The sequence below is a fragment of the Amblyraja radiata genome, chromosome 34, assembly GCF_010909765.2.
Source record: "Amblyraja radiata isolate CabotCenter1 chromosome 34, sAmbRad1.1.pri, whole genome shotgun sequence".
NCBI lineage: Eukaryota > Metazoa > Chordata > Chondrichthyes > Rajiformes > Rajidae > Amblyraja > Amblyraja radiata.
Window position 1 is genome coordinate 15,707,562 of NC_045989.1, and position 216,702 is coordinate 15,924,263.

The window sequence follows — 216,702 nt, forward strand, 5'->3', positions numbered from 1 at the left end:
CTCAGAACTGAAATAATGAGATGTCATAAAAAGTTGCCATTTCAATCCATTACATTGGTATGTATAATTAATCAGACTCATATGGAGGAGAGTGTAAAGATTCTGAAAAATCAAAAAAGACTGCGTGTGCTGGAAATCTGAAGTAAAAACAGAGAATGCTGGAAACACCCTGGGTTAACACTGGGTTAATTCAGTCCTGCTCTTTCTCTCCACAGATTCGGCTTGAGCTGCTGAAAAATTCCAACACTTTCTATTTTGATTTCAGAAAAGGTTCTTGATCTGATAGAACATGAGCAGAGGTTTAATGTCAGTGAAAGGCAAGAAAAAATAACGAACCATTATAAAGCCAAGTTGAAGTTGCTTCCCTGTTTCTTCCTCTTCCACTGCGCTCAACTACCTGTCACTCCCTCCCGCAACTTCCCAAGCTACCTCCACTCATACCCAGTGGCAGCTTTTACAACATTACCCAACATTACAACATCAAAAGGTAAATACTAAAGGTGAGATTTGAGATTTAGTTTTAGTCTAGTTTAGAGACACAGCAGGTAAACAGGCCCTTCAGCCCACCAAGTCAGTGCCGACCATGATCCCCACACACTAACACTATCCTACACACACTAGAGGCAATTTACTTTCTATACCAAGCCAATTAGCCTACAAATCTGTACGTCTTTGAAGTGTGGGAGGAATCCGGAGCTACCGGAGAGAACCAACACAGGTCAAGGGGAGAACGTTCAAACACCGTACAGACAGCACCCGTAGTGAGGATCGAACCCGGGTCTCTGGCGCTGTGAGGCAGCAACTCTACCGTTGTGCCACCATGCCGCGATGTTGGAAGGCAAAATGAAAACGGGGAAGTGCTGGGCTGGAGCTCAGTATGTGCATGTTACAGCTGGAGGACTGAGGATGTGGGGATATGGGATTTGGGAACCATGCATTGGTCCAGGTTGATAGAAATCTTCGCTTAGACGGCGGCAAAACCAGGCGTTGCCTTGCATGCTGGGCCCAGAAAGGGTTCAGCTATCAAACATTACAATTGCAACACTTTTTTAAATCGTTATTAATCCGTACACTCTGGCGGCTTGATTGTAATAATGTTTAGTCTTTTTGTTGACAGGATAGCACACAATAAAAAATCTTTTCACTGTACCTCAACACGTGACAATAATAAACAAAACTAAAGGTACATGCAGACCAACACCACCGACACTGGCGATCAGCATGTCTGAAACCTACCATAAGTCCAGAGCTGAGATGATTTACTGGGAAAAGTAATCAAATACAAAACACACAAATGTAGACAATTATTACAGGTTGAATTAAAGAAAGCAAACTCCAACATCTATGCTGGCAAGAACAATTCGCCCTCACTTCTCCTTTGAGCCCACGCTACCTTGAAAACCCATTATAGATTCTCGATTGATATAGCAGTGCAAAATACACTTCGAAACAAGAAATCAGTTTAAAAATAAGTAGTTTAAAAATTAAGCATTGGTAACCAAAATGATTACATTTGCCAAATGTACAGATCTGCCTATATATCTAGCTGTAGGTTGTGCTTTCCATCACATACTGTTAATTAACATTTAAATTAAATTATGGGCAGATAAACTTTACAAGTGCACATATTGTTCAGTGTTTTTCCAATGCAGTAAAATTGGAAATATTATGTGCTGGCCAATTTCAGTTTTAAGCTTTCATTACACCCACAGCTGTTCAAATATGTCCTGTGATTAAGCATTCAATTCAGAAGTAGCAATTTTCCCCGATATAAATGATACCACAGTGAGCTGCCAAACAACAGAAAATTAATAGAACAATATTGTGTTGAAAACATTACTCAACGCGACTGCTACAGCCACAGTAAATACTGTACATCTGCATAATCCGCTTATCGAAACAAGAATCAAGCTAAACATATGGGAAAGGGAGCAAAATATCCTCTGGCAAGTGCTCAATGTAAATTTGTGACCATTGGCCACTGACTAATTAATGTAGCTGATAACTAGAGCACAATCTATTCCCTTCATATTAACTTCCTGCCATTTGTTTTCAGGCAAAAGTTCCAAATCTTTCACACACTACACCAACTGGGTCTTCCATCCCCTCCCACAACTGGTTCACTCTGCCCATCATCCCTGCCTCATCTGGTTCCACATCACCTTCCTTCCATATCAGATCCACAGCCTCTTGTTTCCACATCACCTTCCAGCTTGTCGCTGCATCTACGATGCTTGATGTGCTGAGTACCAGCAGTTTTTTTTAGTTTAGAGATACAGTGCGGAAACAAACCTTCAGCCCACCGAGTCCGCACCAACCAGCGATCCCCACACATTAACACTATCCTACACACACTAGGGACAATTTATACCTATACCAAGCCAAATAACCTACAAACCTGTACGTTTTACCAAACTAATGGGCCTCTCATTACCCATGTTCACCATGTCACTTTTAAAGATGAAAACTCCATCAATTATGAAGTGACTACCACTGAATGGAATGAGCTCTTAAGCAGACTAATGACACAACTACAGGTCCTTCGCTTGGATTAGAGGGCCATAGATTCCATGGAGCCTGTTATATCCAGGCTCAGCTTCCTTATAAATCCTCCTTCCAAAGCAGGACATTCATCTAATTTATCTTTTATTAGTTTCATATGAAACAATTCATTTAAAAAACTCAATCACCTGCAAAAGTGAAATCATTGAACATCCCCAATGGCCCTAGTCAATTTTTAAAAATCAATCCCACACAGAACACAATTTCCCTGACTAAACTCCCTACTTCATTAACATTTTTCTTTATAGACAATAGACAATCGGTGCATGAGTAGGCCATTCGGCCCCTCGAGCCAGCACCCCCATTCAACGTGATCCTGGCTGATCATCCACAATCAGTACCCCGTTCCTGCTTTCTCCCCATATCCCTTGACTCCGCTAGCTTTAAGAGCTCTGTATAACTCTCTCTTGAATGTATCCAGAGAACCAGCCTCCACCGCCCTCTGAGGCAGCGACTATAGTAATATATATAGTAATACAGAGAATATAGAGAATATAGTAATATTCTTATCAAAGGTGAAGCATTTTCATTCCATTGAAAATACCAGATCAAAATGTGCTACCATTTATTCCAGATAACATTTTGCTTGTGAAATTAGTTAACTTGCAGCCAAACGTGACACAAGCTTTAAATAAAAATATGTTAAAATTACTGTAAAGCGACTACTCAGTTTTAAAAATCATTTAATTCAAGCAATGCAGAATTCTGTGGCTGGCAATTGGAAAGCAAAGCAACAAGTAATTATAGCAATTTGGATGAGTAAACCAGTGAGAGCACTTCATGAGATGAAGACACCCTCCATTGCTTCTTCAGGCCATTAACAATCAATCAGACCACTGAATTGCATTGTAAATGTTCCAAACTCATTAATCTAGTTGTAGAAAACAATACAAAGCAAAGTAGGTAACTGAAGCTCAGTAATTTCAAGATGTGTGCCCATCATGTTCCATGACCCAAGTTATAAAGGCTACATAACTATCCTTCTCTTATTAAATCTGTAACAACCTTGACAGCCTAACAAGAACAGGGATTCTACGAACACCCACAATAAAAGGCAACAAACAAAGCAGTGTACCATGCAAAATCAATTGTCTTCAATTCTGTCTCACAATGTGGACAATTATGTCAAGCCCAGCCTTTCTTGCCAACTCCCCAAGTTCCCCTCAACAGCTGGAAATACGATGTACTTTTTGAAACAATGTGGTGCAGGGAGTTGTAGATATACAGGTAGTACAGGTGTCAGGGGTTATGGGGAGAAGGCAGAAGAATGGTTTAGGAGGGAGAGATAGTTCAGCCATGATTGAATGGCGGAGTAGACTTGATGGGACGAATGGCCTAATTCTGCTCCTGTCACTCATGAACAAGGAACTGCAGATTCTGGTTTACAGAAAAGGACGCAACGTGCTGGAGTAACTGAGCGGGTCAGGCAGCATTTTGACCCAAAAAGTTGCCTTTCCATGTTCTCTGGTGATACCGCCTGACCCGTTGAGTTACTCCAGCACCGTGTGTCTTCTTTTTGTCACCATTATAGTTCTGCAGCTCTTCCTACACAACCCTCACATCAAATAGCAATGCACTTGGTTACCAATTGTAGCCGCAGGCTTTAACGTTCATATTCTTCAATGAACATCATTTTAATTCTTGTCCAACTGTATAACACCTTTGCTCATACCCAACAGCATGATAGGCCCCCGGGCAAAGCAGTGCACTGGGGCCCCTACACTTCCAGTTTCTTTATGCAGAATCAAATATGCCGTCATGCACTTGCGATGTTCTTCTCCGTTTTCATGTTCTACAATAACATTCTACAATACATAGATTATCATGGGGCCCCTTTGCTCGTGGGGCCCCGGGCAACTGGCCAGCGTGCCCATGCGTTAGGACGGCCCTGCTCATACGCCAAACCAGTCAAGGGACATGAGACCAGACTGCCTAATATTAAATACTATTTAAGTTCACATCTGCCTTTCATTTCAAAGGCATTTGTTCCTTCTAATCATGCATTGCGTCTTGAAGGTCACTTATTTAAACAATAAACATGAATTCTGACGTTTTGGGGGGAATTGCCAGCAGATGTGCAGACTAGCAGTCCCATAAATCCACTGTGTTAATTCCAGTTAATAATGCTATACGATGCCATTTCTCAAGCAAACAATTAAAAAAAAAACATTCACTAAATCTTTTTCAACCCTCACTTGAGGTGGGGCTCTTAATGCTTTGTGAATTCTTGCCTACTCCCATATTTTAATTTAGTTTAGTATATTGTCACGTGTACCGAGGTACAGTGAAAAGCTTTTGTTGCGTGCTATCCAGTCAGTGGAAAGACAATGCACGATTACAATCGACCCATTTACAGTTCTTTGCTTTTCCATTGCGGTCCAGGAGTAAATTTATTTGGGGACGTTTGCAAAACGATTGAGAAACTGCCCTCAACGTCCAAGGAAAAATTAAAAAAAAACTGCAGATGCTGAATTTCTAAACAAAACCATGAAATGCTGGGAACACTCAGCAGGCCAGACCGCATCTGTGGTAAGAAACAGCCAACGTTTCAGGTCAGCGATCATTCACCAGAACTGAAAAGTAGACAAAAGAAGCTTGTAAAGCTGCAGAGAGGTGGTGCGAGGGGAATATCTAATGAGGTAAACTGAGAAGGTGCACAAAAATGCTGGAGAAACTCAGCGGGTGCAGCAGCATCTATGGAGCGAAGGAAATAGGTAACGTTTCGGGCCGAAACCCTTCTTCCGACTGATAGGGGGTAGGGGGGGAAGAAGGAAGGAAATAGGGAGGAGGTGGAGCCCGAGGGCGGGGGGATGGGAGGAGACAGCTCGAGGGTTAAGGAAGGGGAGAAGACAGCAAGGGCTAGCAAAATTGGGAGAATTCAATGTTCATGCCCGCCGGACGCAAGCTACCCAGGCGAAATATGAGGTGTTGTTCCTCCAATTTCCGGTATTGCTCACTCTGGCAATGGAGGAGACCCAGGACAGAGAGGTCGGATTGGGAATGGGAGGGGGAGTTGAAGTGCTGAGCCACCGGGGAAGGTACACAAAAATGCTGGAGAAACTCAGCGGGTGCAGCAGCATCTATGGAGCGAAGGAAATAGGTAACGTTAAGGTACACAAAAATGAGTAAACTGAGAGATGGGAGGAGAGGATTGGTAAGCTTGTAATCTTAGTAGAAAGCTATCTCCCAACAGAAAAAAAAGAGTCAGATATTGACAATGTATCTTCTTAATATTGAGAACTAGCAGGTAATCACACTTAATTCTACATGACTTCTTATCCTCAAATATAGCCTCCCCTCGGTATATTGCCCAAGGCTTTGTAGAAGCCCATCTATTTTACATCTGATGTATTTTCTTCAACCTTGTTCTCATGTTATTTTTTTTTCTGAAATGTGTTCACTGCTGCTAATTAATTCCTTTCATTGTGATTCCAAATTGTTTTCAACTGCAGATGTTAAACTAATTGCTTGTAATTACCCAAATGAGCTCAGTCACCTTATTTGGAAATGCATATTCTGTTGATCAAATCTCTTGTGTTGATCCCCTCTTGGTATAAATGTTGTTTCTGGGCCTCCATCATTTCATTTCACAGAAGCTCCTTTGGCATAACCATTAAATCCCAGCAACGCTTTTCTTTAGCTTAACTATATTGTTGAAACTTTGCTCTTACTTATATCTCTCACCATATTATCAAGCAAAATGTATTTAGACCTCAAGATTATTTTTTATAATCAACAAACAGCATAGAAACATAGAAAATATGTGCAGGAGTAGGCCATTCGAGCCAGCACCGCCATTCAATATGATCATGGCAGATCCTCCAAAATCACTACCCCATTCCGGCTTTTTCCCCATATCCCTTGATTCCCTTAGCCCTTAGCCCTAAGATCTAAATCTAACTCTCTCTTGAAAACGTGGCGTATAATACTTCTAATGTAACAAATAAAATGTCATTAGACCATTCAAGAGCAAGATTATACTGTAAACATATTCATTCGACTTCCACACTCTAACTCATTATACTTTCCTGTCAGGCTTTCCACTCACATTTCAATTATTCCAGTTTTGTTATTTATCCATAGAATACACCTCTTTGCAAATTTTTTAAATTGAACTTCACATTCAATTGGTTTGATTATTCCTTCACTCTCAATGCCTCTTAAGTAGCAAGCTCCCCTGCTGAGAAAAACCATCAAATTAATGCACAGAATTGTTACAAATTACCGACCTCTCGTTCTCTGTTGAGTATTCCTTCTTCAGCAATATTGTGGAATTATATGAACATAACTCTGCATTTATCTAGTTTGTAAGGGGAATAACATCAGAAAACAAATTCTCATCATCTCCAATCAAATTTCAGATCAATCCACCATCCCTTGTATTATACATTAGTAAAGATTCCGATAAAATTCTCATATGATTACCAACTGTATCTCCACTTGTTTAATATTTAATTCCTTTAAAATGTTCCTCATTATCACCATTGAAACATGGTGTTAGGCCAATTTATGACCAGCTCTCGGTCTTATGGCTGTCACTAATTGCAGAATTGCATGCCATAGTTCTGTCAAATTAAAAATATGATGAGTAATGCTTATTTCATTTACTCAAAAATTAAATAACTGGAAATTATTTTTCTTTAATGACAGCAAAATTATCACTCCCGGAGACATTATATGTGGACAAAAGAATAGAACACACGGAAATCTTAACAATCGGTATTTCACAAATTGCACATCAATGTTAAATATGAAAGCAACTGTTATCCATTCAAAGATTGAATGCATTATTTCAATGTGAAGTTGGGTGCTAGCAACTGACCCTATCCACACTTATAACCAGGCTATAAACCTTTTCAGGAAATTCACTGCAATTAAAAATGCTTATTCTGAGTGGTGTAGCGGCAGGGACTGCCACAATGGACTGCTTAAAATAAGCCCATAAAGCTGAAGGTTGGTGCACAACTTCAGTTAAAGAGATGGCAGAGATTCAAGTTCCTGGGAGCAATTTGGCAAGGAGCCATTGGACCTATCACTATCCACCAGAAGAGAATGGAGGGACTGGCCTTTGAGCATTGAAAGCAAGTGTCTGATGTTGAGATTAAAAATAAGATTCATAAATCTTTAGAACTGGGCTAACCAGATTTAAACCAGGGAATGATAACTGAAAGACACAAGCAAATGCAGATGCTGGAGTAACTCAGCAGATCAGGCAGCATCTCTGAAGTACATAGATAGTGATGTTTCAGGTCAGTACCCTTCTTCATACTGATAGTATCCATGGAGAAAATTACAAATAAGTGGAGTAGGTTTTTAAATGAGGTAATGGAGGGGGGAAGTTCTTGAATCAGAGCAGTTAGAGGCAAAAAAAGTGCGACATGAGGTGAAGGGGGAAAGATCTGAGGGGCAACTTTTTCACACGAAGGGTAGTGGGTGGATGGAATCAGCTGCCAGTGGAGGTAGTTGAGGCAGGGACTATTACAATGTTTAAGAAATTATTGGACAGGTACATGGATAGGACAGGTTTGGAGGGATATAGGCCAATTGCAGGCAGGTGGGACTAGTGTAGATGGGACATGTTGGTCGGTGTGGGCAAGTTGGGATGAAGGGCCTGTTTCCACACTGTATGACTCCATGAGAATCCAGCTAATACAAGTTGGAGGGAAACTAATTCATTTAGAGGATATTAGCTAACAGGAGAGGTTGTTTCCTCTGGCATGTTGGAGTCTGAGGGGAAGACGTATAAAAGTATATAAAATGATGAGAGGCACCCTTCCCATGGTGGAATTGTCATAGACTATAGTAGCTTTAAAATGAGATGTGCGGGGCAGATTCTTTTTTACCCAGATAGTGGGTGTGGTGGTGGAAGCTGATATGACTGGCTTTTAGGTAGGCATATGGACACGCAAAAAATAGGGGGATATGGACCACATACAGTCAGAGGAGTTAAGATAATCCTGATACCATGTACGGCATGGACATTGTGGGCCAGGTCTGTTCCTATGCTGTACTGTTCTATGTTCTAAACAAACTTCCTCATCTGCACAATTTGATATGTAATACTTTACTTATGTCATTAAATATTTAATGGTGCAGATGAGGTCAAAGTTTGGATCAAAGCTGAAGAAGTTAGCTCCAGGAAACAACAAATTTGTGAACTTTCCATAATTGGCTTGTAAAGAGATTAAGGAAGTTTTGTTTCCTTAAACAAAAATGACTTCCTCCAGGCTACAGCACTCAAGGGAAATAATTGCTTACAATTTTTAATTGCAATAGAATTTTTAGTGCCGGGTTTTCGAATGAGGAAATGTGAAATATTTCCAAATGAATCTCTTATAAAGTCAATGATATTCAACCTCATGGTTGAACATCATAGTTTACTTGATCTTACGAAAGGATCTTGATCTGTTGGCCAAGTGGGCTGATTAATGGTGAATGAAGTGAATGCTGATATGTGCAAGATAATTTTGGGAAGTCAAACCACGGCAGAACTTTCAGTGTGAATGGCAGGCCCTGGTGAGTGCTGAAGGACAGAGGGATCTAGGAGCGCAGGTCCAAAGTTCCTTGAAAGTGGTGTTACAGTTGGATCATGTGATCAAGGAGGCTTTTGGCATATTGGCCTTAGAGAGATATTGGCCAAACACGGGCAGGTGCGACAAGTGTAGATGGGGCATCTTGGTGGGCATGGCTCAAAGGGCCTGTTTCCGTGCTGCATGACCCTTATATGGCCCTTCCTTCTTCTTGGTGCTCCAAGACATCAGATGTGTCATGTGCCTCGTCATCATCAGATGTGCTTATACGGTACGATACGAAAGAACTTTATTTATCCCAGGAGAGAAATTGATTTGCCAACAGTCATAAAAATACAAGAAACATGAAATTAAAGTGACGGGTGGAAAGGAATGGAGATGGCGGGGAGGGGTCAGTCCTTGTCTACCCCATGACAGAAGGGAGAGGAGTTGTACAGTTTGACAGGCACAGGGAAGTAGGATCTCCTGTGTCCTGCATCTTGGTGGAACCAGTCTGTTGCTGAAGGTACTCTTCTGGTTGACCAGTGTGGCATGGAGGGAGGGAGCTGTATTGTCCAGAATGTTCTGCAATTTGAATAGCATTCTCCAATCCAAGACCAGCTCAATGAATCCAACTCCGTTCCCAGGAGGGTGCCAGCCTTCCTGATGGGTTTGTTAATCCTATTGGTGTTCACGGCCTTCGCCCCACTGCCCCAGCACACAGCAGCGGAGAAGAGGCACTGACTACCACTGATTGGTAGAACATCTGCAGCATCTTACTGCAGACGTTGAAGGAATGGAGCCTTCTCAAAAAAATACTGCTGGCTCTCTCTTGTACAGGGCCTCAGCGTTCCTTGACCAGTCCAGTTTGCAGTCCAGGTACATGCCAACGTATTTGTACTCCCTGGTACAATGCACATCCACACCATTGCTGGAGACAGGGGAGTTCCTCTCCTCCTAAAGTCCATCATTAACTCCTTAGTTCTGTCAGTGTTGAGCTGCAGGTGATTCAGCCCACATCCTGCAAAAAAATGCATGTTGACTACACCTCTGTATTCAGCTTCCCTTCCCTCACTGATGCAGCCCACAATTGCAGTAATCTGAAAATTATAGTTCTCCCTTCAGTCCCCACCCACACCTATTGTCATTTCAAATCTGATTCCCTACAGTGGAGGCTGGAGAGTTAAGGATATTCTGGACTCCTATCTTGAAGGAAGAAGTGTTCCAAATATCAGTGCATATCATATGTGATAAACCCTCTGGGTCTAACTGGATCATCCAAGGATGCTAAAGGAAGCAAGGGAGGACATTGCTGGTGCATTGGCAGAGATTTATGCATCTTCATTAGCCATGTGTGAGGTACCAGAAGAATGGGGCTTTGATAAATGGTGCCCTTGTTCAGAAAGGTCCAGAAACTGCATGTTTAGTTTTAGTTGTTTGGAGATAAAATACAGAAACAGGCCCTTCGGCCCGAGTCTGCACCAACCAGCGATCCCCGTACATTAACAATACCCTACACACACTAGGGCCATTTTTTTTTAAATACCAAGTCATTTAACCTACAAACCTGTACATCTTTGGAGTGTGGGAGGAATCTCGGCGAAAACCCACGCAGGTCACAGGGAGAATGTACAAACTCCGTTCAGACAGCACCCATGGTCAGGATCGAACCTGTCTCTGGCGCTGTAGGCAGCAGCTCTACCACTGCGCCACCATGCCGCCCTCTGTCTGTGAGCCTTACATCAGTGGTCGGTAAGTTATTTGAGAAGATTTCTGAGGGACAGGATTTATGTTCATTTGGAAAGCCAGGGAGGAATTTGGTCTTGTGCAATGAAAATATGACTCTGATTGAATTATTTAGAGGCAATAACTAAGAACATTATTCAAGACATGACTGTAGAGGTGATTTACATGAATTTCAGCAAGATTTAGACCAGGTCCCGCGTGGTAAGGTGGTCCAGAAGGTCAAGGCACAATGGATCCGAAGTGTGTGGACAAACTGTGGATGCAAGATAGGCACATTGATAGAAGACAGAGGGTTATGGTGGAGGATGTTTTTCTGAGTGAAAGTCTGTAAGTAATGGCGTGGCGGAGATCAGTGTTGGAACTTTTTGTTTTTTCTGGTATAAATGACTTGGATGAGAATGTAGGTGGTCTGATTGCTAGATATGCAGCCAACACTAAAATTAGTGTAGTCATAGATAGTGAAGTTTGTCTAAGAATACAGACAGACATAGATCAGCTGTGGAAAAAAGACTTTAATATGGACAAGTATGAGGAAATACTGTTTTGAGGTCAAATTCTGGTAGAACCTATAGAATAAATGGCAGAAATATTAGGAGCATTGGTGTGCAGAGATCTGGGGTTGCAGATCCAGCTCGAGTCCTTGTCGCCTTCAAGTAACGTTTACTTTTACAATAATCTTATATTATCTTTATATTCCCATCAACTCCTCCCTGAGTCTACTACTTCTCTGCACATTAGGACCAATGAACTCACTGACTGGGGTGGCACAGTGGTGAAGCTGCTGCCACTCAAAGCCAGTGACCCAGGTTCAATCCTGACCTCGGGTGCTGTCAGTGTGGAATTTACACATTCTCCCTGTGGTCGTGTAGGTTTCCTCCGGGGGCTCCAGTTTCCCCCCACATCCCAAAGCCTAGTTGGCCTTTGTAAAAATTGTCCCTACTCTGTAAGGTGTGGATGAGAAAGTGGGATAACAAACTAATGTAAAAGGCTCTGCTCCCATGCTGTATCTCACTCTCTAAACTAAAAGCACACGTCTCCGAGATGGTCAGTGTGGACTCGGTGGGTCGGTGGGCCTGTTCATCTCACCTCATAACGTATCATTTACACCTCCCCTCTGTATCTCTAAACTAAAAGCTTGACAATGTAATTTCTTCATTCTCCCTATTTATTAACCATTCCTGCTAAAAAGCACATATTAAGCACCAGATAGACGGCCTGTGGATAGATTATTTGTCAAACCACACATTTTATGGGCTGCTTCAAAGAAAAACATTAAATCACTTGATCTCTCGAGGGCAATAGTATAGAACATGCATACTTCAAACCAGCAAAAGAATCAATTCTACCACAAGAGTACTCAGTGTTGAACAGGGATGGTATAATTCTTGAACAACTTCACAATTTGTTTGTCTTTTCTCATGTCTATCTTTCATGCTTCACTGAAATATCCCTTATACTTTACTCTGGGAGTGAAATGAAGAATCGAGCATGTTGCAAATACCTTTATTGTTAGTTCTTGCCCCATCTTGTCTCCTCACTTTTTACCAGCTATCTCCTCTCAACTCCATCAGGGTCACAACCTGAAATGTCAGCTGTTCACTTCCTTCCACAGATGCTGCCTGACCTGTTGAGTTCCTCCAGCAGTTTGCTTTTTTTTCACTCAAGATTTTATCTTCTGCAGTCTCTTGTGCCTATACTTTGTAGAACACATCTCTTCAGTTTGCATAGGTAACACATTAAGTTTACATCAAGCACTGACATGTAGATTATAGGGTTCAATAAATCGAATCGAGCAAAATTATCGTCAGGAAAACAAAGAGCAAACAGTAAAATTTGACAGAATTTGAATTAATTATAATTAGAATTGGTATGAATCAGTAATCTGGGAAATCATTAGGATATTAAGCACCATGCAGAAGCGCCCAAGATCAGATCGACGCGGGTCCCCAGCGCATAATTCTTCAAACTAACACCAATAACATGGGACGATCAGAAAAGACAGTAAACACAAAGTGCTGCATTTAAGAAAAGCTGAACACATACAAAGGAGAGGTGTAAATAATACGTTATGAGGTGAGATGAACAAGGCTGAGAGGACTATCCATACAGTAAACACTGCCATATATCAATCAGAATTGAGCCAGAGTATATATTATATCGAATTTAATTCACCAAATGAAAACAGGTAATCAAATATTTGCATAAATATCACGATTTTCCAAAATCAAGATATCACAGATTTTTAACCTGTTGACTGGAGTTTTCCATTTCTAGTCGACAGCAGCAACGTTTGAAGCTAGCAACTCAATCAACAACCATTTAAAAATATACTTATGGAAGAGGTTTATAATAAAGGGAGAAAAAATATTGAGGTTATTTAAATCAAATCCACGGAGGCGGTTTCCAACTGTTCAGCTTATCTACCATCATCGCTCTTTCTGCTTTTATGGAAGCGAAGTGCTTTATGAATATTTAATAGTCAACGTCAGGGAGGTCAACTGGAGCCTGGAAGGACAAGACAGGTGAATCTGATATATCCCACCTGTTTAAATTACATCGGTCAAAGAGTTACAAAGGATTGTTGGGTCACTAGTGGATAAATTTTAAGATTTTATTTTATCCACAGCTCGACAGATGAAAATTAATGGGATCTCGGCTGCACACGTATCTCATACAGTCCTTTCTGGTTACCGGCAGTAAAAGTTAAGAATCTTCTGCCATTTCCATATTTTCCGGCAAAGTCTCCACTATCTTTTCCTCCAATTTCTTTGACTTGTCTGTTAAAAGAAAATATGAAAGGTATTAAACTGTGATTTTCAGGAGACTTACAAATCGCAATAAATTTTAACAATCTACATTATACATTTGATTTGGAGTATTTGTATAATTGCTTCAAACACCAAGGGTGTTCTAAATTTCAGATCATTACCTGCATGAGGAGCCTTGATGAGATGGATGTTCTGTCTGACCTCTTTGATGTCGGCCTTTGTCTGTAACACTTTACTTTTGTTCAATCTTAAACACAAATCAGAATATTCATTACTTCAGCAATCTAGTTTTATTATACATTAGTTATCAAAACATGTGTTTTGCTAATAAGGATTCAGCTGCTTATTCCAGCTGATCATGAATAACTAGAAATTGTAATCAAACAGTACAGCAAGATTAAACGCCAGAGATAAATACAAACATGACTGATTACATAAATACTGATTATTCAAAAATAATTTTAGACATTTTGTCCTGTCTGTAGCAAGCTTTCCAGTGTAATACGTGCAAACACACCTTTCCTTGCTTTTCATGATTTAACCACATTGACAAATTGACTACATGTTATGAATTCACCTTTATCACACCCTTTCCAACTTGGAATGCATTTGATTCCAATTATAAGGTGGAAAATTCTCACTATTGTCTCTCCATTACTATACAAAACTCCCAAAAACCGGACTGTCACTGTACATCAATAGTTCTGCACTATTTTATCCCCACTGCAACTCAAGAACACCTTCAGTTTAAAGCGATTTGCACCATGTTAGATTGAGTTAATGGCTTCACGGTTCAAAATTAAAAACATCAAGTATGTACTTCAGCAGAGGGCTGTGAGCATTATATTTAACTGAGAAATTGCCATAAGGCTGCACCTACATTATAATCTGTACAATACACACCCCATTGCAATGCCAAATAAGTCATCCGGTATCGTGGCCAACATTAATCTCACAGGTTAATTGGTCATCTGTTGACCAAGTGCAGCCTAGATGCCACGTGTGTTTACGAGTCCATGTCCGAATTACTATTGAAATCTAATGCCTTGAAGCATCCTAGGACATAATAAATGTCCCACACAGGCAGAAGCAAGTAGTATTTTTCTACAGTGTTATTCCATGAAATGGAATATTAAAGCAATTGATTACTTGAGAAGCACATGGAGTATTATTTTACTAATCTGTATACAAAACCTTTGGAATACAAAATGTATACTCTGGAATTTAGGAGGATGAGAGGGGTTGTTATTGAAACATTTAAGATTGTTACGGGATTGTACACGCTAGAGGCAGGAAACATGTTCCCGATGTTGTGGAGTCCAGAACCAGGGGCCACAGTTTAAGAATAAGGGGTAGGCCATTTAGAACGGAGATGAGGAAAAAAAATTTCACCCAGAGTTGTGAATCTGTGGAATTCTCTGCCTCAGAAGGCATTGTAGGCCAATTCTCTGGATGCTTTCAAGAGAGTTAGATAAGAGTTCTTAAAGATAGCAGTGTCAGGGGATGTGGTGAGAAGACAGGAACGGGCACTGATTGTGGATGATCAGCCATAATCACATTAAATAGCGGTGCTGGCTCGAGGGGCTGAATGTCCTACTCCTGCACCTATTGTCATTGACAAATGGATTCTAAATAATTAAGTAATTTAATCTCTTTTAAAATCCCAATTTGGCACTCACCTGTTCATAACAAATCTTGCTTGGCGCTTCTGTTTGATTTCCTCAACTCTCTTCATTGCTTTAACTGTTAAAAACAATTTCATTGTGAGAGTCATTAAAACAAAGAGCAAACTGATGGGACAAAATCTAAAAACAAGATTTGAAAAGGCCAATTTACTCAATCGCACACACAATCAAAACAGGATACAATTGCAATAACTATCTAATCACCATTCTTAGTAGTTACTCATTCCTGAATACCATACCAAAAATAAAGTTTCGACTGATACACAGTAATGACATGAAGATCTTAGATGATGACAAATGCCCAATGACTTCAAAGCTGAAATGAAATGTTATTAACACTCTTATGAGCATATTGGGATTTCTTACTTCACAAATCCAAGGTTTGATATTGTTTCAGGGCAAATGAGGTGGATAGAGGCTTTCGGTAAATCATCCAACCAAAACCAATTAATATAGGAAAAAGGCGTCCCTCCGAACCAAATCCAAAATGCAACAAAGTCACACATGTCTATTTTTAACTAATTGCACCAGATTTTTTCAGACTTACAATATGTAAGTTTAAAAAATATAAAACTGGGCCAATTGACTGACACACAGATGGTCCACATTTGTCAGTGGTGTTTCTTTGCCACCTCAGGATGCTCAGTTGCTGGTGTTGTCAGGACATACAAAGCCTGCCTTGTGTGTTAAACCTACCAGCAATTTTCCACGAGCCAAATGCATTTATTGAAGATCATTTATTCCAACATCATTCAGCATTAAACTATGACTTAAAAAAAACATTTCGCTGATGTGCAGAACCTAACTGGGGTGTTGCAAACATTCTATTGCCAGACACAATAATATTTGTTGCACAATGTTGCCAATCCTATTTTTGCCTTACAAAGACTAATTTTTCTTTAAAATGCAGAAGAAATTCCTGTACTGCAGTCAGCCTCTAAGCTTGCACATGATTTACAAGGCAAATTGAAACCATAGCTTACTTCAACTAGATTCACATTCCTCTACTTTAATACACGTGAAAACGTTACAGAAACAGCCTCTAATCCATATATGACAACAATTACATTTCAGTCTATACTATTTGTTCAAAGGCTGTAGAAATGCAGGTCCTCAGCACACATTGAAGTGACCCTTAGCTCTATCCTTCACATCAGGCAGACAGAACTCCTGCAAATCTCATAGTGCTCATTCTTCCATTTAAGATCATCACTACTTTAAATAGATCTGAAATGTCAAAAAGCATTACCACTAGTCAATTATTTATACGGTTAAAAGATTTGCTTCACTTTTCATCCAAACTCCATAGTTTCTTTGCTTTCTTTTTACCAGTGAGCTACATTCTGTGCCAGTGTAAGCTAAACGGCAAGAGACTAATTGTAGATACACTGAATAATTTGCATTAGATTCATCAAGATTGCAGGAGTGACTGAAATATATTGAATGCATTCGTGATGCAGCATAAGAATGGCTTACCTGACAGAGACCACAGCTCTCTCTGGTACTTGACTGGTACATTCCTACGTTTTTCAAATTCAAATGAATTATCCTATAAACAAAAATTAGGTGTCAAGACCATCAATTTGTAATGATAACCATATAAAGGAAGGCGAGAGTTGCTACTTGCTTACCACTGTCAACTCTTTGCCAGCTGACTTGCGGAAGGCCTTTGTCCACCTGACCTTTCTTGGGTTACGCTTCTTCTTAAAATTCTTATGACATTTTGATCCACAGAATCTGAAAACCTAGAAGATATTTAAATAATAATTTGTATAAATTAAACAATAATTTGTATAGTTCATGTGGTGTTTAGTTATACAGCGTCGAAATAGGCCCTTTGACCCACCGAGTCCACTCCGACCTGTGATCCCCATTACACTACCACATACTACACACTAGGGACAATTTACGTTTTTTACTGATGCCTATTATCCAACAAACTTGTACATCTTTGGAGTGTGTGAGGAAGCTGGGGCACCTGGGGCAAATCCACGGTCACAGGGAGAACATACAAACTTCATATAGACAGTACCCTTAGGCAGGATGGAGCCTGGGTCTCTGGCACTGTAAAAGGATGTGACTTTACCACTGGTCAACACCCTGCAAGAGTAAAAGGATTGCAGTATAAACAAGGAACTAGATGCTGGTTTTCCAAGGAATGCTGGCGTAACTCAGAGGGTCAGGCAGCACCCCTAGAGAACATGACCGGGTGATGTTTTGAGTCAGGACCCTTCTTCAGAATCTAGAGGGACTTGTGACTTCACACTTACCAACTATGCTACCTGGAATTTCAACTATGCAACAATTTTCTTCAATGCTATGCAATTGAACATTTATTTTTCTTCAGTACACAAAAAAGCTGGAGAAACTCAGCGGGTGCAGCAGCATTTATGGAGCGAAGGAAATAGGCAACGTTTCGAGCCGAAACCCTTCTTCAGACGGATCGGGCTTCAACAGGAAACTGCTCACACAATGCTGGAGAATTTCAGGTACGGTGAAAAGTGTTTGTTGCAGGTTAACCAGTCAGCGGAAATACAATCAATCCATTTGCAGTACATAGGTAGACACAAAATGCTGGAGTAACTCGACTTCTTCTTCTTCTTGCGTATGGCGTGCAGAGCCTAAAGTTGTCGGACAACTTGTTCTATTTGATCTTATTTGATTGTGCACGCCAGGTTGATTGCAATTGTCGAAACAGGGCAGACCACGTGAAGGTTGCAACCTCCCACCCCGCTGGGGAGACAGAGATATGGATGGGTAAAGTGTGAGAATGAGATCAAAGGGGAAGAAGCTCAAGGAAAATAAAGAATAGATTATTGTTAGCTAGGGGAAGGTGACATTGAAGCATACAATGTAAATCAGGACAGTCAGACAGGTCGGAAAACTAGGATGAAGGAGTGATGAAGAAAGAAGGAAAGCAAGGGTTACTTGAGTTAGAGAATATGTTAAGGGCCTGACCCACTTGGGCGTCATCATTTACGCGCTCATGGTGCGTGGTGACGTAGGCAGTGACGCATGGCGCCCCAGGACTTTGGTATGTACAAAATCTTTGCACGCCATCTGCGTGACGCGCAAATGACGACCAAGTTGGACAGGCCCTTTAGAGAAGCAAAATATGAGGTGTTGTTCCTCCAATTTGCATTGGGCCTCACTCTGACAGTGGAGATGGCCCAGGACAGAAAGGTCAGTATGAGAATAGGAGGGGGAGTGAAACCGTTTAGCAACCGGGAGATTGTGTAGGTTTACTAAGCCGAGGTGCTCAGGATAAGGGAATAAAGTTTAGTGCAAGGTAAAGTCCGATCGAAGATAGTACAAGGGTCACCAATGAGGGAGATAGTAGTTCAAGACTGCTCTCTAGTTGTGGTAGGATGATTCAGTTGCCTGATAACAGCTGGGAAGAAACTGTCCCTGAATCTGGAGATGTGCAGTTTCACACTTCTAGACATTTTGCTCGATGGGAGCAGGGAGAAGATGGAGTGGCCAGGGTCCTTGATTATGCTAAAGAAGTATAAACGGAATCAATGGAAGGGAGGTTGGTTTATGTGATGGTCTGGGCTGCATTCACAATTCGCTGCAATTTATTGCAGTCTTGGTTGGAGCCGTTCCCAAACCAAGCAGTGATGTATCAATGACAAAATGCTTTCTATGGCACATATGTAGAAGTCAGTGAGAGTTGTAGGGGATATGCCGAACTTCCTAAGCCTTCTCAGGAAGTAGAGGCGCTGGTGTGCCGCCGTGGTCGTTGCTTTAATGTGAGTGCTCCAGGAGAAATTGTTACTGATATTGACGCCTAGGAATTTGAACTTCAACTTCGGCGCCATCAATGTAAACTGGTGTATACGGTGGGGTTATGTCTGTGAAGCGCTGCCCACCGAGCCCCCACCACCCTGTGCTGCCCACCGAGCCCCCACCACCCTGTGTGGGTCAACAACCGACCCCCCACCACCCTGTGTGGGTCAACAACCGACCCCCCACCACCCTGTGTGGGCCACTGAACCCCCACCACCCTGTGCTGCCCACCGAGCCCCCACCACCCTGTGTGGGCCACCAACCCCCCATCACCCTGTGCTGCCCATTGAGCCCCCACCACCCTGTGTGGGCCACCGACCCCCCACCACCCTGTGCGGGCCAACAACCGAGCGCCAGGCGCCCGCCCGCCACGCAGCGTCAACAAGGCATCGTGGAGAACGCCTGATCCCCACCCCACCAGCGTCAGGGACACCGCTGTTCACGGCCCTGGCCCTCGTTACCGGCTGCCCTCTGGCCTCACCTTGCAGTCGTTGCGGACGAACATCATGCCGTGTCCCGGGTACACGGGCGACGAGCAGAAATAACACTTCTCGATGCGCATCGCGCCCGCCGACCGGCCACCTCGCCCAGCAAAATGGCGGCGCTCAGCTTCCGGGGGTGAGCTCACATCCGGCCCGGACGGACATGCGCTGCAGCGCCCCCGCGCGGGCCGGAGGAGCAGAACGCAGGTGGAGCAATGGGGAGATGCTGAGTCGGTAGGGAGAGGAGGCAGAGGTAAGGTGTCAGGTTGAAAGCAAAGATTATAGCTGCTCTATAATCTTTGGTTGAAAGCACTCAATGGATATGAGACGAGAGTTACCTTGGAGTATGAGTTATGAGAGAAAATAGTTATATTTTTGTAAGATTGGGTTATTGAGGGCTATGAGAAAACCAAAACATCAGTAGGACCCCCACGTGGTTAATCAATGCATGAAAACTCCACATAGATAGCACTGCCAGGATTGAATCCGGGTCTCTGAGGCTGCAGCTCTACTAGCCGCACCACTGTGGCATCAGTATCATATTTAATCAAGTTTGGGCAGTAAGCTATTCAAAAATAAGCAGCCCCGTACTAAATTAACAATTTACTGCTATTTGATTTTTGCATCGCATTTTGTAGGAGTGATGGAGCAATAACAAGTACAATTTGTCCAATTCCCTGCTGCAGTCTCCATCTAAATCACAGTGACAGCCACAGAATGAATTTGTAGAGTGTTCTTCAACACAGGTACAAGTATCATTGAATGCGTTGTAAAACCCATTGTATGGTTTCCAGCTTTATTCTTTGGAGATCAGCTGAACCAGTGGTGGATGTGGTTAAGTGCTGATTATCTGTAGTAGATAGCTCTTAATATTGTTACTAAATGAACATCGACAGAAGGGAAATTGTGCTTTCTGTGCATGACTATCGCTGAAGGATTTGAACAGTTGCTGTAGATGTGAGTGAGACAAATGCTCAACAAGTCAAATCATCTCATAAAGGCCCATAACTCAGCAATGTGCAAATTTAATCAATTTAGCAAAATTAGTTTCAAATTAGAGTGTAGATGCATTCAATAAACCTTGGGTTTTATGCAGAAAAATGCTTCTTTCTGATTTAAAATGCAAAAAAGTCTATGCATGGATCTATGCAAAACCTCCTTTGAAAGGTGGGCTGTTCACAAACTAACACATTTATTACCTTCACTGACATGTGCCATCAAAATGAAATGTATTTTGAAGGTAGATTTAGTGTATGGCATTAGTAATTCCTATTATAATGAATGGAAGAAACATAATTCATCATGCTACAGGTTGACAGCTGTCAGTTTTGAGTGATTATATTGCCATCCATTCTTCATCATCATAAACTTGAAACCACTTGCATCCCAGACGATCTTCGAAATTTGAAGGAAGGCAGGAAAATTAGGCCCACTCTTTAAAAACCTTAATCCGGAATTTCTTTAGATGGAATAGATTATCACAGTGGAAAAGCAATAATCCCAGATTTGTCATTTCATGGAATTATTTTTCTGGCCTGCATCTCTCTGAAATATTTCTATGCAATCCAAATTCTCATCAATATGTATAATTTGTAGCTTTTACGCGAACTCTACAGTATGATAGAAATATGTTGCAGGAAATATCAGCAACTTCTCGAGAAATAAGACACTTTTTCAATAGAAAAAATCTGAAGAAGGGGCCCGACCTGTAACGTCACCTATCCATGTTCCCCAGAGATGCTGTCTGACTCGCTGAGTTACCCCAGCACATTAAGCCTTTTGCAGTAGCTGTTTCTCACGTGACAACAAGTGCTCCTTGTGCCATCAGTCATCTGCATTCTGCTCAAACTTTCAGCTGATCTGTCCCTCAGTACCTTTAGAAACATTTTGTTATCCACGACTCAGCCAACTTTTGTGGCATCTGAAAATGTTCTGATCTTACATTCTTATCAAAGTCATTTATCTATGTTAGAAACAACAATAGTCCCGGTCCCATTCCCTGGAGTACACCGCTTGTTACAGACTTTGGCAGTAACACGCCAATCCACCACTATCCTCTACCCCCAATCACAAAGGCAGTTTTGGCTCCAGTTCACCAACACCTTGGATCCTTTATGCTTTCTGGAGCATCCAGAAACAGATACAGGACCATGTCATAAGCCCTAAGCGGCCTTTTCACGGGGCGACTTGACGCAAGAGTTAACCAGAGTTTAACATCGTGGGAACCTCGTGCGATAACAGTACGGCATTCGTGGACCACCGTGGACCACCGTAGCGCTAACGGCAGGTAATCGTGTATCTTGGTCACGCGGGAGAAAATTCAAGAAAGTTTGAATTTCTCCAAGAGTGACTTGTACACTTGTGGTTGAGCATTGCAACATTGTATGAACATAGTGGCCAGAGCGATATCCGTAATAACTCTTGCGGGTACCGTGGGAACTCCTGCGAACGGTGAACCCGGAAGCTGGACAGAGGGGACAGAAGGTGCGTAAAAATTGTGTTCTGTGGGATTGAATTTAAAAAATAAATAAAAATAAAGATTTGCATCTGCATATGGACATCAACTTATTCATGAGTTATGTTAATGAGATTCAAGAAAATAACTATAATCTTTAAAAGGGACTTTAAAAGGGACTTTGCTGAAAGGTTACGCATTTTTATGGTCCGTGAGAAATTTTTCACGTGTACTTCTTTGAGAGATACAGCTCGGAGTCCTCGCCGACTAGCGATCGATGCCTTTCCGAAGCAGGGTCCGGAACGCTACCAATCAATGTTCTCCAGAGACCCGTGTAAGGAGTGAACTGCACATGCTGGTTTAAACCGAAGACAGACACAAAACGCTGGAGTAACTCAGCGAGTCAAGCAGCATCTCTGGAGAAAAATAGCTGATGTTTCGGGACGAGACACATCTTCAGACTCAATTCCGATTAGGATGTCTGAAGAAGGGTTCCGATTCGAATCGCCACCTATTCTTTTTCTCCAGAGATATCGAGACCCTTCTGATATGCTGCCTGTCCCGCTGAGCTACATGTTGTGTCTATCTTCGTTTTAATCCAGCATCTGCAGTTCCTTCCTGGCCGAACCCGATTGAAAGATGAGAGGCTGGGCGATAGAGCACTGGGTGTGACAGGGATCAGGCTTCAGTAAGCAAAGTAAAGAGAGGTGGCAACGTTATGGAAATGAAGCGGGTAATCCGAGTGATGGCGAGACGGTATCCTCTAATGTGTCGGAAAGAAGTGTAGATGTTGGTTTGCGCCGATGATAGACACAGTAATACTGGAGACAGACATAAAATACTGGACGGGCAGCATCTGGATAAAAGGAATGGGTGACGTTTCGGGACGAGACTCTGAAGAAGGGTCTCGAACCGAAACGTCACACATTCCTTCTCTCCAGAGGTGCTGCCCGTCCCGCTGTGTTACTCCAGCATTTCGTGTCTATCTTCCGTATGCTCTGTGATGGTCATCTCGGAGTCAAGTGGCAACTCTGGTCTGTAGACACGAGGAACTGCAGATGCAGGAATCACGAGCAAAACACAGAGCATTGGACGAGCCTGACCCTTTGTGTTCCTCCATCACTTTGTGTTGAAGTCAGGTCTGGACATTGCTTGGCTCAGTCTCAGGCGCCGGCTAACTAGGAAGGTCGAGTCAAAGTCCAGCACTAACACTCAAGAAATAACGTTTGCGGCCTGATGTTCCCAATATTTAATTGAAATCATTAATAAAGTAAATAAATAGATACCGGTCTAATCAGTATCTACGGGATTGGACAGGCTAAGTGCAGGAAGAATGTTCCCGATGTTGGGGGAGTCCAGAACCTGGGTCACAGTTTTACAGTCTACCATGGGAACTCTTTAACTCAGTAAAGTAAAGTAAAGTAGCCTTTATTGTCATATCAGCGCACAGGCAGCAGTTGATTGTTGCTCTATTCAGGACGGGACTGGAGTTGGGAGGGAAAGGTGGGGGAGTCGAGGGAGAGGAGGGGGAGACAGATGGGGGTGTCTTCATTTACTGGCGGCGGGTGTCTGTCACTGAAACAGGCAGGTGAGATTTCACATCCACCTTGTGTGTGCCTCTCTCTCTCTCTCCCTCCCTCTTACACAGGCTGAGAGACTCTGCCTCTGTGAGTGTACGTCTCTTTCTCCCCCTCTCCCACACACAGTAAGACCGAGGTACTGTGCTCAGTCCATCTGTGTCTCCCACATACACAGTAAAACATGTCTCCAAATGAGCCAATTCAACCAAGGGAGGATATTTATAGTGTGTGAAAAAAAAAGTTACATCATTTGTGTCACGTGTAGTTCACGATGTTCATTCAAGATTTAACGCGAAAGCTCGGGAGACGGACAAGTCACTCGCACAAATAACAGAAATGCCGAGTACCGTGGGAACTCTTTATCTACCCCCCGTTATATCGTGCGAGACTCGTGCTGGACCACGACCACTTCACTCTGGTGACATCTTGCGTCAACACAATTCATTGCCCTATCTTATTCACTATCCTTAGTTACCTCCTCAAAAAAATGCATTCAGATTTGTTTGACATGATCTCCCCTGCACAACACCATGCCAACAGCTCAGCAGTTCCTGCCTTCCACGTGAACATAAATCCTGCCCATCAGAATCTTCTTCAACAATTTCTCTATCACTGATGCAATGTTCTGTGGCCTGTCTCCAGGCTTGTACCGACTACTTGTTTTGAACAAGAGAACAACATTAACTATCCTCCAGTATTCTGGTGCCTCGTAGATGAAAAATCTCCAGCAATCCCCTCCCTTGCTTCCCTTCCCATCCTGGGATAGATCCCATCTGGCCCGGGGATTTTATCCGGCCTAATGTCCTCCAATATTTGCAGCATTTGCAAGATTTAGAAAAACAAAATCAGACAGGGCCTTTGAGAAATATAAAGGAAGCAGGAGAGAACCAACAGGAAATTAGGAGGGCTACGAGGGGCCATGGAATGCATTAAAACTAGATGGTAATCGGGGAGAGGGTTGCAGCACTCCAGAATAAAGAAGGGAAGGGGAGGGATTGGAAGGGGTTGTTCCAGGGTGGAGTTCTTCCATCAGTTTCCAGGAGCTATGGGTTGTTCATCTTGGACATTAGAGCTTTCTTGGACATTAGAGCAGTCCCTGAATTCTTCAACTACAAAAAAATCCCAACAAAATTACTTTTATTATTTTGGAGATGTGTTAGAGCAGAGTTACCAGACAGATATTGTAATGCAGCAGTTGCACCGATAGCAATAAACTCAACTCTCAAGCTCCCAGCCTCAGTCACACATCAGCAGGCTGAGGTTGCGATTGACATAACATCCGGATTAATGCATTGTGTAAATCATCAGTTACATATCCCAAAATATAGCTCTTAACAGCAGAAAGATCGTCACATCTTGCAGGCATGTGACATTGTTATGCTGAACAATCCAGCTTTTATTCCAAATGTAACTGCTGATCCTACACTGAATTTAATAATCTGGTATCATTTTAACCGTTGCACATCATTTTATCAATGAAAGCCTGAAGTTTGTTGCCCATCTTATTTTTCTGACAGTGAATATTGGAAGTGAAGGAGCCATAAGATTCTTGTCGTTCTCACTGTCATTTGATATAATCATGGGTGATCTTCATTTTTAACTTCACTTCCACACCCAATCTTTTCATTTTCCTGCTTCCTCAGGATTCCTAAAATGTGATCGTGGCCTTAATTGTTTTCAAAAATTGATCATCAGGAATCCATTTGGAGAGATTCACTCTGTGAAGAAATTGCCCCTAGTTTGAGACCTAAATGTTTAACCCTTCATTCTCATACTAAGCACCCCTAGATCTAGACTTAATAACCGAGGGAGACAATCTCTCAGGATCTGCCAAGTCTTTTCAGAATCTTCCAAGTTTCTATGAGATTCCAACTCTTACCAACTTCAAAAATAGTCAGCTCTTTATGCTCAGTCCTTTAACTCTGATCTTTAAATTAGTGCAGTAAATCAGAGACGTCCCTGGCCAACTCAATACCATCAAGGATAAAGCTTCTTGCTCAACTGATACCCCAATCCAACACTAAACACTCACTGCATCCAACACTGACGTACAGCAGCTGCAGCTTGTAACATCTACAATTTGTAGTTACACTCCCAGGCACCTTGTAAACCCACCGCCTCTCCCACTGGGGAAGACAAAAGTTGCAGGTGCTTGGGAACAGCACCTGAGCAGGTTTCTCCCTAAGCTGCTCACTTGAAACGCATCACTGTCCTTTCATTTCTGTGGGCCTTAAACCAGGAATCACAGCACTGTGGCCGTTCCTGAAGATTAACACACATGGTTATATAAGCATCATACTGGTAGTCAACTGGTACATCAATTAGTTTGTAAGCACATTTATTAAATTCAAATTGAAGGATAGGAAATATAAATTTCCACTTATTAATACTTGTTTAAGGTGATTAAACAAGAAACTCATTACAACCTGAAAACATGTCAATTGGATTGCAATTGCTCTGCCTGTGAAGGATCACCCAACAGATGCATGTAGGCAGCAGCTGCAAAAAGTGACTTGTGTTGGCATCTGGAAATATTCAAGGCACCAGTTCCATTAATTTCAGTCATTAATTCTTCTTCATTGAAACTGCATCTGTCTAGACAGGAGAGCAACAGCAAAATGCAATAGAAATTGCATGCAGAACTTAAAAAAAAACCCATTCTCTTTAATAATAGGCTCAGAAAACACTGCACTGTTGGTGCTTGAATGGCATGAATTACACGTTGTTTTCCCTTGAATCTCCAGTTGTGTACGTGTGGTGGTAACTGGACAGTGAGGATGGAGAGGAATCTACAACAGCACTGCTCGGCGGCTTCGGTGTAATGTCAACCTAGGTCAATTTATTTATCAGTAAATTACTGAGAGATAAACTAGAGAGATAATTGCTATTCATCCAGATTGGGAAAATCGCTCCATATTTTACTACAACTCCCAGCTCCAGCGCTGGGACCTGTGGACTTTGCAAACAGTGCAGCATTTTATCCAAGCTTGACGTTAGAAAGTCATTTCGGACACCATGCAGTTAAACCTATCATCCCCATTTGTCAAAGGTTACTTCTACTTTTCTTCCAACAATGACTTAATTACCATCTAAACATTGACAACATATATTAGAGTTTAATCACATTAAACCTTCTGATACAGGGACCCCGCTTTCACCAGCAAAATGTTGCACTATTGATAGTAACGCCAAGATAGCATCAGGAACCAATTCTGCCTCTTAATAGATGTTCCGCTTATAATTTGTGTGTGATCAGCCCACCAGTACCATCCTGTTACCATTTAGGTAGCAACACAATCGCAGTGGATATTTAGACAGCCATTGACATTGTACAGTGGTATAAATTATTTAACCACATTAATGCTGGAATAAGCAAGGTGTGACAAAATTCCCAAAACATTATGGAATAGCCCAACACACCACAGTGGTTTCTTTCACCAGATTCCTGGGGTTCAGGGTGGGGGGAGTACTATAAACATGGTGGTTGAAGCACCATTGTAGTGGCAGCATCCCCTCCCCCCCCCCCCCCCATAGGCAAGAAAGGGAAACTTATTTCTCGTATGCAAGAGGCCAGTCAAGTCTATGTCAGCCCACAGTACAATGACATTAGTCACAATCCCCCACCTATTTCTCTAATAACTCCTTCTCTCACATGCCCTATAACTCCACACTAGTGTACTATCGCTCACTTGCAATTACAATGCCAATGAATCCTTCCATCAGCACATCTTTGGGTCAAGACGAGATGGAGAGACCAGTGGAAGTCAGCGGAACCATCTAGGCTACACCAGTACATCAATGACCTGTCCCAAAAGCAGTGGACAACCCTCAACCGCTTGAGGACAGACATCGGATGCTATGGAGTAGCGATGAAGAGGTGGGGCCTAGTGGACAGCACCTCCTGCGAGTGTGGGGACCCAACACAGACAGTGGAGCACATTAGTCACCAGTTGCCCCAAACATCGGCCCCGAATGGTGAACGAGGTCTGATTGACCTGGACGATGACACGTTGGCCTGGCTCACCTCAACAGAGCTGCAGGTCTAAAGGACATACGACAGAAGAAGATCTTTGAAATGTGGGAGGAAACCAGAGCACTCTGGAGAAATCCATGTGGCCAGAGAGAATGTGCAAACTCTACAGGCAGCACTGGTCGGAGTCAAACTTAGTCACCTGTGCAATTAGGCAGCAACACGATCTGTTGCCCATCTACTGGAATTGATCCAAACAATTATTTCTGCACGTTGTCGACAAATTAGACTAGCATTTGAGGAATGCTGAAGTCACCGTGAATCACCTTTTAATTAATCCTTTAAATGAGCCAACGGAATTAATGCAAACTCTCTGTTGAAATATGGTACTGCGTCAGTGTTTCAAAATATTAAATTCATTTTCCACCCATTTCAGAAAAAGCAGTTGGTCAAATATTTTGCAATGGAAATGTCTAGTTAATGTAATGGATTAACAGATAGCTATGTCAAGAATTTCTGCCTCTCATAGCTATTTGACCACTTCTTTGACAGATGTACTCATTTAATAAAATGTTTTTTCTGCTGCAACTGAAGATATTGTCATGATGTGCATAAATGTTCATTTAGTTGTCAAATCAATTACTTCATCACTGAAATTTACCAATAAAAGATTTGACTGGATGTAGTGTATTGCAGTCTGACCACTCATCCCAGCAACCTCATGGCTGGTTACTAACAAGAGACCCTCCTGTCTATTTCCCCATTTAATTCTACTCCCATTATGTGAAGACCACTATTTCAAGAAACAATATAATTTCAAACATTATGGACACCAAAACAGTAAGTTGAGGGGATTTTGTTTTATTAGAAAGGATATCCTGACAGTACTTTCAGATGATGACTTTAAAACATTGTAAATAGATAAAATTTGAGAAAAATACAATAATTTGTATCAAATTTAATTACATCTACATTCTAGAATCTTTAAATGCAATGAAATTTAGTACTCCTGAAATTTTGAACTGCAGAACACATTGGGTTTGCCATGGTAATTAAGAAATCTCTGGTAAAGTGCACTCTGACCTTGCTTTCAATTACCTAACATGTACCAAACCAAGTTTATTTTCTTTTTAAATAAAAAAAGCAAAATAATATTTTTAACAAGCGTTCCATAACTCAACATCACTTAGAATCTAGTCTTTCAATCAAGTATTTGGCAGGTTTTAAACTTTTTGGCATCCCTCCAGTGTAAAAACTTGTCAATGCACCAGTAGTTATTTAGGCACATACTTGCAAGGAAGTTTAACAGTGGTTCAGAGAAAGAAAATGAAGCCTAATACATTTTTGTTTTGCTCAAATCACAAGCACCAAGAATTAGTAGCAAAGCCATAAATAATGATTCCAAGAGCAAGCGAGAATGTTTGATTTTCAGAAGCCCCACAGGTACTATAAAACAGGAGGGGTGAGGAAAGAGCATAAATGCATGATGTATCAATGAGATCCATGTAAAATCTAGATTATACAAGCACAGATTGGGCATTTTTGGCTGTTGGTCCATACTTATAAAAGCTATTAAATGCAGTGGCCAAATGTGGCTTGATTGCGATTCATTTGAGAGATTTTCCACCAACCCATAATAAAACTACTGTTGGGAGTCAGCCTGACCCGACTTCCTGTAGAAACAAAGAGTACATATCAATTTACATAAGGCATCGGCAACCCCTTTCATTTAATGTCGCACATGGTCCACAAATAAGTAAATCATTTTGTTCTCATTATACCAAAATATTAGTTTGGTGGACAGCATGCATCTAAGAAACAAAAAGTGTTCACGTCAATGATCAACAACAAAAAAGGGGGGGGGGAGGATTCCATACAAATCGATCTAGCAAGCACATTTGCCCTTGTCTTGATCCTCTGCATTTAGATGTTCAGTGGAGTTGTGGCCATTGGACCTGACAACCCCTTCAGGTATCCACGATTTGTCCACACACCGTTCCATGCGCTTCATGATGAGCTCCAACAGTGACTCCACAACCTTGTTCACGTTGGACGCTGTGGCTGCACTTGTTTCAAAGTAGGGTAGGCTGTGAAAAAGGGCAAGCTATTAGCTAGAGATAAAGATATATGGAAATACGCTAACTACTTACATTAAACTATTGACAACAGGACAGTGCACAAATACAGCAATGATCTACAGTCTTTCCGATCTTAACCCAAAACCACAAATTGATCCCCATTGTCAACATGCAATCAGGTTTTAATGTTTCTGAACAGCACCAAAACATTAATCCATCCACGAGAATAAAAATCCAAAAAATCTGTAGATACTGTAAATACTCAACAGGTAAAGCTGCATCCGTGGAAAAGAGAGATGGAATGAATGTCTGAAGAAGGGTCTCAACACAAAACGTCACCCATTAGTTCTCTCCAAAGATGCTGCTTGTCCCGCCCGCTGAGTTACTCCAGCATTTTGTGTCTATCAGAATGAATTCAGGATGCATGTATCCGTTTGAGTGAAAGGCGAGACTGACAAGAAAAGCTGGCTGATGAGAGATATTAAGGCTCTGGTCAGGAAAAAGGTGACGACAAATGGCAGGTTTAAGCAGAGGGATCAAGCAAATCCCTTGAGGAATATAAGGGATGTAGGATACACTTGAAATTATGAGGGCAACAAATAGGGAAGAGATATCCCTGGAAGATAAGAGAATCCTAAAAGATTCTATCAGTATATTAAGGGCAAAAGCGTAGATAGGGGGAGATTATGTCCCCTTTAGGATCAGTGTGGTAACCGCATGTGGAACCATGGGGAAATGGCGAGGTCTTCAATGAAAACGTTCATCTGCATTTACTCAAGAAAAGAACATGGAGGTTGATGAGTTCCCCCTCCCCTATTCTGCCATCCACCTGCACTCAGGGCAATTTACAGGAGGCATTTATACTACCAGCTCGTCTTTGGGATAGGGAAAGAAACCGGAGCAACTGATGAAGCCGACGCAGTCAGAGGGCAATCACACACTGATGGGGTACAAGCTCAGGATTGGAGCTGGGGCGCTGGAGCTGTTTTAACAGCATTAACCACTGCATTACTGGTACCAAATGGATGCTTCTATCCTTGGAGACTGTTGAGGAAAAAGGTTCTGAAATGTTCCCAAATAATTGACAAGAATTTATTCACAAACCTTTTCATACAACATCAGAGCTGACACTGGCATCGGTTGTGTTAATTACGGTCAAGGACTGTGGCTACTTTTTGTCAATATGGAAATATATATTAAATATTAAAACAAAAGGTGCTGGCAACAATTTTAACCTTCAGATTTCATAAGCTGCTGTTTCTCTGCCTGAACTCTGCTACTGTCACAATAACAAATTATCTCCAGGTGAACTCCCGCTCACACACGCAAGGTTATTCAGTAATCTCACATCAGCACCGACAGACAATTAATTTCAAGTTAACCCCGAGCAAGCAGCAGTGAAACTATATTCACCCAGGGCTACAAACTGCTCACCCACGAGCTGTAATGGAGAGCAGAGAATAGGTAAATTCTCACCAACCCTCTGGATCATCTTCTGGATATGTTGTCCCTTCCTTCCCTGTTCCTTTCTTCCCCGTTCCTTCCTTCCCCAGAATCAATGCACTAGCTCTTTTTTTTTTTTAAAGAGTGGGTCCGATCATACACACGATTTTTCTTCACTTCCTCATCTCTACCTCTTTACATGGTTATACACATTTCTATAAAGCAACACCATTTGCAAGCTGATTCCATTCAAACTCAGTGGGTTTTGCATCAGATGAGGTCTGGCTCTCCAAGGTGATACACATTTTCCTGGAGGACACAACTATAAAATGTCTGGCTGAAATGAAACCCAGCTCAATGTGGCCCTACCCCTGCACACAAGCTTCCACATCTGTAATTTCTACATGGTGAAACCAAAATGTATAAAAATACCTTTTAATAAAATCTGACAATGCGCAGTTTAACCACATGTGATTTTATCTATTACAAATCTCAAATTGTGGATTACAGAGGCAAATAAATAAATGATGGGTCTTTGTCCCAAACATTATGGAGATCACTGTACCTCCATATAATCTGTGTGAAAAAGTTGCCTCTCAGGTTCCTATTAAATCTTGTCCCTCTCACTTTAAACCTATGTCTTCTGGTTCTTGATTCCCTCCCCTGGATAAAAGACTGTGCATTCACACTATTTATTTCCCTCGTTATTTTATACACCTCTCTAAGATCAGCCCGCTGCATTCCAAGGAATAAAGTCATAGCTTGCCCAACCTTTCCCCATACCCCAGGCCCTCAAGTCCTGGCAACGTAGTCATGAATCTTATCTGCATTCTTTCCAGTTTAATAACGTCCTTCCTATAACAGGCTGACCTAAACTAACACAGTGGCCTCACCAATGCATTTCACAACTGTAACATAATGTACCCACTTCTGTACTCAATACTCTGATTGATGAAGTCCAATGTATCAAAAGCCTTCTTTACCACCCAATCTACCTTTGACAACTTTCATGGAACTGTACACCTGTATTCCTGGATCCTCATCTACAACACTACAATTCACTGTAAATATCCTGCCCTGGTTTGAGTTCCCAAATAGCAACACCTCTCACTTATCTGCATTAAAACCCATTCGCCATTCCTCAGCCCACTTGTCCAACTGATTAAGATCCTGCCGTAATTTTGCCAATCATCTTTGCGATCTAGGACATCACCCACTTTGGTGTCATCTGCAAACTTACTAATCAAGCCTTGAACATTCTCATCCAAATCATTGATGTAAAACACAAACAGCAATGGGTCCAGCCCTGATCCCTGATGCATACCACTAGTCACAGACCTCCAGTCTAAAAAAATCTCCCACCTTCTGCTTCCTTCCATGAGCTGCCTAGGAAGCAGAACCTTATCAAAGACCTTACTGAAGACCATTTGAACAAGTTACTTCTTCAAGGGTAAGCCTGACTTCACAGGGTATGTAACTTGAACTCTCTGTCCCATTCCCACTCTGATTTTGGCATCCTGCACTGTTCCATGAAGCTCAAGGTATGATTGACCTGGACGATGACACGTTAGCCTGGCTCGCCTCAACGGAGCTGCAGGTCTAAAAGACATATGACAGAAGAAGAAGGTATGACTTCTCACTGCTGACGCTGCAAGTGAACAATTTCAGACAACCAGCCATGATAGCCCATATCGAGCCGGCCAGTTCTGAAGAAAGGTCAACTACCTGTAACGCTACCTCAGTAAAAAGACAGTTAATTTTTCTGCCACGTACGATGAATGATATGGAACGTATGCGGAACACAGGATTAGTCATCAATAGCAAAAGGAAAACTGCAGGCAGCTTAGGGACTGAGAAACCTGGCAACAGTGAGAGAAATCGCTTTATAATGCACTCATTTAAAATGCAATTCTTCACAGAAAAGGAACCCATTTGGAAAATGACACTATCACAAAAAGATTTTTTAATTCTTATCGAACTTGGTATAATCAGAATGCAATAAGAAACATAAACACCTTGAACGACTAGAGGGCCAAGCATTAAAAACATGAAGGTAGATTACTATCGAAATGGCGTCAAGTTGGGAAAAGGGGAAGCACAACGGGATCTGGGGGTCCTTGTTCATCAGTCTATGAAAGTAAGCATGCAGGTACAGCAGGCAGTGAAGAAAGCGAATGGCATGTTGGCCTTTATACACGAGGAGTCGAGTATAGGAGCAAAGAGGTTCTTCTGCAGTTGTACAGGGCCCTAGTGAGACCACACCTGGAGTATTGTGTGCAGTTTCGGTCCCCTAATTTGAGGAAGGACATTCTTGGTATTGAGGGAGTGCAGCGTAGGTTTACAAGGTTAATTCCCAGGATGGCGGGACTGTCATATGCTGAGAGTATGGAGCGGCTGGGCTTGTACACTCTGGAGCTTAGAAGGATGAGAGGCGATCTTAATGAAACATATAAGATTGTTAAGGGTTTGGACACGCTAGAGGCAGGAAACATGTTCCCGATGTTGGGGAGTCCAGAACCAGGGGCCACAGTTTAAGGATAAGGGGTAAGCCATTTAGAACGGAGACGAGAAAACACTGTTTCTCACAGAGAGTTGTGAGTGTGGAATTCTCTGCCTCAGAGGGCAGTGGAGGCCGGTTCTCTGGATACTTTCAATAGAGCGCGAGATAGGGCTCTTAAAGATAATGGAGTCAGGGGATATGGGGAGGAGGCAGGAACGGGGTACTGATTGGGGATGATCAGCCATGATCGCATTGAATGGCGGTGCTGGCTCGAAGGGCCGAATAGCCTACTCCTGCACCTATTGTCTATTGTCTATAATGTGTGAGGGGCAAAATGTAAAGGAGATGTGCAGATTTTGGTTTACATAGCAAGTCGTGTGTGGCATTTAATTAGATTAGCACGTGAACATGCAGGGAATGCTTGGACACGGATGTCATGCAGAATGAGGAGATTAGTTCAACATGACATGTTCAGCATGGACAGTGTGGGCTGAAGGGCCTGTTCCTGTGCTGTACTGTTCTATGTTTTAACATTCCTACAGCCAGTTATTTATCTACCTTGCTCAATAAGAGCACATGGAATTTGTGACTAACTTTGGCCCAGTGAATTTATTCAGAGACACAGGTTGGAAAGAGTTTAGTTACGATTGAGCCAATTGATGCTTCAATAAATTCTGTAAGGTTGAATTACTCCTAATTTGGTCTCCTGCATTCATGGCTTTAGCTTCACCCCAACAAAGCCCCTTCAGAATGTCTCAAATTATAGGACTTTACAAATCCGGTTAAACTGTGATGGAATAATCAATGCCAACAGTTGACATACAACTCAGTCTGCTGTTAACAATAATCCCAGGCTTTTAGTTTTGTTTTCACTCTGATTTGCAGTTTAAAACTACATACGGACTTCACAAATCAAACCTTAGCAGCAGGCTGCTGCTAAGTTTTTAAATACACAAGGTTATTGCCTCGATATTCAGATGCATTGCTTATTCTTTCTCCAATACATTTGACAATGGGTTTTTTTTCCTGGTGCAGAATACATTTGTGACCTTTACTGGATTGAATAGCGCAGATTTGCACTGGGCATTTCTGCACATGATTCATACCGTCATGCCTGGTGCAATTTCTGTGCCAGTCAAGCATTGGATGACTGTGTTCCCCACGCAATCTTTCTTTTGGAAAGCCTCTGGGAAATTCGATTAATACATCTTATGTCATTGGGCACTCTTGTCACACCCAAGCCTTCAAACACAGTATTGGGTTGGAATGATTTTACCTCTCAGTTCTCCACTTTTCAATATCACCAAACACCACCCCAATTGTGATCACCCAAGGCACCAAACATCGCTCCCTATACCATCCGCCCCAACGATCCCCAGCTACTTACCCCATGCATCTCCCACACACCCAACCCTTGCATGCAGCCCTCTCACTCAATCCCCTACCACCCCTCTCTCCCACAGTGTTCTTTCATCCACGACAGTACATCTTGTCAACAGAACAGCTGTTGACTCACACCACTGCAGCAACACACCATCTAGCACAGCTCTTACATGCTCCTAAATCACGAGGAAATTAAATTTGCAATGCGTAGACGGTTTGCTAATCATTAAATATCTGTAGTCGCAATTTAAACAAGGGAGAATTTGAAGCATTTGTTAAACTACCTTCTCCTCCCTCACACAAAAGCCAGACTGATAAACACACTCAGATTGAAGGTGCTTCACATTTTTCGAGGCAAGTGTTACTTTTATAAATAAAGTTTTTCTAAATTCCTCCTTTGCCTTTTGCCTTTTGCCTGAATATTTTCGCTTGATTGAACTGAAGCGCTCCTCCACTCTCACTGGGAAAACGTTTCCAACTAAACCCCATATTCCACAGGGATGTTGCTGCAAACATCGCAAAGTAACAGCTCTTGGAAACAACATTGTGACAATAACATTAACAGGTGAAGTAGCCATACACACATCTCCTGTACCATTCGATCAGGCAGCAGAAGCAAACACATGGGGGAGAACATTCAGCAACATAGATTTCAAAAGAAAATGTTGGAAATGAAGAGACATTTTCCCAGCTGATATGTAGGAAGTCTCTGCAGAGGGTAGTGATGGGAGCAGAGAGGATTATTGGCGTCTTGCTACCCTTGGTACAAGAACTGTTCCAGACCCGCTGCCTGAAAAAAGCACTGAGCATAGCAAAGGACAGACTGCACCCACTCCACACACATCTAGATCTCCTGCCATCAGGAAAGAGATACCGCAGCATCAAAGCCCGGACAACCAGACTGCTAAACAGCTTCCTTCCACAGGCTGTGAGGCTGCTAAACAGTCACTCCACCTGATTCTGCTGCTTTTGCACTGACAATTTAATAACTGTCACTGAGTAATAACTCTGGCACTGGCTCAGGCCACTTAAATCAGCTGCCCTGGACATTTTATGACTGTTTTTTTTTTTTAAACTTGTATTTTAGTGTTGCTTTTTTTTTTACCTGCACTTTTTTAAACTATTTGTACTGTTTTTATCAGGAACTGGATTGTTTTTATTTATGCGTGAAATGTTTAAGTTTTAATGTGCGCTGCTCCGGGAAACGTCTTCTCCTTTTGCACTGTACAATTGTTGCTTTGTATAATGACAATAAACGGATGATAATGATGATAATGTAAACCATCAAAAGTATAAATGGACCCATTTAAAAAAAAATTTATAACAGTACTGCAAATTAATGCTCAATTACTACCTCAATTAGCTCAATCTCCATTGCTCCATTCTGTTAGAACAACTTTTCTTCAGATATTGAAGCTTTCCAAATTGTCATTGTTAATGGTCATGAATCTCTTCAAATTCACCCAACTAAGAACTTTATTGATTCAATATTCAGATCAATGGGACTCTGGAACAGAAGCCGCTTTCAAGTGTTTCCAGATCATGCAACGTTACTGTGACAAACCGGAGGCTCTCGAGGCTTATTCCTGTCAAGTCCAACATTCAGATCACTGAATTTAGCTGGACACACTACCCAAACTCCCTGCAACATCGATCAATTGAACAAAAATATTTTTGTGCGGCCTTTTGAGATGCAGGAAGATTGGAAACAGAAGCGAAAGTTTGGTTCCTCTCGCTTCCTTGCCAATGGAAATCACCGCGACTGATCCTTTATCTCAGCATCACTAGTCTATTAATCCAATATCCCTCGATTCTTTTAACACCCAAAGATCCTCACTTGCTCCCCCCTCCTTCCAAAAAAAGTTCTTTCTTGGTCCCTTTCCAGGAAACAAATTATGAAATCTCCCCAACCAACAAGAGAACCAACAATCCAAGTTTTCTCCCTGTGGGAAAGTGGTGGGACTCAATTTAGCATCACCAAATTACCACACAATGGATCAGCACACTCATCGCAATACAGCTCAACAATACACCCTTATTGCCCCCACCCTCAACATGACATCCGCCCAGAATTGGAGGAGGCATACAATAGTGTCATTTAAGAGGCTTTCAGACAGACACATGGATAAGCAGGGAATAGAGAGGTATGAATTAAGTGCAAGAAGAGGGATTTGTTTAATTTAGCATCATGTTCGGCAAGGATATTGTGGGCCAAAGGACCTGTTCCTGTGCTCTACTTTGATAGTCTCTGTTATGATCACTATATTAAAAATGTATTTAATTTAGAAAAATATTGCATGCGGAAGCTGTGATATTTACATTATTGAGTAACAGACTCCACTGATGAGAGATGCTGTGTACATCCCAATTCATGTAATTAAGCAAAGAAGAATTCAAGAAAGATCTTCCACCCAGCTCTGAAAGGCATGGCGATGTACTGAGTTTAGTACACTCTCACCAGCTCCAGTGACCAGTGAAAGCCACCCAGCTCAAGACAGCAGCACTGCAGAGAAAAAATTTCCAACATCAAGAAAGCAATGTTCGCATTGCCACTACATTGAAGGTTGATGTTAACTGTCTTACTGAACACATAACTGGGTGATTTTCTTTCACAAAATGGGCAACTCCCGAGTTGAGGCCACTCGGTAACGAAAATTCGCCCATGCAAATTTCACAAATGACTAGCCAGAAATTTGAGATCCAGAATACAATTCACTGATAGAGTTTGGATGTAAACATAAATAAATGCAAGATTTTCTTATCAAATTGCTTTTCCTGACACACATGCAGATGACACGATTTCGCATTATGGAAAATCGCAATGGAGACCGTTTTCTGGGATCATATCCAGCAAGATTTAGATGAAATTCAAGGACTTGTCACTAAACATACATACTTTACTCTTTACCAGTTGGGAAGATTTCACTCACCCATATTTGTCTGCCAACTCCCTGGCATCCGTTTCTTTTACAGCCCTCTGATCCTCTAAATCACATTTATTGCCGCATAGTACAATATCTGGGTTTTCACAATATGCGTGCATCTGAAGCTGACCTAGAAATACATTTAGAAAAGAGAGAAACTATAAAGGATAACATTGTAATCAAAAAATATACATTATCCTCCCTCAGATTACCCATCAGGTGAAAGGACAGATACACACAGGTAACGCCTCCATCAATCTCCTTGCCATGGTTTATGTTCTCCCACCAAAAATACTGACTCCCTGGAAAAAGTGTTTTCTCACACCACCAGTGGCTTAAAAATATTTCCCTTCTCCTTCCAAAAAGTAAAAAGGTGAAGTGAGTATATTTGAAAGTTAACTACATCAGCAAGAGACTTGCACCATCTCTCCAGTGCTGGTTTGTGAAATTTCATAGGATCATAAGACACAGGAGAAGAATTAGGCCATTTGGCCCATAGTCTACTCTGCCATTCCATCATGGCCAATCTACCTTTCCCTCTCAACCCCATTCTCCCACTTTCTCCCCATAACCCCAGACACGCTTACTAATCACAAATCTGTCAGTCTCTGCCTTAAAGGGACCCAACATAATGAACAAAAGCATAGAATATAGAACATTACAGCACAGGAACTGGCCAACTTAAACTAATCCCCTCTATCTGCATGCAATCCACATCCCTCCATATCATCAGACATAGGTGTAGAATTAGGCCATTCAGCCCATCATCTTCTCTGCCATTCAATCATGGCTGATCTATCCCTCCCAACTCCATTTTCCTGCCTTCTCCCCTAACCTCGGACACCTGTACTAATCAAGAACCTATCAATCTCTGCTTTAAAAATACTCACTGACTAGGCCTACACAGCAACATGTGGCAATGAATTTCACAGATGCACCACCCTCTGACTAAAGAAATTACTCCTCATCTCCATTCTAAAAGGTACATCCGTTTATTCTGAGGCCGGGTCCTCTGGTCCTAGACTCTCCCACTACTGGAACCATCCTCTCCACATCCACTCTATCTAGGGCTTTGTGCAAAGTGAAATCCCAGTGTATACCACTTTGCCCCCCTGTGGAACAAAGTCAGAGAAATAAGATCTATGAAGTCTTCACTTTCTCTATTCAAGCTGTACCTTAGCCAGTGGCTGGTGTGTGGGGTTCTCTACGGTTTATGTAACCCTTTTAGAAGTGTCCTGTTTTTAAACCATACAGGGGCTTGCATTGAAACCAACTCGGATCAAAACTTCTGAACCTCTTCCAGCACAGGGGTCGCCTGCCTTCCCTGGGACAAGGGGCAATAGCATGCGAACAACACCTTTCAGTGGGGAATCCACACAACACAGACACTGAGTGCTGCAGCCCCGTTCAAATCTTTTCAATGTTGCAGGTCCTTTGCTTTCCACATCTTTTATTCATGAAGTGCAGGGAAAAAAACCCAACTAAATTTATGGCAAACACGAAAAATCTACAGAAACTAATTGGCACACTTGGAGGTTTGGCATACATTTTATCAGCGTGCGCAGCGCAGGTCAGATAAAGTCAGCGAATAATACATTTCAATCAGCTATGGACAAACTCTAAAATACCCGATTGTATCGGGCTTCCTTGTATAGTGAAATACCGAAATGTCTGTAATCCTGGACACACTCCAGCTCCCCTGTACAATAAGTACATACAACATGGCTGAGAAACGCTACTGAAGAAGCTGGGATGGGGGGGCTTGGCATAAGTATCTTTCAGTTTAGTTTTAGTTTGGATATACAGCGGGGCAACAGGCCCTTGGGCCTACCGAGTCTGCACCGACCAGCGATCCCCACACATTAACACGATCCTACACACCACTAGGGACAATTTACATTTATACCAAGCCAATTAACCTACAAACCTGTACGTCTTTGGAGTGTCTAACAATGAAGGTGGCACGAGCACCACCACTGCAAGAAATGCAGCCAGGGATTAAAGTCAAATGATTAAAATACTGACAATAAAATACGAGAGGATTTTATTGACAACACACACACACACACACATACACGTTTCAGGCTGAAGCAAACAGATGCAAGCTTGAAAAAAAGGGAAATAATTCCCCCAGCTAAACTTACTTATCCAGTTTCTGACATTGAGGAAACTTTGCTCGTTTGTCAGGTCAAATAGCAAGAGGAAACCCATAGCATCTCTGAAGAAAGCAGTCGTTAGGCTACGGAACCTGGTGGGAGAGAAAAATCCTTTGTAAGTTTGGAAAATACCGATCCAGAAGTGAAAGAAATGTGGCCATCAAGCGATAGGAGCTGCTGACTCAGGGAGCTGGAGCTGACAGAGTTGGAGATTACCAACAGAGTGACAACTGTGCTCTGGACATCTTTTCCCACCTTAATCACATTTTGCTCAGCCCCACACTCCCTTACAATAACACTTGCTTCCCCCTCCCTAGCAGTACCTACCTCCATCCTGCTCAATGACAATGGTCCCTTCACCAGTGTACAGAGTGCACTTTCTAAACTCAACTAGTTGTACAGACAATGGCTACAGCAAATAGTGCGAGGGGCCATCTCTCCACCTCTGGTGGAACCGGACTCCAGTCCAAACCTTTCAGTCATCTCTATATCAAGACAGTAAAAGCTGAATATTGAATTAAGACAATTATAAATTATATCGTAGTAGCAAAATAAAATCTAAGTGAGAGTGGGAAATGCCTTTAGGAACCTGACTATGACTTCATCTTGTGCTTTGGGCTTAATGAATAGTTGAAGGCTGAAGGTGGTAATGAACCACCAGCACGGAAACAGGCCTGCGCTCAACTCCTCTATGTGTACCAAGATGCCCATCTCGGCTAATCCCATTTGCCCGTGCTTGACTATATCTTTAGAGACTTTCCTATCCATGTAACTGTTCAAATGTCTTTTAAATGTTAGTGTATCTGCCTCAACCCATATCCTCTGGCAGCTCATTCCATATACATATCACCCTAAATTAAAAAGATGCCCTTCAATTTTCTTTGTAGACAAAATTGCTGGAGAAACTCAGCGGGTGAGGCAGCATCTATGGAGTGAAGGAATAGGTGACGTTTCGGTTCGAGACCCGAAATTCAGACCTTCTTCAATTTCCTTTTATATCTTTCCCCTCTCACTTAAAACCTATGACCTCTCATGCTTCATTTCCCAACCCTGGGGAAAAGGACTGTGTAAATTCACCCTATTTGTGTCCCTTGTGATTTTATACACGTTTATAAGAGGGAAGAAGATTAGACTTTATTGCCTCCCACCACAGTGAGGAATGTGGGGAATCCGCTGTGGTGGATGTTTATGTTAACCTTTATTTAGTTGTGTGTCTTGTAGCTTTTTCAGCATGTCTGTATGGTAATCCGCATATCACTGTACCTTAATTGGTGCACATGACGATAAAAGACCTTTGAAGATCACCCCTCCTGTACACCAAGAATAAAGTCTTGCCCAACCTCTCCCTATAGCTAAGGCACACAAGTCCTGACAACATCCTCGTAAATCTTTTCAACATACTTTCCAGCTTCTCGGCATCCTCCCAAAACTGAAGACAATACTTGACAAGTGCGGCCTCACCGACGTCTTGTACAACAGCAACATAACATCAAAACCCATGTACTCAGTACCCTAACTGATGAAGGCAAGTATGTCAAACACCCTCTTCACCACTCCGTTCACCTGTGATGCCACTTTCATAGTTATATATGGATACGCAGATTTATGGATGGTAAGTCAGCTGATAGAGGACCTACTGTAATTCATAATTAATGCAGGAATATATAAATGAGTGGTTGGCGGTTAGTGTATCTCAGTGGGCCAAAGTGCTTTTTTCCCCATAACGTATCTTCCAATGACTCCATGAAATAATTTACAACAAATACATGTTCCTTTAAGACACAAAAACCCCAAAAGAAGAAAAAGTGCTGCAACTACGGCTAAGTTAAAGTCCGTACTCGATCAAAAGGATAAACGTGCCACAAACAAAATGGCAGGGAAGCCCAAAGACTGGGAGATTATCAGCACTCTGAACACAAGGATCAAAGGGACTGCGGAGTGTGACAGTAATCAGGTGACAGCCAGTGAAAGCTTCTTTCAATCTGTGAAAAGAGACACAGTTTGCAGAAGTTAATGGGGCCCCGAAGATAGACACAAAATGCTGGAGTAACAGCGGGATAGGCAGCATCTCTGGAGAGAAGGAATGGGTGATGTTTCGGGTCGAGACCCTTCTTCAGACAGTCTGAAGAAGGGTCTCAACTTGAAACGTCACCCATTCCTTCTCTCCAGAGATGCTGCCTATCCCGCTGAGTTACTCCAGCATTTTGTGTCTATCTTCGGTTTAAACCCGCATCTGCAGTTCCTTCTTACACATTAATGGGGTCCCTTACAGACCAACACTGCCTCAGCAACTAGGATCTATTATGGGCTTTGTTTTGTTGCACTACATACTCCAGTTTGGCACTATAATAGTCTGGTCACCTACTATTGCTGATTATTCAGTTATTGTATTATTAATGACTGTATATTTCTTTGTTTCGTTTTTGCCTTAATGGGGCTGTAAAGCTGCAGCAAGTAAGAATTTCATTGTTCCATTGCCGGTACATATAATAATTAACTCTCCTGACTCTTGTTTCTTTGTCTAGTCATATATCAAATGAGGACAGCCCTGTGCAGTTGGAAAGCATAGTGGCATTTCAATATTAGAAGTTAAATATCATCCCCATAAATCTTAACTCGTACTGCATGAATAAACGACTTGAAAGATAAATACCCACCTCTCCTGGCCAGCTGTGTCCCAGAGTTGGAGATGAATCCGCTGCCCCCTGCCTGCACTGCCGTCGGGGCCGCTGGGCTTGTAAACCTGGGTGAGGAATGACAACTTTGATTAAAGATCACATCACCAAGTTACAACACAAGTTAGAGGAGTAACACCAAGTATCCAGAGCATGGAACGTCAAACATCATAGAGTCAAACTGCATTGGCATAGGCCCCTTAGCCCCCACTTGTCAATGTTGACCAGATTTTAAAACTGAGCTGGACACAAATGCTGGGGTACCTCAGTGGGACAGGCAGCAGCATCTCTGGAGAGAATTGAATGGGTGACGTTTTGGGTTGAGACCCTTCTTCAGACTGTTGTTTGTATTAGAAGGTATTGGCTAGGAGAGATTGGACAAACTAGGTTTGTTGGAGGCTGAGGGGAGACCTGATAGAAGTTTTTAACTGACAATCAGAACATTTCTCCAGGGTGGCAATGTCATAGATGCCAGAGCTTTAAGGTGAGAGAGGCAAAGTTTAAAGGAAATGTGCAGGGCAAGTCTATTTTACACAGAGGGTGGTGGGTGTCCGAATGTGTGCGCTGCTGGGGTGGTAGTGGAGGCAGATATGAAAGTGGCATTTAAAAAGCTTTCGGATAGGCACACGAATCTGCAAGAAATGGGGGGATATAGATCATATACAGGCAGAGGAGATTAGTTAAGCATGGTATCATGTTGGGCACAGACATTGTGGGCTGACGGGCCTATGCTGTACTGTTCTATGTTCTATAGATAATAATTTGGAAAGTCTGAGGAAGAGAATTCTTTGCTCTCAAAGGGAGTGCACTTCAGATCTTAACCCCATGAAGAAACTTATTCACATTGTGCAATCTAGCAATTATTTAACAGAAAACCTCAATGGCTAGAAGTGGTGCTCTGCTGCCTTGCTCCCTCCAGCTCAGCTTGCTGGGGCTGAAGCTGATTACAGCTACAGGCTGCAATGGCAGCTACTCCAATCACTCAAGCAGGAGAAGGAGTAAGGCAGCAGCTCAGACGTGACTGGAAGGCACTTCCAAACCTTCAAACATGTGACAGGGTTGGAGACGTGGGAGCAATTCAACAAGAAACTTGCGCAGAGTACTACGCAGCCACAAGTCAATCACCAAGCTCTCCACACAATGAGCTCCAATAGTAAAGACAGGGAAGTGGCTACAACCATCCACAAGGTACAATTTGTGAACAAGAACATAGGCTCACCTTTGGGGTCATCTTAAAAGACTTTCTATGTAAATATGTAAGAAAGGGAACTGGGGAAAGGAGAATTGTCTTCTTGATAATGCAAGATCTAGCCAAGAGAAGTCCTTGAGCCTGCTAGTGCCTGGAACTAAAGTAACATCAACAAAGAGTTGTTCATCGAGAGGTATCAAGGGCACCATTTAAATGGCACTCGTGACACAAACCTCATTCCCTCAAATCATCAACCTACATGTCAAAACAAACAGCGATCAAATATTTGATTAAAAAACGGCAAAATTTACCCCCAATCATCTGAGACATAGTGCGAGCTGGTGAAGAGAAAGAAGGATGCTCCAAGTACAGGTATATGATCCGTCTGCAGCTACAACTTATGTTGATGGTTAGAAAGTAGAAACAAAGAACTGCGGATGCTGGTAAATACACAAAAGGGCACAATGTGCTTGAGTAAGTCAGCGGGTCAGGCAGCATCTCTGGAGAACACGGATAGGTGATTCTGCTCAAGACCCTTCTTCAGACACGAAGCATCACCTATCCATGTTCTCCAGAGATGCTGCCTGACCTGCTGAGTTACTCCAGCACTTTGTGTCCTTTTATGCAGATAGTTTCCCACGCGCCTTGTGACTGCACTCCTTTGCATTGACAGATACAGTAATCACATCCCAGCACTAACCCTCAGTTTCCACTAGGGAGGGATACAATAGCCAATGATGAAGATCAAGAGTGTTTTATTGTCATATGTCCCAGATAGAACAATGAAATTCTTACTTGCTGCAGCACAACAGAATATGTAAACATAGTACACAAAGTGCGAGAGAGAAAAAAAGTTCAGTGTGTGTATATACACACTCACAAGTACACATACGTACACACACACAAAAACAAACAATAGTAGTGCAATAAAATAATAATAATAAGTCTATTGTAGTTCAGAGCGTATTTGAGGTTGTTTGAGGCTGTGAAGATTCATGAAGACCAACTGATTCTTTTTACTGGCTTTCCTGTAAATACATTTTCCTGTGACAATGTGATGGGCCGAATGGCCTAATTCTTCTCCTATCACTTATGACCTTAATTGTCAACTAACCCTGGCTTTTAATGTAGTTTAAGAGCATGGTTTTATCAACTACAGCAGCTTCCAACTTGCAGAAAAAAATCTTTAATGATGGATTACAGTGGGAAACAAGACTGTAGTTTCCAAGGCAACGGCATGCAATAAACATTCTTTAAAATGTATTCTACTCCATTATATGTTTATAGATGAAAACCTCTGGTGATTGAGCCATCTGGGAGGCAAGTTCACGTGTAGATCGTCCTAGTTAATGGAGACACAATGTCACTCCTAATGGATCAGCCTCAGCTTGGTGCAAGCACCTTAGGGCAAGGCACCAACAGAGCCCAACGCCTATTAACAAGATCATTAGTGGTGCTTAGTGAAATCAATAGAGGCAGAATGAGAACTCAACCTGCAGAGCAAAAACATTCCTCGACAAAAATATAAATATCATTTATTCGGGGACAAAGACTAGCATTTGTGGAGGGTTAGAGAGAGGGGGGGAAATTTAGCATTAAAATGGTGAGAAAATTGCTAAACAATGTCCCAAAGCAAATACCTAGGGAGAGGGGTTGGATTAAGGATGGCAGCTCAACAACAAATCAATTTCAAGATTGGAAAGCAAGGGAAATAGTGTACACAAAGTGGAATGTATTTTTTGAAGCATAGTATTAAATACTAAACCAGGGACTTTGGTTTTAACCAGCATCTGCAGTGCTTGTGAAGGAGGGAACTGCCGATGCTTGTTTAAACTGAAGAAAGACACAAAAAGTTGGAGTCAGGCAGCATCTCTGGTGAAAAGGAATAGGTGACGTTTTGAGGCGAGACCCTTCTTCAGACTGAAGAAGTCACACAGTCATAGTCAGAAGAAGGGTCTCGACCCAAATCTAACACCTCCAGAGATGCTGCCTGACCCGTTTTGTTACTCCAGCTTTGTGTGTCTATCTGCTGTTCTTTGTTTTTACAAGGTCTTTGGTATGTGACTAAGCTGAAGGGAAAGCAACAAGAGGGCTAGTTTTAAAATTGACAACTCACAGAGGCGGATGAATTCCATCCGTTTAGAGATTGTGGCTACAATGGTCTACATGCAGATGACTCATTTCCTCATGTGCGTGATCAAATTCTCCACTTCAATCATCTCCTCGATGTGGAATTGCCTGCAAGGCGCCCAAATAGGATTTGATTCTCTAAAGGAAGAGCAACGTTTTTAAAGCTCCCTACATCGGTGAAAGAAATCTTCAAATATGAAAGCAAGGCAGGGGCTGGCGGAGCAGGGCAGTGGGAGGATGCAGCTGGTAATGTCATTACTGAGCAGCCCATGAATGTTGGTGCTCCAATTCCAGGAGACTACAAGTAGAACTTGTCCAAGGCACAACTCCACGGTGTGCGTATGCAACTCCCCAAGCTGTGATATACAGCAGGAATGGAGCATTGATCCCAATAGTTTAAGTTTGATGAGGACACTAAAGTGAGTGGTATTGTAAATGGTTGTCAAAAATAGCAGCAGGATCTCAATCAGTTTGGCAGCTGGGCTGGTGGTTGATGGAATTCAAATACAGAGAAATGCGAGGTGTTGCATTTTGGAAAGTTGAACCTGGGCAGGACCTACACAGTGAATGGCAGGGCTCTGGGGAGTGTTGTAAACAGAGGGATCTAGACAAGCTGGTACAGAGTTCCTTGAAAGTGGCATCACAGATAGATAAGTTAGTTAAGGTGGCTTTATGCACATTGGCCTTCAATGGTCACAGCATTGAGTTTAGAAGTTGGGAGGTCATGTTACAGTTATACAAGACATCGGTGAGGCCACATTTAGAGTATTGTGTTCAGCTTTGGTCGCTCTGTAATGGGAAAGATGCTGTTAAGCTGGAACAGGTGAAAGAGAAGATTTACGAGGATGCTGCCAGGACTCGAAGGCCTGAGCTGTAGGGAGACATTGTGCAGGCTAGACCTTTATTCCTTGGAGGGCAGGAGGTGATCTTATAGAGGTTTATAAGATCATGAGAGGAATAGAAAGGGTAAATGCTCAGAGTCTTTTACCCAGAGTAGGGGGATCAACAAGCAGAGGACATAGGTTTAAGGTGAGGGAAGAAAGATTTAATAGGAACCCGAGCAGCAACTTTTTTTTTACACAAAGGGTGTTGGGTGTATGGAACGAGCTGCCACAGGAGGTAGTTGAGGCAGATACTATCACAGTTTAAAAAAAACATTTGAACAGGCTCATGGAGAGAATAGGTTGAGAGGGATGTGGGCCAAACGCAAGTGTGTGGGACTGGTGACTAGTGTAGATGTTGGTCGGCGTGGGCAATTTGAGCCCAAGGACCTAATTCCACACTGTATGATTCTATGACTCCAATAATTTTCCGCTTAACTTGGCAAAGAGGTTGGAGTGGGAGCGTGCCAACAAGGGTCTGCAGCAGCAGAGGCACAACTCAGCTGAGTATAGTTCCTGGAACTGCAGGAATTACAGAGATGGGCAATGAGGAAAATGTACATTGCAGATGAAGTTGATGGACTGAGAAACAGCAACTGAGGAGATATCCCTGAATAACCACCCCGTCTCAAGCGGTTTAAGGCCACATCCAATTTATTTTCAGTTTTGTAAAGATTTAGATTATTAATCCAAGCGGGAAAGAAAAAGGGATGAGAATTCAGATATAGAGACTAGGAAAAACAGAAATAAGACTGCAGAAAACAAGAAAACAGGAAGGATAAGATACCAGGAGGGGGATTGCTTCTCAGCCACAATACATCACTGAACCTGAATTGATAAAAACCAGTCAAAGTTTAGTGTGGCAGTTCAGGGGTGGAATGAAGATTATATGAGCATTGATACATTAGTTAGGTTGAGGCAAGAAGTCGGTCAACCTTAAGCGCCTATTCAACCTTTCAATGTGTGAGAGGATTGCAGACCTGAAGATCAAAGTCCACTTAATATCATCCCCAAAACTGAGACAATTTCCAGAAAGAGAGTTTTAGGACATTTTTACTCTATTTTTAAGCTATTTCAATTCTAAAGAAAGCCCTCAATGCCATTTATTGTGTAGGAAACACTGAGCAAAACCTCTCCCTTATCATGTCTCATACATTTGCTAAGCTGATTGCCTGAGGACTTACCAACAATGTACCCGATCATCACGAGTTTCACTATGAAAATAAACGCATTGGGACAGCACCACCGCCTCTACACAAGCCACAACACAAAGCGAGTCTTCACCAAAACTATCGCCCAGACAAGTCCTGCTTTCTTCTTTAAGGGCTCATGAAGCAGAAAATGACCAGCGTTTCTGGCACAATGGGGAACACATCCCCAGCACACACAATGTGAGTGGACTGTATAGTCATACAGCATGGAAACAGGCCCTTCGGCCCAACTTGCCAATGCCCAACCAAGATGCCACATCTACACTAGGTCTACGCGACTGTGTTTGACCCATAGTCCTCTAAACTTTTGCTATCCATGTACCTGTCCAAATGTCTTTTAAAATGATGTTGTCGTATCTTCCCGCAACTACCTCTTCTGGCTATTCGTCCTATATACCCACCACCCTCTGTGTGAAAAAGTTGCTCCTCGGGTTCCTATTAAATTTTTCCCCTCTTACTTTAAACCTATGTCACCTGGTTCTTCATTTCCCCTACTCCGGGCAAAAGATTCTGTGCATTCCTATCTATGCCCCTCATGATTTTGTACACCTCTATAAAATCACCCCTCAGCCTCCTCCGCTCCAAGGAATGAAGTCCTAGCCTGTCCAACCCTCTCCCTCTAGCTCAGATCTATCAGGTCCCGACAATTGTCTGCTCAGTTGAACATTTCACAAGACAGGCAGCACTCACATTCTCTGTCAGGAGACTGCTCTCTGGTTACAAAGCAGACAAAGTACAGACAGTTACACTTTTTACAAATGAGGCCATAGTTTTTAAAAGCTAAAATGGAGGACAACAAATCCACAACAGGAGTTTCAGTCAGAGTAAAAGACTCACATTGTGTGCAAATTCAATGAGAAATGTTGTTTCTGTACGTCACCCACCCTTAGAACTGCTCACGGTCATTTTAAACATGGGCTTTTCAACTTTAAATTGTTTGTATTTATCTTACCAAACACTTGGCAAAACTTTGGCCAAATTGTAATGCGGCTTTTTTACGGGGCGACTTGACGCAAGATGTAACCAGAGTGAAGTGGTCGTGGTCTAGCACGATATCACACGATATAACGGGGGGGTAGATAAAGAGTTCCCACGGTACTCGGCATTTCTGTTATTTGTGCGAGTGACTTGTCCGTCTCCCGAGCTTTCCCGTTAAATCTTGAATGAACATTGTGAAGTGTTGTTAAATCATCACGTGGCACAAATGATGTCACTTTTTTTTCACACACTATAAATATCCTCCCTTGGTTGAATTGGCTCATTTGGAGACATGTTTTACTGTGTATGTGGGAGACACAGATGACCTGAGCACAGTACCTCGGTCTTACCGTGTGTGGGAGAGGGGGAGAAAGAGACGTACACTCACAGAGGCAGAGTCTCTCAGCCTGTGTAAGAGGGAGGGAGGGAGAGAGAGAGAGAGGCACACACAAGGTGGATGTGAAATCTCACCTGCCTGTTTCAGTGACAGACACCTGCCGCCAGTAAATGAAGACACCCCCATCTGTCTCCCCCTCCTCTCCCTCAACTCCCCCACCTTTCCCTCCCAACTCCAGTCCCGTCCCGACCCCCTGGGAAACTGAATAGAGCAACAATCAACTGCTGCCTGTGCGCTGATATGACAATAAAGGCTACTTTACTTTACTTTACTTTACTGAGTTAAAGAGTTCCCACAGTAGACTGTAAAACTGGGACCCTGGTTCTGGACTCCCCCAACATCGGGAACATTCTTCCTGCATCTAGCCTGTCCAATCCCGTAGATACTGATTAGACTGGTATCTATTTATTAACTTTATTAATGATTTCAATTAAATATTGGGAACATCAGGCCGCAAACTTTATTTCTTGAGTGTTAGTGCTGGACTTTGACTCGACCTTCCTAGTTAGCCGGCGCCTGAGACTGAGCCAAGCAATGTCCAGACCTGACTTCAACACAAAGTGATGGAGGAACTCAAAGGGTCAGGCTCGTCCAACGCTCTGTGTTTTGCTCGTGATTCCTGCATCTGCAGTTCCTCGTGTCTACAGACCAGAGTTGCCACTTGACTCCGAGATGACCATCACAGAGCATATGGAAGATAGACACAAAATGCTGGAGTAACACAGCGGGACGGGCAGCATCTCTGGAGAGAAGGAATGTGTGACGTTTAGGTTCGAGACCCTTCTTCAGAGTCTCGTCCCGAAACGTCACCCATTCCTTTTATCCACATGCTGCCTGTCCAGTATTTTATGTCTGTCTCCAGTATTACTGTGTCTATCATCGGCGCAAACCAACATCTACAGTTCTTTCCGACACATTAGAGGATACCGTCTCGCCATCACTCGGATTACCCGCTTCATTTCCATAACGTTGCCACCTCTCTTTACTTTGCTTACTGAAGCCTGATCCTTGTCACACCCAGTGCTCTATCGCCCAGCCTCTCATCTTTCAATCGGGTTCGGCCAGGAAGGAACTGCAGATGCTGGATTAAAACGAAGATAGACACAACATGTAGCTCAGCGGGACAGGCAGCATATCAGAAGGGTCTCGACCCGAAATGTCACCCATTCCTTCTCCCCAGAGATGCTGCCTGTTGCGCTGAGTTCCTCCATTTTGTGGCTACCTTGGGTTTATCCAGGATCTCCCCGTTGATGTCCTAACTCGCTTTGGTTTGTTATTATTGTCTCATATCGAGAACCAGCAGATACAGGTTTAGGTTCGGGGGGAATGATTTAATGAGAGCCTAAGGGGTAATTATTTTACGCAAAGGGTGGTGGGTGTATGGAATGATCTATCCGTTAAGGTAGTTGAGGCAGGTACTGTCGCAATGTTTAAGACGCATTAGACTGAAGCATGGATAGGATAGGTTTAGATGGTTGTGGGCCAAACGCGGGCAAGTGGGACTAGTGTAGATGGGACATATTGGTCGGTGTGGGCAAGTTGGGTCGAAGGGCCTGTTTCTACGCTGTATGATTCTATGCAGGGAATAAACTTTTGTTTGTGTGTTATACAATCATATCAGATAATGCTATACATGAATATAACCAAGCCACGTACAGTCTGAAGAAGGGCCTCGACCCGAAACGTCACCCGTTCCTTCTCTTTAGAGATGCTGCATGTCCCGTTGAGTTACTCCAGCATTTTGAACCGTCGAGTTACTCCAGCATTCTCTTTAAACCGGCATCTGCTGTTCCTTCCGACACATGCACAAAAACACCAGGTAGAGCGAAGAGGAAAATACCAGAGTTCAGAATATATGTTTTCAGGACAGTTCCAGGGGGAAAAAGTCCAATGTCCGTATTGAGGTAGGTTGGTCGGTCGGGTCAGTGCCCAAACGAATGGAAGGAAGAACCGTTCTGAAGCCAGATAAGAATAGGTGGTCGGCGCGGACTCGGTGGGCCGAAGGGCCTGTTTCCGCGCTATATCTCTAAAATCTGAAGTTAGGTAATGTCTAAAGGAACCGCAGATGCTGGTTAATACGCACAAAAGGACACAAAATATTGGTGTAACTCAGCAGGTAAGTCAGATCTGGGAAGAAAAACATAAAAAGCTGGAGTAAGTCAGCGGGTCAGGCAGCATCTCTGGAGAAAAAGAATAGGTGGCGATTCGAATCGGAACCCTTCTTCAGACATCCTAATCAGAATTGAGTCTGAAGATGTGTCTCGTCCCGAAACATCAGCTATTTTTCTCCAGAGATGCTGCTTGACTCGCTGAGTTACTCCAGCTTTTTGTGTCTGTCTTCGGTTTAAACCAGCATGTGCAGTTCACTCCTTACACGGGTCTCTGGAGAACATTGATTGGTAGCGTTCCGGACCCTGCTTCGGAAAGGCATCGATCGCTAGTCGGCGAGGACTCCGAGCTGTATCTCTCAAAGAAGTACATGTGAAAAATTTCTCACGGACCATAAAAATGCTGGACCTTTCAGTAAAGTCCCTTTTAAAGTCCCTTTTAAAGATTATAGTTATTTTCTTGAATCTCATTAACATAACTCATGAATAAGTTGATGTCCATATGCGGATGCAAATCATTATTTTTTAAATTCAATCCCACAGAAGACAATTTTTACTCACCTTCTGTCCTCTGTCCAGCTTCCGGGTTCACCGTTCGCAGAAGTTCCCACGGTAACCGCAAGAGTTATTACGGATATCGCACGGATATCGCACTGGCCACTACGTTCATATAATGTTGCAATACTCAACCACAAGTGTAGAAGTCACTCTTGGAGAAATTCAAACTTGCTTGAATTTTCTCCCGAGTCACCAAGTTGCACGATTACCTGCCGTTAGCGCCACGGTGGTCCACGAATGCCGTACTGTTATCGCACGAGGTTCCCACGATGTTAAACTCTGGTTAACTCTTGCGTCAAGTCGCCCCGTGAAAAAGCCGCTTAAAGGTAGTTGGCAGATTCTCTCTTCCAACAAAGTAACCATACTTCAGTGGTATAATTCTTCTAATGTGTTATGGATAAAGAGGCATGGACTATTCACCACCCTTCCTCTTCCTCTTCCTCACCCACAGAAGGTAGTGGCATCATTCTGAGCTAATAAATCTACTGTTGGGCAGCACTGACTAGGCCCAGGAGCTGGTTTAACACTGAAGCATTTACACAAAGTAGAAAGATGGCAATGAAAAGAAAACTCAAACCATCACACTTTCCACAAAAACCAATGGCTTCAAATCACCCTGAATATATCAAAAGCAAGGATTTGTCTTTATACCAAGCAGTTATTAACTTAGACAATTTAATCACAACCACCAAATCTGTATTCCTGAATCACCAACTAGTCAAGCATGAATCAACCTTACAGAATTGAACGGTAAATGGAGCTAGTTGCAGGGATTCCACCAGAGGGAGCTCCACACCCATTCTGTACCTCAGAACTCAACCTCGCCCATCGCATGACAGCAGGGCTCAGCTAAAGAAGCAGCTTAGTTGGTGGGACAAGCTCGGCCAAAGATCTTACGGCTCGCTATAAGATCTGTGGGCTCTGCCTCCTTCACAGGCCCAGCAGTGGAAGCACAAACTGTGCACATCGATGAAGTTGTGCAGCCATTTACAACTTTTTTCTCCTTTAACAACAAACATCAGGCTCTTAAACACTACTAAGCACTAACCTCTTGGTTGCACGACAGACATTAGGTCTTTTTGCACTTGTATTGAACCCAGGTCTCCGGGGCTGTGAGGCAGCAGCTCTACCCGCTGTGCCACTATGTTTTACATTCAAGTTTGATCTTCACTCACAGCAAAAAGGAAATGTTCGGCCCAGTAGACTATCCTCCACGATCCAAATTCAGGTTTAGGTTGAGAATGGGCAACGAGGTCCATTTGATTAATCACACGACTCGCAGCCCAGGTTCAACCCCTCCCCCACCCCTGCTGTAGTGGGATTCTCCAACTTCCCCATCAGGTTGCGTTGCAAATGAAGGCTAGAACCTCTGCCCAACCTCTCCTGCCTTAAGGTCGAGGTCACCAAAGAAAGCAATAAAACTGTCCAAACATGAAACTCTAGTTTAACCACCTTGAAGATAAAATGTCCTATTTATTACAGAGCCGGTCCTTGCAGCACAATCACGGAATGTCAGCTCTGTGTCACCAGAGCAGTGGGAGCTACACTGGCTCTCTATCCAGCAGTACAATACTTTCATGGAGAGATCAAACAAGAGGACATGACTTCAGAATTAAGGGACAGAAGTTTAGGGGTAACATGAGGGGGAACTTCTTTACTCAGAGAGTGGTAGCGGTGTGGAATGAGCTTCCAGTGGAAGTGGTGGCAGCAGGTTCGTTGGTATCATTTAAAAATAAATTGGATAGGCATATGGATGAGAAGGGAATGGAGGGTTATGGTATGAGTGCAGGCAGGTGGGACTAAGGGAAAAAAGTTGTTCGGCACGGACTTGTAGGGCCGAGATGGCCTGTTTCCGTGCTGTAATTGTTATATGGTTATATGGTTAGATACAGCAAACCAGAACTTGATCCCAGAGCCAAACAATATCTTACTATTGTAACCAAACGTGTGAATAGTGAATTTTGTGAAAGGAAGTGCCTTCAGTTCTCCCCGATTGTGGCCACGTGAGGAAGCAGGAGCCAACCACTGTCACCAACTGCGTGCTGAGGTGTGCTGGCTCTCCTGAACCCAGGGCTATCATTGCAAGGAACGGAGTCAGAGTCAACACCAAACCAAGACCGTGAACTGCATCATGAACTGGAAGCCTTTCCCTCTCAGGGAAGCCTCCTTTGTACAAACGCTCAGGGTTTACAATGCTTAACCATGCTAACATGCAAGGCATATATATTTTTCACCTCAGCCACCTGATTTGCTCTAATCTATCTGTGCAGGGAAATAATAATAATAATAAATTTTATTTGCGGGCGCCTTTCAAAGTCTCAAGGACACCTTACAGAAAATTAACAAGAGAGAAAAAACATATAGTCGGAGTAAAATAAATAATAAGGACATCACCAATACACAAATTAAAGACAGAATTCGCTCCAAAGACAAAAAATCAAAAACACAATGTGAAGAGAGAGCAGCGGCAGCTAAAGAGCACCAGCGTCCACTCTCCCTTCCGACAGCCATCTTGGACACAAACTAACATATTCACATTACACACAAAAAATCATCCCCCCATAATGGATACCACTGTGGGGGAAGGCACAATGTCCAGTCTCCATCCCCAGTTCTCCCAAAGTCAGGCCTATTGAGGCCACCGCTATTGCCTCTACGGAGGTCCGATGTTCCTGGCCGTTCTGGCCGGGTGCTGTTGCCCCGACGTCAGGAGAGTCCTTTCAGAGCCTGGGCCACCTGGAACGGCTGCTTCCTAACTGGGGACCGCGGCTTCCAAAGCCGACAAGGCTGCGCCGGTTTGGAGCTCCCAGGCTCCCGATGTTAAAGTCGGCGCCGCCCGCTCCGCTCCGCAGACCCGCAGCCCGGAGGTGTTGATCTCGGCGGTCACAGCTCACCGGAGCTCCAGCGCGTCGATCCAGCGCGGCGACCCAGGCAAGGCATCGCCCGCTCCGCTCTGCAACAGCGCTCCAGCGCTGTGCCGCCACCGAAGCCGAGGTGCTGGGCCTCCCCGCCAGGAAACGGCGCTCCACGCCCGCTGGTAGGCCACGAGGACGGGTCGACGGGGCAGCCCGGAGAAAAAGCTGCCTCACCGACCAGGTAGGGACCTAGAAATATTATTACCCCCTACCCCCCACATTAAAAAGACTATCTCTCCCACAAACAGGGCACAGGACTAACTAAAACTGCAAAAAAAAGTGAATTAAACGGACAGCTGCTGGTTAGCAGCCGTTCCCCAAGATGGCTCCAGTGTTTGAAATGGCAGACAAGCGACCAGTAAATAGACACAAAATGGCGGAGTGGCTCAGTGGGACAGGCAGCAGCTCTGGAGAGAAGGAATGGGTCAAGACCCTTCTTCAGACTCGATCCGAAACGTCACCCATTCCTTCTCTTCCGAGATGCTGCCTGTCCCGACAATAAAGCAAACAGATAAAATGTAATCGGGGACAGTCAGACTGGTTGGAGAACTGGGAAGGGGGAGGGATGGAGAGAGAGGGAAAGCAAGGGTGACTTGAAGTTAGAGGTCAATATTCATACCCAAGCGAAATTTGATTTGCTGTTCCTCCAAAAACATTGGCCATGGCTTTGCCCCCATAGATTCCGCTTGACCCATAGAGTTCCACCACCAGCAGTTTGCTATTTGCTATGGTGACTGATTCATTATTGTAAAAACAAAATGATCTGCAGTGTAGAATGATCACAAGACCGCCCAAACTTGTTTTTAAGCCTTCAATTACATTTTTGTAGAAATTATGTATTGGTATTTAAAGTTTAATTTGGGAATGGAATGTGTGTAAAAAGTGAAATCTCTCCCTCAAATCTATCAAGGGATAAATTTGAGGAATAAATGACCATATTCACTCAATGCCAGCGGGTTCTTCTAAACCGTTAAATATCAGCAGGAAAATATGTTAACTGTACTAATCAGTACGTTTCATCTTATTTAACTTAATTAGACTTCATTTCAAGCCTATATTTGCACTGGTCCAGCAGTTTAAAAAAAATGCAGATAAAAAGTCGGGGCCTTAATAAAAGTCTTTGGAAGGGAGCCAGTAGGTTCTGGCATTAAGGAGGCTGCAAAACACTGAACTGAAGCGAGTGAACGTCTAGCACAGGGGTGGGGAACCTGCGGCCTTAAGACAGCAAGTGTGGCCTTTTGAATGAATCCAATATTTGTAGAACAAATCCTTTTATTTTTATTATATGTTTTTGTTCGTCTTTTATTATTTTTATTTTAATCTTAAAATGAGCGTATTTAAAATACCGAAAAGAAGATTCAACTAAATAATCCTCCCCGACTGATGACCACAATTAAAACATTAGTAAGTCATGAGGGCTATTTTAACAAAATAATGTACGTATTTGAAGTATATCTGGTTGAAGTTTCTTGGATGCGGCCTTATTAGATTACAGCTAACTTGATGTGGCATTCCAACATGAAAAAGTTCCCCACCCCTGCTCGAGCAGAATTTTTTTTGATGATGTTCAGATTCAAGGTTGCTGGAAAATGATTAAATAATTAAAGTCCAACTGAGAATATTTCTATCGCTGTGGAGATTCGGCTGTGGAGTAAACACCCCAAGGAAATGCAAAATTGCGCAAATGGAGGAGAAATAGAACCTGCTCGTATCACTGGAGAACACTTGCCTTGATAAAAATAAAATCTAGGTTGAGAGCTGGAAAACAATGACAGTCAAAGACAACATGTACCAACGAAGGGAAATAACTGAATTACTTACAAGGTACAAAATGTAATAAAAGGATCCAAAAGATAGTGTACATTTACAAGGTCAACGTTGCCTGAAGGTAATGTTTAGTGGCTGCCACAATAGAACTGCTGTCAGGAACAGAATCACATTTCCGTCTCAGGGCCACTTACCACTCGCTTTTCTCTGAAGTCGATGCCAACTGTGGTGATGAACTTGGAGTTGAATTTGGCATCGGTGTACTGATAGAGGAAGCTGGTCTTTCCCACTCCCGAGTCTCCAAGCGCTAGAAATTTGATGAGATAATCGTAGTCGCCATCAGACATGGTGAGAGCGTGATGTGGGCCTGCAACACAGGAGGAAATGGCTTCACGCATGAGTTACCATACAAATACACCATTGTCTGGCTAGATAATGCTGTAACCCAACAATGGGCAAAGCAGAGGACAAAGATGACAACAGATTTGTATTAAAGCAGCACCTTACATGCTCTCATATTGAACTCGGCAGATGACGTTAACACAAGCTCCTACTAACGCGGAACGATTCCCGCCTTGCCCACTGTTGTACAGGATGTTACGCAGGGTGAACTCTCACCATGGCACTCCTAAAATGAAAATGGAGGAGGACTGGCCAAATTTTGTGCCTTCCACCACAGTGATGAATGCTGTGGTGGATGTTTGTGTTAAATCTTTATTGTGTTTTTGTGTTCTTTTTTCATTGTATCACTGCTGGCAAATTCTTTTCACATAAAGTGCAAGTGACGAATAAAACTGTTATTGATAACACAATGAATGGGCCAAAGCATGATAAGTGGGGCTGGGGGGAGGAGGCACAGTGTAGGGGTGGGATGGGGTAGAGGCTGGACCATGGTTGAGATTGGGAGCACAGGTTAACGGTGGGTGGTTTAGGTGGGCACGGGCTGGACAGACTGGTATGGGGTGTTTCAGGTTTGAGTGCACCGAGGTTATGGCTGCGAGGAGCTGGTGTTGGGGCAAGTGGCAGTGGAGTTTGGGCTGGATGGGGATGAACCAGCGTTTTAGGGAAAGGCGAGGCTGGGTTTCGATGGGCTGGGCTGACATGGTGTGTAGCAGCGTTGGGTGCGCCAGTGTTTTGCCAGGCTGGTGTGACGGGATGGGGGGGGGGGGGGTGCCTGGGCTCGGGCGAGCTGGGTGGCCACCCGGCACAGAGACATGGGACTTGGCTGCATCCTGGCCAGCACGGCGAGTCCACTCATGTTGAACAGCAGCAGCTTCTCCACCCGGCGGTCCCAATGGTTCCCTCATCACCTCCCCTTGAATGTGATGGAAGCTGCCGTCTCCCAGTCTCTGGCTTCACAGCACCCACCAGAGATTCCTCAATGGTTACAGGCTCCACAGTAATCACAGCTCGGCCTCTCCACACTTCCTTGGGTCATTTCCTTGCTGTGGAGCTCCACAAGTCAGGATCTCCTCCCAGGCTCATGCATAACCAGCAGGACAGATATCCTTAGTGCTAATGTACGGCTGATTGCTGGTCGGCACGGACTCGGTGGGCCGAACGGCCTGTTACCTCTCTGTGTCTCTAAAGTAACGTCTTTCTTACAGTAGTCTTCTACGAGGGTTTGAGTTGGAGATACAAGCTGGAGGAAGTACCAGGGAGGTAGAGACCAGCCTGCCATTTCCGGTCCACCAGACCATGTAGGAAACGTCAATGAGCAATGCTGCTGGCATTCCTAACCACAGGCATGAGAATTCCAGTCTGCCACCGAGATCAAAGGCAAGGCCCCTTGGAACTGTTGCCTGCATCATATGACCATCCCATGGGAAGCCGGAGAGACAAAGTTCAACATTCTTTAGCGGCACCAGCTCCTTGTCATAAGAACAATCGATGAAAGAGATGACCCAGAAACATAAAAGAAACTCACTGGCAGGCATTCAAACAGAAGCCGTTACCAACCGAAGGTAAAACCAGGCGAAAATAACACGTTATTTCAGATAGAAGAATTAAGCTATTTAAAAAGCGCAGTACCTTAAAAGCCAAGTGAAGCAGATGAAACAAACACCGAATAGCAGCCCACACATCAAGTTCCAAAATAAAATTAAATGCAGTAAAATTCTGATACTTTTCGTATGCATTCTGCTGGGTGATGTTTGCAGTTGTCCCTTCCAACTCCCCAAGGTCCTGCACCCTCTTTAAAACTTACCGGGTACAGAATTCAGTACAAAATTTATTATAATACTGTGGAACATCTAAAAACGAAATTAAATGTATATTGGGATGTTAATAGGAATAGCATCCAATATTTCAGTGGCGCAGCTGGTTCACAGTGCCAGAGACCCTCGGATGCTGTCTGCATGGAGATCGCATGTTCTCCCTGTGACTGCGTGCGTTTCCTCTGGGGGGTTTAAGTTTCCTCCCACATCCCAAAGACGAACGGGTTTGTAGATTGATTTGTCTCTACACAATTGCCCTCGTGTGCACGGAGTGGATGCGAAAGTGGAATAACAGAACTAGTGTGAAGGGGTGATCGATGGACAGTGTGGACTCTATGGGCTAAAGGGCCCGTCTTCCATGCTGTAACTTTCAATCCATTTTAAAAAATGCCAGACTAACACCAAAATCCTGAGTTTGCCAAATTAATGAATTTTTACTTTACGATTTCAATGTGAAACCCAGATTTGAATGCTGACAAGATTTAGCACAGTAACAGGCCCTTCAACCCACCACATCCATGCTGTCCATTTTGTTTATCGATACTAATATACAATCTATACCAATCAAGTTTGCCTGCATTAGAACCATATCTTTCTATGCCTTGCTCAACATGTCTGTCGAAATGCCTCTTAAACATTGTAATTATATCGCATTCCACCACCTCTGGCAGCACGTTCCAGATATCACCCACACTCTGTGCTAAATCTTATGCCTATGTTCCCCTTTAAATCTCCAATCCGTGCCCTTGTGTTTTTCATACCCCCACCATAACGGACTGTCCCGGTTTTACTGAACACCTCCGCTCATTGCGCCTAGGCCGACGTGAGCTCCTGCTTGCTAAACATTTTGAACCCCCCCTCCCATTCCCACACTAGCCTTTCAGTCCCACTTTCAGATCCAAAGATAATGACCTTAACTCTGAAACTCAAAAGCACTAAAATTTAGTTCACTTTTTGGTTCTTTAATTGTTGCCTTTGTCACTGAATCCCTCCAGTCGGCCATCCATCATTCTTTCAGTCTTTAGTTCAACACCTTCTCATTTCTCTGGCTCTTGCTTATATCCGAACCTCGATCAAGCTGATACTTAAACACTCTCTCTCCTGACACTTCCAGTGTTCAGTTGCAGAAATATCTGTCATATTCCATGAGTTATTAGTTGGTACAATTACATGACAGAAAAAAAAATGCAATAGAAGGCTTTTATTCCACAAGTATTGTCTATGCTACCTCAGTCTAATGTGCCGATAAGGCTGCAGCAAGCAAGAATGTCATTGTCATTCACGGTGCACAAGGTAATTCAACACTCTTGACTTTCTTTCTGACACTCACTCTCTCGCTAGTCACAACTGTTCTTAAGCAAATATCTACCGATCAATTCTTGGCAATAGTGAGTCACTGGTTGAAGATGATGGGGACACCTCTGAAATACCTCCTGGGGTTCAGGGGGAAGCAGGAGGGTGAGGGTTGGTGAGAAAGATGTTGGCTTCTCCCTCACAATTCCACTCCAGTATCAACAAGCACCTTTTAGTTTAAAATAAGTTTTAACGTTTTGTGATTATCCATAGCAGGTTTTTATACATTTATTTGCAGATAGTGTGGAAACAGGCCCCCCGAGTCTGCACCGACCAACATAACGCCCGTACACTGGTTCCATCCTACACACTAGGAACAATTTACAGAAGCCAATTAACCTACACAACTTTGGAATGTGGGAGGAAACCAGAGCACCCGGACAAAGTACACATGGTCACAGGAGAATGTACAAACCAAACTCCGCTCTGTGATCTCCGTACAGATTGAACCCTGGTCCCTGGAGCTGCAAGGCAACAACTTTACCACTGCGCCACATTGCCACACCTCGTCCTATTTTTTTTTTTGATGAATTCACAGCAACATGTACTCAAGTAGATTTGCTGCCACTGCTGTGGAAGTTGAGGATGCATTGAAATGAATGGGTCAGATGGTGGGTACTGTACACAGGGGTAAAGGAGCCACATTGCATCAGTTAAGATGGTTGGGCAAGAGGTGTCACATTCATTTCTCACCTCCATTGTGCAAATCTGCTAATCCTTGTGAAACAATTTCACCAGAATGACTCTTGGAGGTTAGAAGATTCATTTAGCTGAAGGACAGGAAGCTGAACTGCCTGGTGTCTCCTAATCACTAGGTGCAAGCTGCATGTTATTCAAAGTGGGAGAAGTTTCAGAATCAGTTTCATCACACTGACACAATGCATCTTTTAACTGCTACAATGAAAACCTGTACTCCATGTTTTTATTTCTAAAACCTTAATATCAATTACTACTTGCATTCAGGAGAATTACCTATTATTAAACCACTCCCTATCCACCCATTTCTCCCACAAGGTCATAAGATATAAGAGCAGAATTAGGACATTCAGCCCATCAAGTCAGCTCTGCCATTCAATCATGGCTGATCTATCTTTCCCTCTCAACCCTATTTTCCTGCCTTCTCCCCGTAACCTTTGGCGCCCTTATAAATCAAGAACCTATCAATCTCTGCTTTAAAAATAACCAAAGACTTGGCCTTCACAGCCATCTGTGGCAATGAATTCCACAAATTCACCACCTCACCGGGACGGACGGGGTGGGCCGAAGAGCCTGTTTCCACACTGTATGTGTAAATAAATATGTAAAAATAAATTCCTCCTCACCATCTTTCTAAACGGTACACCCACTTATTCTGAGGTAGTGCCCTCTGGCCCTAGACTCTCCCACTACTGGAAACATCTGCTCCACATCCATGCTATCTAGGCCTTTCATTATTTGGTAAGTTTCAATAAGATCTCCGTCAACCTATCCAATTGAGTTTTTTGATGGTTCTTTGCACAATAATGCCCCTGTCCCACTTAGGAAACCTGAACGGAAACCTCTGGAGACTTTGCGCCCCACCCAAGGTTTCCGTGCAGTTCCCGACTAGAACAGTGAGCAGGCTGCGGTGTCGTACCACAACCCACTGCTCCACCCGGGATGTTGCACAAAATACAAGGCCAAGACTAGTTTAACAACAAAGATATCGCTCCAAGCGTTTGAGTTGATTTTATATATTTTTGTTATCTTGAAATTTGCATGCGTCTATTTTAATTTCTTTGGAAAAGTGTCTGCTTTAGATATTTTGGACTGTACACAAGCCGAACAAAAACAGGAAATTAATTGGTTTTATTAACTCAGTTTTCAGGATCTGAGAGTTGTGGATAACAGCCAGCATTTGTTGCCCATCCCTAACTGTGCTGCAGTGGCGATGGTGTTGGTGAGAGTCACTTTTCTGAAGCACTGTAGTCCTATTGAACTACATGCTGCTGTGTAGGGGGAGCAAGAGTGAAAACCCAGCGGTAATGAAGGATAATGGAGATATTGTACATAGATTTCATGTGTGGGATTATGGCAGGGAGATAAATGGTGCATCTCGTTCTACATGACGATTGTTGGTGAAACGTCTTATCACCAGAGATTTCAAATAAGCACTAACTTATGTCAGGATGCCATTTCATCAACTACATCTCAGACTTATTAACAGCATCCTCCCCACTGATTCCATCTCCTGAACCAACCACCTCTTTCACACCCCATTGCAGAGGTGCTGCCACATACTTAATCTTTACTTCATTCAGTTATTCCCTTATTATACTGCACTTTAATATTATTTTACATGTTGGATTTTGCACCACAAACTTGCCCCATGCTGCTGCTTTCATTCATCATGTATTTATCATAACTGGATGTATATTGTTTATTCTGTGAGCTTCATGTGAACAAGGAAGTATCGTACCCTAGTATTCATGACAAACTATTCTGATCTAATCCCGCCCTGCTTGGCTGGTGGGAGTAGGGCCTTTCCTCAAAGCTCCTTTGTGGACAGTTGAAGGCACAATCCCACCACATGATCCTCATGACGGGTGCTGTGGGGAAAAGAGCTCATCCATCTCCTTCCAGGATGTGCGTTTGATAAAGGAGGTGGGCAAGGAGATGCAGTGATCTTTCATGCAGTCCATCTCAAACTGCTGTGTAACACTGACGATAGACACAAAAAACTGGAGTAACTCAACGGGTCAAACAACATCTCTGGAGAAAAGATGGCAAAAGGGTGACATTTCAGGTCGAGACCCTTCCTCAGACTGTAACGTCACCCGCTCCTTTTCTCCAGAGATGCTGTTTGACCCGTTGAGTTACACCAGCTTTTTGTGTCTATCTTCAGTTTAAACCAGCATCTGCAGTTCCTTCCTACACATTTCATCTGCTGCGTAATGCTGCTCCATGGGCGCAAGTGAGACAATCAGCCTCTGCTGAACATGGTCTGCCATGTGCCCGCGAGCAGGTGCTGCAGACTGGCACACTCCAGGGTGCAAGACCAAGTGCTGAGCACTGGAACCCATGGCAGTCACTGCAAACAAACGTCCAGCAAGCAAAGTCTGCAACCTATGAAACATCTTGCAAACTGTTATATCAAGCAACACAATGCAAAAGAAAAACTGATTTTCTGCAGATATTTGTACATAAGGTTAATAAAGGCCTGTCCTGTGCTTTAAATATCAATATAAATGCAATACATTTCCCCATAAAATGTGTAGCTGTGATATAATACAATAATTACATTCATAAGTAACCTCGCACTATAGAAAATCATGTTATAAAAACAATTCCATCAGTGGAGAAAGGGGATTAGGGGCCGGAGAGTTTCAGGCTCGCAATAAAAAAGTTATTTTTCCTCCCCGGATTTAAAAAAATGTATTTTTTAATAGCAAGAAGTTTATTTTTGTTACTGTAAGTGAAAAATTCTGAAAGCTGTACGTTCCATTGTTTAATAGAGTATCGTTACACAAGTGTCAATAGTTGGTAGAGTTGCTGCCTTACAGCGCCAGAGACCCGGGTTCGATCCTGACTAGGGGCGTTTGTAAGTACGGAGTTTATATGTTCTACCCGTGACCTGCGGGGGTTTTCTCCAAGATATTCAGTTTCCTCCCACACAGGTTTGTAGGTTAATTGGCTTGGTATAAATGTAAATTGTCCCTAGTGTATGTAGGATAGTGTTAGTGTGTGAGGATGACTGGTCGGTGTGGACTCGGTGGGCCGAAGGACCTGTTTCCGTGCTGCATCTCTAAATCAAATTGAAATGTAGACACCTCCAACGGGATCCCACAACTACGGGATCCCACAACTAGCCACATATTCCCATCTCCACCCCTTTCTGCTTTCCGCAGAGACCGTTCTCTCCACAACTCCCAGGTCAACTCGTCCCCTCCCTGCCAAACCACCCCCTCCCCAGGTACTTTCCCCTGCAACCGCATGCGATGCAACACCTGTCCCTTGACCGCCCCCCTCGACTCCTTCCAAGGACCCCAACAGTCAGGTTCACTTGCACCTCCTCCAACCTCATCTACTTTATCCGCTGTTCCAGGTTTCGACTCCTGTACATCGGCGAGACCAAGCGCAGGCTCGGCGATCGTTTCAATGAGCACCTCCGCTCAGTCCGTCTTAACCTACCTGATCTCCCAGTTGCTCAGCGCTTTAACTCCCCGTCCCATTCCCAATCTGACCTTTCTGTCCTGGGCCTCCTCCATTGTCAGAGTGAGGCCCAGCACAAATTAGAGGAACAGCACCTCATATTTCGCTTGGGCAGTTTACACCCCAGCGGTGTGAACATTGACAGAGAGGTAGCCCTTCAAGTAGCCCTTGCTTTCCTCTCTCCATCCCCTCCCCCTTCCCAGTTCTCCCACCAGTCTTACTGTCTCCGACTACATTTTATCTCTGTACTGCCCACTCCCCTGACATCAGTCTGAAGAAGAGTCTCGAACCGAAACATCACCCATTCCTTCTCCTCAGAGATGCTGTTACTCCCGCTGAGTTACTCCAACATTTTGTGTCTACCTTCGATTTAAACCAGCATCTGCAATTCTTTCCTAAACTAAAAGGTGATTGCTTGTTCGCCTCCCACAGATAAAAAGTAGCAGCTGTTCTCATGAGACGGTGGTGTTTGATCACTGCAGGGAGGTTACATGGAAACATTTTTCCTCCGAGACAGCTTTTTTCCTGCTTGTCACTGAAGTTTATTGTATTAATACTTTGAGAAGATTAGTGATTTTCATGTGTTTCTCAAGTTCCCGATCAACATCGTATTTTAACCAATGCCGCCCAAGCAATATAAATAAGGTGCCCTAATCCTTCAATCACATTACGTTCATTTCATGTAACGGAAATGTGCTAGAATAGAACTACCTGCGTTTTCAAAAAGATCGTTGCTCAATGCTCCAGAAAAGGGAAAGAGAATTACTAGGTTGTGAAAGGATTTGAAAAAGTTGCACAATAACAAACTAATTCCGTGCTGTAATATCAACTGAATGAGTATAGAGGCTTTGTGTGGGGCGCACTCCACAAATAACATTGTCATCCATTTCCAAAAGGACAGGACTAGATGTCAGGAAAATTGTGCTGCTATGGAAAGAGATGGGTTTTAAATAAACATCAGAATGCGTTGGAAGGATGCTACATTGTACCTGTGAAAGATAATGCATTATTCAGCTCCAGTTGGTGTTACTTTGAGGCTGCACAGAGCATCTGGAAAAAAAACACAGTTGACTGCACAGAGAGGTTTCTTCAAGAGGGGTTGGAATTTGTTGGCAAATGCATGCAGTTCAACAAAATCACCAACAATTACCAGTGGAAATGGAAATCTTGGATTTTCACACATTCAAAAGCAAGGCCATATCTTTCAATTTCCTTCCTTGGTATGCCATGGAAGTAGTCAACCTTGCTGATAGGCTGACTGACAGATTGAATGAGTCTGAAGAAGGGTCTCGACCCAAAACGTTACCCATCCATTTTCTCCAGAGATGCTGCCTGACCTGCTGAGTAACTCCAGCACTTTGTGTCTATGACTGATAGGCTTCTTGTCTTCACAGTTAATGCCCCAGCATTTATTCCTGAGTAAACCAGTGTCTCAGATCCTGTGCCAGGTGAACCCTGCACAGCATTCAATCCCGACTACGGGTGCTTGTTGGCACGTTCAGAACCCCCAGTCACCTGCGTGGGTTTCCCCCGAGATCTTCGGTTTCCTCCCACACTCCAAAGACGTACAGGTTTGTAACTCGGTATAAAAGTTGTCAGCTGTAGAGGCACTTCTGGCTGCTTCAGGGACAGGGTTTCTTGCCCAATCACTGCTCAAGCCCAGTCAGTAGAGGGCTCAGGCCAGCACAGCGTCCCTTCGCACCTGGGCTGGGCGAGTGCAAATGTACACTGTCCACACATGATGGGTCCACGATGCGAGATGCAGCTCCACTTTATTGCCACCCCACTTGGTGAATTATTTTTCAATAAACTCTGAGCTACAATCTGGAATGGATGGTGTGAAACTGTGGTGGAAACAAATGTTTGCAGTGGTTTGTAGAACATCTCTTGGCCCATCGTGATCACACCATCAAACCCATCCGCCACCTATTTGGCCATTGTGAACTGTCGCTGAAGTGTATGAGATTGTGGGAAGGAGATAAAAAGGGGATTAATATCGAATTTGTATGGTTGATGGCTGGCGTGATTCACTCAGTGGACCAAGGGCCTGTTTCTGTTCTGTGTCTCACCAATGCAGACAAATCTTTAACATCTAAACAGAAAGATAACACTAGCAAGGATGCAGCATTCCCTCAGCACCGCACCAGAAGTTTACATTGGTCTCTGAAGTGGGGCTTATAGTGTTGACCCCTTGATTCAGGCGAGGTGGACACTGCAGCACACAGCAGCCACCACAACACTGCACTGGAGCTGGTGGCTACTCGCCAGTTACCAGACACAGAACAGCGGCAATGAAATTAACCAGCAACTCACTAATCCAGACACATTTTCATCCCATAAACATCGTCCTTTTCCATTAGAGGTCGGGTCGGGGGGAGTTCCCCCCCCACCACGGGTACCATGTAATCCCGCGCTACTTGCTCCATGGTCGGATAGTCGGCGACTAAACCGTCTCCCCCACCTGGTTTGCCAGGTGTGGAGGGGGCTGTGGACCCCCAGCAGGACCAGAACCAAATCTGTTAAAGGGCGGATGAGCTCCTAGTGAGCCAACGGCCATCCGCACTTCAGTAGAAGTTGCGATCACTGTCGTACACAGCATTGTAAGGCACCGTGCCCGTTGATGTTTTCAATGAAGATGATATTGATGATTTTCCATTATCAAGAGTAAAGTGAAGCTCCGATAATCCATCATCTGATCACCCAGAAATGGCGATGGATGGGCAGCTGGATGTCCTGGTAATGGTTGCCATGCTCCATGTCCAGTCTCTAGTTCCTGCCCTCCGTCAACTTATCTTGTACACTTGTGGTTGAGCATTGCAACATTATATGGACGTAGTGGCCAGTGCGATATCCGTATTAACTCTTGCGGGTACCGTGGGAACTCCTGCGAACGGTGAACCCGGAAGCTGGACAGAGGGGACAGAAGGTGAGTAAAAATTGTCTTCTGTGGGATTGAATTTAAAAAATAAATAAAAATAAAGATTTGCATCCGCATATGGACATCAACTTATTCATGAGTTATGTTAATGAGATTCAAGAAAATAACTATAATCTTTAAAAGGGACTTTAAAAGGGACTTTACTGAAAGGTCCCGCATTTTTATGGTCCGTGAGAAATTTTTCACATGTACTTCTTTGAGAGATACAGGGAAGAAAAACATAAAAAGCTGGAGTAAGTCAGCGGGTCAGGCAGCATCTCTGGAGAAAAAGAATAGGTGGCGATTCGAATCGGAACCCTTCTTCAGACAGCCTAATCGGAATTGAGTCTGAAGATGTGTCTCGTCCCGAAACATCAGCTATTTTTCTCCAGAGATGCTGCTTGACTCGCTGAGTTACTCCAGCTTTTTGTGTCTGTCTTCGGTTTAAACCAGCATGTGCAGTTCACTCCTTACACGGGTCTCTGGAGAACATTGATTGGTAGCGTTCCGGACCCTGCTTCGGAAAGGCATCGATCGCTAGTCGGCGAGGACTCCGACCTGTATCTCTCAAAGAAGTACATGTGAAAAATTTCTCACGGACCATAAAAATGCGGGACCTTTCAGTAAAGTCCCTTTTAAAGTCCCTTTTAAAGATTATAGTTATTTTCTTGAATCTCATTAACATAACTCATGAATAAGTTGATGTCCATATGCGGATGCAAATCTTTATTTTTATTTATTTTTTAAATTCAATCCCACAGAAGACAATTTTTACTCACCTTCTGTCCCCTCTGTCCAGCTTCCGGGTTCACCGTTTGCAGGAGTTCCCACGGTACCCGCAAGAGTTAATACGGATATCGCACTGGCCACTACGTCCATATAATGTTGCAATGCTCAACCACAAGTGTACAAGTCACTCTTGGAGAAATTCAAACTTTCTTGAATTTTCTCCCGAGTCACCAAGATACACGATTACCTGCCGTTAGCGCTACGGTGGTCCACGGTGGTCCACGGTGGTCCACGGTGGTCCACGAATGCCGTACTGTTATCGCACGAGGTTCCCACGATGTTAAACTCTGGTTAACTCTTGCGTCAAGTCGCCCCGTGAAAAGGCCGCTTAAGGGAAATAACATCCAAGAGTCTGGAAAATGGCTGGCCTGGTGCCAATGTCCTGCACATGCCCAATTATGGCAGCTTCTAAAATCTGCTTTTCAATGCAGACCAGAAGAAAAGACCTATAGGGTCCCGATCCGAAATGTCGCCAGAGATTTTCTCCAGAGATGCTGCCTGACCCGCCTAATTACTCCAGCATTTTGTGTCCATCTTTACCGACCAATACTGCTCAGTTACCAGTGTAACAAGTACTCTGTTCTCCGATGGAACAGAAGGGATATTAACGGTCACCCGGGGAACCAATTATACTGTTCATGATCAATTAGGACCTCATAAACACTCTGTGGTGGAAAGGATTCTATTACATGGAACTCACAGCACAGCAACAGGAGAGAGCCAACTCTCCCCCCCCTAACCCCACCCCCAGCAATCTGTCTTTCTATTAATTCCCAGCAACAACTTGCTCAGTTCTTTTCTATTCCACGTGTCGGTCCAAGTCGTGACTTTGCCTCTGATTTGAGGTGCGTGTCAGCCAGTGCTGGTGGACAGGTCCCTACAGTCCCTGCACTGGAGCTGCCCCCAAGGTGCTGCCAGCACGGTCACTCCACCATTCAGATCCAGCAACATTGCAGGTCCACTGCGCCAGGACAGGGTGCAGGCGGAGGCCTTTCCCTACATCTACTACCCTTGCTCCTCCAGTTAGCAAAAGTCAACGTTTGTCTTAGCCACTCGAGACTTCTCGCTACCTCCGAGTGAAAATGCCACACCCATTTTAGCAACGGCACTTCTGACAGGTGGCTACTGCCCATTAGGGCAACGCACGGCATACCAGAGAAACTACTCAGTGTTTCCCACACTGCACTGTCAGCGTACAAATACTGCATCATTGTTTAGTCACCTGGGGCCAGTGCCCATCATCCCATTCAGTACAAACCCGAGGTACAATCAGTTGGCACTTCACATCAATGTAACTTTCCTCAACAAGGACGTTCAACGAGATTCAGAGAATCAAAGAATACCTCAAATTTCAAATAAATCTGAACATGAAGTGAAAACGAAATTCTACCTGGAAAGTTGCACTTAGCAGTTAAGCAGAATGTAATGTGGGCACCGGTTGCTTTCAAATTCCTTAAAGTTCAGTGCTTCAAAGAAATGGTTCCAAACTACTCACCCGAGACACAACAGTCACCAAAAATCAATGCTCATGAACACCATCACCAATCTTTCTCCAAGTTCAGTTACAAGGTTTCAAGTTTATCTCATTTCAGTTTCTTTAATTTCTTTCATATAATTTAATCAGAAGACCACTTTGCAGCAACCTTTGATGGGCTCGTGATTACACACAATTATCACAATTCCTACCATCCACTGTAAACCTAGTATATTAACACATCCTGCATGCAAAAGAAGAAACAGGTGACTGCTGGAATCATTTCCTGCATTTAAAGAGTTAAATCCTTCACCTCCCACCATCCAACATAAGAAGCATGCAGCAATGGCAACATTTCAAAACACTAAGGATTAGGTAGTCAAAGCGTTTAAATTATCAATCTCAGCAGGGGTAAGAGGGCCTTGCATGTGGGCAGCAGACTGCAGCAGCTGTTAGAATTAGCTGCTCGCATTCTAACATTCAAACCCATTCTTACCTGCAGCACCTCAATGGATTAGGATTGAGCTTCAGAGTAAAACTCGGTTAAATGTGTCGCAGCACATTTACCAGCTCCACCTGCAAAGCACACAGGTTTTTAGCTTACGTGTCAGTGTTTGCATTTGCTCAGGAACTTCCTGAAACGAAGGCGTGGTGGCCGTGTGTCAAATGCGGGTGGATTAAGGAGAGTACGAGGTTTTAAATTTCTCCACCCTGAATACCACACAACCTTCCGTAACAATGCAGGCTAGTGAGGGAGAATAGGGGGAGGGGGAAATCTGCCTCTAGGTGGCAAACACAGATCAGAACTCATAGATGTGGTGCCTGTTGGCTTGGGCACTGAGGATAACCCCCTGAACTCTGCATCGCAGGTCCTCCCCAGTTTACAAACACCTGACTTATCTACAGTGTGTAGGAAGGAACTGCAGACGCTGGTTTAAACTGAAGATGGCCACAAAATACTGGAGTAACTCAGACTGGATTGAAGAAGAGTCTCAACCCGAAACGTCACCCATTCCTTCTCTACAGAGATGCTGCCCGTCCCGCTGAGTTACTCCAGCTTTTTGTGTCTATCTTGACTTATCTACAGCCCGTCCATGCAGATGTTTGGGAGACCGGCCGGGCGGATTTGACAGCAGCTGTGTGGCTGTGGACACATCCTACCGCCTGGGAACTCAGTTTCCGGCTGCATTTCCGAGTTGGGGAATGGTTTGGATTATGGGCAGTTCTCGGGAATGGAACCCGACCATAATCTGGGAAGGACCGGTCAGTACAAATGGACTGACAAGAGGGTTCAGGTGAGAGGACAAGAGGACAAAGTGCAGCTGGTCAGGAAGGAGCAGGACAGGACTGATCAGCACTGCGACGGAGTATTGACGTAACACACCACTCAAGAGGCAGCAGCAACTGAATCTAAGTGACAGCATTGGCTGAGGACCTGGAAATAAATGACCCCAATGCATTAATTCCAGTGTTGGGACATTCTGAGCACTGACCAGTCCCTGCCAGTGAACATGGTACAACTCTGTTGCAAATGCAGTCATCATCAACATTAGTCACTAGTCACAGTGAAAGTTTCATCCCAGTACATATATTTTCACTTTTTTTTTTTTGGATGAGCCATTCACAGAACAAGAACACCATTTATTAGCCAAATCTTATTGCCCCTTGAACAGAGACAGCTGTTAAGCAATTTCACTCTGGTGGATCTGGGCTCAGGTTTGGGCAAAGCTGGTGGGCAGCGCCCCCCCCCCCCCCCCCAACAAATCAATGAACCAGATGCGTTTGTTTCAAATGGCAACACTGCCATTTAGAGGCCACGTTATTGTCGCTGACTTTTCAATTCTTGACTTATTTAGCTATATTTAAATTCCACAGCTTCAATGGTGAGATTCAAATTCATGTCTCTAGATCTCACGTCTCTACACAACCAGCCCCGGTGACTTAACCAATCAACTCCACCAACTGCAAGCTTCATAGTTTTCTAAACAACTTATTCCCTCAGGGACTTGGGTGTTGTGTATTACCCCCAAACGCTCAATGGACTGCCATGTCCAGTCACACTGCCTACCTGCATCACCAGCTTCCACACATCTGCATCCTCCTCACTCCCTGTGCTGGAACAATTCCCCAGACACACTATAATCCCTTGCTGGCCGGCCTGTCATCTTCCCTCAACTCCGGTGCAGGCTTCTTCAGCTCGCATGGAGAAGGCCAAACCAATTGATCTGGTTACTAGGCAGAAAGTACACGGTAACCCGAGCCCATCCCAAGACAAAATGCGTGGGAAGGAACTGCAGATACTGGTTTACACCGAACATTGACACAAAATTTGGAGTAACTCAGCGGGTTAGGCAGCATAGATAGAATCATAGAGTAATACAGTGTGGAAACAGGCCCTTCGGCCCAACTTGCCCACACCGGCCAACATGTCACAGCTACACTATTCCCACCTGCCCACGTTTGGCCCATATTCCTCCAACCCTGTCCTATCCATGTACCTGTCTATAGACACAAAATGCTGGAGTAACTCAGCGGGACAGGCAGCATCTCTGGAGAGAAGGAATGGGTGACGTTTTGGGTCGAGACCCTTTTTCAGACTAATGGGTCTCGAGAAGGGTCTCAATCCGAAACGTCACCCATTCCTTCTCTCCAGAGATGCTGCCTGTCCCACTGAGTTACTCCAGCATTTTGTCTATCGTCAGTTCAAACCAGCATCTGCAGTTCCTGATTGGGTACCGATTGAAGATGATCAGCCATGATCACATTGAATGGCGGTGCTGGCTTGAAGGGCCGAATGGCCTACTCCTGCACCTATTGTCTATTATCTACACATGTACCTGTCTAACTGTTTCTTAAACGTTGGGCTAGTCCCTGCCTCAACTGCCTCCTCTGGCAGTTGGAGTAACTCAGCAGGTCAGGCAGCATTTCTGGAGAAAAGGAATAGGTGACGTTTTGGGACGAGACGCTTCTTCAAACATCACCTATTCCATTTCTCCAGAGATGCCACCTGATCCACTGAGTTACTCCAGCATTTTATGTCTACCCAACCCAAGACACCTCAGAAGGCCCAGAGAGAAGATTACTTGGTTAACTTCCTCCTTCTGTTCCCTCCCCAATGAACATCACAGATGAAAAAATATAACGGTGTGCAAAAGTTGGTTATAAAACGAGAAATACACATTCTGTTCTTCAACATATCCAAGGGCACTTGCAGTATAGTTGTACCCTATCACACAATGTTAAACAGCATTAACCTTGTCGATGGAGATTTTCAATCACAGCTTTCTGAAAGACAATGTTTCGGAAAGAAAGCGAAGGTTGGTTATACAACATTTTTAGAAATGCATGGAGGCGGTGTGGATCAGATCTATTCCCGGTCCTGACGTAACTGTCAGTAGTCTGAGTCAGAATCCTGAAGAAAGGGTGCAAATTGATTCATCCGTGGGGGAACAAGGGTCACCGCAAGTTGTTATCGCTACTGGATGACACAAGCTGTAGTGATGAAAAGAGAACATAATCCCACCCAGCATTCAAATAACGTCAGGATTCAAGTTGTAAACTGAAGAAAGCCCGGCTGCCACAGACTTATGGACTGAACAGCGAATGTCTGCTGCAATAAAAACAAGCATTAAAGAAACCCGTAGCTTGATGCAGAGTTGTACGGCATCCTCAGACTTCAGCATGTACACATTCGTCCCAAATTCAGGTGACCTAATATTCATGGTTCATACAACTTGAACTCATTAACCAATTGTTTTATTCACTCGCTGCTGCATATCATTTGATTTGAGGTGAGTTAAATTTGTAAACATCCATTTTAAGGAATAGGATCAGAGCAGTGAACAACTTGGACCCTGCCTACCGTCTCAAAGCCAAGGCTGTCTTGCCAATTCCAAGTCATTTCATCAAAGTTATTAACATTTACACATTTCTTCAAACTTCTTTAAAAAAAAAGCATATAATCATCTCGGGGCTAAACACTTCATACCTCAAGATAGTGGAGAAAACAGCCCCGTTGTTCCAAGGTTCCAGATCCAAGTCTCACTACGCAGCCAAGTCCAGTGGTTAGTCTCGGTTACAAAATGCTTGTTTCATCCAGAACTGGAGGCTGGGGAAGAGAAGATGACAGGAGGTCAGAACATCCCCCACCAACTAAATGCAGACTTCACCAAAGCACCAAAACTGGGACTGGGGGAAAATAAATTACAATCAGAGATGAGCTCACAACATCAAACACAAGGCGCTTGTCATGAACTGCAAACACTTGAGCGCTCCCTAATAAGCATCAGCTGCTTATCATGTGCCTCTGCAGTCTGTGCCGGGGCCTTTCCTTCAGCACACACCATCCAATTAAACACAGAAACCACAGCTCCAGGTTATTAACCATAGGGCTGGCCTGCTCAGATCAGAATAAACCACAAAGAATATTATTCAATGTTTATTAAAAAAAGTATTCAGTATGGGTGTTACATTGCACCCCAGGAACTTCAAATGGCCACTAACAATCCGGCAACCAAAACATTTCGCATTTTAAGATGTAAAAATAGCAACAACAAAAACATTGTTAGGACTACAAAATGAAAACCACATGTGTGTAAAGCTGGCACATTGACATTAACAGGATACAAGTGAATCAATGTCAAACCTGCAAATGAATCTTATCAAGGCTGCATGAAAAGTCTGTAAAGAATTAGCAAAGAAAAACCGCTTGGGTTTTCTCCGAGATCTTCTGTTTCCTCCCGCACTCAAAGACGTACAGGTTTGTAGGTTAATTGGCTACTTGGTAGAAGTGAAAATTGTCCCTAGTGTGGGCGTAGATAGTGTTAATGTGCGGGGATCGCTGGTCGTTGCGGACTTGGTGGGCCGAAGGGCCTGTTTCCGCACTGTATCTCTAAACTAAACCAGGGGGGAGGGGCAACAATGGCTCAGATGGATATAAAGGTCCCATGGCAGTGGGATTTCCCACCTCATCAATAACATACCGCTCCTTCAACCAACACACAGCATCATTGAGCACAATATCTACTCAGCTCTACAGACATTGGCTGCACTGCTGAATTGTAATTGACTGTGATGAGCCTTTGGATGCCATAAGGATTTCCAATGCAAGTTCTCCAGATCTCCCACATTCCACAGTGCCATCTGCACTGCAACTGTTAAGACCTCTCAGAAAATCACATATCCCCTGCGGCCGGCGGGGCCCGCGACTGGGGCCTGGGTGGATGTCACGGAGACCTCATGAGAGGACCCGGCAGCGTTAGTGGCGAGGTTGGTGCAGCGGTCGACGATGGCGCCGACCAGCGGATGAGGGCGGAAGAGCAAAGGGGGAACTGGCCCGGGGGAGGGAGGGGGAGAATTTGTAACTTTGTAAGCACCCTTCATGGGTGACTATTGCATATCTTGGTACAGTATGCAGCCAAAGGATTTCACTGTGACTTCATTCATTCAATCAATCTAGTCTTCTCATCCTATCTAAACCCCAGCAGATTCAAGCATAGTCTGCCCAACCTTTCCACATTCAGTACAGCCGTTCCAGTTTCGAGTCCAGTAAACCTTCTCTCCACTGGTTCCAACCCATTTACATTCTTCATTAAACAGGGAAGATGAATATTCTGTTCAGCACTCATGTAATCTCGCCATTGCCGTATAAAGAAGCATAAATTCCCTACTTTTGGATTGAAATTCCCAGCAATATCACCTCCAACCTTGGTCACCATCTCCACCCATCGCTCCACCATCTGACCCACCTGCCGGTCAGCTCCTCCACACCCATCATTTTCCAGCTCTTGCTCCACCCTCTCCCCTCACCTCAGTCTACCAGCTGTCACCCCTCTACTCCCGTAATCTGAAGACTGCTCCTCACACGAAACATCGCTCCTCCATTCCCCTTCACAGATGCTGCCTGACCTGCTGAGGAGCTCCAGCGTCGTTTTATGCTTCGTAAATACCGTCAGTGCCTCTGCTTCCACCACTTTCTCTGGCATTGCAATCTCAGAACTCACCACCCTTCGGGTGAAAAAGTTCCCACCAGATCCACCTGACATCTTGATCCCCTGATATGGGGAATAGTTTCCTGCAGTTCCCACCATCGAGAACCCTCGCACCTCAATCATGCCTACCTACCTTCCTCCTCTCCTAGGAAAACAGACCCAATCCCTCCTCATAACCAAACCATGCACCCTCTCCAGTGCTATCGCATCTTGTCTAGAGAGTGGTGTAGAAACAAAGCACTGCAGATGATGGAAGACATAAATAACCACAGAGCCAGACACAGAGCTGGAGTAACTCAGGAGGTCAGGTCAGCCTGACCCACTGCAGTCCTCCAGCTTTGTGTGTCTATATCTAGTTTAAACTAGCATCTGCAGTTCCTTCCGACACAACCAAAAAAAAATTTAAATAAAAATAAATAAAAAAACTGATGTAAAGAATGAAGGAGGATAAAGGTCCTTGAGGATAAAGGAATTTGATGTAGGACATCCTTGTGATTGAGGCCGTGCAGCGTAGGTTCATGAGTTGATCCCTGGGATGGCAGGACTGTCATATGACGAAAGATTGAAAAGACTAGGCTTGTATTCACTGGAGTTTAGAAGGATGAGGGGTTATCTTATAGAAACATATAAATTTATAAAAGGACTGGACAAGCTAGATGCAGGAAAAATGTTCCCAATGTTGGGCGAGTCCAGAACCAGGGGCCACAGTCTTACAATAAAGGGGAGGCCATTTAAGACTGAGGTGAGAAAAAACTTTTCCACCCAGAGAGTTGTGAATTTGGGGAATTCCCTGCCACAGAGGGCAGTGGAGGCCAAATCACTGGATGGATTTAGGAGAGAGTTAGATAGAGCTCTAGGGGCTAGTGGAATCAAGGGATATGGGGAGAAGGCAGGCACGGGTTATTGATTGGGGACGATCAGCCATGATCACAATGAATGGCGGTGCTGGCTCGAAGGGCCGAATGGCCTCCTCCTGCACCTATTTTCTATGTTTAATCACCACAGGGAGCAGGAAATGTTCCTGAACTACCCATCAGCCACACAACAAAATGGACATTAGTCAACATGGGGAATACAGGCATCCAGGTTCCCTGTTCACTTCCGCCACCCAACAATCAGCCATCCAACAAACCTCCAGACATGGTGCTGGAATCTAACGCTCATCTTTTACGCTACAATTAAGCTACAATTGTCGCCACTATTTCCTCTCCAACCTCGAGGTGGAGGGACACTTGTGCCGGGCTCCTGTTTCTGACACGTGTGCAGGCAGCATCATTGTGATTCATGGCAGGATTGCCAGAGCTTCACTGAATTCCAGGTGCAGCCGAATAAAGTTTCATCAAAGCCCCCTCCAAGCTGCAGAAGGGCAGGGATATTTATTTAAAGATATCAGTTAAAATTGGTTACACCTTATGTACATGAAGTTAATTTAACAATGACACTGTGAAACACCGTGGTACAATTTCTGCACCGGCTGCAAACACAGGCTGTGAGTTGGTCAATGGACAAAATCCTGCCGGCCTAACAAGCTCCGGCAGTTTTTATTTCAGATTTTCAGCATCTGCTCTATTTTACTTCTGTACATGAACATACCCCTCCCCCTATTTGACCACCTTTGCACTGATTAGCTATCCTTGTGCCACACCAGTTGCCTACCGTCACAATAGGTCCACAGCAGATGCCATCTCCCTGACCCTACTACACTCGTCACTGGAACACCTAGATAACAAGGACATCAAGTTCAAGTGCGTTTATTGTCATGTGTCCCTGATAGGACAATGAAATTCATGCTTTGTTTCAGCACACAGAACATAGTAGGCATTTACTACAATCTATGTCAGACTCTTGACATCATTTGTGACTCTAAGGCCACTTTAAACGCCATAACTCCAACCAAACTCATCTCCAAACTCCTGGACTTGGGAGTCAGCACCCTCTCTACAACCAGATGCTCGACCCATAGACCACAATCAGCGAAGATAAATGACAAAACATCATCGGTGATAATTCTCAACATCAATGCCCTGCAAGGTTGTGTTCTCAAGCCCTTAGTATCCTTCCTGTACACTCACGACTCTGCGGCCAAACTCTGCTAATTCCATTTACAAGATTGCAGATGATACTGAGAGTTTAGTAGCATGATGATGTCAAGACACCAACCTCTCCCTCAATGTCAACAAGATGAAATAGCTGGTTATTGTCTTCAGGAAATGATATGGTGTACACACCCCCAGCAAACATCACTGGTGCTGTAGTGGAGAAGGTTGAGAGTTTCACATTCCAAGGTATAAATATGAACAATAATCTATTCTGTACCAACCAGGTTAAAGGGAACCTCCAGGGATAAAGCTGTGCGAGATTGAATGATAACGTGGAGGGATATCCCAGTGGAATTCCCAGTCCTCATTTACAAAACTGTCAAAGCTGGTGGATGAAAGATGTTACCTGGGGCTGTTACATTGCTAGGAGATCCTCCCTGCGCCTTAGTGGTGACATCCTAGTGGTTGAGCAGGTCAACACTCGCAACAACATCCTGCGCAAACTGGTAAACTCAAAGTGGGGCGCTGATCCACCAACCATCCGTGCAACTGCCCTAGCCCTGTGCTTCTCCACAGCTGAATACGCGTGCTCAAGCTGGAGCCGCTCCCACCACACCAAACTGGTTGACACAGCCCTCAACGACACCTGCCGCATTATCACGGGATGCATAAAGACAACGCCAGTCCCGTGCCTCTACGCCCTAGCTGGTATTGCCCCCCCCCCCCCCCCCCATATCAGACGATCCATCGTCGCCCAAGACGAGCGGAGAGCACAGGAGATCGATACCAGGCACCCCCTGCATGGACACACAGCACCTCCACCCCAACTGAAATCCAGAGCCAGTTTCTTGCAGACAGTCCCACCTCTCCAGACAACCAAAGAAACAGCAAGGACCAACATCTGGAAAGATGAATGGAACCAGCTCAACCCTACGACTGGATGGAGAGAGGAATCACTCCGACTGAATGCCTCGCCAGCGGGCACGACCTCCCATGGCCAACCTGGAAGACCCTCAGCAGATTACGAGTGGAGCAGGGGAGGTGCAAAGCACTTATGAAAGCATGGAACTACCAGGCAGAAGACACATGCAGCTGTGGAGCAGTACAGACAATGTCCCACCTACTGGAGTGTGACCACGCCCCCAGTGCAGCCCCCAGGACCTGGCTGAACCGACCCGACCAGCTGTGACCTGCGCCAGATACTGGCAGAACGACATCTGAGATTGCAACGGACTCGAAGAAGAAGAAGCAGGTTATCTGCACCCCATGGGCAGGCTTACAGGATTTAGCCAGCTGCTGTAAAATTGGGCTCAACTCATCTGGGAACAAAAAGCAGACGGTAGGAACTAGGTTAAACCAAGCACACATGTACATGCGTGTGCACACACACACACACACACACCCAAAACCTCTGATCTATAATGACAGGAGCAGTAATTGGCCAGTTTGCAATCCCAGGCTATTCTTCACCGACCATCCTGGATGTCTGCCTTCCTCAAACAAAAAACAGAAAGCTGCCAGGATTATGCTCGCCTGCCTATTGCTGCACCACTGGATGGGAAACTCCATCAATGAAACTCCATACACGTCAGCCACCTTGGACATGGATCATGGAAGCGCTAACTCATGGCAATGAGAGACACATCATGTTCCAATTACATCCAATGTCCTAAGCTGCAATTTGATGTCAGTATCCATGTTAAAACCTTATCAGGTTACAGAACCTGCGTGTGACTTGTTAAAAATTGCACATAGTGCATGGGAGGGGAGGAGAGGAGAAGAGAGAAGGGATGGGAGGGAAGGAGGGAGGAGGGAGGAGGGAGGAGGAGACGAGACATTTTCTGTGTAAATTTTTAATATCAAACATCAAACCACTTTAAGCCCCTTAAAAGTTAACACTGCAACAATGCACACATATAGCAGTTGATCACAAGGTGCTTCTTAAAGGAGCACCCATCGAGTAGATCACAAACTATTAGGCACCTCAAAGGTAAATTGATCTGATCCTTGTTGAACCAGAACCCACCTTATACCCGGGGTGGGGGACCTTGGTCCAAGTCCACAGCCCAAAACTCAAATCTCATCCAAAGACCCATCCAGGGACAGGGGCATTGTCCACCAGCTACAAACAATAACAGCTGTTCATTCCTGATTTCAAGTTAAACTGATAATTAAGACTACTTTTATAGGAGGCATAGATAAGGTGAATTGTCATCCTTTTCTCAGGGTAGAGGTCTTGAACCCGAGGACATAGATTTAAGGTGAGAGGAGAAAATAAAGGGATGCGAGGGGCAGCGTTTTCACACAGGGTGGCGGGTATATGGAAGGAGCTGCCAGAGGAAGTGGGAGGGGCAGGTACAATTACTTTTAATGGTGTTTGGACAGGTAGATGGATAGGAACGGCTTAGAAGGAGATGGGCCACATGCAGACAAATGGGACTAGCTCGTTGTACAACTCTACCTGTTGCGCAGAGCACCTTGTATAGTCCATTCTTGTCTGTTGTTGAAGGGAAATGGCTGCCTTTTGCAGGAATCACACTGAAGCCCAGCCCAGCCAGATAGGAGACAAGTCCCTCACACAGCGCCAGGCTTGTCAAGCAACTGTCTGCTTCATTCAGGTTCTTTAATTCCAGACAGAATAATCAATGGAGCTGAAAATTCCCTAACTGCAGCGGCAGAATAGGAACACATCTTCAGATCATTAATCCCAATCTCTGGACAACCTGCCAAGCAATGAGTGACTGCACAATCACACTCCATTAGCTTGGAGCAGGGTGCTGCCAAGTCTGCACGTTAAAGCTGGACATAGTTAGCCAAACATGGCTCTGATGTTTATACTCAAATGCAAATCAAATGGGAGCTTTGCCGCTGTTTAGAATGGAAAGTGCAAGACAGTGCAAGCTCTGGCTGGAGTTCTATGTGTGGAGAGGGTAGCAGGAGCGTGCCTTCACCATGAAAGGTTTTGAATGGCGAGAACTCTCGACAAACACCTGTTGTCTCAAAGTTGGAGAAATTCTGAAAGAATAATCTTTGGATAAGTTACGCATGTACTTAAGGTTTGGCTTTAAAAGATTTAGAAAGCAATATGCTGCCTGGCCATTGAGTACTCCCAGCATTGTTCTCTGCCCCCACCCCCTCCCCCTCAGTACAATGGAAATGTTTTAAAATATATTTGGGCAAGTAACACAGACAGAAAAGGTTCAGAGAAATAAAGTCCAAAAGAATTAATGTTAAATTGGACTAGCTCAGTTATAAAACCCAGTCGCATGGACAAGTTGCCCTGAAGGATCTGCTTCCATGATCTAAGACACTAACATGACTCAATTTGATACTGAGTGATTACCAATCTTTGCAGAAAAAAGCCAGTGCTAGATGAGAGGCAAATGTGGAGTTGGAAGCAAGGCGACAGGGATTAACTCAGAGGATTGCCAATAGGATTTCAAAAAGGCCGACACTGTGTGCAAACCAACACGGAGGATGTTTCAGACAAGCACTGGGTTAATAACCTCAATAACTGGCCTTGAGGGCAGGAACTCTGCCATCCACACCCAGTGTGCTTCACCTTGACTCAGGAGCTACAAGAGTGAGACAGAGTCTCAACGCCTTCTTAAAACGGCTGCACGAACAACTTGTTTCAGGGAGTAAAAGGCTGAAATGTCTCTGCGGGTCATGCAGCATCTCTGGAAAAAGATTGGGGACGTTTCGGGGCGAGACCCTCCTTTAGTCTGAAAACGTCACGTGTCCATGTTCTCCTGACCTGCCGAGTTACTCAAGCACTTTGTCTATTTTTGTAAATCAGCATCTGTAGTTCCATGTATCTACCTCTTGACAAGTGTTCATTACCAACCCTCAGACCGCCACAAAGGAAGATCACCTACTGCAAGGCTGAAACATCAACCACCACCACACCTTGTGCCTGCCACATTCAGACCACTCACCCCTTTAACATCAACTCATCCGGGACCTTCAGTATAATGGGCAGGTGACTCTCAATGACACACACAGTGCTGTTGGGTTGGAGGCAATGATTATTGCTACATCCAAAATCAATGCATGTTGGTGCACACATTTGCTCAGGTTCAATTAGTGCCATTAGACTGGTGTCACAAGGTTAGTGTTCATTCTATACTCGATCCAAACCTCCAGCTTTGGATCTGTCTAACCAGGTCCAAAGATTCAAGTCCTTTCATGAGGATATGATAACAAACATTTTCCATCATTTTAAAGAGCAGCACAGGATATCTTGTGATTGGCGAGCCCATCAATGGTGACCGTTCAATAGATGTAACTATTGTTACATCTATTGAACTAATGTTAATAATGTCTATTGAAATAATGTTTCGTCCAGTGAATCAATGTGGTGAACAGGAGCTTACTGTATTTCCTACATTACAACAGAGAAAGTGTGTCAAAAAAATGTATGAAATATTTGCCTGAAAAGGTCTTTAAATAGATTTTGTTCCACTTGAAGACTTTTGAAACACACCCTGGTCACCATTACACTGTATAGCAGTGATTTAAAGTGATTGTGTTTAGAAATACAGCATGGAAATAGGGCTTTCACCCAAATATCGATCACTGCTCACACTAGTTCGATCCTATCACATTATACGAGGGACAATTTACAGAATCCAATTGACCTACAAACCCACACATCTTTGGAATGTGGGAAGAAACCAAAGCACCTGGAAGAAGCCCGTGTAGTCACAGGGAGAACGTACAAACTCCGTATAGACAGCACCCGTATTCAGGATCGAACCTGGGTCTCTGGTGCTGTAAGGCAGCACTCTACCACTAGGATACTGTGCTGCCTCCTGCATTTAAATTACCTGCAGATTCGAAGTTTGACAATCCAATGCATGTTTTTTTAGTGTTTCTATGCTAAAGCTACAAACACAAGGTTCAGGGGTACGAGGCCTTGCCTGGAAACATTTCAATCAGATTTTGATTGCGATGCTTTTCCACCAAGTCAGCATTACCGAGGCCACGCACAAGCACCTGAACAAGCAGCAGTACTGGGGGTGGAGTACAAACATTTGCTGCAGTCAGCTAATGAACAGAACATATTCAGCAACTCCCCCGCTCCAATCATTTAATACAGTGTACATGTGGGGGCTGAATTAGAGATTCATTAAAAACCTCGTAAAATGCTGGTGGATGTTGAAGTTGGTCCAGCTATTCTGATGTCATCCATCCAGAAAGAACCAAACTGATCGCACTAGTTAGATTAAGGGTCAGTGTTTCCATCACCTCTTCTCCGTTTATTATCCATTTTAATGTATTAAGCTTCTAAACAAATCAAAGTGAGAAGCGGCAAATTTATGACAACATATTTTTGTCTGACAGTCATAATAATGAGGATAAAAATAAGATGCTGGAAATATCAACGTCCAGCATTAATGTTTAACCTCTATGTTCCCAAATTAAAATCACTCTCAATGGCAAAACTCTCAAATCACTTACAATAGGTTTAAACACCAATTTTCCTTCTGAAACTGAGAGGACTGATCTATTTAAGAAAAGGGCAGATTTTCTTTAAAGTGAGGCTTTTCACGTTGATAAGTTTTCATTACGCTACATCAGTTCGGAATTAATTTCAGTCATTCATCAGATAATATTTGGATGTGAACATATAGGGCAAGATTAGCAAGTTTGCTGATGATATGAAAGTTAGTGGGTTTTGCAGATAGTGAAGATGGTTGTGAAAGATTGCAGCAGGATCTGGATCAATTGGCCAGGTGGGCGGAGGAATGGTTGATGGAACTTAATACGGAAATGTGGAAGGTGTTGCATTTTGGGACGTCGAACAAGGGCAGGACCTACACAGTAAATGGTAGGCCTCTGGGTAGTGTTGTAGAGCAGAAGGATCTAGGAGTACAGGTGCATGGTTCCTTGAAGGTCGATTCGCAGGTAGATAAGGTGGTTAAAAAGGCTTTTGGCACTTTGGCCTTCGTCAGTCAGAGTATTGAGTATAGAAGTTGGGAGGTCATGTTGCAGTTGTATAAGACATTGGTGAGACCGCATTTAGAATATTGTGTTCAGTTCTGGGCACCATGTTACAGGAAGGATATTGTCAAGCTTGGAAGGGTTCAGAAAAGATTTACGAGGATGTTGCCAGGACTAGAGGGTGTGAGCTATAGGAAGAGGTTGAATAGGCTGGGTCTCTATTCCATGGAGCACAGGAGGATGAGAGGAGATCTTATAGAGGTATACAAACTCATGAGAGGAATAGATTGGGTAGATGCACAGTCTTTTGCCAAAAGTAGGGGAAATCGAGGACCAGAGGACATAGGTTCATGGTGAAGAGGAAAAGATCTAATAGTAATCTGAGGGGTCACTTTTTCACATAAAGGGTGGTGGGTGTATGGAACAAGCTGCCAGAGGAGGTAGTTGAGGCTGGGACTATCCCATCGTTTAAGAAACAGTTAGACAGGTACATGGATAGGACAGGTTTGGAGGGGTATGAACCAAGTGCAGGCAAGTGGGACTAGGGTAGTTGGGACATTGTTGGCTGGTGTGGGCGAGTTGGGCCACAGGGCCTGTTTCCACACTGTACCACTCTGTGACTATGACTAATATTTGTTTTGGTCATAAATTTAATCAATATCAGTGTGAACATAATCTATACAAGTAAAAACAAATGCATGATATAAACAAAATGCTGGAAATATCAAGCATTGTCTGAAATGAGCAACAATATGAAACTCTTGGGTCAATGTCCCGTCCGTCATCTGATGAGTGGTCGCTCGTTACATTCAGATTTCCATTTTCTCAATTTTGTTTTAGAATGCTAATTTCTAATTTTTAAATCTAAATTTTCTGCAAAAATCTTTTACTTTTAAAAGTCTACTAAGTCAAAACCGGATGATGAATTTAGGTAGTTAGAGATAACGATGCCTGGGCACCATCCATAGGGCATAAGGTTAGAATGATTACATTTGAAAGTGGAGAAAGCAGCTGATATTAGTCTGAGAATTCTTCTTATTGCTTTCTGTTTGACACTTTTAAAGATCATAAGTTTAAATTGACCAATTATCATATCCAATTCAAAAATATTCAATCAACAAAATGAGATAAATCTCTTGGACTTTGATGCCCTGGGGGTTTACCGATACACACAAATATTTATTTCCCACGGCAAGGCCAGCAGCATAATCAAGGACGAGTCGCACCCGAGCCACTCTTTTCTTTTTAAAGAGAGATACAGTGCAGGAACAGGCCCTTTAGCCCACAGAGTCCGCGCAGACCATCGATCCCCGCACATTAACACTATCCTACACACACTGGGGACAATTTACACACACACCAAGCCAATTTACCCTACATACCTGTACGTCTTTGGAGTGTGGGAGGAAACCGAAGATGTCGGAGAAACCCCAAGATCTATCTGTGCATAGACTTTGTACCAAATTGCATTTCATTTTGGAAGAAAAGACATTCATCCCAGTCCAGCAGCATTAAAATGAAACATCAAGGCAGGAATCATTTGATGGCACACGCACCACACTGCATTCCTGCCTCAGAGCCAAATATGAAATGAGTGCATTGCAACAGCTAATCACCAAGAATCCAGATGTGAACAAGTCCATTCCTTTCTGAGCTGTAAATCAGGAACAAGTTTAAAAAACTCAGCTCCCCTGACAACTTGCATGGGACATTTTGGTTCATCCAGTGGAGGAGAGAACTGCAGATACTGGTTTAAATCGAAGATAAACACAAAATGCTGGGGTAACTCAGCGGGACAGGCAGCATCTCTGGAGAGAAGGGATGGGTTCATCCAGTGGCAGGATGCAGATACACAAGAGGAGCGGGGAAAAACAAAGAAGCAGAATCCTGTCCCAACCCACAAGACGCTACATCGTTGGGATCAAAGAACTAGAACCAGAAGCGCGAAATCTGACCAATTCCATCTACCCGGGTTTCAAGAAATTCAATTTAGGATTAATCCAACAGCATTATACAAATCCCAGCAAATGATGAAAGAAAGCTTTGAAGTCTGTCTGCATCATGTAACAGCAATAACTGGAACGACTGTAAAATGCTGCCAAAGTCAAACAAACCTTCAGGCACAAGATATGTCTTTTTCACACAGAGAGTGGTAAATCTGTGGAATTCTCTGCCACAGAAAGTAGTTGAGGCTAGTTCATTGGCTATATTTAAGAGGGAGTTAGATGTGGCCCTTGTGGCTGGAGGGATATGGAGAGAAGGCAGGTACAGGATACTGAGTTGGATGATCAGCCATGATCATATTGAATGGCGGTGCAGGCTCGAAGGGCTGAATGGTCTACTCCTGCACCTATTTTAAATGTTTCTAACACACACACACACACACGTGTGAGTTCAGCTAGTTCAGTTTTGTTTATTGTCATGTGTACCGAGGTACAGTGAAAAGCTTCTGTTGTCAGGCGAGTCAAATTTTATTGAATTAATTTTAATTTTTGATATGGATTATTCTGGTCAGATACGGAAATTTTAGTATCTTAATGTACCATGCTTAAGGACAATAGATCCTTCCTATTTCTTTTAAATTCCACCCTATTTCATACACTTCAATCAGGTCTCCCCTCAGCTTTCCTTGTTCCAAAGAAAATGACTTTTGCTTATCTAATCATTCCTCATGGCTGAAAGTTCCTCTTTGGCATCTTCCCAACAGATAAAGATAAATTTCACACAACCTTGGCAATTTATGACTATTCAGAGATGTTAAATCCTTTAACGCTTCACTTTGCTCAACATTTATCCTAATCCATATTTCACGTTCTTCTACCTGAATTACATCAGCTGTGACCTTCTCTTCTGTGAGGGCAGTCCCAAATTGTCCATCAAGAACCTACCCATGTCCTGCATAGAGAGGCGGGTCTTGGATCCAGCAGAGACCATACTCTATAAAACATCCTTGCATTTTCTTTGATTTTACTTCCCAGCGATTACTTCCATGCCCTCTTTGCCTTTTTTAAATGTAACAGAAAGTCTAGAATGGTATACAATGTAGAAAAGAGAAATGTAGTTTGGTGCCCAACACAAACAACCCTTTTATTTCAACCCTATGTGCACCTCCTCATCTAGACAACTCTGGGTTTTCACAGCAGACATGTAAAAGGCTCAATCAAGGAATAGAGACATATCGCAGCATGATTTGGGAACAGCTCCATCCAAGACCGCAGAGAGTTGTGGATACAGCCCAGTCCATCAGGCAAACCCAACCTCCCATTGACTCCAACTACACTTCACACTGCATCGGCAAGGCCACCAACATAATCAAGGATCAGTCTCACCCTGGTCACCCCCTCTTCTCCCCTCTCTCATCAAGCGAGAGGTACAGAAGTTTGAAAACACACGATCCAGATTCAGGGACAGTTTCTTTCCAGCTATTATCAGGCAACTGAACTGCCCTCTCAGTAACTAGAGAGATGTCCGGACCTCCCATCTACTTCATTGCAATATTTTTCCTGGACTTTATCTTGCACTAAACGTTATACTCATTATCTGTACCTACACTGTGGACGGTTTGAGTGTAATCGTGTATAGTCTTTTCAGTGACTGGATAGCACGCAACACATTTTTTTTTTAAACTGTACCTCAGTTCACATGACAATAATAAACTAAACTAGAACCCCAGGAGAAGGGGCTGGACATGTAACAATGAAGTGGAGAGATTCCTTCATGGAGAAGGGTTGAATCTGTGGAATTCTCCAGCCCTGGGATTGGGGTACGGAGTGCAATGATCCAAAGCTGAGATACTCTGGAGGCTAAAAGAAGTCAAGGGAAAAGACAGTAAATTGAGATTGGCGATCAGCTCTACTCTTGTTGAAGACCGAGCAGCTCAGGTGGCGATCTGCTCCTATACCAGTTGCCGGCAATGCTTCATAGGAGTTACAAAGCACAGGGCACTTTTCAGAACAAGAGTTGATGGTGTCTTTGTTCATCATTACTGGAGTATTTGAACTCGTAATACATGACTGGGTTCTGTCGCTCTGGCCTGTTTCATGTCTGGTCAAACCTCTGCCACAGCTGGGGCTCCTGCCTGCCCTGGTGAGTGGGTTGCCAGCTGCTGCTGGGGTGAAGGCTTGAAATCTGCTTCTGGTGCGTACAAAACACACGCTAATTGCATCATTTCAGGACCTGCCACAGGGGCATTGATCGGTGTGTGCTGCAGATACACTGAAAACAAAACACATCTGTATATCCATACACAGAAAAACACAACAGCTCAGTGCTTTAGTTTGCAATATTGTGATTTATGGGTTTTTTAAAAGTGGGTATTTTGTAAGTGTACTGTGTGCTTGAACGGTTCCATCTAGGTTTAAATGATTTTTACGGCATCAATATTCAATATAAATGCCGACCAAAAACTAGAACGAGTGGTTGGCAACAGTGCAACCTGCTGCATCCCCCAGAGAGGGTAGTTTCATTCTCCAGGGAGGCAAATCAGGTCTCAGTGCCAGGACTGCACTCACTTCAGCAAAGCCACAAACAGCGGTGATGCTAACCTTGTGAAATTGCAGCATTGGACCACATTATAATGCAGCCACTGCTCACTCCAACCATCAGAACAGTTGCTTAAAGACATTCTGGTCCTGGAGTTGTTAAGTCAGTGTGTTTTCACCCATCAGATGACCAAGCAACAACTTGAAGCACGACTACAAGATGAGGCAGACACAGAGCAATGCATGTCACGCTAAATCATAGCAAGTCTGCATGCAGATGGGGCTGCTGTAAAAAATTTTAAAAAACACACTGCAACTAGTCTCTTTGCCTGAGGTGCACACTCAGGATTTGGCTGCTAAATCCCACAGGACCCACTCTGAAGGTATCGTCACATGATCTTACTTCCCTGCTGCTTTCACTGGCACCCAGCATGCCTCTGTCTGTGGAGAAGTGATGATCTTCAAACAATTAGCATACAGATTCAACAGCAGCCAAATGCATGGTACTTACCCAGGTGTAGACCTGCTTTGTTGCACCCCAACCTCCCCGTAATGAGGTTGGAAGCCCCCAATAATTTATTTTTGTTTGCCCTAGGATGAGCCGCTTGCCGATGAGAACTGGAGATCATTAATGGAAACTCAACAAGTGGAAAACCAAGCAGCTGTATTAAAAGGGATTCCTTCATGCCTGAAGTTTTCCCATTCCCATAAATGTCCACATCCCAATCCAACAGCAAGATGTGACTTCCAGAAAACATACAAATCAGCAAGTTTGATCTTTGCATCAATATTTCAGTCAACTACAGGAGCAGAGAATGTGTCAATGGAGCTTGAACTGAACAAGACAATGCACTTTGGAGTCAAGAGTCAGAAACTTTCAGCACAGAAACAGGCCCTGGGCCTTCCTCGTCCACACCAACCTGTTTGCCCATCTACACTACTCCATTTACATGCAGCACAGGACCAGGCTTCCGACACTGCTGAAGAAAGGGGCAACTCGAAACATCGCCGACCCATGTTCTCCAGAGATGCCACCTGACTCACCGAGTTACTCCAGCACTTTGTTTTTGTTTTTTAATAAACCAGCCTTGAGCACCTTTCCATCTACATCTTCACCACACACACTCTGTGCTGAACATGATGCTGTTAAATTAATCTCTGCTGCCTGCACGTGAACCATATCCCTCCATTCCATACATATTTATCTATCCACATTGGGCCTGTATTCTTTACACCATGCCTACTTAAGTGCCTATCTGAACCTATCTTAAATGTAGTGATTGCTTCTGACTCCACCACCTCCCCTGGCAGTGAGTTCCAGCAATCAAATACTAAATAATTTTCCCATTAAATCCCCTTTAAAACACCTCCCTCTCACCTTAAACCTATGCCCTTGTGAGTTTGATACCATCATCATGGGGAAACGATTTGACTATCTATCCTATCTATGTCTCTTACAATTATATGCATCATTATCAGGTCATCCTGGTGAAACATGCCCGGCCTATCTAATATATCCGCATAACTAAACTCCTGCAATGCAGGTGATGGCCTGGTTAACTTCTCCTGCACTATCTCTAGTGGAATCACATCCTTTGGATAGGTCAGTGACCAGAACTGCACACAATACTCCAAGTGCAACCAACCCCATTGTTTGGCAAATACCCAATGTGGATAAATAAATATGCAAGGAATGGAGGGATATGGTTCACGTGCATCATAATCCAACTTTTATCGTCAAGCCAAGGATGTCTTCTTCACCACTGTGTTGAGACTTTCAGGAAATGAAGAACGTCCCTGCAACCTGCCTTTCCATTGACTTTCCGAATGCATCACCTTGCACATGTGTTGGAATTAAATGTAATCACATAGTGCTCCGCCCAGCTTTCCATCTGATTGGAAAACCTTTATCACTATCCACAACAGGAATAGTCATCTGCAAATGTACTAATCATACCTCCTATATTTGCATTCGTCATTGATATACATGACAAACAGCAAAGGTCCCAGCATCAATCCCTGTATCACACCACTGCTCACAGACTTCCAATTATAGAAAGCAACCTCCACCACTATCTCTGTTTACTATCAGAATGTCAACTGTGGATTGAATTAGCCAGCTCATCTTAGACTGGATGTACCTTAACCTTCAGGATCAGTCACCCAGGACAGTTCAAAGCCCTGACTAAAGTCCACTCAAGCAACATTTACCACATTTCCATCAATCTTAGTGAGGCAGGGTTTCTCCTACACAAAGCCACACTGGTTGTATTTTTTATTAAACTCTTGAAGATCAAAGGGCAAGATTAATTCACATGGAAACAAGGAACTGCAGATGCTGGTTTACACAAAAGAACACAAAATGCTGGAGCAACTCAGCAGGTCAGGCAGCATCTCTGGAGAACATGGATAGGTGACGTTTCGGTTCGGGTCCCTTCTTCAGATTGCTACCAGTCTGAAGTAGGGTGCTGACCCAAAACATCATCTAGCCATGTTCTCCAGAGATACTGTCTGACCTACCCAGTTACTTTGACATTTTCTGTCATGAATAATACATGGTTCATTTTTAACCTTGTCTGCAATAAGAACACAGAACGGCTAAGAAGAATTCAGCTATTACTAATGTACAGGTTGTTGCAAGAGGGGGGGCTATTATTGCCCTTGTGCTGAAATAATGGCATGTACACTTACAATCAGAATGGGTGTTAAATACATGAGAATGCAGGAAATGGAAAGGCCTAAAGAGGGAGGAAAGGAAATGCTCAGCTGGCATAAGTCGATTAAATCCACACAAGTGGCGAACCAAGGGATAACCTGGAGTCTTGGCAACGGACAAGGCTTGCAAAGCAGTATTTTCCTGCTCCTTGTCCAACGAGCCCAGACGTTTTCAATTCCATTCAAGTCCATCACATTGAATTAAAAGCATCAACGTTACTGAGGGAAATCAATCAAGAAAATAAGCCAAACTGTGAGTTAGCAACCACAGCTGATTCACGGTTTTTACTTATTTTCTTTATTGATTTTCCCCAACAATATTGATGCGCTTCGTTTAGTCTGGAGGGCTGAACTTGAAGGGAGTTCAAATCGTCTGTACTGGGGCCAGTGAAAGATTGTCAAATCGAGACACCATCCAAAAATTCAAGTGCTGAAGAAGTTGCAGCACTGAGTGGCTGTTGACATGTGGCTCAGCGGTCTCTGAGTGAGGGCTTTGGTGTTGAATCTTCCCAGCAAATGGCCTTTGGAGAAAACAGAGTCAGTCCAGTAGGCAGAGCATATAGCGTCATTGGAAGGCATGGGAGGGAAATGCAAAGCTGACGTGCGTCTGTTTTAATGCAAGGATTGTGCGTTAGGGCAGATAAACTAATGAGCATGGATCAGCAGATGGGAAGCTGAAGTTGTTGCAGTCACTGAGGCATGCTTGAAAGAAAGGCAGGACTGGCAACTCAACTCCCAGATTCTCCCAGAGTATTCAGTCATGACGAGCTGAGGAAGGGGAGGGGGATGTCAAAGAGGTGTTATGGAGTATTAACCAAGGAGCCCAATGTGCCATGACAAGCGAGGATAGCCCAGGAGGCTTGAAATAAGGCCATATAAATAGAGTTTAGAAACAAACAGAGGAGGTGATCACTTTGCTGCGGGTCTACCCCAGGCCTTATAACAGTCAATGAGAAATAGGGGAGTGGATATGTAGACAAATGACAAGAGATAAGACTGTTAGGGTTATAGTAGGAATGGAGCTCAAATTCCACGATATTGCTGAAAGGACTAGAAGGAATGCAAATCCTAAAGTGTCTTTAGGAGAGCTTGTTGAGTCTTTGTGTAGATAGACCTCAGAAAAGGGACAGTACTGGACCTGCACTTATGGAATGGAAGCAATCAAGTAGTTACATTGTCATTGGGAGAGTATTCAGGTAGAGGGGTGGTGTACACACCCCAGTCACCATCGATAGAATTGAGTGGAGATGGTAGAGAGTTTCAGGTTCTTTATATAAATATCGTCAACTATTTATCCTCGTCCAAGCACATTGATGCTCTGACCAAGAAAGTACACCAATGACTCTACTTCCACAGAAGATGAAGCAAGCAAGCTTAGCATCTCCAATGATGCTTACCAATTTATGCACTGTTTAAACCATCCTATTTTGATGCATCATAAAAAAGACACAAGTTGCTGGAGTAACTCAGTGGGATAGGCAGCATTCAATGGAGAACATGGATAGATGACGTTTTGGGTCAGTCGGGACCCTTTGTCATACTGATTGTAGTTGGGGGAATGGGTGGGGTGGGGAGAGCTGGAAGAGATGATCACAACTTGCTTTGGCAACTGCTCTTTATCCAATGGAGAGAAGGAATGGGCGACGTTTCGGGTCGAGTCACCCATTCCTTCTCTCCAGAGATGTGGCCTGCCCCGCTGAGTTGCTCCAGCATTTTGTGTTTACCTTCGATTTAAACCAGCATCTGCAGTTCTTTCCTACATGCTCTTTTATCCAATTATATGTAACAAATCTGCTACATTCAGACAGTTCTGAAACTGCAGAAAGTTGTGGGTGGAGTCAAGTTGATTACCCAAATGAACCTCATCAAGTCAGAGAAGACTTGCACAATAAGAGACAGAATTAGAAATCTTGTTAGTGGCAGAATTTACCATCAACAAAAATAAACTTTCCTTCCTTCGATAGACACAAAATTGGAAAATGTGATCAAAAATATCTTCTCCACAGATACAAACGCAATTATGACAAAGAACTTTGAAATTGGAAAACATGAACCATCAGCTGTGCTAAACAAGTGGGGAACCTGCAAAAACGTAAAGCCCCAACTCCATATCCATCTTTCACTAGTTTCATCAAAAGCTGATAACTAATCATTGTATTAAAAAAAGTTGTAGCAATAAGTTGGGACAATAAGTTAAAAAAGGCTCCTCCTTCTCAAGCACACTTCCAGAACCAACAAATAGTTTCCTTCAATTAGTACCAAAGTAAACTCTATTTTCTCCGGTAGGTTCAGCCCAGACATTGTGTTACTGGCAGGCAGGAAGAGAGTTTTGCATCAGGAAACAGCCCGTTAGTTTCAGTGCAATAAACAGCAGAATGTGGAGCTGAAGCCACATCCAGCAGGACATTTCCGGCCACATACATGGATTGACACAGATACTAAGCCAGTAAAAACGGTTTCATTACAGAAAGGGTGATCGATCAGGATTAAGACTGGACTCCTCTGCTCTGTAACCTGTGAACTGCAACCAAGCAGTAACTGGGAACTGCAAGGGTAATTTGAAAATGTGGCCAATTATATGTAACAGATATGCTACACTTCTAACAAACTGTATTCAACCCAAAACATTTATTCGATTTCTCTTCCCACAGATGCTGTCTGACCTGCTGAGTATTTCCAGCATTTCAGATTTCCAGCATCTGTACATTTTTATATACTAGTTTAATCATACGTAACATGTTCTCAATGGCCAGGCTCCTCACTGCAGTCAGAGTAGGTCTCACTCCATCTGTTGCTCAAGTGACAGTGAAAATTGCCACTGCTCGTTATCTAAGTTCAGGGCATGGAGTCTCGCAACATAACTCCACCCAACTCTCAATCAACCAACAAGGAGGTATTCCGTTCATTCAACAAAAATGTGACTGGGAGATCTTTCAAATATTTTCCCAAAGAAGAGGGTTAAAAGCAAATTTAAACATCTGCAAATAGCAGGAATTCTCAATAGCTCAGGCAGCAAAGTTAATGTTTCAAGGTGATGACTTTCATCAGAACAGACCTAAAGTTTTAACCAGCCTGATATCTTGGTGCCAAAGCTTGAGCCTCTTGCTTTAGTCAGAGAACTGCCAATGTATTGCATGGAGATCTATGGGGAAGCAGGCTGCAAACTGCTCTGGGATATGCTCAATACAAATTTTTCATACAGGCAGGACCAGTGCAATTTTTGCAGATGCTGTTATGTTTTCTGTCTTCACAACAACAGGATTTGTGAATAGATGCATATCTGGGAATTATCCCCTCTAATAGAAGTATCAGGTCCACTCAATATCCAACGAACCACAGATGGCCCCGAACCCCGAATGTGTCAGATTAATCCTTAGCTGTCTGTTGAACGTTTGCCGTACAACATTTATATGTAATGGATACTAATCTTATTTAATCCCAGATAGTCAATCTTTTTCCCCCCAGGGCTGAAATGACAAATACCAGACTTCATAGAATTAAGGTGAGAGGGGAAGTTTAAAAGAGCTTTTTAAAACACTCTCACGTTCCTGGGAGGTGGAGGAAGCACCAATGTGCATTGTTTAAGAGACATTTAGGCAGATGCATGAACAGACAGGGACAGGAGAGATATAGACCACATGAAGGCGATGGGATTAGTTTAATTTGGCATCATGATTACCGCAGACATCACTGGCTTGTTCCTATACTGTACTAGGTTCTTGAAATCCAGAGTTCCAGGCAGTCATAGTGCACCTTGTCAGAGTAATGTGTATAAAATATTCAGTTTAAGCAAAATATTCATTAACAAAACACAATATTCAATGTGTTTCTATTACACTTTCAGTTGCAGAAATCCAGTAATCCCTGATCCCAATCCAGCTTCAAGTTATGCCAGCTCTCACACAGGAAGACAACAGCTCAGCCTCCAACACCACCCAACATGGTAGACACAAAGTGCTGGAGTAACGCAGCGGGTCAGGCAGCATCTCTGGTTAAAAAAAAAGGGTGGGTGACATTTTGCATCGGGACCCTTCACCAGACTGAAAGTAGAGGGGAGGGAACTGGAGGGAAGAAAAGGCCAGAACAAAGCAGGCCCAGCAACAGATGACCAAGAAAGGGTGGAGCCCATAATGGCCCATTGTTGGTTGGGGAAACCTGCCGATCAGCTACCATGGTAGATCTGAAACCTGCCCTCAGCATCTACAAAGCTTGTTTAGCCAAGTCGTTATGCAAATCATGCATTCTGGCTGGGCTTTCTTCAGACTCTGACCCATATTACCAGAAGCTGTGAATTATGCATTTAATTCCTCAAGCGAAAATGAACATCAGACCAGTAAGTCAATGAAGACAACTGGACGTAATCCATGTCAGCTGCTAGATCAGAGATAGATTCGGCATTTCAGGGCAGAGAAACAAAAAAAGCAAGAACATTAGTAAATGTAGTGACAAGTAGAAGAATATGGGGTGGCAGAGAATAGAAAGTCACTCAGATACAACATCAAAGCCCAATCCAAACCAGATCCAAGCTGGATATTTGCAGAAAGCAGAGAGACGTGGTGTGCTACAATGAAAGTGCTACCCAGCGTGAACAGGGGACCACACAATACTCAGTAAGTCACTCTGCCAGTGAAAGCTCAAGTAGAAGAGCAACAATGGGGTTTTGGTGAACAGAGAACATTTATGTAACCCAAACTGTGCTTAAGCAGACAGCATCTCTAGCATTGCAGTGATTATGAAGCTACCCTTGATGCAGCAGTGAAGATAGACACAAAATGCTAGAGTAACTGGGACAAGCAGCACCTCAGGAGAGATGGAATGAGTGATGTTTCAGGTCAAGACCCTTCTTCAGACTTGATGCAGCAACAGTTGACGAACGATACCTTCTACCCATGTGTCAAGATTTAAATGCTACTAGACCAAGTGCAGACCCGTTGGGTCTGTTTCCCCAACGGCGTTTTGCAGGGGGGGGGGGGGAGGGGGGGCTGCGGCATCAAACTCATATTAACCAACCCCCAAACACACAGGTGGGGGGAGGGAGGGGGGATGTGAAGAGGGGAGGGAGGGGAGAGGAGGTGGAGGAAATGGGACAGATTTGGGAGGGAAAGGAGAGCGGGGTAGGGGGTGAGAGAGGGGGATGGGGAGAGAGATGTGGTGGAGGGGGAGGATGGGGAGGTAGGGAAGGAGGGAGGGAGGGGGAGAGGGGTGGGGGAGAGAGGGGAAAGAGTGGGGAGGGAGGTGGAGAGGGGTAGGGGGAGTGATGGAAGAGGGACAGAGGGGTAGGAGGAAGGGGGTGGCGTAGAGAGGGAAGGGGGGGTGGGGGAGAGAGGGATGGGTGGGAGAGGGGTGCGGAGAGGGAAACATAGAACCATTGAAATTAAGTGCAGGAGTAGGCCATTCGGCCCTTCGAGCCTGCACCACCATTCAATATGATCGTGGCTGATCATCCAACTCAGTATCCTGTACCTGCCTTCTCTCCATACCCCCTGATCCCTTTAGCCACAAGGACCACATCTAACTCCCTCTTAAATACAGCCAATGAACAGGCCTCAACTACCTTCTGTGCCAGTGAATTCCAGAGATTCACCACTCTCTGTGTGAAAAATGTTTTTCTCATCTCGGTCCTAAAAGATTTACCCCTTATCCTTAAACTGTGACCCCTTGTTCTGGACTTCCCCAACATCTGGAACAATCTTCCTGCATCTAGCCTGTCCAACCCCTTAAGAATTTTGTAAGTTTCTATAAGATACCGCCTCAATCTTCTAAATTCTAGCGAGTACAAACCGAGTCTATCCAGTCTTTCGTCATATGAAAGTCCTGACATCCCAGGAATCAGCCTGGTGAACCTTCTCTCTACTCCCTCTATGGCAACGATGTATTTGAACATTGGGCATTGTGACATCACACGATGGAACGTTCACCAGGGGCTGGGGCTGGTGCTGCTTCTATGGGTGAGAAGCCAGTTTATTTTTGAAATATTGGGGGGGGGGGTGGGTGGGTTAGGATTTGATTAAAAACGTGCACTTAAACACGACGACCAATGGCAAACCCGTTGGGTCTGATCCCCCAACGCAGCCGTTCCCTACCCGTAGCCCCCACTGGGGGGGGGTGGGGGGCGGCATCACACACACTAACCACCCCCACACACAGAGTTGGAAAAGTGTATAAAGACCGTTCCCTACCTGTAGCCCCCAGGGGAGACGTGGTCGTCGAAGTCGGGTTCCGGCCGTCTTAAAATAGCGTATCTTGAAGTCGTTGAAGTCGGGTCCGTCTCGGCAACGCGGGGGGGGGGGGGTGTGGCGGGGCGGCATCACACACACGAAGCATCCCCACACACAGAGCCTTAAAAGTGTAATGCCCCAACGCAGCAGTTGCCTACCCGCAGCCCTCACGGGAGACGTGGTCCTCGAAGTAGAGCCGTCACCGAAAGGCCGTTTTTAAATGGCGTCGCTTGAGGTTGTGCTACGGGCGCCAGCAGCCGTTATGGTCACTGGCCAGCAGGAGGCGACAAAATGAGTGAGGGGGGGGGGGGGGGGGAGGAGATGGTTTTAATGAAAAAAATGGACATAAACATAACGAAATGTAATGAGGAGTGGATAGCTGGAAGGGAAAGTGAAATGTCTACCGAAATGGCTGCTTGTATGGGGGAGAAGCCAGTTTGTATTTGAAAAACTGGGGGGGGGGGGGAGAAGGCATTACACTTTTGCGTATGTGAGCATTGGGCATTGTGACATCACACGATGGAATGTTCTCCAATGGCTGGGGCTGGTGATGGCATATGTAAATGGATCCATTTCGATTGGTCATCTGTGAGCATTGGGCATTGTGACATCACACGATGGAATGTTCAGCAGGGGCTGGGGCTGGTGAGGCTTGTGTGGGTGAGAAGCCAGTTTAGTTGTGAGATTTTTTGGGGGGGGGGGGGGGTGGGTAAGGTTTTGATTTAAAACGTGCGCTTAAACACGACGGAATGGAATGAGAAGCGCATACTTAGAAAGAAAAGCGAAATCTCTGCCGAAGTTGAAAAGACGCGGGCGGTCCTGCGGCCGGTTTTGGAGTTGCGGAGAATCAAAGGGAGCGCGCCAGCAAAGGGAGTGGGCCAGGCTGCCGGACGGACGGCCGGACGGAGTTCCGTTTCGGAATCTGGGGCGAGAGTTTTATATAATAATAGATGTTAGGCTGTAAATAATTAGATCTTTATCCAGCTTAATCTAGTCAAAGCAAGGCAATTCATAACTCTCATATCTATCACATGGGGTAAAATCATCAAATATTTCTGGCAATCATGAGCAAGTTCCTTCAAGGAGCCAACATTGTTTGTCATTCTCCGCGTCGGTGTGGAGAACTGCAAGTCTTCCAATATGTAGATTCTGCCTCAACATTGTTTTCTCTGGAACATCATAGGTTGAGGGGAGACTTGATAGATGTAACTAGTAGCGTGGATAGGGGAGAACCAGTGGATGTGGTGTATCTGGACTTCCAGAAGGCTTTCGACAAGGTCCCACATAATAGGGCTTTTTCACTGGGCGAGTTGACGCAAGATGTCACCAGAGTGAAGTGGTTGTGGTCCAGCACGAGTCTCGCACGATATAACGGGGGGTAGATAAAGAGTTCCCACGGTACTCGGCATTTCTGTTATTTGTGCGAGTGACTTGTCCGTCTCCCGAGCTTTCCCGTTAAATCTTGAATGAACATCGTGAACTACACGTGACACAAATGATGTAACTTTTTTTTTCACACACTATAAATATCCTCCCTGGGTTGAATTGGCTCATTTGGAGACATGTTTTACTGTGTATGTGGGAGACACAGATGGACTGAGCACAGTACCTCGGTCTTACTGTGTGTGGGAGAGGGGGAGAAAGAGACGTACACTCACAGAGGCAGAGTCTCTCAGCCTGTGTAAGAGGGAGGGAGAGAGAGAGAGAGAGGCACACACAAGGTGGATGTGAAATCTCACCTGCCTGTTTCAGTGACAGACACCCGCCGCCAGTAAATGAAGACACCCCCATCTGTCTCCCCCTCCTCTCCCTCGACTCCCCCACCTTTCCCTCCCAACTCCAGTCCCGTCCCGACCCCCTGGGAAACTGAATAGAGCAACAATATAGATATAGAAACTGAAACAATATAGAAACTGAATAGAGCAACATGGCAAAAACATCTGACACGCTTTACCCCCTTTCTTTGAGATTTTCTGGGAGCCATCTCTGCAAGTGTTCCTGTTAAAAAGATTATCCAACAATGACAATTAGGTGGGACGTCCTCGAAGGACACATGTTCCCTTGTCGATATTGAGACCACCTTTTTTACTCACCTTCTGTCCCCTCTGTCCAGCTTCCGGGTTTACCGTTCGCAGGAGTTCCCACGCGCTATATCTCTAAAATCTGAAGTTAGGTAATGTCTAAAGGAACTGCAGACGCTGGTTAATGCTGGTTAATACGCACAGAAGGACACAAAATGTTGGTGTAACTCAGCAGGTAAGTCAGATCTGGGAAGAAAAACATAAAAAGCTGGAGTAAGTCAGCGGGTCAGGCAGCATCTCTGGAGAAAAATAATAGGTGGCGATTCGAATCGGAACCATTCTTCAGACAGCCTAATCGGAATTGAGTCTGAAGATGTGTCTCGTCCCGAAACATCAGCTATTTTTCTCCAGAGATGCTGCTTGACTCGCTGAGTTACTCCAGCTTTTTGTGTCTGTCTTCGGTTTAAACCAGCATGTGCAGTTCACTCCTTACACGGGTCTCTGACAAAATTGATTGGTAGCGTTCCGGACCCTGCTTCGGAAAGGCATCGATCGCTAGTCGGCGAGGACTCCGACCTGTATCTCTCAAATAAGTACATGTGAAAAATTTCTCACGGACCATAAAAATGCGTAACCTTTCAGTAAAGTCCCTTTTAAAGTCCCTTTTAAAGATTATAGTTATTTTCTTGAATCTCATTAACATAACTCATGAATAAGTTGATGTCCATATGCGGATGCAAATCTTTATTTTTATTTATTTTTTTAATTCAATCCCACAGAAGACAATTTTTACTCACCTTCTGTCCCCTCTGTCCAGCTTCCGGGTTCACCGTTCGCAGGAGTTCCCACGGTACCCGCAAGAGTTATTACGGATATCGCACTGGCCACTACGTCCATATAATGTTGCAATGCTCAACCACAAGTGTACAAGTCACCCTTGGAGAAATTCAAACTTTCTTGAATTTTCTCCCGAGTGACCAAGATACACGATTACCTGCCGTTACCGCTACAGTGGTCCACGGTGGTCCACGAATGCCGTACTGTTATCGCACGAGGTTCCCACGATGTTAAACTCTGGTTAACTCTTGCGTCAAGTCGCCCCGTGAAAAGGCCGCTTAAGAGATTAGTATACAAACTTAAAGCACATGGCATTGGGGGTTCAGTATTGATGTGGATAGAGAACTGGCTGGCAAACAGGAAGCAAAGAGTAGGAGTAAACGGGTCCTTTTCACAATGGCAGGCAGTGACTAGTGGGGTACCGCAAGGCTCAGTGCTGGGACCCCAGCTATTTACAATATATATTAATGATCTGGATGAGGGAATTGAAGGCAATATCTCCAAGTTTGCGGACGACACTAAGCTGGGGGGCAGTGTTAGCTGTGAGGAGGATGCTAGGAGACTGCAAGGTGACTTGGATAGGCTGGGTGAGTGGGCAAATGTTTGGCAGATGCAGTATAATGTGGATAAATGTGAGCTTATCCATTTTGGTGGCAAAAACAGGAAAGCAGACTATTATCTAAATGGTGGCCGATTAGGAAAAGGGGAGATGCAGCGAGACCTGGGTGTCATGGTACACCAGTCATTGAAAGTAGGCATGCAGGTGCAGCAGGCAGTGAAGAAAGCGAATGGTATGTTAGCTTTCATAGCAAAAGGATTTGAGTATAGGAGCAGGGAGGTTCTACTGCAGTTGTACAGGGTCTTGGTGAGACCACACCTGGAGTATTGCGTACAGTTTTGGTCTCCAAATCTGAGGAAGGGCATTATTGCCATAGAGGGAGTGCAGAGAAGGTTCACCAGACTGATTCCTGGGATGTCAGGACTGTCTTATGAAGAAAGACTGGATAGACTTGGTTTATACTCTCTAGAATTTAGGAGATTGAGAGGGGATCTTATAGAAACTTACAAAATTCTTAAGCGGTTGGACAGGCTAGATGCAGGAAGATTGTTCCCGATGTTGGGGAAGTCCAGGACAAGGGGGTCACAGCTTAAGGATAAGGGGGAAATCCTTTAAAACCAAGATGAGAAAAACATTTTTCACACAGAGAGTGGTGAATCTGTGGAATCCTCTGCCACAGAAGGTAGTTGAGGCCAGTTCATTGGCTATATTTAAGAGGGAGTTAGATGTGGCCCTTGTGGCTAAGGGGATCAGAGGGTATGGAGAGAAGGCAGGTACGGGATACTGAGTTGGATGATCAGCCATGATCATATTGAATGGCGGTGCAGGCTCGAAGGGCCGGATGGCCTACTCCTGCACCCAATTTCTATGTTTCTATGTTTCTAAATAAAATGATGAGAGGCATAGACAGGGTAGACAGTCAGAACTTTCTCCCCCACAGTGGAAATGCCCAATACTAGAAGATATAGCAGAGAGGGGGAAAGTTAATGGAGATGTGCAGGACAAGTTTATTTTTTAAAGGGAGAGTAGTGGGGGCCTGGAACGCATTGCCTGGGATGGTGGTGGTGGAGGCAGATCCGATAGTGGTGTTTAAGAGGGTGTTAAATCGTGCAGGGAATAGAAGGATATGGACCATGTGCAAGCAGTTGAGATCAGTTCAGCTAAGCATCATGTTCGGTGCTACATTATGGGCTGAAGGGCCTGTTCCTGTGCTGTATTGTTATGTTTTATGTTCAAATATACAGAGTCAAGCTTTGCTCAAGATTCCAGCATCCACAGTTTCCTGTGTATCTCTTTAAAACATGGTTTTATGCAGAAAGAATGAATTTATTTAGGTGTTGCTGCCCTGGGTCAATATTGCAGTGAGATTTCTACACCATGCCATGAGAGGACTGACCATGACAACTGTTTATGAATGGATGGAGAGATGGAAAAATATTCAGCAAGGAGCTGGACAAGGAAAACCTCAGTGGCACAGCCTCCTTAGTGCACAATGCCACCACTTAGTGGCTTAATGTGCTCGTGATGCTTCCAACCATGGAATCCAGGCAGTGATTAGCCACATCAAGGACTGCATCAGTGAGAAGCCCACAGCTTATACGTCACGCAAAAGACAAAAACTAATTATGCTCAGATAGAAAAAGAGGCGCTGGCAGATATATCTGGAGTTGCAAGGCTTGTAAGAAAACCATTCACAGTGGTACTGGCCATTGCCTGCCTTTCAGGGACCCAGGGCTGCCTTGGCCATAGGGACAACATAGGGAACGCAGAACATTCAATGCACCTAGCAGCACACAACACACCTAGCACAGCGCGATCAGAACGTCCAAACAAAACTCTAGGACCACCTGACAGCAAGCCACAAATTAAACAGCAGTTATGCTCTACAAAGAATAGAACATTATTTCTATTGCTGTGACCAAGTCAAGTTATGCTAAAAGAGAAGACCATGAATCACGTTGACCATGAATGGATTCAGACAGGTTTAAGCGAAGACACGAATAGCATCTCTGTCAAAAGTCAAGGTGAGAGTCAAGTCTAGAGATTTTCTGGGGATTTTGTTGGGTAGAGTTGTGCGGAGACCATGGCACAAAACACGCAGGCACTGCACACACAGAATGGGGCTCAAGGTATCCAGAGATAGAACACTAATTAAAAAGTCCATTACGTTTATTTAGTCACTTGCAAAGAGGGAACGGTTATTTTGAATTATATTTTTCCACACAGAGAGAACTGTTGAGGAGGGGTGGCTGAGGAGGGGGGTCCACAGGATTAATGTGGACATGGCACCAAACCACTTAATGGAAGGCGTAGGAAAGAACTGCAGATGCTGGTTTAAATCAAAGGTAAACACAAAATGCTGGAGTAACAGGCAGCATCTCTGGAGAGAAGGAATGGGTAACGTTTCGGATCGAGACCCTTCTTCAGACGGAAGGGACTTTAATGGAAGGGACAGATTCCCTATCACCAAGTTCCTCTCAAAGCACTGCCAACATCTCAACAGCGTATGGTTTTGTGCAAACCAAGTCAAGTGTCATTTTACTGTTAAGTGGTTTCCCTTGTAGTTCACCTAAATGCGCAGTAGATGACTAATGTTAAACAACAGCGGTAATTCTCTATGCAGAAGGCACCAATCACAGCCTACATTACAAGAATGATTGTGCACTTTGATCAACTTTGCCAAACCTGCATTAAACGGCATCCTTTAAATTCAATCTTTTCTCAAACTCTCACAGGTTGCAACGCATAAACGCACACCGCTGCCTGTGGGAGGATAACAAAGGCTGCCAGAACACACGGGTGACAATGGGCTGTGCAGGCCACTTCCTCCTACAATACTTGCATACTTGCTGCAGTTTAGCACTGACTCCCTCCCCTGCAGTCACAGCGGCAGCTGCTACTCAGGAAATCGCCAACCAAACAAAAAAAAACAATACATCTGGAATAGTTCCAGAGATTGAACATTTGTTCAACATAATAATCCATCTATCACCGGGTAGTTTATGTAAAGCAGGTATCAAAAGGGACTCAATGCATTTTAAACAGAAAACAACTCCAGTTTAATCAAACACTTGCACTTTAAGGAATTCACAACATATTACAATACGTTAAACAGATATCACCCCAGAGGGGCACACGAGTGGCAAGGGTGCTTGGTTTAAGGATAATTGCAAACACTACTTAATATGACACTAATGAACAGGAACAGCTTCTTCCCTACAGCCATCAGGCTATTAAACGCTACAACCTCATAAGCTATGAATTATAATAGACTATTATTATTATTATTATTATACTGTTATTGTTTGTTCTTTTTTTCCCCCTGAGTTTTTGTTATATTATTTAATATGGTTACATATTCTGTTGTGCTGCAGCAAGTAAGAATTTCATTGTTCTATCTGGGACATATGACAATAAAACGCTCTTGAATGTATAGATGCTGGGAATGCCTGAAGAGCTTTTGCACTGTTCTTGTTCTGTATATATATTTTTTTATTCTGAATAAAGTTTATTTTATATTAATTTTATTTTAGATTTTAAATAATGTTCAAAAGTAATATTTTTCTGAGTAATTTTTTTTTTAAATTACAAATTTGTTAATGGGAAGTTAAGCACATGAATAAAAAGGTAGTGCAGCCCAGCATCACACTACCAGAAATAAAAAGGTCACCTGCGAAAATTAACAAACCTTCCCTACAATAAATTTCATCTTTTCAGTCTGAAGAAGGGTCTCGACCCGAAACGTCACCCATTCATTATCTCCGCTGAGTCACTCCAGCTTTTTGTGTCTATCTGCAGTTTTTCAGATGATCCCCATCCTCATGTTTCACTCATTTTGGCAATGCCTTCTATTTAAAAACACCACCAGTCACAAATGTGATCCCTTACCTTCAGGCCCTTGTACTGAAATAGATTTGTAGCATGCAGAGATACAGTGAGACGGCTTACAGCGGTTGAACAAAGTACATCAAGTCAAGTTCCTGATAAAACAAAAGGTTAGGCTCCAACAGGAGTCTTCGAGAAAATAACTATTCCCTCCAGATACCAAAGGCAGGTGCGGGAAGACTCAAGTCAACAGCTAAGATGTTTGACCACATACCACTACTTGCATTTTGTTTTCAACATAACAGAATGCAACCTGACAAATAGTCACTTCAAGATTGTTTCACAGCACTCAACAATTATTTTTCATTTCAAATTAACTTAATCCATAAGATTTACAAATGTTTACATTACAACAACAAAAAACTCACAACAGGTATTTATATTATAACTCATTGCATTTACACTGTCAGCATAACACCTCTGCATGTACGGGTTCCAGCTCCTCAGGAGAGATGGCCTTAATCCAAGGCTTGTTCCCATTAGAGCAAGCTTTAGTGACACCAGTCCCGGACACTGGTGTGTCACTGGTGTGTCTTACACTAGAGGCCAGGAAGTTCTAGGCCGACCAGTCTGCTCCTATAGCAGGTTGATGGCCATCCAGCTGTAGCAGATATGAGTCTGAAGAAGGGTTTCGGCCTGAAACGTTGCCTATTTCCTTCGCATATCCCTGTACCTTCTCCAATGCAATTATATCCTTCCAAAAGTGTGGCCACCAGAACTGCACATGGTACTTCAGCTGTGGCCAAACCAAATGTTTTATAAAGCTGTGCCAAGACCCCCTTGTTCTTATATTTTATGCCCCAGATAATGATATCAATATCATTCTGTGGCCTAAGACTATCACCACCAACATCAATAATCATTTCATCTGCAGATTTACCAAGCATACCTCCTACATTTGCATACAAGTCATTAAAGCATACAATAAACAGCAACGATCCCAGCATCGATCTCTGTTCGAGCAAGAACAAATGGAAGCATGCCAATTAACTTACTTGACCTGCCTGATCCGAAGAGATATTCCCTTTGTACTACCCATCCCTCCCCCTCTGGCAACCAACTTGTTTTACTACTTTCCTCGTTTTAATTAGGGGTCTTGGAGCAAAACATTAACTCAGCTTCTCTTTCCACTTAACCTGCTGAGTATTTGCAGCATTTTCCGTTTTATTTCAACCAAGTTTGCACGGGGTATTAAAGACCTAGTGATGGATCGAGTACAAAAGAGTACAGATGCTGGTATCTTGAGCTAAAGTACTGGGAGCACTCAGTGGGTCAGGCAGAATCTGCTGGAGGAAATGGACACACTTAGGGATGCGATAGATTTCAGAATTTGAAGTAATTCACATTGTGTACAGATGGATTAAGAAATGGGAGAGAAATCCGAAAAGAGTGGCTGTGAAGAGTAAAAGAGGCAGAGGCTTGGTGGCCACTGGGGTTTCTGATTTGGAAATTGGTGCTACATAAGTCAGAGTGAATTTTTTTAAATTTGAGCAATGGAGTGAAAACCATGAACATCACAACTGTGGAATTTGCATATTCGCCGTGAGACGGCATTGGTTGGTTTACACCCACAACCCAAAGATGAGGTCATTGATAATTAATTGGCCTCAGGAAATCACCCCTTGTATGCAAGTGCTTGGTAGATTCTGGAGGTGTGGGGGGGGGGGGATGACAGGAAAATGTCATCACAGACTTGAAAGGCCAAATGGCTTCTGTGTCTCAAGAAGTATGGAACTAGTTCAGTTTCAGTTTAGTTTATTGTCACGTATTCTGAGGTACAGCGAAAAGCTTTTGTTGTGTGCTAACCAGTCAGCGGAAAGACAATGCATGATTACAATCGAGCCATTTACAGTGTATAGATACATAGGTGATAAGGGAATAACATTTAGTGCAAGCCAGCAAAGTATTACAGAACTACAGAAATAATGGGACCTTGAGAAGACATGGATCACTACTGATATCTCAGGACAACCAGTCAACAAAGGTGGATAATGTTTATGAAATATATCATTACCTTAAGGAGCGATGATCTTGAGCCATGATCTTATTGAATACCTGGGCAGGTTTGAGGGACCACGTGGCTTTCTCCTGCTCTCGTTTTCCTGTTTCCTTTTGCAATATCAGCCAGGCACGCATACGTTATGGACAGCCCACCAGAATGACTGTTTCAGGTTTCAAAGCTGAGGACATTGGCCTGCGAGGGAATACTTTACCTACATGTCATTTAGAAATGCTTTGGGGAAACAGCACTGAAGCCACCGCTCCAGTGCATTGAGATGCCAGCTTTAGGTAGTCAAAGTCTCAGAAGAATTCCAGAGGGCAGCAATCACCTCTTCCCAGTAGACCTCGACTCCCACGCACACCCATCTGCCCCAACTGTGTCATCTGTAACACCCACATCCTCAGACTCCTCAGAACTCAGGGTTACAGAGTAAGCAAGCCACTCTTCATCCCAAGGGGACTGCTTAAGAAAAATAGAGCATCGTACAACAAGGTGCAGAGAACTCCATGGGGAACAGATCCAGGCTTCAATTGTTTTAGCGTTTGCAAATGATAATTACAACGCTGTATGTTTTTCATTACAAGAACGGTAACTTTGAACAATTATCAAGGGGTTACAATTGAGTTGTGATCGCTGCATCCGAGTAAAATGGGCAGCGGCACATTCTCCACTCTCCACAGGAGGATCAATGTCTGTATCACCCTCAGGCACACACAATGACAGGACCGGTTCTCACCAGCTGAAACAAAGCAGTCGGGGTCAGCACATAACCTGCAGAATTGTCGGACAATAAGAAGGACCAAAGATCAGCTTGTGCAGAAATCAGAAGGAATGGTGACTTTTAATGCTTTACGCGCCTGTTTTAAGGCTAAAACATGAAAGGGATTTGATTTCAGCAGCAGACAGGGTGATAGTTAGTGAATATCATTGTGGCAGAGGCAAGTTAATTGCAACAAGAGCACAACTGTTCACAAGTTAGCACAGCTGGTCTTCGGAAGAAGTAAATCCTTATTTGTTTTCCTCTCCCACCTGACTGCACATAGTTCCACGTTCCACATTCCACATCCCCCACTTGCCCAGGAAACAATGCAGGGACTGGGAGCTCTGCTGCCAAAGAGTGCATAGGTGCAGGAGTCAAAGCCCATTAACAGTTGTCGTTCCATTTCACCTGGGCAGCTGTTCACGATAAATCACGGCTCCTGTGTTGATCAGCCTCTCCACTCCGCAAAAACCCTCCCTTTATTTTATACTGCACAGGTCACTGAAGGATCAGACCAAACCCAAATTTAAAGTAACTATTCCCTTGACAACCTGGATCTGTGCCCCATCACTGATGTTTGCTTTCTCGTTATTCCTCCCTTTGAGTAGCTCAAAAACGCGCTCCTTTCAATCACAACGTTCTGATGGTGGGTTGTTGACCCGAAACAGCCATTCTTCTTCTCACCACAGGTTGACTGACCATCAGCTACGGAGTATTTCCAGCATTGTGTGTTTTGTATTAGAGCAGGGTGATTCTTCCCCATTACTGTTTTTTCCCATAAATTAATGCTCTCTGTCAGGTGAGGCCAACAATGGCCATCTGGAAAATGAAGCACCTCGAGGATGCAAGAAAGGGGGACATTTTGAGTGGCTGCTTGACAGAAACTACCCTCGAATACAATACAGATTCAACGCAATCAATGCAAAACGACACCGTCAACTCACGATTCATCAGCCTGTCGTCACCTTCACAACTATTCGCAATCAGCTTCACAATTATTCCAGATAGTAATCCTTTAATTTACAACAATCAAGGCCAACATGGTCACCAAATCATGCATAGCCAGTGGGAAGTGGGTTTTTCTCTGCTGGCAGCTTTGCAAGAGGAATGGTCCCCTTAAAGATTACTCTTACATTAAAAAAAAAGAGTTCCACCTACTACCTCATTCCACTAACTGCTAACCAGTTGTACAATTAAAGGCACAATTTACAAGACATAATGAACCATGGTCAAAAATTGTTACATGTTGCTGCGAGCTATTAATTGGAGAGCATACTCATGCATGTGAAACCACCCTAAGGCAAATATACTACTAGATCATAACAACAATGTAAACAATAGAGATCCATCCACATTGTTGTTTAAAGTGCACGCTAGGCATCTTTCAGTGGCACAGCAATGCATTTAGGACAGTTGCTAATTGAACAGGTTATACACACTATTTTTTTTTAGTTAATAATCTAGGCTATGTAGATACAAAATGCCAAAGTAACTCGGTGGGTCAGGCAGCATCCATGGATATGTGACATTTTGAGTTGAGACCCTTCTTAAGACAGACGTTTCCCAAACCTAAATGTCGCATATCCATGTTCTCCAGAGGGGCTACCTGATCTTCTGAGTTACTCCATCACTGTGCATCTTTTTTTTGTAAACCAGCATCTGCAGTTCCTTTTCTAGACTATATAGGTGTCAGGCTCAATATTCAGGATCAAGACTCATATTGTAATCAACACAGGAAAAACTAATCTATTTTGCAGAGCTTTTTTGTTTTATGCATTAGCAAAAGTTACCAAATCAAACATAAAATGTACCCAGTGCCTTGCACGTTACAGGAACTGGAATGGTCTTTTCAGTGAGCTTGTTTATTAAAAACACTTCAATTTAGCACTACCTGTAGTGCCAAATCAGATTGGGATTTAAAAAGCAGAGCTCAATGGGGAATGGTGGATGGAATATGTATCTTACAATTATTGTAGAAAATGGCCTGTATACTTCAAACACGGAGCTTCAACTGTGAGCAAATACTTTAATATCAGTGAAGACTCCAGACTGATGGATTGGGCTTGGCACAGTTCTGGTCATTACTCCAAATACAATAGCTGCCTCAAGAAACACCTTCCACCGAGCTTCCCTTTACAGAATATTCTGAGTTAGTTATTCCCATCAATAAACAAAACCAACAAATCATCTCAGATGTAGGGAGGGGCAGAGGTGATGTAGGTGGTGTGAGCCAGTGAGGTTGGTGTGGTTTTGGCGCTTCAGAATTGCCTGATCTGTCCAGGCAGACTGGCTGGAAAGAAGACAAGGCAGATATGTCAATCCCTGAACAATCCCTCTTGCCCCACAAAAATCATTTTATTGGAATTTAAATATACTTCAAAATTAGGGAACAATTTTTGTGCATCTTACAAACCCAAAGCAGAAACAACACCAAGAATTAGTTACGGCTCCAAGACTTTAATGGTTGCCAAGCAAACTATATATCCACACACATGAAGGATAAAGGCTTGTATTCAGTCTAATGGCTTGATGCTTATGAAAGGAAACCTTCCAACAAGATACAGCGTGACTCGTTGCATAGAATGGAAATATTTTGTTGAAGGCCACTCCAGATAATGCTGTAGGGTACAATCCCTAGGCATAACAAATAACTAGGCCAAGGTTTGTGAGGAAGTCAGCATCACAAAGGATCCTGGTTAATATTTTAGTTCCAAAACAAAATACCAAAGGAACGGAGAAATTTAGGGCAGTCTACTCCCAGCTTTATGTCTCTTATCGACCCCTACCCCCTAACCCCTCCCCCTTTTCTATTTTGCTTTTTTTTGAGAAACCAAAATGTATCATGTTTTTTTTTTTAAAGGATCCTCAAACCCAACTAAAGGAAAGCATCACAAAGGACATTTCACAAGAAAAAAAATCACACTACATGGCTCATTTATTGGGAGGCGAAAGTATTTTACTACACAATGTAAATGCTGAATGTCATAACAGTTCTTTTTTTTCTCCATTCCTAAATCTCATTTTCTTCTAAATCTATTTCCAGTCACTGACTGGAGTTGTGACCAGTGGAGAAGTTGTTGAAACAGCAATTGCCAACAAATGCATGAAGCTGATGTTGTTAGTAATCATTTCTTTGGAGACCACTTCTGGTCTTCATCCAAATGTTCTCCATTTCCTGGGCTGGGTCTGTTCCCAAAGCTTAATTACTGCTGTTTGTGGTGCCAGTTTCCACAAATCTTACCACTGGCAGATTAGGAGCCACAATCGGCAGTGCAGCCATTGGACTATCGGTTCACCACTTTGAGATAACTTCAAGTCACTGCATTTTCCTTTATAAAAAAAAGGAAATTGCTTCACGCTCCACGTTGTAACACACACTTTCACAGGCTGTCCCTGGCATATGCACAGCCGATTTATCGACACCCTACACACTATGAGCTCCTATAATATTATTAAACTCAAAAGTCCAACATACGGACATGTGTTCATTCCTACAAAAGGAGTATTAGCCTCCTCTCCGTCCCCTCCCCTCACTTTTAGTAATTGTGGGGGAGGGGACTTATCGGTTTGGTGCACTTTTAATTCGATTCATTGGAATACTGTGGAGGTAATGGTTACCATGGTGATTTTTATGTATTTTTGAATTACGGGCAAAATCAGCCGACAGTGATCTGCAAAAAGAGCATCTGCTCGTTACCCAAGGACAACCTGTACTGAGCTGACGCCTTGGCAGGGTATTGCTCAGTCATTTGACAGAAGAGAGAGAAAGATCATGTACACGAGTCCCACTCCAGTCTTGTAATCTAGGGTGTCTGCAATGCAACATTTACAGTTCTATTGGAGTGTATCCTTGGGATGATACAGCAAGCTACTGCACCTCTGGGTGGTAACTATTCAAGTGGCAGTGACAGTGCTTGGAACTTGTTCTGAAGATTTTCCCCACTGTCCTGCTTATTATTCATCACTAGATCAATATCACCATAAAATACTATCTGGTTATTAATTTAATGTAATCCATAGGATTTTCCTGTTCAAATGTTTATGCTACCTCTCTCATATTGGAGCAGCAAGTTCACCTACGAATCAACTAGCAAGTATTTTGAATATCCTCTTCAAAAGGAACTTAATGCTTAGTCTTTCCTTGCTGTCTCTCCCCCTCACCCACTCCCTCTCTACCCTTGTTTAAATTCATAAACCAATTCCACTTTTTGTTTCAGCAAAACCCAATGCGTCATTTTTACTCAAAGAAAATCAATTTGCGCCTAAATTAAACGATTAGCATCAACAATATGTCACTAGAGGAAAGGGGATAATACAGCAGGTGACAAAGACCCCCCCCCCCCCAGGATAGAAAGCCTTACGTGTGTATGGTTCAATCTGCTGGGATGTAGGTCAGAAAAATACATCAGAAACTCAGCCTCAAGGGAATCAGAAGGCTCCTTCAAGCCTTACTCCACCGACCAGAGAACAAGAATATTGTCTAACACAGTCATTGAGCATTGAGGGAGCACTGGACCGTCAAAGGTGCTAGTTAGTAAACTACAAACAGTAGGTCTTCTGTTTCGTGCATGGTAAAGGTGACTGTGCTGAAGCATAAACTATACCTTTTCCGATCGACTAAAACATTGCTACATATACCACAAGAGCCTGTTATGATTGCAAAATTGGCAGCAGTTATTAACCAACAACATTAGTGCGGCTTCCCCGAAAAAGATGTGCAGATCACAATTTAACACAGATCCCGACTGGACACAATTTACCATTGCAAGCAGAAGACGCCACAAAGAATGTAGATGGGACTTGGCTTGATTTATAAAGAGAGGATTGATAGGCTGATAGAACCATTTTCCCCGGTGTATTGGTTGAAGGGTAGACGCTAGGAAGTATATAAACTCAGGAGAGAAATATAAAATGTGGACAGTCACATATTTTTCCCAGGGTTGGGGAATCTAACATTAGAGGGCATGGATTTAAGAGGGGAAAGATTCAAAGAGACAATTCTTTCCACATAGACACCAAAGCTAGGATCCAGCATTGGTACTAGGCCATGGTACCCAACAACTAAATACACCACTGGAACCAAATTAAACTTTTATCACAAGTGGGCATCTTTATCAGACCAAGGAATGCAGTCACCCAATCTTCCATCTGTACTAAGATTTACCTGAAACATTGAAACATCTCAAGAAATGTAAACAAAGTCAAACTGCTTATCAATATCCTGTTACAGATTCCCTCTAAACTAATGAGCAAATACAAATATCCATGAACACTCCATAACAATGCTCCATTCTCTCCAGAAGCCAATATAGAAACATAGAAAATAGGTGCAGGAGTAGGCCATTCGGCCCTTCGAGCCTGCACCGCCATTCAATATGATCGTGGCTGATCATCCAACTCAGTATCCTGTACCTGCCTTCTCTCCATACCCCCTGATCCCTTTAGCCACAAGGGCCACATCCAACTCCCTCTTAAATATAGCCAATGAACTGGCTTCAACTACCTTCTGTGGCAGAGGATTCCACAGATTCACCACTCTCTGTGTGAAAAATGTTTTCTTCATCTCGGTCCTAAATGATTTCCCCCTTTATCCTTAAACTGTGACCCCTTGTTCTGGACTTCCCCAACATCAGGAACAATCTTCCTGCATCTAGCCTGTCCAACCCCTTAAGAATTTTGTAAGTTTCTATAAGATCCCCCCTCAATCTTCTAATATGTAGCAGCTATTTCCCCACTTGAAAAGGATCAGACAGCTTTTGCTTAAACAACTCCAAATCTGTAATACTTAATTGCAGCTTTAATTTCCTATCCAAAGTTTTAAAAATAACTATCCATTCTGTGAACTTTCCACAGTGTACTGGAATGGGGGCGATGGGGAGGACTGTCACTGTTTGCATTTAATAAACCTTAATCTACAACGCAAGCAGATATTGATCACTGTTCAGCAAACTCACCTTCGCACACCCAGTAATTGGAACAGTCAAGGAATAAGTAATGTCTGATCAATACAGTGTCGGTTACATTAACCTCCGCATGAATGAAGGCAACAGCTACATATGTAGCATTGTTGAGATCCTTTCTCCTCCTTCACGGTTAGGAACTATTGAGATTGTAGTTCATTCGACTGTCAGACCGCAACCTACCTACCATGCTGCAACCTCCAAATGGCTCAGTTTCAATGCCCACCCAAATATCCTCCTAGAGTAGCAAGGGGTGTTAAGCAATGCAATAACTGATCCAGTCACTCCATCATGAACCCACATCGACTGAAACTCGATAACACTCACAAAACAGAGACCTTAACTAGTTTAGAGGTAATTCAAACACTCATTAACACAGCCACAGACTGTCTGGAATTTGCAGACCAATACCTAAACTAGCAACAAACATGCAGTATTTCCTGATAGTGCAGAGAGCAACCAAGCATCACACAAACAGACACCCACTGATCTCTGCTGGTGTAATGGGGCTCTGACACATCAGCGCAAACAGCACAAAACTCTTATGGATCTGAAGAGGTGCAAGATAATAAAGTAAAAGCTAATCGCCCAGTCCAGTCTCCACAAAGGACACATGGGCAGGCTTCAGATTCAGGGAAATCTGATCATATTCATGATCAGAGCTATGTACTGATGCTTTCAAAACACTAGACTGATGCGTTAAGTACAGTCAAGTTCTGTGCCAGAATAACAAGTACAGCAGGGTGGAAAACCTGAGCCTGGAGAGGGTTCCTGTGATGTGGAACACATTCTGCCTGGTTCCTGGACAAAAGAGGACGCGCCCCAGCTCCTCCAATGACTACAGGCACTGACTTCACACATCATGAAGTCCCAGGTGAGGCTGATGCTCACTCACCTGCGACCCCTGGTTAAACCCTACCTGGACCCTCTGCGATTCGCTTATCAAACAAAGATGGGGGTTGAGGACGCCATCATCCACCTGCTCCATCGTTCCTATGCTCACCTGGATAAACTGGGAAGCATTGTGATACTCATGTTTTTTTACTTCACCAGTGCTAGGGAGCAAACTAACAAAAGATGCGGGAGGATGCTCCATTGGTGTCCTGGATCACTAACTACCTGACTGGACGACCACAGTACGTATGTCAGGCTACAGAACTGTGTCTCGGACATGGTAGTGAGCAAAACATGGCCCCCAGAGGGGACGGTCCTCTCTCCTTCCTGTTCACCATCTACACCGTCGGACTTCAGATATAACTTCGTCTCCTGCCACCCAAGGATAAAGGAGTCACTGTGCCTCCCTGCCTCAGTCAGTCTTCACCCTCCTTCCCACAACTTTCAACTACAAGTCTGGTGGCTCAGCACTGCGCACCTTCATTAGCAAGCTCCCTGTGAAGAGCAAATGAACACGGAAGACTACACATGGACACTTCCCAACCTAAATCCAGGGATTGGTGGTTAATGTGAGTCACACCTCTCTGGGAGATCCTGAAAAACATCACTGCTCGGGAGAGTTTATCCCATCCCTGTGCTAATCTAAGTGAGCCGGTCAACTTTAAGGAATCTCCCTACACTTCAGGAGGTAAGAGAAAGATTTAGTGCAAACTCTAAATCCAGATTTACTGTAATTGAAATGCGTCCTGCAACGCTGCTCAGCTTGTGTCAGTGTGGAAGGGTAATTGCTATTAAAAATTTAAACGCTTCATGTGGAGGAGTGCAAGGTGTGGGAGCTGTTAATAAGCAATAAAACCAAGCCACCTGTGGTGACACAGTTGCAGCTCCAGTGACAGCTCCTCACTGCCAGCTCCCTCATCTCCACAATCAGGGGGTCAACGGCCCCACAAACCTTGGATTCGTATTCCGCACATCGGTGTACACAGAGAACCAGAGGAGAAACCAGCTGAATAAAACTTGCAGGAAGGAACTGCAGATGCTGGTTTACACCGAAGATAGACACAAAATGTTGGAGTAACTCAGCGGGCCAGGCAGCATCTCTGGAGAGAAGGAATGGGTGGCGTTTCGGGTCGAGACACTTCTGTCACCCAATCCTTCTCTCCAGAGATGCTGCTTCTGAGAAGGGTCTCGACCCGAAACGTCACCCATTCCTTCTCTCCAGAGATGCTGCCTGTCCCGCTGAGTTACTCCAGCTTTTTGTGTCTATCGTTGAATGGGTCGAGACCCTTCTTCGGACGTGAAGCGGCTTGTAAATTGACACATAAAAAATAAAATCAAGAAATGTTAAAGGTTGACTCATTTATGTGCTGCTATTCATTCACCTGGCCTGTTGCTGGCCTCGTCCACCGTGAGCGCTGGACAACTCACTGGGTGTAAACCTCCGCTGTATCCCGGGCGGTACCCGCGGTGATCACCGGACTGACCGGCAAGAAGAGGCGGCGGGTCAGTCAGCCAAGCCCGGCTCCCCGCCACCGGGATAGGCACCAAATACTGGAGTAAACTCAGCTGGATCTCTGGAGCAGTCTGAAGTAGGGTCTCGACCCGAAATGTCACCCATCCCTTCTCTCCAGAGATGCTGCCTGTCCCTCGGAGTTACTCCAGCATTCTGTGTCTATCTTCGGTGTAAACCAGCATCTGCAGTTCCTTCCCACACTCTCGGCCCCGGGGGGTGGAGCATCACACGTGGACATCCCACCCCCTTGACTTGCCCCCTCCGGCAGGTCTTTAACCGCGTCCTAAAGCCGTTCAATGAAACAGAGTGACGAATACGATGGGGCAGACGCCTCACTGTGGCAGATCATCACAGAAAGGCCGAAGATAGACACGAAATGCTGGAGTAACTCAGCGTCTCTGGAGAGAAGGAATGGGTGGCATTTCGGGTCGAGACCCTTCTTCACCCAATCCTTCTCTCCAGAGACGCTGCCTGTCCCCCCTGTGTCTATCTTCGGTTTAAACCAGCATCTGCAGTTCCTTTCTACACATCACAGGTATCTGTCAGCATTTTAGCCCAGAGGCAAGGGTTTGGTAACACGTACATACAGGTATAGTGGGGAAAGCAGCTGGGGCAGGCGAGCAGCTGGGTCTGGATCCAGCGGTGCGGTCTTGCAGCAGGATCCCCGACACAAGCTGCTGCCAACACCCGCTCATAGAGTGTCCGGGATAAGGCGTTAGCGCCGTGGGAAGGAGCGAGGGGCAGCGGCTGGATCCACGGCTCTCCGCCCACAGCCCTTCGCTCTCTCTCTGCCTTTCCTTATCACAGATGTCACCGGAAAACTTTTACAAGGCACGGCCACAGAGACAATAACTGCGGCAACGACAGAGAGTTCCCGTGAAAGCAGACTAAAGCCTTCCTTGCAAGAATCCGGTGCATTTCGTCATTTAAAGCCGGCAGCATCCTTGCACTCACCGTGACCGGGGTTGGTCTCCGTTCACTGATCCCACGCGGAAACCAGCAGCTCGCCGAAAACTTGCATTTAAACGCACTTCAATTACACTCACATCCTTCCTCTGTCAGAGTAACATCACTTCCCGTAACACGGCTCCGCCCCAGGAGAGAATGCACCTCAACTCGCTGTGTGTCTGCCTGGCCTCGCCCCTCCCTCCCTCCCTCGGCTCTGCACCTACACATCGACAAACGGCAGCCCACTGCCTGAGTTGGCGACCGCACAGCAACGTTGAGAGCCTTCACAGGTCTTGTGTGCTCCAAAGTCTGGTACCAAGTGCAGGTGCTTCACACCGACCAGTTTCTCCAGCATTTTTGTGTACCTTCGATTTTCCAGCATCTGCAGTTCCTTCTTAAACAACATGTTCCACTAGTGTTTGAAATGAAACCTAGCTCTGGCGAATCTGAACCTGTTGCAACTGTTCACTCGTAACCGAGGCTGAGACATGGCAAAGTATGAAGCAATAATTCGGAATAAGAACCACGGAATGATTTTTCTTAGACCAGATAAACTCTTTCTTCAAAACCTGGATACATCCACCGAATGTCAGTTCTTGCCACTCCCCAATCTCCTCGCCTCTTTACCCTGGCCATCTCCCCTCTGTTCTTTCAGTCCAGAAGAATCCATCCCCACACAAAAGTCCAACTTTCCCCCATAGATGCTGCCTGGTGAGTTTCCAGCTGGTTTTATTTTGCTCCAGTACTTGCGACCTCGGGTCTCCTTTTCTCAGGCATCCTGATCACCATTTATTCAACACGGGTTGGACAAATGGGAGAACTGAGAGAGAGAGGAGTCTCACTTCATTTTAGATAAAGGAGGAATCCGTCTTTCAGTCGGCAGTTTGCAGCCAAAGTTTATCACGTCTGTATCGGAATTGAACAGCGGGCAATGGGTAGGCTGGTGACCACCAGCAGGGATCGTGTTCCACGCTGCACTGCAAGTTTCCTCACACTCCCCCGAGGCAGCTGACGAGGATGTGCTGAGAGTGGGTGACATCAGCTGAAAGAGGCACAAGAGTCGTCGCCATGGTTGTGGGTTGAAAGTGTGAAACAGCTGTCACCGGTGAAGCTGATAGAATCGCCAGGCCACAGATAGTGCCAGCACACTGCCATATTTTATGGCCTATGCTACCCAGCCCACTGACCACCTGGTGACTACTCAAGGAGGGAAGAGAGATCTGCCGTTCAAGGTGTATGTCCTGGCCTCATTAGTGCTCCCAAGATGCATCACCTCACATTTGTGTGGATTAAACTCCACCTATCATTTCTAAATCCACTTCACGAACACACCAATATCACTCTGCCACCTGATACCTTCCACATTGTCACTAACTCCACCAATCCTTGTATCATCTGCAAACTTACTGATTTGACACCTATTCACCTGCAACTTAGTTCAAAGCTTCTCCAACAGCACTTCCTCCTATTTCCACAGGATCTGCACCAGTTAACACCAAAGATCCTATAGCGAGAGCTTCGCTATAGGATCTTTGGTTAACACCTCCCTACCCCGGCCAGAATGTCTCCTGGCTTTTACCACCTCCTTAGCGCTCAATCTTTGGTTAACACCTCCCTGCCCCGGCCAGAATGTCTCCTGGCTTTTACCACCTCCTTAGCTCTCAACAGCTTCTCTAACAGGTGATGCATTTTTGATGGACAAATATTGGGCCTCATGGGTGGGGGCATTGAACACAAGAGCAAGGAAGTTACATTACATATGGCATATTACATTTGGTAGATTACATATATGCTGAGCAATAACTGGTCACTTAAATTTCATTATTATTATAATACACATGACACTATCAATGCCTTATAACTGTATTTTCTGACTAATAGCAGACCAATTTCCCTCCTGGGTAAATAAAGTTGTAGCGTATATTGTATCATATTGTTACTCTCCTGCATTAGCTCTGTAACATTGAGCTGTAACATTGTAGTCTGCACTGTTTAATTTCCTCTCCGCACTACCTGTTGTACTGGCGTATGGTTTGATTGTACTCATCTACGATATGGTTTGACTGGATAACACCAAAACCTCGTTTTTCACTGTATTTCAGTACACATGACATAATTCACTAAAATCGGTTACTAGGTTACAGGACATTTCAAAAACGATGCGTAACTGAGGAGATGGTAACATCTTGTGAAGTCACTGACTTGGCTCAGTTAAATTTGTAAGACTGAAGCAAAAGTATTTTACCAAGGGAACTGGCTGGGTTTTTATATTAGGGTTTGTTGCATCACAAATTGCTTCTGTGGTGAGCAGAGTGTCCTGTCCTCTATCTGCCTTGCTACCTTCTATTAACAATGTTGGAGTTTATTTAAGGATGGTGCTATACTTGGTCAAATAATTACTGCTTATTAAATCAGTAGATGTACAGTTGTAGTATCCCAGGTGCAGATACCCAGGCTGGGAACATTTTCAATATAATGCTAACAAATCTGGTTTACAAAAAAATGACCAAATGCTGGAGTAACTCAGCAGGTCAGGCTGCATCTCTGGAGTTAGGATCCTCCTTCAGACAGAAGAAGGGCCCTGACCCGAAACATCACCTATCCATGTTCTCCAAAGATGCTACCTGACCCTTTAAGGTACTCCAACATAATGAATATTAAAATAATATGCCTCTTAGTATCCAATGGGTGAAACAGAGTAAACATGTATAAACTCTGAACTGCCACAATGCAGTTGGCTCACCACAGCCTTCTTGAGGACAAATGTAAATGGGGAGTAAATGCTGTCTCTTTCACCAATGTTCGCATCCCACAAAATGAATAAAAATGAATTAAAACATCTCTGTTAATAATGTTTATTTAATTACCAAAACATAACAATACTATTAACTACACTTTTTTTTAATACTTAAGCACAATGGAACCAAAATACTACAGGCAAAGACATTCTAAATTCCACCAATAATCTCCTATGTTAGATAGTTCAGTTACTACACCTCTGAGCCTGGCAGTAAAAGGTTAAATCCCACTCCAGAAATCAAATAACAAATAAATATTCGGCAAGAGAGCAAAATTGAGGTTGTGATGCATCAGAGGTATTAGCTTTCAGTCGAGCTGTCGAACTGAGGTGCCATCTGTTTACTCAGTTGAATATGATTAGGTTTCTTTGAAGTGAGCAGGAGGATTGACAAGGGCAGGGTGGTAGATTTTCTCTACTAGGTCTTTAGCAAGGCCTTGGATAAAATCATACATAGGTAAGCTGGTCTGGAAGATTACAGCTTTTGAGATCAAGATTGAACTAGCCAAGCCAATTGTACACAAAACTGGCATAGTGGAAGGAGTCAAAGATTGAGAGTGGATGGACTATTTCAGATAGTAGGCCTATGCCTTTGTCATCTATGTTAATGACTTGGAGGAGAATGTAGGTGGCATGATTAACTAATCCACAACTGATGCAGACCCAGGTCGGCAAGTTTAAAACTAGAGAGCATAGGTTTAAGGTGAGAGGGGAAGGATTTAAATGACGATGTGGTGGACAATGAAAAAGGGTGACTACATGATCTATATCAACTGGGAAAGTATGCAAAGGAACATCAGATAGAGTTTAACTCAGACAAAAGTAAAGTGAAGCTATTTGGGAATTTAAACCAGGGAAGGAAATACACAGTGAATGATAGAGTCCTGGGGAAGTGTTGTAGAACTAACAGACCTAGGATACAAATACATAGTTTCCTGAAATTGGTGCCGCAGGTAGACAGGGTGGTGAAGAACGCAATTGCCTTCATCTGCTGAGGCAATGAGTAGAAGAGTTGGGACATCTTGTTACAGTTGAACAAAATATCAGTCCGGTAACCCTCACCCCTGCAGAGGAGATTAGAGAGCATTAGGTAGTTAAATGAATGAGAATACTTGGCATGGTGGTGCAGCTGTAGAGTTGCTGTCTTACAGCACCAGATACCCAGGTTCGATCCTAACTATGGGTTTCTGCTTGACCTACTTGGGTTTTCTCCGGGTGCTTCAGTTTCCTCCCCCACTCATGAATAGGTTTGTAGGTTAATTTGCTTGCTAAAACTGTAAATCGCCCCCAGTGTGTGTTGGTTGGTGTTAGTGTGCGGGAATCGCTGGTCGGCATGGATCCGGTGGGCCGACAGGCCTGTTTCCGCGCTGTATCTCTAAACTAAACTAAACTCACATCCAGTCTCTGCTTTATCTCCAAAGCTTTAGTCTGAAAAAGCTGGCAGGCATGTAATGTCATGTCAAAGGACAAAGGCCCTGCAGTTTGTATTGGTCATTACCTCCCAATTAACAGTACAGGTGAAATACAATTAGGCATTTATATTGGACATCTCTCTGCAAATGAGAGTCAAAACTGAAACTGATTAAACATATCAGAGCACAGCCTTGCAATCAGCACTTCACTGGGAAATATCAAATTAAACAGTATTAAAATAACTTTATAACTCCCCAATGACTCCTTGAGTTCCATCACTGAATCACAAAGGATGTACAGCCTCTGGCATTTCCAATTCAATACCAGTTTGTACTAAATTAGTTGACTGCACTTACAACAAGAGAGGCGATGAATTCAGGACTCCTGAACTACACAAAAAATAATCAGGCGTTGTTCCAGTGCCTCAATGAGTTGAGTTTTTAATCACAAAATGTCCTTTATAATAGTAAGTTTTTATGACGACAAATTGTGAAGCTGTTTGTAAATTAAACAACTGGCTAATTCTCCACATCTTGCTCATTCCTAATAGTTACTTGGATGAGGTAACAGAGGTTGAGCAATAGCTAAGAAATTGCGCCCCAAATGCATCACCGGGTCAAGGAAATGCCCTGTGACTTCTAGATGGTGATGCTTGGTCCTCCTATTTATTGAGCTAGAAAACATACTGCTAGAGGAACCCAACTGGTCAGGCGGCATCTGTGGAGGTAAATGAACAGATAAAGGTTTGGGTCAGGACACTTGTTCAGACTGATGGAGAAGAGGGGAGATAGCTGGTAAAAGGAAGTGAGGGAAGGAGTGGGACAAGAGCTGGCAAGTGATAGGTGGATCTGGTGAGGAGGAGTTGATTCACACACGAATCATCTTTCTCTGCTCTACTCCATCAGTCCTGACACAAAACGTTGTCTGTCCATTTCCCTCCACAGGTGCCCATTGAGTTCTTCCAGCAGCTGCCATCATCTCTCTTTACGTACTCTAAATGAGAATAGCAAATTCACCGGTGATCAAGAATAGAAACCTGGTCACTTCCAGCCTGCATGACACAAGGAGATATAGCAAGAGCTACTCAAGAAGATAATACAAACGTTAGAAAATAGAACCAAGGAAAAGCTAATACTGCTTACTCAATGGTAATTTAAAAAATGGATAGCGCATCCGCAGTTGTTGCTACATAATGCATTTCATTGGCTCTGTATTGTACACTGACAATGACAATTAAAATTGAATCTGAATCTGAATAGTAGTCCGAGATTGCTGAGAAGCCCTGCATTTACTGTCTGTCCCTAATACTTTGAGAAGGTGTGAGTGTTGCCTTCCACACTGTTGCAGTTCATGTGGGGTCAGACCTCCCTCCCACAGAGTTGCTCGGTTGGATGTCCCAGGATTCACACCCAGCGATATTTAAGAAATGGTGATATGTTTCTAAATAACGATGCTGTGACTTGGAGGGAAATGTGCACATGTGACATTCTTTCTTTTCGGTGTTAGAGAAGGAAGAAGAACAATTTAGGTGGCAAAACCCAGATGTTTGTGAGTACATCTTCGCCAGGTTGACATTGGTTGAGAGCAACTTGGCTGGTGTCTATGTCGCCACCAAAAGGCCAATCCTGTTTCACTTTCCAGGGGCATTTAAGAGTCAACCACATCCCTGAAAGTCTGGAGTTGCACATTGCCAGACTGAGGACACCACTTTGAGTGAACCAGATGGGTTTTATGACAATTGGGTTGTTCCAAAGTGACCATAACTTTTTCTTCTGGAGTATCAATTGAATTTTACACAAGTTCTACAGTATCCATGCAGAGAGGTCGAATACATTCCACAGTTGAAACAATGAGGAAGTTGACCTGAGGATAGCGGTAGTTCCAACATTAAGTTATGGTGCAACAGTGAATTAAACTTGTGTAATCAGCAGCAAATAATTCTGGACAAAGGTAAAAACTTTGGATACTAAACTAAAAAGATTAAAGGCATCTGATGAATAAAAGTGATGTGATGAACTGGTAGAGAGGTGCTGAGTTTAATTACAAAAGTTGGAGTGAGTTTCCCTTTGGTTACTTTGAGGATCCACTGTATGGCAATAACATGCCCATGCTCGATATTGGAGAGGAACCAAGTGATGATCACACAGAAATGATCCTGAATTCCTCCTGATCACCTATTAATAAAAACCATGACCATCCATCTAAGACACTAGCCCTATTTCTTGGTTATTTATTGTGCATTTAATGTCTTCAAATTCCTGAATCCTTTAAGGAAAAACACCGGCATTCTTGTGGCAATCTGAGGATTTCTGTGTTTCCTTTATTTTGCAATTAATGATATATTAGTTTTTCACTTCTGCTTTTAAACTTCCTCTCTTTTGAAAAAGAATTTCACACTTCACCTAGGCTGCAGTATTGGGTTAGCCCACAAAGTGGCGCTGGTCCCCCTTCATCTGCTGGTGCTAGTCATTCCTCCAGTTTCCCTCTCCCCTGACTCTCAGTCTGATGAAGGGTTTCGATCTGAAACGTCACCTATTCCTTTTCTCCCGAGATGCTGCCTGACCTACTGAGTTACTCCATCATTTTGTGTCTATCTTCAGTGCTATACCCAGACGGGACGTAGGCAATGACCTGCAGTGTATCACTATGGGGCAGATTGGGTATTGAATTACAGTTGGAGAATATCTCACGTGGTGCAGCATAGCAGCAAGCTAATTACATTGTCTGACAATATTCTACTTGAACAAATCAATACAAATAAATAGGGAAACAAGGATAGGAATAGCAAAATGTCAACAAAGAAAGCTGAAGGTTATGCATTTTAAGATGACCACTAAGTGTAGGATAAACAACTCAGTAGAACATGGATAGGTGACATTTCAGGCCAGGATCCTGCTTCAGACCCTGCAGATTATATTCCTACCTTGACCGATGACTCACATGTAGCAAAGTTGTTCTTTCACTAAAATGCTCGTCATCCATCACTACTTTAACCCCCCCCCCCCCCCCCCCCCCCCCACCCCCCCCTCTACCATTTGCAACATGAAACATTTAAGCACAGTAAACATATTGTGCACGTCCAAAATACCAATAAGGAACTGACTGTGGTCAGAATGTGCACTTAGCCCTCAACTACACCAACTTTTTGTTACCATTTTCAGCAAAGAATACTACTTACAGAGATGGTCATGAAGCTTTTTTTTGGCAAGATAAAGAACTGGAAAATCGCAATTTATAGCTTCCTCCTCCTCCTTTACTAAGCATGATTATGAGGCTCCAGTTTTGAGGGAAATCTAGATTTTAATAGAACAAATTTAGGGTAGCAATAACAAAACAATGTTAAATAGCCTCAAAGTTGAACATAATAATGTGGGGAGAATCGAAGAGTTATGCCAATAGTTTATAATCAACAAAGTCATGTTAAACTAATTAATAGCAGCAGTATTTTTTCAATGTCATTATTTTTCATCATTAGCTTTCTAAAGAAAATTGTGCAATTAACCAAAATCAGGATGCAGAACTGTATTTCAATGTGTAACATTTAGTGTTTTTAAATAACTAAAATCCACAAATACAAACCAAACAGACTCATTGAAATTACATTTGGGGAAGAGAGGAAAATTTACTGTTGAAGGTGACCAGAGGAAGAATTGGAACATTCTTAACTTTGAAACCAAGAGTCCCAAATCACATTTAACATAAATGTACATTGATCAAATTCAACCAATCCTAAAAAAAAACCTTAGTCTTCCATGAATTTTAGACCTCCCGTAGCATTTTCCAGCTAATGGGATATTTTCGAAGTTTGGTCATTTTCTATTTTCATCTATTTAAAAAAAGATGTTTCACATGTACAGAATGAAAGCACAAAATAGCTGAAACCAAAAACAGGGTGAACGAACAAGGCCTGTAATTATTTCTTGAGGTCACACAGTTGCAATTTAAAGCTAAGCTGTCATTATGTTGAGCTGACAGCTTAGTTCTTCACAGCAAAGAAAGAAAAATGTTCATCATGTCAAGATGTTCCTCATCTTCCTAATTTAACCTTTTCTAAGAAAATAATATATGTACATTTTCATCATAGGATAGTTATAATGCAACACTACTTTGCTCCTTTTTTTAAACTCACCCTTTGAACATGGACAATGTCTGAAAGGTCATCAATTATTGCTCATTCCTGGAAACCCAGAAGGATCTTTAAATCTTGCGTACAAATGAGGGGCTTGCAGCGCCACTTCTGAGAACTGCTCGGAGGAAACCTCAATAGATGGCAATGGTGCTGTTTGTTGGTCAAACCAGGGAAGAAAAGGGAAGATGTCCTTCTCTGAAGAGCATAAATAAACCAGTTGGGTTTTTTTACCAATTCAAACGTTTTGCAGTAACCTTCACCCGTTTTCGAAAACCCATTAATAACTCAGACATCGAGAATGATGTCTACCTCCTGGATGAGTCTGCTACCTCAGCCGTGTGTTTAACATTCAACCTCAAAAATAAATATCACTATAATAAATACCAGCATTCAGAAGTACCTTATTGTGACATACAAATCCGAATTATGTTTATGAGATTAAAAATGTGTGAATATTCATGAAATTTCCTATCACCCTGGCTGTGGAAGGACCAGTTCTCCTACTTGAACTTTGTGGAGGAAGAATGAGTGGGATGTCTGCCCTTCAGAAAGGATGATCTCACTGAAATATTTCACTTGCCACAGCCAAAACCGTCAATTGCTAGGTCAGGAACACATTGTCGTTGTTGTCAAGGTGACCATATTAATGATTTTTTATGTGCCTGACTCCTTCCAAGCTGAAACTGGATATTGTTGCAACATCTTGTAAGTTCTCATCACTGTTGCATCAGGCAGGACGAGGAGGCTGTCTTTTCTGAAAGTTAATTACATATCATGGTATCTTGCCAGAGACTAGCACGCAGAGGCAGCACATTACTCTGCTTAGATTGCAACCTTCTGACCATATGCTTTTTGACTAACGTGTGTTGAATTAGTCATTTCCTGGTACCCACCAACGGTTCATTCCCTTGGCAACTAACCGATGTGTGACCAAAAGCAGCTTCTCATGTAGATCATTTTCCAATATTCATGATGCATTTGTTTAATTTCATTTGCAGTTGAAACACAGGGCTAACCAAAGATGAGATGACTTGATTACAACGGCTTTCAGCAGGTAGTTGTAGTGGAAGAGCTGTAAAATGCTGTTGTGCTAGTACAACCGCTGCTACATGCACCCAACCTCACTATTGTGCGTTTTCAGGCATTGTCACCAGCTACACCAAAATCAACTGAGAAGCAGGAACATGCGAGGGTGGAGAAGGAGGGAAGTGAGAAGGGTGAGGCAACCATGGCAGCGTTATTCAGCCAAGGATGTGTGTGAAGAAATGATTTGCATGAAAGCAAGCAACCACAACCCCAATTCCCCATTCACTAAATTGCTCATTTTTCACTGCTCATTGTGTCAACTGCCTGCCATAAGACAAAAATAAACCCCACCACAAAATATTCCATCAAATTTATAATATTCATACCAAACATCATACAAATATAAACCAATCATCACCAAATATCTTTAAGGGCAAATCATATCTAACAGTTTTTTGATGATGTAACAGAAAAGTCAGTAAAGAAAATGCAGAATATATGGACTTCCATCATCAAGATTCTCAAGTCTTGGATAGGAAAATGTCTGAAAAATATGAAAGGTGGTGGGGTAATGAATCAAACCACCTCTTCTATAGTGTAACCCTGGATAATAGTTACAGTATTTTTTTAGATTGGAGGAAAGTGTACAAGGGAGTTTCACAGGGATCAGTACCAGGACCACAGCTTCGCTTAATTCTGTGGCCAACCTAAATGAGTAGACTTTGCCAGTATGTTTGCAGAGAACTGTGTACCAAATAAGACAGAGACCATAGATGAACCATGAGATGCATTCCCGGATGAAGTCCAAGTCTGCATCATTCAAAGTCAAACGATCCCAAGAAATCTGTATACGACTTTCGCAAAGCCATCAAGGATGCCAAGAGGGAATTCCAGACCAGGTCGGAATCCCAGGATAACCAAATGACACCCATCGATTGTGGCAAGGTTATCATACTATAACAAGCTACAAAGTGAAGTCAGGCAATATTGCTGGCAACAACGCATCCCCCTCTGATGAGTTCAATGAATTTGATGCTCATTTTGAACAGGACAATGGAAAGATGGCAACCACGCTGACAGCCTTGGGTCCATCTGTACCTCTAATCACATTTTCTTTGATGCCTTTGCTTTTATGTTATCTTGGGAACAATTCATAGAAACTTATGCAGGTATTTAAATAGGGCTGGCGGGAGTGGGGGATGGGATAGGACAGAGGAAGCCAAAGACAAAACTGCCCCTGCCAATGAATAGTATGCGGGAGAGAATAAACGACAAAGATAAACGACGTAGAAAGGGAATGGCATTGAGACAAAAAACAATGAGCAAGATGGGTATGAGACGGAAGATATTTGATAAGCTCAGTTAAGATTTATAGGATGTAGCAGGACCATTGTTGAAATTGTTTAACAATGACTTTGCTCTAAAAGACACACAATGCTGGAGTAACTCAGCAGGACATGCAGCATCTCTGGAGTGAAGGAATGTGTGACGTTTCAGGTCGAGACACTTCTTCAGACCCGAAACTCAGGTCTCGACAGGAAACTTCACTCATTCGTTCTCACCAGAGATGCTGCCTGTCCCGTGGACTTACTCCAGCATTGTGTGTCTATCTTTGGTGTGCATCTGCAGGTCCTTCATACATTGCTCTTAGTCAGTAAAATCATCATAGGAACTTAGAGGAAGCACTGTCTCAAAACAGTATCCAACATCATCAAGGACCAACACCACCCAGGCCACACTCTCATTTCACTTCTGCCATATGGGGAAGAAGGTGTATGAGTGAAAACTAATGTCCAGCTACCAGAACAGCTTCTTCCCATCAGGCTGTTGAACATTACCTTTACCTTTTTGCTAAATGTGTATAATATTTTTATGGTTTGTACAATCAATGAATGAGTGTACAGAATGCACCAGTAAGGCAAACAAACCTCTCTCCTTCCCTTCTATAGATGAATAACTGTGTGGCCAAAAAATGGACTGTGCAAGAGATATTCTTCCACCACAAGACTGCACATCCTATTCCTGCTTCTACATTCTTAAATTCTTCAATACTTAATGTCTCACCCACCTATATCAAGCCCAACAACTTGATACTACTCATATACTAGTGGGTAGTCGTATATTATAAAAGCACGAGTGGTAAAAATATATTTTTTTGTGTGGCAATGCTTTATTATCTGTTCTCATGTCTTATGGTGTTGGTGAAAGCAACATTTATTGTCCATCCTTAGTTAAGAAGGCAATGGTCATTTTTCTCCTTGAACCATTGTAATTGTTGCAGAAGAGTAATTTGTCCAGCTCAGCAGTGTAAAGTTGTCGTTCAACAGAATTCATCCATTTCCTACTCAGTGACTTCAGCTTCTGCAGAAATATAGAAAAAACTGCTTATGGTCTCAAATAACCCACAGAACTTGGGAATAAACATCACATTGCAATGATTACCTGAATAGTTATTGTGCCATTTGATACACTCCATGTTGCTTCTTTTCCTAAATATGCATCTTAAAACATATTTTTTTAATATGGCACCTTTAACAATAGCATTATGTCCCACGGTGCATTCAGGAAATATTATTAACAAAACTTGACGCCAAGCAATTTAAGAATATATTATAGTAAAGATTTGCCCAAAAAGGTTTAACAGAGTGCCTTGAAGCAGGAAAGAGAGTTTGATAGATTTAGGGGAAAACTTCCAGATTTTAGAACCGTGACTGCTAAAAATAAAAATGTGCAAAAGACCATAACGAGAGAACCATAATGATAGTTGCTAGCAGAATGGCAGAGTTCTGAAAGTACCAGAAGGAGAAGAATTTTAAAATACAGGTACACACAAAATGCTAGAGTAACTCAGCAGAACAGGCAGCATCTTTGGAGAAAAGGAATGGGTGACGCTTCGGGTCGAAACCCTTCTCCAGAGATGTTGCCTGACCCGCTGAGTTATTGCAGAACTTTGTGTGTATCCCAGTTGATGACCGAGGGGGGTTAACCCACAGACACTGGATAAAGCGAAAGGTGCAGCTGACAGTCCCCGGCCCGTCGCGGAACGGTTTCCTCGGGAGTTGGAGCAGAATTGAGCTGGAGTTTGCGCTTCTTCTCCATGCTGGCTGTAAGTCTGGGGCCACCACTGCTCCAGGCCGGTGTACCGTCAGTCCAAGGTCATCCCGGACATCTCTGGCCGCCCCCGGACAGGGATGGGACACTCAGGAGGGGACAGTAGTGAAACTCCATTCACAAATCTGCCTCCTAGGGTTATGCAGGAGAGGAGCACCTGTATAATAACCCGAGTGAGAATGGAACCCATACACCCAGGCTGAAGTGGACCGGAACGTGATTCATTAGATTGACACTGCTGAGTTTTCTGCATGGACCAGTGGAGAAGGGAGAAAGTGTTGCTAACTCCAGTAGCAATTCAACAGCACTTGCGGCGCCGGAGATCTGGGTTCGATCCTGACTACGGGTGAAACGCAGGTCCGTATAGGGTGATTTCATGAAAGGTCACTGGAGCGTAGATCCGCACCCATGTGACCGAAAATATTAACTGGGGTACAAGCGTCACTTCCGGTACATGATAGTGAATGGGAAAACACGCACTTAAAAACATCGAAAACGGCCCGTTTTTGAGCTGCAAATTACTGAGCCAGTCTGGGTGACCGTGAGGAACAGCTACCTAAATTTACAGTCCAAAAAAAAGATAGAAACTAAGGTAAATTCAAGAGGGAGCTGAAGGTGTAAATACAGCGGAAGTGCTAGCGGACATTTGCCGTGGAGATTTAAAGATCCAAAATATCGGGAATTATCGCGTTTGCTCGCTGCATTTCATCAAAAGTAAGGCATTATTGGCTTTTTATCTTTATTCATTTGTTATATGAAAAGTATTAAAAGTTAAAAATCCGTCAGTAAAATTGCAAAATCGCCCATGGTTCTCAGGTGGGTTTTAACATGCAAAATGAAAACGCTTCTGAAGCTCCATTTACCATTTAAATAATCGTAAACTATCAATGCGTTTTGAAATAAATTTTACTGAGATGCAAGCTGTCAGCTGTTAGTTGGACAAAAGCAGGACATTTTATTATTTGCCAAAATATATTTCTCAATGTTTCTTGTTTAAAGCCTGCACAATCACCCAAACTACTTATTTATTTATTTATCATCTAATAACAGACAAGCCTGCAGCATGGAATGATGTCAACAATCCTGATTGGGCACCCACTGTGAGCAGGATAGACAATGTGCACAAGAACGCCATCAACTTGCAGAGCTATAGATGCTTGAGCTGCAACCAAATCTGCTTTAATACTCTCTTCTTGTTGCACGTGCATGGCGTTCTTGTGCACATTGTCTATCCTGCTCACAGTGGGTGCCCAATCAGGATTGTTGACATCATTCCATGAAGCGTTTTCATTTTGCATGTTAAAACCCACCTGAGAACCATGGGCGATTTTGCAATTTTACTGACGGATTTTTAACTTTTAATACTTTTCATATAACAAATGAATAAAGATAAAAAGTCAATAATGCCTTACTTTTGATGAAATGCAGTGAGCAAACGCGATAATTCCCGATATTTTGGATCTTTAAATCTCCACGGCAAATGTCCGCTAGCACTTCCGCTGTATTTACACCTTCAGCCCCCTCTTGAATTTACCTTAGTTTCTATCTTTTTTTTGGACTGTAAATTTAGGTAGCTGTTCCTCATGGTCACCCCGACTAGTACAGAAAATTGCAGCTCAAAAACGGGCCGTTTTCGATGTTTTTAACGGGTGTGAAAGTGCGTGTTTTCCCATTCACTAACATGTACCGGAAGTGACGCTTGTCCCCCAGTTAAAATTTTCGGTCACGTGGATGCGGATCTACGCTCCAGTGACCTTTCGTGAAATCACCCTATACACACAGCAATCGGAATACCAAGTGTTCAAAAAGGAACTGCAGATGCTGAAAGATCGAAGGTACACAAAATTGCTGGAGAAACTCAGCGGGTGCAGCAGCATCTATGGAGCGAAGGAAATAGGCGACGTTTCGGGCCGAAACCCTTCTTCAGACTGATGGGGGGTGGGGGGGGAGAAGGAAGGAAAAGGGGAGGAGGAGGAGCCCGAGGGCGGGCGGATGGGAGGGTGGGAGGAGACAGCTAGAGGGTTGAGGAAGGGGAGGAGACAGCAAGGACTAGCAAAATTGGGAGAATTCAATGTTAATGTCATCCGGACGCAAGGTCCCCAGACGGAATATGAGGTGCTGTTCCTCCAATTTCCGCTGTTGCTCACTCTGGCAATGGAGGAGACCCAGGACAGAGAGGTCGGATTGGGAATGGGAGGGGGAGTTGAAGTGCTGAGCCACCGGGAGGTCAGGTTGGTTATTGCGGACTGAGCGGAGGTGTTCGGCGAAACGATCGCCCAACCTCCGCTTAGTCTCGCCGATGTAAATCAGCTGACATCTAGAGCAGCGGATGCAGTAGATGAGGTTGGAGGAGATACAGGTGAACCTTTGTCGCACCTGGAACGACTGCTTGGGTCCTTGAATGGAGTCGAGGGGGGAGGTGAAGGGACAGGTGTTGCATTTCTTGCGGTTGCAACGGAAAGTGCCCAGGGAGGGGGTGGTGCGGGAGGGAAGGGAAGAATTGACGAGGGAGTTGCGGAGGGAGCGGTCTTTGCGGAAGGCAGACATGGGGGGAGATGGGAAGATGTGGCGAGTGGTGGGGTCACGTTGGAGGTGGCGGAAATGGCGGAGGATTATGGAAATACCAAACTCGTTTATTCAATAATGCTACGGTAAAACTCAAGACTAAGCATCCAACCAATCATCATTGTAGTCACAGTATTCTACAAAAGAAATTGGCACTTATTTCTACCAAATATTTGGCTCAGAGTTCCTTACTACACAATTATTTGGATGATTAAGAATATCATTAGAAACATAATTAATATAATTAAACAAAACTACAAAATAAAATATGCATATTGTAACCCAAGAAACTAATACCCAATTTCAAGAATTCGTTTATAATCTATTGTTTCACATGTCAAAAGTCATACCAATATTTTGATTTGCATAAAGGCATCGCTGGAGAACATGGGTTCGATGCCCAGCCGCAGTGAGCCAGCACACAGTTGCAAGGCTCATTCCCTGCAGACTGTACAGCGGGGAGCTGTCGTACAGGTTGCCACGATGCTGCCTCACATTGAGCGGTCAAAGGCCGGTGGCCGGGGAGCACTGACCGGCCTCGCCGCCCGCTTTACCGTCGCCGCCCGCGGCCCGAGGCGGTGCCGAGCCGTCAATGTTGGTGCCGCCGCTCTCGGCGCCGGGAGCCGAGTTGCCCCGGGCCTTGGCTTGTTCCAGGCGATACTGTTTATACAGCGGCCTGTAGATGTACAGTCCGCCCGCCACCCCCACGACGGCCGCCAGGGTCAACCGAGGGAAGGTCAACCCGCCCGGCAACATGGACGCTCACTGGAGGCGCCGGCCCGGCCCGGCAACCAACCACCGGCAGTGCGCACGCGCGGCCTCCTCCCCTCCCCCCTCCCCCCTCCTCCACACCAAAGATCCTATAGCAGATCCTATAGCTCCTCTATAATCTTTGCTCCACACCAACACTCAATTCCAAAGATCCTGAGTAATTGCATATTGTACCTTTCCAAATATTCAGCAATACACCTCTGCCAATGGTACTCCACAGATAGAACCCACAAGTATACACTTCACAGATAGCAGTCAGGTTAGATCACTGTGTTAAAGAAGGAACTGCAGATGCTGGAAGATCGAAGGTACACAAAAATGCTGGAGAAACTCAGCGGGTGCAGCAGCATCTATGGAGCGAAAGAAATAGGTGACGTTTCGGGCCGAAACCCTTCTTCAGACTATTGTGCGATCCGCTATAGGATCTTTGCTCAATTCACTCCAAAAGTGGAGGAAGGAGCTATAGACCAAAGATACACACAAGAAGCTAGAGTAACTCGCCCCAGTATCAAAGGACTACATTGATTTATTGGGAAGCAGAAAGTAAACCGAGTACGTTTCCCACAAGCATTTTAAACCCTTCCCTGCTTCCACACTAAGCATTGCTACAACAGAATATATTCTGATTCAATCATGCATGTTCCTAGTCCCAGGGAGAAAAAGGGTACTGCAAGATGGTTGTGTTAAAGAAGGAACTGCAGATGCTGGAAGATCGAAGGTACACAGACTGAAGAAGGGTTTCGGCCCGAAACGTCGCCTATTTCTTTCGCTCCATAGATGCTGCTGCACCCGCTGAGTTTCTCCAGCATTTTTGTGTACCCACTGCAAGATGGTTTCTCAGTGATACGTAATCTGCATTATAGAATAATACTTCATTGATCAATAACAATCGTTTCCAAATGAACCCAGAATGCCTCTCTTCAAAGCTTTTCTTCGATCTCTATTAGTTGGGAAATCTGTTTTCTACTGCAAAAGTTATGACCGAGTTTGGTATAAATAAAGGTAGAACTGGTTCAGCTCAATCGATTAAAAAAAACAACTTTATTTATTGCATAACAATACCCTTCTATTTCCTCTATCTTTCTATCTTTGTCCTGCCCACTCCCCTGACATCAGTCTGAAGAAGGGCCGAGACCCAAAACGTCACCCATTCCTTCTCTCCAGAGATGCTGCTGCCTGTCCCGCTGAGTTACTCCTGCATTTTCTGTGTCTCCCTTCTACTTCCTTCTTGGATTGCAGACCCACTTAAACACAACTGTGTGGAAAGGAACTGCAGATGCTGGTTTACACCGAAGATAGACGCAAAAAGCTGGAGTAACTCAGCGGGTCAGGCAACATCTCTGAAGAAAGGGAATAGGATCTATTTCACGCCTTTGAAATGTGTCACAGATCTGCATGCAACGATATATGTTGAGAATTGAAACATTTCACTCAAATCATAGAAAGCATGTTAATTATTGAAATTGACTAAATTTAATAAATTACCATAATGCTTCTGAAATTGATATGGCAAACTTATTAACAAGTTTACTATTCCAGTTTACCAGGGATGAAATAGGGGGAACCTTACAGCATACTAAGCATTTATTTTGAAAGGTTTTTCATTACGTATTTATATTTCTCTCAAACTTACAAACTAATCTTATTGGAGATGCGAGAAACTGCAGATCCTGAAATCTTGCACTAAAAAAAAGTGTTGGAGTAACTCAAGTGGGTCAGGTAGTATCTATGGAAGGAATGAACAGGTGACATATTGGGTTGAGTCCCTTCTTGAGGACATCAGTTTCTCCAGCACATTGCTTTTTGCTCAAGATATAATTTATTTTGTGTTCCAAGTCAGTGCAGGAGATTGTGTTGACTCAATCTTTCTCTTTCCATACCCTCCTCACACTTGACCCATTGAACCCTGTTTACCATTTCTTGGCTTACTTAACCAGCGATTTAGATCACACGGCAAAATTTGTCAACCTTCTTCGCCGTCTATACCTATTATTTTTGTGTCTTCTGCAAACTTACTAACCATGTTTTGTACATTCTCATCCAAATTGTTTGGTTGACTAATAACAACAGGCCCAGCACCAATTCCCGTGGCACATCACTAGTTACAGGCCTCCAATTTTTTTTTAAACCAACCTTCCACCATCAGTTTCTACTTCCAACTATCAAGCCAATTATGTATCCAATGCTCTCTGGAATGTATGTGTTCTAAACTTCCTGACTAGCCTATCATACAAGACTTTATCAAAGGCTTACTAAAATCCTTAGACAGCAACCATCTCCCTGCCCTCATCAATCCCCTTGGTTATCTCTTCAAAAAGAACAGATTTATGAGACACATTTCCCCTCGCATGAATCAATGCTCCCTAAGCAGACCTTATCTATCCAGATGGTACAAGATCTTGTCTCAGATATTTGTCTGCTATTCGTATTACTCAAATTGCAAACCTTAAAACCATAAAATATATAACCACTGCATTAGTCAATTAAAGTGGTAAAACAATATTGGACATAAATATGTGCAACCCAAGATCTTAATAACAAAGGGAACTAAGAATAGTTAAGACCTCATCTTAAGTGGATTTTATTCATGAAGGTGAAAGAGATTATTAACTTGCAAGGCAGCTTTCCTCGATGTCTCGATTTATTACCACCATTTGAATTGTGATAGATGTTAGTGAAAAAGGGATTATGGCAGAATGTTGGACTTTCTTCAGTTGAATCCTAGAAAACCGCCATCCGCACAAGTTCACTAGCTTAATATGCACTGGTTGGGGCCAGGCTCCAGGTCAGGTGCTCTGAAAATGGTTAGGGATGGATATTTAACTGCAATGGTTATGTTAAAGTTGAAAATATTCAATAATACTATATTTTATCCTCACTAAATTAAATAGGTGTGTGTAGGAAGCTAATTGAAAACTTGCACACAGAAGCCTTTTTTAAATCTATACAAAATGAAATGCACTTTTACACACAAACACCATGAGGCTACAATTCCCTGCTCGCAGACTTCACATCTATCAGAATTAACTCACCCTCCTCCTAAAGGGGTTCTGAATTAGTAATTGCATATTGTACCTTTCCAAATATTCAGCAATACACCTCTGCCAATGGTACTCCACAGATAGAACCCACAAGTATACACTTCACATATAGCAGTCAGGTTAGATCAATATCTAAATATAGTCAAAAACAAAATGTTTATGCCTTATTGTCCTTTAATGGCTTCTGAGCTTAGTGGCAGTTTTTCTCCTTTTTACCAGGTATTGATGGAACAAGATCATACCCTATAAATTCCTTATATATTTTGCTGCCATTCTAAAATCTCTCTTTGGAAACAAGTTTACTTTGGAAATTAAAAAAGTATTGAACCAACTCAGCAGATCAGGCAGCATCTCTGGAGAGCATGCATAGGTGATGTTTCAAGTCAGAACCTCTCTTTAGGCATAGGAGATGGTCTGTTGAATCAAGAAACTCAAATAATGGTAACAAAAGACTGAAAACCAAGTTCTTAAATTAACAAAAAAAAACATCTTGAAACTACAGAATTTATTTTTGCGGTAGCTGCATCAGTATACAGTAAATCAGATTCATATACATGTTGAAATATTGGGTGACCCTTCCTGGTTGATATATTCTTAAGCACATACAAACTCGCCACACGAATAAAACAGCTTCACAAATAAAGAGTTAAGCCAGAACTTTTATTATCAATTGATTTTAACATTTTTGTTTGCCTACAATTGTTCATTTTGTCAAATGGAAAATGTAGATGCAATGTAACTGATTTTAAATTAAAAATGCAACCCTTTTCTTTATCCCTTGAAATCATAAAAGGCAGATATATATATTTGGGTAAAATTATTCACAACATGGGGGAAGGTAAAAATGGACCAATTTTTGCCATGGAATTAAATTACAATCTTCAAAAGAAATTTAAATTCAGCACACCAATATTAATAATTTACACAATATGGAATTTAGATTCACATGATAGCAAATTACGAATTTGCTAAGGCAAAGGAGACTTGCGTTTCATGCACATACACCAGTATACGAATAGACTTTGTAAATGCATTAAAGATCCCGCAACTTGAACTCTTACTTAATCCTAAACTTTGTTTAGCACAACATACTTTGCACAACACAACTGCTCAGGAAATCTCTGACCAGCACATTGCAAATACAGATGGAATATTATTAGCAAAACTACATCTACTCTCTTATTATTCAAAGTCAAATGAAATGCATATTGTTTCAAAACAAACGTCATTATTCTTAGGCATGTACCACAAACAGCAATCAGATAAGTCTGAACATGTTCAAACACATACTTATGAAGAACACACCCATTTAATATTTTGGATCAAAGGGCATCGGCCCCAGCTCAATTTCAACATTCGCCATGTGTCTTCCATTGGTACGTCCTGGCTTGTTCCATTTACAATCCCTGTGGTGGTAAGCCTGCTGGTATTTCCTTTCAGGTCTCTGTTGCCTGGAGCCAGATGCATGTTTAGAATTATGCTTTCTGTATTTATCAGCATCGTAAAGTGGACTGCAAAGATAAAAATTATTCATTATGGCTTTTAAGTAAAATAGCCAAGATTGGTCTATTCATTTGCAATTCCCAATGTGCATTAGTATAAGTGCAATAGGTTTTTAGAAATACTACGGCCACATTTCAAGCAGCATTATAATAATCTTACTTTAGAAAAGGAGTAGATGAATGTATTGATAATGATCCTTTTGATACATGGTCTTGGAGCATTGGTAAAGCAAAAAGGAACTCAGTAGGTTGAGGAGATATTTTATGGCTATCGGCGAATATTATACATATATTTAATTTTTCAATCAATAGACTACCTAGATATCATTCAATAGACCACCTTGGTATCAATCAAAATTAAGGTGAGAGGGACAAAGTTTAAAGATGATATATGCAGAGGGTGGTGAGTGCCTGGAACTGGGGTTGGTGGTGGAGACAGATTTGAGAGTGGCATTTAAGAGCCTTTTGGATAGGCATGTGAATTTGCAGGGAACAGAGGGATATGGATTATGTGCAGGCAGATTTGGTCTTGGCATCATGTTCAGACATTGTGGGCCAAAGGGCCTGCTTCTGTCCAGTACTGTTCAATGTTCAAAAGTAATGAATCTTTTTCATATTTAAGTGGATTTGATTTGATGAATCTATCTTCTATTAATGGAGACGTAAAAATCTGCGGTCCAAACTGACAACTGGATATTCAGTGCAGATTCCAACTGTCTAATGAAGGCACTGGCTGGCCAACTGACAGGAAATTAATTGCGATTGACCTTCAATACCTCTTAGTTAAAAAGAAACAGGTGTAGAAGACTTTTATAAACTGGAATATGTCACGGATAGAAATCTGGTAGAGTCCTTACAGTTTGCCAAATATGAGAATAAAGTTGTAGTTCTGAAGATTCCTTTGTGTTAATATTTCTGGAATTTTGTTTGTCTCGCACTATTATAGCTGAAATTCTGTTATGCTTACTCACTCCTACACCCAAAACATTCATTACAGAATTCCAAATAACAGAAAATACTGCACGGTTCTCAGCAGGTTGGCGACACGATGGAGAAAGACATTCAAAGTTTCCGTTGTGGTGGAACAGCCATCAACCCAAAATGCGAACTATTTCTCTCTCCACAGATGCAGCCCAACATGCTGAGGAAGTCCAGTATTTTCTATTTTAATTTTAAATTTTTAGCCTCTGGTGGCTTTTAGTTTACCAAATTCCTATTGGCTAGGATTGAATCTATCACGTATCAAATCAAAAAACAATCCCAAAGTTATAAACAGTATCCTGCTCTATATCGGCCAATTTCAAATGGTGAGTTAAATTCTAAATATCAAGTGAATGTAACTGTACAACTTAAATAATTTCAGAAACAAACAATTCTAAATCAACTGGATAAAAGAGCAAACTATTACCTTGGGCCAAATGGATTAATGTAATTGTCACCAAACAAGTGCTGATAGATGTATCCATCCAGGTCATCAAAACCATCATGGTTGCCTCCTTGGTGCTCTGCAATATCTTCAAGATAATCTTCAACATCGTTAACAAAATCAGAGAATAACATTTGGTCATGTATAAAAAGCCCATTACGGAAAAAACGGTTGATAAATTTCTCCAGCTCACTCCAGCTTTGGAAGTCGACCATCTCTCGTTGAAGGTAATTATGGAGAAGCTCATGAAATTCTTCCATCTTGATGGGGTCAAGGACTTTATTAAATAGACTCAAAGATTCTTGGTGGGCACATTCAAAAACATCAGAGCAACCTTTAGGGCTCTTGTAGTGTGCATGTTTTCCCAAGTGATCATGTTCACCCGATTCAAAACTGTGAGATTTCTCAGTGTGCATTCCGTGCGGTTTCCTTGAATTGCTACCATGGATCTCATCATGAGTGGCTTGTCTGGGTTTATGTTGATAGGAATCTTTGTCTCCATGAACACCATGTTGTCTGCACTTGTTCGTTTTACATGGGTGTTCATTGTGACGTTGCTGGAATCCATGACGTTTAGTTTTTGCATCTGCGTCATCACGTCTCTTATTTTTGTGAAATAATGTTTTTGCTGAGTTTTGGAAGTTCTGGAATGTGGATTTAACAGAATCAGAGAATCTCTTAAGATTTTCTTTAACAGCTTCTTTTGCCAGTTTAATCTTTTCTTTATGATGACGCACAAACTCTTTGGTTGAGTTTTTCACAGCGTCAAACGTATTCTTAAATGATCTTATAAAGCCTTTAGATTGCTTCTTTTTATCCCTAGTTCCATAAAACTCCCGATTTGTTTTTGTCCCTTGCTTCTTTTCTGTTTTCTTAGTTGCAGGGTCTGTGTTTTCTTCCTTTGATTCAATATAAAGTCTTTCCCACAAGTCAGAGCGTTGCTGTTCAAAATCCAATTTTTTCTCTAGCTCTGCAAGTCTTGTTTGTAAACCTTCTGTTATTTTACCATCTCGGGCTGTATTAGGCATAGATTGAAAATGACTCAAGGTATCCAGTTCCTTACGCAGTACATCAGTTATTTCTCTTTCTTTATCCAATTCCTTTCTTAGCATCTGAGCCTCAGTCACAAGGGTCCCCTTCTGTAGAAGGAAACTGTGTACTTGTTGTTTTTCTTCTTCTAGATGATCCTTCAGTTTCTGGTTTTCTGTGATAATTGTTTCAGCATCCATTCCCTTTCCTTCCAATGTCCTGATTTGTTCCCTCAACTTCCGAAGCTCATTCTGCAACAAGGATAATGCTTTCTCTTCATGCTCCAGGGATTCTTTCATACGCTGGTTTTCTTTGGCAAGCACTTTCTGCTGTGACTCAACCGAAAGCCTCTCATCCACAGTTTCTTTTAAACGAGTTTCCAAGTTTTCTCCTTGTGACTAAATAATCGTAATAAAAATTGTTAAATATCCATTTATAAAGGCAATGTGCATTATAAAGTCAGTTTATTAGTCATATTATAGGGCAACAAAATTAAATAGCCAAATTCTACATTTCAATAACTATTAAGTACATGCTACATTTCAAAATATCCTTAATAGACCTATTGAAAGAAGTCACTGAAATTATTGAAAATTCTAAATAGGTATCCCTTCTGCTGTTTACTAGTAGATGGTCACACATATTTTCCAGAAAAGACTGATCAGAATCACTGAAGCAGATGAGGAATCAAACTTTACTTTTTATTGTAACAATTTCTATGGAAAAATAGAAATCTCATCTGTAGAAACCTTTAAGTTGTAGGTACCATCCCAAATTTGCTGGGAAATTCCAATCTCACTTACTACAAGCTTTTCATAGCAGCAGTCATCAATTATGAAAAACAGTATTTAAAAGTACCTATCCTAAAAGAGATGCAATCTTAAAGAAAGCCGATCAACACCTCTACTTCCTTCGAAGATTCAGTATGTGAATAAATACTCTCTTGAACGTCTACAGGTGTACAGGAGAAAGCATATTGACTGGTTGTATCAAGGCCTGGTTCGGCAACACAAAAGCTCACGAACAAAGATGACAAAAAGTGGTGAACACTGCCCAGTCTATTACGAGTACTGACCTCCCCATTAGATCTATAGGAGTCTCTGCCTCAAAAAGGTATTCAGTATTCAGAGACCCACACCACCCTGTCCATACTCCTATTTCACTCCTGCCATTGAGGTGGTGGTATAGGAGCCTGTAAACTAACGTCCAGTTTCAGTAACAGCTTCTTCCCTACAACCATCAGGCTATTAAACACTACAACCTCCAAATAGGCTCCAAGTTAAATAGATTGGTGGGCATTTTCTTGTCTTTGCACTATTATTGCTTGTTATAGAACTTTTTATGGTGTTTATTGCCATGTTACAGTGCTATATTTGCATTTGTGTTGTGCAGCTGCAAATAGGAATTTCATTGTTCCGTTTCGGGACATTTGACAATAAAACACTCTTAAAAATAATTAAATATTTCATCGGTAACACATCACTCCTCCGAGCAGAGATAAATACTTTTGAGAGAAAGTGATTCACCAGGTCATCTAGGAACTCATTCTGGATGGCAAATGTATATTGCCATCTGTGTACTTTTGTACTCTGTATTCAGTCATCCACAGAATGCCATGTAGTATACGAGCAAATAATCCTACAAACTAACATTTGTAGAAATATAATGACTTCATTGTCCTGAATGGAATCAATTTACACTTGTTCTAAAAAGCCTTCTGATATCAGAATGATGATGCTAAAATTTAAATATTCACTGCATAGTTTTATACCATTGTAGATGTGAGAAAGTAATAAAAAGGCATCTTAGAATAGAGGGGAGGGTTAAAGAATAATATTGAATAGGGATGGAGGAGAATTAGAAAGTAATTTATGCATATTAATCATACTTAAAATGAATGGATGGATTGTTCATGATGGCATCATTTATGAATTGCATTACACATGGAAAATATCTGCTAATTTCACATATACAGAAACGATTCATGGTTTCTGTAATCTGAACAGTCTACTGTCAAGGGTTATGGGGAGAAGGCAGTGAATGGGATTAAGAGGGAAAGATCAGCCATGATTGAATGGCAGAATAGACTTGATGGGCCGAATGGCCTAATTCTGCTCCGATCACTTATGAACTCACGAACAACTTTGTCACGGTGGAGAGGCTTGCATGTGTCTAAGATCTTGGGAGCCAAGCCATTTGGAGAATGAGGTCAGCCATGGCAGGCAGTTCGAGGGGGAGGTTCCTGACAAAGCAGAGATTAACTCCTAACAGTCCATGGAGTTCGACCCGGGTAGGTATCTGTCAAGGATGGTGTGGTGGATGTTCACGCATCAGTCTCTGCATGTTAAAAGATGTGTCTCACAGGCATCCACCTGGAGGGATATACTGCAATAACGTCTGTGGCTCTGGAATCAGTCTTTTCAGCCATCTCAAGACCCACAGAAAGGATCCACCAGGACGCTCATACCCAACGTCGACAATCAATTATGATCTGAACAATAGCACAAAACTAATTATTCAGGGTTGTTTGCTGGAGAATTTAGGTCAATCTGGAGAATACTGACAGACCCAGTATTTAAAGCACAATATTTGTTAACATTTTACTAATTTCAATACAAATAATGTGCTTTATATTATATCAAGAAAAGCAATGCAGGTATCCAAGAGCAGTTGGTACCTGAAGTTCTGCTTGTTTTTGTTTCAGTTGTTGATTCTCCCTTTTCATTTTATCCATTTGTTCAGTCAGTGTAAGAAGCATGTCAGGATCTTCCTTTTTGTCTTCTAAAAAATCTTCAGTTCCATCCTAATTTACAATGGGATATCTATAAATATTAGTGAAGCTAACATAATAAATTATATTTATTATCATAAAAATTGCAAATTATTTTGCTGTAATCTTATTTATTTCCCTAATTGGCTCTGGAGAGGGTCGAGAGGAGGTTTACAAGAATGATCCCAGGAATTAGTAGGTTAACCTATGATTAGCGTTTGGAGTTTAGAAGATTGAGGGGGGGGGCACCCCATTAAAACATACAGAATAGTGAAAGATTTGGATAGAGTGGATGTGGAGATGATGTTTCCACTAGTGGGAGAGTCTAGGACTAGAGGTCATAGCCTCAGAATTAAAGGATGTTCTTTTTGGAAGGAGATGAGGAGAAATGTCTTTAGTCAGAGGGTGGTAAATCTGTGGAATTCTTTGCCACAGAAGGCTGTGGAGGCCAAGTCAGTGGATATTTTTAAGGCAGAGATAGATAAGATTCTTGATGAGTACAGGTGCCAGAGGTTATGGGGAGAAGGCAGGAGAATGGGGTTAGATCAGCCATGATTGAACGGTGGAGTACACGATGCCCCAAATGGCCGAATTCTACTCCTATCACTTATAACTTTTGACTTTATCCCAGACTCTTCATTCGCTGAATGTACTGACTGATGTTCAGTATCAGACAACACCACTTGCCTGTTATTTAATAGAATGTATAATTACTTAAGAATAGCCTCAACAGATAGTTTAATCAAATTATGTTCAATAGACAGCATGCTGAGCCTAATTGACTTCCAGTAGGGGATTGGGCAGTGTTGTTGGCAAACAAATACAAATATCTTGTGCTCAGGACACTGTCCAGAAGAAACCTTTGTTTTCAGTATTATGGATGGGATTTGTCCCTCACCAGGCAAACTTTCCCATCCTTTTCCCCTGAAGTCCCCAATGGCAGATTTCCAGCAAAGCAAATTTCTATTTTCCCCAGACAGGGTCATGAGGGAGCGGCTGTCTCTGCTGATCCTGAAATCCTGGCCTTTGGGTCCTTTTAGTTCAGGTGCCCAGACGTTTACAGGACAGCCAATTTCCTAAGGAAATAATGGATATCCAATACAAAAATATATTGCGACGTTTCGGGTCGAGACCCTTCTTCAGACTATCCAAGTATTTTAATATGCATGATCAACATTCTGCATGAAACGTTCAAACACATTTTCACATTGTATCTCTAAACCAAACATATTTTACTTGAGGGAAGATAGTTGCAGAACTTGGTAAAGTAAACTCTGGACAATTGTGCTTTGATAAGCAAAGCTGAATGAGCAAAACTAAAGTTATTTCAGAAACATGCCACGGGAAAACTATTTTGCAAGTTACAGAATCTGGAATTGTCAACCTTGCTCAAAGAGAAAAACACCAATGCTACGCTCCGATTCAACCAATCATGAATGTGCTAGACCAGAATTCAAGAGTTCTTAATAATTTGGGAGTTGAATTTGGGTGATTGTGGTAGTGGTGGGGAGGATCTGGTGGTGAAAGAGGACAGTACAAGCACCAACCTAGAGAGGGAGAAAAATATGTTTGCATGAACTGTTAATGGTTAGACAGAGAGCAAGGTCAATCTGGGAAGCAAAGTGAATAAAGTTAAACAATCTAATTGCCAGGAATTGGAAAAGAATGCTTGAAAAATGCCCAAAAAGCAAAGTGTAGGTAAATCCAGCAATTTTTTCTCCTAAAGATTTTCAGAGGGCCTGCTCATCAATTAATCTCAACAAATACACACATTTTGAAAGTTGCATAACAGTGAAGGCCACACAAAAGAGTATTCAACACTTTTCAGAAATTGACGTGTTCAGAAATTGTTCCTCAGGAGACTAATCAATTTTGCTTCTTGACATACCGAATTCGAATATACATTATTTATTTTTTTATTTTATAATTACTTATTTTTTATTTTACAATTTTATTGGGAGATTATTTATTTTGGTTGGGAAGGAGGGACACAAGGTAAGCCTTGTGTCCCTCCTTCCCAGCCAAAATAAATAATCTCCCAATAAAATTACACAAGGTAGGCCTTGTGTCCGTGAAACAATGATTTAATGACCTACCATACTGTCCGCATAGGAGTCTTGGTCATTTTGGCACTGAAAGAGATCATCCTTCATATCATTCAGTTCTTCTTCATGGATTCTTTCTACCATTTTCTGCAGTTCTTGTATTTGGGTCGTCCCTGCAATTATCCAAAACAAAACATACCATCGCACTATCAAAAAAAGACTTTTGGATATTATCTTACCAGTGCATTACTGGATGGTTACTTGATAAATATGGAAGATTTACCATACACATGTAAGTGATTAGATAATGATTTGTGATATAAATGCAGTAATACAACCAAAAGAATACCTATAACCACACTTTTCTAAAGAGTTCTTTATATAAATGTGACGGTTGATATTTCATTAGCTGTAGCAGTCATGTCATCTATACTTTAAACAAGCATTCAACTCTTCACTTTCTTCAGCTTTAATTGAAAATGAATGTTTACCCTATTTTGTGCACATAAATGTACATGTTTTGCACATTAACAAATGATCATTTCCACGAGTTAAAAAAGATTTTGCAAGAATAAAGCAATTTTTTTTGAGCTTTCACTTTTGCAGATCATCCAAGTCTAGAAATAAAGCGATGACCCACTAAAACAATGAGCAGGCCAATATTAAGCTACAAACACAAAAGTGCTTTAAATTATTCACAGGATGAAAAATCAACTCTGCAGATGAGGCCGGATTTCCAGAAAGTTGCCAACATAGTTTTACTTTAGATTGACAAAATCCTATTAATTAGTATATGTACACAAAATTACATTCAAAACTACTCACTTATCCAATTTTCTTTACTTAAATTTTAGGTACAACACTATTACAACTGCCGTGTGGTCCTCTGAGGAGGAGAACCAATTTTCCCCGTACATAATGTCTTAACCGGCAAAGGTAAAATCCATCCAATACATGCTTCCCTATGCTCGCTCAATTTTTTAAACTAGAATTTACAAAAATTGTGTTCTTTTTCTCTTGATTTTTAAATATTCGTTTTTTGTTTTGAAAAGATGCACCTTAATTCATGTAGTTTCTCCCAATGTAAACAACACTTTTTTTCAGTCAATTTAATTTATATTTTCTACTGCCAATTTCCAGGCAGCCAACAACTAAACCCTTTGGTCCACTTTCAAATGAGATAACCCAGGAGGCAAACTTCTCATCCCTGCTCTTAATTTTGTTTAAGCATTAGTTCATAGCACTGTTGTGCCAGATTATTTTTTAATGCTTATTAATGCAGCCAGTTGGGTCCTCTAAATATTGTTATATTTACATGGGAGAGCAATAGTTGAAGGTTTGCATGGCATTTGAAAATGCAAGTATAATCTTGTTTTTACAAAACCCTTGATGTTCAAATTTTCACTTGTAGCTCTTGAAATTTCAAATAAATTGGTGACACCCGGAAAAGTCACCTCAACAGTAACTACTGAACAATCATTTTTTGTGTATACATGCCGTTGTCTGATTCAATTCAATAATGCAGATACATTTTCCTCAGATTTAGTGTCACTCACACTGGCATGTTGAGGAAAAGAGATTCAGTGGACATGCACAAAGTAAATGGCCAATACAGTGAAGTATCAACTCACAAATAAACCTAAACAAATAATTCACAAGTTCAAGCAAGAACTGCATTTAGATTATATCTGCAATTGAGGATCAGAACAGTTCGGCAGTTTTCTTGATGGTCTAATGAACAAAAATATCCTTAGACAAAGCTCAAAGCCATGTAGCCTAGAAGATCTGAAATTGGTTTTCAGATGCATAAAACCAAAGGAGTGCCAGATTTAGCCTTACCCCATAGACTGGTACCGGAGAGCTAACAACAATTATTGAAGCACAGGGCAAGGAAATAAATGGGAACATAAAAAGTATAATATGTAATAACATAAAAAATCAGGAATATTGGAGACAAGTGAATTTAGGCCACATCAGTTTGATTATTATTTTTCCTAATTTAGCACTGACTACTGTGTATATTCTTTTCGAACGAGTTACTTTTAGTTCAAAAGAAACCAAAATAATGTAAAAAGTATCCTCTATTCAGAAATATTTCAACAATATAGCTCACAGATCGAGGATCCTAGTTGGTTCTCTTGAGCCAGAAGCATCTTCGACTAATTTCAAGAGGCTTATATAATAAAGAAATGGCCAATCAATACCAGCTTCTGGTATACATGAAGTGCACAAATCAAAAGAGCCACAACTTTATTTGCATTGGAGAACATGTTTTTTAAAAAGCTGATCTTCACGAGTGTCTATAATGTGAGCATGAATTCAAATTGCTGGGGTAGAACCAGTGCAGTAGATAAATATTGCTACACCAGAGAGAGATCACTTCATTAAGGTGAAAATTAACAAGCCAGAAGTGCGAGCGAAATTGAGTGTAAAAGTGTACAGTTAAGAGCACTTAGTATTGTTCCAAGTAATAAGCAATCCCCATATGTACTCTATCTTTTTGAAATTCTAAGTATAAACTTAAAATATACATTTTAAAGCATTTTTTTTTTTGTTAAAGAAAAAGTTTAATGGGGGCTATCAAGAGCAAGGATGGCCTTCTCATACTCCCCATTATTTCAAATGAGCTTCGTCTCACCCCTCTTCAGAGGCAACTGGCTGCCATCTTGAAAGTCTCCTAAACAGGGATCAAGTATTAAATTTGCAGGTTAGTCTCAACCCCAAATGCATGTATTTCAACAGAGACGATACAAATACTAAAAAATGCAAGTACATGCGCAGGTTTACAATCAGCTATGTGTGTATACACATATAAACAGACACTACTGCCTTAGGCAACATGACAGACAACTGAAAGTGTGGCAGTGCAGCTTCATTTACCATTACACTTCACATTCTGGCCCTGCTTGACGATCAAAGGTAAACAGCCATAAGGGGATTTCGAATGGTGTGGCATTGTAAAACATGACCTATGCATCACATTTTAATAACGTGGCATTTCATTCGTGGATTTGATAATTTACCATTTATAATGTATTCTATTTCACTGCTTCTATATTTGATTACCAAAATGAAATATCAATATATATTTAGCTTGCTATTATTTGTAATTGTGCCCACAAAAGAGACGATGATTAGTTGGACGAGTATTTAGATATGGCAAATGCAACTCAATGTGGAGGATATACGATATATAAACAAAATAAATTATCCTTACAACTATGACAAACCCAAATGTGTGTTCAAACAATTAAAACAGCAATATAAAGATCGTTTTATCCAGTTCAGACATTTTCTCTTCTTGGCATACATCTTTTCTGAGCATGCACTGATTCACATTGTAGCTTATGTGTAGGGTTTCATTGAATAGGTATACCTTTCCATTTCTATAAACAGCTTAACAAACCTCAATTAGGAATGTCACAATAAAATTATACAATGACTTTCAAACGATAAAAACATATGCAATAAATCCAAGTGAAACATAGTGGATAGGAATATTATATCGGTTCATGCTTATATTATTTGTACTTGGATATTTCAAGTTCATTTTCACTCTCCCCCCCCCCCCCCCCCCCCCCCAAAAAAAGTAATGCAAATGTTCAAAAGCATTTTCCATTCTTAAAAGTCATGCATTGTATTTTTGCATTCACCAAAGCATATTTTTTCTAAACGTTCATGCATATATATTTAAAGTAAATGATCAAAACTTAGCATCAAAATTGCAATCTAACGATCAAGATTTTTTGCATGCTACAAGAAATAAAAGATTCTAAATGTTGTACATTGCACCAACGAATTTCAATAAATATGTACATGCTGAAACAATGGAAATTGAAAAAAGTGTTAGGGGCATTTATTCTACATAGCCAACCAATATTAAACCAAATTGCACATGCTCTGAATGCTGCTGACTCAAATCCAAATTTCAATATGAAGAAACCTTGTCTTAACTACTGCACGCATTATCGTTAGCTCAAATGGAAACGTATCGTTAAAACCATATTATTGTTAAAACAAAACATGGGCGGCACGTGGCAGATGTAGAGTTGCTGCCTTACAGCCCAGACACCCGTGATCGATCCTGACTATGGGTGCTGTCTGTACGGAGTTTGCACGTTCTCCCTGTGACCACGTGGGTTTTCCTCGGGAGCTCCAGTTTTCCTCGGGAGCTCCCACACTCCAAAGACGTACAGGTTTGTAGGTTAATTGGCTTCGGTAAAAACTGTAAATTGTCTCTAGGGTAGTGTTAGTGTACGGGGATCGCTGATTGGCGCAGACTCGGTGGGCCTGTTTCCGAGCTGTATTGCTAAACTAAACTAAAAGTAGACAATCCTGTATTTAGTACACTTGATGAAGCACTTTGATGCTTCGAAGTGTTGGGATTTAGACCTGATCACACCTGTTCCAGTTGCTATTAAGTTGAAGACTGAGATTTCCTTTTGTGAAGGGTGCATTAAAAATCTTCATAAACCCAGAAACAGCATCACAAAAATGCTAGTATTCAAAACATTTTTAGTACATTGTTTGTTTTCTCCAAACATACACGAATAAAAATGAAATCTATAAATAAAAACAGCAGTGGCAATGGTGAAGCTAATAGAGCTGTTATTTCACAGTTCCAGCACCCAGGTTCCATTCTGACTATGTGGAGTTTGTACACTCGCCCTATGAGACTGTGAGTTTCCTTAGGTTGTCCAGTTTCCTTTCATATCCCAGATCCCAGGATAATTTGTCACTATAAATTGACCTAAGCGTGCAAGTGAATAGTAGAATCTAGGGGTTGTTGAAGGGAATGCATGAGAAGAAAATAGGAATTGGTGCAGATGGGTAGTCGATGGGCAGAGCTGGTGGACCATTGGTCTTGTTTCCATGTTGTATGACATGAGTTACAACTTCTGTACTACATGTACTTAAACAGCTGGAACTGTGCTATTGTTCATTTCATTAAAAGCAAATGACCAATTTTCCTTTAAAATATACAAAACTAAGACTATCTTGGCATTTAAAATCTGAGAGAATTTAGAGCAATAAAGCTTGCAGTTTCAAGGCAGGTTCAGAGTCTCTAGTAACCAGTGCAATGCATGTAAATTTGATAAAATATTTCCACACAATTCTTATGGCTTTGGTTGTTGTACTCACTGCCATTCTTACCTTCAAATTCACCTGAAAAAACATAAAAAACTAACCATAAGCCACAATACAGAACAAAAAACTGTACGTTACTTCACACCAGACTGGCCTTTAAACCAAATGCATTACATCAATAACACACGCATGGAAGGTCTGGAAGCTCATTTCCCCAAATTCGTAAGAATGAGCATGTGGCAGTTGGCAGTTCAATTTACTGTTTAATCTCAGGATTGAAAGGTGGTAATGTGTTCTGAAAGCATGCATTTTCATTGCCTTTTCTCTTTATGTGACCTATCGGTAATAAAATAAGCATACGCCAACAGATGGCTTCAAGAACCAAGGAAAAAAATAACAAGTCCTCTGCACATCAGTTTGTAGTCTAACTTTCACTTATACATTTTTAAATTCCTCATGATGGGTATTCATTTTAGTAACCAACGCCAACTGAGACATAACAAAATACAGCAAACCCTTGTTATAATGGACCATGGGGAGGGGGGCGGAATGCTGTCCGTTACTGCTGAATGTCGGCTATAACCAAGTACGATATTATCATTGCATAAGTAGTAGAACCAAAAACTGCAGTTGCTGGTTAATACACAAAAGAACCCAAAGTGCTAGAGTAACTCAGCAGGTCAGGCAGCATCTCTGGAGAACATGGATAAGTGACTTTTCGTTTCGAGACCTTTCTTCAGACTCGCAGTCTGGAACAGGGTCTGGAATCCAAGTGAGTTGGCGGCCAGGGGAGGGGCGGGGATCGGTGGAGTCAATGGTCGTGGCCTGTAGGCAGTCGTAACACAGGTAAAAGTCGGCGGTAGCAGCAAACACCTGGAAGCAGCTGGAGAGCGGGTGTGGGCCAGGTGGGCGCCAGGGGTGACATGGACAGCCGGGTCTGTAGGCAAGCGGCAGGGGAGGCTGTGTGAGCCAAGGCAGCCGTCGGAAGGTTCGACTGCTATAACTGAAATCCATTATAAAAAGGTCTGTCAAAACGAGGGTTTACTGTACAGTATAGTTCCCTCTGACAAGTCATACCAATCCTACCTCTAAACAATGAGTGCCTTCTGCATACGCTTTTACAAACCATAACGTTGTCTTATTTCCAGCCTTCTCATTGAACTAACAAGGCAATGAGTTACTCCAGCTTTTTGTGTCTATCTTAGGTAATTTTTAAATATAGCTCTCATACTTCCTAGGTGGACAGGGAGCAGAGGTTATAATGATAGCCGAAAAGAATGTAGCAGAATCAAAAACAATAGTTTGCATTAGCTCAGTCAGTGATACCATAAACTTAAGAAATGAATAGCAAACTAATGCAACAAGATTGAACTATCCAAGGCTACAGAACAATTTCTCTATTTCCCCCTCCCTCAATTCACTTTGTAAAAGTATTCAACTGAGTTTACACTAAACCTCTCTCCATTCATCTTTAATTCTCTGTTTTCAAAACCCTTTTCAAAACATTGAACATAGAACAGTACAGCACAAGAACAGGCCCTTCGGCCCACAATGTCGGTGTCGAACACGACGTCAAGCCCATCTCTTATTTACCTGTACATAATCCATATCCCTCCATTCCTTGCATATCCAGTCTCTGAAATTCTACTTACATATCAGCCAACCACCAACGTTGGCAGCGCGTTCCAGGCACTCACCATGAAAATAAAAACTTGCCCCACAGATATCCTTTAAACTTAGCCCCTCATACCTTAAAGCTAGTATTTGATTTTTCCCATCCAGAGAAAAAGATTCTGTCTCCACTAGCTATGCCTTTCAATTTTATATCCCTCTATAAGGTCTCCCCACAACCTCAGGCATTCCAGAGAAAACAATCCAGGTTTTAGTTTAGTTATAAGAGATACTGCACGGAAACAGGACCTTCAGCCCACTGGGTACACACCGACCAGCGATCCCCCCGCACATTAACACTATCCTGCAGCCACTAGGGACAATGTTTATATTTACCAAGCCAATTAACCTACAAACCTGTACGTCTTTGGAGTGTGGGAGGAAACCGAGGATCTCGGGGAAAACCACGCAGGACACGGGGAGAACGTACAAACTCCGTACAGACAGCACCCGTAGTCGGGATCGAACCTGGGTCTCCGGTGCTGCATTCGCTGTAAGGCAGCAACTCTACTGCTGCGCCACCATGACCGCCCAACCCCTCCCTGAACCGTATACCCTCTGATCCACGTAAACTGCCTCTGCACCCTTTCCAAAGCCCCTATATCATGCCTCACACTTGCTCAGATTAAAGTCCATCTGCCATTTCCTCACCTGTTTCTGTAGCTGATCTATATTCCGAGTAAATCCTATCCCAAACAATCTTCTCCAAAAACTTCCCCACTACTGACTTGAGGCTCACTGACCTATAATTCCCTGGATTTTCCCTACTTAAATAAAGGAACAACATTAGTTACTCTCCAGTCCTCCAGTATGTCACTTCTGGCTAGAGAAGATGCAAAGATCTTCGTCAAGGCTTCTGCAATTTCCTCTCTTGCCTCTCTCAATAATCTAGGATATATCAGGTCCTAGTTATTTAACCACTTTAATGGTTTAAGAACACTAACATCACCACCTTAATCTCAAGATGCCCTTGAATATTAATATTGATTAAAAAGTTGATTGGAAAAAAAACACAGCATGGAAACATGCCTATTGGCCAATCCAGTCCACGGCAATCATCTATCACCCATTTACACTAGTTCTATATTATCTCACTTTCGCATCCACTCCCAACACACTAGGGGCAATTTACGGAGCCCAATTAACCTATTCTCTGCACTTATCGCACTACCCTGCAAGTCTTTTTATTGGTAAAAAGCGATGCAAAGTACCCATTTAGTACCTCACCTCCCTCCCCAGACACCTCGCACAAATTCCCTTCTTGATCCTTGAACAGTCCTACTTTCTACATGATTACCATCTTGTTTGTAATATAGGTATAAAAAGCAGTGGGATTTTCTTTAATCCAACTCGCCAAAGGCATTTCATGGCCCCTTTTGACAAAATTTATCCTCCTTACTGGAACATGCCGGTTCTGAATTTCGACCAACTGGTCTTAAATGACTCCCACGTCAGATATAGACTTGCCCAATAGCAATTGCTCCCAGTGTACTCACCAGAACTCCTGCCCTATAAAATTGTAGTTTACCTTACTCCAATTTAGGTAATTTAACACATGCTAGTTTCAGCTACTCCAGATTCAAAAAAATCATAAAAGTAATGGAGTTGTGATCAGTATACCCAAAAGGCTCTTCCACTAAAACACCAGTCACCTGGCTAGGCTCATTTGCCAACTCAAGGTCCGATATTTTCCCTTGTCAGGTTAGACTATCCACATACTGTTTCAAGAAACTCTTTGATACACCTCACATATTGTGCCCCATCCGAGTTGCTTTTGCATCTTTCCATAATTTGTTTGCATATCCGTTCCCCTGTCTCCCTCTTGCTATTGGGGGGCTTATAGTACAATCGCATTAGTGTGCTTGCACCTTCCTTATTTATAAGCTCTACCCATACTGCCTCAGCGGATAAACTCTCCAGTTCCTCTAAGTGCTGCCGTGACAGTCTTCTTGCAAATCCTCCACCTCTTTGCCTCCCTCTCGATCACGCCTGAAACGTCGAAATGCCAGAACATTGAGCTGCCAGTCATGTCCCTCTTGCAACCACGTTTTTGCAATGGCTACAACATCATTGTCTGAAGCACCAACCCAGGCTCTTAAGTTAGTCTATTTTCTCTGCAATATTCCTTGCATTGAAATAAACACACTTCAGCTTTTCAGCATCTCCATATTCTTTCCAATCCCTGCTTCTCCCTGCCTATCCTTCCTTTTAAGACGTATTGGTCCTAACCTCTACCTTCCTATTACTCTCTCCAATTTCTAACCTAATACTCTGGTGCCCATCCTACTGTCTCTCTAGTTTAAATTTTAATCTTAACAATTTCTTTCTCTTCCCATTTTCTCTTCTGAGAAGCACCTTGAGGCACCAACTATGTGGAAGAATGAGCTATGCACAGACAAGGTAACAAGTTGAACTTACCATAGAAGTGCCCAAATCCCATGCTGAAAGCAATAACCAGTGCAAGTAAAATGCATTTATTCAGAGTGGTATTGAATCGATGCTGCTGCTGCTGTTCTCCATCCACCACATCCTCCTCTGGTTTTTCCTCTGCTTCAGAAGAAGATAGGGTTCTTTTTCGAATGCGTCGTCTCCGCAGAGTTGGGCTGGAATTACCACTGGTTTCATCGCTACTCGATTCATTCATGCTTCCTTCCAATGCAGATACTAAAATAGAAAAACATTATAAAGATTACGCAGTCCTCTTATAATCTGTGCATTATAGTGCATCTATGATTATTAAAGATTTATGACAAGTTAATGAAACAATACAAAGATATGCCATGAGCTGACTCGATGGACCGAATGACCTATTTCTACTCCTACCTCTTATAAAAAGCGATATGAAGGGGGAAAAAAAGACTCCACTTCTATTTGATTCCAAACCTAACCCAACACTCCATGAAAGAGATTAATGAAGATTCTGTGTAACATGTTGGATCAGGTTGTCATTGTATTAGTCGACTGTGAACCAGACCTTTTAGAAGCCAGTCATTCAGAAGAGAATAAAGGGATACTTATGTGCACACCACTGCAAAAAAAACAACGACTAGATGCCCTGGAATCTTGCAGCAAGTGGAGGGATTGCTCTGCAAATATCCACTGATGTTCCATGCAGAAAGTAGATCATTTATACATTTATGCTGTATTATAGCATTATAGACGCATGCTGTATGTACAGGCGAATATTCTCTTGCGTAAATTTGGTGCGTGTGCAGATGTGGTGAAGATGTCGCTATTTAGAGCATACTGCACACCACTCTACACTGCGCACCTGTGGTCGAACTATGGAAAGACAAGTTTGCAGAGACTAAAGGTGGCATATAACGATGCCATGAGAACACTGCTAAGGAAACCTAGATGGTGTAGTGCCAGTAATATGTTTGTGGCTTCAGGAGTCAGTACTTTAGAAGCTATCCTAAGAAATCACATGTATAAATTCATTTGCAGGATACATGACTCTAAAAATGTAATTATTGTGGCCTTGTCAAACATAAGGGTTAGCACTACAAGCTACGAATCCCAGCTGTGGAGACACTGGTATCGTTGTCTCGTTGTAGGACATTGATCATTCTTTTAATCTGGATTTTTAACTCATGTATTGTGTTTTTTAATATAATTTATGATGCTTTTATGTGATATACTAAGATTTTATATGTACTTTATGATTTTTTTTTAAATATGCAATGCATTTTAAAAAATGTAATGTTGCCCCTTTGTCTGGACCTCGTGTCCATAACAAAGTTTATTATTATTATTATTTAGCCAGCCTCTTTGATTTCTCTTTTAATGTAGAAATCTGGAAATGTTTCCCCCTTTTCACCCTACATACAAAATGCTCTTTACGAAACAGCAATAACACAAGAAAAAATATTTAGACTAAATATCTTACTACAAATTTGCATGGGAGCAAATATTTGACAACTTTTTTTATAAGCAACAAAGCAGCACACCCATTGAGGAAAGGAATTTCCTTCCCCCAGTGGTTTACTTTGCCCTCTAAAAGATTTGAAGGGGGGGGGGGTTGTTGTGGTGATGGTGGTTGGAGTGAATTATAATTACATATTTGAAGATTTGAAGTATCTAACTACACAGTGGCTGGCTTAATAGACAAGTTAGGTGAAGCGGACCAAGAAAGATAGGTCTCAAAAGTAAGTTTCAAAGGGAAATTTCAAAATTAATATGAAACGGCTAGTGGATTATTGGAACAAATTGCAAAGTGCAGAAGTTGACAGCACAAGGTTTTCCAATGCACGGTGGATCCCTGGGGCTTGATGGGAAACAGCACAGCAATTATTACGATGCAAATGCACCAAGATCATTTGTAAACAAAGGCAAGGACATGACATTTATTCATTGGGTGTGAGAGCAGAGGGATGGATACGTTAAGTGGATGAGGTTGGAAGATTATAGGACTGAAACGATAGATCACTAAAAAAAAAAGCATAAGATCAGCAATTTAGAGCAAATTACAAAATATTTGTCCACTTCAACCAATTTGTTCATAAGATGAGATAAGCTGGGGTAGCCAAGATGCTGAGTAAAAAACAAAGTGCTGGAGGAACTCAGCCAGTAAGGCAGCATCTGTGGAGGAAAATGGACAGAAAATGTTTTGGGTCAGGATCCTTCTTTAGACTGCAAGTGTATCTTTTATTTCCTGTGTACTTTTCTAACTAAACTTCCTCAACAGGGTAACATAGAGATGTGACAGGTAGTGCATCTGTCTCACAGCTCCTGTGACCAGGGTCTGATTTTGACGTCTGGTGCTGTTTGTGTGGAATTTGCATGTTCTCCCTGTGACGACAAGGTTCCCCACACGAATACTCTAGTTTTCTTCCAAACCCGGTGTTTGGATGTAACATTAATTGGCAACTGTAAAATAGCCCTATTATAGGTAGCTCGTAAAATAGAATAGGTTACAGGGATCCAAGTGGGAGAGTGGGATTAATATGATTGTTCTTAAAGCCTTTTAATCCTAATATGATTAAGCCTTAATAGACTTAGTGGTTCAAAAGACTCCTTCTGGTGTAAGAATATATGCAAATATAAAACTATAAGAAATATCAACATTACCTGCCATAAGCTTTGGCACCAACCAAGGTGTCAATAACTCAGCATGGGAGTCATTCAAGCAGCTAGGCAAAGCATCCTGACATAATACTAACAACTTAGGCTGTGGCAATTCAGAGGTCACGTTGCTTTTTTTTTTTTAGAAATAAATGTTCATAAACTCCCAGAAGTTAGAAATGACAGGAATAAAACAGGGTGTCCATTAGGAAATAAGCAAGTGTATTTGAATCTGCATAAAACAGACATTTGTATTTATTGCCAAGAACTTAGCCTGAAGAAATATACCGGTAGAAAGCAGTGGTTTTAGCATAACATCAAACTAAACAATATGACCAATAGAGGCAATGTTTTGTTATGCTCGGTAACCCAGAACAAAGGGAGAAAATATGTAAATCTGTATTCAGGTCAGCTCTGGGAGTGAAGCTTGGCATAGCTGTCACATTCACCTCAATAACAGTGAATTTACAAACAAGGTTTTTTTTTTGATTGCTTATAAATTGGTTTTCAAGCATTCATTATGCTTAGCTTCAGTTTTGGTCAATCATCTTAAAAAGTTGTCAATTCAAAGATCCTTATAATTCAATGTGTACAGAATTACCATTAGTTTGAATGTCAAAGGCAAAGTATCTGTTATTAGAATAATAATAATAAAGCAATTGTCTTTTAATCTCAATAAATGGGTACAGTATTTAATAAATTAAGTTATGAATTGATGTTAAAATTGTGAAATCTACACCTACTCAAACATCTTCAATGCAGATTTAACTTATTGACGAGAAAAATCATTACCTTGCACTCAAGCTGCACTTTAAATAACCTGTTCTTACCAGTTTCGGGAGGGGCAAAAGTATACTGGCTGCTGGATGACGAGCCAAGGTTCAATTCATCGTCATTTATGTGTTCTGCTTCTGCATCTTCAGTTGCTTCTTGAATAGTCTGAAGATCTTCCACAGGTGGTGACTCAAGGGTAACAATATCTGAATCATCACTGGTTGCACCAACAAAAGTACTGTCATCAGCCAATTCTTCTTTTGGTGCCTAGTTAAAAACAACATGGAAACAAGAGTGCCCTGTTAGTTTTTAAAAAAGGGAAAAATTAAGTTTTCATGGCAATTTATTTTTGCAAGTCAAATCCATAAAATGCAACCTACACCAAAAGTGCACATTTCACAATTAGGAATGTTTCTCAGAAATTATATCAAGTAAATTTGAAATACATTATAAAGATTTTGGCATTCAACAAGGTTTTACTGTCTACCCTCAAAATGTTCAAGTGTTTTATATCCGGAGGTTAACCCTATTGCCTTTCAGTAAAATAGCAATCTTTTAAACCCAATCCAATTTAGAATGCTTTGACTTCTGAAGCGATAGGTGATTCCCAAGGTTGAGTGGAATTCCAAAACTGCATTGGAAATAGATGGCTGCGAGTATGTATAGTTCAAGATATTAAGTGATTTTCAATAGTATCCTGTGCTGAAAAAAACACATCAAGATGAAAATAGTTTTCAGTCCAGTTAGAAGATGTGCACCTAAACCTCTCTATTGATTATCTCAAATAAATCTTTCTCTTGAATAAGAAAGTTAAAAAAAACATGAAATACAACCAAGGTTTTCACATTTTCAATGATTATTTGGCAGCAATTTGGCTCCTGTATTCATTAATTAAACACATTTTCTTGCCTCTGAAATTTTAAATATAGATTAGCCTTCAAATCCATACTGCATAAATGGCTTTCTCTGCAGCTCAGGTGACAAGAACCGATAAATATGAAGCAAATGGATAAAATGAATAATTCTGTCCCCCTGGCAACAAACAGCCAGGTGAAGTTGCCTCATTTTTAATTATGTCAAAGCAGGCCTGATCTCAACTCAAATTTGCTTTAGTGTGTTCATAAGGAATAGGAGTAGAATTAGGCCCTTTGGTCCATCACGTCTACTCTGCCATTCAATCATGGCTGATCTATCTCTCCCTCCTAACACCATTCTCCTGCCTTCTCACTATAACCTCTGACACCTGTACTAATCATTTGTCATGTTGGTCCATGATATTGATTGGGTCTCATCTGCACAAAACAATATTGTACACCAAGGATATTCAATGAAAATCCAGAATACTAGGGCATTCACATGTTTAGACATCAAATTTTTATAATTAGAAAACATCGTGTTACCCATTAGAATTTCTAGGCCACTGAAAATGCCCCAAAAGCCAACACCAAAGAAAATAGCTCCAAAAGAGAAAGGCTGTGACGAAAAGGTTATATACACAATAATTTCTGATGAAATCAAATATTACAAGGAACATTAAGGTTTGTGTAAATTAGAAAAGCAGTGGGTTCATAATTAATTAGCCAATCCAGTTATTTCTTTATGTTTGAATCACATTTCTGACGACACTTTACAAATGTTAATGATTCCAACTTTATTATTTAAAGAGCAACCAGATATTACCAACTAACCATCCAATTGAATACTGCAAATGCAAGTTCATTAAAGGCAATTTAACTAGGAGCTCACCTTAGATACCAATTCCGTTTCCTCAGATACAATTGAAGCACTGAGATTTTCCACTTTGGGCTCTATGTGCTCGCTGCCTTTTGCTGCAAAGCAAATTACAGAGAATAAAATGTTGCAAAGTTTGAGAAATTTATGAAGAACAAGAAGCTATTAAGTCATTGAAACAGGAGTTTTGCGATTCCAACAATGTTTATTTCTTCTCTATACTTGAGTCAGCAATCTGGCCTGTTTTCAGGAAAACACTATTACAGAGCTACATAGCAAGAGTCAACAAATACAAATTAGCTTTCACATTTAAAGAAAATCCATAATAAATGACTCACAGCTGATTTACTGGTCCAGATTTTAATATTACAATGACACCAAAACCATCAACATTGCCCCTTAAAATGGAAAGATTTTCAAGCTTGAGGTTTAGTACAAAATTCCCAAAGCTGCTGTCAGTGATCCTCCACAGACTACAGATGGAAAATCTTGTGCTTGATAAATCAAACAATTCTCGGTCCATTCATAGAGCCAAATAACAGGAAAGGGAAATAATTGAGCTTCTATGACTCCACATTCTATCTGATTAAAGGGAAACCAGTTAATCCAAGCAGCATAGAAATTAACCATTTAATAGAACTAAAAGGACTTTACTTATAAATTGGGAAAGTTTCTATAAGGAAAGCAAACAAGTTAACGATTCCATTATGGCAGAGAAAAAAAAAATACACTGGAAAATCATGCATTTGAAGGGGAAACTTCAGATCATTGAACGATTTTTTTTTCTCTAGCATTTAGCTTCGACTGATGCAACAAGGCTCAGTGGAATAAAATGTTCATCAACTTAACATCTCAGCCACTGAACCAACAAATACTCAGAATCTGTCTTAACTTTGACTGATGTCAGAAGGTGTGGCTGCAGAGGAAAACAAAAGGGACAAATTAGGTGGGGACCCATCTTCTGACCATGAACTTATCCTGGTTAGCAAGACAACAAAATTCTAACAACCTAGTTGGTGCCTGTGAAACTGGTAATCTGTCACCCGGGGAGGATGACAATGGCTGTCAACGTTCACAAACTGTATCCATGCAGAAGTCAAGGCAAGGAAGTCATTGAGTCAGAGTCCACACCAATCATCAGGCATCCATTTTTACACTAATCATATTTTAATCCATTTCATTTTTCATTCACTGCCCTTCAGATTCTATCACTCACCTACACTCGAGTACAATTTACAGCAGTCAATCAAGCTGCACATTTTTGGGGTGTGAGAGGAAATTGACGCACAAACGCCACTCAGACAACACCCAAGGTAGGGATTGAACCCCAGTCACTGCACCACTTTCAAGAAAGGAGGTGGGAGTTATAAACTAGGCATTCATAAAGCTTTACATACCTGCATATATATACTTTTTTAGCAGAAAATGAAAAGAATCTCCATTGGCTATTTTGCTTACCTTGTATTTCACATGATTGGTCAACTTGTTGATTTGTTAAAGGCTGCAAAGTGCATTCCGCCTCTCCCTTGTCCGAATTGAGTACCTCCACGTCAGAACCCTATCCAAAGGAAGATCATCAGTTATCAAGTATCACTTCAAGCAAGTCCAAAAGTTATGTTTACTCTTAACTTGATGATATGCATATTCTATGCTTGAATGTAATGCTCATAAAAATCTCTACCTACACAGCCTTCAGATTTTCTGCTACCAAGAGAGCATCTTTAACTACACAATAATTACGGGAATATTCAAATTATCAAAGAACTCGACCAAATCAGAATCAGTTGCGTCACTCACGATTATCTGACTTTGTACTCTTTAAGCGACAAGGTGAACATACGTTAAGATACAGCAGTAAAGTTCCAGACTATTTAAATATAGTACATGAACAGCACAAAATAATGTCGTGCATTTAGTCTTCCAAGCAACACATTAAAATAGTAACAGCAGTCTTCATAACATTCTCTCATCATAATTAGATAATTTAAAACATCATCTTAGTTCTGATTTGAATTGCACAAACATGAGGTTCAGTCGGTCCAATCCTTCTGCTGGACGATTGATCCCACTCCCCCATTCTGTGTGATGGATGCTTTAAGAAAACTCCTTACTAAAATATTTGTAAAGATACATCAGAATAAAAATAAAATGATAAACAGTATTTCCCATAATTTTCCAAATGATTGAAATACTAGTCAAACTGAAACATGGTAATTGGAGAGCCAAAGATCATGTGAAAGAGCCCAGTGGTTCCCATTTCTCCTGTATTTCTTCTGCATATCAACATAATAAATGATACACATTTCCTACAAATAACTTTAAAATGGGTGCCATGTGAAATGAAGAGGATTTGTGATTTACACACAATATTAAAAGCATTGACCACAATCATATTTAACCATAGCATATACACAGCATGAACAATCTAATTGCTGTGAACATTACAGCATCTACAAAGTATATTGGATGGTTTATAGCAGTGCTTCTTAAACTATTTCAGTGTCATTCACCCTTGAGTCTATCACAAAATTTCATTCACCCTTGCCTAAATTTTCTTATCTTTTTTGGTAATTTTTGTCTTAATATGTGTATAATTTTATATATAATTTATTTTGTAATGAGCAAAAAACATAAATTAGCTAATTTCGAGAGTGTTTATTTTAATCAACTTTTTGAACATCTTAAAAATATGTAAAGAAAACTAGGTGAAAAAAAAGGTTTATTTACCACTGGACTCATGAAATGAAATGTACTCATGCCTCATCAATGTTTTAGTCTACATAAAGAAACTTAGTTTCTATTCACTGGAAGACATCACAGAACTTTAACATTTTACAGGCATTGAATAAACTGAGTGCCCGGAATAATTGATTGGGGCAAGACTATCAAATTATTGAATGATCAGGGCATGCCAAAGTAATTTTAAAATATTTACCCCAGAACCTCTGTGCAAAGAAATTGTTCTATCATAGAATAATCTATGAAATAATTGAGCATAGGTAAGGTAGGGGTCAGGACGACAGGTATCAGGAATGAGCAGCCAGGGGTGCTGATGGAAGCAGATATGGTAGTGGTGTTTAAGATACTGTTAAGAAAGCCACGAGTAGGCATAATGGAGAGAAATTGATCATGTGCAGGCAGAAGGGATTAGTTTAATTTGACATCATGGTCGGCATAGATATCGTGGGCCGAAAGGCCTGATCCCGTGTCGTACTGTTTTGTGTTGCACAAACAGCCTCCTGATTCACATCTGGTAATATCCCACTTACCTCATTAACACAGCTTAACTGTTTGCAAAAGAACAGAGAATGTAAATGTTAGGCACGGCAGACTGGCCTGAACAGCTGGAAATTTAGCTCCAGAATTGAAAATGTACCAGGACCCTCGGTTGGTAAGTTTGATTTTACGAGAGTGACTCATTTCCTCTAAATTAATTGTATTTTTTAATATTTGCAAAAGCTTTTTAGGGCACCATAATCTGTTGTATTCAGAATATTTCCACATCTGCATATTGTAGTCAATACATCTCATCCTCAGCTGTGTGTCTATCGTTTATGGTTTAAGCTTTTTTAATATCGCAGTGCATACACATAAGATTCTTACCAACATTTTGTGTAATCTGTAGCTGGAGAGATTGGTTTGAAACAGATGGCAGAGTAGTGCAGTGGTTAACACTTGCTATCTCAACTCCAGGGGCTTGGCTCAATCCTGACCTTGGATGCTATCTATCTGTGTGGAGTTTGTGGCCAAGGGGTTACCCTGAAAAATGCACCCGTAGGTTGATTAGCTACAGTAGGTTTCCCGTTAATGTCGGCAGGTGCTAACAGATTTAAAGAAGATTCATTGGGCATACAAAAAAAGTCGAAGGGGTACAGAAAAAAAAGGAGGGGGAAAATGAGATTGACCGGGTTGGTCTGCTGAGAGCTTCCATGAATTCGATGAGCCTATAGATCTTCTGCATTATAAGATAAACTGCCGCACATTTTGATATGAAAAAAATCAAACATTTTGAAAATCTGAAACAAAAACACTAAAATAGTGAGAAAAAAAAAAAACAAAAAAAAAAACAGGTCAGGCAGCAGCTATGGAAGGAGAAACAATCATTGTTTCAAGTCTGCGACCCTTCATCAGAAGTCTTGATATGCCGAACTGATCAAACTTCTGCCCAACTGCTTTAAAAAATGCCTCACCCTCTTTTCCCAGTTAAAATAATGCTAAAAATACTTGCCCAAAAATTAAGTTTAGAAAATTTTCAAAGACACTTCACATTTCTACAAAGGAATGTTTATAAATATTGATTGTGAACAGCACACAGAGTCCTGTTAGAATGAAGCCACATCCACAGCGGCCACTTTCAAGGTTACAGGGAAAGAAAAACCCCAGAGAAATACAGATGCTGGATGCAAAAAGATAATAAACTTTTCAGCATTTGCAATTCTTTAACTTTCAGAGAATTGCCTGTCTGCTAAATCACAAATAGAGGTCACCAACCATGTTTATGGTTGGCATTCACAAACTTGGCTTAGTGGAAGGAATGAAGAGGTTCTGTGTCTGTTTGTGTCTCTGCCTGTCTATCAGGGGGGAGAGAGAAACAGTGCGTTGCTATTCAGATTAATGATCAGTGACCAATGATGTGCCTCAGGGATCAGTACTGGGTCCATAGTTGTTTTCATCCATATTAATGATTTGGATGACAACATTGTAGGCGGATGTCAAGTTTGTGAAAATTAGGGATGCTGTGGACAGTGGCTGCTATCTCAGATTCCAATGGGATCTAGATGAACTGGGAATGTGGGACATGAAACAACAGATTAAATAGATATCCTAGTGAACATAGATAACCTGTAAATCTCAATCTCTGATTATCTATTTCTGTTGATCTCTTTACTTCCATTTAGTTTAATTATGTATTCATTTTCAATCAGACATTGGCAGCAACACTCACCAATTTACATATTTGTCTCCTCAGTTCAGAATTGGCCATACAATTCTTGTAAAGTTTCCTTAGTGTGAATCCAGAATATCTCCAAGAAATTACTCATTTCAGTTGGTAATGTAGTGCCATTTCCAATGTTGGTTTCAATACCAGTAATTAAACTAAACTGAAGTAAATAGATCCACAGATAAATAAGTAACCAGGGGAAGAGCAGAAGTATTTCACATTGTAATTATTGGAGGTATCGTGATGAGGTACTGACACTGGGTAAGGGTTTCATCAGTCCAACGGATACAAGAATGCATCCCAGTTTCAGTTATTAGGGCAGAGGAAGCATTTCGCCATAACGTAGAAAATATCTGAATTCCCAAGGTGATGCAAGTGAGACTGAGATTACAGAGAGTTGGTAAAAAAAAATCATGACCATGACTGGATGTCCTGCAGTGAGTGCATCATATTCCTTAATATTTCAATCATTCACCAGATATAAGTCAGGAGTGCAAAATATTCTTGACTAACCTGCAATTGCAAATCTAACAACACTTAAGAGGTTCAATAGTTTCACAATCGGTGCAGTGGCACCTCATGCAACATGTGTAATGTTTACAACCCCCATCCTCTGCCTATCATGACAGCAAGACGTATAAAATATAAGATGTCATCTATTATCCAGACAAGAATAACAAATACATGGTTCAAAGCACTTGTCCTATCCTTCCTCATACTAACCCTACCATGTATCAGTATCATATACTGTCAATTCCTTATTATTACCCATCAGAATCTTTGAGGACACAACCTAACACCACAATGGGGTACCTTATTTACATTGATTGCAGAGGTTCAAGAAAGTGACCCATTATCTCTCAACAGTAATTAAGTTTAGTCAGTTAAATGTTGGCATGACTTCAATATCAACACCAACTCTATGAAGACAAAAATGGCCATCTTGGAAAGGCAGTGTGAAAATATTTTCCATTTCGACTTGCATGCACTAAAATAGCATATCTATTTAGTAAAGACCGAGATGATGAGACCATTATTGGTACACAAAGGAAATTCCTTTTTGTGCAATAAAATTGTAATGTTTTTCTTCCTTTTATTTAAAAAAATGTTCAGTTCTTTAAAGGTACGAATTGACACACGCTTAAGTATTATTTATACAGTTAAAGAGGTAAAACTGGAGAAAAATAGTTTACTTCATGGTTAATTATGGTCCAACCACAAGAGGATTCACTATCGCTGGAATTCTCTGACATCTTCAAGCCCACGTAACTGCAAAACAAAGATATATTCAAGTTAATTTAAAAATCAATTGAGCATTGAATATTAGACTTGAGATGTCATGTTTGGGACGACAGATGGCACAATGGGCTAAGTGTTCGGCTGGCAACCGGAAGGTAGCCGGTTCGAATCCCGCTTGGAGTGCATACTGTCGTTGTGTCCTTGGGCAAGACACTTCACCCACCTTTGCCTGTGTGTGAATGTGTGTGAGTTATTGGTGGTGGTCGGAGGGGCCGTAGGCGCAGATTGGCAGCCACGCTTCCGTCAGTCTGCCCCAGGGCAGCTGTGGCTACAGAAGTAGCTTACCACCACCGAGTGTGACTGAGGAGTGAATGAATAATGCGATGTAAAGCGCCTTGAGTATTAGAAAGGCGCTATATAAATCCCATCCATTATTATTATTATTATGTTGCAGCTGTATAAACATTGGTTGTGCCGCACTTAAGGGCATTGTGTACCGTTCTGGTTGTCATACTACAGGAAGACAATATCAGTAATAGAGACTGTCAAAAACATTCCCTTGAATGAAAGACTGTAGTTAAGGAGAGATTGGATAGGCTAGATATACAAGGGGCAAAGATAAGTATTTTTCCCTGGGCTGGCGTATCTTGAGCTAGAAGGTGAGAGGAAAGAAATGTAAAATACATTGGAAGAGTGTTTTACACAAGAAGCTGCAAAGGAAAGGTAGTGGAGGCAGATACTACTGCAACATTTAAAAGGCATATGCATAGATACTTGGAAAGGAAAGGAAAGGAAGAGGGCGATATGGGGGCATGTGGATTCGTGTAGATGGGCATCACAGTTGGCATGCATCAGGTGGGTTGCAAGGATCAGTCTATGCGGTACTTTGTATTTCTAAGATTGCAATTTAAATTGTGGTCAACAGATTTCAATACAGCAATCATTCCGCCTAATACAGGGTAATGCGAGAATTATTTTGTTTGGTCATTTGTTAATGATGTCATTAGTGGTCATTAATTCTGGGACTTTGTTTTAAAATACAGATTCTGTCAACGCGAACCAATTCTTAAATTTGTGGGAGATGAAGTTAAAATAATCCTGGTTAAAACTGTTTAGTTTGTACATTTGAATAATTTAAATTTTAGTAAAGAAATCTTTGGATAAATAATTGATGATACCGCAAAAGAAGGATGTTTTTGTTCTGGCAACCATGTGACCCATCTTTCCAAGCTGCCTCTTATCTAGAAGGCAATGACCCTGTTCATAAACAGCTGCACACACAAAGTCAACTTAAAATAAAAGAGGAGCTTTCAGCACAATCTTTCTTGCTGGTAAACAATTAATCCAGGCCAATCACAAGCTAAAACTACAGTCCAGCAATTACCATTACCAATTCTGGATTTGAAGCTTTAAGACAATCAATTGCTTTGTTTTAAATTTAATGTATTCCATTCCCAATTCATTTTTTTTTACTGTTCTGGCCCAAATATCTTTGGTCAGATAAAATACGTTCCGATTATTTTTATTTCAATGTCCTTATCTATTAAAAATGTAAACCATATGGGAAGGTTACAATGCCACTTCTAAAACAGGAGAAATGCAAGTAAGCCTGCCTATTGAGTTTTCATTATATGGGTGTTTCCGTAAATACAGCACTCAGTAATGAAAATGAAGGTCTCCAAACTTCCAGGTTATTTTCCTGTTTTTTTATGTAATAATCCCATAGTTTCATATCCTGTATTTTAAGTAGTATAGATAATGGTGTATAGCCAAAATAATGAGGAAGTAAAAATAAATAAATCTGTTTCTACAAAGAAATATAGCAGATAAGCCCTGTGTTTTCTTGCCTTATTTTGAGACATTTTTCAAGCAGGATTTCATCAAATCCTTAGGCTAATTTATACCAGAAGAATCACATTAATTTTGCAATTAAATAACTATATAAGCCAAGTTCTGATTATGTTTATGATTTTTATCATTCATCACCTGATTTGATGGTTTTCTGATGCCTACATTTTTTGCAGCAAAACGCGAGTAGCAGCCCATTTGGTCACGTGTGAAAAGTGTGATTTAATGGCAGTGTAACTGTTTTTATATTTATTGTTTCATTTTAATTGTTTATATTCTGTGTTCAAGCTTTCCATTGAAATACTTAATAATGAATAGAAAATCATGAAATAAAAATCTAGTTTGCTCACCTATTTTATCGGTCTAATTCTGTTGTCCCTCCCGTTTTCTGACCTCGTCGATGATATAAAGATTTTTTTTGCACTCGTTGCGATTAAAAAAGAAATTCAAACAACGCGTTTGTAATGACCCTGACCTGAACTACGGGCCTCGTGGTGGGTTACGTGCTGACATTTTGCAAGTGAGCTTAGAAATCAGTATAAGAGACAGTGTCCAAGTGGTCATGTTGTGGGCACTCTGAGCTCAGAAGAACATTGTGTTCACTTTTTTTTTTGCTTGGAATCATTGGTTAGTAAAAACCTTTTTGCACTTTTTCGTTCTTTTCCTGTAAATGTTGCTTCTAGTTTACTATAGAAATGTTTACATTCTGTTAAACTTTCAGTGCTTGTTGCTATGGTGTTGTAAAGTGTGTGCACTATAATGAAGGGAATCGGGTTCCAGATAACGCCATGTATTATCGTTGAAAGTATGTTCCTGTCCATACAGGTGCTTTTGGTTCCGGGCAAAATTCTAGTAAATTAACATCGAAAACGATGAAAGATTTCTATATATTTTTCTCATTTATGTGTATTTTAAAAAAATAATAAATTTATAAATACATTTTTTCTCTTTTTTTCCAAATTTTGTAAGTTATAAATTTTGGTCAAATTTTGGTCGATTTTGATCACAAATTAGCTCAAAAGGATCATAGGTAGGCCCATTTTTAATGCTGTGGTATTTCGTTATAATTTAATACTTTCAAAATTGGCCACCCATGTCACAGGTTGGTACCCTAATTTACAGAAACACCCATATACAAAGTCATACCACTTACCATGCAATACAAAGCTTTAAGCTTTGTGCACTTAAAGGTTTAAAAATATTCCAATACTTAACATTGAAGTTTGGAAAACATTAAGCTTTCAATTATCTCATGCCATTAATAACAAAATGATACCATGCTGCTGCCAATTTAAATCTGTTCAAGGTATTTATAAAATTGAATGTTACTGCCTTATGAAACTAAATTGGGAACAAAAACTTTGATGTCACCTATGTTTTGCTTTATCCCCAGCAACCAGCCAAGATTAGGGGTGGCACAGCTGGTAGAGCTGCTGCATCAGTGCCAGAGACCCGGGTTCAATCCTGACCTTGGGTGATGTATGTGTTCTCCCTGTCCACGTTTTCAATTTGCACGTGTTCTCCCTGTGACCATGTGCGTTTCCTCTGGGTGCTCCGGTTCCTTCCACATCCCAAAGATGTACGGGTGTGTAGGGTAATTGGTCGCGATAAATTGCCCCTAGTGGGTGGGGAGTGGATGAGAAAGTGGGATAACAGAACTAGTGTGAACATTGGGTGGTGTAGGCTTGCTTGGTGGGCCAAAGGGCCTGCTTCCATGCAGTATCTGTAAATTGTTCTATATTTTACAACATACATACATTCACATTAGCATGTCAGAAGGAAGATATATGGATTACAGATTTGCAAATTGCCTGAAGCAATGAAAACAACAGTGTTCTAAGTACCCATGCAGTGAATTTTCAGGAATATCGTACCAAAGTCAATAAGATCAGGAAAAATTTGAATTCCACTTCAGGACTGTCAGTGGAACATTAACCAAGCTGTATACAAAAAGGCTCTCTAATGAATAATTTCCTGCATATATTTCATATAATTGTTACTAATTCAAGATGTGCTCACTCAATTGAGATGAAAGTTTACAAGGATAACTTCCAATAAAATGTTAAAATTAATGAATTAATTAATTAATACGTTTATTGGCCAAGTATGTACACATACAAGGAATTTGCCTTGGTGCTCTGCTCGTAAGTAACAACACGACATACAGTAACAATTAAGAATGACACATATAACATTAAACATTAATAATAAAACATTACAGTTTAAACATGTGAATGAAATAAAATACCTGGGCAAAATGAGGCTACAGACATTTGGTTATTGAGTAGAGCTACTACTCATGGAAAAAAAGCTGTTTTTATATCTGGCTGTGGCAGCTTTGACAGTCCGGAGTTGCCTTCCAGAGGGAAGTGCTTCAAAGAGTTTGTGGCCAGGGTGAGAGGGGTCAGAGATGATCTTACCCGCTCACTTCCTGGCCCTTGCAGTGTACAGTTCGTCAATGGGGAGAAGGTTGCAGCCAACAACCTTCTCAGCTGATTGGACGATTCGAATGCAGCCTCCGGATGTTGTGCTTGGTGGCTGAGCCAAACCAGACCATGATGGAGAAGGTGAGGACAGACTCTACGATCACAGTATAGAATTGGACCATCATTGCCTGTGGCAGATTGTGTTTCCTCAGCTGCCGCAGGAAGTACATCCTCTGTTGGGCCTTTTTGACTGTGGAATCGATGATGGGGTTGATGATTTCAGGTCCTTGGAGATGATGTTTCCAAGGAACTTAAGACTCCGCAGGTGTGATTGTGGTGTTGTTGATGGTGAGTGGGGGGAGGGGAGGGGGGAGCTCTCCTAAAGTCTACTATCAATTCTACTGTCTTCGGAGCATTGAGCTCCAGGTTGTTACTAAGGCACCAGGACGCCAGCTGTGTCACTTCCTGTCTGTAGGCAGATTCCTCCCCATCCTGGATCAGTCCAATCAGGGTTGTGTCATCCGCAAACTTGAGAAGCTTGACAGAGGAGTCTGTGGAGGTGCAGTCGTTGGTGTAGAGAGAGTAAAGGAGAGGTGAGAGTACGCTGCCTTGCGGTGCTCCTAAGCTGAGGGTCTGCGGGTCCGAGAAGTGCTTTCCCAGCCTCACATGCTGCTTCCTGTCTGTCAGAATTATGAAATTATGCATGAGATTGAATTGTTTTTAATTGCTTGGTAAATCAGTTATGTCAGGACTGTCGTCAGTAGGCTATCGGGGCATATCGAAAGAGTTTTTCTTCCCACACAAACAACTATTAGTAAATGGAATCTTTAACCAATATAGACTACCAAAGTTTATACTTTGTTTTATCTAAAAGGGAATTTGAATTTATAAATGTGAAAAAATTCCACAGAGAAAGACTGCACTCAATACATCCAATTAAGGATTTACTACCATAACAGTGGGTTAAATTGCTTCCCTCTGTGCTATGAATTATTAGGAAAATGGCGAAACAGTGTTCTATGTATAGTAATAACAGCCAAATGAGAAGGCCTTTTATATGGAATATCAACCATGCTGTATCTGTTCAAGGAAAAGTTGCAAATTACATGCACATGCAACTGCTATGCTTCTCCCAAAATGATCTTTCCCCTCACATATTCAAACCAAAGGTTTAAAAATAAGGTGAACATTGAAATAAATGAAATAAAAAACAAAAAATAATGAACATTGAATTCTCCCAATTTTGTTAGTCCTTGCTGTCTCCTCCCCTTCCTCAGCCCTCCTGCTGTCTCCTCCCATCCCCCAGCCTTCGGGCTCCTCCTCCTTTTTTCCTTTCTTCTCCCCCACCCCCCCACCCCCGATCAGTCTGAAGAAGGGTTTCGGCCCGAAACGTTGCCTTTTTCCTTCGCTCCATAGATGCTGCTGCACCCGCTGAGTTTCTCCAGCTTTTTTGTGTACCTTCGATTTTCCAGCATCTGCAGTTCCTTCTTAAACAGTTTAAAAATAAGATTTTGTTTTCAAAAAGCCATCTCTATTTTCTTTGCAGTTCATCTACTTTGAACCACTGCTAGCAAAACATGTTTCAGTATAATTATATGAAAAATGTTTTAAAATCAATTTATATGACTTGAGTGCAACTTCAAATGCTCATAATTTATATAATTTATGGCTTTCAATAGAATACTTATTTTGCACATTGCTGTGATGTTTTGCTAAATTATAATGTTTTTCTGATTACAGTAAAATTGCCATGTACGTTATTGAAGATATTTTAATTATATGTTGAGACAGTTGTCATAGAGCCCGGAGCACAGAAACAGGCCAATCTCACCAAATTGCCCCATCCAAGCTAGTGTTGTTTGCTCGCATTTGGCCATTACCCCTCTTAACCTTTCTTATCAATCTTCTATATTGGAATAGTTTCAATAGATTAAAAAGGCTCTTAAAATCTTTGCTCTGCCTTATAAATTTTCAATGAAAGGAATTGTTCTGGATTTAACGTTGCAATGTCTCAAAGCACAGTGGAAATATGTTATTTTAAAATTTGACTTTAGAAGTCAATCTTGCCAATCAGATTAGAAATACAAGAAATTGTATCATATTTCATAAATTATTGCATTACCACACAAAAAGGGAAGGTTTTTTTTTCAATTCAAAATATATACATTTGAATAGCATTGTGCTTAGCTTTTCAACTTGGATACAAAAAAACCTTCATTTACTCCTAAAAATTACAGTGCACCATGCCCGAAATCTAAATCTAACAATATTAACACAATCATCATCTTCAATGTTCTTTGTAGTTTTTATTTGTTTAAAAATCACAATGATGTTATCTAAATCAACATGTAGAGGAACCAAGGAGAGAGCAGGCTATTTTAGACTGGGTATTGAGTAATGAGGAAGGGTTAGTTAGCAGTCTTGTTGTACGTGCCCCCTTGGGCAAGAGTGACCATAATATGGTTGAGTTCTTCATTAGGATGGAGAGTGACATTGTTAATTCAGAAACAATGGTTCTGAACTTAAAGAAAGGTAACTTTGAGGGTATGAGACGTGAATTGGCCAAGATTGACTGGCAATTAATTCTAAAAGGGTTGACGGTGGATATGCAATGGAAGACATTTAAAGACTGCATGGATGAACTACAAAAATTGTTCATCCCAGTTTGGCAAAAGAATAAATCAGGGAAGGTAGTACATCCGTGGATAACAAGGGAAATCAGGGACAGTATCAAAGCGAAGGATGATGCGTACAAATTAGCCAGAAAAAGCAGCATACCGGAGGACTGGGAGAAATTCAGAGACCAGCAGAGGAGGACAAAGGGCTTAATTAGGAAAGGAAAAATAGATTATGAAAGAAAACTGGCAGGGAACATAAAAACTGACTGCAAAAGGTTTTATAGATTATGAAAAGAAAGAGATTAGTTAAAACAAATGTAGGTCCCTTGCAGTCAGAAACAGGTGAGTTGATCATGGGGAACAAGGATATGGCGGACCAATTGAATAACTACTTTGGTTCCGTCTTCACTAAGGAAGACATAAATAATCTGCCGGAAATAGCAGGGGACTGCGGGTCAAAGGAGTTGGAGGAATTGAGTGAAATCCAGGTTAGCCGGGAAGTGGTGTTGGGTAAATTGAATAGATTAAAGGCCGATAAATCCCCAGGGCCAGATAGGTTGCATCCCAGAGTACTTAAGGAAGTAGCTCCAGAAATAGTGGATGCATTAGTAATAATCTTTCAAAGTATCTTTAGATTCTGGAGTAGTTCCTGAGGATTGGCGGGTAGCAAACGTAACCCCACTTTTTAAGAAGGGAGGGAGAGAGAAAACGGGGAATTACAGACCAGTTAGTCTAACATCGGTAGTGGAGTCAGTTATTAAAGATGGGATAGCAGCACATTTGGAAAGTGGTGAAATCATTGGACAAAGTCAGCATGGATTTACAAAAGGTAAATCATGTCTGACGAATCTTATAGAATTTTTCGATGTAACTAGTAGCGTGGATAGGGGAGAACCAGTGGATGTGGTGTATCTGGACTTCCAGAAGGCTTTCGACAAGGTCCCACATAAGAGATTAGTATACAAACTTAAAGCACACGGCATTGGGGGTTCAGTATGGATGTGGATAGAGAACTGGCTGGCAAACAGGAAGCAAAGAGTAGGAGTAAACGGGTCCTTTTCACAATGGCAGGCAGTGACTAGTGGGGTTCTAGTGACTAGCAAGGCTCAGTGCTGGGACCCCAGCTATTTACAATATATATTAATGATCTGGATGAGGGAATTGAAGGCAATATCTCCAAGTTTGCGGATGACACTAAGCTGGGGGGCAGTGTTAGCTGTGAGGAGGATGCTAGGAGACTGCAAGGTGACTTGGATAGGCTGGGTGAGTGGGCAAATGTTTGGCAGATGCAGTATAATGTGGATAAATGTGAGGTTATCCATTTTGGTGGCAAAAACAGGAAAGCAGACTATTATCTAAATGGTGGCCGACTAGGAAAAGGGGAGATGCAGCGAGACCTGGGTGTCATGGTACACCAGTCATTGAAAGTAGGCATGCAGGTGCAGCAGGCAGTGAAGAAAGCAAATGGTATGTTAGCTTTCATAGCAAAAGGATTTGAGTATAGGAGCAGGGAGGTTCTACTGCAGTTGTACAGGGTCTTGGTGAGACCACACCTGGAGTATTGCGTACAGTTTTGGTCTCCAAATCTGAGGAAGGACATTATTGCCCTAGAGGGAGTGCAGAGAAGGCTCACCAGACTGATTCCTGTGATGTCAGGACTGTCTTATGAAGAAAGACTGGATAGACTTGGTTTATACTCTCTAGAATTTAGGAGATTGAGAGGGGATCTTATAGAAACTTATAAAATTCTTAAGGGGTTGGACAGGCTAGATGCAGGAAGATTGCTCCCGATGTTGGGGAAGTCCAGGACAAGGGGTCACAGCTTAAGGATAAGGGGGAAATCCTTTAAAACCGAGATGAGAAAAACTTTTTTCACACAGAGAATGGTGAATCTCTGGAACTCTCTGCCACAGAGGGTAGTCGAGGCCAGTTCATTGGCTATATTTAAGAGGGAGTTAGATGTGGCCCTTGTGGCTAAGGGGATCAGAGGGTATGGAGAGAAGGCAGGTACGAGATACTGAGTTGGATGATCAGCCATGATCATATTGAATGGCGGTGCAGCCTCGAAGGGCCGAATGGCCTACTCCTGCACCTAATTTCTACATTTCTATGTTTCTATGTGCAACTAAAATCTTTAATTGATTGCATCACATGACCAAAGGTCCCATTATTCTAAAAGTTGTTCTCAGCCACTAAGTGAATCAAAGGATTAAGCAGAAAAAAACACAAAAGAGGGTGAAGGAAACACAAAAAAGTCAAAATGAGAATATAAAATAGAATAAAAACTAAAAATGGGCATTAAAGTACAGAACATCAATGTGTCAATAGGTTTCTTTTAAAATTAAAACTGCATTTTAATTCTAGTTTCATTTCTTGTTTTGTATGGTCTTCATTTTTCACATCCGCATTTTTCTAACTTTTCACTAGTGTGCCTGTTTTTAAAGCTGGTTTCCTCCAATGATCACTCTTGCTTTTTAAATAAAAACATTGCTCCCATTTCCAAATGAGCATAGAGACGGGGTTGAGAAATGTGTGCACTCCAGAGTGGGGACAGAGGAAGCCCATCCAGGCACCTTCATCTCCCATCCCCGAGTCCCACATTTTCTTTTTACCCACCTACTTTCACTCCTCTTCCCCATCCCATCCATATCCTTCTCCCTCCCGCTTCACATTTTTCACCACCTCCTCTTTGTCTGATATCCTTTTGTCTCCTTTTCACATCTATCCATTGTCCATTCATCTGCCCATCACTCTCCTCACCTGTATCCACCTATCACTTCTCAGGCTTTGCCCCTCCCCACCTCACTTTTCCAGTGTTCTTCCCCCTTACTAAGGGACCTGACCCAAATCATTTTCCATTCCTTCCACAGATGCTGTCTGGCCCAGAGTTCGTCAAGCAGGTTGTTTTTTGACTAAGTATGTGTCCTCTAATTTTACCTACCTCTAATATGGAGGAACGTTTCTTGCATTAACTTATATTATGGTACAGGTAGCTCTATGGTTATATGCAAATTACAATCTCTATAAATCCCAAACAAAACAAAAGAATAGGGATTAGGATTCTAAAATGATAAAGGAAGGAAGGTATGAGCAAGGTAAACTAAGAAAACTGTTTACTGTTAAAACAACATTACAAATCAAAACAATAGGCCACAGGTTTTTGAAAGCCTTCTTTGCCATTCTTCAAAATGATGTTCTAACTCATCCAAGTTCTTTCCTTATCACACAAACATCCTTAAATCTCCAAACTTCCATCTTAGTCCTGAATATATATATATATATATATATATACTCAACATTGTTAATTTAGACCTACTTTGCAGCATCAATGCAGGAAATTTGAGTAACACAGTGAAGTTGGTTAAATTGTTTTAACCAGCGAAATAAGTCATCTAATTGTGTAAAAGAAAACCAAATATGGATTTGTTGTTGGCAGGACTGAAGACCATGAAAATGAAAATGCCAACCAGACTTTTCTCAGTCTGGGCAAAAAATCAAAATAGCGAGATAATATCTCGCCGCCACCAGTCCATGGAGATAATTCACATAGCTAATCTTTGACTCCATTTATCAATTTCAATTGTGCCATTGTGGAAAATATAAATATTGCTAAACTACAGGTGGAAAAGTGTTAATGAAGAAGTTTCGTTGGCGAGCTGTGGATTGCAGAAATAGATAATGCAATAGCTTATTTCCAATAACACTGGCTTAAAAAATTATGAAATGCGGAAATCGTTCTTTCTATGTACCGTACTTAACATTTGAAACAAAGATATACTATAAGATAAATGCCTATTATTGCCACATAGTTTGGCCTTATCGCAAAGGATTGCGCTCAGAGCAACACTCTTGATAACATACACTATCAATATGCTTGATTTCCTAATTTTTGACAATATCCTGATCCATCAATAATTGCTGTATTAGAACCTGCGCAACCCACAGCGCTATCGACGGTGAGTGCGTCAGGAGCTCGGAAGTCCTCGCCTCCGCCTCAAATAACACCGGTTGACAAATGTGGCCGGTGTGGACAGGGTCGCACTGTGGAGAGGTGGGGGTCAAGCTGTTGGGGAAACACCCTGCCCCCGGGCTGAGAGGGTGGAAAGGACAAGAGCGAAGGCTGGACATGAAGACGAGACAGGCCCTGCCCTGCCCTGCCCGGCTGCGATTCACATCCAGTGGCAGCGCCGGCGATCGGCCCCGGGACATCGCTGGACTGTCCGCCCCGATGGACAGCGACGCGTTTGCACGCGGGGCCCCCGGACGCGGTGGCCTTACCTGCCTCCCCTCAGCCGGAGGTGCCTCACGCTGTGTACCGGTTAAAACCACCATCCACACCCGGCCCTTGTGATGTTTTGACTGACGAGCAGTGACGGCGCCGAGCGAAGCGTCAACACAAGCACCACGAGGCCGCGCCGCATTGTGGGACTTGTAGTCCCGCGTCTCGAAGTCAGCGCCGGGGCCGCCGCGTCACCGGACTACGCCGCCCAGAATGCAGCGCGCGCCGCGCCCGCAGCGTCACACGTCGCCTTCGAACAACCCAATCCGGCGTGGTTACCAAGGCAACGCTGCCACAACAAAGCAGGCGGGGAGCGAGTGGGGGACAGCGAGTGGGACAGAGCGGGGCCGAGAGTGGGGCAGAGAGTGGGGCAGAGAGGGGGGCAGAGAGGGGGACAGAGAGGGGGACCGAGAGTGGGAGCTTAGAACGGGGCAATTAGGGACAGAGGCGCCGGAGTGAGGAGCCATTACTCGGCGAGGGAACCCACTGGCCCGCCTGTGGTCGACAGGGCGCCGGAGAAAGCCCTCGGTAAGAGAAGAGAAGAGGATCGCACCGCATCACCATGGCTGACTGTCACGTCCCATCGCCTGCTCGAAGGGTCCAGTTCAAAGAACCAGAATGTGACGACTTCAACTTCAAGCAGCCCTTTGTTTCAAAGCCGGAATCTAATGAGCCGCCGAAGGATCTCAATTCATCTCCGACTCGTAAGGTCCTGCTTAAGGACAGCGAGTTCGACTGTCTCAACCAGTTCATCGCTTCAAAGCCCGATTCTGGTGCTGTAACTTGTGATGGTCAAAACCCGCTGCCCATCCCAAATAATGAATCTGAAGAGTGCGAAGCGAACAATCGACCCATTGCTCCAAAGGCGGACTTCGAATACCCCGCGTATGATGATCCCTGTGCGCCAAACACTGGAATGGATGGATTTAGAACCTCAGTCTGCGACGACTTCAGCACATCTATCGCTCCAGCTGTTGTTGGCATTAAGGACTCCATCTGTGACAACTACTGTTTCACTCCAGGGGAGCCTTTGGGAGATACGTTGCGTGATGATTTCAACCCTTCCACTTCTTTAATAGTTCCATTGGATTCCATATGTCACGACCTAAAATCAGGCCTTGAATGCAAAGACGCAAGTGGTGATCTCACGCAATCCTATGCTCCACATGTTGAGGATAAAAAGGAAACGAGATGCGACGATCCTATTCCCGTCCGCCCTCCAACGACAAAGGATAAGAAGCTGTGGATTCCCTGTGCGAACCCTGGCAACCCTGTCTTTTCCTGCATGGAAAAGATCCCAACGTCGCCACAATCCCCGGCTCCATTCGTGAAACCCCAGAATCCGCTGTTCAGAACAACCTCTGCCGATTATGGATCCAATGAACCGACTTGTGACATTGCACCCTCTGTCTACAAACCGCTGTCGCAGTCGTTCTCGCAGGCGCTCCAAGCCGGTGGGATGTATCGTAACAGCTCCCTGAACACTACGTCGGATAAGAAGAGAATTCACGATTTACTCGCGCTTTGACTTTCTGCCCCCGTACAGTTCTTTATTAGTTACTATAGTAAGACAGTGAAGACAAATGTTCCCTTTTTCTTTCAATGGCAGATTTTGGAAGAGAATGGTATATAACCAGATGGAATTTGAGACTCTTGGGATGTGTGTGTGTGTAGAAAACAAAAACAATTTGATCGTTTGTATATTTAAAAATAATTTTCTGTGGTAATATGCCCGTCTATAATATAGATTTTTTTTCAGACATTTACTGTGACTTTTTTTTCATTTGCATTCATTTAGCATTTTACATTTGCAGATAAAGGAATCGAATCATGGAAAATTTAAAACCCGAGGCTATTCAGCGCGTCTTTTTCATCAGTCGAATCCTTCAGGGTCATCCTTTAGTCTCTTGCCTTGAGATCCGGTTCTCCTGGCACATGTACAAGGATATTTAAATACGATAAAAGTTGCTATCCTTTCCGGTAGTGAGTTCCAGATCAGGGTCAAACTTTAATGGTAACGCATTTATCACTCTCCTCTTGTCCTAGTACCAATCAATACTTCCTGGGCGTTTTTTTGCCCTTCCACGTGTTCTGAGAGGGGCTACAGTTGGACATCTTTCTTGTAGACAGTCGTCAGGGGGACATGGCTACAAATCTGGTCTCTTACATCTGACAGGATGAGCAGAGCCAACTGTGCTGACTGCCATTTATTGCTCTTCTGCCTTTTCCAGCCATTTGTTTAGTGTTTGATTTCTAATTCCATCATTCACACTGCAAAATTGCAACAACAAAAAAACGTTATAACTTTATAGCAGTTCCCAATTCTCTTAGCGTGGATTCCAGTGATTTCAAAGTTAGACATATATTGCCATAGTGATTTTGAGTGAATTTAAATGAATTAGACAGCTGCACATTTTGGCCAGGCATTCTCCAAAGATTTGAAACTTTTAATCCTGAAGAAGGGCCTCTGCAGTTGTATGCTGAACCTTTTTTTGAGGTAAAAACAAGTGAAAATGTCCAGTTTGGATTAAGGAACATGGCAGCCTCTGGCTTCAGATTAGTGATAATCGCATGAGTGCAATGCAACTCAACCTACCGAGAAATAAAGAACTTTGCCTTCCCAACAAAAGGAGCTTCATCACCGAGTCCAAGCACTAACTCTTTATAACTCTTGTATTCTTTTGTCTATGAGGTCGTTCTCTAATTATTCTCGTTGACTCATTGGCCAGATAATCGTGTTTACAGTTTATCCCCATGGTCACTTCAGTTTTATGCTATCAGATATGTCTCCCTGAATAAAGGAGATTAACTAAAACAATATATTCAAAAATGCCTGCTGCAAAGGAAAGGTTGGCTTCCATTAACATTGTCTGACAGGAGGTACTGAAAGTGCAATTCTTACATAATAGTTTATTGTAATATTACCAAATCATGATTTTTTTTGGTTCAGTTCAATATAAAATTATATTTATCAATAAAATACTTCAGGTTATATCTTGGATATACTTTTGAAAAATGCAGGGCCATTATGGCATTATGACTATTAATAGATTCTTTTAAAATAAAGCCTGAACACCTTAAATCCACCAAGTTATATTGTCTGCATTGGTGTTGGTCTAACCTTTAATTTACATCTTCAACTATTTGTCCGCAATGCTTTTATTGCTTATCGAATACTTCTATCGTGTCGAAAACATAGCTGACAGTTGAGATAATTCCAGTCTTCTATCCTTGTGTTTTAACACTGTTTTACTATTTATATTCATTCATATATTACAGGATTCTCCTTTCAAACAAAATAAATATTTAATTGATTTAACATTTTGTGTTTAAAAAGACTCCTAAAAGAACATGACAATATATTATAGACAGTATCTTTCTCCGTTTACCCATTCCAAAGTATACTGAGTGGGTGTTTTCAGAAAGACTTTGCAACATCTTTCAAGACTTTATAACATTTATTTATTTTAAAATATAATATATGACTTAAAAGTAGTTTGCATTTAGTTGAATTATTCAAATTTACTAATGCGCCATTGTTGCATTATTCATCTATTTCAATTCCTTGGGTGGTAAAATATCAAATTATAGGGTATTCCAAAACTTTATGAACATTTATTGTTGTTTGACAAATATCAGTAGCATCTTAGACTGCTTACAAAAATGACAAAAATGAACAGGAAACATTAAAGATTTGACTCTTGGGGTAAAATAGCCACAGCACAGAAACAGGCCCTTTGGCCCATCGAGTCTGTGCCAACCACCAAGCACCCAATTCTACTAATCCTAGTGTATTTAATTCTCTACAAAATCCAATCAGCCCTCTCTACCCTCAGATTCTACTCAATAGAATTCTACTTCTTACACCTATACTGCACAATAGGTGCAAGAAGGAACTGCAGATGCTGGTTTACACTGCAGACGGACACAAAATGCTGGAGTAACTCCGCAGGTCGGACAGCATCTCGGGAGAAAAGGAATAGGTGACGTTTCGGGTCAAGACTCTTCATCAGGATCTGAAGAAGGATCTTGACCCAAAACATCAGCTATTCCTTTTCTCCAGAGATGCTGCCTGACCTGCTGAGTTACCCGTGCATTTTTTGTCTATCTACACAATATTGATCATTTACAGCAACCAACTAACCAACCAACTTGTACGTTTTTGAGAGATGGAAGGAAAATGGAACACCGGGAGAAACCAGGAAGTCAAAGGGGGAACGTGCAACCTCCTCACAGACAGATCATGATTGAACTCAGGTCTTATTTGGTCCCAAAAAGTGCTGAACTAGTTTCTGTAGTAAGTTTCTGTGCAACATATTGACCGAGAAAACAAATAATTCCTCCTCTGTGCATTGGAAGAGTGACAAATAAGGTCCCCGGTGCATGAAAATCTGTGATCTGGAACGTGTAACAAAATGTGTGATTATTCTTAAAAACTTGTTTTTTGGTGGCAACATGGTAACCGGCAATCTTACTTAGATAAAGGAATAGAAATACATCTCCTTCACTCTGCCTAGTCAATGCTCAGCTCGCAAATGAATGTTCCTGAATCCAAAATAGCATTCAACTTTACTTCATGCAAGTAGAATAGCACCAATATTGAATGCTGACCATCTTATTTAAACATTATTGTCACCTTACGACAAATTCAGAATCCCCTGAGAAAGTCAAAAGATGCCTGGTTTTGATGCTGTCATGAATTACAAATCTTTGTAAGTCTTAACAAAAATGAAAAAGATAGAAATATGATAGTTAACTATCTATTAATCCGAGACATTTTTCATATTGCTTTCACGGTTCAGGAGGATTTCCTTGAATCACTCGACGTATCTTCTCTGCATCCGCTCGTATTGTAGTGTTGCCTGGCTTAATCTTGAGAGCTGCTTCATAATCTTGAAGACCTGTCAAAGTACAAATTAAAGCATCATCTGAAAAATAAAAATAATGTAAATACCAAGACTTCAAGAACCGTCGACCTTGAATCACTAGAGTAGACTCGCTTACAAAACCAATTATTGATAATGAGGGAGCTTCAGTCATCTTGGGCAAGGAAAAGGGAAAAAATAATCTGGGTTACATTTCCAGTTCAACAAGCAGCCCCAGGTAGATGCGTTCCATTGTCACTCAGCAATGACATTAAACCTTGGTTATATCACATCTATCATCCTCACAAACATTAGTCCTCACAAGTTACAACACTACTTTATAAAAGAAAAGGTAAAGAGGAAAAATTATTGAAAAAGTGATCACTAATGCAAGTAAATGTCTACGGTAGTATCCAATATTTCTAACTAAATATGTCAACACAAATTTAATACACTTACCCTCCACATACAATTCCAACTCACAAAATGCTGTCCCTCTTCTAACATGGGCCTTCAATCTGCTATCAGCATTGTCTGGAACTGCAGGAGTTAATAAATCAAGTGCCTATGAGAAAGAAAAAACTATTCAAAATTTAAACTGGAGCTAAGAAATAGATGGCTTTTAAAGTTTCAAAAATTTATTTTCTAATTTTTTAAGTCTTGAGAGAAGAATGGTAGAGTTTAAATAATTGATTTGTCCAAGACTTCAAGAAATTGCAGTGTAGTCAATGCAGCCCAGTCCATCATGCAAACCAGCCTGCCCCTGTTGACTCGATCGCCACTTCACATGCTGCCTTGGGAATGTAGCCAACATAATCAAGGACCACTCAGTGTCCGGTCATTCCATCTTCTCCCCTCACCCATCAGGCATTGCATACAAAAGCTTGAAAGCACATATTGCCAGATTCAAGAACAGCGTCTTCCCCACTATTATTAGACGCTTAAACGGACCTCGTATCTGCTAGGGATGAATTCCCAATCTTCCAAACTATCACACTGTGGCCGCTGCACTTAAAAAAAAAATCTGCACTTTCTTTGTATATTCTGCACTGTTTATTTTCTCTTTTACACTTCCTCATGTACTCATGCCTGGATAGCATGCAAAATAAAGTTATTCAATATATATCACACGTGTGGCAATAATAATGAACCAATAAATACATTTATGATTTCATCACCTTTAAGATATACAATAACGACCAGCATTATCTTTTGGAGGATATTTCTGTACAGAATAACTCAAACATAGCAGTTGTTTTTACTTGCAGCAATGTAGCATTGTAAATAATCTAGTTGTCATACCATGTGTAGGAGCAGTGAGTATTGCATCACTTCAAAGATAAATCCCATTAACATGTAGCACTCAACATTGCCAGCCTCAGCACACATGGGTAGTTAGAAGGATTCTGAATATTTTGTGGAACCCAGATAAGTATTTTTGCCCCATTTGGTCAGCAAGAAATCACAGTAAAAGATGTTTTTGAATTTACTTTCCCAGGCCTCTTATGAGCAGCAACTCTTCCTCTCTGACCTGACAAATATTTTGTTACTGTTCCCACACTCAGGCTGCTGGTTAAAATAGCAAATCTGGTCCCGTTGACATAATTGGAACTTAATCTGCAAATTTTAAAGAGGACCTGACCACTTTTGCCTGGAAGCCATTATTACTTACAATGTAGTGAGCTGTATAATGAAAAGTAAAGGAATGAATAGGTTATCTACAGGCTATCCTCTATGAGAAAGAAATATAATTCACAAACACACAAAAGGGAAAATAAATGAGCAGAAAAGCATAAAAAGCATAACAAATTTACTGTCTTATTTTGTTGAATAATGCAAGAACCTTGGGTTTTTGTGACCAATCCAAAATCGAAAACTCAGTTGACAGAGCAGGATTCTAAATTTAAATAGAAACTGAATTATGATTAATCTTTGCTATTTTTCTGAATCTGATTTGCAAGAACTAACCTTGGAACAGTCTTCAAGGGCTTTGTGTAAATTTCTTAGCTTGAGGTGGGTTGCAGCCCGATTTAGATACAAAGCTGGAAGTTTGTTGTTCAATCTTATTCCCAAATTATAAGCATTAATAGCTGCGAGATAATCTCCTGAAGCAAACAGCTTGCTGAAAAAGGAAGACAATGTTTGAGCAACCATGATAAGCTGATCTATAGTTCATTGCAGAACAGTTAATCAGATCTTCATAGATCAGAAAAACGAAACCAACTATAAATTAAGTGATATATCACTAGTTAATAGCAAACTACAATCCCCGTGTCCCCGTGTCTTTTTGACTGTACACATATAATAGCCAGATCATCATTCTTGTAAAGGATTGGCACCATCACAGAACATAGAATAGTACTCTTCAGCCCACCATGCCTGTACAAACCAGATGCTAATCTAAACAAATCACATCTGTCTGCACATGCTCTGCATCCCTCTATTCCCTGGCTGTTCAGGTGTCTGTCTAAAGGCCTCCTAAACATTACTATCGTATCTATTTCTACCACCTATCCTGACTGCAGTGTCCAGGCACCATCACTCTTTATGTAAAGTATTTGCCTAGTAAATTGCATTTAAACTTTCCCCCTCTCAGTTTATACCTGTGGCCAAGTATTTGTCATTTCTACTCTATCTATGTCTCAACTTTTCTGTAGATCACAAATAAAACCTGTGGAAATGATAGAATTTAATCATGAGTGATTTTAATCAAGCAGACAGAAAAAATAACAGTGGAAAATCTGGAAAGTGGTGTATATTTATATTTTAATATAGTCTATCAGTGGTACTGTTGCCTAAGGTGAAAGGTTATGGGCCCAGCATATCTTCATATGATCTTCAGGCATGCAGTTTGGGCAAGATTTGCTGTATAGTGATTAAAAGAAGAAACTCTGGATAATTTTCCCTTTTGCAATCCAAAGTTATAACAACTCTTTTTTGACTCCCCATAGGTCAGCTTGGGTAAGAGCAGGTAGCTTTATCAGCAAAGTCTGGGATTTTTTCTGGGACATCCAAGACTTATTTAACTCACTTTGATACACCTGGCCAGGTATTGTAGGTATGAGGACATAAGTAAAAATGTTTTCATAACTTACTTCCCTTTGTCCTTCAGCCATTCTGGATTTTTTTCTTCCTCTTTTAAATCTTTAAGGTCAGGGGCATCTGCATTATTGGCTCGCCTAGCTTCTGCTTGTTTTCTTAGCCACTGTAAATAGAAAAATAAAAATAGTTCATGACCAATGGATCTCAACTGCCATGGATCATTCAGATTATTAATTAAATATAATCATGAATTCACAGCGCACAATCAGGCCCTTCAGCACGCCATGTCCATGTTGTCCATCAAGTTCTCATCTATACTAGTCCCATGTATCACCATTTGGTCTGTCGCCTTTCATGCTCTGGCAATTAAACTGTTCATTCAAATATATCTTAAATGTTCTGAGAGTACCTGTCTCCACTGTCCCCACTGGCAGTGCACTCCAGATTATTATCACCCACTGGGTGAAAGAAGTTCCTTCTCCAATCTCCTCAAATCACCGTAATGGGGAAAGGTGTCCTCGTACCTATCCTACCTATACTTTCATAACTTTGTATACATTTACATGGTTTCCCATCACGCTCTGCTCCAGCAAAATAAAACCAGCCCATACAGTCTTGGCTCATACTTAAAATGCTTCACCCCAGGCAACATTCTTGTAAAGTAAGGAACTCCACATGCTGGTTTATACCGAATATAGACACAAATGCTGGAGTAACTACAGCATTTTGTGACTAACATTCTTGTGAATCTCCTCTGCACTTACTCCATTGATGTCAAGTCCTTCCTATCGTGTGACAACAAAAACTGCACTTAGTGCTCGAGCTGTAGCCTAACTATTGTTTTCAAAAGTTATACCATAACCTACCTGCCCTTAAATTATATGCTACAGCCAATGAAAGCAAATATTCCAAGCAACTTCTTCACCACTTTATCTACTTGTGCTGCTGCCTTCAGAGATCCTTGAACTTGCCTAGAAAGCCTCCCCGTTCATTATTCCACCACAACGCCTGCTATGCTTTGAGGAGGCACCTTATTAGTCCTTGCAAGCTGCAGACACCTCTCATTTAATCTTCCATTGCACTGCCCATTCTACCAACTGATCAATTACATCCTGTAGCCTATGACTATTTGTCTCATTGTCAACGACACTGCCAATTTTCATATAATCTGCAAATTTAATAATCAGAACACTAACATTCAAAACCAAATTATTGAGAAGATTATTTGCAACGGTGAGATGTGAAATAGATGAAAGAAACATTTGTGTGCAAGTTTAATTATAGCACTCCTGCATATCTTCCCTGGGCCACAACATACCAGCACAGCAAAGGCCCAGAACAGTCTCTCTTCTTGTGCTGCGGATGGGAAATTGCATGTGGATTCAAAAAGAGGGACAAAAAAGGTAACCAAACTGTAAAAGAATCAGTTACACACATTGTTCAATCTCAATTCATACTCTGAAATGCTACATTTTCTTTTATTTCCCTTTTTCCAAAATGACAGATTTTTATAGAAATTAACAGAAAATAGTAAGCTCCATTTATTCCATTTTATTTGAACAGTCATCTCAAAATCAATACCTTAATCAAATATATATGTTTCCAAATGGACATGATTAACTATGTACAGGTACAAACAAATGTTTCAAAACCTGTGGATTAATAACACAAGTTTTCCTGAAATCAACTTCTATATGTGTTTGAAGCATTTTCACAGAATCCTTACCTCCTCTTCCTCAGCAATGAGGGATTCTCGCAGCGCAGTCGGAAAAACCCGTGGTGTGAATTGTATTTGTATAGTGCCCGGTGAACGTGGACATGGTATGATTTTTTCCTTCGTGTTTTCAGTAAATATATCGCCAGCATTGCCTGCAATGAAATCCTGATTAGAAGTTTATCATCGAATACCATCCTGCAAATTTGACCTTTTTAAAAAAAAAAAAAAAAAAAAACAGGTGCGTGATCTATAAAATAAACAAAAGGCAACATATTTCCATTTGGTATAGATATTTCAAGAAATAATCTCTTTCTTGTGCTTAAGATATAAAACAAGGAATTTGATCAAGCAATAGGATCTGCTTATACTATGCATAAAACTAGAGCTACTTTTACAGCCCTATTTAATCTTTGCTGATAATGTGTTCTTGACATTCAAACTCAGTTAAACATTGACCACATCCAAGAAGCTGATAAATCCTAATTAGACGAAGAGAGCCAAATTGGAAGAGAGCCAAATTGCTAGATCTAGGCAGCACTCTCTGCCTACTGGATTGCCTGAAAAATTGACAAATATAGGACTTCTGGCACCAGAACTCTTAATGAAATATTCGCTGACAACACAAATATTTATTCTGCTCATTTAGCAAGCAGCTTTATCAGACATGCCATGAATATTGGGCAACTTGAAAGGAATCAACCAGAGCAACAATGGGTGGCAGTGACCAGGATAGCACTTGAGCAGGAGACAACAATAATCAGAATAAGCATGCAAAACTCCAATAGCACCACCATTTATAAAGTGGTGACAAATTCAATGCCATTACATGTCCCAAGGGCACTAAACACAAGAAGCTCAGTCAAAAAGGTAGAGTTAAAGGAGTGTCATAAAGAAGGAAAGGAAGGCAGAAAGGTTTGGGGCGGGGGGGAATTCCAGAGTTTAGAAGCTGGCAAACTGCCAGTGATGGGATAATTCAAGAGACCAGACTGCAGAGATCTCAGAGAGTTTTAGGACTAGAGATCAGGAGTAAAAATAAGTGAAACCTCGGAAACATTTCAAAACCTGTACAAGAATTTTAAAGATTTAGGTGTTGCTTTGGTTTTCAGTGGTTTCAACATAATTGTGGGGCCAAGGAAAGAGCGTTCACGTCGCGGCCCTGTTTCAACCAATCTTTCCACCACCACGCACAAGAAGCACAAGAAGCGCAAGACAGACACCATTGTGCAGATGCCAAGAAGTGTGTTCAGCTCTGGCTGAACAACTTCTAATCTTGTGTGTGGACTCGATAAGAAGAAGAAGAACATAATTGTACCAAGAAACTATTATCAGCTACATTATTTAACCAAGGTTAGATAAGGCAGAACTAAAACAGCATGCTAGGACAACTTAGCAGGTCCAGCAGCATCTATGAAAGACAAAGGTATATGTCGTCATTTTGGGTTAAGTCCCTGTATCGGAACTAAGAGGGAACAGGAAAAATTGTTGGTACAAAGGGAGAGGTGATAGATGGAGCCAAGTGAGGAGGGGATAATGGGAAGATGGAACTGGGGGGATGGGATGGGATGGGGGGGATTTGGTCTTGCAGGAAGAAATAAATTGGAACAAGGCAAACTACAACATTATTATGCAGGTAGACACAAAATGCTGGAGTAACTCAGCTGGTCAGGCAGCATCTCAGGAGAGAAGGAATGGGTGACGTTTCGGGTCGTGACCCTTCTTCAGACTATGCAGGAGTTAGGGAGCGTACACTGGGCGCAGTTATTATTGGGCAAGTCCACATTTGGCACGTGGAAGTCATTTAAAGGCCAGTTCATTGACATTCAGAACAAACATGTTTCAGTAAGGAGGAGGGAAAAGGATGGCAAAGTAAGGAAACCTTGGGTAACCAAAGAAAAAGGAAGCACTTGAAAGGAAGAGGATGGAATCAGACAGGACCTTTGAGGAATGTAAAGAAAGGAGGAAATAACTTAAGCGGCTGATTTGAAGGGCCAAAAGGGGCCATGAATTAGCTTTGGCAAGTCTGATTAAAGAAAATCACAAAGCTCTTTGGATCTATTTCAGACACAAGAGGGTAATCGGGGCGAAGGTAGGAATGCTCAAGTATAAAAGAAGGAATTTGTGCTTAGAGTCTGTGGATGTAGATGGGGGGAGAGGGGGAAGAGGGGAGTTGGGGCAGCAGGAGGTGTGGGAGGGGGTGGGGAGAGCCCCTGCTTCGGATGTTCAGATCGTTACCCCCTTGCCCTACTCCCCCCTATACTCCTATTTCTTCTTAGCTAATAACCATTGTCCTACACATGGCACTTTCTTGTGTAATGCAACATCTATCCGTTTACATTCTCTATTTACAACATCCAGGGGCCTGAAATTATTTTCACTTGAAGGAACTTTTTACTTGTAAACCTCACAATGATGTAAACCTTTTACTTGTAAATCTCCTCGTGATGTAGACTTCCTAACACTGGGGAAACTAAATGTGGATTAGATCACTTTACTGCTCATAGGGACCATCTTTTATTAGTGGTTTTGAGAAAAAACACATTTTAAATTATTTTTATTGATTCTCTGTGGATGAGGCAAACTCAACAGCCAACAATCTGGTTAAGACCTTAGATTGCCTCTGTATTTATCATTGATATGAAATAGGCTTACCTCCTTTGAGAGAGTGCTTGTGTGGTGCTTGAGAGGCAGAATTTTGTACTTTATTTTCACTTTTCTTCTTCTTATTTTGTTCTGCCTCAGCTATTTGCCTTGCAATCTTTATTTCCTCCTTTCTCTTTAGTTCCACTTTTCTCTTTAGTTCCTCTTCTTCACACTTCTGAAGTTTCCACTTTTCTAATTCTTCAGTGGCTTTTCTTTGCTCTTGTCTTTTCAATTCTTCAATCTGTTCTCTATTCTTGTCCTCTATCTGTAACGTTTTAGCACAAATGCATAATTCTTAACGCAATTTTATATAGGCATCCAATCACAATTTTCTATATTTTGCAACCATCCCATGGACTTAAAATGCACATTCAAAGTTAAAATTGAGTTTCATCTGATAACAAATAACATCATTCTTTAATTTTGAAATAAAGTTTAGATGCATCTAGCATCTAGATCAGTTTATTGTCACAGACACCAATTAAGGTACAGTGAAATTCGGACAAGAGCCTTTTTCATCTGCATGCACCACAAGAAGCCCACAGCCACAATATATTATTGCTGACTTTTGTGGATGCAGATCAATTGTTTGGAGACATGGTAGAAAGACTGGCTGGACTGGGAACAATAAATAGCTGCATTTTTCTCCTTTATAAAGTGATCAGAGTTTTCAGTTTTGATCAATTTAAACACAGGGAAATGCAGCAATTAAAACAGTAAGTGCAATAAAATCAGAAAATGCTGGAAACAATCGGACAACTGTGAGCAAAGTTTTGACAGAATCTGGAAATCCAGCTGCCTGTCATTTGCTTCCAGTTACGTTTTGATTAGGTGGTCATTTTTTAACAATACCATCAACAAAACCGGACAAAAAGTGCCGTTGTCACAATTGCATCATAGTTTCATTTACCTTCTTTTAAGTCATCTTATTGTGCTGTTTGAACTGGCATCTTCCACAGCTGAACCAGGTTAGTAGCATTGGTACCACTTTACACTACAATTTTTTTAATTTTATTTTTCTTAACCTGCTGTTATATGACAAGGTATATGACAAGGTATAACTAGAACAGAAAATGTGTGAAATTTTTAGGTGGCAGAATGGATTTGTTTTTCTCAGCTTTCTATATTACAGATCTACTTTGTGGCCAACCATCTTGAGTAGTACACTTAAAGCGTTACTATTTGTGTTTGCTAAATTGCATGTTTTATTTGAATTTTAATGAAACGAGTAGTTCGTACAAATTTCTTGACTGACCTCTTGTGCATCAATGTACCTGTCGATAATGGGAAAAAATAAATATTCGACATGTTCAACAATATCACCTTCATCATCTTTTCCAATGAGTACTTCTCATTTTGTCGCTTTTTAACTGCTTTTTCTTTTACAGCTTCTTGTGCCTTCTCTTGAGCAGCAAGAATGGCTCGCTCCCGCTTTTTTCGCAACTTTTCCTTATCAACTATCAAAGCAAAGTCAAAATGATTCACAGTTACCAGGGTTTAATAATCAACACAGCTTTTGTGTTTCACACAAATTTATTTTCATCCGAAGTCTACATGCTACTTGGATTAGAGGGTATTAGAGGCTGCAGCAAGTAAGAATCTGGGGCATATGACAATAAAACACTCTTGACTCTCTTGACTCTTGGCTATAAGGTACAAAGAGAGGTTGGACAAACTTGGAGCATTGGAGGCTGAGAGGAGGCCAGATAGAAATATATAAAATCATGAGAGGTATAGATAGATTACACAGTCAAAATCTTGTTTCAAAGACTAGAGGGCATAGGTGAAAGGGGGAAAGTTTAAAGATATGTGGGGCAAGTTTTGTTTTACACAGATAGGGAGAGGTGGTCGTCTGTAATGTGCTGCCAGGCGCGGTGGTGGAGGCAGACATGATAGTGGTGTTTAAGAGACTTTTAGATAGGCACATGGCTAAGCAGGGAATGGAGGGATATGGATCATGTACAGGCAGAGGAGGTTAATTTAAACTGGCATCATTTTGGACACGGTCATTGTGAGGCAAAGGCCTTCCCATGTTGTACTGTTTTATTTTCTATGTACGAAGAAAAATAGTTAATACTCCCCTCACCTTCAACTGTTGTAAGTTGGTCCCACATTGTAGATTCTTTTTTGTACAAGGTGAAAATGACAACACCATTGCCAACTTTAGCTGAGCTTTTTGATTCATCAATAGAAGCAAATAACAGCACTTCAAAGAGAAATGGAGGGAAGTTCACCTTTTGAAATAATTTTTTAAAAATCACTACCTGCAGGCACATACTGATGTCCAATGAACAAATGAACATTGTAAATCAAATCTCTAATTTTTGTCAAAATCTAAAAAAATCACAAGATCATACCAACAATTTTCTGAAACAATTTGCAGGTGTATAATATTACCATGTTCATTCTATTACATAAATGACTCAAATATCTGGCCTGAACATTCAAATGATTTATATAACCACAGTGCAAGGACATGGGCTGAGAAAGTTCTTTGTACAACTCCACAAAGTAGTGCCGTGTGATTGAAAAGTTACCTTAATCCAGAACTGAGCAGTTTTATAAACATGCCAGGGTATTTTAGTACCCACTAAAAGAAAAATTGACATCTGATTTTTTTTCACGAGATTTCCGTTTATCCTAGCACGTTTTTCACCATAGAATTCCACAGATGGCATCAACAATAGAGCAGTATGAAAAATGTCTCTATCGCCTGTGAAATGTTCAAACTCACTGGTTCTTATTTACTCACAGAACATGGTTTTAAAACCTCATTCCCTGAGAATGTGCCATCTAGAGGTCAAAACTCAAAATTGCACTCTTTCACATCACTTGAGATTTTAGGTTTTGGTTTATTGTCATGTAAACCGAGGTACAGTAAAAACTTTATTTTACAAGCTATCTAATCAAATCAGATAAATAAATACATAAATACAATCAAGTCAAACTCAAGTATAATAGGTGGAATAAAGGGGAAGATACACAGTGCAGAATGTAGTTCTCAGAACGTAGCAAGCCAGTACCATAGACAATGTCTGCAATGGGTTGGAGGTGAATTGGACAATAGCCTAGCTGGTGGGGGCCATTCAGAAGCCTGATAAAAGAGTGGAAGAAACTACTCGCGAGTCTGGTAGTCACCACTTTCAAGATTGGGGAGAGAGCCTCCAATGCTCCAAGTTTCCTAACTCATGCATGCTCATGAAAATACCTCATCTAAGCTAGTCTCGTTTGCCCATGTATGGCCCATATCCTCTAACAAACTAATCTAAATAGAAACATAGAAAATAGGTGCAGGAGTAGGCCATTCGGCCCCTCGAGCCTGCACCGCCATTCAAGAAAAATGCCTCCCCCCGAGAGGCATTTTTGTCAGTGTGATGGAATGGGCTACATCTTCAACTCTCTACAATTTCTTATGGTCTTGGGCAGCGCAGTTTATGGTGCATCCGTAGAAGTTTGTAAGGATCACATGATACGTGTGGTGTCCAGACATGGGAAATCTATAACTTCCTGCAATCCTCCACCATTATCTCATGTGCATACCTTGACGCTCTACATTTCTTTATGAAAGAGGTAATTTGGCTAATCGAGTCTACACAGGCTCACAGACCAATCACATTGTACTGTTACTTTTCCTTGAAATGTATTCTGATCAACTCTCCCCATATTCTACCACTCACTTACACATTAGGAGCAATCTACAGTGACCAATTAATCTACCAAACATCTTTTGAGGAAACTGGAGCACCTGGAGGCAACCCACGTGGTCACAGGATGAATACGAAAACTCTATACAGACAGCACTGGGGTTAGAATTGCACAAAGAATGCTGCTGCTGTGAGGCATCAGCCCACTTAACTGCCATTGTGTTGCCCAACCTCTTTGCCTGTGAGGATGAGTGAATCTCACATTATCCTCAAGACCATTCCAGGCTACTGCTGCTGATAGTCATACACCACAAAAATAGGCCCTTCAGCCTAACTCATGCATGCTCATGAAAATACCTCATCTAAGCTAGTCTCGTTTGCCCATGTATGGCCCATATCCTCTAACAAACTAATCTAAATAGAAACATAGAAACATAGAAAATAGGTGCAGGAGTAGGCCATTCGGCCCTTCGAGCCTGCACCGCCATTCAATATGATCATGGCTGATCATCCAACTCAGTATCCTGTTCCTGCCTTCTCTCCATACCCCCTGATCCCTTTAGCCACAAGGGCCACATCTAACTCCCTCTTAAATATAGCCAATGAACTGGCCTCAACTACCTTCTGCGGCAGAGAATTCCAGAGATTCACCACTCTCTGTGTGAAAAAAGTTTTCCTCATCTCACTCCTAAAAGATTTCCCCCTTATCCTTAAACTGTGACCCCTTGTTCTGGACTTCCCCAACATCGGGAACAATCTTCCTGCATCTAGCCTGTCCAACCCCTTAAGAATTTTGTAAGTTTCTATAAGATCCCCCCCTCAATCTTCTAAATTCTAGCGAGTACAAACCAAGTCTATCCAGTCTTTCTTCATATGAAAGTCCTGACATCCCAGGAATCATTGAGAATATTTAAGACGGATATTAATGGAATGTGGAATGATTTAATATATGTCAGTGGTATGTGGGGATATATAGTGCAAGACTGAATATATAAATATAAATATATATTTATGGTAAAAGAGGTAAACGATCAGCCTTTGAGTATACTGAATGTCCAAACTCTGCCTCTCGTTCAGCTCCCTCCCCCTCCTCTTCGTGAATCTGTCCCCCTTGTTCCCTTCGCCTCCCTCTCTCCAAATAATTGTCTCTCCCTTCCCTCGTCTCCTTCCTCCCTCTCCCCCTCTCCATCCTCCTCAAGACGCCCCTCCAACCCCTCCCCCTCTCCCTCCCCGCACCCTATCTGCCGCCGGCAGTTTCCTTCAGTGTGCCTCCCCTCACCTTTAAATAATCTTCCGCACAGAAGATGTCCGCTTTCCCGGCAACGACGCCCTTCAGCGGCACGGTGATAAAGACCTGGGACTCCGCCTGCTGCCAGGTGTAATCCTTGACCAGCACCGGCATTTTACCCGTGGCCGCCCGCCCGCCCGCCCGCCTGTTGCTAGGATGCGGCTTCGGTTGCTAGGGACCGGCACATCCGGTTGTTGCTTGAATTGTACTTCCGGGACAAGTTTGCTGTTGCTGGAGTGATGGAGAGAGTTTACTGTGGACCCTCATCACTGACTCAGACAAGGCAAGGGGGTGTATTATTTATAGCACGTTATTGAAGAGAGAGACAATTAATTACATGTTTTTAAATGTACGATACGATACTATAGAACTTTATTTATCCCAGGATGGAAATTGATCTGCCAACAGTCATGAAAACACAAGAAGATACATCACACAAAATTAAAGTGACGAGTGGAAAGGATTGGGGATGTACAAATATTTTGGGAGGGGAAAGAGGGGAGGGGGCGTCAGTCTACCCCAGGACAGAAGAGGGAGGATTTTGATAGCCACTGTGAAGAAGGATCTCCTGTGGCGTTCTGTACTGCATCTTGGTGGAATCAGTCTGTTGCTCAAGGTACTCCTCAGATTGTGACTAGTGTATCATGGAGGGGGTGAGCTGTATTGTACAAGATGCTCCGCAGTTTGAGGAGCATCCTCCCCTCCAAGAGCACCTCCCATGAATCCAACTCCACCCCCTGGACGAAGCCAGCCTTCCTGATGAGTTTGTTAATCCTGTTGGTGTCCGCGGCTTTCGCTCTGCTGCCCCAGCACACAACAGCGAAGAAGATGGCTACCACCGATTTGTAGAACATCTACAGCATCTTGCTGCAGACTTTGAAGGAGTGGAGCCTTCTCAAAAAGTACAGCCAGCTCTGTCCATTCTTGTACAGGCCTCAGCGTTCCTGGACCAGTCCAGTTTACTGTCCAGGTACACTCCAAGGTATTTGTACTCCTTGGTAAAATTCACATCCACACCATTGATGGAGGCAGGGGACAGGGGTGTTCCTCTCCTCCTAAAGTCCACCACTAATTCCTTATTCTTGTCGGTGTTGAGTTGCAGGTGATTCAGCCCACACCACGCAACAAAGTTATTGACTCCACCTCTGTATTCAGCTTCCCTCCCCTCACTGATGCAGCCCACAATTGCAGAGTCATCTGAAAACTTGGCAAGAGTCCAAGTTATATCTGAAGTCCAAGGTGTAGATGGTGAACAGAAAACGAGAGAGGACCATCCCATGTGGGCCCCCTGTGTTGTTCACTATCTGAGACAGTTCTGCAGCCTGACATATTGTGGGCATCCAGTCAGGTAGTTGGCGATCCAGGACATCAATGGAGAATCAGGCTGCATCTTCGTCAGTTTGCTCCCTAGCAGTGCAGGCTGGATGATGTTAAAAGCATTGGAGAAGTAAAAAAACATGGCTCACAGCTTCCCGGCTTATCCAGGTGAGCAAAGGAACGATGGAGCAGGTGGATGATGGCATCTTCATGCCCCTATCTTTGTTTGATGTAGCATTTTCAGCAACAAACCCAAGTAGTAAAAAGCACAAAATGCTGGATATACTCAGCAGGTTCAGCACACCAATGGAAGAGATACAAGCGTTAACTTTTCAGATCAAAGACCCGTCATCAAAACGTAATTAGTAATCTAAACTGCTGATATTTAGCCTTCTGTTCCCTCAATGTACTGAGAAAGAGGTATGTTGCAGACCTCAGGACTTTCCAAAACACTTTAGAGCCAATCAAGTGCTTTTGAAATAAAGTGCAGGAAACAATAGATCAGCTGGTCCGTAGAGAGAGAAAATGAATTATCATTTTGGACCACCCTCTTCTCATTGATGCGTTATAACTCAGCAGACAGCTAAATTTACAGGTAACAATGACTCTAGAAACAGCAATGTTATACAGGAGTAGGGTAGATCAGGTAGCCAGGGTAAATGTAGGAGCATTAGGGACAACAGGGATAATCTGTGTGTGAAACCAGATGGTGTAGGCAAGATCTGAAATGAATAATGTTCACAAAAGAAAATAACTTTGTAGCTGTAGAATTCAGTGAAAGGGTAGGTTAAATTGTGGCACAAGTCTCCACAAATAAAAATGATTTACTCAATGCTTTAATGCGCTATATGGTGGATAAATCTCCAGGGCTAGATGGGATATATCCCTGGCTGCAATGGGAGCCAGGTAAAGAGAGCGGTGCGGTTTAGGGGCACTAGTAGTTAAAATGGGAAATCAGTGAGTTATATGAAGTTATGAGTGATATAGATAGGGTAGACTGCAGACAAAGCAAATCATGGCTTTGAATTAGTGTTCAAGTCATGTTGAGTTTATTGTCAAATGTACAGCACGGTGAGGTACAGGTACGCTGAAAATCATGCTTGTAATGAAATCACAAGTATAGACTCAAATTAAACACACAGAAACATTAATTATACACAAAGTACACAAAACATTCGACAAGAGAGTAAAAAGGAAAAAGACTGCAAAACAACAACACGTTGATGCAAAACACAATTAGAATATCTTTCACAGATTAATCTCAATGACAAGGAGTTAAGGTTGTTAGTAGCACGCTTGCCTCAGTAAAAAGTTATGGGCCGAATTCCACTGCGGGGACATTGCATTGGTAAAATTTACTCTAAAACCCTTTTGGTCCACGTTATAGTAAAAACTAAATGCTCAAGCCCTACTGCTCTACCCTTTCTCTGTTCATAGTGTCAATACAGTATTTGCACTCAATATCAAGGTCTGTAACATACAAATGCAGCACGAGCATTGTTTCCTAGCTAGAACTGAGGACCGGCAGAGTTATCCACTTGGTCGCATCTATTGTACGCTTATCACAGTGCAAACAGGATGCAGTAAGGTTCAAGCTCTTCAGTAAGGAAATTTACAGAATGATTACATTGTGGTGATTGAATTGTAAAGATAATTACCATCTGCAACATAAATTATACTGTAATATAAAATTTAAAAAAAAGAAAATTTAACATATCTTCAGAAATAAGTGGTGAAAAATAACTTATTTTACTCATCTCAAAATTAATTATCTGGTTGTTTTACAGGTAATCACAATCTACTAACAACAGCTTGATTAAAGGTAGATAAAAAATGCTGGAGAAACTCAGCGGGTGAGGCAGCATCTATGGAGCGAAGGAATAGGTGACGTTTGGGGTCGAGACCCTCCTTCAGACAGCTTGATTAAATGTCAGCATTTCTCATTAACTGTAATCTAAATGTTTCCATTTGTTATACTCATCACTTTCAAACCAATTACGCCAGGGACCATAGACGTAACAAATCATAGCATTTCACTGATCTATCACAGGCAGGCAGGCATCAACACAAAGCCCAAGATTTTGTCCATATTAAATCAAGTTTAAAATTAAACTAACTAACATGCAAAACTAACTGACACACAAACAGCAATTAAGCTTTGCAGAGTTCTTTTTGTGCAATGTGCTTGCCCGGTGCTAATCTGCCCACAGTCTGTCCTCATTAACTTGATAGTGTAATACAGTACAGTTTGTATTTGCTTATTTCTAGCAGCAAATATTATCCATACATAAATCATAGTATCCAACATCTTTTGTTTGTTAGTTACTTGGCAAGACGTCTGTAGTTGGTCTCCTCCTGTCAAACAAAAACATCACTGTTTTACACACCTGTAGCTTCATTCAATGTAAATCTATCTGATGATGGTTGTGATTATGGGGGAGGGGGGCCCTGTCTGACCAATTTCATTGAGTGTTTTGTAAAGGTAGCAGAATGTATTGATGAGGGCAGCACAATTGACGATGTGCACATAGATCTCACAAAGGCCTTTCACAGGGTCTCAGATGAAACACTGGTCCAAAAGGTTAGAGCCCATGGGATCCAAGGCACGTTCACAAACTAAATTCCATCTGCTATTGCTCTGATCATCTTACCAACTGAGCATTATACTAGCATTCAGCATCTTAAGACTATCCTTCACACAGTCACAATCACTACCAACTTATGTGTCATCTGCAAACTTACAAATAATTCCTCTGACATTCATATCTAAATTATGAATGTATTAACAAATATTAGCAGCTCCAGCATCAATTAACTTGGTACATGCTTCCGATCACAAAAACAACCCTGCACCATCACCCTTTCCTTCCTATTATCATGCAATGTTTTGATCCAAGGAGCATAAGCTCAGTCTTTAAAATGATATTGATCAGTAGATAAATTGGGCAGGGCAGATGAAAATCAATCCTGATAAGTGTGAGGTTGCACACTTTAACAGGACTATTAGGGTAGGACATACAAAATAAATAGTAGTCGTGGGGGTTAATGAAGAACAGAGGGACATTGAGGCAGGTAGGGAAGGTAGTGAAGGCATACAAAATGTAATAAGTAGGAACTATAGATGTTGATTATGCCAAAGAAAGACTTTAAAGTGGAACAGCAGGTAGAGCTGTTGCACCACAGTCCCAGAGACCCAGGTTAGATCCTGATCTTGGATGCTGTCTGTGTGGAGTTTGCACATTATAGACAATAGACAATAGGTGCAGGAGTAGGCCATTTGGCTCTTCGAGCCAGCACCGCCATTCAATGTGATCATGGCTGATCATCCCCAATCAGTACCCCGTTCCTGCCTTCTCCCCATATCCCCTGACTCCGCTATCTCTAAGAGCCCTATCTAGCTCTCTCTTGAAAGCATCCAGAGAACCTGCCTCCACCGCCCTCTGAGGCAGAGAATTCCACAGACTCACAACTCTCTGTGAGAAAAAGTGTTTCCTCGTCTCCGTTCTAAATGGCTTACCCCTTATTCTTAAACTGGCCCCTGGTTCTGGATTCCCCCAACATCGGGAACATTCTTCCAGTGACCAAGTGAATTTCCTCCTGGTGCTCCAGTTTTCTCCCATATCCCAAAGTCGTGCAGGTATGCGAGTTAATTTTCCTCTGTAAATTGCCCCTAGTTTGTAGCGAATGGGATACCATAAAACTAGTGTAAACGGGTGATGGATGGTCAGTGTGGGCTGAAAGACTTGGTTCCATGCTGTATCTCTGAACTAAACTGAACTAAAGATACAAAATGAAAGGAGAATGCAAGGAAGGGTCCCAACCCAAAACATCACCTATCCATGTTCTCCTGAGATTGTGCCTAACCCATTGAGTTACTCCAGCATTTTGTTTATTTTAAGGCATGCAGAATATTAGCCTCATGGTCCGCCGTGAAGAGTATAAGAACAAGTATATTTATGGTACAACTTGAACCCACCTCCAGTTTCCTCTAGCAGCAAGTTCCATATACCCAGCACCTCTGTGTGAAAAACATTGTCCCTCAGGTCTCTTAAATCTTTTCCTTCTCACCGTAAATCTATTCCTCTAATTTTAGTACCTACTACCTTTGTAAAAGGACTATGGCCATCCACCTTATTTGCACCCCTTATGATTTTATACAGTATATATATATCTCTATAAGGTCACCTTTTAGTCTCCTATGTTCCAGCCAGCCTATCCTATAACCCAAGCCCTCCAGTCCTGGTAACATCCTTGTGAAACTTTTTCTACCCCTTCCAGCTTAATGACTTTCATTCCTGTTTGGTGACCAGAACAGTGCACAATACTCCAAGTGTGGTCTCATAAACAACTAGTACAGTTGGTACGTGACATCCCAACTCCTGCAATATTTCCTTGATGGAAGAAGGCCAGTGTATCTTTTTCAATGCCTGCAACCTACATTGCCACATTTATGGAACTATGTACTTGTACACCGATGTCTCTCTGTTGTAAAACACATTAGAGGGCCCCATCATTTAATGTGTAACTTCTGCCTAATTTAACTTACCTATTTGCATAATTTCACATTTTTATGAGTTAAATTTCATCTCCATTCTTTGGGCCAATTCCTCAGTTCATCTGGATACTATTATCATCTTAGATAACCCTCTTCCCTGTCCATTGTACCACCAGTTTTGATGTTATCTGCAAACTTACTAACCATGTTAACATGTCTGAGGAAGGGTTTCGGCCCGAAACGTCGCCTATTTCCTTCGCTCCATAGATGCTGCTGCACCCGCTGAGTTTCTCCAGCATTTTTGTGAACCATGTTAACAACATTGTTATCCAAACGCATGCAGAGGAGAATCATAAAAAGTATTGTCTCTGATGGAATGTTTCAGTTACGAGGAGAGACTGAATAAATTTGATTTCCTGTGACGGAATTCTGCTCTAATTCCATTTACGTTTTCAGATGACACCAGTGCAGTGGGTAGGAAGGAACTGCAGATGCTGGTTTAAACCAAAGATAGACACAAAATGCTGGAATAACTTACGTTGTTACAGGCAGCATCTCTGGAGAGAAGGATTACGTGGCGTTTCTGGTCGAGACACTTCTTCTGACTAGTCAGAAGAAAGAGAAACAATAGATATAGACAGTGCAGTGGGCCAGTCTCGAACAATGAAGAGAAGTAATACAGAGAGGAGAAAGAGAGCTTAGTAACATGGTATCAAGACAACAACCTCTTCCTTAATGTCAGCAAAATGAAGGAACTAGCTATTGATATTGGAAGCCGAGTGGAGTACTCACCCTCGTCTGCATCAATGGCGCTGAAATGGAAATGTTCGAGAGCTTCAAGTTCCGAGACATAAATTACACCAGCAAAATGTCCTGATTTAAACAAAGATAGAAGAAGGAATGACTGTGATGTAAGTGATGTGTCAAAGGGCACAGTTCTGTACTGTGTATCTGTATGACTCTGTGACTGTAATTTATTTTGGGCCAAGATGTGTTTCTAATTGTTTACATTTTGAGTATTTTAGTAAGCATACAGAGTAGAATGTTCAAGTATGTTATTTTCTTGTGATAAGCATGCACATTAATATAACTACCGAGTATTATTGTGGATTCAATACCATTGATGGTCCAGAGATGTTGATGTAATGCTCTTCTCGCGAAATCTTAATGCCCCAAAGTCACCAGCTTCACACACAAATTGCAACTGTGATTCACAAGCCTTCCGCCTATTAAGCACTGCCCATCTATTCTCCCTCACTATTATATGTGCTCCTGATGATCAAGAGTCTAACAAGGAGCACACTGTGGGTTTGAACACATTGAGTTACATACAGTTAGAACTAATAAATTAAAGGTCTCTCCCAATTAATGAACAGATTAACTGAACAAATCGTCACTAAAATACCAGGCTTTGTATAATTAATCACTGATCAGAGTTTCTGTTTTGTTCAGTTGGAGACTAATTTTTCAAATACAGGCCCATGAAACCAGTGAAATATAACATGGTATTGGTTTATTATTCTCACATGCACCAAAATGCAGTGAAAAATGTTGTCTTAACATCTCCTTGGTTAGGTAAATGGGAAATAATCTATGAAATAAACAAGCCATTTAAAATGGAATGGAAATTGTCTGGAGCATACGTGCTCCTCCATCTGCCAAAAATAGCCCCTGGTTGAATGACTTGTACATTACGGATTGTATTTTCAGCTTGTTAAATCCAGCATCAGATTTACCTTTCCTTATTGGCAAGAGAATGATGAAATTCTGACATTTTCTTTACATGGTAACTTTTTATGGTAACTGGTATCATCCATGTAAATGACATGTTTGCAATATCTTCTGTTGATGCCATTTTTTTGCAAACCAAGGTTTTTATTAAAGAACCGAACCTCTTTGTTAATCAGGAGAAACATGCATGACCATTCATAGTTTTTGCCCGTGGGCAGATGACTATTTGGGCCACCGCATTCTTCATTACGTTCATCTGAAACAGAAGCCCTACCTCCCCCAAACCACTTTATCGTAATGACTCAATGTACCATGTTCCCTCACTCCATGTGTATTGTGACTATGCTTCATAGCCACTGCACATATTATGCACAGCTAATCCATCTATTTCTTTCACCCTTATCTGTGGTCTTGGACCACAAAAGTTCAAATACAATTAATGTTTTTATGTTGACGGACACAGGGAATCATGTTAGGACTGAACTGCTGACCCTTCTGATTCAGATTGGACTGTTGAATGCCTTACACTGGTCAAGTATTCTGTCATGCTTCATTATTAGATTACTTTCAGTTTATTACAATGTAAAGTACATAATTCAGATGGAAGTTCTTAGTTAGTGTTTTGAATACAAATTATAGTAGAGACAAAGAGAATGGAAGACTGGTACTCATAGTCAGTGGGTTTCTGTTGCCTCCCATACTTAGTCATATTTCTGCATTCTTCATTTTCAACAAAATAACATTGAGCTTTTTTTTAATGTAGCATTTTCAGCAAAGCACCTAATTCGTAATAAAAATACAAAATGCTGGATATACCCAGCAGGTTCAGCCACATCTATCAGAAGAAATACAAGTTCACTTTTCAGATCAAAAACCCTTCATCAAAATCTAATTAGTAATCTAAACTGCTGATATTTAGCCCTCTGCTCTCTCCATGATCTGAGAAAGAAGTAACTTGCAGATCTCGGGACTTTCCAAAGCACTTTAGGGCCAAACAAGTGCTTTGTAAACAAACCAGAAAAAAATGCAGGAAACAATATTATCTGCCAGTCCATGGAGAGAGAAAATGGATTATCATTTTGGACCATCACTCCTCTCATTGGTGCATTATAAATCCATCTTAGGCCCCTCTCGATCATGGCTGACCATGGGTGTCTCCAGGGTTAGAGGACGCCTGTGCGTGACTTTAACGTGGGGAGACTGGTGCACAGACAGCTACCACATGGTCCTTGACATATCTGGGTCAAGATCCAGTGGCATGGAGTCCAAGACGACCGGAGACCCTTTTCTGCTGCAGCCTTCATCCGCCTTCCCAGCCGTTGTGACGCTCCACTAAGGTCAGCCATCATCCTTCGCCTGTTCCACCGTTGAGGTCTTGGTTTGATTTCTCTTCGTCTGAGTCCTCCCCTTCGACCGTACCGCCATGGGTGGCCCTACCAGGAGCATAGCTCCAGACGGCATCGCTCTCAGGATCTTAGGACCACAAAAGCTTCTCCACCACAACAAGATGACAATCAACGGAGAAGTATTATAAATCAGATAACAGCTAAATTTACAGATAACAAGGTTCCACAAACATCAATGTTATATCTAAAGAAGGGTCGACCCGAAACGTCACCCATTGCTTCTCTCCAGAGATGCTGCCTGTCCCGTTGAGTTACTTCAGCATTTTGTGTCAACCTTTGATTTAAACCAGCATTTGCAGTTCTTTGCTGTAGAATTCAGTGAAAGGGTAGGTTAAATATGATTTACTCAATTTACTCAAATCTTTAATGCGCTATGTGGAGGATAAATCTCCAGGTCCCTGGCTGCAATGGGAGCCAAGTAGAGAGAGTGGTGTGGTAGAGGTTAAAAGTAGATATGCTTGAGGTACAGGAAGTTATGAGTGATATAGATAGGGTACACTGCAGGAAACTTCTCCCATTATCAAAGACAAATAATGCTACAGGCAAATAAGGACACAGATTAAGGGTAAGGAGTAAGAGAATTTGATGAGATCTGAGGGGGAACATTCTTCATCCAGAGAGTGGTGATTACCAGGAACAAACTCCCAGTGAGTGATGGAAGCAGTGGCATTGACAGCATTTAATGGCCTAGATATTCACTTAGGCATAGGACACTTTGTTCTTTTATTCTGTTTGAATTGATAGAAAATGGGATTAATCTGCATGGGTGTCCATTGGTTGGTGTGGAATTGGTGGGGCAAATGGCCTGTTTCCTGCTGTTGACTCAGTGACTCCATGAACATTTTATATGATCGATGTATCTGATTGAAATCACAATAGCAAACAGCATTCTAGCCCAAAACTAACTGTGGCATTTCACTTGAAAAATCCATCAGCGCATTTCAGCCAAAAGCCAAAGAATGTTTGATGTATGATTTCTTTTCATTGTCTAATATGATTTTGTTTACTTGACAGGTTCATTTCCCCCTAACTTTTGTCATTCATCTGTCATATTAGCTGGAATAGTTGAAGATAGAGATGGGTTATGGTGACGGGAGACAGCTTTGAGCGCAAGGAACGTGGGCAAATATGTTCCTTCAGGTAACGAGAAGTCTGGAGGAACAGCATTGTTTGCCTCAATTTCCGGTCAGTCAGGCTGACTTCTCTGTCAGGCAGCTAAGGCTCAGACATAGTTAGAGAGCAACAGGGACATAGAGAGATCGGTAACCATGATTGGAGATGGGGATGGAGGTCGTGGATGTCGGGTGCGGAAAGTTTGGAAGAGTAGTGAACGTCTGGATGAAGGGAACGGAGGAGTCATAGGGACATCAGAAGATCCATAACTAGCTTGTCAAAATATCCCATTCCATCTCAGTGCTGAAATTGCTGCCCCAAACCTTTAATCTTTTAATAGGTATTTTCAGAGCAATTACTTTCTTGCATAGCTGAGATAATTGTACATCCAGCAGTTCGGTTCCTGGTGAGTTCTGCGCATTCAGTTAGCCATAGTTTTCTTAATCTCCCTCATGTTGAGAGGCTTATCTTACTGTTTCTACTGCTCTTTCTAATTGGGAAAGCTTATTGTGTTAAGGCATGCATTGCTCGATGGGCACTGGGGAACATTCCATGAATTGTGTTTTATTTTTTTAGAATACCATGAATGTCGGGTTAATCTCCTCTTTCCTGGTCAGAATTCCCTTCTCCCCTTTAATTATGTATTTGTGACAATGCTGCATTTTTTGAATAGTTATTTCCCTTCTATTTAACAATGAATGTAAGTATAATTATTGAATGCTAATTTTAATTTAATGAATTAAATCCTCCGTATAAAACACAACCCAATTAACACAATGGAATAATCTGCCTCAATGGTACTATGCATGGGAGATGCAGAATTATGCTTTTCAGCATAAACAGCGAATCAAAAGTATCTAGAAAATGTATTGCTATTACCTATGTAGATGTGACTTTATACCTATAACAATAAAGGAATTTAAGAAGGTACCACGGGCCTTTATATTAATAGAAGTGTTAAGAATTTAAAGGAAAATTCCTTCGGGTTCCAAGAATTCCAAAGAGGTGAAGGTATGTAGGTTTATTGGCTTCTGTAAATTGTCCCGAGTGTGTAGAACAGGATGGATGGGTGATCGATGGTTGGCATGGACTTGGATGGGCTGAAGGGTCTGTTTCCATGCTGTATCCCTAAGCTAAACTAAGCTGGTACTACAATCCAAGTCTGTTAAATTTAAGTTTTATATTTTGTACATTTGGTGACTCTTGATTATCAGGTAAAATGCTTAGTTTGAAAGAAAATTATCTACATTTCCAGTCCAACAGTATTGGCATTGACAAAACCAATTCTCTGGCTCAGTAAAAAAATGTAATCACACCAGGCTCACTTCTAACATTTCACTCAAATGTTTGTGAGTGAATGTGTATCTAACCATCACCCTCATCTGAAACTATAATAAAGTAATGAAGCAGCTACTGGAACAATCTGTATGGCTTTGATTTGGTGTTCATACTTGGCAGCTACAGGTGCAGAAGTTGAGGTAGTTAGTGGAATACTGGTCTAAAGAAGGTCAGAAGATGTGAAGGCACGCAGCAGTAAAGGTTATGTCCCCCTTTGTGCGTTTACTGTTTTTGTTATGAAGATCGGCATTATGATCGGATTACTGTTCAGGATGCATGAACGGAGAGATGCTATAGGGCCATGTCGATACCACAGTGGGGTGCTCTGCAGAGAGTCTGCTAACTCAATTACAAGTCCCCTGAATTAGCTTCACTGCTGATAGATAAAGGAAGGAAAAGTCAGCTTGAGGTTCCAGATCTTAATGCTATTCACTGCCCTAGTTTGCAGTGCTGAACTCAAGAGTTAAGAGTGTTTTATTGTCATATATCCCAGATAGAACAATGAAATTCTTACTTGCAGTAGCACAACAGAATATGTAAACATAGTGCTCTGTAAATTATATAATAAACAAGCAAAAAAGTTGTGTGCGTGTGCGTGTGCGTGCGACAACCCAGGGGCCTCCCCATAGTTTTCCCCCAAGAAGTGAACCTTTTTATGTATGACATCATTGCTCAATTAGATCTACCAAGGTGAAACATGGATTGGATCATCAAGCTGTTTATTCCCAATGAGTTTAATAGAAAATGTAGGTTCATTCAGATATACATTTGCATGATAATGTAACTATAGGGACATTCAATATTTCCAGAATTGAAGAGTCATGTATCTCAGTTAAAGAGAGTTTCCAATCACCTCCAATATTTTTAATCTCTGTATCAGCAATTGCCATTATAATTTTTCCTGCACTTGCAGCTGTACTCTGGGTGACAAAGACCTCAGCCTTCTTCAATTACCATCTCCTAGCAAGAAACCGATTGCCGGGTTTTCCAACATAATGTCGCAGTGATGTTTGCTGTTCACACAAATGAGATGAAAATTTTGCTTTGTTCAGTCTCTCGGAGAAAGAAGTTCCTTCATTTTTGAAACACGTAAGGGTAGAAACTGGTGGAAATGTAAAACCAATTCCCAATAATTACTTTTTTCATCTGATTTGTAATGTGGGACCAAATTTAGTGGCAGCACCAGGTACTGAAAGTCATCTCAGATGAGTCCACTAGATGGTGCCATGATCTGCCACATCTATCCACTAACTCTCACACACATTACACACAATGATAATGGCTCAGAACTGGAGGCTTTAAAATAGAGAAACTACCAGCATTATTTTGTGGAATTAACAGGAACTCAGATAATTTATATGTTCATATAAATATAGAAACCCCAAAACTGTTATCGGTGACACTTATTAGTTACAAGTGGCAGCACAGTGGCACGGCTGGTAGAGATGCTGCCTCACAGCGCCAGAGATACAGGTTCGATTTTGACCTCATGTGCTGTCTGTGTGGAGTTTGCACGTTCTCTCTATGACCGCGTGAGTTTCCTCTGGGTGCTCTGGCTTCCTCCCACATCACAAAAACATGCGGGTTTGTTAGTTAATCGGCCTGTGTAAATTGCCCCCAGCATGTAAGGAGAGGATGCGAAAATGGGATTACATAGAGCTGGAGTGAACGGGTTGCCATGGACTCAATGGGACGAAGGACCTATTTCCATGCTGTATCGCTAAACTAAACTAAACTGATATTTAAAGCCGTGTTTGCAAAGGAAAGTAGTGCAGAATTAGTAAAACAAGTAGGACTTCAACACTTATATTCTGACAGCAAAGTTCCACTGAAATGGTAATGCTTAAGGATTTATCTCAAGTCAGTAGTGCTAAATGTAGCAAATATTATACTGTGGTGGCAGCCCATAGAACTTTGCTCTCATCAGCCATGATTTTTATGTATGCTATTGACAGGCAATGGTTTTCAATGGAACTGAAATGTAAATACAAGAAACTGAGATGCTGGTTTACAAAAAAAGACACAAAGCGCTGGAGTAACTCAGCGGGCCAGGCAGCATCTATATACGTGGATAGGTGACGTTTTGGGTCAGGACCAGAAACGTTGCTTATCCATGTTCTCCAGAGATGCTGCCTGACACGCTGAGTTACTCCAGCAGAGTGCCTGAAATTAATGTAAAGTAGAATACATTATTGTAAAGAATCAGGATGTATTTCATGGCTTATGCCTTATAAATGCGGTATAAGAAAGTTTTTAAACTGCATGCTGTCATAATAATTACTGAACAACTATAAAGGAATGTTTTAACGTGTAAAGACTTAACTTCCTCAGATTTATTATTTTAAACTGTTGTAAGTGTTAATATAGTCAGGATTCTACATATATTTTGCCTTCTCTCTTTAAACATATACATGATCCAATCATTGTTTCCCTCTCTATAAAATATTTTAAATGTACAAAAAATTGAAGCTTACACAAATGAAATAATAGACGTGCAAGGATGCTGCTTAATCAAATACAACGCAGAAGAAATAATCCGAATGAAGTCACAACTAGAATCTTAAAGCACTTTATCTTGATCCTATCAATATGCTATCCAAATACCATGATGTTTCTAAATTATTTTTCAAGCACAAGTTTCTCCAAGTCCAGCCCTCGATATTCAGTTTGTTTTATTACTAGGTCCTACAGATCTGCTGTAGATGGGAAAGCAATGATCAATGTCACAGAGCCCAGTTTCATGAGATTATTCAAAATTAGTGGCACGTGTTATCACTGTGCAACTGATCGGGGAATGTACAGCACTGAAACAGGACATTAAATCTGCAGGTACACAAAAATGCTGGAGAAACTCAGCGGGTGCAACAGCATCTATGGAGCGAAGGAAATAGGCAACGTTACGGGCCGAAACGTTGCCTATTTCCTTCGCTCCATAGATGCTGCTGCACCCGCTGAGTTTCTCCAGCATTTTTGTCTACCTTTGATTTTCCAGCATCTGCAGTTCCTTCTTAAACATTAAATCTGCAGCATTGAAATAGTCCAAATGACCCAACTGGTCCATGCCAATATTTCCAAATCTCCCCCTTCAAATTCCTGTGTTATACAAATCAAAAATGACTAAAATGTTCATACATACAGCAAAGCTGCAGGAATCAGTCTTCTGGCTATAAAATATAATGATAGGTAATCAGACAACTTTGCCCATTGTTTCCAAAGCTCAAGTATTTTTCATAATCTTTGATTAATTTGCTTGTGGAATGTAATAGTTTGACTGTAATATTACAAGAATTCCCCTTTAATCCCCCATCTTTCCCCTGTTCCCTTCCACCTTTATCCTCTCTCTGACTTTACATTGCACTCCTCTTCCTCCCATATTTGGCGCCTTTCTCTCCATTTCTCCTCTAACATTTGTCACTATCTCCACCTATCTGCCCATCAACCCTCCCTCCTAGCCTGTGTCCACCTATCACTTGCCAAACTTGCCCCACAGCTCCACTCTCTTCTACCAAATATCTCCCCTCTACTCCATTAGTCCGAAGAAGGGTACTGACCCAAACTTTAATTCTGAGGCTATGACCTCTAGGCCTAGACTCTCACACTCGTGAAACATCCGCTCCACTTCCACCCTATCCAGGCTTTTCACTATTCGGTAATTTTCAATGAGGTTCCCCCTCATTCTTCTAAACTCCAGCTAGTACAGGCCCAGTGCCGTCAAACGCTCATCATATGCTATCATAGCACATCTGAAAAGGGTCCTTCATTTCATAGATGCGAACTGGTTACCATGTTTTATAACTTAAACTTTCAAAAAAAGACTTTCATTTCTATGGCACTGAACAATGTCTCAACAACACCACAAAATTCTTTGTGATGACCTCCTTTGGAATACTACAGAGCAAAATCTTGTGTGTGGAATGAAGCATTGAACAGTAATTCATGTTGATGCATGAATCATCTGGTTGGCTGAATGTTTAACTATTCTGCAGATGGATAAGAACTTCGTAAAACAGGGGCACCATTAGGCATTCCAGAGGATCATAGGTTCAACACTAGTTATCAGGGTTAGTAAGCTGATACAAGACCGAGTCCTAGTGAACTGATAACAGGGATATTCAAAGCATCATCATCAATGCCATTGATACACAGAAAGGAAGCATTGCTTTTAAGAGATTAGCAGCCTGATTGTGTCCTGTGATCTTTCACAGAGGTCATAATTGAGGTGAAGGGAAAGGCCACTGAAGAGGAGTTATATTTAACACAGAAAATAAACCTACAGCTGGCTTCAAACCCGCTGTAGCTCAGGTCACCTCTAGTGCTGTTGCCAGGTCAGCTGCATCACTTTCATCACTGGGACTTATTGGGGAGCTCAGGCATGGAGCAATTTAAAGAGGCTGGTGGTGGGATGATAGCTGATAAATGCACTGGCATCCCTGCTTATCTGGAGAGAAAATGCACAGCAAAGGCAGATGTCAGTATCTAAATAAACCTTCTTTTGTGCATTACCCGTGTGAGGTGCCATACTGCTTTGAAGTTCACAAGTTTGAGACTATTTGTGACAACAAGTTGAATTCTGTTTCATTCAGTTTCGTTTAGAGATACGAGGCAATTGACCGACAAATCCGCACGTCTTTAGAATGTGGGAACGAAACCAGAGCACCATGAAAAAACCCACACGGCCACCGGGAGAATGTGCAAACTCCGCACAGACAGCACCCGCACTCAGGATTGAACACAGGTCTCTGGTGCTGTAAGTTACCGCTGTGCCACCCTGTAAGTGACAGGACCGTGGGATGTACTGAAAATAAAGTTTGATTTTAATATGACTGTCTTTGTAACTAACAGTTCCTGATTCATGCGTAGGAAATGCTGATGTTGGTTTATATCCAGTGGCGGACTGGCCAGGGTGTCAGCTTGCCCGATGGCAAGTGGGCCCCTGATGAAGTGGGCCCCCTTTGTCTCCTGGCAACCAATATTTTTAGACCCAGTCCGCCACTGTTTATATCGAAGAGACACACAAAATGCCAGAGTAAATCAACGGGTCAGACAGCATTTCTGGAGAAAAGGAATAGGGTGACATTTTGGGTCGAGACCCTAGGATTCATGCCACTCTGCCAACCAGATCCTTTGGATCGATAGGTTGCTTTGTCTACTTGTCCCCAGTTATGGCACAGGGAAGTATCTGCTCCATCAGCATCTGGGAGGGGTTTTTCCTCACTTGCTTCATGACACTGATTACCATCATTTGCATAATGGTTGCTTATTCTTGCACCCTCTCCATGCAGAGTTACATAAATTACAATGCAGAATCTTCACATTTAGTGTCAGAGTAAATCAGCACGTGTTCTACAAATTGCAAAGACCAAAAGCTGCCGGTGGGATTAAGGTTGGGAATGAGACAAAAAACATTAAATTGGCCGCAGTTCCTGGTTGTCCATGACACATTGAAAGTATTCTCCCACTTGGGTGGGTTGGCTGGAGTGAAGCATGCCCCATATCAAGAGGAAGTTACTGTGGCTGCACATTCCCCTCACCCCCTCCCCCAGTCTGCAATCAATGGGAGAAATTTCCATCCTCTATTGTGTGTCTCGTCCCACACTATCATCACACAGCAAGCAGGCCTCAGACTGTCTGAGCGCAGAGGTCAGCCTGACCAGCAGGGTCAAAAGCCTGGTCGAAACTACAGCTGTACAATCAGATTTGCTCCAAATTTTCAGCTGCTTACAATCAAAATCCCCCCCTTTTGTAAATTGTAGAAATTAAGTTGTGATGTGATCTAAGGGTAAAACTTTCCAACTCTTGTTGGTAACTTTTAAAAGCTCCAAATCACCGTTCTCCTTTCACTGTCATTTGTGGACATCAGTGTGTGTGTGTGTGAGTGTGTGTGTGTTATCATTGCAGTAATGTGACACCATCTCAGGGGGAAGACAGGGCTTAACAAAACAGTACCCAGGGCTGCTCCACCAAATGACTCTGGGGCTACAGTCAGTGTAAAGCCCGCGTCTTATCTGCATATTCCTTGTTCAAAGAGTCATGAGGAAGTAAAAACAGAAAAACAACACTTATCAGAGCCCAGGACAGAAATATTCACAGCTCCTAACCTGGGTTGCTATATGTCACAGAAACTATTTATATTATTTTTTACTCAATTTGAAGTTTTTTAAAGTTAGCAACAAGACTTGGAAATTTTCACAATATTACAGACAATACCAGATCTTTGAAAAATGTTCAACATAAATCTTGGATCAATATTTAGTTCTGGGACTCGCTAAGTAAGGCTGGAATTGTTTGCTAAAATTATTTCTGTTCTATTAATCTCCTTACATTGGTCCAGGCCGTTCTCTGATGGAGGCCTGCCTTGATATGTATCCTAAAACCTATAATACTTACAGATCTCTGAAAGCTTAGCACAGGTACCATAAAGTTATTTTAACATTTAAAGCACTGGTTTTGTTAACAAATGATTAAATTAAATGCCAATCCTTCCATTGTCATATTCTTCTTGTGTCTCTAACCACCCCAGAGTTATCCGGGATCTCCCCATTCCTCCAGTTCTGGTCTCCAGTGGTCATGGCGAACTTCACAGCAAATTAGAGGAACAGGATTTCCCATTTCGCGTGGGCAGCTTACAGACTAGTGGTATGAATATTGATTTATCTAACTTCAGGTAGCCTTGGCATTCCCTCTCTCTCCATCCCTCCCTCACCCACGTTGCACTAGTCTCTCATTTTCACCCAACAAACATCTACCAATGGCCTGTTTCCTTTATCATCGTTACTTTTTTTGCATATCTTTCATTCATTGTTCTTTATCTCTCTACATCATTGTTGAAATCTCGTTTCCCTTGTCCCCCTAACCAGTCTGAAGAAGGGCCTCGACCCGAAACATCACCCATTCCTCTCCATAGATGCTGCCTATCCCGCTGAGTTACTTCAACTTTTTGTGTCTATCTATCTTCGTGTTACCAAATAACATGTGCTGCATGAAAGGGAGCATGGAGCTGTTGAACACCTCATGTGTAGTGTAGGTTCAGTGGGATTTAGCATGCTGTGTAAGCTTACAATGTTTTCCCATTCTTGGTGATCTGGTGGAAATGGTAGAAAGTTGGGATTTGTCAATGGTGAAGATGTCCAGGCACAATTATTCCTTCTTTGATACGAGACATCCTTCATTCCAGCCAACCCACACCCAGTTTCTTATTGTACAGATGTGTGAAATCTCTTACCTTTAGCTCTCAGGACCGTTTCCTCTGAAAATAGATGTAATCCAGGGTGGAAAATGAGAACCCTTAGCGATTCACATTCATCTTATTCGAGATACAACTACGCATTCATGTTAAAGTTATTGTCTGCGTAGCAGAGTGGCTCTAATAGTACTTGTCATGGAACCAAAGCCCGCAGAGTACAACAGCAGCAGCAGCAGAAACATGCTGTCTTTAGTTTTGTAGGAGTCATGCGCATCATAATATTTTAAGAAACTTTACACACGTTAAGTCTGGGTTAGCCTGTAATTACTCTCTGCCCAGACTTCAGAGGCTTTACTAAAAGAGCACAGACCCAATATGTTATGATATATGGTCAGCAGCATTTAAAAAAGTTATTCAACCCATGTTAAATTAAATTTCTTACCAGTAAATCTCTGCTCACTCCAACACCTTGTTTTGGTTTATTGCTATTGTCATGTGCATCAAAATAGTGAAAAAACTTTGTTTTGTTGACCACCCAGGCAAAAAAGATTAGAGAAGGGCAATAGATGTAATCGATATGAAATTTGGCAAGGCCTTTCACAAGCTCTCCCATGGTAGGATAGATGGAAGGTTAGATCACATGGAATCAATCCATGATGAGCCAGCCAGTTGGATTCAAAATTGAAGTGGTCAAAGAATAATTGTGGAGAGTTGTTTTTTCGATTGGAGACCTGAGCCCAGTGGAGTTTGGAAGCAGCTGGTGCTGGGTCCACTGTTGTTTGTCATCTACATCATCAATTCAGTTGGCAGTGCAGTGAAAAATGTTAGTAAATTGACAGACTACATGAAAACTATGGAATCAAGGGATATGGGGAGAAGGCAGGCACGGGTTATTGATTGGGGACGATCAGCCATGATCACAATGAATGGTGGTGCTGGCTCGAAGGGCCGAGTGGCCACCTCCTGCACCCTTTTCTATGTTCTATATTTCTATGTAAACATCATGGGGCAAGGAGGAGACAGTGGCAAGGGAATGGAAAAAGTATCAGAGTACAAGGCTAATGGCTTCAAACTTCCCAGCGTTTAGTAAAAGTAAATTACTGAGTATTTCCAGATAGTCTAGAGATGGAGAGGGCTCAGTAGAAATGGTGCGTTAGCAGATACAGAAATAAACTGATGACGGTGTTGTTTTAGGCAGTGTAGCTGAGGGATGGGACCGTTTCACATTGTGTCTCTTTCAAGGCAGCAAATGGTTGAACCCAGGCTGACTTCCAGCTGCTGCACACGGTGAAGGCCTTATGCTTAATGAAATGAAGAAAGAGGCAGGCAAGGTTGCTTACTGTGTCACAATGTGGACAGTGTCGACAGCATTCCCTCATGGTTGCAACAAGTCATAGAAACATAGAAAATAGGTGCAGGAGTAGGCCATTCGGCCCTTCGAGCCTGCACCGCCATTCAATATGATCATGGCTGATCATCCAACTCAGTATCCTGTACCTGCCTTCTCTCCATACCCCCTGATCCCTTTAGCCACAAGGGCCACATCTAACTCCCTCTTAAATATAGCCAATGAACTGGCCTCAACTACCTTCTGTGGCAGAGAATTCCAGAGATTCACCACTCCCTGTGTGAAAAATGTTTTCCTCATCTCGGTCCTAAAAGATTTCCCCCTTATCCTTAAACTGTGACCCCTTGTTCTGGACTTCCCCAACATCGGGAACAATCTTCCTGCATCCAGCCTGTCCAACCCCTTAAGAATTTTGTAAGTTTCTATAAGATCCTCCCTCAATCTTCTAAATTCTAGCGAGTACAAGCCGAGTCTCAGGCATTTTACTACTGTATGAAATCCTTCTGTCTTTACATAAATCATTTTGTTTTAAAATGAAGCTAAATACAGTTGGTAACTCACTTAAATGGAATAAATCCCCCATATAAAGGAGCTGAATAAGATGCTGATGAGTACACGTGTGCATTCATTCATGCGTTTCCCAATTGGCTTCCATGGCAATGACCTATCACAGCAGGACCTCGGCTTATTGTTATGGAAATCATTATTAGCCAATCAGAAAATTATTATCCCAGCTCAATGAGTTACCATGTCCCCCTGTCCTCTCACACAATGCAGACTTATAAAGCAAATGTGTGAGGATGGAATTCTTGTTCAGCTGGCTCCAAACAGAAACATCAGAAACACACAAATGGCAACAAGCTGGGCCAGTGCAGCAACTGAAAACATTCAGATGAAAAACCCAATAACCTACTGGAATTATCCCAGCAACACAATGCAAACTTCGAACTGAACTGGTGATCCAACAAGAGCGGACTTATCTTCCACAGGGAGGGAATTTCCAGTGCTTGGCTGAAAGAAGTCACAGCCTTGTCCCCATTCAAACTCTCCCCACGTTAAATTACTGCCCCAGCGTGACAGGCACATATGTGGTGCAACGCTCCTGCTCTCGTCCTTGTTTTGTTTGAAGGAATCTGCACTGCACAATGAGCAGCCGTCTCCATGCCTGACCTGTCAACACTAATTATCTGCTTAGTTTACTTTGACTTTTATTCACCCTCATCTAACTCTGCCGACCTGTTTGTTCCTTCCTTCCCCCCCCCCCCCCCCACCAACTTTTATTAATTTCTTCCATTTAAGTTCTAATTCAAACAACAGTGGTTTTTACTGGCACCATTTACAGCATTCTGCAGGAGCTATTGTATAGCATTTGGCGAGAAGGATTGACCTGGATGTTCCATCAAGTAACATGCTTATGACGTTAAAGAGGAAAGGGACTGACTGCATTCATGATAAAGTCTGCGCTCTTCCTGCCTGCTCATCTGACCTGTTAATTACCCCCCGAACAGATCACAAGCTGAAAAGTCTGGAACTGGGGACTTGCCCTGGGGATGTTCTCCCAATTAAATTTATACCTTGTGATGGCTCTCCCTCCAGACACCCCCCCCCCCCCCCCCCCCCCCCCCTCTCTTAGTGTTAACCGCCACATTTTCAATCTGATCAGGGGCCTCCCACCACCCATCCTTCAACTGCTTGACCTGCTAACGTCTGCTAACCTTTTCTAAAATTCTATAGTATACGAGGTCAAAGTGGTGCTCTATAATTTCCATTGTGAGTCTGGGTTGGGGGTGGGAGACGAGTTAAAGAATGGAGCAGCGATTGTACCTATGATAATGTTAGGGAAGGCAAAGTATAAAATGATACGTTTCTACTTAATGCTTCTAGTTAATGTGGAGAATGTAATGTTGGAGGTGGAGTACTGTTCAGCAAAAATGTTTGTGAATCTCCCCTCTATAAAATAGGCTTTGCTCATGAAAATGCAATTGCAGAGTCCTCGAGGGGAAGTTAGGTCACAGGTGAAGGGTCAGGGGTTAGGGGCCCAAAATGGGTGAGCTAGGTCAGAGTGATAGATGGAGGGAGTAGGGTTCAGAACTGCACATTGGGAGGGGTCCTGTTCTCATTTGGGTATTGGAAAGCTTGGAGGGGGAGCACAGTTATTTACATGTGATTCAAGGCGAGCTAGCTAATTGGATCCAAAATGGGCTTGGTAACAGGAAACAGGTAGTGATAGAAGGATTGGAAATATGTGACTTGTGATGGACTACAGTGATTAGTGTTGGGATCTTTGCTGTTTTGTGACAACATAAATAAGATAATGAAGATGACATATGGCATGCTTGCCTTCATAGATCAAGGCATAGAATATAAGAGTTGGAACACCAAGGTGCAACTTTACAAAACGCTAGTTAGACTATATGGAGTACAGCATGCAGTTCTGATCGCCACGCAATGGGAATAATGTGATAGCGCTGGAGATTCATCAGGATGACAACCGGATTGGAAGATTTTAGACATGGGAGAGATTGGATGAGCTGGGCTTTTTTTCTGGGACTGAAAGAGGCTGAGGGGGTGACCTGTTAGTGATAGTGGAACATAGATATATTTACCAGAGGCACTCCTCTCCGGACTATGAATCAAAAGGGTGGAAATGCAAATATAGAACTGGCAGTAGAGGGTTAGCGGGAAGAGAAATAGGGCATCACATATTGGGAGGTCTCATACCTTTGCCCATGGTGTTAGCCCCAGTTAGATACATGGAGGTGGTCCTGGTCTAGCTATTAAAAAAAGTAAATTATTAGTAAATTTAAAAGCAAGAAGCAATCTGCAGATGCTGGAGATCAGGCAGTATCTGCAAAGTAGGAAACAACATTAATGCTGATAACCTGAAACATTAATTGTGACCTTTCAAAACTCATGGAAGATCATCTTGTTGATGCATTAACTGTTTGCACCTCCTCAAGTGCTGCCTGACATGATTAGTATCCCCAGCATTTCCAGTTATTTGATGACAAGTATAAGGTTTCACTCTCCACAGCCAACAAAAATAGTGTAAGTGTGCCCGAGGCAGAAGATTAAAAATGAATGAAGGCAATTTGCCAAAAAGATTGGTTCAGCTTTTGTGAATGAATTAGTGTTCAAGCCATAGAAACAGGGCACACCAGAAATATTCTGTGCATATGTGATTGCAAGAAGCAGTGACGGCCACTAATATTTTCATTTCTTTGTATCTTGCGTAAAGGTCCAGATCCAAAATGAAACTGCATGATGCTATTATATCGGCCTGAATTTTGCAACACCATTTTCAGTGCTCGCCATTACCAACAGACAATAGACCAAACAGTTTGGCATCACGTGCACTGGGAAACTATGGATAGCCTACTCCACAGGAATAAAGACTCTGATATCACTCCATGGGCACCTACACTGGGAAACAGTGGATACCTTGCCCTTCCCAGCCAATACTGCACTCACCGACAGAACCCAAAGCGTGCAAAATTGGTAATTTACACAATAGAAGTTTAATAAACATGAAAGAAAACAACAGCCACTCAAATGTAAGTGAATTTTGAATGATGTTATGTCTCATTTATGGTCAAACCATTCTCAAGGCCCTGAAAGGTGACTATCACAAGTGTGGTATCTGTTATTGGAGATTATTCTGCCCTAACCTATCATTCGTTCTATCATTTTGTGTTCTGTATGTGATCGAGGACAATGTTGAGATGTTTAACCAAGGCTCTTCTT

The 216,702-nt window shown here is 42.1% G+C and overlaps 6 protein-coding genes and 1 long non-coding RNA gene across 16 annotated transcripts; 1 reads left to right on the forward strand and 6 right to left on the reverse strand.

Annotated features, from left to right (window-relative positions):
* Positions 1-12,475: 12,475 nt before the first annotated feature.
* On the reverse strand, positions 12,476-19,689 carry rsl24d1 (ribosomal L24 domain containing 1). Its single transcript, XM_033050065.1, has 6 exons — positions 19,541-19,689; positions 16,902-17,015; positions 16,747-16,819; positions 15,265-15,328; positions 13,747-13,832; positions 12,476-13,594 (listed from the first exon to the last, which is right to left on the reverse strand). Exons 1-6 carry the CDS (start codon positions 19,619-19,621, stop codon positions 13,521-13,523), a joined length of 492 nt encoding a protein of 163 aa, XP_032905956.1. The 5' UTR covers positions 19,622-19,689; the 3' UTR covers positions 12,476-13,520.
* Positions 19,690-28,391: 8,702 nt separating this feature from the next.
* Positions 28,392-116,667, reverse strand: rab27a (RAB27A, member RAS oncogene family). 6 transcript variants are annotated; one of them, XM_033050071.1, is made up of 8 exons: positions 116,533-116,667; positions 73,747-73,866; positions 70,255-70,334; positions 57,034-57,206; positions 42,688-42,773; positions 40,019-40,122; positions 37,881-38,004; positions 28,392-29,633 (listed from the first exon to the last, which is right to left on the reverse strand). In XM_033050071.1, the coding sequence occupies exons 4-8, from the start codon at positions 57,184-57,186 to the stop codon at positions 29,432-29,434; spliced, it is 669 nt and encodes a 222-aa protein (XP_032905962.1). In that variant the 5' UTR covers positions 57,187-57,206; positions 70,255-70,334; positions 73,747-73,866; positions 116,533-116,667; the 3' UTR covers positions 28,392-29,431. The 6 variants fall into 6 exon arrangements, with proteins under 6 accessions (XP_032905962.1, XP_032905963.1, XP_032905961.1 ...); XM_033050072.1 differs by lacking the exons at positions 70,255-70,334; positions 116,533-116,667 and adding exons at positions 75,189-75,193; positions 79,821-79,830; XM_033050070.1 differs by lacking the exon at positions 70,255-70,334.
* Positions 116,668-119,411: 2,744 nt separating this feature from the next.
* LOC116991446 lies at positions 119,412-127,723 on the reverse strand. Its single transcript, XR_004416797.1, has 2 exons — positions 123,915-127,723; positions 119,412-120,387 (listed from the first exon to the last, which is right to left on the reverse strand). It is a non-coding gene; the product is annotated as an uncharacterized LOC116991446 (long non-coding RNA).
* A 316-nt stretch (positions 127,724-128,039) lies between these two features.
* On the reverse strand, positions 128,040-132,374 carry pigbos1 (PIGB opposite strand 1). Of its 2 annotated transcripts, none has more exons than XR_004416796.1 (2): positions 131,918-132,374; positions 128,040-128,252 (listed from the first exon to the last, which is right to left on the reverse strand). XR_004416796.1 is itself a non-coding variant. In XM_033050077.1 (2 exons), the coding sequence occupies exons 1-2, from the start codon at positions 132,321-132,323 to the stop codon at positions 128,233-128,235; spliced, it is 243 nt and encodes an 80-aa protein (XP_032905968.1). In that variant the 5' UTR covers positions 132,324-132,374; the 3' UTR covers positions 128,040-128,232. The 2 variants fall into 2 exon arrangements, 1 of the variants encoding a protein (XP_032905968.1); XM_033050077.1 differs by having other exon boundaries at positions 132,101-132,374.
* A 3,646-nt stretch (positions 132,375-136,020) lies between these two features.
* ccpg1 (cell cycle progression 1) lies at positions 136,021-175,982 on the reverse strand. 4 transcript variants are annotated; one of them, XM_033050066.1, is made up of 12 exons: positions 175,831-175,982; positions 164,615-164,690; positions 159,938-160,037; positions 158,495-158,577; positions 156,805-157,015; positions 153,329-153,574; positions 149,306-149,317; positions 146,790-146,828; positions 144,203-144,324; positions 142,014-142,139; positions 138,290-139,734; positions 136,021-136,890 (listed from the first exon to the last, which is right to left on the reverse strand). In XM_033050066.1, the coding sequence occupies exons 2-12, from the start codon at positions 164,672-164,674 to the stop codon at positions 136,689-136,691; spliced, it is 2,646 nt and encodes an 881-aa protein (XP_032905957.1). In that variant the 5' UTR covers positions 164,675-164,690; positions 175,831-175,982; the 3' UTR covers positions 136,021-136,688. The 4 variants fall into 4 exon arrangements, with proteins under 4 accessions (XP_032905957.1, XP_032905958.1, XP_032905959.1 ...); XM_033050067.1 differs by lacking the exon at positions 149,306-149,317; XM_033050068.1 differs by lacking the exon at positions 146,790-146,828.
* Positions 175,983-176,230: 248 nt separating this feature from the next.
* Positions 176,231-177,690, forward strand: c34h15orf65 (chromosome 34 C15orf65 homolog). The gene has a single exon (XM_033050171.1). It carries the CDS (start codon positions 176,394-176,396, stop codon positions 177,357-177,359), a length of 966 nt encoding a protein of 321 aa, XP_032906062.1. The 5' UTR covers positions 176,231-176,393; the 3' UTR covers positions 177,360-177,690.
* A 1,740-nt stretch (positions 177,691-179,430) lies between these two features.
* Positions 179,431-193,204, reverse strand: dnaaf4 (dynein axonemal assembly factor 4). The gene is made up of 9 exons (XM_033050170.1): positions 193,019-193,204; positions 190,182-190,329; positions 189,419-189,552; positions 188,105-188,360; positions 185,465-185,607; positions 183,792-183,901; positions 182,665-182,818; positions 181,156-181,261; positions 179,431-180,732 (listed from the first exon to the last, which is right to left on the reverse strand). Exons 1-9 carry the CDS (start codon positions 193,139-193,141, stop codon positions 180,623-180,625), a joined length of 1,284 nt encoding a protein of 427 aa, XP_032906061.1. The 5' UTR covers positions 193,142-193,204; the 3' UTR covers positions 179,431-180,622.
* Positions 193,205-216,702: the final 23,498 nt, after the last annotated feature.

What these genes read in the sequence shown, in the direction of transcription:
- rsl24d1 (XM_033050065.1), bottom strand. Translation starts at nt 19,621, where the DNA reads ATGCGCATCGAGAAGTGTTATTTCTGCTCGTCGCCCGTGTACCCGGGA. An exon ending in TCGTCCGCAACGACTGCAAG is followed by an intron (nt 17,016 to 19,540) that starts GTGAGGCCAGAG and finishes AATATCTTCTAG; the next exon opens with GTTTTCAGATTCTGTGGATC. An exon ending in CATCAAGGCTCCTCATGCAG is followed by an intron (nt 13,595 to 13,746) that starts GTAATGATCTGA and finishes TTCTTTTAACAG; the next exon opens with ACAAGTCAAAGAAATTGGAG.
- rab27a (XM_033050070.1), bottom strand. Translation starts at nt 57,186, where the DNA reads ATGTCTGATGGCGACTACGATTATCTCATCAAATTTCTAGCGCTTGGA. An exon ending in ACTTCAGAGAAAAGCGAGTG is followed by an intron (nt 42,774 to 57,033) that starts GTAAGTGGCCCT and finishes TTCCTCACCCAG; the next exon opens with GTTTACAAGCCCAGCGGCCC. An exon ending in GACACAGCTGGCCAGGAGAG is followed by an intron (nt 40,123 to 42,687) that starts GTGGGTATTTAT and finishes CTCTCCCACCAG; the next exon opens with GTTCCGTAGCCTAACGACTG.
- pigbos1 (XM_033050077.1), bottom strand. Translation starts at nt 132,323, where the DNA reads ATGTTGCCGGGCGGGTTGACCTTCCCTCGGTTGACCCTGGCGGCCGTC. An exon ending in TAAAGCGGGCGGCGAGGCCG is followed by an intron (nt 128,253 to 132,100) that starts GTCAGTGCTCCC and finishes ATATTTCTGCAG; the next exon opens with AAGCTGAAGTCACTGAGTAG.
- ccpg1 (XM_033050066.1), bottom strand. Translation starts at nt 164,674, where the DNA reads ATGTCAGAGAATTCCAGCGATAGTGAATCCTCTTGTGGTTGGACCATA. An exon ending in GGACCATAATTAACCATGAA is followed by an intron (nt 160,038 to 164,614) that starts GTAAACTATTTT and finishes TCCTTTGGATAG; the next exon opens with GGTTCTGACGTGGAGGTACT. An exon ending in ATTAATCCATTTGGCCCAAG is followed by an intron (nt 136,891 to 138,289) that starts GTAATAGTTTGC and finishes TTATCTTTGCAG; the next exon opens with TCCACTTTACGATGCTGATA.
- c34h15orf65 (XM_033050171.1), top strand. Translation starts at nt 176,394, where the DNA reads ATGGCTGACTGTCACGTCCCATCGCCTGCTCGAAGGGTCCAGTTCAAA.
- dnaaf4 (XM_033050170.1), bottom strand. Translation starts at nt 193,141, where the DNA reads ATGCCGGTGCTGGTCAAGGATTACACCTGGCAGCAGGCGGAGTCCCAG. An exon ending in CATTGGAAAAGATGATGAAG is followed by an intron (nt 188,361 to 189,418) that starts GTGATATTGTTG and finishes AAAACGTTACAG; the next exon opens with ATAGAGGACAAGAATAGAGA. An exon ending in TCATTGCTGAGGAAGAGGAG is followed by an intron (nt 183,902 to 185,464) that starts GTAAGGATTCTG and finishes TTCTATTTACAG; the next exon opens with TGGCTAAGAAAACAAGCAGA.